Source organism: Dendrobates tinctorius, unplaced genomic scaffold, assembly GCF_039654945.1.
Source record: "Dendrobates tinctorius isolate UK_male_01 unplaced genomic scaffold, ASM3965494v1 ptg000241l, whole genome shotgun sequence".
NCBI lineage: Eukaryota > Metazoa > Chordata > Amphibia > Anura > Dendrobatidae > Dendrobates > Dendrobates tinctorius.
In genome coordinates, this window is record NW_027361908.1 from 27356605 (window position 1) to 27644962 (window position 288358).

The 288358-nt window shown below is 43.4% G+C and overlaps 2 protein-coding genes across 7 annotated transcripts; both read right to left on the reverse strand.

The window, feature by feature from the left end:
- Positions 1-12525: 12525 nt before the first annotated feature.
- Positions 12526-143033, reverse strand: KITLG (KIT ligand). 3 transcript variants are annotated; one of them, XM_073557008.1, is made up of 10 exons: positions 142822-143031; positions 75023-75124; positions 61178-61240; positions 44372-44533; positions 41346-41502; positions 41195-41260; positions 24918-25030; positions 21975-22048; positions 18747-18805; positions 12526-14482 (listed from the first exon to the last, which is right to left on the reverse strand). In XM_073557008.1, the coding sequence occupies exons 1-9, from the start codon at positions 142834-142836 to the stop codon at positions 18766-18768; spliced, it is 792 nt and encodes a 263-aa protein (XP_073413109.1). In that variant the 5' UTR covers positions 142837-143031; the 3' UTR covers positions 12526-14482; positions 18747-18765. The 3 variants fall into 3 exon arrangements, with proteins under 3 accessions (XP_073413109.1, XP_073413108.1, XP_073413110.1); XM_073557007.1 differs by lacking the exon at positions 12526-14482 and adding an exon at positions 15280-17861 and having other exon boundaries at positions 142822-143029; XM_073557009.1 differs by lacking the exons at positions 12526-14482; positions 61178-61240 and adding an exon at positions 15280-17861 and having other exon boundaries at positions 142822-143033.
- Positions 143034-188653: 45620 nt separating this feature from the next.
- On the reverse strand, positions 188654-193977 carry LOC141060681 (uncharacterized). Of its 4 annotated transcripts, none has more exons than XM_073557011.1 (3): positions 192692-192933; positions 190265-190396; positions 188654-189415 (listed from the first exon to the last, which is right to left on the reverse strand). In XM_073557011.1, the coding sequence occupies exons 1-3, from the start codon at positions 192825-192827 to the stop codon at positions 188820-188822; spliced, it is 864 nt and encodes a 287-aa protein (XP_073413112.1). In that variant the 5' UTR covers positions 192828-192933; the 3' UTR covers positions 188654-188819. The 4 variants fall into 4 exon arrangements, with proteins under 4 accessions (XP_073413112.1, XP_073413113.1, XP_073413114.1 ...); XM_073557013.1 differs by lacking the exon at positions 188654-189415 and adding an exon at positions 193385-193977 and having other exon boundaries at positions 189422-190396; positions 192692-192841; XM_073557012.1 differs by lacking the exon at positions 192692-192933 and having other exon boundaries at positions 190265-192474.
- Between the last annotated feature and the right edge of the window lie 94381 nt (positions 193978-288358).

Here is a 288358-nt window from a genome sequence, read left to right on the forward strand (position 1 = left end):
CTGGTAGATGATGACTGGGTAACAGGAAATTCTGACTGGATATAAGGCAGCCGACGCCCTTCTGAGTCGCTGCTGATTTCTCTGCTGGATTCTTGGAGACCAGTCTGATTCCTGCTTCCCAAAGATAAGTTTTTGCTCTGCTATTGAACTTATTAGTTTTGATTTGTTTACCTTGTTTTTTGGAGTTCTGCCATCCCCGGTCGGGGGTGTGCTGAGTTCCATTTTTGTCTCTGATCAGTTTGTCTCTTTGCTCTGTCTTCAGAATTTACCCGAGTGCTGATAGTCTTTTTGAAGTCCTAGCGACTTCAGGGCCTGTTTTTACTATCAGACGGTAGGGACATTTTTTAGTAGGGTTTTTTATGGATTGCAGACAGCAGCTTTTTTATCCTGTCCTTTTTAGTTAGCTTGGGCCCCATCGTTTGCTAAGCCTATCTTTCTATCTGTGTTAGTGTTTTCATCTTGCTTCACCATCATTATATGTTGGGGGCTGCCTATTGCTTTGGGGGTCTGCTCTGGGGCAGTTTAGATTTCCCCTTTCTTTCTTTAGGCCTATTATTTCTCCGGCTGTGATCGAGGGGTCTAGGGCATCGTAGGAACCCCCCACGGCTACTGTTAGTTGTTGTGGATAGGATCAGGGGTCTGCAATCCGATAGCTTCCAACCTCTCCGGTTTTCTGGACTTAGCTTGTATTTTTGTTTTTTCCTCCTTCGGTGACTCATTCATAAGAGGTACCCTTCCTCTCCCTGTACCTGTCTATTTAATAAAATGTTTTTTGCACATTTAAATAATCTTTTTGGAATTTTTGATTGTGGTTCTTTTTTGTGTATTACATATAATGATCTGCAGTTTTGTAATTAATCAAGTGAAGTTAAATTGCATATACTGTACATAACTTGAAAAAATAAACAGGTCGATCAAGTTTAAACTTTACCCACCAGTTATACAGTCATTATTTATAACCTAATATTTCATTTGTTGTGAGGAAAGTATCCAGCCCTTTTTTAAATGCTGTTATAATGTCTGCCATTTATAACTCTTGTGGTAGGGCATACCATAGTCTGACTGTTCTAACTGTAAAGAACCCGTTCCGATTTAGATGCTGGAATTGCCTTACTTCTTCACATAGTGAATGCCCCCTGGTCCTTTGTAAAGTCCTTGGAAGGAGTAAGGGTCCCATTACACTAAGCGACGCTCCAGCGATTCTGACAACGATACGACCTGGTAAGGATCGCTGGTGCGTCGCTACATGGTCTCTAGTAAGCTGTCAAACAGGCAGATCTACTCAGCGGCGCAGCAACGATTCGGCAATCAGTATAATGACCTCGGCAGTCGTTGGGACCTTGTCACACAGCAGCTATTCTGACGACTCACGCCTGCGTCCCTGAGTTCTGCGTCGCCAACGAGGTCGCTCATCGGTGTCAAACACAGCGATGCATGCTGGCCAGTGGGATGCCAACAATCAAAAAATGGCCTAGGACATTCGAGCACGATCAGTGATATCCAGCGGGGGGGGGGGCAGTCGCCGCTATGCGTCACACGTAGCGAGATCGCTGGTGAGGTCGCTGTTGCGTCACAAAATCTGTGACATTTCAGCGATCTCGCTAATGATCTCGTTATGTGAGACGGGCCCTTAAGTCATGTGCCAGTCCTTTGTATTGACCACACATGTATAACACATGTAAATGAGATCACCTTGGAGGTGTCATTTTTCTAAGATAAAAAGGTCCATCTTTTCTAATCTCTCATTATATGACAGGCCTTTCATCCCATATAATAATCTATTTGCCAACTTTAGAACTGACTCTAATTTCTGAATATCCGTTTTAACATGTAGAGCCCAAAACTGGATCCCATATTCTAGATGTGTCCTCACAAGTGATTTAGAGGAGTAATAATACATTTGAATGACTGGATTTTAGCTTTTTTTTCATACAACCTACAATCTTGTTTGCTTTAGCGGCTGTTGCCTGACACTGAGTACTGCTGCTTTCTTGTATTCAGTGAATTGGAGATAAACTGCAGTATTTTGCAGTGGAGACTAAACAATGTACCAAGTTGTGCTTTTTCCCCTTCATACAAAACTTATATCCATCCTCTGCTGGAGCAAATATCAGCTCATCTCATATCCTACAGGTCAATAAGTAAATTCTTGACAACTCCTTTAAGATAAGCCCACTGCCCAGTTTTGCAGACTGAGTATACATAGGCACATGCTACGTTTTTCTCTTTTTTTTATCCAACCTCTTTTCAATAGGAAACAGAGATATGTTACACTTTGCAGGTTTCTACATGTTTGAGGTGTTGGCTTGTAACAGCATGTAAATTCCCAATAGAAGAAGCTAGAGTAGGGTATTAAATGGTAGGGTATGTATGGTGTATTTTCTTACGGAGTGGGTGAGTAAAGGTTTCTAGTGTGATGTAGCCATATCTAGTGTGATGTAGAGATCTCTTGCTCATTTATATAATTTATCCATGGTTACGAAGTTTTGTTTCCTCATTCCGCCAGGTGTTCCATGCAGAAAATTTGTGGGATTTTATCTTTCAACACTATTATAGATGAGGAATCATTGATTCTCCATTAGAGTGGCATAATTAATGTAATATAGTAAATGAGTTGTCTTGTAAACTATCCGCAGTGGTGATATCATGACTTCAGGCCACATGATCACTGCAGCCAATCACTGGGTTTGGCAGCTCATGCTGTCTATATTGGTAGAGATGACGTGCTGCTCCGCAGGAGGCCAAGTACAACCCATAAATATTTTTTTAACCTAGCAGAAGCCGATAACTATGAAAAACATGAACTTGGAAAACCCTTTTCACACAGGGCCTTACCTACCTAGTAGCCAGTGGCATATTTTGAAGGCATGCGTTGGAGGTGTGCATCAGGCAGTCCTCCTGATGTACACCTCTGAGATGCATTCAATCACTGAAAATGGGGTGTGAATGTACTCTTCTGTATTATCTGGGTGACTACAATACTCCCATAACGTACCAAAACTGCTTTAAAAACTGCACCGATCCAGGATGTACAGTGGGGCAAAAAAGTATTTAGTCAGTCAGCAATAGTGCAAGTTCCACCACTTAAAAAGATGAGAGGCGTCTGTAATTTACATCATAGGTAGACCTCAACTATGGGAGACAAACTGAGAAAAAAAAATCCAGAAAATCACATTGTCTGTTTTTTTTTTTTCATTTTATTTGCATATTATGGTGGAAAATAAGTATTTGGTCAGAAACAAAATTTCATCTCAATACTTTGTGATATATCCTTTGTTGGCAATGACAGAGGTCAAACGTTTTCTGTAAGTCTTCACAAGGTTGCCACACACTGTTGTTGGTATGCTGGCCCATTCCTCCATGCAGATCTCCTCTAGAGCAGTGATATTTTTGGCTTTTTGCTTGGCAACACAGACTTTCAACTCCCTCCAAAGGTTTTCTATAGGGTTGAGATCTGGAGACTGGCTAGGCCACTCCAGGACCTTGAAATGCTTCTTACGAAGCCACTCCTTCGTTGCCCTGGTGGTGTGCTTTGGATCATTGTCATGTTGAAAGACCCAGCCACGTTTCATCTTCAATGCCCTTGCTGATAGAAGGAGGTTTGCACTCAAAATCTCACGATACATGGCCCCATTCATTCTTTCATGTACCCGGATTAGTCGTCCTGGCCCCTTTGCAGAGAAACAGCCCCAAAGCATGATGTTTCCACCACCATGCTTTACAGTAGGTATGGTGTTTGATGGATGCAACTCAGTATTCTTTTTCCTCCAAACACGACAAGTTGTGTTTCTACCAAACAGTTCCAGTTTGGTTTCATCAGACCATAGGACATTCTCCCAAAACTCCTCTGGATCATCCAAATGCTCTCTAGCAAACTTCAGACGGGCCCGGACATGTACAGGCTTAAGCAGTGGGACACGTCTGGCACTGCAGGATCTGAGTCCATGGTGGCGTAGTGTGTTACTTATGGTAGGCCTTGTTACATTGGTCCCAGCTCTCTGCAGTTCATTCACTAGGTCCCCCCGCGTGGTTCTGGGATTTTTGTTCACCGTTCTTGTGATCATTCTGACCCCACGGGGTGGGATTTTGCGTGGAGCACCAGATCGAGGGAGATTATCAGTGGTCTTGTATGTCTTCCATTTTCTAATTATTGCTCCCACAGTTGATTTCTTCACTCCAAGCTGGTTGGCTATTGCAGATTCAGTCTTCCCTGCCTGGTGCAGGGCTACAATTTTGTTTCTGGTGTCCTTTGACAGCTCTTTGGTCTTCACCATAGTGGAGTTTGGAGTCAGACTGTTTTAGGGTGTGCACAGGTGTCTTTTTATACTGATAACAAGTTTAAACAGGTGCCATTACTACAGGTAATGAGTGGAGGAAAGAGGAGACTCTTAAAGAAGAAGTTACAGGTCTGTGAGAGCCAGAAATCTTGATTGCTTGTTTCTGACCAAATACTTATTTTCCACCATAATATGCAAATAAAATGAAAAAAAAAACAGACAATGTGATTTTCTGGATTTTTTTTTTTCTCAGTTTGTCTCCCATAGTTGAGGTCTACCTATGATGTAAATTACAGACGCCTCTCATCTTTTTAAGTGGTGGAACTTGCACTATTGCTGACTGACTAAATACTTTTTTGCCCCACTGTAACTGACCATCATCAAAACTAAACTGATAGTTATTTAGAAAAGGCAAATGCTATCAGTTTTATCTGACAAAATTCAAACATTGTCTTTTTCCCTTCTGCCATTCTCTATGGTGTCTGCTTTTGAAGATGGATCTTTGGATCAACTAGGCCTCAAAGATCACTGTGCGTCATGTAGTCAGCTGGGCGACATGCATAGTTAACCAATCCTGGAGTGAAGACACCGGAGAGATTGGCAAAAAGGGAAAAGTTACAGGGCAGAGGACGGAATAGCAGGTCAATTTAGCTGGGAGGTGATAGTTTTTTATTTTTTAAACCATTTGCTTGGGCGTTTATGATTCTGAAAAATGCTAGCCGCCATTGTGCTGAAATTACATGGAGTTAATTGCAAAAAAAACATTTTTAACTCTTAATATGGATATGAGTAAAAACTTGAGAAGAGTGCAAATCCATTAAAAAAAATAAAAAATCGCTCATAACTAGTTTTAATATTAGCAACTAAACCCATTGGATTTAGTAATCAACCGGCTTGTTAAATTTATATGTATGGCATCCAGACTTTATGTAGCCTTAATGTCTTTCACCTTATATTTTGACCAAATGGTAGTTACCATCTTCAGAGATGGATATTTTCAGAAGATGTGCTAGTAAGAAAAATAAAACACTTTTGCAATTTACTGTGTATTAATATTTGCAGCTGTTCGCGAGATATTAACTATGCTTTTGTTTATAGCTCGTTTCTTTCTAGCTCGTAATCACTGCAATTAAACTGGCTAAGATTAGGATTTTACAGGTTCTCCAGTGATCCTAGCCAGCTTCAAAACAAACAATAAGTGCTACAGAAAAGAGCTGTTGTGGTAGTTCTCCGAGGAAAGAAGCTGTAAACAAAATAAGAGTGATAGTTTCTCAAAAAAAGGCTTAAAATTTGAACAAATAGTAAATTGCAAAAGTGTTCATTTTTACAAGCCCTATCTGACGATACCCAACTTTGAAGATGGAAATAATATATTAAGATGTGGTAACCCTGATCTTTCTATGTGCAAATGCCAGGTTTGTCTGACCTTCTTTCAAAAAGCTGCCTACATTTCTACTGTCTTGCATACATGGTTACTTTAATAATTACATTTGCATTCAAGGTATAATCATAAGGTTTATGACTTGTTTAAATTATTCTCTTAAAATGTGGTCACCTTTTGGATAATTTCAGTTACCAACTTTTGAATATGCAAATAAAGTCCGTGGAGCCTCATTTAAGAGTCTCAAACACGGGACTAGCCAGATCTTCCTCCAGGGAAGGACCCAGCCAAGGAGTGGCTCCTTTCGGGAAACCACCATTACCACCATATTAAGTGGCCCTTTATGTCAATATCCAGCTCTTTACGAGTTAACAGATATGACAAAGGAAATACCAAGGCCAGGTATCCATCCACAGACAGCTGTTTCGGGGTGTTGCCCCTCATCAGTGTGGAGTAAGATTCTGGCTAGGTGAGAGCAATGCCTAGTAGACCAACATCACGAAACAATCACTGACCTCAGGGAGACCAGTGATTTTACCACGGACTTTATTTGCATATTCGTATTTCCCAGGGAGCAATGCACCTAGGATTTCACTGAGCGCCTTTGCCGGCTGCCACAGTGTTTTCTTTGACTGGTCTCCCTGAGGTCAGTGATTGTTTCGTGATGTTGGCCTACTAGGCATTGCTCCCACCTAGCCAGAATCCTACTCCACACTGATGAGAGGCAACACCCCGAAACAGCTGTCTGTGGATGGCTACGTGGCCTTGGTATTTTCCTTGTCGTATGTGTAAACTCGTAAAGAGCTGGATATTGACTTAAAGGGTCACTTAATATGGTGGTAATGGTGGTTTCCGAAAGGAGCCACTCCTTGGCTGGGTCCTTCCCTGGAGGAAGATCTGTCTAGTCCCGTGTTTGAGACTCTTAAATGAGGCTCCACAGACTTTATTTGCATATTCGTATTTCCCAGGGAGCAATGCACCTAGGATTTCACTGTTTGAGCGCCTTTGCCAGCTGCCGCAGTGCTTTCTTTGACTGGTCTCCCTGAGGTCAGTGATTGTTTCGTGAAGTTACCAACTTTTGTCACAATTCCTAATTTTTGATTTCTTTTCAAACCAACATTTCAAATATCCAAATATCTATTATGCATATTACACAATTCGAGTATTTCAACCCAATGAAGATTGCTGTAACTCAGGAAATGCGTCTGGCATGTACTGGTCCCAGTGTAGTAGTCCCCAAGGTTTGGCTGATGCAAGCAGATACAGATGTAGGGAATCCTTTCTAACTTATCACATCTTTAGGACATTTTTTTCTCTCATTAGACTAAAGCTGCTCTTAAACTGAAAGACAAATGTCAACGAGAGTTCTTAAAAACTCTCATTTCACAATTATCTTCCAGTGTCAACAGACTGTTGATCACCCATTGAATGAGCGAAACACTCCTACTTTGGAAGAGCTATTGCATAGCCCAAAAGATCTTCACTCAGTGGTGCAGGATTCGCATTTCCGAGAACAATGACAGCCCATGTGCACAGAGTGATCTATAACAAATCACTTAGTGTGCATCGTTTACTTTGGTCTGCCTGTGTAAACAGGGTATTAAACAACAGCTCATTGGTAAAGTTGATCAATGGTCATACCAGGCTGCTAGTTGGTCTATGTAAACAGACCCTAAGACAAAAGATTTTTTGATTGTTAGACTATTTTTGTAAAAAAAATATTTCCATGCGTAGTGGTTCTGGCACCTGACATGCTAAACTGTGATCTAATTGTATTCCACAACTCTTCTCAATTCTATGGCTAACATTTGAAGTCGCGAGACTGTAGATCACAAGTTTCAGCAGTAGCTAAATGTGAGTAACTAAACAAAATCAAGTTTTTGTCTGCAAGGAAAAGGCCAAAGTGTAACTGTCTGATTTGCTGGGTCAGGAAAAGTTCAGGTCATGAACATTTTGTTTCAGGAAAAATCTGCCATGGCTTACTATTCCAATCTGCATTATGTCTCCTAGATCAAGTTAACTTTGAATAGGGTTTCACTGTAGACATAGCTGACATTGCTAAGATGTCTTACAGACATGGCCCATAAATAATGCAATTTAAACATGTGGAGCTTGAAACATGTTATATTATTCATGGAAACATAATTGGTAGCGTGGCTTTTTACACAAATTTCAATGTAATGGAGTTTGAAGTACTGCTCTCTAAAGAGATGTGCACAGTAGCAAGTAAGACCACAAGTTTTCATAGAATTCCTGAGAGCCAGGCTGTTTATTACATCCATACAGGAAGCAATAACTTTAATGGTCTAATGGTTTATTTAAAGGGGTTGGCCACTTCATGTATTAGCAAGAACCTCAATATTATGTCCACAACACATTTCTAAAGATAAAGTATAATCATAAATATATTACAGGTTCTTCTCTAGTAGGTTACTTCTTCCCAGACTGCACAGCTCTCTGGTACACAGAATGGAGAAACATAAATCCACTGTGGCTTACTGTTCTTATATGAGCTTGTTGGTGCAGCCTTCCTAACAGACTGTATGTTTCATCTGTTTAGAAAATGGCTGCTGGTGGAGGAGATTGGGACCACATCTTGGGAAAGCAGTTTTTCAATTGGAGATTGATGCACAGTAGTGATGAGTGAATGTACTCAGACAGCGTCTTATGCAAGCATGCTCGGGTGTTATCCGAACATTTGGGTGTGCTCATACAGTATATTATGTTCGAGTCCCCGCAGCTACATGATTTGTGGCTGTTAAGACAGCCTGAACACGTGGGTGGAGCACCCCGCGGGGCCTTAGGTTACTCTGTACCGGGCCGGTCAGGTTCTTTAAAAGGGATGTGTCATGGTGGCAGTGACCCAGTCCATGTCTCTGGGCGTCCAGTAAAGATGGAAGTTTATGTTAGGATGATGGATGATAATGAGGAAAGATGATGGGAAAATGGTAGGGAAAATGGAATTGTGGCGCCACCCGTAGTATTCGGCAAGGGTAGCCGACGCTGCAATGCAGATCCTCTGGGATGGTGCTAGGGCAGCAAAGATGGTTACGCTCTCCACGGACAGAGCTGTTTCCCAGGGCAGTTAGGATGTTATCAGTTCAGTCGGTGACTAAGATGGTGTGCGGAGTAGGGCAGGCAAGACGTAAATGACAGGAGGGACACAGATGTATGCAGTTTCAGAGTTTTTACTCACTGTCTTGTGCACACCGATGCCCACTTGGTGCCATGTTCTTCAGGTAAGGGGCCCAGCCAACTCCCAGGCAGATTGGGAAACACCTTTTCAGGACTCCCTTTTATGTTCACCTTTCTTCCGGCCATCTCACTGCACTGATTATCTCTAAACCTTCTTGGCGCCTTCGCAAACCAGTGTCCCTAAGCCAGCAGCCGCGGACCCTTGCCAAGCAACGTGTGTCAGGCCCCGGGATCCTCTATGGCTACCTTTTCAAGGATTAGTTGTAGATGTGGCTGAGGTACTTGAAGTCACCTCAGCCTCCAGCTTGCTAGCTGAGCCTTGTACTTCTCTACTAGTCTCAGGGGCCGGCTCCCCCACAGCTGCCTTTTCCCTCCAGTACTGGATATGGGCCCCACGGATGGCTTCCGCGCTTCCCGTGCCCCAAGGACCCCTTCTCTCTGTCTAGGAGCTTCCTTCAGATGTTCCTCACTCTTCTCGGACCCTCGATCTCCCTACGTCAGTCCTGCCTCTCCGCTGTTCCGCCACCGACTAACTGGATCTTTCCAGAACAATACTTCACCTCAGCCTTAACGCCTCCCATTAACTGTCACCTAACTGTCACTGATTGGATGTTCCTTCACACACCACCTCATAAGCTCCTCCCTTTCTACCTACCTTTCCCACTCACTTACCGACACCCTTTCCTGGCCAGCCTGGTGTGTGTTGGGTGCAAGTGTTAGGAGTCATGGGTGGTGTCTCCACCTTACCTGAAGGTGGGATTCCACACCTCTGGATGAGGTGCAGTACCTCTGTGGTGACTTGACCCTCGGGGGTGCCACATGGGAATTCCCTAACAAACATGCACTCCCCGCATGTGATGAGAGTAACAGTTGCAAATCACGCAGCCTCAGGGACTCGAACATAATATACAAGAAAGCCCAGATAAGACGTTATTTGAGCACGTATGCTCATCGCTAATGGACAGGTCTGGTCAAAAGCTTCACCAGCAGCCATTTTGTAAACATGTGAGTGGTGCAGTCTGTTAGGAAGACTGCACTAACAAGCTCGTATTGGAACAGTTAGCCACAGCAGATTTATACTTCAATATATATCATCATTATCATGTGCCAAATAATAATGTATTTAACACATTTGTAGAAAAAAATAAATTACATGTCCAAACCCTTTATTTCACTCAATATAATTGCGGCGCCCCTGAGGCTCAGTCGCCACAGAGGTACTGCACCTTCTCCTAAGGTGTAGTGCCCCACTAACTAGGTAAGTTGGGAACTCATTTCCACACTTCAACACCTGCACCCACACACAGGATAGTTCAGCAATGGACCAGATTGCGGCTCCATGCTTAGAGGGTAGCAGAGCACCTTTCGTGGGTCCTTGCTTCATAACACGAGATGTGCTGGGAGGTGGGTGGAGTTAGATATAAAAGAGTGGGAAAGTTTAGAATTACAGGTCAGTCTGGAGGACAGTCAGTCAGGAGAGTCTGAGGACGGATCCCTGGAGGAAGGGATGGAGGAAGGAGTGCTGCAGCTGCCTCAGTGACCTGAGCCAGCTGGCACGGGAAAGGAACAGAAGGAGAAAGACGTAGAACTGCAACCTAAGCTTCCATGAGAGAAGGAACAGCGTGGAATGAAGGAGTAGGAGAACAGAGAGGAGTTATGGGTTGGAAGAGGAACCCTGCCTATAGGTTCTCAGCGCAAGGCCGGGGCCCGGTCCCCGAGGTTGTATGGACACTTATGGTTCTGCAGCAGACACCGGTGGAGTAGTTGGCTGTAAATGCACTACTCCCATCTAAGACTTGGGACACAACAGCAACTGAATAGAGAGCCAGGACTCCGGAGAAGGGAGACCCCGAGAGAGGCTACAGCTGTCTGTCATACAAGTAGAGTTGTTAGGAACATCTGACAGGAGGAACTTCAGAGTACCACGGTACTGGAGCTCTTCACACTAAAAGGCGCAATAGAGGAGTCGTTCAGGAAAGGTACATGTTGGCGGAGTGTTGGAGAGGAGAAGCTTGACTTGCCCGGGAGGTTGATTGAGTCTCTGCCCCAGAGGAAACGGCATGGAAGCGGGCACCAGTGTGTACCACGAATTGTGAGTAAAGCTTTGGAACTACAAGCCCTGGTGTCTTCCATTCAATTGAGCGCCAACCCCGCCAGCACTGCTACATCTGGATACCAACATTCCTCACACAGCCTGCATCTATACACTGCCCTGGGGTTACAGCTTCACCTGTGGGGAGCTACACCATCTGTGCTGCAACACACCATCAGCCCCAGGGGATCTGCATGCAGCGTTGGCTTGGCATCTTGCTTGCCGAACACCACAGGTGGCGTCACGAACTATCACATAAACTATATCACAAACCACCATTGATTTGGGCGCCCAGGGCCACGGACCGGGTCACGGCTGCCGTGACACATCCCCCTGACACTGGCCCGGTACCAAGTACCCCACAGTCCTGGGACGGGGCGACCCATAATGAAAAATATACTCGTATTACAAACTCATTGTTCCACTGTAACAATGGGAAATTTCGCTTACTCTTAAGTTAGTAACCAATATTGTGATTGACACCTGCATATTTCTATGGTTTATCTCTCTGTATTTGTGCGTTTTCTGCACAGACTGAATTGGTGAATAGATATCTGGCACTCCATGAATGGACTAAAATCTTCAAATTTATTTCAAGAACATAATACACACAGGACAGCTCAGTCAGCAAAACCAAAGTGTTTCAACTAGTCTTACTCCGTCACCTCCTGGTTGAAAACATGTTGGTTTTGCTGACTGAGCTGTCCTGTCTACATTTTTGTTCTTGAAATGAATTTGAAGATTTTAGTCCACTCATGGAGTGCCGGATATCTCTTTACCATATGCCCGAGTACCTGTAGGAGGATTATACTGCAAGACTGGTGAGGTGGAATCCATGTTTCCTGCTTTTCAGGATTAACGTATGTGTTGAGAAAAGGGGTTGTTTCACAAGGCTCCATAATACAAACTACATATATTATAAATCTGACTAGACGAGACTGGTGTATTTACTTTGAAAAACGCATGTCAGCGTAGCTCCGTTGTGCAATCTGGTGACAGATGCGCTGTGGTTTTTTTGGGTACATTATGAGTTATTAGAGCAGTTTTATGGCAGTGCATAGAATTCTTTATTTATAACAATAAAGTATATGTATACAAAGCAATACCAAATTCAAACCAGTAAAAAATAAATCAGGACATACATAAATTTTTAAAAACAAATATATACATATTACATTATATAAAAGATTGACATTATTTTTTTCTTTTGGCTTGCAGTCAGAATATAGTTATCCAAACCATAATATCCAATGGTTCTACTGCTCAAACCTGCCCTGATGCTGTAAACATCCTCATTATCTCAAGTGCCACAAAAACATTCATTTATGTTACCACAAGTAATAATGGCAATGTTTTGGAGATATATATATATTTACCATCATACCACCAGTAAAAAGAAAAATGGCAACATTGTGATTATAGATGGGTCACCATGCAGCCAGTAGACAATTGGCAATGCTTTGGATCTGTTAGAATACATTGCATTTGCTTAGCACTTCCATAATAGAAACAACAAAATGTTACTAATATATATATATATATATATATATATATATATATATATATATATATATATATATATATATATATATATAAATATATAGTACATCAATGCTTTGTATTGTTTTTTTTCAAAATTATTTTACTAATTGTAGTAACTTTTTTTTTTAATTAAATTGAAAGCAACTTCAAAGTTCATAAACGGGTTTCTGAAATATTATTTTTGTAATGAATATTTTATATTGATAAAAGTTAAAGATGAAAGACTCACAAATAAAGACATTCCTAAAACCCTTTGATATTTAATTTAATATTATTCAAACTTTAAAAAAAAAGTATGCTGGTTTAGTGGTCTGTTTTAGTATGTTTTTTTTACTGTTGGACAAAAAAAAAAGTCTTACATTTTTTAAAAGCCATTCTTTTGGTATCCTTTTTGTGTAAACTCATACAAAAAAAAGTAATATGTAGGTCAAAGATGAGCTTTAAAAATAAAATAATGTAAAAAAAAGTCCTCTAATCTGTTCTAATTTGCTGGTTATGTTGACAAGAAGATAGGATAATTGAGATTTTAAATGTATATTTTTTTTAAATTCAGTGCTGTGCATTCAATGAAAATGGGGAAGAGTTGCAATAAAAAGTATTAGGCCGGGATCACACATGTGAGGAATACGGCCGAGTCTCGTCTGTTAATACCCGGTACTGCCGCTGGCACTCAGGAGCGGAGTGTGCGCCTCCATGTATTGCTATGCGGCTGCACGCTCCGATTCGAGTGCCGGCGGCAGTGCCGGGTATTAAGAAATGAGACTTGGCGGTATTCCTCGCATGTGTGATCCCAGCCTTAAAGAAATTGTGCAGGATCCCAAGAACATGGCTAATTTCCTTCAAAAAACAATATTGCACCTCCTTTTGGGTTGTAATTAGCGATAAAAATCGAATATCATATATAAGCTGGCCCTGGACACCAGTTGGTGCACGATATTTGGGAAAAAATGCAGAAATGTTCTAACTTTTATAGCTGCTTTAAGAAAGCTGGAGGCACGCGCACTTCGGGTATGTGCAGATATGTCAGTTGAATGCCTGCATAGCAGCTTTCCTGAGGCGGCTTTGCAATCATTCTTACGGTGACTCCTCCGGAAGAATGAGCATGTCACTTCTTTTATCTGCACCAGTGTTTGCAAACCCAGATGCAGTTAAAATAAGTGACAAAAGACTGTACATGTACACAGCACTTATTTTATTGGGCACTTTTCAAGTGGAGTCCAGGCAAAATCTGACTGAAAAAGACGTGTGCACATATACTCATGGTTTTTAAACTATTGACAATTAGATTGTGCTTTGTTATATTTTTTGGAGACGTAAAGGCTGGCACACCAAAGCACCTTATACTTTCCACCTTCCAGTGTATAGTAAAAAAAAAACATAGTAAATCTCATGTTTTCATCTATTTGAATAAAAGCAAGTCAAATGGGCACAAATGTAATCTTTTCTACTATAAATATTTGGGCCCCAAATCAACAGGCCGGTCTTTTGTGGAATGTGAAGCATCTGTTTTATTAAGAGGCACAAGCCTGTTAATGAATCATGCAATGCGCAAAGAGGCGTGTGTTAATCGCGTATGCTTTGCCATAAATCTTGCTCACTGAATTTGATGAGCGGAAGTCATCATGCCCTGACCCAGCTCTGATTTTGTCCCAACTTTGTCCGTGTTGAGTGAAAATGGCGTAAAAATGCCAAAAGTCACAAAATTCTTGCGCAGCCTTGCATTCTTCTCAAAATTTTTTACTCCAGAATTCTGCTATAAAAGTTTTGAATTAGGGTCTTAGTGTTTTTTGTAAATAAAAAATATGGACATTCCTGATTTATGATTTTAAGTAAAAGGTTTAAAAGAAACATTGATCTGAGAGATTATAATTGCATGATCCTCGGCAACTGTCTGAACATTTGTATATGTTAGTATTCAGAATCATTACACATTTCTTGCACAAATGCATCTTGCCTTCTTTGGTGCTGAAGTAACCACAAACTTAGTTTCTGTACCTGTACATTAAAAATGTAAAAAGACAAAAAATAATGTGAGCATAAAACATATTGTACAAGAAAAGGTCGATTTCAAATTGGGTCACATTTTAGTGCTTGTATTACAGCATAAATACTTGGACTCCTGGGACCAACACAGTCCAATGCACTCCTAGTGTAATTGGATTTTTGCTTAAAAGAACTGTAGGCAGTTTAGGTGTCGAAGGCATAATACCAATTCTAAAATGTGCACGTTATGGAAACATTTACTAAAACTGAAATTAATTTCTCCTTCAACACAGCAAAACATTATAGCATGGATTAAGGACTTTTTAGATCGAAACGCGTTGCTATGATTTTGCTTGTTTAATTCAAGTTTTGCGGCATTTTTGCGATAGATCACACATCCGGTCTACTTTTGCTAATAAAATTGGACTTTTAGAAAATATTCAAGATGCTAGACTTTGACTTTCCTCGCTAAATTTATAAATGCTTTTACTTATAACATCTTTTATGGTATTAGTCAAGACACTTTTCTTAACAGCAATCATTTACTAGTCTTATTTCTTATTGACACATGACACACCTAAATGCACCCGAATTCTGGCACAAATTGTATAAAAATATACCTCTTTGATGATTATTCCAGATTTATTATTTTTGTCACTTTCTGTGCCTTCCCCAACAAGGGGGTGATTTTCCAATAAGGGGTGTGGATTACTGTACAGGGCACGACCTTATATGCAACAGTTTGTGACCAAAAATGTGCCCGAATTTGGGTGAATTTTTTTTTTTACATAAAGATAGTCAACTATTAGTTGGAGTAAACACAGCTTTAACTAGAAAATCAGAATTTAAAATGCACCAAATGTAACAAATTTTTCACTAACAAACAGTATTGATAAATATGTTCCAATATGTGACAGATTTTTTTGCATGAATTTTAAAAACCACTAGTAAGTTGTCCCTTGTCTTCAGTAAGTAAAGCCTCCAGGTTCCATCATGTCTAATAACTTAGAGGCTGAACCAGTCAGTAAAATGAGAATCTAAAGGTATGATATAAAGAGAAAGTAAACTTTCTTCCAGATTTTATAGTTAGTAAGCACTTGAACTGTATGCAGATTCATGTGTGTCGAGAAGCGTGCAGCTCAGTAGACAGAAGCACGCAGCTCAGTAGACAGAAGCACGCAGCTCAGCAGACAGGAGCACGCAGCTCAGCAGACAGGAGCACGCAGCTCAGCAGACAGGAGCACGCAGCTCAGCAGACAGGAGCACACAGCTCAGCAGACAGGAGCACGCAGCTCAGTATACAGAAGTGTGCAGCTCAGCAGACAGGAGCACACAGTTCAGTGGAAAGGAGCACAGAGCTCCTGAGTACACATGTAGATTCAATAGAAAGTACAGACTACAGAGCCAATGCTTTCAACTGAATCGATACTTCAGTCTGTGTGCCTGGTAAGACAGGGGCCTGAGCACTTTTATCTGCTGAGCTACATACTTCTTACAGGTCTAGTGTGCAAATGGTGAAGGTCTTATAACCTGGAAACTGACCTACAGGCAACTCAAGAGTTTGCCAAGTATAAAAAAAATCATGAAGAAAGTTTAGTTATTCTTTAAAATGAATTTTTTTTCTCATTAGATCATACGAACCATATGTAATAACCCTAGCGTCATACACAAGCATCCAGAAAAGGCCCTATTTTGAGAAAAGCCCAGAAAAAAGGCTTGTCAACTGTTATATCTATATTAGAAACTTAACTAGGTTTCTTTCGTTTTGAAGTTTCTGCATAGCTAATCACTGTTAATATCCGGATAAAGACAACATGCAGGTAATATTTTTTTACCAAATGTTTCACTAAAAAAACCCAGCAAAGCTGCTTTTTTTTTAGGTGAAATTGTGCAAGAGTGACATTTGGAGTGAGCATGAATTGTTTTTTGTTTTTTTTTATACTACCAATAACTTTTTTATTACTACTACTGTAACTTCAGAGACCATCATCCACCTAGTGACCCATGTATATATTACCTATTATTCACCCGGTCGCAAGAAGATTTCATTTAATATGCTGCAGCGTATAGCTGGGAAATGTATTAAGAAAATTTTATATCGTATAACCTTGAGAAATGGCTGTACAATATAAAAATAAAGACAGAAATTCTTCTCTCCAAAGCACTTTGAGAATATTCTATTAATATCATATCTTGGAAATATGCAATAAAACAAGGAGATTAACAGAAAAAAAATAGATAATTGTTTCATGTCATGATTATTAGGCTCAAAGAAAAGTGAGCAAAATATTATAACAGATTCCAATGTAGCACTACAAGCAAATGTCACGACTGGCATATGTTCTCATATGAATTATTAATGTTATGACATCAGATGTGTAATAAAGTATTTAAGATCATAATTTCTACTATAGTAAATGGTTGCAATAAATAATTTAAATTGTATATAAATACAGACCACTTTGTTATGCCATTCAATGCATAACTGAATGTATTTTTTTTCTTTTTTACACCATCTCCAGCGCTTTTTTCCCGCGGTACTTTGCTGGAGAAACATTCTTTGTGGCACAAATACTGTCATCAACTGTTTGTATGACTGCAATCAGAGCTATGCCACAATGTCCCAGTGAAATGGATTTAAATAGATTATGTCCATTCATATTTGGTTACATTATTTAGAACTATTTTGTATTCTTAATTTATAGCTAAAAAGGACCGTTAAGCCAACAGAGTTACCAACTCAATGTAAGTGGTACATATTATAATACTTTATGTACAGAAATGCGTGTTGAATATAAAAAAATATATTTATTATGTGATCTTTAAAAAGTATATATGTAAATCCTGACTCTTGTGCTAGGACAACTCGGTCCTATATATAGATATGTTGTTGCAAATGTTTCTCCATGTTTCTTCATGTTGACAAGGTGTGACTGTATTCCAGGAGTCGGGATCGTAAGGAGTGTTACACATTTTCATAAAACTCATCTATTTCTGCTCCATCTCATCAATGGTATGGTAAAATCTCTCTAATAAAACAGACTAAATTATCCAGTAATTGTGAAATCTGTTTTTTTTTTTTTATCTTGGCAGGATAATGTCTCTACCATAGAATTGTTTCCTAAGCGATTAGTGTTTGGCATAGCTCTGTTTCTCCATATATCTTCTGTTAAAGGTTCTCCAGAAATGATAGCTATTGTCTTAAGCAGACAGACAGGGCTAGTGTGCATGGGAGACAATCCAGTGAGGCACAAACTCTTGCAAATGGTGTCAATTCAGGTGGCAATGATTCAGTTCATCTCAGAGGAGTCCGAAAAATAGTTTGTTGCATCAAAAGAACAGGAGTCTGTTTTTGACTGTTCCAGATTTAAAGCTAATAGAGCGTTGACACCTGTAGAAGAAATTGAGACAGAATATTCTCAAAATAGGTAATGTTTAGTATACATGTACATCCGATGATGCCACTGTTGTCCATAGGCTGTGTTGGAAAAAAAGCGAGTGGAGCTACTCTACCAAACAGTTCACACATTAGGCTTTAAACCCACTTTGGGAAAAAAAAATAAGAAAATCCCATTAAGACATCAGGGTTGTGGAGTGAGTAAGCCAAAGTTCTGACCCCTATTTGTTCAGACCTCGACTCCTTCATAAATGGTCAATAATTAGTTAAAATACATAATTATCTGGTATTATTTTATAACTATATTATTAATAACAGATATTGTATTTTTTACAGTTGGAGTCAAATTTTCTACTGACTCCATCTTCGCCCAAAACTAGCTCCAATTCCAACTCCACACCACTTCTGAACATATCCTAAGGTCACAAATCTGAGTGGCTGTTTTTCACTGGGCACAATATAAAACATGTATTAATGCAATTATTTTTGGAACTTTTTATTGTTTATTTTTATTTTTTTATTTTACTCATTTATATAGGGCCATTAATTCTGCAGCGCTTTACAGACATTATCGTCGCTGTCCCCGATGTGGCTTACAATCTAGAATCCCTATCAGTATGTCTTTGGAACATGGGAGGAAAGCGGAGAACCCAGAGGAAACTCATGCAAACACTAGAACATACAAACTCCTTATTGATGTCCTTGGTGGGATTTGAACCCAGAACCCCAGCGCTGCAAAGCTGCAGTGTAACCACTGAGTCACCCACCATTTGCAATATTTCAGAAGGTTTGCACAGAATTTGCTACAAGACTAACTCTGGTATTTGTACCAATACATAATAAAATGCATACTTGTAAAATGTCGGTGTAATTACTTACCAGATATTGCTGAAGATGTTTATATTACAGAGACTCCTCTTGCTGTCTGCTGAAGCATGCTAAAAAGAGATAGCAGAAAGCATATTACATATACTAATAATTCATCACATTATATACTATCTATTGCTTGACTATACCGCTGTACATTAGGAGAGAGCATATTCATTAATAAGTCACAAAAAAGGAAAAAATTCATTTTAGAGGACATTTTAGTCTGCAATAATGAGGGGCGCACCTATAATGAGGCAAGTTGAGCATGTTACCTCAGGCGGCAGGCAGCTGCTGTGCAGAGAGGGCGGCAACATCACTGCACTGCTCTCCTGTACTAGCTCCAGCCTGCAGTCAGCATAGTAGACTGTGTCACAGCTGTCAGACATTGGGGGGTGGGCTAAATGGAGGGGCAGAGCCAGAGCGGCAAAGAGTATGTAAAGTTTAAAACTGTTAGCTTCTTTTGTTCTCTTCCAATCAGCTTCCCTTCCTCAGTGCGATCAATTACAGTGGAGTGCCTCCTAGCCAGTGTATGGAAATGAAGAGTGATATACCCCCTACCTATGCCTATATTCCTTACCACCCCCTTGCTGATCTCTATTACTGTTAAGATCTCTCCCAGCCTCCCTGGAGTGCAGAGTGATGTCATCAGAGAGCAGGTGTCAGAGGAGTGTGAAAATCCCACCTCTGGGGACAGGTTATACAGTCTGTCAGGTAAAATGTTAATGAGAGTGATTATGTAGGTGTATGTGTGTGTGAAAGTGAGCAAGGGGAGTAATGTATAATGGAGACAAAATCCATGGGACACAGCTATGATGGGGATAACTCTCATGGGACACAGCTATGATGGGGTAACTCTCATGGGACACAGCTATGATGGGGGTAACTTTAATAGGACACAGCTATGATGTTGCTAACTCTCATTAGACACAGTTATAAGGACAGAGTAATGTCCCCATCATTGCTCTGCTCCTTCACAGCTTTACTTCATTCATCTGTCCCCATTGTAGCTCTTCTCCATTCATCTGTCCATATGGCAGGTCTTCTACATTACTCTGTCCCATCACAGCTCTGCTCCATTACTCTATCCCCATTGAAGCATTTCTCCATTCATTTCTCTCCATCACAACACTGCTTCATTACTGTCCCCATCACAGCTCTTCTCCATTATTCTGTCCCCATCATAGCTGTGTCCCATGAGAGTTACCCCCATCATAGCTGTGTCCCATGAGAGTTATCCCCATCATAGCTCTGACCAATGAGAGTTATTCCAATCATAGTTGTGCTCATGGATATTGTCTCCATTATACCTCCCCAGTTAATCGCTCACACGTTGCTCCCGAATGGTGGGTTGTCGGTGGCTCTCGTCTCCCTTCTCGCTCCCACATCCCTTACTTATCCCAATAGGAAGTCCCCTACTATAGCTCCGGACAGGCCCGTGTGCAGGACTTGTGCTTGGCTAAGCATTTTGGTAGAAGGAGGCGTTGTCTGTTGGCGAAGACGCACCATTTTACCACCTTAGTGGAGTGGCAGCTTGTTGATGCTCAGACTCCAGGTCATTGTATGTGGTGAGTGGACAATGCTGCATGGTGGACTTGTCTGATTAGTCAGTGCCAGGCAGCCGCCACATTGGAGCTGCCCAGATTTTTGTAGGCGTGTGCCAGAGATAATAGGTTGGCAATCAGTGCTGCCTCCTGTGCTAAAAGGATGCAGGACTGTGTCTGCCTATAGGGCCACCGCTCTGCCAGCCATCATTGTGTGTCTGTATGCTTGTGCCAGGCCTGCTATTGCCATTAATGATCCTTGTTCTGGATTCTTCTTTGTTGTTCTTGTATGTGCGTGTGATGGCGCTGACATCCTTGTGTTTGGACACTTTTTTTCTATTTATCTAAATTAAAATGTCCACTACTGTACTCAGTTTTACGGGATAGATATAAATCAGTATGAAACAGATTTATGTCTACCGATTTTAGGCAGAGAAGCTAGGTTAACTCCTGGCAATAATTCAACACATATGGAGCCAGATGAGTTTCTTTGATATTGTTTGTTGTTTACTTCCTTCAACATAGAGAGTGGGAAAATATCATGATCTTTCAGACACCTGTAGATATTCTACACAAGTCATTATAAGTTGACATGAGCAGATCCGCTTAATTTCTCAAATTCTGTCCGATTTTCCTGGAAAATTTTACTTGCAGCAAAGTTATTCTCTTTGAATTGAATGTCCCTTATTATCTTCTAGGGTCCCGCTAGACCATACAGCATAATAAATGCAAGTTGCAGAATCAAACAAAAATTTATACTTACCTCTCCGGCCCCTCTACTACTTACTGCCACCTGATGAGTCTCATAACTACCTATTTTTTACCCCGTCGTAAGCCGCATGTCGTGGCCTGCTCACTCTAGGCCTGGACATCCGGCCATGACAAGACTTTGGAGGTCACTGTGTGTTGCACGTTGTAACATCATGGATGTTCTTTGAGGTCTGGTTGTGGCCAGAAGTTCTGGCAGAGAGTGATGAGAAAAAGAAGAGCTTCTGCCTGGCATCCTCTTTACACTGTTGCAATTTAGTCCTGTTCAGTCTTGGCTAGGACTTCTGGCCATAATCAGGCCTCAGTGGTTACTGTGACGTCCGAATTCTGGTTTCAGCATGAAGATGCGGTTCGCTTCTTGCCATTTTTCTGAATTCGCACAAAGTGAGTTTGCAAAAACCCATATTTTCAGAAAAGCTGTTTTTTGTATATTTAAGAATTACATTTTACTTGAATAAATTCGCTCATTTATAATTATCAGCATGCAATGGGAGCAAATTGAAGGGAGACTGAATAATTTTGTGCCAATGACAGCTTCAAGCTCTACATAATATCTTCCCACTCTTATCACTTTTTATGTAAAAAAAAAAAAAAAGTATCTAACAGACACATTCTAAAAACCCATATATGCTTAACCAGGAAAAACTGGAATATTTCAAAAGCCGGGGTCACACTTGCGAGTGTTATGCGAGAAACTTGCGCATCAATACCCAGCACTGCCACTGGCACGCGGGACCGGAGTGTGCAGCTGCGTGTATTTCTATGCAGCCACAAACTCCGGTCCGAGTGCCGGCAGCAGTGCCGGGTATTGATGCGAGAGACTGGCGTGAGTTTCTCGCATCACACTCGCAAGTGTGTCCCCAGCCAAAGACAAAATAATGCATGAAGTAGTCAGCCTTTAAAATGAAGAAAGGAACAAACAACATACTTTTCATTAGCCTCTCTTTGATCAATGGAGGTTTCAGGGATTTCAGTTGCTGCATGACCTCTTCTGTGCTTTACCTTAATAATATAAAAGACATGCATTTATGGGATAAATAAAAGAAAAAAACACGGGGCGTCAATTTTAAAGCAAAAGCAGGAAAGCTTTAAAAACCTGGTAAAAATGTATAGGTGGTGCAATGAGATTTTACATTCTATGCTCCGTCGTTATTAAAGTGCAGCAGTAAGGCCAGGGTCACACTTGTGAGTGTGATGCGAGAAACTCACACGAGTCTCTCGCATCAATACCTGGCAATGCCATCGGCACTCGGGACTGGAGTGTGCGGCTACATGTATTTCTATGCAGCTGAACACTCCGGTCCGAGTGCCGCCGGCAGTGCCGGGTATTGATGTGAGACACCACGGCCTAAAATGGATCCTAGCTTAGGCGTGTCTCATTTATTTTTCTAAAGAGCAGTGTGAAGTTATGGTGGGATTTTGGTCTTTACCATGGCTGATGGCAGATGTTGGCGGAAAAAAAATAGCAAGTTGAATTTCTATTTTCTTTTCTTTGGCTGGAAAGTAAGTTACTGCCAGAAGTAACTGCCTACTGTACTCACTGAAATAAGTATACAATAGTGAGGGCATTGAGTGTGCTTGTTTTTATGGAGATTGATGAAAATAGCTCCCTTTTCAATGAGCTAACAGCTATATCAAAGCTGATGTGATGTGATTTTTTTGCCAACCGTGCTCTATCCCGACCGCTCTCTATCCTAACTCTCCCAAATGCATGAATGCTTCGCTCAGCCCAGTATTCATGTGTTCTCTATGGAGAGTGAGTGAGGAAGCTGCTGCCAGCCTCATCTTGTAGCACTTTATCTCCTGAAGAATAAAAGAATCGAACTGATCCTTAGCTCCCCTTAAAAAAATCTGTCTAGAGAGAGTCCCGCAAACTCATTAAGGTTATGTTCACACTTTGCGTTTGTAAGGGGAAACGACGAGATCGCGGGTTCCTGCGTTCTGGGTCCAGAATTAGAAAGGCTGCATCCTTGTTCCCGGGGGGAAGTTTTAGTGTGCTGGACCTTTCTCCTGACCGAGGGGGCGGGGGGATAAAAGGAGAAAGTGTGCGCAACAGAGGAGTTTAGTGCGAACAGAGGGCAGCGCACAGTCAGGTGAGCAGCGCGCTCCACTTCCCCTCCCCACACAGATCACTGGCGCCACCACAGGCCGCACTGACAGGGTCCCACTGATGTCTGCAAAGGGACCACTGCACTGAGGGAAGCCATGTATCCAGCAGCAGCCAGGCAGACGAGTGCTCTGTACTGGGAGCATCAGCATGTGCCACATAAGAGGGACCGCATATGGGACTGAAACTTGCGTCCTAGCGTTGCCAGCGAATATTTGCCCAGACACTTGAACCCTGACTTCACCAGTGTATATTTGCAGAGCCAAGTTGGGCTCGTACAAAACTGTGGCCTGTACCCTTTTCAGCCACTTTAGCATATGGACTAGGCTCAGCAGAAGGTACCAGAGACCGACCGCTGCCACCAGAAGACGGAGCATAGATGCCCACAGGACCTTCCTGGAAAAGACACCGCGACAGCCGTTGTCGGTGCTATTGAGTACCCAGCAGGAGTTACAGTTAAGCCCCCGTTACACACTGCGATATCGCTAGCAATATCGCTGTAAAGTCACCGATTTTGTGACGTTACAGCGATATTGCTAGCGATATCGCTGCATGTGATACTTACCTCCGACCGGCTCCCCCGCTGGTTATTGCTGATCGCGCGAGAAGCTCCTGGACCATTCCTCGTCGTCCACTTCCTGCGGCGCTTCCTGCTGTGACGACGAGCGACGCGTGGAGCCGGGCGGGAGGACGCAGGATCGCCGCGTCTGACAGGTAAGTAGCGATCCCAGTCCCCAGCGATGTCGCTGGAGAGATCTGCCTGTGTGGCAGCTCACTAGCGACCACCCAGCGATGCACCAGCGATTCTGACCGCGTCATATCGCTGGTTGGGATCGCTGGTGAGTCACTAGGTGTAATGGTACCCTTAGAGGAACTCCTGACACAAGTGCTTCAGAGGAACTGCCGTTATCTGAACCCTTGTTCTTCACCTCACAATATCCTTTGTCATTTATACTGTTTAATCTACTGTTTAACCCTTTACCTCGCTGTGTGGAGTATTCCCCTGTTATTAAACTTGTTAACTCTGTCTCCTGTCTGTCACTGCATCCCGCAACCTGCTCACACGTTTTTGCTGCGTTTTCTTCTGTAGTCAAAACCTGCTCTCTTGGCAATAGAAAAGCTGCTTACAAAAAGGAAGATTTGCTGTATCTTTTGCTGTGTTTTTCGAGTACACCTGTCTCTTGTGCATGCTCATACAGTTTAGTGCCTCTTGTTCCTGAGTTTTCTGCACCAAAAAAAAGCAGCAAAACCTGATAGCTGCGTATTATCACTTACTCATTGCTTTCTATGGGTGAAAAAATGCTGCTAAAATGCTGAAAGAAGTGACTTGCTGCAGTTTTAAAAAAATGCAGCAGTTTTCCAATTCAGTCAGGGAAAAAAAAAAAATTAAATCTCATAGTTTTTGTTGGTAATGTAAGACGCAGCTTTTAATTTGCATAAACTAGCCGCTAAAGAAAAAAAAAGCAAAAACGCAATGTGTGAACATAGCCTAAATAAGGATTATTTTCCGACTCCAACTTGTATGGGGGCCGTATGTGTATGGCCAGCCTCAGTCTGGATGACTGACAACTCAGTCGTGAATCGCAATTTACTACCTGGACTAAAGATTTTTTTTTTTTTCAAAATTTATTTTTAATTCAGAAAAAAAAAGCAAAACACACAACGTTCCCATTTTTTTGTGAAAGAGGCCTAACACAATTATAAATTTAATGAGAATGACCAACTTCCTACTAGAGGATATAGGCATTACATATTATAACTTACCTTCCAACATAAAACACCTAAGGCAAATCCAACAACTAGCGACGTCAGTGCTATTGATGCTATGCTCGGCCATTGCAATGGCAGTCTGCTGATTTCACTTGGCCCCGTGTACCCTGTAAGCAAACATAGCGATAAGTTTACCTATCCAATTAAAAGGCCTATTCAGAACAACATTATTTTTATTATAACAAAGATAAATGTATGAAGATGAAAAAAATAATTTAGAATTTAGAGAATTCAAGCTACCACCTTTAAGTACCGTAAATTAATGTAGAAGTAGGCCAAAACTTTAGGTTCTGTAAATATTTACTGTACAAAATATTATACTTGGCATTTGAATATTTTCATAAAGGGACATGATGTTTAGTTGTACTGGTAATCACATTGGCAGATAAAATATAGCAACCCAGACAATATACCTGGGCTCTCTTGTGGATTGAATCTTGGTTTTATCTAACAATATTAAATAATTGCATTGGAAATGCCATTTTATGTATCTTCCCCCTTATCCTCTCTCTCTGGTTATCAACTAGAACATGTTATAATAAAACATGAAAAATGGTAGAAATTTTAGAACTTGTGTAATTCAGCAATCTTCTTGTTTACTGAAGAAATAAACAGATTTCCAGACTTCTAATGCTGAAAATATTACAGAAAATAAACTCAGGCTTATGTTTTGAGTGGAAAAATCTCAATAAATAACACTGAGCTTACTTGGCCATCACTAAGAAAGGGTCTCCACTGTTGGTGAATATTAAAATATAACGTAATAAAAATGGTGACCATCCACTAGAAGGCACCCTACTGAACGAGAGGGCTACATCACTTAATGATGCATCTGTAGCACTTCAAAGTCCATTGGAGATTTTCTTAAAAGGGTGTGAAATTCCTCTTTGTAAATCAGTGTTTATAGGAACACTGCTAATATGTAATGCACTACTGCTTCATTCACAGAGGGACTTTGAGACCCCAATTCTCGGAATTACAAAGAGGTCCCAATATTTTTCCTCAAATGATCAACTATTTATTATTTATTCTAAGAGAACAACCTGTTTAACTCTTAAGCCTAGGTTTTACAACCCAACTTTTAACCAGAGGAGATCCACTGAAACTCTAGAGGACTTTCTGTAACATCTGTTGTTGATTCATGCCTCCTCTGTTTCCACTTTGGCCGCTGTGCATCAGCATACCTTTGTTGCTTGTGACCTGTGACAGTGCCAGCCCTGCTTTTTACTGGGAATTGTTGCTGCCTTATAAGGGAGCTAAGGGGTTAAATTTGATCTAGGTTTGGTACACTTCATCCTGACAGCCCCATGTGAGACAGTCAGCTATTTAAGCCCCTGAAGCTCTGTCTCCACTGCCAGTCAATAGCATTGCTGTCCTCTTGTATACTGATGTGCTCCTGTTTGTTGTTCTGATCTAGTTCTTTGACCTAGGATTGACTTTTGACTACCTGCTTGCTTTACGATTTTGTCCCTGACGCTTTGACGCTTCTTGCCTCTGGTGCGCTCTTATGGATGGCAGCCCTTCCATGGAAGCATTCCACAGTACCTCATTGTAAGACCAGATCCCTGTACAGAGGTTAAAGGGTGGTTAGGGTTCCTCTGGAATCTCCTAGTTGGAGTGGCTTGTCCCTAGTCTGCCCAAGGTAGCCTTTTTGAACCTGCGGCCTCTGAGAGTCATGATACTTGCCTTGACAGTGAAATAAAATATGTATACAAAAGTATAATATACCGTATATAATAAAAGACAAAATGTATTACAAAGGAATGATTATATAAAAATTTATTATAAAGGAATATTTCAGGACAATATCTTTTTCTCAGAATTAATCATGGATTCCAAATCACACACAAAACATCTAAATACCATGGCCATGCATGTAGATTGGCGAATATAGTTATTCATGGAGACTTTAAATAATTGTTAGGTTACAGATATTATAAGATTAAAGGTTCTCGGAAGGTAATTTAATAAAAGAACCCTCCCTAATCTGTCATGGTTTTAGCACGTTCATTATTTGCAAAATTTGATTCCTTCCATTAACACCTTTTATAAGATATACTGTAGTTTTTGTCTATACCTATTATCCGTTTTGGGGCAGCCAAGCGTCAGTGCTGAACATGTTTTAAAAGCAGGAGAAGAGATCATGATCGTATCTAATCACATCCTGAACTAATAAAGCATGACAAAGGGAAAGGCACAGATGTGTCAAATAAGATTTAGGAAAAGATGAACCTTTAATGGGGATATAAGATTTACACTGAAAAATATCACTTGTACTTTAACTTTATACAGATGTTCCCTAACAAAGCCGCTCATTTATAGCACCAGTGGAAGATAAATATGCATACATTTACAATACAGGCCCCCTAAGCTAGAAAAGTATGAAGGTCTCTTCTTACGTAACAACCTTTTTCTTAAGAATTGCATGCCCTTGACTGGAAATAGTAGGTTTTTTTACATGCACTTGTGTAGACAGTTGGAAACACTGGTATTCTATTCTAAGATGGTAGTGGACTTGGTTTCTTATAAATCCCAGTGCCCTTGGACTAAGTGACATGATTACATTTCTTATACTCGAAAAATTAAATGGTTACTGTCATTTTAAGAAACTTTGCATGAATCAACAGAATAAAAGAATATCAGAAACTTAATAAAATACATAGTATCAGGAAAATGTCTCCACTTTTGAACCCCTTCCCTTTCCCTCCACCTAAACTCCCTATCCACTTAAAAAAAAAAACAGGACAAATCCATCATAGTAAAAGCAAGACAGACTACCAAAAGAGTGAGGTATCAGGTTACACAGCAGTGGGGAGCAGAATGAGAAAACAAGCAGAGGCAAAAACTGACAGTCAGTGAGTGATTTAGTTTCTCCTAGAGCTGGATTGACAGCTACAGTATTTAGTACTCCTGTATCATGTTTAGAAGTAGCAGTAGAAACATACAAAGACATATCCTAAACAGTGAAAGGAGAGCATGGAACTCTGTTTCAGTGAACTGTGCATGGGTGACATACCTTTTCTCCCCCGACTATTCAAAGAGAACTGAAAGCTCAAAATAATGAGCTTTCAGAGGGGAAAACTGGTGAAAAATGCAGGATACAAGCCATAGAATGGTCAGAAATAGTGTAATTCCATATGCACACACACGATAGTTTATTCTGAAAAGTCACCTGCAAGAGGTAAAGAAGCACTCCCAACATTTTTTCAAAATACTGTCTAATTATCCATGTAATGTTGTGTAGGTGCATTAAAGGGGTTGAACAGCTTTAGGCTACAAGTCTGCAGTCATACCATGTGCATGCACTGCGTGCTGGGAGAATTTTCCAGTTCCGGTACCGTCATGTGACCGCAGATACACACGTGGTCAAAATTGTTGGTACCCTTCATTTAATGACAAAAAAAACCCCACAATGGTGACAGAAATAGCTTGAATCTGACAAAAGTAATAATAAATAAAAAAATCTATGAAAATGAAGAAATGAAAGTCAGACATTGCTTTTCAACCATGCTTCCACTCCTCAAGAGCAAACTGCTCCAGTTGTGTCATGTTTGAAAGTTGCCTTTTCCCTACAGCATGTTTCAGCTCTTTCCAAAGATGCTCAATAGGATTTAGGTCAGGGCTCATAGAAGGCCACTTCACAATAGTCCAATGCTTTCCTCTTAGCCATTCTTGGGTGTTTTAGCTGTTTGTTTTGGGTCATTATGCTGTTGCAAGACTCATGAACTGTGACTGAGACCAAGCTTTCTAACACTGGATATCACATTTCTCTCTAGAATCCCTTGATAGTCTTGAGATTTCATTGTATCCTGTACAGATTCTAGACACCCTGTGTCAGATGCAGCAAAGCAGCCCCAGAACATGACAAAGCCTCCTCTGTTTCACAGTAGGGACAGTGTTCTTTTCTTGATATGCTTCATTTTTCCATCTGTGAATATAGACCTGATGTGCCTTACCAAAAAGTTCAATTTTTGTCTCATCTGTCCATAGGACATTCTCCCAGAAGCTTTGTGGCTTGTCAACATGTAGTTTTTGCCAAATTCACTTCTGGTCTTTTTATGATTTTTTTTTTTCCAACAATGGTGTCCTCCTTGGTCATCTCCCATGAAGTCCACTTTGGCTCATACAACGACGGATGGTGCGATCTGACACTGATGTTCCTTGAGCTTGAAATTCACCTTTAATCTGTTTAGAAATTTTACTGGGCTCTTTTGTTACCATTCGTATTATCCGTCTCTTTGATTTCTCATCAATTTTCCTCAAGCGGCCACATGCAGGGAGGTTGTCTACAGTCCCATGGAGCTTAAATTTCTGAATAATATGTGCAACTGTAGTCACAGGAACATCAAGTTGCTTGGAGATGGTCTTATAACTCTTACCTTTAACATGTTTGTCTATAATTCTCTTTCTAATCTCCTGAGACAACTCTTTCCTTCACTTCCTCTGGTCCATGTTAGAGTGTGATACACACCATGTCACCAAACAGCACAGTGAGTATCTGTAGCCCTCTATACAGGCCCACTCACTGATTCCAAGATTGTAGACACCTGTGATGCTAAATGGTGGACACATCTTGATTTAACATGTCCATTTTGTCACATTTTCAGGAGTACCATCATTTCTGTCCTGGCCTATTTCATGAGTTTTATTTTTTTTTTTTAAATTCTGTGGAAGCATGGTTGAAAAGCAATGTCTGACTTTCATTTGTTCATTTTCATAGATTTTTGATTTATTATTACTTTTGTCAGATTCAAGTTATTTCTGTCACCATTATGGGTTTTTCTGTCATTAAATGAGGGGTACTAACAATTTTGACCACGTGTGTATGTGATTTGCAAACTTCTGTCCACATTCAGACTAGACTGCGTTGGCCTTGCTCAATACTCTAGCATTGAGCGAGGCTGCGCCCATCTAGTCGACACATGAACACATGTATGCAAGTCACATACCGTAATTGCAGTCATGCGTCATCCACCCCCGACACATCCTCACTGCAGGCAATGTGAGGATTCACAAGTCTGCAGTCACATAAAGTGACTGTAGACTTGTACCTTAATGCTGGACAACTCCTTTAAAATTTACTGAATGCCATCTTCCCCAGTTTCTATTGCTGTTCTGGGCCTCTTCTAGGTCACCTTTTTTGTTAGACCACACGAAGACCCTTATGTGGAGTGGTGCTACATTCTCAATGTAAGCATATGGTGACACAGAACAAGGTTCCATAAATTAACATTGAGAAAGCGATTTTTGGGTCCACACAAATGCCTGTGACATCCAGTGAATCATAATATAAGTCCCGTGACCTGGAATAGGATCACAGCAGCATTGTAAACCAGGGATGATGCACTTACACAGATAGTATTAGTAGGGAAAAAAAATAGTTGGGACAGCGTCTTTGACTAATAAAATGTAAACCACAACAGAACTGGTTGCATTACTTGGTTTTTGTATAGATACAAATTATGACCCTGACCACTGTATCACATAGCATGGCAATAGCATAGATTGTGCCACAGGGCATTATGAAAACCAGGACGCACAGGTCGGCCCTTTGTAAAACAGTCCCTTCCTGAACTGAAGATCAGAAATAAACTCTGACAAAGAAATAAATGTATTTATAGAGTAGGCATTCCACTATGTAGCAGCAGGAGCACCAGGTTCAAATGAAATACCAAACATAGCAGTAAAGTGGTAGCTGCACCATGACATTACGCTCCATCCTTGCCAAGCAGTATTCAGTGTAAATATTTTATAAATAGGATTAATAGATATAAAAGATTGCCAGAAGTATGATGTAAAGTAACAAAGGAACCTAGGGAAAAAATACAAAGTTGAAAGTATTTGAAGTACTGCAAATGTCTCTGTATTTAGAATGTGGAAGGCCAAGTGTATAGCACAGGAATATGCCACAATGTAAATATTTGGAAAAGGTTAATCTGATACAGAACACTGTATAACATTAGTACGTGTAATATAAATATCAATAAATTCAAGGGGGCCACAGACACATGGAAGCTTGTTTTGTCGTCCAGGTACTTTGTGAAAATTGTGTCACCGTGATTGAAAATTGTGGATATTTTCTGTCTAAGCTCCAGAGTACATTCACGTTTTTAAAAACCATATATGTTTTGGAATTACTGTAATATATTAATGTCGTACTCTATGTTTTGGAATTCCATTTACATCCACAACCTAACCTATATGTATTATCAGAATCATTTCTTTTTCAAAACAAAAGGAATCAAGAATAAAAGAGCTCAGTGTCAAGGCTGTGAACTCTGATATACTGAGTTTGCTAGCAGAACACCGACTGCTATTTACAGCACAATGTAGACTTGAATTGGCCATACACATTAGATGATTATCGACAGGACACTGCATCAGCCGATTGTTGGGCCGACAACCATCTTAGACGTCTTCAGCGCTCCATTGGCTAAGCGCTTCTGTGTTCTCTAAGAGAAAGCCACCGACAGACATCCCTGCCGGCAGCTTATCTCTGTGAGAAATCAGACATTTCCGACTGATATTTCTGTCAACGATAAGTTGGCCCGTGCTCCCATGCACATTAAAGCATGAGGTAAATGTGGTTGACATTAGTCTAATGGGGTCTTTAGGCATTACAAAACAACTGATGTACTGTACGGAATTTCGTTTTTATTCAATAGGATTTACACCAACTCATAACAAAGGAAATATTTTGATAACAAAATAAGAATTGTGTTGGTACTTGACTTGCATTATTCTTCAAAAGTATAGAAACAATGCTACCCAGCACACACGTTGTTAACTTAGGACTAGATTTTCTAACAGGCAATAGAATAAACAAAGGTATAATGCAATTGTTTGCCATGGAAAACTCCACTGATCTGATTTATACAGTCTAGACAGCAGGTTGTTAAAGGCATATTCTACAATTTGCTGATGATTGGACAATAACTTAACCATACCAGATGAAGCTATCCAACTCGATAAAATAATGAGCTGTCTGTTATAAAAAAAGTAAGGTTTTTTTTAGAAACAGCCGCCACTGTCCATGAGCTGTGCCTAATATCCCAGCATAACACAAATCCTTTGCATTCTACCTGAAAGTATTAGATAAAGTGCTTAGAAACCTCTAAGAATATTTTCAATCTAAATATGTGTGCACGGGGAAAAAAGCATTTCCATGTTTGGGAGTTACTATGTCTGGCGGGGATGGACATGCGGCGAGTCTTTCAAGACGCAGTCCAAAACACGTTCTAGGTTACAAGCACATTGGATGGGATTTATAGAAAAGCTCATGCCCATTGTGCTTCTCTTTGATGCTGCGTATACTCACCAGCATTGCGGGTTTATGAGACGCTAGTCTCTGCTGCGTAGTTTCCTTCATAGAGGCTCATTAGATCAGGTCAGTGTTGTCCAAAACGCTGCAATTCCTGATTGTGGCCAGGCAGCCTTAGGCCACATTCACATGATCAGTATTTGGTCAGTATTTTACCTCAGTATAGGTACTGTCACACTTAGCGATGCACCAGCGATCCCGACCAGCGATATGACGCGGTCAGGATCGCTGGTGCATCGCTAAGTGGTCGCTAGTGAGCTGCCACACAGGCAGATCTCACCAGCGACATCGCTGGGGACGGGGGTCACTACTTACCTGTCACACTAGGCGATCCTGCATCCTCCCACCCGGCTCCACGCTCGTCTCCACAGGAAGCGCCGCAGGAAGCTGACGACGAGGAATGGTCCAGGACGTTCTCGCGCGATCAGCGATAACCAGCGGGGGAGCCGGTCGGAGGTAAGTATCACACACAGCGATGTCGCTAGCAATATCGCTGCTACGTCACAAGTTATAGCGTTATCGCTTAGTGTGACAGGCCCTTACCTGTAAGCCAAAACCAGGAGTGGGTGATAAATACAGAAGTGGTGACGTGTTTCTATTATACGTTTTCTCTGCTTGTTCCACGCCTGGTTTTGGCTTACAAATACTGAGGTAAAATACTGACCAAATACTGAATGTTTGAACATGGCCTAAAATACAATATATTGCAAGGAATCTGTGATGTCCCAAAATGTTATTAACTTGCAGATATGGGGTTAATCTGCAGGTTCATAGTGTTTCAAAGCTGCCCAGCTGCTGCACTGAAAACCCAGCTCCTGGGAGGGAATGAACTTTATTCCTCCAGGATTCATCAGCTTTCAGTCATAGAGGCATGCCCGATGCAGCTTCGGTGGCTGTAACGGCGTCCCAGCACTGACTGATAGCCAGATCTGTACTGGTGCACTGCTGAGCTGGCTGTCAGTCCTGGGGCTTGTTTACAGATACTGCTCACTATGTACTGAGTGTCCGCGCCTCTATGACTGGAAGCTGGAGGGTGTAAAGTTCATTTTCTCCCAGTAGCCATGATTTTAGTGCAGCAGCCGCACAGCTTTGAAACACTATTAACACTGTATCTACAGGTTAGAAGTGTTTTGGGACAGGTTCCCTTTAAGTGCTTATTAAGAATGTTAAGTGCTCTATTAGTTTAGCCTCATTTATGAAGTAAAGAATATCCAGGCTGTGAAGGAGTTGTCACTTTGCAGCTGTCTTTGCAGTCCTTGTTAGATCTTTGATGCCTGGAGGTTCAGAACAAGGTCTAATGAATAGAGCTATATCAAACCCTCATTATGCTAATAATATATCAGAAATTAGCGCTGTACATTAAAACAGATATACAAGTGTTATATATCTACTAATGCTCATGCCAATGTCACACCTTAACTGTACTTAAAATATTTCTAGCTCACATTTTTCTTTGATTATTTCTTGAAAGTGATGAATTTATCAGACAAGATCATAAATGTGTCTGAAAGGCAAATTCATTCACCTTAAATAGCATACATGGTCTTTTGTGTGGACAATAGAAGATTATTTTCAGAAAATTGCCATCTCTAAAGCTGGGGTCACAGACCATATTTTCTCTAAAAGAAGAAAATCGATCACAGTTTGATCCGATGTTCCCAAATGAGGAGATGATGAAAACAAAAAATTCTCCATGTTCTACATTTTGTCAGTCCGTGAAAATCAGATTGCCTTCAGATGTCATCCAAGTGTGGCCTAATTTATTTTTAACAGGCTCATTGAGTTTCATGGCCAAGTGCGATCCAACTATTAGATGCAAATCGTGCATTTTGATATTTTTTCCTCGGACAGACTCGGTCTGAGAAACAAAAAAAAAAAAAAAAAATCGAACATGTGGATGACCCCATAGGATAACATAGGCCTGAGATATTAGATGCAGCATGAAGCAGAGCAGAGATAAAAAAGCTGACCACACCCACACCACAGCTGAAGCCCCTACATCAGGCTCTGTATCTACATTGTCTATTCGTAGTGAGTTGCTTATCAGAGGGGGATGGAGTCAGACTAGCAAGCATGAGCTGTAGTCCAGACAATGATAATCACCAGGTGATAAAACTTTTATTGTAAGTAAACAGCACACAGACCGATAAGTGACACATCATTGAAATCTGAGCTTTAACCCCTATCTCATGCTGTCCTCAGATTACATAGCAAAAATCAGCTGACAGCTTCTCTTTAATAAAGATTTCATTAAGTGTGAATTGGAGTGTGCCAGGGTACACTACTCAGCCCCTTCTTCTTGGTAAGTTGACCTATACAGCTAAGGCTAGTTTCACACTAGCTTTTTGAGGCCCAGCGCATGCTCGCCAGGAAGCTCCGCCCCCTGCTGCGCCTCCTCCGGTCATCTCCGCCTATGGGCGCATGACGCTGCATGCGACCTGTGTACCCCATCTTTAGCATTGGGTACGCAGGCCATGCCCAGGTATGCTTTTGCCGGCGCATGCGTCCTTTTGACGATGCGCCGACCTGCTCAAAACGTATCGTGCTCCAAACGACCTCTCCAAACGACCTGCGCCAGCAAAAGCATACCTGCGCACGGCCTGCATACCCAATAATAATAATAATAATAATCTTTATTTATATAGCGCCAACATATTCCGCAGCGCTTTACAGTTGAACAGTTTCAAACACAACAGTCATAAGTAACAACTTTAACAATACAATAATTAAAGCGAAATAAGACGACCCTGCTCGTGGGAGCTTACAATCTACAATGAGGTGGGGGAGATACAAAGCACAGGTTTGTATTTACAATGATGTATTTACAATGATGGTCCAGTCATCTTCAGGGGGTGGGGGTTAGATGGAGATAGTGAATGGGCTGCACACACACAAACATAACATGACTTTGATTACTGATTGTGATAGGCCTCTCTGAACAAATGTGTTTTGAGCGAGCGCCTAAAACTATGCAAATTGTGGATGGTCCTAATATCTTGGGGTAGAGCATTCCAGAGAATTGGCGCAGCACGGGAGAAGTCTTGGAGTCGGGAGTGGGAGGTACAGATTAGGGCAGAGGTTAGTCGAAAGTCATTTGCAGAGCGCTGCGGTCGGTTAGGCCGATAGACAGAAAAGAGGGAGGAGATGTAAAGGGGTGCCGCCCAATACCCAATGCTAAAGATAGGGTACGCAGGTCGCATGCACCACCATTGGTTTGCTCTGTACTAACGAGCTAGGACAATACATTTATATCTTTGAGATTTGTAACATTTTTTTCATTTATTTAGTTTTCTAAAGATAATAACACAAAAAAAAAAAAAAAAAAAAGAAAAACATCAAAAATACACAAAACATAAAAGCTTGATTTCACCAGTAGGTGTCTTAGGAGATATTCCCTTTAAAGGAAACAATAACAATTGTCACAGCTGTGCTAGAGATTTAGTTTGGCAAAGGACCTATAAGAAGCGGTCATTTTTTTTTTGCATTGCATGCCTCTGGAATGAATAGCTTCATAGATATTGTACAACAGACAATACAGTGTAACGTCTACAATATCCCTCCTGGTTATATTGCATCGGGGAATTTACCTTTTAAAATAATACAATGCTAACAGTTATAAAAATGCCAATAAACATTTCCAGAATTTCTTAAGATTTTGATCTTAGTAAACAAAGGACAGCACTAAAACAGTAAAGATTTAGTTAATATATGTCTGCCGAAGTCATTGTGACTGGCATCCAATGCTAACAATATTATCAACCAATCAGGGGCGGACAAAGACTGTAGTGGGCCCCTGTGCAAGAAATTTTTCGGGGTCCCCCCTTCCCTTCATAGGTCAACAAAGTTATTTGTTATTTGTTGTTATCTAATATTGAGGCTATGCAGGGCTGGATATAATATCTGTAGGGTGCTGCTGGGCTGTATTTATTATTTGCCAATCTCTGAGACAACTTTTTGTATCCTTCCCCTGAAAAGCTATGTTGAATAATCTTTGTTTTCAGATCATTTGAGAGTTGTTTTGAGGAGCCCATGATGCCACTCTTCATAGGAGAATCAAATAGGAGAACTACTTGCAAGTGGCCACCTTAAACACCTTTTCTCGTGATTTGATACACCTGGCTATGAAGTTCAAAGCTCAATGAGGTTACAAAGCCAATTTAGTTCTTCAGGAAGTCAGTAAAAAGTAGTTAGGAGTGTTCAAATCAAGAACATGATAAGGGTGCCCATACTTTTGCACCGGTCAAATTTTGTTTAAATGCAGATTGCACATTTTCAGTTAGTACAATAAACCTCATTTGAATCCAGAAATATAACTGAGTCCATCAGTTATTAGATATATGAAACTGAAATAGCTGTTGCAAAAACCAAAATTGTTATAAAGAAAAAAGGTTAACATTAATAGGGGTGCCCAAACTTTAACATATGACTGTATATACAGCCCAGCACAGACTCCAGGTAATATATACAGCCCAGCATAGCCTCCAGGTAAAATATACAGCCCAGCACAGCCTCCAGTTAATATATACAGCCCAGCACAGCCTCCAGTTAATATATACAGCCCAGCACAGTCTTCAGGTAATATATACAGCCCACCACAGCCTCCAAGTGATATATACAGCCCAACATAGCCTCCACTCCAGGTAATATATACAGTCCAGCATAGCTTTAAGGTAATAGATACAGTCCAGCATAGCCTTCAGGTATTATATACAGCCCAAACAGCCTCCAGGTAATATATACAGCCCAGCATAGCCTATAAATAACATATATAGCCCAAGACAGCCTACAGGTAATATATATAGGCACCCCCATTTCCCTTTGTTTCATAATGCTCTCCCCCATATGCAGTCTACTTTTGGCATAGTGCTTCCCCAGTTTATGCTGCTTCTCCCCATGTGCCCCCCCCAGTTTATGCTGCTTCTCCCCCTATGTGGGCCGCCCAATTCATGCTTCTCCCCCCATGAGCCGCCCCATTCATGAGCAGCCAAGCATCTCCCCCAGGGGCCGCCATTCATGAGCAGCCATGCTTCTCCCCAGAGGGCCCCCCATTCATGAGCAGCCAGGGCCCCCCCATTCATGAGCAGCCAGGTCATGCTTCAAGTTCTCCCCAGGCCAGGGGCCCCCACATTCATGAGCAGCCAAGCCATGCTTCTCTCCAGGCCAGGGGCCCCCCATTCATGAGTAGCCAGGCCATGCTTTCCTTCTCCCCAGGCCAGGGGCTCCCTATTCATGAGCAGCCAGGCAATGCTTCAGTTCTCCCCCAGAACGGATCCCCAAAAAATCATGCCTGCCATGCTTCATTTCTCCCCCTGGAGCCCCCCAAAATCTTGCCTGCCTCGGTCCCAGTCCCTCAGTCCTGCTCAGCTCTGGTACTCTTACCTGGAGCAGGCAGGGCAGGCCAGACCAAGAGGATCCATCCACTGTCCGCACATTCCTGAGCTGCAGCATTTAGTTATGGGGCACGGCACACAGTGACTTCACAGACACACACTGACGCTGAGGCTGCAGCCACCATCCGGCCGGCACCAAACGCACAGTGAGTGACAATCAGTCTGTCTCCTCCTCTCCTCCCCCACAGTGGCAGCGCAGCACAGCACTGATGCTAATCTCACCTCAGGGCTGGCTCCTCTGCACCAGCGCTCGCACTCTCAGGACCCGCTCCCACCACCTCCCGCAGCACTGCTCTCCTCCTTGCACCTCGGCCCTGCGGCGCTCCACATGGTAAATTTGAATAGGTAAATAATTAGCCATACATCCCAACTTTTGAAGGGAAAGAGGGACAAAGGCTGCAGTGCGCGTAGCCGCAAATTTTAGGCCACACCCCTGACCACACCCATTTCATGACTAGTAACACCCATGTCCACGCCCAACCACACCCATTTAGCACTGCTGATCACACTGACTGGTACTGGGGGCATAGTGGCTGGCATTATGGGCACAGTGGCTGGTACTGTGGGCACACTGACTGGTACTAAGGAACAGAAAGAAAACCGAGAGAGAGAAAAAAGAAAATAGAAAAAAAGAAAGAGAGAGTGAGAGAGAGAATAAAGAGGGGAAATAAAGATCAGAGAAAGAGAGAAAGAAAGAAAGAAAGAACACAGAGAAAGAAAGCAGGGACAGAAAAAAAAGAACAGAGAGAAAGAAAGAGGGGAAAGAAAAAAGAACAGAGAAAAAAAAACAGAGAAAGAGGGGAAAGAACAGAAAGAGAAAAAAAGGGGAAAGAAAGAACAGAGAAATAAAGAGGGGAAAGAAAAATAGAATGAACAGAGAGAGAAAGAAAGAATAGAGAGAGAGAAAGAAAGAGGGGAAAGAAAGAACAGAGAGAAAGAGGGGAAAGAAAAAAGAACAGAGGGAGAGCAAAAGAAAGAGGGGAAAGAAAGAATAGAGAGAGAGAAAGAAAGAGAAAACTGAAAGAAAGAACAGAGAGAAAGAAAGATGGGAAAGAAAGAACAGAGAGAGAGAGAGAAATAACAGAGAGAGAGAGAGAGAACAGAGAAAGAAAGAGGAAAGAAAGAGAAAGAAAGAGAAAGAAAGAAAGAAAGAAAGAAAGAGAGGGGAAAGAACAGAGAGAGAGAAAGAAAAAGAGAGGGAAAGACAGAACAGAGACTGAAAAAGAAACAGAGAGAAAGAAAGCACAGAGAAAGAAAGAAACAGAGAGAGAGAAAGAAAGAAAGAAAGATTCTATAAAGTTACTATAGCAGCCCGGCTCCCATAGTAATGCCCACCTGAGCCTCCCGATGCAGGACATATCATGATCCGCACACATGGCCGGCATCCCTGATTCCAAGGCGATCCTCCTGAAGCATTCCTGGTTCTGTCACAATCGCCTCATGAAATTACCTAATTTCCGGTCAGCTTCCAGCACATCACTTCCGGTGGAACGTCACATGCGAGTTTTAAAGTGCTCCTCGGGGCTCCGCCGTGTACTCCTGTGTCGGTGGGAAAAGCCCACTTTGTATGCCTCGTACACACTTGGCTCCGCTCCGTACATCCAGTGCACATATGGCTCCACTTCGCATACACACGGCTCTGCATACCCCATGCACAGGCGGCTCCGCTCTGTACACCAAGTACACACACGACTCCGCTCCGTACTACTCGTACACACGTGGCTCCGATCCGTACACCTCGTACACACACGGCTCTGCTCCATACACCTCGTACACACACAGCTCTGCTACATCCACACTGTAAAACCTCCTGACCCCACACAGAAACTTTACCTCATCCAGCAGCATGACAACCAGCGTAGCAGAGTCCTGCAGCAGAGTGCAGACAGACACGGAGCCCGAGGCCCCTGATCATGTGACCCCTGACTCCTCCCCTCTCACAGGTCCTGTGCGCACAAAACACATAGCCCAGCCACATAGACACGGAGGCACCTGATCATGTGACCCCTGACTCCTCCCCTCTCACAGGTCCTGTGTGCACAAAACATACTGCCCAGCCACACGCTTGGGAGCCATGAATTAGCCGTGCGGTGCTGGAGGGGCCCCCTCTCCCACGGGGCCCCCGTTCAAGGTAGGTCCGCCCCTGCAACCAATGTAAGAGGTTCCTGGTAGAATAAAACATACCAGAACCTAACACACCAACACAGGTTAGATAAATGATAAGAGAGGAGCTATGCTCCACTAGGTCACTATGGTTGGACAAAATGTATTTCTGGTAATAAACATTTTTTTATAACGTATTATGAATCAAAAGTTTTTTTCGATACATAATTATGGGAACACATTTTCCCTGATCTATAGCTTGGCAACAGCTCAGACTTGCTTTACAGGAGTCAATTGGACATAGATGACTTATTTAAAAATGACCGACTGACCTCTATGGGGGAGAGCTATGGCTTGGTCTGCGACAGATGTAGAGGTAAGCCATGTCCTCCACTGTGTTGGTTACCGCCAGCTTTATAATAAAAGGTGTGGCAAGTTTGTCATAATAATAAAGGATTAGTGATGAGTGAGTATACTCGCTGCTCGGGTTTCCACGAGCATGCTTGGGTGGCCTCCGAGTATTTTGGCGTGCTCGGAGATTTAGTTTCTGTCAATGCAGCTGCATGATTTGTGGCTACTGGACAAGCTGAATACATGTGAGGAATGCCTGTTTGTTAGGGAATCTCCACATGTATTCAGCTTGTCTACAAGTCACAAATCATGCAGCTGAGGCGACGAAAACTAAATCTCCAAGCACGCCAAAATACTCGGAGGACACCCGAGCAAGCTCGGAAAAACCCGAGCAATGAGTATAATCGCTCATCACTATTAAGAATCAAAAAGTTCTAACAGAGAGTATTAGCCCAGCATCAATAGTTCAGTAATCATTTGTATTTGTTAAGCATAATGAAGTATGAGAAAAGCAGTTAAGACAGTGAAAAACACTATTGTGTCTTAGGGGTACTTCACATACAGCGAGATCGCTAGTGAGATCGCTGATGCGTCACCGATTTTGTGACGCACCAGCGATCTCGCCAGCAATCTCGCTGTGTGTGGCCCACCGGGTATCGCTGGAATGTTCTGGGCCATTTTTTGATCATTGGTCTCCCGCTGGCCAGCACGCATCGCTGTGTGTGGCAGTGGGAGACCAATGATCAGTGAGCTCACAGCGATGTAAGCAGAAGCTGGTATCCAAGGTAAACAGTGGGTAACTAAGCACCGCACACGCTTAGTTACCCGCTGTTTACCATGGATACCAGCTCCCAGCGCGAGCACGCTGGTATCCAGGGTACACAGTGGGTAACTAAGCCACATGCTTGCTTAGTTTCCCGCTATTTACCTTGGATACCAGCGTCCTCGCTGGTCCTGATTGCTGGTGAGTCTGCCTGTTTGAGAGCTCACTAGCGATCATGTAGCGACGCACCAGCGATACTGACCAGGTCGTATCGTTGTCGGGATCGCTGGTGCGTCGTTTAGTGTAACGGGACCCTTAGACATGACATACTTAAGGTACTCACCAATTCTAGAGTTATTTCGTAAATGGCTTGATGCATATTGTGTGTTTCCATTCGTAACAAAAGTCCCTTTAAAAACAGAAAACAGCATGTATCAGCCTTTGAGTGAATGCAAGCTGTGGAGCACCTAACGCCTTATAGAAGAAATCCTCACCGATCTCGGGATCAGTTGTTGGGGTCTCACATGTAGTGTTATAATTTGTATTGTTTATGTCTTTGAAAACATCAAATGTCCTGGTCACAGAGGTAAAAAAGTCTCTGGGTTCAATTTCCCCTTCTGAAACATTTTCTAAATAGTACTCTGCAAACTCCTATAAAAAGAAAAAGAAATACATTAACATTTGCCTTCACATTAAGAGAATATACATAAAGTAATCGGCTAAACTTAGGGTTTTGTAAAAGGGACTATGAAATAAGGAAATTTCCTACTTGATTAAATTAGCATTTTATATCAAACACACACACATATATATATATATATATATATATATATATATACACACACTGTATATAAACCCCATTTAATATGGTTTTTAATTTTACCTAATCACTATATTAGACAAATTAAATAAATAAAATCTTCTGAATTTTACACTGTAAACCTAATATTAGACAAATGCTTCTGTTCTGTATAGATGGCTTTTCAGCTGTTTCATTATCGCCATAGACAGTATTATAATAGCAGATAATGGAATATATTTCTATATAAACAAGGCCAGTCTCTTTCTGCTATGTCCATATGAAAAAAAAAAAAAAAAGATATCAGGAGTCTAATACTGGGCCTAGCGGCAAGTGAAAATGGCATGTTTTTTTGGCGAAATAGTGATATGAAAAGAGAATACATTATAAAAAAAACCTGCAAAAAATACATTTAGCATAACAATTTAAATTTCACAATAGGTCATTTTTTGTGACACATCAAGGTTTTCTAATCCTATATGAAGATTTTTTCAGCTCCGGTAGAGTTTTCACCATATTTAAATACAATATTCACAGAATACGTATGAAGTCACAATAGGCTGTGTTTTTGCTACTGGGCTAAGTTCTTTCACCTATCTGCACACACATGGAAGAATGTGCTGCTTATTCCAGTAATTATGTCTTGGCCTGCAGCTACATTCTCTACTCTGTGGGGGGCCCTTTAGCTTCTTTCATATTTTCAAAGGACGCCTATTACTGCAGTGTTTTAGATTAATTTCTGGTAAATTAATGTTAAACTTGTCCTTACTGTCTCCACTTGACTTGAAGGCACAAAGGAAATGCAGCAATGCACCATGTTACCCATTGTTCATGGCAGGAAGAAGAATTATATTAATATCCTTTATTCTTAAAAATTAAAGTACGTCGCTTACATGGAATAGTGCCATACCTGAATAAGTGACAAAAAGATACCTAACAGGTTTCAAGTGGTTCCCATACAAGACATCACTTTAATATGACTTTGTCAGTAGTAGGGTGTTACTCACAACAAAATTGCTATATAGACATCTATGAACTAAGGTCAACTTAAAGGGAATCTGTCACCCCATTTTTGGCCTATAAGCTGTGTCCACCACCATCAGGGGCGTATCTACAGCATTCTGTAATGCTGTAGATAAGACCCAGATGTAACCTGAAAGAGAAGAAAAATAAGTTATATTATACTCACCCTGGCGTCTGGTCCGGTCCGATGGGTGTCATGGTCCCGTCCGGCACCTCCCATCTTCTAGAGATGACGTCCTCCTTCTTTCTTCTGCCACGGCTCCTGCGCAGGCGTACTTTCTCTGCCCTGTTGAGGGCAGAGTAAAGTACTGCAGTGTGCAGGCGCCGGACCTCTCTGACCTCTCCCGACACCTGTGCACTGCAGTACTTTACTCTGCCCTCCACAGGGCAGAGAAAGTACACCTGTGCCGATGCCATGGCAGAAGTAAGAAGGAGGATGTCATCTCTGGAAGATAGGCGCAGTACCGGACCGCAGCACCCGCCCCCGCCCCCCGGGGAGTATAATCTTACTTGTTTTTCTTCTCTTTCAGGTTACATCGGGGGGGGGGGGGGGGGGGGCTTATCTACAGCATCACAGAATGCTATAGATAAGCCCTTGATGGCAGTGGCCCCAGCTTATAGCGGAAAGTGGAGTGACAGATTCCCTTTACGCAAAGGCCACATAAGTATTACCCATTCCCAATCATTGGCAAGTGTGAAATATACCACCGATCAACCAACAAATGAGGAAATGACACAATTACCTACTGATTGGATTACTTAGGACAGCCCCAAAATCATTGATTTTTGGAAGCACATCTGCCTCTGACAATATGCAAACAATGTGGGATGCGGAAAAATCATATGGCGTCCATACTATTTGCCTTGGCCCATGCAAGTGCTTATAATGACAAGTTATATCATCAAAGAGCCCTCACTATGGCCATGAAGCAGTAAATGAGACAACAAACAATGATACTGGTTCTACTTTGTGCCACATTTTTAATAGAAAGCAATTATAATATTACATATAAATACACAGAGAAAATACAACACCAAACAGAAAAGAGTCAAGACTCATTGAACTGACTACTAGTCTACTATATACTAATTGGCCCAATAAAGCAAATAATCTACTGCTGGGTACAATACTATTAATACTAAAATAAATGGTAGCAGTTATTTTAAATTCTGAACGTATTAATTAAAGAAGCACTCCTATCAAAATGTTGTCCTCCTAATATATTGCAGTCATCATATTATATAGCACTGTGTACTTACAATTGCTCTTTTTTGCCTTTCTTCCCACTTAATTGTTCTCTTTTTCATTAGGTCTATTACGCGACGTGATTTAAAATGGACTAGCTGAATCCTTCTAAGCTCTATGTAGAAACAGGAGGTTAATTTTCTCTGCATGAGTCATGAGTCACTGCAAAAGTCCCTGGCAGGGGAAGAGGAAACAGCTGAGTCAGGAGATGAAGAGGGCGATGACTAATGCAAAGACAAGAGATCTCCTGTTTCTACAGAGCAGAGAAAAGAGAAGAATTAACTGGATAGAAAGGCAAAATGAGCAATTGTAAGTACACAGTGCTATATAATATGATGATTGCAATATATTAAGAGGATAAAAACTTTGATGGGAGGAGGGCTTCTTTAAGAAGCAAACATTAACCAATGCTGACATGCACATTTTTAGGAAACATGAACTAAAAGAATTACCTTTTGCTCTTTGAGATTGACACAGTTCCTGATTTCTCGAAAAATTAGGGACAGGTCTTCTAAGATTTTATAATTTTGTGATGTATTAGAGAATTTGTTTACAAGCTTTTCAAGGCGCCATGACAATTCAAACACCATCACGTATAACCAGCAGTGCTTGGCCTGCAAGACAAAGGATGGAAATAAATACTTATGAACAAAGACAGAAGAAAGAATATGCAGTGTGCTTGTAAATCTAGCTCTTCTGATGTAAAATGTCCGAAAAACACTGAGCACCAAGCAATCATTTTAATAACAAAATGATGCAAGACTGTCATTATGTCTGAAAAGCAAAATTACATTTCAGCTCAATTACCATCTGGTCCGGCTTTATCCACTGCAGATGTTCATTGTTTCTACTGCAACATCATTTTGTCCAGAATATAGATATTTATGTGTTACTTAAAATGCGCAGCACAATTGTATAAGTTAAAGTAACTTTTCATGTAGGGAAAAATATTCTAGAAATGCCAAATAATTAGAAATCAATATCCATTACCCATCCTTGTATTTAAGAACAGCAGGAATGAATGCTCTATACAATGTATTATGTGCACGTTAAATCTGCTCTCATAATAAAAAATAGTTAAAATTGCAAAGTGCTTGTAAAACCAAGATCTCTTTGATCTCAGGAACACAGGGATTTTTTTTTGTAATTTTTTATAGCGCTAGGCTACTTGCTACTGCAGCAGTTTATCAGCAGTAGTTGGTTTCCAAGTAAACGAGTGCAGCGCTTACAAGCTGTGTCCAATAGAGCCTATAATTGCTATTCTAAAGCTTCAATATAACTGCACTCCTAAAATGCTGCAAAAGCAAAGCTTTCTCTGCTTGTAGAATTGGAGAGCTCACAGTCTGAGCTAGCGGTGCTATCAAGACCGCTGACCTAAATCGTCAATCAAGCAGGTTTGTTTATATGTTCTCTCCGTGGTACTCCGGTTTATTCCCACACTCCAAAGACATACTGATAGGGAATTTAGATTGTGAGTCCCAATGTGGATAGTGATGATGGTGTCTGTAAAGCGCTGCAGAATATGATGGCGCTATAAAAACAAGCAATAAACAGTTTGATGATGGCAAAATCCCTTTAAAAAGGTAGAGCTACTGAATCATAAAATTTCTCTTGGCATCAATACAGTTTTAACACTATGGGGTAAATTCATCATTCAATCATTTATGGCAGAAAACTGTTGTCAAAGCTTTGAAAAGTCACAAAATGTTGGCACAGTGGGGAGTTGCCCAAAAATACTGTGACTGGGTAGAAGCCAGGATGTGGTCACCCCTGCCCATCAAATTAATCAAGTATGCTGGCTTTTTGCAGGCCAGAAATGCTGCTACATTCATGGACTTTGGTATCATCTGTGGAGTGGTGCAAGGTTGCAAACCACTAACAGAGGTGGCAAATTCATTAAGTGGCGCCTCTTAATAATTTTGGCGCCTTCTACACTAGCAAAACTGCTGCCCCTATACTTTATAGTTTGTTCGTCTTAATTTGTTAACAAAAATCGCCACAATTCATGAAAGCATTGCTAACATGAAAGCATGCCATATTAAGGACATGGGATCTACGAGGTAAAGAGTATACTGAGTTGACAAACAGAGACTAAAAATTCTCCCCTTTAAAGGGTCTATGTTGACTTTTAGGATTGCTACTTCTAATAGGAGACATTAGAGTCCCTGTCCTCTCCCTTTCTTTAGAGGCTATTTGCACTCTAAGTATATATATACAGCTCTAGAAAAAATTAAGAGACCACCACATCAAATCCCTGTCATGGGCAGCCCATTCTCCAGACCTGAACCCCATTGAAAACCTCTGGAATGTAATCAAGAGGATGATGGATAGTCACAAGCCATCAAACAAAGAACTGCTTACATTTTTGCACCTGAAGCAGTGTGAAAGACTGGTGGCAAGCCTGCCAAGACGCATGACAGTTGTGATTAAAAATCATGGTTATTCCACAAAATATTGACTTCAGAACTCTTCCTGAGTTAAAACATTAGTATTATTGTTTCTAAATGATTCTGAACTTGTTTTCTTAGCATTATTTGAGGTCTGAAAGAACTGTTTTCTTTAATTTTGAACATTTCTCCTTTTCAGAAAAAAAATACAAAATTTATTGCTTGGAAATTCAGAGACAAGTTGTCAGAAGTTTGTAGACTAAAAGAACAATTTACATTTTACTCAAAAATATACCTATAAAGAGAAATATCAGACAAACTGAACATTTGAAAGTGCTCTCTTTATTTTTGACAGAGCTGTATGTATATACACCACTTAGTCAAATTTCAGGAGAGAACCCTCACTAAAACTAACAACTAAACAAGTAATGTTAGGTCAAGGCTCAAATTTAACCCTGACATACCTGCCTATCTGAATCCATTAATGCCTTGATTGTCATTGGTTGACAGTTATGCTTAACAAAGAATAGTGTTTTGTGTGCTTGAGCATGCCTGTATTGCTTGTAAATCCCTGGAGCTGTGACCACTGACATGGCATGTAGGCTTTAAAATGTTGCAATTGCTGCACTAATTCCTCCGTCGTCATAAAATACTGGCAATAGTTTAGTCACAGAACAGAGTTAGGTGGATTCAAAATTGTTGAATTTGGATAAGGGTTTACCCAAACATTTCTGGATTAAGATTCTACAAAGGATCTCTCAGGTGAAGGTTGAGGACACCTCAGCTAGCAAATTAAGGAAACTTTTGGCAGGATGTTTATTTAAAAGGTGCCTGTCAGTCGTTCATGCTGCCTAAACCACAGGCAGCGTTAATTTGAGCCTGGCTGCACGATTGTGGCCAGCCATAGTTTTGCTCTGAAAGGCACCAGAGTTTAACAGAAAATATTGTTTAAAGATGCAGCTGGGGACGATAGGCAAATACATGACTAATCTGGCATGTCCCCAACCAGCTTCTTCCTGCACTGCTCTAACTGACTTAAGGGCAGCACGGTGGCTCAGTGATTAGCACTGGAGCCTTGCAGTTTGTATGTTCTCCCCATGTTTGCATGGGTTCCTACAGGTACTCCATTTTCTTCCTACACTCCAAAGACATACTGATAGGGAATTTAGATTGTGAACTCCATTGGGGACAGTGATAATGTCTGCATAATTAACTGACTGAGAGAGACCTGGAGTGGTGGGGGAAGAAACCCGACATTGACTGCATATGAGTAATCTCATCACTGGCCATGGTACCTAGCCAGATCTCCATGCTATGTGTCTTCTGAAACACCATAGCGTTTCAGAGAAATGCATATCTGGCTGTATTTCTGCAGCCAGGCTCTGATTCATGCTGCCCGTAGTTTAGGCAGCATGAATCAGATGACAGGTTCTCTTTAAAGTTACAGAACAGCTCGGACTGTATTTATAGCATTTAATTCACAGTAATTAAAGGCTAACAAGATCTAAAAGCTGTAGGGTCACATATAATAATGGATGATACTTCTGTAGTGGCACGCCTACTCTGCACATGTGGTTGAATACTTTGGAAGACATAGTGGTCAGGAATTCAGTAAAAATCTTGGTAACGTGTGTGGGAATTTCCCAACCTCTCCAACCTTTCCCAAAGCAGATATAACTAGAAAACAATTAATAGAATTGTTACCAAAAGAATTCAACTTCATAGTTTAGATTCGCTTTTTTTTTCTCCTCACATTAATGTTTATTTAGTACTTATTCCATTGTCTATGAAAATAGTTAATATTAGAGCAGACTCTTGGAATACAAAAGCCTTTTAAAAATAAATATAAAATGCTAGAATTCAGTAAATAAGCCAGATCATAGTTTAGGCAATTATACAAAACAGGCATCATTATCCAATTATATAATAATAAACAAAGTTTTTCGACTCGCCCACCACCAAAACAACAAAAACTTAAATAGTAACTGTACATGGTGGATAATTTAAACTAGCTGTACAGATAAGGCCTGTTTCACACTTCAGTTGTTTGACATCAGTCAAAATCCGCCGTTTTGCAAAAAAAATGGATCCGACGTTTTGCAAAAAAAAACGGATCCACCATTTTTTTTGGGCGGATCCATTTTTTTTCCCCATTTACTTGCATCAGCGGCAGATTTTGACGGATAGTCATCCGTTGGATCTGTTTTTTTTGACGGATCAGCCAAAATTTTGTCGTCCGCTGACTTCAGTGGACGGACAATGAAACGTTTTTTTTCTGCGCTAAAATAGCAGACAGCAACGGATCCGCCGCTATCCGCCATTCGTTAGAACGGTTGCCTATGGGCGGCGGATCCGTTGCCAACCGTTTTTTGACGGAATCCGGCAACGGATCCGCTTTTTGACACTGAGCATGCACGGAAGAATTTCCTTGCCAGAAATTTAACCCCAAATTCCGCTCTGGCGGCAGAAAATTCTCTCTCTCTCTCTCCCCTTTTTCCCAGACTCATTTTCCTTTAAATTTCAGTCACTCACTACTAAAGCGGATCCGTCAAAAAATGTATCAGTTAGCATCGGCTTGTGCCACAACGGAAACGGATCCGCTTTTTCACAACCTGGCGGATTTTTAATGACGTCAAATGACTGAAATGTGAAACAGGCCTTAGCCTTGGATAAACTAATGAAGAAAGGGAATTACAGAATTATACAGTCTGAAAGGGAAGTTAAACAAAAGTTAGAGCGCCAAATGTTTTCTACCAGTGCAATTACCTGACCATGTAGAAGGATAAAATTCACTTGGATCATACTCTAAACCACCCCCCAAACTTTTTGAAAACTGTCAGATGAACAATATTTCGGCTGGTAGCTATCTCATCTGGCTGTCCTATACACTGGAAAGCTCGCTCTGCTGAGCACTCTTTTGTTCTTTATGAAAGAGCCACTGCAAGTCATCTCTGGCGGTGGCTTATGTCTTACAGAACAAAAGGACCAGCAGTTTAATATTGGACATGCTGGCTCTTCATCTCTCCTGACATCTACCAAATGATGGGAAAACATCAGGGGACCCCATAAATATTAGACTGTAAGCCAAACCGACTGGCCTTCCTTAGTCTATTGTGTATAGGGGCCCTAACGATCACAAAAATAAACTCACATATGTATTAATCTAACGTCCTTTGTTACAGACTTAAGAATTCTATCACCAGGAAAAAATACATGGAAGTCGATTAAAATACTATTTAAAATAATAGAAATAAGTGCAATAATGCTACAACAAGTGATTACTGCATGACTTCAGTACTTTTACCTATGAAAAAATTCCAACCTATGGTGTAGAATCTGTCTACAGCACACAAAAAGGGCCCCTATAAGAATATATTGGAATTTCAAGAAGTGCAGGTCAAAAGGGAATAGGAAGGTTTTGGGATTCCATTTTAATTGGCCTATTAAAAAAGTCGATCAACCAGTATTTCAAGCTAAGAGTATTAAAAGATTATTAAGGTTTGCACAAAAAAAACATGTCCTCTTTAAGACACAGCTTTCAGTGCTACCAGAATAATTAATATGTAGTTAAAATAGAAATCTAGAATTCATTGATATATAAATGTGGCTGTAATGGTAGGGATCTACCATGAAAAATACACACAAACATTTATCCAAAGATTTAAAAAAAAAAAAATAAGGGTTGATTAGAGGAAAAATCTAATCTAAATCTTGACATACGAGGTAACCTTTTAATGAGGTTGCTTAAGATGAAGGTTTAACATTGTGCAAGAATCCCCAATACTGTATAATAACTTTATAATTGCTTTGTTAAAAAATATATAAAATAAAACAAAATGGTTTTTTGATTGCTGCTTCATCTTTCCATTTCAGTGTGTACAGTGCTATATCTTGTTCCATTTATGAAAAGAGGTCAAGGCACAGTACAATAAATGTGTTGACAAGCTCCGCTATAAAAAGGAAATTTATAGACAATAAGTCAAGAGCGGACATACCGCATGTGCAGCCTGTGCGGCTGCAGCGGGGCCTAGAGGTGGAGGGAGGCCTCTGCAGGGTGGCTAATGAGGGCAATCTGGCCTGTTCATCCGGCTCCGAGGCTCCGGGGGGCTCCTGGCCAGATTGCCCTCATGTGCGGCGGGCAGGGAGTGATTCCTACAGCTCCGCTGCCTACAAGAGAAAATAGCAGCGGTGCGGAGCTGCAGGGATCCGTCCTGCTTCCTGCCTGCGCTTCCTCTCACACAGACAGAAGCGCTGCTGGATGACGTAATCATTCAGCGGCCGGCTGTGCCAGAGAGAGGAAGCTGTCAGCGACGGTGATGCTCCAGCTGCGGGACGGGAGAACGTGCGGAGAGGTAAGAGGTGCTATGTGTTTGTTTTGTTGAATGTATGTATGTATGTTGTGTGTGTGTGTGTATAGAGATGAGTGGTGGTGTGTGTGTGCGTGCATGCGTAGCGCTGTGGGGGGATATGCAGAGAGGTGAATAGTGCTGTGTGAGTCTGTGTAAGTGGAGGAGAAGGCAATGATGGGGTAATGGGGAGAAGGCAATGATGGGATGATGGAGAAGGCAATGATGGGGATGGTGGCGGATTACGAAATGATGAAAGTGGTGGAATGGGCAAGGATGGGGATGTGGGGTCTAGGAAATGATGGACTTTGAGGAATGGGCAATGATGGGGTGGGGGAGAAGGCAATGATGGATGTGGGGGAGAAGACAATGATGTGAGTGGTGGGGAAGAAGGCAATGATGGAGGTGGTGGAAAGGACAATGATGGGAGCGATGGAGAGGGCAATGATGGGGTGGTAGAGGAGAAAGCAATGATGGAGGTAGTGGAAAGAGCAATGATGGGGTGGTGGGGGAGAATGCAATGATGGTGGTGGTGGAAAGGAAAATGATGGGATGGTGGGGGAGAATGCAATGATGATGGTGGTGGAGAGGACAATCATGGTGGTGGTGGAATGAGCAATGATGGGGTGGGGGAGAGGACAATAATGGGATGCGAGGGGAGGAGGACAATGAGAGGTGTGGGAGATTAGGATGGGAGGAAAGGGGACTTATTATGGACTTAGGAACAGGGGGAGGTGGAAGACATTATTATTGCTTATTATGTCTAACACAGTCCCTTAGTATATAGTGTACTCACTAATTCAGTATAACACCATCCTTAGTTACATTGTTTCCTCTTTTATTATGTATAACACCATCCTTTATTACATATCATCCTCTCTAGTTATATATGGTACCATCCCTTATTATATAGCTTCCTCTGCTGTTATGTACAGTGCTGTCTTTTACGTAGTGTATTCTTGTTAATTTTGTTATTCACAGCGCCTTCTTTTATTACATAGTCCCCTCTATTTTTAGATATAAAATGACTGCTGATGGAGGAGCCAGTGACTAGACAACCAATCCATCAGCTCCTCCATTAGAAAACAAGCTTTTCCATGCTCCATCAGCCATCATTGCATTATACAGCTAACAAGACAGAATGGTATTTAATAAAAAACAAGGCTCTATATAATCCAATATGTAAGGGACAGTACTGTACATAACAAGAAAGGGCACTGTATAATAAGGGACGGCAGTATACATAATAAAGGAGACTACAGACTATGCAATATATATATACATGTATGTAATAAGAAGGAAAATAAAAATCTGACAACCCCTTTAAGTAGTTGTCACCCAGTAATTGATACCTCCAGAAAGATGGAGTTAAAAACTTTATGACAACCTCTATAATAACTCGGTGATGGGTAGATTTGTTTCATTGAATACCAAATTTACCGTCACTAAAGATACTGATGAAAAAACAATGCTTTTTACATATATGGCAGTGATAATTTATAGGTTTTACTGGATTTTGTTTCCACTGTGCTATTATAAAACCACATTCCTATGAAAGTAACATAACATGGTTGATAATAACAACAGGTCAAATGGTTCACAGGAGCTATTGAGGTATTAAGTAGAAAAGCGTGACTATCTGACTAGAGACAGACGTTGCCAGAATCCCACATGGGGTACTTCACAGGAAATAGCAAGAATTAAGAGCAAAAGTCACATCATCAGTGTGGGGTGCTTAGCTTGCTTTTGTCTAAAACACTTAAGCAACACTTTAGTCATTTTTTTAATTCATTTATGACACATCCCTGCACATGGACAATATGATGGAGGTGCTTTAAAGCATGCAATTAGCAAAACACTGAAACAAGGTGCCTAATAAATAGCACTTGCATGGCCAGTTTCATAGAGAAAATGTAGAATATGTATATAACTGAAGCTAGAAGAAACTTTTAATTCTGAGTTCATGACCACTGCATAGCCATTAAAATGACCTTGTATATATACTGTATGTATAAAAAAAAAGACCCATTCAGACAGAAAGTACATTTCAACATACAAGAAGTCAGTTGCATTGACCTATTGACCTTGTGTGCAGATAAGGATGCTACAATCCAGCATAAAAGACTGACATCATTTAATGCCAGTCATGGCCAAATAACCCATACATAAGAGGTGGAGAAGTCACATCTCTCGATCTTTCTCCCTTCTCTCTGAGATAATAAATAAGGGCCAGACACAGAAAAAAGGGGACCCTATGCAATGACAGTATATGGTCTGTTTGAAGTCGGATAATGCATCTGACTGAAGATAGTGTCTGCTTTGGAGGTTGAAATGAGATATATATATATATATATATATATATATATATATACATACACACACACACGCATGTACATACAGTTGTGGCCAAAAGTATTGACACCCCTGCAATTCTGTCAGATAATACTCAGTTTCTTCCTGAAAATGATTGCAAACACAAATTCTTTGTTATTATTATCTTCATTTAATTTGTCTTAAATGAAAAAACACAAAAAGAATTGTCCTAAAGCCAAATTGGATATAATTCCACACCAAACATAAAAAAGAGGGTGGACAAAAGTTTTGGCACTGTTCGAAAAATCATGTGATGCTTCTCTAATTTGTGTAATTAACAGCACCTGTAACTTACCTGTGGCACCTAACAGGTGTTGGCAGTAACCAAATCACACTTACAGCCAGTTGACATGGATTAAAGTTGACTCAACCTCTGTCCTGTGTCCTTGTGTGTACCACATTGAGCATGGAGAAAAGAAAGAAGACCAAAGATCTGTCTGAGGACTTGAGAAACCAAATTGTGAGGAAGCATGAGCAATCTCAAGGCTACAAGTCCATCTCCAAAGACCTGAATGTTCCTGTGTCTACCGTGAGCAGTGTCATCAAGAAGTTTAAAGCCCATGGCACTGTGGCTAACCTCCCTAGATGTGAACGGAAAAGAAAAATTGACAAGAGATTTCAATGCAAGATTGTGCGGATGTTGGATAAAGAACCTTGACTAACATCCAAACAAGTTCAAGCTGCCCTGCAGTCCGAGGGTACAACAGTGTCAACCCGTACTATCCGACGGCGTCTGAATGAAAAGGGACTGTATGGTAGGAGACCCAAGAAGACCCCACTTCTTACCCCGAGACATAAAAAAGCCAGGCTGGAGTTTGCCAAAACTTACCTGAAAAAGCCTAAAACGTTTTGGAAGAATGTTTTCTGGTCAGATGAGACAAAAGTAGAGCTTTTTGGGCAAAGGCATCAATATAGAGTATACAGGAGAAAAAAAGAGGCATTCAAAGAAAAGAACACAGTCCCTACAGTCAAACATGGCGGAGGTTTCCTGATGTTTTGGGGTTGCTTTGCTGCCTCTGGCACTGGACTGCTTGACCGTGTGCATGGCATTATGAAGTCAGAAGACTACCAACAAATTTTGCAGCATAATGTAGGGCCCAGTGTGAGAAAGCTGGGTCTCCCTCAGAGGTCATGGGTCTTCCAGCAGGACAATGACCCAAAACACACTTCAAAAAGCACTAGAAAATGGTTTGAGAGAAAGCACTGGAGACTTCTAAGGTGGCCAGCAATGAGTCCAGACCTGAATCCCATAGAACACCTGTGGAGAGATCTAAAAATGGCAGTTTGGAGAAGGCACCCTTCAAATATCAGGGACCTGGAGCAGTTTGCCAAAGAAGAATGGTCTAAAATTCCAGCAGAGCATTGTAAGAAACTCATTGATGGTTACTGGAAGCAGTTGGTTGCAGTTATTTTGGCTAAAGGTTGTGCAACCAAGTATTAGGCTGAGGGTGCCAATACTTTTGTCTGGTCATTTTTGGAGTTTTGTGTGAAATGATCAATGTTTTGCTTTTTGCTTCATTCTCTTTTGTGTTTTTTCATTTAAGACAAATTAAATGAAGATAATAATACCAAAGAATTTGTTTTTGTAATCATTTTCAGGAAGAAACTGAGTATTATCTGACAGAATTGCAGGGGTGTCAATACTTTTGGCCACAACTGTATGTGACGCCCCTGAGGGTTCAGTCGCCACAGAGGTACTACACCTCCTCCTGAGGTGTGGTGCCCCACCATTCAGGTAAGGTGGAGACACCAGACCACACTCCTCACAACATAGTAACAGACCAACACCTGCATCCCACACAACATAGTAGTGTAGCAAAGCACCTTTGGTGGCTCCCTGCTTGGAACACGAAGAGTGCTGGGAGGTGGGTGGAGCTTAGTCTGCACCAAAAGATTGGGAAGAGTTTAGGATTTAGTCAGTCAGTCTGATGGGGTGAGAAGGAGAGAGAAGATCCCCGGAGAGGGATGGACGAGGGAAGTGCTGCAGCGGACCTCAGTGACCTGAGTCTGCTGGCACAGGAAAGAGACATTGATGGAAAGCCTGACTCTTCATAAGAAAGATAGATTTGAACGGACCGTAAGGAGAAAAGGAGGACTGAGGATTAGGGTTAGAGCAGAACCCTTCCCAAGTTCACAGCACAAGGCCGGGGTCCAGTCCCCGATGTTGTATGGATACTAATGGTCCTGTGACAGACACCAGAGGAATAGAAGTTGTCACCACTTTATTCCCACACAAGACCTAGGGGCACAACAGCAACGAGAGTGAGCAGGGACTTGGCAAGGAGTCCCCGAAGCAGGCTACAGCTGTCTGCCGTACAAGTAGAGTTCATAGGAACATCTGACAGGATGAACTCCAGTGTAACTCAGTACAGAGAGTACTTCACTAATGACGCAAAAGGGAGACGTTCAGAAAAGGCACATATGTTGGCGGAGTGTTGGAACGGAGTACTTCATCTTGCCTGGAAGTTGACTGAGCTCCTGACCCGGAAGTCACGGCACGGACGCGGGCACCTGTATGCTCAACAGACTGTGAGTAAAGCTTTGGAACTACATGCCCTGGTGTCCTCCGCTTATTCCTGCGCCAACACCCTCAGCACTGCTACATCTCTGTGCCTGACACTGACACCATCTACGTCTCTCCCCTAACTCTTCACCTACACTGCCCTGGGACTACTGCCCTACCTGTGGAGGGCCACAACATCATTGCTGCACTACACCATCTGTCCCAGAGGATCTGTCTGCAGCATCAGCTTAACACCTTTCTTGCCGAACACCACAGGTGGCGTCACGAATCATTCAATGAACATTTCTGCTATTTACAATGGGTGCCCAGGGCCACGGACCGGGTCATAGCTGCCGTGACAACAACCCCACTCGTGGAGATCCGCGGGCCCGGTACAAAGTACCCCGCCGCCCTGGGCATGAGGGCGACCCACATACACACGCAGTCGCATGTAAAAGCTTGGGCACCCATGGTCAAAATTACTATGATTGTGAACAGAAGATGAAATTGATCTCTAAAGGGTTATGGTTTGTTCAGAATCATCATTAGGAAAGGCCAGGTGATGCAAATTTCCCAGCTTTATAAAGCTATCTTGTGTTAAAAAACAGCAGCTATGGTTCATCTAAGGGCCCCGTCACACATAGCGATGCACCAGCGATCCCGACAACGATATGACCTTGTCAGGATTGCTGGTGTGTCACTACATGATCGCTGGAGAGCTGCCAAACAGGCAGATCTCAGCAGCGATCAGGACAGCGACAACGCGGGGAACAAGCGCGCACATCGCTTAGTTACCCGCTGTGTATGTTATATACCAGCGTGCTGGTGCAGGGAGCTGGTAACCAAGGTAAACAGCGAGTTTCTAAGCGTTTACATTGGAAACCAGCGTCCAGCTCGCTGATTGCTGGTCTCCCGCCTGCCACACGCAGTGATGAGTGCTGGCCAGCTGGAGACCAACGATCAAAAAAAGGTCCAGGGCATTCGAGCACGATCAGTGATACCCGGCGGGGGGCCGGTTGCTGATACATGTCACACACAGCAATATCGCTGGTGAGATCGCGGTTGCGTCACAAAACTTGTGACTCAGCAGCGATCTCGCTAATGATCTCGCTGTGTGTGACAGGGGCTTAAGATGCTGCCTAGCACTCTAAAAATGAAAATGGTGGAGGCCCACAAAGCAGGAGAAGGCTATAAGCAGATAGCAAAGCGGTTTCAAGTTGTCCTTCCTTAATTACAGTGGAGGTCAAAATAAGGTCTGGAAGACTAAGTACAATTTCAGTGAATGTTGCTCATTTCATTGCTTGAAAGGCAAATCAGAACCCAGGCTTTACTGCAAAAGACCTTCATGGAAGAGTCATCAGAAGAAAACCTCTCCTGCATCCTCACCATAATAATCATCGTCAGAAGTTTGCAAAAGAGCATCTAAGCAAGCCTAGTGTATTTTGTTAACAAGTCCTGTGGACCGATGACGTTAAAATAAAACTCTTTGGCCACAATGATCAAAAGTATGTGTGGAGAAAAAAGGGTACAGAACTTCAGAAAAAGAACATCTCACCAACCATTAAGCATGGGGGTTGATCAATCATGTTTTGGGGTTGGGTTGCAGCCTGTGGCATGGGGAATATTTCATGCGTAGAAGGAAGAATGGATTCAATGAAATTTCAACAAATTCTTGATGCAAAAATAATACCATCTGTAAAAAAGCTGAAGTTGAAAAGAGGATGGCTTCTACAAATAATAAAACTAAACTCACATCAAAATCCACAATAGACTACCTCAAAAGGAGCAAGCTGAAGGTTTTACATTATCTCTCACAGTCCACTGATCTGAACATCACTGAAAACCCAGAAATTCCGCAGAACTGGAAGGATTTTCCCAGGAAGAATGGAAAGAATTGAAAGACTAAAAAAAAAAGCGTTTACAAGCTATAATACTATTTTTGTGCCTACAATACAAAAGAATGTCATCTTTAACCCCTTAATGACCGCTGATACACATTTCAACGTCCACAGATAAGGGTACTTATTCATCAGTGCCGTTAAAAGAAATAATGGTATAGCGCCCCCCAGCATTGGAAAATCTCTGGGTCTTGGCTACCGGGGGTAGCAGAGACCCTGGAGAACATGATCAGGGCCAGTTTTTATGGTCCCATCACAGTGAATAAAGTCGATCACAAAAAAAGACTGATTTTTAATTCTTTTCTCTCTTCTCTGATATGATCTAGGACAGGGTTCCCCAACTCCAGTCCTCAAGGCCCACCAACAGATCATGTTTTCAGGACTTCCTTAGTATTGCTCAGGTGATAATTGCTTCACCTGTGCAATACAAAGGAAACCCTGAAAACATAATCTGTTGGTGGGCCTTGAGGACTGGAGTTATAGAACCCTGATCTAGGATATCAGAGGAGAGAGAAATTGGGTCCCCTGGCCCCCCCCGTACTTCTTCCAACCTTGGGGCCTCCTGCTCTGTCCCCTAGCCCTCCACATCATCTTCCTAGAAGAAAATGGTGGGCGCATGCTCAGTGCACCTGCCGAGATCTACTTGCTGGTACCCGGCATCAATAGGAGATTTTTCCTATTGTTTAATTTTGATAGCTGTGATAGACCCTTTCACAGTGCTCAAAATAAAAAAATAGTAAACCAAAACCCCCTTTGTCACCCCCTTAGCTAGATAAAAAATAATAAATGTTAAATTTTTTTCCATTCTTTGCAGTTAAGGTTGGGGATAAGGTTGAGGTTGGGGTTAGAACTGGGGTTAAGGTTGTGTTAGGGTTGGAGTAATGTTAGGGTTGGGGCTAGGGCTGTGGTTAGAGTTATGTTAAGGTTGTGGTTAGGGTTGTACTGGGAGTTAGGGTTGGGGTAATGTTATCAAATTATGTGACGTACCTGTGGGTTCAAAATACTCACTATACCACTGGATAAAATCATTGAGGGGTGTGGTTTAAAAAAGGGGGTCACTTGTGGGGGGTTTCCACTGTTTAGGCACATCAGGTGGTCTTCAAACGTGGCATGGTGTCCACCGTCGATTCCAGCCAATTTTGCATTCAAAAAGTAAAAAGGTGCTCCCTCCCTTCTGAGCACTGCCATGTGCCAAACAGTGGATTTCTCCCACATATGGGGTATCGGTGTACTCAGGAGAAATTGCACAACAAATTTTGGGGTCCATTTTTTCCTGTTACCCTTGTAAAATTAAAAAAAATTGGGTCTAAATTAAGTTTTTCGTGAAAAAAGTTAAGTTATTTTTTCCTTCCACATTGCCTTAGTTCTCGTGAAGCACCTGAAGGGTTAATAAACTTCCTGAATGTGGTTTTGAAAACATTGAGGGGAGTAGTTTTTAGAATGGTGTCACTTTTGAATACTATGTGTCATATTTGCCCCTCAAAGTCACTTCAAATGTGATGTGGTCCCTAAGAATGGTTTTGTAAATTTTGTTGGAAAAATGAGAAATCGCTGGTCAACCTTTAACCCTTATAACATCCTAATAAAAGAAATATATATACTTCCAAAATTGTGCTGATGTAAAGTAGACATGTGGGAAATGTTATTTGTTAACTATTTTGTGTGACATAACTCTTTGATTTAACCTATAAGTTTGAAAATTGCAAAATTTTAAAAAATGTTGCCAAATTTCCATTTTTTCATAAGTAAACGCAAGTCAAATCAAAGAAATTTTACCACTAACATGAAGTTCAATATGTCACGGAAAACAATCTCAGAATCAGTGGGATCCATTGAAGCCTTTCACAGCTGTAACCTCATAAATTGACAGTGGTCAGAAATGTAAAAAATTGGCTTGGTCATTAAAGGGAATCTGTCACCTGGTTTTGGCGGGCTATTTAAATGAGGTCTGTCCGGTCCGATGGGCGGTGTTTCGGATATTTGCCGCCTCCCCATCCTTGGCTACCGTCCGCAGTTTTTTCACGAATAGGAGTAGGTGTCCGCCATCTTTCGCGCGTGCGCTAAGCATTCTTGGCTAGCGCTAGTGCAGTATGCTTTGCCCAACTGTGGGCAAAGCTGAAAAGCCTTACTGCACATGCGCCAGTTAACTAGGCCCCGGAAAACAGCAAAATACTTCCGGGGCTTAGTTAACCGGGGCATGCGCAGTAAGGCTTTTCGGCTTTGCCCGCAGGTGGGCAAAGCATACTGCGCGTATGCGAGCCAAGAATGCTTAGCGCACGCGCGAAAGATTGCGGACATCTACTCCTATTCATGAAAAAACTGGACGGAGGCCAAGGATGGGGAGGCGGCAAAGATCCAAAACACCGCCCATCGGACCGGACAGACCTCATTTAAATAGCCTGTCAAAACCAGGTGACAGATTCCCTTTAAAGTCAAAATCGGCTCGGTCACTAAGGGATTAACTTTAGGCCTTTTAGAGATCGTTTCATCTTCAACTTGCTTAACTGTTCACAATAACAGTAATTTTGACCAAGGGTGCCCAAGCTATATGTATATATTTGTATATACATATACACATGTATACATACATACATACACAGCACTTTAGCAAAAATACCAAAGTACAAGTAAGGCTACTAGTTTTTGACACTTTCGTGACTGCATGGACAGAACCTTTGATGATGTTATCTGGTGTATTCACATTCCACAGTTTTGCTAACTTATGACCTCTTGTTCCTTTTCCAACACATTTGTTCTTAGCAATTCTTTGCCAAGCAGGTTACGGGAGCTAAATACATGTTAATGCATACTCCCTTGTTGGTGTCATCCATACTCTTCATGCTTGCTGATCTCAATAGGTAGCAAAGCTACAGATCACATATAGTAATGACTGATGTTAAAATACAACCAAGACTAGGTTGAAATTTCAAGTTTTTTTTTTTACAAGAGATTCAAATAACTGGACACATAAATGTAGTGGTCCAGTCAATGATGTTGCATTTTGTGCTAGCTTGTTGCCAGATATTGTTGAAAGTGGAAATCTTACTAATATATGTTTCTAAAACTTAACTGTACAAAGCAAACTTGATCTCAATGAAGTTTAATTAGAGTAAAAACTAGAATTTCTGGGTATTGATGCGAGAGACTCGTGCGAGTTTCTCGCAGCACACACGGTAGTGTGATCCCGGCCTAATCAAGATGTTCTCCTATTTACAAGGCCTTAAAGATAAAAATGATTAAAAAAAAAAAAGTTTATATTGACTTGTACCAGTTATTACTGAAAATACTGAGTCGATAACTGGCAGTATACGGACTTGCTGAGATGGTCGGTTTGTAACAAGCAGCGATGGCATAATTAATTGATATTTTCAACCAATGCAATCACAACATCTAAGCATCCCAAGTTGAAGACATGTATGTGAATTACATTTGCCAGCTATTAGAATCGTATCCATTAGAGGGAACTTATATAAATTAAATCAGCACATGGTCTGATCATACCACAGCTCCTGGGCAGGAGAGGAAGCAAAAGAGTATACAGAAAGGACAATCCCTGTCAATTAAAACATATTTAGGCTAACAAATGGTGGTTCTTATTCAGGAACCCTTATTTCTATACTGGCCAGAGTGAAGAGCTGCTCAGAAAGGGTAAAAGGGTGCTCCATTAATAAATATACCCTACTTGTACCTAAATAAGCTGACCAATCACATTTTTCACACTGCTCAGCATTTACAACACAGATATTCTTACCAGGTGATCCTTTGCTGGGACACGTCTCAGCTGCATCTTGTAATCGCTAGGGAGATTTCCAACCTTAAAATGAAAAATAGAAAAAGTGAGGAGCATTTGATACATTCTGCCATCTCAATAGTTTGACATTGCTGCATCAATTGTTATATATCCACAATTCTTTTTAGATGCTGCCAATAAGTATTTGATATAAGATATATTTTCTATAATGTCGTGAATAAAACGGCTAAACATTAGCCAGTACACAGTTTCACTGCAACACATTCTGCTAGTCCTTTGTTGTCTCAAAAATAATATAGATAACTGTTAATTAAGGCAAGTTGCATCATAAAAGTGCCAAGCTGGCTGTCAGTCAGTGTCGGTGCACAGTCACAGCCACTGATCACTATGTATTGAGCGGTGACTGAATTTGCGCTGGCCACGCCCCTCCGACTAAAAGCCAGAGATTGCCGGGAGGAATAAAGTTAATTTCCTCCCGGCAGTGGAGCTCTCAGTGCTTCAGAACACTAGTGACCTGAAGATTAACCCCATATCTGCAGGTTAATAGCATTTTTTTACATGACAGGTTCCCTGTAGCATATTAAGGCTCATTTGCTGATACAGATGTTTAGGATACTTTTACACATGCAGTTTTAATCTACTTATATTAGTATTCCTATTTCATACATTTATGGTATTTCTACAGGATATTCTAAAATTGTATTACAGTAGAATAATGACAAGAACTTGCATGCTACTTTCAGTGGAGAAGTAGTCAGAATTCCGATATAAATGGATGAGAGCCACCACCTTTCCTCTGACATCGAAGTGTGTGGCCCTGTTCTTAGTAAATGCCAGTCCAATCGGTGGGACCAACACACTCTATACACTTATGGCACATCCTAAGAATATGCCATAAATATAGAAGATGGAAAAACCCACTCAAATAAGCATGAAAATCCTGGTTGTTATGTTTTTGTCATCTACTTTTGGTTCTAAAACTGTTCACAAGACCCTGTCTATTTTAACAGTTTTTGTTCCGCATTTGTCATCTGTATTGCCTCTGTGCTGGATTTAGGTTTTAATTTCTGTTTTGAAAAACTGAAGGCGGTGCATGGTCTGAGCCTTCATTTACATATTCACTATAAAAAATGAATTTTTCAATGTTAACGCAGATTAAATCAAAGTACTTTAATCTGATTTTAGGGGTTATTTTAAATTAAAGGTGGGAATTAGCAGTGTTGTACATGTAGCTAAGGATAGCTGTCAGTCATTACATGTCTGACACTGTTAACACTCCATTTCGTTTAAATTAAGCTCTGGAGGCAGATTCTCAGGGAGAAATGTGTCTGGCCGATAGATTTTAACAACTCATTTACATATTAAGAAAAACGTGCATTTCTCTTTTATATGACATTTGATGGCAAACTTCAAGATATTCAGCTTCCTATGACCTACGTGCCCGTATAGATGGCTTTGAATGGTTGAGCCTACAGACAGATTCTCTTTCTGGGTGCCATTACTTATGCATCTGAGTGAATTATTGCTAATTGCAGGGCTGCAGCTGTACTTACAAGTGTGGAATTTAATTGTAATTTGCATATTGCACAATCCACTAATTTGCAACTGTGTAATACCACTTGAACATTACTGATTAATTTAAAGGGGTTGTCTGGTCCAAATCCATAAGTCTGCCGTCACTCTCTGTGACGGCAGACTTATGAATCCCCCCATCATGTGGGGATTAGTGGCTTTCTGAGCTAGGACTGGAGGGCATGTGTGAGTGACTGCAGACTTATTGATTTGGACCTTTAAGGCTAAGTGCACACGTTGCAGAAATTTTCTGCTCAAAAACCTGAATCCCTTCCCAGAAACCGCACCTATTTTTCCGTTTTTTGCGCGGTTTTGATGCGTTTTTGATGCGTTTTTTTTCCGCAGCGGTTTAAAACCGCATGGAAGAGGCCTAAAACGGGGAAAATCCGCAAAATTAATGAGCATGCTGCGTTTTTTACCGCGATGCGGTTTTTTCGCGGTAAAAAACACATCAATGTGCACAAAAAGTGCAAAATGCATAGAAATAACTGTGCAGCTTATTTTTAGCGGTTTTATAGCGAAAACCGCAGTAAAAACCGCTAAAAAAACGCTGTGTGTGAACACAGCCTAAATATTTTATTGTTAAATATCATTAGCTGAAGTGATTACCACTATATGACAAGAAATAATTGGACTACAAAGAAATCAGTCACACAATTAGCTTTCCTGGTTTTCTACCAAAAAACATATGCACAAATGGTAGGTATATTGCCTTTCTGGACAACCCCATCACATACAGATCAACCACCTGCATATTGCAGAGCCCTTTGCAAATGGAAATATTTTGAGCATGTAGAACAGAATTAGCCCTAAAGTAAAAAACAGACAGGTCAAACTACAGGGGTTAAGTGATTCATATCAGATTTCATTTTTAAGACAGTTGAATTGTAGGCTGAACAAAAGCATGGAAGCGCTGACTGCAGAGAAGCATGGCCATAATGTATTACCACTAATGTAAGTCAATCACCTGATGATATATAGTGTTACAGTTTACCAAGCTGGACTGTTGTTATAAGAATTCACATAACTATTTTCAGAATGTGCTAACAAGCATGCTAACGTTGAGGACATTGTAGCCATATAAAATTGCACTTTTAAGGAGGATTTTTCACCAGTTTGAGCATGTTAAGTTGTGCCACATCATGGAAATGTGATTGCAAAGCATACTGTAAGTAAAAAAAAAAACATAGTTTTTATTTTTTAATTTCTCCCTCTATGTTGAGGAGATATTAGCTTGTAAAGTTTAGGTTACAATTCATGCAATTTCATAGTTTAATCGGCTGTTACCATAGATTAGTCTCTGGGGGCATGTACTTCTTCCCCTGCATGGAGTAGACCAATCATAAGTAGGCAGCAAAATATAAGGGAAAAAAAGAACATGATGTCACAACACCCTAGAACAGGCAGAGCTATGTGTTGTGAGTTCATTTTTCCCTTCACCGTTGAGGTCTGATGAACTCCCTCCTCTGGTGAAGGAAGGTAGTGAGGCTGATTACCAAACACCTGGGCAGCTAGATGATGACTGGGTGGCTGGAATTGAGGACTGGATATAAGGCAGCCGACGCCTTTCTGCCTTGCTGTTGATCCTGCTGGATTCTTGGAGACCAGTCTGATTCCTGCGTCTCAAAGCTAAGTTTTTCTGCTCTGCTTTGTACACTTAAGTTTTGTTTTTGTTTTGCCTTGTTTTTTGGGAGTTCTGCCATCCCCGGCCGGGGGTGAGCTGAATTCCATTTTTGTCTCTGATCTGTTGATCTTTTTGCTCTGTCTTCAGAATATACCCGAGTGCTGATATAGTCTTTTGAAGCCTAGCGACTTCAGGGCCTGTTTTTCCTATCAGTCGGTTGGCACATTTTGGATAGGGTTTTTGCAGATGGCAGACAGCAGCTTTCCTATCCTGTCCTATTTAGTTAGCTTGGGCCCCATCATTTGCTCAACCTATCTTTCTATCTGTGTTAGTGTTTTCATCTTGCTTCACCGTCATTATATGTTGGGGGCTGCCCTATTGCTTTGGGGTCTGCTCTGGGGCAGTTTAGTTTTTCCCCTTTCTGTCTTTAGGCTATGTAGTTCTCCGGCTGTGATCGAGGGGTCTAGGGCACCGTAAGAACCCCCCACGGCTACTGCTAGTTGTTATGGATAGGTTCAGGGGTCTGCAATCCGATAGCTGGTATTTTGTTTTTTCCTCCTTCGGTGACTCATCATAACAGCTATGTGTGATTACAAAGTGCTAGGAGTAGAGCAGAGATGTCTGTGATTACATATACCTTTCAGCTTACATATCAGGGCAGCCAGTGTGTTGGGAGAGGTAGTAGAAGAAAGCTTTATCTCATTACAAACATGCCTGATGCTGCTAGTTTTCACAGTGCTGTTAGCTGTGACGTATCACTCTCCCCACACTGCCTGCTGTGAGATGAAGCTGAAGAAGTGTTACTAATTACTCACCTCTGCTCTTCTCCTGGCACTTTATAATCATGCACAGCTCTGCAGTGAGAGCAGAACTATCATCAAATCTCACACAGAAGAAAGTCTGTTCTAAGCTGTTGTGGGGGCGTTTTCCCCTATATTTTGCTGACTGCTTATGACTGGTTAAGCTCATATCTCCGCAATGGAGAGAATAAATGAAAAAAATTAAAATAATCTAGTTCTGGAGCCATCATACCATAATGTGTCCAGTTTAACATATTCAAACTGGTGAAATGTCCTCTTTAAGGAACCACACTACATGCAGGTTTAAGGTGCATTGTACTAGATGGTTTGACGACAAAAAAATCATTAAAAAATACCAGCTTTTAAAAGGAAAAGAAAAAAAATTATACGAACATTTTCCTGACAATATAAAATTTTTAGGATATTGTTTTTAAATGCGTTTTAGTGTGTGGTTTTGTTTTTTTTTTCAACATTATGAATGCATTTTTATCAGTGTAAAAATTATGAGAACTGTAAATAAAAAAAAATTAAAGATTTCTCCTAATTACATTTAAAAGAAGGTCTATGGGGGAGGTGATTTAGAAAAAGAAAGTAACTATCTCTGGCAAAAAAAAAAAGAAGCCAAAAGCCAACATGTTTTAAAAAAGTCAATGCCAGGAAAACTAAAGAAAATGGTGCCGCAGTTGTCTAAAATAAAAGCAGTGTCTGAATGCACCGCAATGGCAAGATGGGTTTTGGAACCACTCCTTGTCTTACATTACTTGTGAAAGAGTACTTTACACTACAATGTAGCCGGTTAACACTTATTCTGGGTACAATATCTGCCTGCGTCAAAAGACTCTGGTGCTGCCTGCCCAGGATGAGCTTGTGGCGAGTTCTTCACGCTGCATATTTTTGCAGTGTTATAAGCGCAGTGTTTCACAATTCCAGCAAAATTTATGGGATTTATAGAAATCTCCTGCCCACAGCACTACTTTTTTTTTTTTAACTCCGCTTAAACTGATCTGTGTTGTGCTTAAAATCTGTAATATGTCAATTTCTCTCGCAGACACGCTAAGTTTTATGCGCTGATTTTTCCAATACACTCGAATTAGATACGGAAAATCCGCAGATAAAAAAACAAACGCGCGTTTTTATTGTGTGCGAAAACAACAAAAACGCTTATAATCAGCACATGACTATACCAATAAAGCTTATTCAAAGCCAAATATCAGGAAGTATCAAAAACAAAGCAGCTTTGTTTAAAACAAGAAATACGAAAAAGAAACAAACTGCAATAGAAAATCATGTAAAAAAACACACTCAAAAAATCTTTTTTGCAGAAAACCTTCAACATCAAGAACTCCAACACCCATTGTGGGAAATGAGCCTAAAGAAATTGATAGCCTTTATTTTAAGGTGACGAAACAATCACTGACCTCAGGGAGACCAGTCAAAGAAAACACTGCGGCAGCCGGCAAAGGCGCTCAATCAGTGAATTCCTAGGTGCATTGCTCCCTGGGAAATAGGAATATGCAAATAAAGTCCGTGAAGCCTCATTTAAGAGTCTCAAACACGGGACTAGCCAGATCTTCCTCCAGGGAAGGACCCAGCCAAGGAGTGGCTCCTTTCTTAAACCACCATTACCACCATATTAAGTGGCCCTTTAAGTCAATATCCAGCTCTTAACGAGTTTACAGATATGACAAGGGAAATACCAAGGCCAGGTATCCATCCACAGACAGCTGTTTCGGGGTGTTGCCCCTCATCAGTGTGGAGTAGGATTCTGGCTAGGTGGGAGCAATGCCTAGTAGACCAACATCACGAAACAATTACTGACCTCAGGGAGACCAGTCAAAAAGCTGGATATTGACTTAAAGGGCCACTTAATATGGTGGTAATGGTGGTTTCCGAAAGGAGCCACTCCTTGGCTGGGTCCTTCCCTGGAGGAAGATCTGGCTAGTCCCGTGTTTGAGATTCTTAAATGAGGCTTCACGGGCTTTTGATTTTAAAGGTGTCACGTTTGGAGCAGATCTTAAGGCCGGAGTCACACTACTGTATAATACCGCCGAGAGCTATGTGACAAAACATAGCATAGCCCTCGGCCCAGTGTTACTCTATGGAGCAGCTCACATTTGCGATTATTTTCTCATGCCAAATCGGCATACAAGAACAATTGGAGCATGCTGCGATTGACACCAAGACTCGATCGAGTCTTGGCTCACTCACACCCATATAAGTCTATTGGTACGAGTGACACAACACACAGCACTTGGATATCACCCGAGAGCGGTGCGATATACGCCAACGCCAGCAGTGGAGGGGATGGAGAGATTAATTTCTCCGCCTCCTCCACAGCTGTGATTCGATTCTCTCTGTGCAAGAGGCTCCGAGCACAGTAGCATAACACTGGGCTCACGCTCGCAACAGAGCAAGAGCCTAGGGTAATTAGCATTTCGCATCAAATGCTCTCGCATCAGATGCCATATACTAGTGTGACTCCAGCCTAAGAGAATTCTCACCATAGTAGTGACAGGGTTTTTGTTTAACAAGGTTTTAACAATGCACACAAAACATTAAATGACCACCAAATTGCAACATAGAAGGTAAACGTCAGTCACTTCATAGCCTGTGTAGACAGGCGGACAGCACTTCCAAAGCACAGAGAATAAGTGATTATACACATGGATACAAAAAAATTTTTCATGTGCCAAGGTTTTTTCAATGGATTTAAGGTATTCTGTGGGTGCAGAATTTAAACATCCCATTACATTTGCCAAATTAGTTCTAGAGGAGAGAAGAGAGAGAGAAAAGAGTGAGAGAAGAAAGAGAAAAGAGGGAGAGAAGAAAGAGAAAAGAGAGAGAGGAAGAAAGACGAGAGACAGAGAAGAGAAAAGAGAACAAAAGAGGGAGAGAAAAGGCAGAAAAGAGGGGAGAGAAGAGAAAGAGAAAAGAGAGGAGAGAGACTAAGAAAGAGTAGAGGGAGAAGAGAGACATTAAAAGAGGGAGAGAAAAGGGAGAGAAGAGGGAGAGAGCAGAAAGAGAAAAGAGAGGAGAGAGACTAAGAAAGAGGAGAGGGAGAAGAGAGACATTAAAAGAGGGAGAGAGATGAAGAGGAGAGACAAAAGAGAAAAAAGAGGGAGAGAAAAGGGAGAGAAGAGAAGAGAGACAATGAAAGAGAGTGAAAAAAAGAGGGAGAGAAGAGGGAGAGAGGAGAAAGAGATGAGAGACAAAGAAAGAGGAGAGAGAGAAGAGAGAAGAAAGAAAAAAGAGGGAGAGAAGAGGGAGAGGAGAGAAGAGAGAGAAAAAAGGGAGAGGAGAGAAGAGAGAGAGATTGGACTCAGACTAATCTTATTTAATGAATCAGTGCAGATTTGTGTATTTCTTCTAAGCTGTTTTTGGCATGAGAAAAAAAATCACCACATGCTGCGATTTCACTCAGAAATGTGACGGGTGTAACAAAAAAAATTGGATGTGATACAGACCATCAGTATGCAATCCAATTTTTTACAGATACATTGCAATTCTATAACATAGTAAACTGTAAACGATTAATAACTGCTGAGCGAAAAAGCGGATTGTGTACAGATGACAAGTGAGGAAAAAAATCGTACCACTTTCCTGTATGAGAACGGGACAGCAGAATTTTGATATGCTACCATGAGCGTACCCTTACAGACTGCGTTTTAGAGACAAACCTGGATGACTGTATTGATAAGATTTTATAATGGATTAAAATAAAAAAAAAACTGTTTGGTTAAGTGCTTAACGTCAGCCCAGTTTGAGCAACGGTTATTTAACACAGTCCATTCATGACAGTTAGAGAAGGAAGCCAAATTTCAGGATTAAGGCTTTGGCTCCACTACCATCATTAGGAGTTTGTGTTTGCTATGCCACTTTTTTTAAGAAGCTGGCAAACCTTTCGAAATGAGGCAAACAAACCTTGCAAACGATATTTATTCAACAAACAAGGCAAATGATTTTCATGCCCAGGTAACTTTTAGTAGCTATGTTTTAAAACCGGTCTTATGCAATCTTCACAGTTCTACTGTCACCGGCACAGAGTGGAGGTAGCCTCTTAGAAGCCTAAGTAAATATTTTTCAGAAAGTCACACATCAATTACTAGAAATAAGTGTCATGTTTTGTAACTTTATGTTCACCTTATCATTGCTTCCTGGTAGTTTAGAGGCTGAAATATTGCGCAATCAAAAAACAGGCCACATCCCAGTACTCCTTAATTAAAACTCTTTCCAAAAAAATCAAACGGCATTCATTTCTAGAATGGTTATATGACCATGAAGTTTCCTCTGCCTGAGAATCGCTTAGCCATCCGATTACAATTCCAAAGTCTTTGTTTTCTTGATAAACCCTTATGGGGTACTAGAGGTCATGAGTATAAGAATGAGGAAAATCTGGCATGAAAGTATATACTACTTTACTACTACTGCGTCTGCAGGTGATTAAAGGGGATCTGTAATCATAATAGGCTGCATCTTACATCAACAGGTCCACACTTCTAGTATACAGAAGAGCATGCACACAAAAAAAAAGTGGGTCATTTAGCTACTTAAAGTATTGAAAGGATGCATGACCATAACAGCTAATTTTCCCTACATCCATCTTCTTTTGACAAATAAAAACCCTCCCTACATATAAAATAAAAATGTACTCATGACCAATGGTTGGTCAGAAATGAAAAAAAGAAACACTGTATAAGCAATCTTGGATTTTTCTTTCATCCGATGATGCAGCCAGTGCTAATAAATCGTGATGAGCGAACGTGCTGGGATAAGGTGTTATCGGAGCATCCTCGGGTGCCAACAGAGTGACTTCGGTGTGCTCAAGTAATATGCTCTTGTCCCCGCGGCTGCTTGACTTGGTTCGATAGCCGCAACACATGCAGGATATCCCTGTTTGTTAGGCAATCCCTGCATGTGTTGTGGCTATCGAACAGCTGCGAGACATGCAGCCGCAGGGACTCGAACATATTATTCAAGCACACCGAAGTCACTCGGTCTGCACCCGTGCATGATCGGATATCGCCTTATCCGAGCACGTTTGATCATCACTACTAATACACATACAAAGATATCCAATGCAGCCAACTAATGTTTTGAATGATAATGAACGATCACAGGCATTGTTTGAAGAGACCGATCGGTCATTTCACCGATGCAACTAAGAATTGTCTAAGGTGTAATGAAGGCCATAACAGAAAGTACATATATGTATACTTTTACATATGCATTGACAGTATGCTAGAATTTTAGAGGGCTCCAAACATTGGTTATTAGCCTCAGGCTTTAAAAAAAAAAAATACAGTCCCTGCTGTTCACACATCTGTTCCACTACATGGCGATACAACCATGAAGAGATGTCACACTGTAATTCCCATATCTTTTTAAAGGAAAAGAAAGCACCTAACAACTGCTAGAAGCATTCAGGCCAATGTCATAAGTATCTACATATCAGAGGAACCAGTCGTTTCGATCTGCTAAATTTGTACACAATCTTTTTGATCTTTGGTTACTGATCTGACAACCGCTATGATTAGAAATACCTGTCATGAGGCCCATGATAAAGGGGAGCGTTGTCCATCTACAGTGTGGTGGTAAGGATTAATGTAAACCAAGGCACTATTTATATAGTATGTATGTGCATAAAGGATACATGACATTAAAATGGTGCAAAATTAGTCATACAAATGTAGCAACACCAACTGACTGCAACAACTGTCGGCCATCCTTGCTAAACTAATGTTCTAAAGCAAATACTCAGGCGGACGTGTGCCCAATCCATTTTTTATTGGACATAGATCAATTTTAACAATAGAAAGAAACATGATTTACGACCTGACAAATTGCACGCACACTATGGAGTCTCAGATTATACATAAAAGAAAACCAATGACTTTGCCAAAGGTCCAGGTTACAAAGAAAATCTGAGCCAACACTGCACATGAACGCTCGTAAAAATACCCAGTACCAATAAGCAGGACCACGCAACAATAAAATGGAGCAAAACGTAAAACGGCAACACCTGCATTGAAGGAAATCAGGAGTGATGTTTGATCCACACATCTGTTTTTAGCACACAAAAAAGTGAGAAAAAATTGTATTGTAACAATTTTGTTCCAGTCAAGATAAGTGCAAACAGCCATAAAATGAGTCAAGGATAGTTTAGTTCATAAATTTCCCTTTAAGGATTATATATAGAGTGCAACAATATCAAATTACATCAAGTACAAACACATGGAAATTATTCTTGGTAAATCCAAAGATATGGAAAAATGTGCTGCCAAGTTATCCATTTTAATCAAACAATATGAAAACAAGCCAGAAAATTAAACAAAAGCTGCTACTGGCATACAGTAATTGCCTACATGTCATCCGTCATAATTATATATCACACATTTTCTAGAAAAGAGAGTGTACATATTATTTCTGTTAAAACCAGAAAACACTCTTTTTTTTTTTTTCTTCTCAATGCACTATTTTTATTTTTTTCCACTGTAAAGTACACTTTGGTCATAAATTGAGGCTCTCAAAACAAATACAAAGAAAAATTACCATTCAAAACGCTCCTATTGAGAGGTCAGAATCTTAGTTAACCCCATTACGACCTTAGATGTATAGGTACATCCAAGGTCGTCTCCATGCAGCGGCATTTAACGGCATCTGATCAGCTAACATGCGTCTCTACTGGCCATATTGACAGAACCCCCCCCTCGCAAAAACACAAAATTACAGGGTTGTGAAGGGGTTAATCCATTCAGGCACCAGCAAAGCAGTTTAATGAAAGCTGATTACAAAACTGATTTTTAAACTCAAATATATGCATGTAAGGAAAAGAAAACAAAAAAAAAAAACCAAAGTCTATATACATATAATGTTAAAATGTACATATGTAAAAATTGTCCTTACAAAATGAATAACCCTTTTAACCCCTTCACAACCCCAAGCCTGTTTTCAGCTTCCTGACCAGGCAAAATTTTGCAATTCTGACCATTGTCATTTTATGAGGAAATAACTCTGGAACGCCTCAACGCATCCCACTGATTCTGAGACGGTTTTTTCGTGACATATTGCACTTCATAATAGTGGTAAAATTTGTTTGCTATAACTTGCATTTAATTGCGAAAAGAAATTTGGCAAAAATGTAGAAAATTTTGAAATTTTCAAACTTTTAATTTTTATGCCCTTAAACCAGAGATTTATGTTGCAAAAATAGGTAATAAATAATTAACATTTCCTACATGTCTAGTTTACATAAGCACAATTTTTTAAACATTTTTTTGTTACAAAGTTATAAGGGTTAAAAGTTGACCAGCGATTTCTCATTTTTCCAACACAATTTACAAAACCATTTTGTTCTTTAGGGACCACCTCACATTTGGAGTGACTTAGAGGGCCTATATGACAGAACATACCCCAAAGTGACACCATTCAATATTCAATAAGTTTACTAACCCTTCAGATGCTTCACAGGAATTAACAGAATGTGGAACACAAGTTAGTTATATTATGCACTGCGCATGATCTAACTTAACTTGTTAGCGCTGGTGACACGGACGTCGGGATGACAACATCGGGTCACCATGGCAAGGATTACCCCCCCCCCCCGCAATTACCTGCCTTCTACATGGTGCGATCTATATCAATTGCAGCATTTAGCGGGTTAAAACTGCAGAACAAATGTCCAGACTATTAATTGTGCACATTGGTGCCAGGATCTGTTCTGTCAGATTTTTGATTTTTCTTACTCATAAATACTGCTAAATTCTGCTGGTATCTCTATTGTAAGAATATATACAGTACAGAAACATGACAAATCCCATTATAAATCAATAACATTTTAGAACTAAAACCAGGAAGGTCACTTGACAAAAAACTAATTTGTTTTTGCTTCTTTAATCAAACAATTTAAGAAACTCAAGTGCTGTTCTAAGCACATGGGTGACAGTTGATGGATTGAGCAGAAAATATGGTATTTTAAAGAGCCAGACAGCATTTAAGCAATGGTAGTAGAAATGCACATACTTGATGTGTGGTGTATGAAGAATACACTAACAAATTATCAGTTAACAAAAATATATTTTAAAGGGAATCTGTCACCTGTTTTGGCCTCTACAAGATGCGGCCGCTGCCTTTCAGGGCTTATCTACAGCATTCTATAATGCTGTAGATAAGCCCCCAGTCTGACCTGAAAGATAAGAAAAATAACTTTTATTATACTCACCCGGGGGGGCGGTCCGGTCTGATGGGTGTCGCAGGTCCGGGTCCCGCGCCTCTAATCTTCTTGCGATGCTGCCCTCCTGCTTGCTTAATTGCTCCCCAGCATTGCACTCCTGCGCAGGCATACTTCTCTGCCCTGTTGAGGGCAGAGCAAATTCCTGCAGTGCGCAGGTGCTGGACCTCTCTCACCTTTTCCAGCACCTGCGCACTACAGTACTTTGCTCTGCCCTCAACAGGGCAGACAAATACGCCTGCACAGGAGTGCGATGCCAGGGACCATGAAGCAAGCAGGAGGGCACATCACAAGAATATGGGAGGCACCAGACCCGGACCTGAGACACCCATCGGACCGGACCGCCCCCCAGGTGACTATAACAAAAGTTATTTTTCTTATCTTGCAGGTCGGATTGGGGGCTTATCTACAGCATTACAGAATGCTGCAGATAAGCCCTGAAAGGCAGTGGCCGTATCTTATATCGGCCAAAACAGCTGACAGGTTCCCTTTAAAACCAGTGATACACACAATAGGCACTTATTACACGCACACACGTAAGCATCGAGAACATGGTTTGGTCTTCAATTTAAGCAAGTTAGAATATTTTTATGCAATATTATAAATGTACTGCCCGTTTCGATCAACGTGACATGACATATTTGTATTCTTTTTGATGTTCTTGTTTATTCAAGTCAGTGTAGCCTGCCGCTACACTGAGGACAAAGCAGAAGGTCCTTTTATTTAACTTCTAAGATTCAATTCCTATGCATTTTACATTAATTAGAAATAGTGGTAATACTGGATTAAAGAAAAACAAAAGTAAAAGCTTGTGGTAAAGAAACTTTATAAAAGTGATAGTAATTCATGGTAGCTTGACAGTACTTTTAAAGTAGTAATGTGGGCCCCATTTTGTAATTTCATCAATAATAGCTGAAATGGACATCCTATATATACTGTTAGTGCTTATTCATATCAATCAAGACTCTGAGTCAGTGAGCCCTTTATGCTGTCTTGCATACAATGTATGTTAATTTGAGTATAAACAATCATTTAAGTTGGCCATAAATATTAGATGTCTGTCAGCAGAACAATTATTTGGCCAACAGCCATCTTGGTCGCATGTCCTATAAACAGGATTGCTCTTTTGGCTAAGCACCTCTGTGCTCCATATCAGAAAGTTGCCATCTAGCTCATCAGCTGGGGGCTTTTGTCCAGGAGAACAATGTGAGCGGCAATCCAAAATCAGACATCCTCGACTGACATCTCCATCATCTCTCCTAACAATAAGTTGGCCGGTGTCCTCATATACATTAGACTGTCGGACGAACTCATCAGTACCAGCCAACATTAATTTAATGTGCTCAGGGACCTTTATTTTTTTTTCACAGATGACCACTGCATTGTAGAAAAAGTAGTACAGACATGTTGTGTATACCAACCAATAAGATCAATAATTTCACTTTCTAACTCACAGTTAAAAATTTGGAATTGGATTGGTTGCAAATAGCCTACAGACATCCCTTTACTACTTGGCTTTATAAATGGTGCCCAGTAGGTCTTCTAAAGTGTTGTGGAAATCCAATGTCATACATTTTTAAGTGTTCTTATGGAATAATGAAATGTAAAAATATTTGCCTTACCAGTTTTTCAATGTCATGCACAGCATCAGTCAGAGGATTTGTGCACGGGCTTCCGAAGCATACAAAAAATAGTTGAAGATAAATACATGTGATAATCCAAGTCTGAAAAAAAAACAGATCATTGTGAGCCCACGGAATAACACAATAATATAATATATTACATTTTATTTCTATAGCGCCGACATATTCCGCAGCACTTTACATTTCAGAGGGAACTTGTATAGACAATAGACATTACAGCATAACAATAATCACATAGATTATAACAGATACCAAGAGAAATGAGGGCCCTGCTCGCAAGCTTACAGTCTATGAGGAAAAAAGGGAGACACGACAGGTGGGTGGTAACGGTTGCCCTGATTGTATGGACCAGCCATAATGTTAAGTGTGTAACGGTACAGAGGCAGAGGGCTAATGGACGCATAAAGCATGTGGGAACATGATATGTAACAATAAAGGTTATATATTTAAAAACTAAAAAAAAATACCCTACACAAAAGTGGTCTTCAACAAATATTCCAGTAATATTGTCAATAAATAAGTTGCTATCCAAATGTAGCATGAGTCTAAAGGCCCCGTCTCACTAAGCAATCTCGGTAGCGAGATCGCTGCTGAGTCACAACTTTTGTGACACAACAGCGATCTCACCAGCGAGATCGCTGTCTGTGACAGCGATCAGCGAGCGGCCCCCCTGCCGGTATCGCTGATCGCTGGAAGAAACCTCTGGACATTTCTTTGGCCGCTGGTCTCCCGCTGGCCAGCACGCATCGCTGCGTGTGACAGGCGGGAGACCAGCGATCAGGTGTAAAAAATAATTAAAAAAATAAAAAATATAGTTATTCTCACCTTCCGACGTCACGTTCAGCCATCCTGCCTCTCTCCACGCTCCGGTCCCAGTGATCCTTTGCACGAATGACCGCGAGACTTTGTTATCCCGCGAGACTGTGACATCTCGCGGTCATTCTCGCAAAGGATCACTGGGACCAGAGCGTGGAGAGAGGCAGGATGGCTGAATGCGACATCGGAAGGTGAGAATAACTATATTTTTTATTTTGATTCTATTTTTTACAGGATGGCCAGCGATGCCGGGTGCTCGGCATCGCTGTGCTGATCGCTGGTGAAGCTGTCTGTGTGACAGCTCACCAGCAATCACATAGCGATTTACCAGCGATCCTGACACCTTCATATCGGTGTCGGGATCGCTGGTAAGTCGCTTAGTGTGACGGGGCCTTTAGATGCAGGATGTTAGCAACTGAAAACTAATCTATTTTCTTACTTTCAGTCTAAAAACATTGACTTAGCTTCTGAAGTCTACAGTATTAGCTCTATCACTGCTTTATTTCCATTTTATACCACGTTCTCATTATAATAAGTGCATTTCTGTAATCACATGATATAGACATTCCTTAATTTAATACGTGACGACTATGAACAATTATGACATACAAAGCCATCCACAACCGGTCTCCTCCATACATCTGTGACCTCGTCTCCCGGTACTTACCTGCACGCAACCTCCGATCCTCACAAGATCTCCTTCTCTACTCCCCTCTTATCTCCTCTTCCCACAATCGCATACAAGATTTCTCTCGCGCATCACCCCTACTCTGGAACTCTCTACCACAACATATCAGACTCTCACCTACCATCGAAACCTTCAAAAAGAGCCTGAAGACCCACCTCTTCCGACAAGCCTATAACCTGCAGTAACCACCGATCGACCAAAACGCTGCACGACCAGCTCTACCCTCGCCTACTGTATTATCACCCATCCCTTGTAGATTGTGAGCCCTCGCGGGCAGGGTCCTCTCTCCTCCTGTACCAGTTATGACTTGTATTGTTTAAGATTATTGTACTTGTTTTTATTATGTATACCCCTCCTTACATGTAAAGCGCCATGGAATATATGGCGCTATAACAATAAATAATAATAATAATAATAATAAATATGCATCTATGAATACTTGAAATATAAAATTTATTTCAAAGACCTCCCCTGGATAACTGATCATTAATCCCAAACATAGCATCTACTCAATGGCCTTCAGCGAATGATTTGTGTTAATGCGCTTTTCTGGTTGAAACCACAAAATGATGTTTAATCCACAATTTTCTTGAATTAGCAAGATGAAAGACTGGTGAGTGTCTTATCTTTGGGAGGAATGTTTTACTAGGTATGAATGAATGTGGCTAGCAGCAGAATGAAGCTAGAAAGGCCTGGAGGAAATACTTTGTCTCTGGTTGGAACAGGGTATTCAGAAGTGTCTGTCCATCTGCTAACTTGCACAATACAGAAGTGACTGTTGTGGCCTGGCTAACAAAAGGAATGTATTTTTATTTCTGACAGGTTACTAATTACAGGTAGACTTCTTTTAGGCTATGTTCACACATTCAGTATTTGGTCAGTATTTTACATCAGTATTTGTAAGCCAAAACCAGGAGTGGGTGATAAACACAGAAGTGGTGAAGTGATTCTATTATACTTTTCCTCTGACTGTTCCACTCCTGGTTTTGGGTTACAGTTACTGAAGGAAAATACTGACCACATACTGAACGAGTGACCTTGGCCCTAATTCCTTTTAGAAAATTTATGACTTTAAAGTGCATATAAGATATACAAAATGGTTTGAGACACTGAGGCATTATTGGTTGCCAAAGGGAAATATTATCAAAAGTATTCTTGTTTCCTTCAAAAATCTGTAACAAAATCATAGCTGATTCTGTTCACAACTAGACTCAAGAGTGGACCCAGACAGAAGAGGGCCCTGCAGAAGAACAGTATATGGGTCACTTGCAGGCCCATAACTCAGCACAGTGCACAATTTCAGCATCCTTGGATGTGTAAGTGGGTCCCCTTACTTGTGCAGCCGTACAGGGGTCAAAAAAGTAGCACCAATGGTATGTCCACCCCAGATTATATTAATTTTTCTATATGGCAAAGTTCACAGAGGACAACCAGTATACATTCATAAAAGACCCGTATACAAATGAAAAGCATATTATTACATTATATTTACTTTTAGAGACAATCACCAATGATGTAAAGGTTCACACAAACCAGAAAAGTTGACTGTACATTAGAGATAGGTGGTCGATTCGCGAGACTTTAGTCCATCAGCCATGCCAGTAGTCCTTGACCGCTGGATTGGAGGCTGGCAAATCTCTTACCTTCCAGAATCCCCGGAACAGCTGGTTACTTACCAGGCTGCTGCAATGTCATCATTGTGGTGTTGGAGATCCTGGAAGGTATTGTGGTGGAGGTAGGATCCTATATTATATTATATATATATATATATATATATATATATTATATATATGCCACTAATTAAGAGATAATAGATGCAGATATTGCCGTACGGGTTATTTGAATCCAAGCCATCCCTCCATAGCAACACTGCGGATGACTGAATACAAACTGGAAATTATGTCATCAGAATAAGTCAGCCTCTGGCTCTGGACCTGTAACGTTTAGGTCATCATATTTCAGCAGAGAAATTATGTTTTTGACAGTTTTACAGATTCCCCTGTATGTCTCCTCATATAGATAGAGTATTTTAGTTTATTGGGTGTTGCAACATTTCACATGTTGTATTGTCATTGAATTTATATATCTCAGTAAGAAACAATACATTTCTGACTTAGGATACATGTATACTTTAGGTGACAGTTTTGTTATATACATTTGCACTTCATGGAATCCATACCAAGTTTTCCAAATGTGTGCATATAGGTTGCTTAGAATAAGTGCACATTTCCAAATTTCTCCCCAGACCATTATTGAACTTCAAGGTTAACTATATTAAGCACCATTCCAGCATTTTTTTTATTTTACCTCTTGAGTGGTGTCACTAATGCATGTTCCCTGCCCCAGTAAAATATTTACCAGCCAACATCTTTTTTTTTCTCGGCGCCGCTTTGGACGTCTTCTGCAGCTTGTAACCTGCTGAATCGATCCAGCTTTTGCTTGATCGGAGGCCACCGCTCAATGCAAGTCAATGAGAGTCAGACCAAGCCTCTCAGACTTATATTGAGAGACTCACAATAACAGTAGCTCCATCTTCCAGACAATCAGAAGTTGTGGTTTCAATATGGCGGATTGGGATCAGAGGAGTAGAAGATGGTGGCTTGCAAATATAATACTAAGAGCAGGAAACTTGGATTAATGATACAACTCCAGTGCTGAATTTAAAAAGAAATGCTGGCGTGGTCATTTAATTTATTTAAGATTTATGGTTGGGAAGATAGAAGTTTTTGAAATAGTTTATTGACTTTATTGACTATGACCTCAAAAATACATGGGCATTTTGAAGTATCTTGGACTGACAAGATAAATCGTACAAAAAAGAAGTAGAAAAATAAATATAGAAGGACAAAATAGACATAATTTCTTAAACAGATGCTTTCATTCTATTCAGTTTGAAGCAAAATTTTTGACACCCAAACAACTACTTCATAGGGGCTACAGTTAAAATCTACTCAGAGCAACATCAATAGTTTATATGTCCAGCTTATCTTCAGGCGGGTATTATCTGGCTACTGATACTGAATACACTCTTTGCACTGAGAGTCATCAGATATGTTGGTGATATGTACAGTAAAGGCCCCGTCACACTAAGCGAGATCGCTAGCGATATCGCTTAAGCATCACCGATTTTGTGACGCAGCAGCGATATTGCTAGCGATATCGCTATGTGTGATACTTACCTCCGACCGGCTCCCCGCTGGCTATCGCTGATCGTGCGAGATCGTCCAGGGCCGTTTCTCGTCGTCCACTTCCTGCTGGCACCAACGAGCGACGCGTGGACACGGGCGGGAGGACGACTTCATCGCCACGTCTGACAGGTAAGTAATGACCGCCGACCGCTGCTGCATCGCTGGTGAGATCTGCCTGTTTGGCAGCTCACTAGCGACCATTTAGCGATGCACCAGCGATCCTGACCGGGTCGTATCGTTGTCGGGATCGCTGGTGCATCGCTAAATGTGACGGTACCTTAAGTATAAAATATTAATATTTATACACATTTAACATAGGAGGGAAAGGACAAGTTGTGGACTCTGCCTTTTCTACTTTTCTCTTCTAAGTGGAACATAGAAAACTAGAATATTTAATTAATGAGCACAACCTCAAGCCATTTAGTGAAACCAGCAAATCTTGAACCAACTTGGATATTTGGCAGTGGAGTTTCCATGAACTGGATTAAAGTTTGTCAAATACTAGAATTTGATTGCCTTCTTAGACCATAAACCATCAGTGGACCACGGCTTTCAATGTCAATTTTATCAAGGACAATCTGTCCACAGTTTTTGTTGGAATATCTCACCATATTTTAACAGGCCTCACAATATCTAATCTAACAGGATTATTCTCAGATTATTTTGTTCTCCCCATCCACTTTTAAAAGGGATATTCCAAGATTAGAAAAAACATGGAGGTTTTATTTCAGAAGTAGCATCATAGGTTTTGTCTGGTACTGCAGCTCAGCTCCACTGAAGTAAAGGAAACTGAGTTCTTACATCTCTCACAACCTCTGTAGAAGCTTACACTTATTTTTGTCAAGAAACCAGCCATATTTTTGTAGCAATCCCTTTAAAACACCTTACAAGTGTATGCCTTATATAGACATTGCATTTCTCTGTATTACTTACAATGACAGTTTTGGGAGAGAGAGAGATGGACGGATGGATAGATAGATAGATAGATAGATAAAAGCTTGGATACATACACATAGCTGTCCTTCTTATTGAAATGTGCACACAGTAAATTCACCACTGAAGATAGCAAAACCATGAAGGAAAACAATGAGTAAATAAATGTGTAAAACAAACCAGAATCGGTGTTAAACTTTAGGTTCCTCAAAGCACCCACACCTCTTATTACTCTGATGACAGATTACAACCCCTTGGCATTCTGTAAGCCAGTTTCATCAGGTAGTTACCTGGAATAGCTTTCAGTTAGGGAAAATCTTGAAAATACCAGATGAGCCAGTCAAGCAGTTAGCCACATCAGCCCACAATAGTTAACAGTATTAGCATCCTAAGGGCTTTCATATTGTTTAGTGCACTAGTTATAGCACTATATATTGCTTGTGATTAGGCAGGGAAATGTGAAGGGGGTGCTGGAAAGCAGCAAGCCAAAGATGTGTGGCGTCCCTGGCACAGGGTACTGCACTTCATCCAGAGGTGTGGTACCCTGCTCTCAGGTAAGGAAGGGGCACTGCCAGGACTCACACACCAGCACCCAACACTAGTCCAGGGGGAGTTAAGTAGAGGGTGTGGGTGGAGAAAGTAGAGAAGGGGTGCAGCTTAAGGGAGTGACAGATGGTGGGAGGAGTTAGTGCTGAGGTAAAGAGATTATGCTGGAAGAAGTCAGCCAGGGAGTGGTGTTAGGACAGAAGTCAGTCAGGAGGGAGAGAGAAGGAGTCGCTTGTGAAGATTGAAGCTGAGTGCAGCTTGTCTCCAGACTAAAGAGAGTGAGAGAGACAGAGTGAACATAGAAAAGAAAGGAAGGAAAGCTCAAGGAGGAGAGGAAGAAGGGGTCTTAGGGGCATGGATAGTGAGCAATCCATCCATGGGGCCTGCAACCACCGGCATGGTCGGTGGAGGGACCAGGTCAAAGTTAGGGGACCGACTCCAAAACTAGTGGAGAAACTAAGGACTCAGCTAGGAAACCGGTGGTGGCAGTATCTGTAAGTGCTGCAGCCAATCCACACTCATTTGCTGAAAGGCAGATATATAAGATCCCGGGGCCTGACCAATGTCGCCTGACAAGATCCGACTCTGCTGGCTCGGAACTCTGTGTGTGAAGATGCAGGGCAGGAGAGGTGGTAGCCAGCATAGTGAGACAGCCAGGAAAGGAACATCAAAGGGAGCCCTGGCAACATACACCACAAGCTACTTGAGAGCTGTCTGGACCACAGGCCCGGAGGACACAGCACATGGCTGGAGACAGTAATCTGCAGATCTGTGAGTAAAGCGTTGAAAACTGCACCCAGCTATTTCCTCTGAATTATTCCTGCGTCACCTCGGCCTTGCACTACAGCCACCATTATCTTCAACACCATAAACTGCCCTGGGGCCCAGCTCTGCCTGTGGAGAGCTGAACCAATTCTGCTGCATCAACAACGGCCCCAGCGGACTGAATCTGCAGCATTGGCTAACACCTTATTGGCCAAATACCACAGGTGGCATCACAAACTATATACTATAAACTTTATCACTCTTTTATCCTCATTTTCATTGGATGCCCAGGGCCATGGACTGGGTCACTGCTGCCTTGACATATCTCTTGAAGTAGCAGAACTGGCCCGGTACTGAGTACCCTACGGCCCTGCTGGGTGATCCAGATGCTTTTGTGTGTTACATGCTGCAAGACAAGTTTTGATGGAAGAAGCGGTTATGGTGGTCTGAGCCGAATGTAATAGTAAAGGATAATTTAATGACTATGAATGATTATGATCAGTGAGAATGTCACTTGTGACTATCTTTACAGTTTACACACAGTTATGGTTGAAAGTGTTGCCACCGTGACGCTGTTCCAGAAAATTTTTGCAATTTCACATAATATTTATTTCCTTTATGTGTATTGGAGCAACAGAGGGAAATAAAGGCATGTTGGACATAATTTCATACAAAACCACAAAATGGGCTGGGCAAAATTGTTGGCACACTCAAATTAATATTTGGTGATACACTTTTTGGAATAAATCACTTCAATCAATCACGTCCTATAACTATCAATAAGCTTCTTACACCTCTCAACTGGAATTTCAGACAACTCTTCTTTTGCAAACTGCTCCAGGTCTCTCATATTCGATGGGTGCCTTCTCACAACAGCGATTTTAAGATTTCTCCACAGGTGTTCAATGGGATTTAGATCGGGACTCATTGATGGCTGCTTCAGAACTTTCTACTGCTTTGTTTCAATCCATTTCTATATGCTTCTTGAAGTATGTTTGGGGTTACTGTCCTGCTGGAAGACCCCTGACCTAGGATGCAAACCCAGCTTTCTGACACTAAGCACTACATTGCGAAACCAAATCCTTTGGTAATCTTCAGATTCAATTATGCTTGTTCACATTTCAAGGCACCCAGTGCCAGAAGCAGCAAAACAACCCCAAAACATCTTTGAATCTCCACCATAATTGACTGTAGGTACTGTGTTCTTTTCTTTGAAGCCTCAGTACATTTTCAGTAAACAGTAGAATAATGTGCTTTACTAAAAAGCTCTATATTGGTTTCTGTCCACAAGATGCTTTCCCAGAAGGATTTTGCGTTACATACATTTTGGCAAACTACAATCTAGCTTTTACATGCCTCTGTTTCAGCATTCCTCTTGGGTCTCCTGCCATAGCTTTTCATTTCCTTCAAACATCGACAGATAGTTCACTTTGATACTGATGTACCCTGAGCCTGCAGGACAGCTTGAATTTCTTTGAAACTTGATTGGGGCTGCTTATCCATCATCTGTACTATCCTGCGTTACAACCTTTCATCAATTTTTCTCTGCCATCCATGTCCTGATTGATTAGCTACAGGGCTATGGGTTGTAAACCTCTTGATTATATTGCCACCATGGACAGAGAAACAAAATTTTGTAGATGGACTTGTACTTAGTGTGGCACACACTGACACGATGCAAAGATTTAGTCAATTTCTCTCTTTTTATTTGGTTTTAGGTATGATTTTCATATTGCCTGCACCTGCTACTTGCCACAGGTGAGTTTGAACGAGCATCACATTCTTGAAACAAAGTAGTTTACCCACAATTCTGGAAAGGTGCCAACAATTTTGGCCTGCCCATTTTTGGGGTTGTGTGTGAAATAATGCTCAATTTGCTTTTTCTTTCTCCGTTTTATTTTTGAGTTTTTCCAATACACACAAAGGAAACAAATTTTTATAACAAAACATGTGTAATTGCAATAATTTTATAGGAGAAATACTTCATTTCCAGGAACAATTTGAAGGGTCTCACAGTCAGACATGACGTTTTATAATTTGCAGAGCACTGGTTTAGAACTGATATCAACATTATATGATCACTGTATGATGATAATATCAGTCCTAGAACAGTAGTTTTGATTAATGATCAGCGTGTTGGTATCAATGGTATCATTATTGTACAGTGGGTATGGAAAGTATTGAGATCCCTTTAAATTTTTCATTCTTTGTTTCATTGCCGCCATTTGGTAAATTCAAAAAAGTTCATTTTTTTTCTCATTAATGTACACTCTGTCTTGACTGAAAAAAAACAGAAATGTAGAAATTTTTGAAAATTTTATTAAAAAAGAAAAATTGAAATATCACATGGTCATAAGTATTCAGATACTTTGCTCAGACACTCATATTTAAGTCACATGCTGTCCATTTCCTTGTGATCCTCCTTTAGATGGTTCTACTCCTTCATTGGAGTCCATCTATATTTAATTAAACTGATAGGACTTGATTTGTAAAGGCACACACCTATCTATATAAGTCATCACAGCTCACAGTGCATGTCAGACCAAATGAGAATCATGAGGTCAAAGGAACTGTCCAAGGAGCTCAGAGACAGTTTTGTGGCAAGGCACAGATCTGGCCAAGGTTACAAAAGAATTTCTGCAGTACTCAAGGTTCCTAAGAACACAGTGGCCTCCATAATCCTTAAATGGAAGAAGTTTGGGGCCACCAGAAGTCTTCCTAGACCTGGCCGTCCAGCCTAACTGGACAATTGTGGGAGAAGAGCCTTGGTGAGAGAGGTAAAGAAAAACCCCAAGATCACTGTGGCTGAGCTCTACAGATGCAGTAGAGAGATGGGAGAAAGTTCCACAAAGTTAACTATCACTGCAGCAATCCACCAGTTGGGCCTTTACGGCAGAGTGGCCCGACGGAAGCCTCTCCTCAGTGCAAGACATATGAAAGCCCGCATAGAGTTTGCTAAAAAAAACACATGAAGGACTCCCAGACTATGAGAAATAAGATTCTTTGGTCTGATTAGATGAAGATAGAACTTTTTGTTATAATGTGATAATTCTAAGCGTTATGTGTGGAGGAAACCACGCACTGCTCATCACCTGCCCAATTCAATCCCAACAGTGAAAACATGGTGGTGGCAGCATCATGCTATGGGGGAGTATTTCAGCTGCAGGGACAGGATGACTGGTTGCAATTGAAGGAAACATAAATGAGTCCAAGTGCAGAGATAGCCTGGATGAAAACCTCTTCCAGAGTGCTCTGGACCTCAGATTTGGCAGAAGGTTCAGCTTCCAACACGACAATGAACCTAAGAACACAGCTAAAATAACAAAGGAGTGGCTTTAGAACAATTCTGTGACTATTCTTGACTGGCCCAGCCAGAGCCGTGACCTAAACCCAATTGAGTATCTCTGGAGAGACCTGAAAATGGCTGTCCACCAACGTTCACCATCCAACCTGACAGAACTGGAGAGGATCTGCAAGGAAGAATGGCAGAGGATCCCCAAATCCAGGTGTGAAAACTTGTTTTTCGTTTTTAGAAAATTTGCATAAATTTCTAAATTTCTGTTTTTTTTCTTTCAGTCAAGATGGGGTGGAAAGTGTAAAATGAACCTTTTTGAATTTACCAAATAGCTCTCAAATGATAGGTATGAAAATTAAACCCAAGCCTGGCTCTGCTTATAACAGGTATGCCTCACCAAGACTTAATTTCTTGAATCATCTGCCAACAGGTAATGCATGCAAACTTTAGGCGCATTGGGCAGGGGCAGTATTAGTACATAGTTCCGTGCTGATGCCTAATCCACTACTGTTCTAAGCCAGAATATGTCAAAAATTACTCAACTAGGTAAAGAGAAACAACAGACCAAAATTACTTTAAGATATGAAGATCAATCACTAAAATTTTGAAGTTATTCTCAATTGCAGTAATGAAAATCATTTACCATATATACTCATGCATAAGCCAAAATTTTCAGCACATTTTTGTGCTGAAAATGCCCCCTCGGCTTATACACGAGCCATTCAGCGGGGGAGGGGGAGCGGTGGCAGGGAAGTCATACTCACCCCTCCCATGCCTTGCTGAACGTCCCGTGCATCCTCCTTGTCCCAGAGCTAACAGCTTCTTCCTGCCTTCAGCGGTCACAGGGTACCGCTCATTAAGCTCATGAATATGGACGCCCATGGGCGTGGAAGCATATTCATGAGCGGTACCATGTGACCGCCGAAGGCAGGAAGAAACTGTCAGCGCTGGACAACGGAGGATTCAGGGACGTTCAGTGACGGCACAGCAGGGCGAGTATGAAGGAGGAGGATGGGGGCTGCGCAGAGGAAGACAGGAGCTGCACAGAGGAGGACAGGGGCTGCATAGAGGAGGTTGGGGGCTGCACAGAGGAGGTCGGGGGCTGCACAGAGGACAGGGGCTAAACAGAGGAGGACAGGGGCTGCACAAAATTAGGGACCTTCACTTATACTCAAGTATATATGGTAATATATACGTATGAAAAGATCAATTAAATGTGCAGTAGCAGCTGCAAACAATGAGTCATAAATCGCAAAAATCTAAAGTAAGGACAAAGATTGCAGTAAACTTACTTTAGTAGGGAAGTGCGGTGGCTGCAGGAACTTATCTAGCATGCAGCGGTTATCTGGCACGTTGAGTGATGGCTGGAATGGTGGCGTGGCACCAAGGGGGTGTCCCCCCTTGTTGGTGCGACGATGACTCCGATGCTGCTGGAAGGTGGAGTGGATAGGCAGTGGTGGCATACTCGGGTCTAGGGACGCCGCCGGATGGCATCGGGGGTGAGGGGGCGTGGTCAGGGTGACATCACCGCGACTAGGGAAAGGAGCGCAAGTGGGTCAAAATAGTGCCAACGTGTTTCCAAGGTACTTGGAGCTTCTTCGTCAGGGCTATCAGCCCCTGTTGCGCCCAACCCCTTATACAGCTTGACTCCCACCTCCCGCCACCTGACACCACCATAGAAAGTGCAATGTTAAAAAGTGAATAATAGAGGTGCCCCATACTGATATATTAATGTGAAAATATGCATAGTTAGGCTTAAAGCATGTGGGTAATCAGAATGGTAATAAGAAAGACCATAATCGTGGGAGAGGGGATGCATTAGTTAAAATTTAAATATTTTATTTAAGTGAATTAAAAATTATATAAGAGCAATTAAGAGTCAACCATGCAGCATGGTGTAGCTTACCAGAAATATAGAGGCATATACTGTATGAAAAATATGAGTAAAAACATAAACAAGAAGGTGAATACCGTATATACTCGCGTATAAGCCGAAATTTTCAGCCCATTTTTTTGGGCTGAAAGTCCCCCTCTCGGCTTATACAAAAGTCATATACCAGGGGGTCATCAGGGGTGTGGGGAGGGGGTGTCAGGTCATACTTACCCCCTCCTGGCGTGGTCTCTGCAGCCCCCCTGCTTCTCCCAGTCTCAGGCTCCTTCCTTCAGCAATCACATGGTACCACTCATTAAAGTCATGAATATGCGCATATTTATGACTTTAATGAGCGGTACCACGTGACTGCTGAAGGAAGGTGTCATGATCCAGTGTTGGATCTGGCGGTATTAAAAGCACAAAGTGAACTTTTTTTACTTTGGAAAGTTCCAAGGTGTCTTGACTGTCCCCGGTGGTGGTGAGTGGTATTGCACTTTAGGGTTTTTTGCACTTAATTATGGATCAGGTGTGACACCCTATAAAGGTGTGCTCAGGGGGTTCACTCACTGCCTGTGATATTGTGAGTTTGTGTTCACTCTGTTTTTGGAGAGCCTGGATGAAGAATGGAGCTGGTGAGGAGTCCTGCGCAGCTTAGCCAGGGGGGAAGAGTGTCAGCTATGGTGTCTGGACGAAGGGCTGGCATGGCGTGGTGGAGTCGCAGTGATGGTGTCAGCGGGAAGTGTCTGCATGGGCTGGTGGAGTGGCGACTATGGAGAGTGGCACTCACCATGTGGGACTTGGCCGCTGAGCTGGACTCAAGCATGCTCGACTTCGTGTCAGCAGCTGAACTCATCCTTGGGACTCTGGTTCTAAGCAGCTGCAACTGGTGTTGGACTCTGCTCCAAGGTTGCACTAAGGTGAAGGATCCTGTTATGGTGATGGATCCGGGTGGAGGAGAAGATGCACTCAGGTGGAGGGCTCTGTTGCTAGGAGCGCACGCAACAGAGCAAAGCTAAGTGGTGTTTCCCCTGTATTGTCTCTTTCCTCATGTGTGTTATTAGTGCAGTGGTGGGATTAGTCTCTGCACCGACCCATTCCCTAGTGAGGGTTTAGGGTCAGGGTGAGCAAGGGCGTTAAGGTACGCGTGCGGCGCCCGGTGCGAAACCGGCATAGGGAATGTTAGGAGTGCAGGGACACTGGCTCAGGGGAGCTCAGGAGGTCTCCAATTCCCTTTTCCCTATAGCAGGGACCACCATTGTTAATGTTTCCCAGGTCCCCCTTATTATTTAAATTCGCCATACTGGAGGCGGTGTTTCCAGATATTTTATGTATAACGTGTAATTCCCAAATTCGCCAGGTGGAGGCGGCGTATCCACCTGCACGCATTATTATTGAAATGCGCCCCACTGGAGGCGGTGTATCCAGGGTCACGTGTGTCACATCTGCGGAAACATCTGCGTCCTGACACACGTGATCATGACAGAAGGAGCCTGAGACCGGGAGAAGCGGGGGGGGGCTGCAGAGACCGTGCCAGGAGGGGGTAAGTATAAGCTATATTCACCTGTCCCGGGGTCCATCGCTGCGCACTGCTCTGCCCTCTCTGCATCCTCTGTTTGTGATATTAAGGTCAGAGGGCGCGGTGACGTAGTTAGTGTGCGCCGTGCCCTCTGCCTGCACATCACTGACAGGATGCGGAGGAGAGGACAGAGTGATGTGCAGTCATGGAGCGGGGATCGGTAAATATCACCAGGGTCCTGAGCCAGTGGTGACATCAGAACCTGTCACCGCCTGCTCAGGACACCAGCACCAGGCCCGCAGCGATGAGAGGTGAGCATGTCTTTTATTTTTATTTGCAGCAGCAGCAATATATGGGGGCATAATTATGGAGCAGCAATATATGGGGGCATAATCTATGGAGCGCCATATGGGGGCGTCATCTATGGAGCAGCAATATATGGGGGCGTAATCTATGGAGCAGCAATATATGGGGGAGTAATCTATGGAGCAGCAATATATGGGGGAGTAATCTATGGAGCAGCAATATATGGGGGTGTAATCTATGGAGCAGCAATATATGGGGGCGTAATCTATGGAGCCGCAATATATGGGGGCGTAATCTATGGAGCAGCAATATATGGGGGCGTAGTCTATGGAGCAGCAATATATGGGGGCGTAATATATGGAGCAGCAATATATGGGGGCGTAATCTATGGAGCACAATATGGGGGCGTCATCTATGGAGCAGCAATATATGGGGGCATAATCTATGGAGCAGCAATATATGGGGGCGTAATCTATGGAGCAGCAATATATGGGGGCGTAATCTATGGAGCAGCAATACATGGGGGCGTAATCTATGGAGCAGCAATATATGGGGGCGTAATCTATGGAGCAGCATATGGGGGCGTAATCTATGGAGCAGCATAAGGGGGCATAATCTATGTGGCAGCATATGGGGGCGTAATCTATGGGGCAGTATATGGGGCCGTAATCTATGGTGCAGCATATGAGGCCATAACCTTTGTGCAGCATTATATGGGGTGTATTTTGTATGGAGCATCTTATGGGGCCATCTTGGACTGTATGGAGCATTATATGGGGCTCCTGATTCAATATGGATATTCAAAAACATTTAACCTACTGATGTCTCAATTAATTTTACTTTTATTGGTATCTATTTTTATTTTTGAAATTTACCAGTAGCTGCTGCATTTTCCACTTTAGGTTTATACGCGAGTCAATAAGTTTTCCCAGTTTTTGTGGGAAATTTAGGGGGGTCGGCTTATACACGGGTCGGCTTATACATGGGTATATACGGTATTTGATATCATGAAATTTGCTCTCATGAGAATCACACCAGAACAGGAAAACAAAGAATTACCTCTGCTCAAGACAATAAGTTCATCAGTTACCAGACTCAAAAAATGCAAATTGGCAGCACCTGAAATAGCAGCCATAAAAAATGATGCAGAAATATCAAGGAGCAGATACATCTCAATATCAATTGTCCAAAGCAGACTTCAAGAATAAACCCTTTATGGTCAAATTGATGCAAAGAAGCCAGTACTAAAGACTGGAAACAATAATATACTTGTTTTGGAACACCAGGATTGGCACAGACTCATGATTTACCATTTTTGATCCAAAAGGTAGGTCTTTGACATACAGAAAGAGTGAGCGGGTGGGTTCTACATGTATAGTGCCCATCGATAGGCACTGAATGACAGGTGTAATGGTGCTTTGCTAGTGACACTGAGGTCTATTTATTATAAAATCAGGCACACTCGCCCAGCATAGCTACCACAGATTTCTGTAATGACATGCCATCTCATCTGGCTTGCACTTAGAATCATAGAATCATAGAATCATAGAATCGTAGAGTTGGAAGGGACCTCCTGGGCCATCTGGTCCAACCCCCTGCTCAAAGCAGGATTCGCTAAATCATCCCAGTTAGATGTCTGTCCAGCCTCTGTTTGAAGACTTCCATTGAAGGAGAACTCACCACTTCTCGTGGCAGCCTGTTCCACTCATTGATCACTCTAACTGTCAAAAAGTTTTTTCTAATATCTAATCTGTGTCTCCTCCCATTCAGCTTCATCCCATTGCTTCTAGTCTTTCCTTGTGCAAATGAGAATAAAGTTGATCCTTCTACAATGTGACAGCCCTTTAGATATTTGTAGACAGCTATTAAGTCTCCTCTCAGTCTTCTCTTTTGCAAACTAAACATTCCCAAATCCTGCAACCTTTCCTCATAAGACAGGGTTTGCAGACCGGTCACCATTCTGGTCGCTCTTTTCTGAACTTGCTCCAGTTTGTTGATGTCTTTTTTAAAATGTGGTGCCCAAAATTGGACACAATATTCCAGATGAGGTCTGACCAAAGAGGAGTAGAGGGAAATAATTACTTCACGTGATCTAGACTGTATGCTTCTGTTAATACATCCTAGAATTGCATTTGCCTTTTTTGCTGCTGCATCACACTGTTGACTCATATTCAGTCTGTGATCTATTAGTATACCCAAGTCTTTTTCACATGTGCTGTTACTTAGCCCTATTCCTCCCATTCTATATATTCTTTTTTCATTTTTATTGCCCAGATGTAGTACTTTGCATTTCTCCCTGTTAAAAACCATTCTGTTAGTTGCTGCCCACTTCTCCAGTTTATTTAAATCTTTTTGAATCCTCTCTCTCTCTTCTCTAGTATTAGCTATCCCTCTTAGCTTTGTGTCATCAGCAAATTTAATCAGTTTACCCTCAATTCCTTCATCTAAATCGTTGATAAAGATGTTGAACAATACAGGGCCCAGGACAGAGCCCTGTGGTACCCCACTTGAGACATTCTTCCAACTGGATGTGCAGCCATTTACGACCACTCTTTGGGTCCGATCACTAAGCCAGTTATGAATCCACCTAACAGTTGCCTTGTCCATTCCATACTTAGTCATTTTTTCAATAAGGATTGTATGAGAGACTTTGTCAAATGCTTTGCTGAAGTCAAGATATACTATATCTACAGCATTTCCTTGATCCACCCAATCAGTAATACCATCATAGAAGGAAATTAAATTAGTCTGACATGACTTATTAGTTACAAACCCATGCTGACTCTGTTTAATCACTTCATTCTTATCCAGGTATTGACATATATGTTGTTTAATAATTTGTTCAAAGATCTTTCCTGGTATAGAAGTCAGACTCACCGGCCTATAGTTGCCTGGGTCCACCTTCTTCCCCTTTTTGAAGATAGGAACAACATTTGCTCTTCTCCAGTCTTCTGGCACTTCTCCTGTTCTCCAAGAATTTTCAAAGATTATGGAGAGGGGTTCAAAAATTTCTTCTGCTATCTCCTTCAGTACTCTGGGGTGTAATTCATCTGGACCTGGAGACTTGAATACATTTAGGTTAGCTAAGTGTTTCCTCACTATCTTTCTGTTTATAGATATCCTGGATTCTTCTATTCCCTTAATAGGACAGTGAATAACAGTTGATGTTACATTTCCTTTCTGAGAGAAAACAGATGCAAAATAGGAATTTAAAAGTTCAGCCTTCTCAACATCCTGTCTTACCATTTCATCATTTTCATCCTGTAAAAATCCTATAGCATCTTTGACTTTTCTTTTACTTTTGACATATCCCCAAAATCCTTTATTATTGCTTTTGACATCTCTTGCAAGCCTCAATTCATTTTCAGCTTTAGATAATCTGATTTGTGCCTTGCAGGTTCTGCAGACAGCATTATATTCTTCTTTAGATATGCCTCCTTCTTTCCATTTTATAAACATTTTTTGCTTCCTTTTTAGCATGTGCTTAAGTTCTGTGTTCATCCATCCTGGTTTCCTTAAATGCTTCCTATTCTTCCCTCTTTTCGGAATTGTTAACAACTGTGCTTTGAGAATTTCATTTTTCAAGATTTCCCATCCTTCCTGGACATTTTTGTCTTTAAGGATATCCAGCCATTGGATCCCTCCAATTCTCTTTCTGAATCCCTTAAAATCTGCCTTTCTGAAATCTAACCTTGACGTCTGAGTCTTCACAGGTCTTCCGCCTCTAGTTATCCAAAATTCTAAAATAGCATGGTCGCTACCTCCTAGGGTCCCAGCCACTTTTACCTCCTCAACCATTTCCTCCCTGTTTATAAGGATTAGATCCAAGGTAGCAGTTCCCCTTGTTTTCTCCTTTACCTTTTGGAAGATAAAGTTGTCAGCAAGAGAGGATAAGAATTTCCTTGACCTGTTAGTTTTGCCTGAGAGAGATTCCCAACAAATGTCTGGATAGTTGAAATCTCCCATGACAACTATGTCATATTTTTTGGAGAACTTGGCCATTTGATGCATAAAGAGTTCATCCATATCTTCAGCTTGCACAGGCGGCCTGTAGTAAATGCCTACAATGGTGTCCTTTCCATTGTTCTGTCCTTGTATTCTTACCCAAACAGTTTCCACAGAACTCCCAGTCTCCGAAGCTTCAATCTCTGTGCAGATATACGCATTTCTAACATACAATGCGACACCCCCTCCTCGTTTATCAAGTCTGTTTCTTGCAAATAAGTTGTATCCTTCTAGTCTTGTATTCCAATCATGTGTATTGTCCCACCAAGTTTCAGTGATTCCAATGACATCATATTTCTTTTCCTGTGTTAGTAGTTCCAATTCTCCTTGTTTGTTGCCCATGCTGTGTGCATTAGTATAGAAACATTTTAGTTTGTGATTGGTTTCTCTTTCTCCAATATTTTTTTTAATTAGATTCTTTCGTCTTTGTTCTTCCTTTCCACTTCTAATAGCAGAGTTCTCAGTAGCATTTGTCAGGTGTATGGCTTTTTCTGGTCTTTTGCTTCCCTTCCCATGTTGTTCTAGTTTAAAGCTCTCCTTACAAGTGTAGCAAGGCGACTTCCAAATACCTGCTTTCCAGTCTTCGTAAGGTGCACCCCATCTCTAGCAAGTAGTCCATCGTATAAGTAGTTCACTCCGTGATCCAGAAATCCAAATCGTTGCTGACGGCACCATCGACGTAGCCAGTTGTTCACCTGCAGAATCTTATTCCACCTCCTTGTTCCATGGCCATCCACTGGGAGGATGGAAGAGAAGACCACCTGCGCTCCCAGTTCTTTCACTTTCTTGCCTAAGTCTTCAAAGTCTCTGCAGATGGTTTCCAGGTCGTTTTTGTTGCGGTGTCATTTGTCCCCACATGTAGTAGCAGGAATGGGTAGTCATCTGTAGGTCTGAAGAGTCCTGATATCCTGTCAGACACATCTTTAATTTTTGCACCTGGAAGACAGCACATTTCTCTTGAAGTTATATCCGGTCTGCAGATAGCGGCCTCTGTTCCTCTCAACAGGGAATCCCCCATGACCACCACTCTCCGTTTCTTCTTCACAACATTTTTCTTTCTCCATCCAGGAGGACTCTGAAGGCGTACAAGGTTGCTGTTTGTTGGCAAAGTCTTATCCTGATGTATTTCTTCATCGTTTTCCTGCGTGAGAGCCTGGTACTGGTTTCTGAGCAGTATGGGTGCTGACTGCCTCCTGATCCTCCTGCTTCTCTGGGTCACATGTCTCCATTCCTCTGTTTCTTCAGGTGCACTTCGAATTTCTTCTCTTTCTGTAACATGAAGAGATAATTCTGCTCTGTCCAAGAACTCTTCACCTTCCTTAATGATCTTCAATGTAGCTAACCTCTCTTCGAGATTTTGCAACTTTTCCTCCAACAGGGTCACAAGCTTGCATTTGTGGCATGTGAAGTTTGGCTTTTCCACTGGTAAATCTGTGAACATGTAGCAAGAAATGCAGCTCACCAAATGGCTCCTGGCCTCTTCCATCTTGAGATTTCTTAAAAAGATGAAAGATGAGCCAAAATTCGCGCGCCGACAGGCGCGCGGTTTCTCCGATTTCCTCTTTTCAGCTGCAACGGCCAAAACCCAGTGATCGTTGAGCTCGCGGAGACTCTTCACTTATCCCAGAAGGCACTGGGAATATGCAAATGATCTCCTCAAGACTCTTCCCCTGGTTTCTCCGATTTCCTCTTTTCAGCTGCAACGGCCAAAACCCAGTGATCGTTGAGCTCGCGGAGACTCTTCACTTATCCCAGAAGGCACTGGGAATATGCAAATGATCTCCTCAAGACTCTTCCCCTGGTTTCTCCGATTTCCTCTTTTCAGCTGCAACGGCCAAAACCCAGTGATCGTTGAGCTCGCGGAGACTCTTCACTTATCCCAGAAGGCACTGGGAATATGCAAATGATCTCCTCAAGACTCTTCCCCTGGTTTCTCCGATTTCCTCTTTTCAGCTGCAACGGCCAAAACCCAGTGATCGTTGAGCTCGCGGAGACTCTTCACTTATCCCAGAAGGCACTGGGAATATGCAAATGATCTCCTCAAGACTCTTCCCCTGGTTTCCACTTAGTGGAACTATCATTTGTGTTGCAATATGACAATGATCCAAAACGCACCTCCAGGCTTTGTAAACAAGGAAAGGGATGGACTGCTGCATAACAGGACATGGATACCATAATCACCCGACCTCAACCGCCATTGAGATGATTTAGGTTGCGTTGGATCACAAAGTGAAGACAAAGCAGCCAAAAGTGCTTAGGACCTCACTGTTGGAAAGTTCTTCCCGGTGAACACCTGGTGAAGCTGATTGAGAGAATGTCAAGGGGTGTAAGGCTGTCAGAATAAAAAAAGAAATACTTTAAGGAAAATAAGGTTTAACATAGATTTATTACACGCACACACACACACATATTATATATATATATATATATATATATCTATATATATATATATATATATATATATATATCTTGGGAATCTGTAAATCTAGTCCAAACAAGCTCAAGAAACAGATTGTGTTAATTACTATTTCATTATTTCAACCCTGGTGTAGTTTTCACAATGTAAAAAAAATATATGTCTAAAACCTTTCCAAAGCATACTACGTTATCACTGTGCTTTCTAAGGCAAATGCCATGCAAAATGTGGTTTGCATCTGAAGTATTATTTTAACACAGCCCACATATCTGGATCAGTTCAATGAAAACAACATGGATGGTTTGAGTATCAGTGCCATGTGATACCCAAGCCAACTGACAGCTGTTCGGCTTCCTTATTTACATACTAATAAAGGTTCTCTGGAAATGAGATGATTAACAAATAATGACAGTGAAAAACAAGTCCATGACATATCTTCTAATACTAAATATTCCCTTTGATTGTGTTTTTATATAATGAGTCCAAACAAAGGTTTTAATAGTTTATAACCCTGAAAAAGGCGCTCAAGTCATGACAAAGTTTTTGGAGTTTTCAATGAAATAGTTCTAATGTATCAGCAAACTTTCATTAATTAATTTGTGCCAGAATTGTGAAGTAAAACGCCTTAATAAGGAACAATGTTTTTGAGCAACTCAGAAGTTGTGCAAAAGCGTTGTGACTTTTGGGATTTTTTACATCAGTCTCAGCCTGTTATGCCAATGTGAACACAGCACTGACGGCGAAGAGAGCAACTTCATTCTCCCAATTAATAAAACATTACCCACTTTAGTGCGTAACTTACTCCAAAAATGTACTCCAGTTCAAGCACACCCATCAAAGTTTTTATTCTCTTAATATAAATTCCAGTCATCATATTATATGACAGTGTACTTACAATTGCTCATTTTGCTTTTCTACCCAGTTAATTCTTCTCTTTTCTCTGATCTATGTAAAAACAGAAGTCTATTTTCCCTGCAGAAATCACTGACCTCTAACTCCTGACCAGCTGCTCCATGCAAAATCTCACCTCGTGGGGTATCCTTGTTCATGAGGATTGTGAGAGATCAGCCTAAAACTACACGGGGGGGACTTGTTAATGATCTCAAAGGCAGCTGGGACCACAGTCACCAAGAAAACTATTGATAACACATTACGCCATAAAGGATTAAAATCCTGCAGTGCCCGCAAGGTCCCCCGCTCAAGAAGGCATATGTGCAGGCCCATCTGAAGTTTGCCAATGAACACCTGGATGATTGTGTGAGAGATTGGGAGAAGGTGCTGTGGTCAGATGAGACAAAAATTGAGCTCTTTGGCATTAACCCAACTCGCCGTTTTTGGAGGAAGAGAAATGCTGCCTATGACCCAAAGAACACCGTCCCTACTGTCAAGCATGGAGGTGGAAACATTATGTTTTGAGGGTGTTTCTCTGCTAAGGGCAGAGGACTTCTCCACCGCATCTATTGGATAATGGATGGAGTCATGCACAGTAAAATCCTGAGTCACAACGTCCTTCCCTCCACCAGGACATTAAAAATTGGTTGTGGCTGGGTCTTGCAGCAAGACAATGACCAAAAATATACAGCCAAGGCAACAAAAAGTGGCTCAAAAATAAGGACATTATGGTCATGGAGTGGCCTAGCCAGTCTCCAGACCTTAATCCCCTAGAAAACTTATGGAGGGAGTTGAAGCTCCGAGTTGCCAAGCGACAGCCTCAAAATCTTAATGATTTAGGGCCCCGTCACACATAGCGACGCACCAGCGATCCCGACAATGATATGACCTTGTCAGGATCGCTGGTGTGTCGCTACAAGATCGCTGGTGAGCTGCCAAACAGGCAGCTTCACCAGCGATCAGCACCAGCGACACGCGGGTAACAAGCGACGCACGTCGCTTAGTTACCCACTGTGTACCTTAGTTACCAGCGCGCTGGTGCAGGGAGCTGGTAACCAAGGTACACATCGGGTTTCTAAGCAGCGCGCGGCACTTAGAAACCCGATGTTTACCTTAGTTACCAGCTCCAGCTCGCTGATCGCTGGTCTCCCACCTGTCACACGCAGCGATGCGTGCTGGTCAGCGGGAGACCAGCGATCAAAAAAATGTCCTGGCCATTTCAGGACAATCAGCGATACCCGGCAGGGGGGCCGGTCGCTGGTAAGTGTCATACACAGTGATCTCGCTGGTGAAATCGCTGTTGCGTCACAAAACTTGTGACTCAGCAGCGATCTCGCTAGCGAAATCGCTGTGTGTGACGTGGGCTTTAGAGATGATCTGCAAAGAAGGGTGAACCAAAATTCCTCCTGACGTGAACAAACCTCATCATCAACTACAAAAAATGTCTGACTGCTGTGCTTGCCAATAAGGGTTTTACCATCATGTATTAAGTCTTGTTTGTCAGAAAGATCAAATAGTTATTTCCCACTGCAAAATGCAAATAAATTTATATAATTTGTACAATGTTTTTCTGGATTTTATTTTTGATTTTCTATCTCTCTATGTTAAATTTAACCTACCCTTAAAATTATAGACCGTTCATGTCTTTGTCAGTGGGTAAACTTACAAAATCAGCAAGGGATCAAATATTTATTTCCCCCACTGTACATAGAGCTTAGAAGAATTCAATATGCCAGTTTTTAATCACGTGAGGTCATAGACATAATGGAAAAGAGAAGAATTATCTGGGTAGAAAGGCAAAATGAGCAATTGCAAGTACACAGTGCTATATAATATAATTGCAATATATTAAAAGGATAAAACTTAAATGGGAGGAGTGCTTCTTTAACAGATGTGTCTAATTCATTAAGTGGCGTGTGCCTCTTAATGACTTGGGCCATCATACTCCAATGAACCTGTTCAAAAATGCTGGCAAGCACAATGACAGTCTTAATTGATCCTATTAGCATGTAAAAGTGTAAGAATACAACAACTACACATAGGATTTAATCAATGCATCCTGATATTTACTAATATTTACTAAAGATTTGATAAGTAATCAACTTCTACAGAATAGATGGCAGGCTAAATTTGTGATGTGACCTAGTTCTCTCTACAAATGTTATTATGAAAGACACTCTAAGGCCGGGGTCACACTTGCGTGTGTAATGCTAGAAGCTCGCATCAATACACTGCCGCCGGCACTCGGGACCGGAGTGTGCGGCTTCATAAAAATACATGCAGGCGCACACTCCGGTCCCGAGTGCTGGCGGCAGTGCCGGGTATTGATGTGAGAGACTTACACTCGCAAGTGTGACCCCAGCCTAAGAAGTGTTCCAAGATCATACTAACCCATACCTACAAAAATCACGTCTATCCATTATGGGAGCATTCTAGCAGATTTAATACAATGTCATACAGCAAATGATACTAAAATGCAACCTGATTCTAATTTACAAAATACAGAATCTAGTAGAAGTTATTACTGCATAAAACTACAATTTTTAAGTCTAAAGGTACTCTCACACTAAGCGATATCGCTAGCAATATCGCTATAACTTGTGACGATATAGCGATATTGCTAGCGATATCGCTGTGTGTGATTCTTACCTACGACCGGCTCCCCCGCTGGTTATTGCTGATCGCGCGAGAACGTCCAGGACTGTTTCTCGTCGTCAGCTTCCTGCGGCGCTTCCTGTGGAGACGAGCGTTGAGCCGGGCAGGAGGACGTCAGGATCGCCGCGTCTGACAGGTAAGTAGCGACCCCCGTCCCCAGCGATGACGCTGGTGAGATCTGCCTGTGTGGCAGCTCACTAGCGACCACTTAGCGATGTACCAGCGATCCTGACCGCGTCATATCGCTGGTCGGAATCGCTAGTACATCGCTAAGTGTGACAGTACCTTAATGTCAGAAACACAAGATGTGACATAATAGAGAACATAGTAGATAAGGTTGTGTTCACACATATCAGCTGTCATATGCCTTAGCTGGATTCAACAGATGGCAAAATATCTCACTTTTTGCACCAATAAGGCATCCATAGTTGTACAGGAAAACACTGCAAATGTTTTTTTTATCCCTCTCCAGGATCAATCCAGTGCAACAATGAATTTGATATCCGTTTTTCTCCAGAGATTCACTATCACATAAAATCCTAACTTGATTGCATTTACTTTCCTTTGTAGATACCTCCTTCTGCTCCAATTCAGTGTTTTTCCATTCAATGAAAAATGAATGGTACATATTTGCCAATCAGCAGTTGTTTAACCCCTTCATGCCATGCCCATTTTCCATTTTTTCATTTAAGTTTTTTCCTCCCCTTCTTCCAAGAGCCATCACTTTTTTTACTTTTCCATCACGGGACGAGTTGTACTTTTGAATGATAACATTGATTTTACCATATAGTGTAAATAGGGAAAAAAAAAATTCAAGTGAGGTGAAATTGCAAAAAATTGCAATTCCACAATAATTTTTTTTTTTTTAATGTACCATGTTCACATATGGTAAAAATGACCTGGTAATATAATTTCCCAGGTCAGTAGAAGTACAGTATGTAGATACCAAATATATATAGTTTATTTTTTATTTATGTAAGTGGTGAAAAAAATTCGGAAATTTATATGAAAAATTTTTATTATTATAGCCATTTTCCAAGTCCTGTAGAAAATTGGGATGGTCTATTTTTTGTGCCCTGAGTTGGTGTTTTTATTGACATAATTTTGGGGTAGATACTTTGTTTTGATTGCCTCTTATTGTGTTTTATTGCAGTGGTGCAGTGTCCAAAAAAACCCGTAATTCATTTTTTTTTTCAGATCATTTTCAGATCTGATTACTTTACTTTATAATTTGATACATCGAACATGTCTGAAAGCAGCAATACCAAATATGTGGGGTTTTTTGCTTTTTTTTAAATTGGGAAAAATGGGAATTTGAACTTTTGTAGATTTTTTAATATATTGCTTTCACTTTTTATTTTATTTAATAGTCCCCTTAGAAGACTTGAAGCTGCCATCATCCAATCGCCTGTGCTACACATAGCAGGGCTTCAGTGCTGCAATGTATAGCAGAAATCACAATCTCCTATTAACACCGGCCATGAGTCGTCTTTCACAAGAAATTTACAATAATAGGCATGTGGGTGTTCTGCAAACCCTTGGCTGTCATCACAACCCAGCGATCACGTGACATGGGCGACGATGAGTGGGACTTAGGACAGCGTGACTTAATTGGTTAACAGCTGTGAGTGGAGCTCCGATCCACTGGAGGCTGTTAAAGGTGCATGACAGCTGATTAAATCAGGGAAAGATGCAGGCTTAGTGCCAGAGCCCGCATGAAAGTCAGGTACACGATATATGACGTAATACACGTCATATGTCGTGAAGGGGTTAATAGACAGTTTAGACAGGCAGGCCACATTTAATATGCGCACAGAATAATCAGCAATAGATTGCTATAAGAGAATAATCTTCCAATGTTCTCGGCAGTATGTTTACTATTTAAGCAGGATGACCCACTGCCAAGATCAATGATCTTTTTAAGCCATCCAAAAGATTATTTCACTCAATGAAGGTGCGTTTAGCATGGAGGACACAAGCTTTATGTAGGAGATGGAACAAGGGAGCAGGATAGCCAAAGAACTAGGATTTTTAATAAAAAATTATACTCATTGGGTTTTTTTGAACACCATATATTATGGATTTTTCATAGTTATGTTGCTGGTAATTATTACTGTCATCACATGAGCAAATTCTGAAGAATCATTCACCATACTGAGGAGCCATCTCCTGAATAGTCGAGTTAATTTGTAATTATTGAATTGAATATTGAATGCCTGCCTAGAGCTTTTCCTTGGAATATTACAGCAGAAACTAATGAACTCCATGTGCTAGCCACATAATTTACTTTAACATACCATTGGGTCTTATTGTATTAAACTCATCCCTGGCTAATCAGGATATCTGCAGACAAGCATTTGAGACTAAGCTCCAAGGAATGCTTATTACACCCAAGCCTTCAGTCAAGAAGTATATCTTAGGCCAGTTTCACACGTCCTGATATTTCCGGTACCAGAAAAAAACGATACCGGAGATATCCGTGTCCGTGTGTCAATTTGTCACATTCGTGTGGCATCCGTGTGCTATCTGTGTGTCCGTGTGTACCATCCGTGTGTGATCCGTGTGTGATCCGTGTGCTGTCCGTGTATTGAAACAATTTGTTTCAATGTTAACCCTATGACTTTTAAAACGCACACGGATGACACACGGACGCCATCTGTGTGCGGTGCATGTTTACAAGGACCCATTGACTTGTATGGGTCCGTGTGATCCGTGCTGTCGCTCAAAAACGGACATGTCATCATGTGTTGCACATGTGAAAACACGCTGACATGTACATAGACCTATTCATTTGAATGAGTCTACGTGTGTCAATATCTCCGGTACGTGAGAAAACTGTCATCACAAATACCGGAGACATTGACATGTGAAACCGGCCTTAATACATATGAAGCTACGCTTTTTATATTGCAGATTGATGCACCAATAAACTAAGTTAAGGTACTTCCGTTTTTTTTTACATTAGTTTTTATTGCATTTTTTTAATGCTGCAGTCTTTCCCTTTTTGATATGTTGCGTTTTAAAATTAAGCTGTATGTTTTACATACTTCCTGTATAGTTTCTACATCTAATGCACTTCTATGGGGAAAAAGGACATAAAAACTAGTAGGAAGCTGTATTTTTGCACAGCAAAAATATGCAACATCAAAAGCTTATCGTGAATAAATTAACCTAGTCGTCAAAATTTTTAATGTCAAAAAACCCTTAAACCCCTTTTATGACCTATGGCGCTGAGCCCGCAGTTTTCAGGCACATGACAGCTGATCTGTTAAGCTGTGTGCCTCTTACAGCCACAGGTATAATTGCGATCCACCCGCAGCTGTTAACATGTTAAGTGCCGCTGTCAATCTCTGACTGCAGCATTTAACATGCCTGTGCTGGAAGTGCATCACTAGCTCCACCCATCGATACAACTGTCACATGATCGCCGGGTTTGGATGAGTGGGCATGACAACCAGGAGTCTGAAGGAGAACATTATGGTTGTTATTGAAGATCTTCAATGAGCACTGCCCAGTGACCGGCGTTCATAGATCACAGATCAGCATTTCAGAACAAGCAATTGGAAGATTGCAGCTACAAGCCTCCTAAAGAGACTATTAAAGCAAATAAAAAGTAAAATAAAAAAAAACTTTTAAAAATATTTTAAAAAATTAAAGTTAAAATCACCCCCCCTTTTTGCCCCATTCAAAAAAATAAAAAAACAAAAAATACACATATTTGGTATCACCGTGTTCAGAAATGCCTGATCTATCAAAAGAAAAAGAATTAGTAAAAATGACATATGGTATAATGAAAAAAAAAAAAAAGGCAGAATTACATTTTTTTGGTTGCTGCAACATTGCAATAAAATGTAATAACAGGCGATCAAAACATTGTATCTACCCTCAAATGGTATCAATAAAAACATCAGCTTGGCACGTTGAATATGAATTAACCAAGCCCCAGAACCCAAAAAATGGAGAGAGTATGGGTCTCTAAAAATGGCGTTATTTTTAATTTTGTTGACAAATATTTGGAATTTTTTTCACTATGTAAATAAAAAAGAACCTAGACATGTTTGGTATCTGTGAACTTGCAATAACCTGGAGAATCAGAATGGCAGGTCAGTTTTAACATTTAGTGAACATGGTTAAAAAAAAAAAAAAACAGTTGTGGAATTGCACTTTTTTTTACAATTTCACGGCACTTGGATTTTTTTTCCCTGTTTTCCAGTACACTATATTGTAAAAGCAATTATATCATTCAACGTACAAATCGTTCCACAAAAAACAAGCCTTCACAGGGCGATATTGACAGAAAAAAAAGTTATGGCTTTAGGATGAAAAATAGCTAAAAATGAAAAAGCAAAAAACGAAAAATCCCAAGGTTGTAAAGGGGTTAATTAAGAATGTGCTATTCTGAAATTGAGCCAGGCTTGGATTGGCCCATCAAGGGACTGGGGAATCTCTCATTGGGCCCCTTGGTATAACGGTAGGGATAGTGGTCTCAGAACCTGACCCGGAGCAGAGGGGTCCTGCCGGTGTCAGCACTATTTTCAGCTGGATGTGTGTACTTGGATGCACATGCAGTTGAAAAGTAATGTGGAACAGATGGACACTAGCCTATTTGGGGCCAGCAGATGGAAATGATGCTGCAGGGGGTGCAATGATATCATTGCACTGTGCCACCTGTGATGGGTGATGGAAAAGGAAGAAGTTCCTCATTGTGGGGACAGAAAAATTGTACATTACTACTGTATGGGTGCCTTTAGGTAGAGGGTATTACTCCTGTATTTGATAACTAATATGACATTTCTTCCAAGTGGGGGCATAAAGAGGAATATGACTATTGTATGAGTCCACAAATACATTAACACTGTATGTGGGTCCGAGAGGAGGACATCTCTACTGAAATATATTTTGAAGGAAACTGTAAATGTGGGGGATACAAAAGGGAAGTACTGTTACTGTGATGGACACCAGGGCGGTAATATGGCAATTTTCTTCTTGATCTGGAGATGTGTAGAAGTGGGGGGGGCGGGGTAGTATGGATGGTACTCTAGAAGTGATCAGCCATAGATGTCTGTGCTTTACATTCTGCAGAGGCAAGTCCTGGCTGGAAGAAGTTCTAGCAATCCGCACCAAATGAAGATAAGAAAAAATAATTACTTCAATTTGATATTTCACCGGTGAGTCACTAGTTTTACCAGTACGCTTACACTATATTCTATTACGGAGCTCCTGGGTATAACTGTCAATGGTGGTATTATTAGCGTTAGTGCTATGTTTTTTTTGAATGATCAGTACGGTGGTATTATTTGGCCACTATGTGGTGGCAAAATGTGGTTTTGTCATGGTTGGGATTTAATTATGCCTCGTGTATGACTTTATTGGTATATTGGTCTTGGTATAGTGGATAGTAACGTCATTGATAGAGAGAATAAGTTGACGTTTAAAGGGTTTAAATGTAATCCCTCCCGTCATTTAACATATTATACAGAAGAAGAAATGCACTTAAGGGGGGAGTTCTATAATGAAACAAGTTATCACTTTTCCACATGATAGGTGGGACCCGCAACGATCAGCAGAACAGGAAGCTTTAAGGCTAAGTGCACACGTACCGGAACTCTCGCGGAAATTACCGCGAGAATTCCGGAATTCCAGTCCGCGGGAAAATCGCATTTTAAATTCCCGCGATTTTCCCGCCGAAAAACTAGCATTTTGCAAGCGTATTTAGCTTGCAGAATGCTAGCGTTCTCCAAGCGATCTGTAGCATCGCTTGGAGAACTGATTGACAGGTTGTCACACTCGTCAAACATAGTGTTTGACGAGTGTGACCAACTTTTACTACTGAGGCCGCCTATGCAGCATCAGTAGTAAAAGATAAAATGCAAAAAAAAATAAAAAATGGTGTTATTCTTACCTTCCGACGTCCCGCGCATCCGTTCCCAGTAATCCTTTGCGAAAATGCCCGCGATGACGTCCGTTCTCGCGGGATCGCGATGTCTCGCGGTCATTTTCGCAAAGGATTACTGGGAACGGGAGCGTGAAGAGAAGCGGGAAGACTGCGCGGGACGTCGGAGGGTGAGAATAACAATATTTTTTATTTTTAAATTCTATTTTTTACAGGGATATGGTACCCAAAGCCCGGAGGACAGTCTCCTCTCCTCCGGACCGTGGGTACCATCCGCAAATGTTCTGATTACTTTCCGCATGGTGTGCACAGCCACATGCGGGAAGTAAGCGGAACAATGCATTCCTATGGGTGCGGGATCGCCGCGATTCCGCAAATTAATGAGCATGCTGCTGTTTTTACCGCGAAGCGATTCCGCCGCGGTAAAAACCGCAGCATTAGCACAGCATTGCGGAATCCCATAGGAATGCATGGGATGCTTATTTTTCGCATTTTCGCGGCAAAATCGCGCGATTAAAACCGCCGCGGAAACGCAAAAAAAACACCACGTGTGAACTCAGCCTTAATCCATATGAGAGAGGAGCAGCAGTGCGCATTTTTTGACCACCATTCATTCCATATGGGGCTGAATACTGCACTCTGCTTTTTCCACCAGCCCCAAAAGATTCACATTCGGGCACTGATCTGCCAGTCCAGTGAGAAACAAGGATAAAAGTGTCCTCTCTGGTATAAACTTTCTCTGATCTGCCAAATCTGTGTGGGTCCCAATGGTTGGACCCCCACTGTTTAATAAGATAATCACTTTTCCCATGGATAGAAAAAAAATTACATATTTTCACCAGAAAGCCCATTAAGTGCAAATCTTTGTGATTGCACATCCCAGTTATGGTGTGGGAATAGTATATTTGCAGAAGCCACCTGTATTTTACAGTAGACATTCTACTTTAACAGGGAAACACCTAACAGATATTTGTATATAGTTGCAGAGTGGGCCCCTAAAGTCAATACTATCTGTGGGCCTTAGGTACCCCCGTTTCACATTAAGTAGAACTATTGTCTCAAAACATATAAACCACATATTAGATTCTGAAAGGAACAAGTCAACTAAAGAGTCAATGTGCACTTCTTTGTCTTCCTGCCCTCACCTGCAATTCTCAGTTGCTGCTGGAGGTGCACATTCCACGTAATGAGTTTTCTTTGTTGTATGACAACACAGCTTTTCCCCCCTTTCTTTAAACTTTCATTGTTGTTATGTTACACATTTTATTAGATTTCTTACAGGTGCAACTTAAGAGACCGAACAATGCTTTAAGTGGAGGTACTTCAATCATCACACTTATTCCCAAGACAGCTAATGATGAAGAAAGATATGAGATTTGTTACATGAAATGAGCCAAGACAGAGCTGCCTATTTAATTGAAGTCAGCTGGAACAAGTCATTACCGCCATTAATGTCAAAGTTGCTCTAGTGGGTGTACATTTCCCAGTGTACTTATTAAGGTTACCACAAACCTATGGTTATTTCCAATTTCTAAGGTTAATTCCTCGGGGAGGCTTAGCACTCAATTTACTACAATAAAAAATTCTTCAATTGCATTCACAGATTTTGCTTCTCTTTTGTGGTGTGCATTAAGCTCATATAAAGTAGAAGGCCGTCTTCTTACTAATTGTGGCAGACCTAAACCTCCCATCAAATAGGACAAGGACGCCAAGGTCAAAAAGTTGTTTTATGGTGCCACTACAACCCACCATCATAAAGCAAGGAGATAAGCGCTTACATGTTTGTCTTACTTCATTTAGATTGGGTTTAACTGTTTAAATGTTTGATTTAAAGCACAGATGGCACAAGCATTAAACTAAATGCCTTTAAAAAAAAGTGTTAACCTTTTATTTTCACTTTTAATCATTCTACCTAATTTATAGTTTTATTTAACCAGTTCAAGGCCCGGCCATTTACTTCTTTTCCTGACCATGCACATTTTTCGTCCATGCGATTTAAAAAGACTAACAGTTTTTTCTCGCTCGAAAGTTATATTCAACTAATTTTTACATCGTAGAGACAAAATGATTTCAAATGTTTAATTTGTGTAAATTGCAAAAGTGCTTTGCTTTTAGAATTACAAAATTAGACAATAAGTAATAAATTAGCTATCAAGTTTCGGACAATCTCCTTAAAGAGGCTTCAAAAAGTATTCAGTCTACAACTATGAAAATACAAAAGTGATAGTTTGAAGCAAACCTTATAAAAAATGTGCGACGTACTTTGTTATTAATCCGAATATAAACACAAAATCTAAGAAAATTTGTCTTTCCGTCATACGGATACATTGGAAAAATTGCCTGATCTATACCTCTAATGCAAAGAACCAGCATGTGACAATGTAAAAGGCTCAGAATGCCAGATATAATCTATTGACTTTCATATTTTTAGTAAAAAAATATGCATAAAGTACTTGTTTTAATTTTAAAGCATAGTGTAATCAACCACACATTTATAAAAACTAAAAAGTATACCAAAAAGAGATAGAAGTTTTCAAACATATGTGCCAAACATAAAGTTAAAAAGCAATATGAACTTATATATTTTATAGTATATGTCATCACCATGTCAACAGCCATTCTGATGTAGAGTTCTACAATCGCAACACAGTGATAACAGTTTCACATATGCCCTTATTATGCATAATCCCCGATCCCCACAATTTTAAGCGTGCCCTGAAAACGCATTTATTCAGACTGGCCTATCGCCTCAACATATTAACCTAATCTATCCCTGTGTGGCACAGCCAAAAGTTTTACCATAACCAGGTTCCCCGCATCATGTTCCCATATGCTTTATGCATCCATTAGCCCTCTGTGTCTGTACTGATACACACTTAACATTATGGCTGGTCCATACAATCAGGGCAACTGTTACCACCCACCTTTCGTGTCTACCTCTTTCCTCATAGACTTTAAGCTTGCGAGCAGGGCCCTCATTCCTCTTGGTATTTGTTATGCTGTAATGTCTATTGTCTGTACAAATCCCCTCCGAAATGTAAAGTGGTGCGGAATATGTCGGCGCTATAGAAATAAAATCTATTATTATATTATAATCCCTTAGTGACAGCCAATTTTGTACTTAATGACCAAGACAATTTTTACCATTCTGACCAGTGTGACTTTATGAAGTTATAGCTCTGGAAAGCTTCAACATATCCCACTGATTCTGAGATTGTTTATTTTTTCTTGACATATTGTACTTCATGTTAGTTGTAGAATTTCTTCGATATGACTTGCATTGATTTATGAAAAAAATGGAAATTTGGCAAAAATGTTGACAATTTTGCAATTTTCAAACTTTTAATTTTTGTGCCCTTAAATCAGAGAGTGGTGTCACACAAAATAGTTAATATATAACATTTCCCACATGTCTTCTTTACATCAGCACAATTTTGTAAGCATTTTTTTTGGTTAAGACGTTATAAGGTTTAGAAGTTGACCAGTGATTTCTCATTTTTCCAGCAAAATTTACAAAACCATTTTTTTAGGAACCACCTCACATTTGAAGTGAGTTTGGAGGGTCAATATGACACAAAATACCCAAAATGACACCATTCTAAAAACTGTACCCCTCAAGGTGCTCAAAACCGCATTCAAAAGTTTATTAACCCTTTAGGTGCTTCACAGGAATTTTTGGAATGTGGAAAAAAATGAACATTTTACTTATTTCACAAAAAAAATGCTTTAGATCCAAACTTTTTTATTTTCACAAGGGTAACAAGAGAAAATAGACCACAAAATTTGTTGTGCAATTTCTCCTGAGTACATCGATACCCCGTATGTGGGGGAAAGCTACTGTTTGTGCACATGGCAGGGCTCAGAAGGGAGGGAGCACTGTTTGGGACTTTTTGAATCCAAAATTGGCTGGAATCAATGGCGAGCACCATGTAGCGTTTGGACACCACCTGTTATACATAAACAGTAGAAACCACCCAATTCTAACTCCAACCCTAACAAAGCCATACCCTTGATCCTAATTTAAACCCTAACCACCACCCTAACCCCAACACCCCAACTCAACCCTAACCCCAACACCACAACCGTAACTGATAAAGGGGGGTTTGATTTACTATCTTTTTATTTTGATCACTGTGATAGGGTCTATCACAGTGATCAAAATGAACCAATAGGAGAAATCTCTTATTGTTGCCATGTGCCGGCTGGCAGATCTCAGCGGACGCACTGATCATGCGCCCACCATTTTCTTCCAGGAAGAAGATGCTGAGAGCCGGGAGACAGAGCCGAAGGAACCAGGGGACACCGCAGGTACCAGGGGGGCTCAGGGGACCCCATTTCTCTCTCCTTTGATGTGTTAGATATCAGAGGAGAGAGAAATAAATAGAAAATCAGACTTTTTTTGCGGTCACAGTTATTCAGTGAATAACGGCGATCGCAACACTGGGGAAAAACTGACCCGAATCATGTTCTCCAGGGCCTCAGCTACCACTGGTAGCAGAGACCCCGGAGATTTTCCGATGCTGGGGCACTATGACCTTATTTCTCAGTGCCGTTAAAAAGCGGTGCTGAGGAATAAGTACCCTTAACTGCCGCCGTTAAAAGGTGTATCAGCGGTCGTTAAGGCGATAAAAGCAGATAGTCATGGTCGAAAGTGTTGGCACACTTGAAATTGTTCCAGAAAATAAAGTATTTCTTCCAGAGAATTATTGAAATTACACCTTTATGTTATACAAGTTTATTTCCTTTCTGTGTCCTGGAACAACACAGAAGTAACAGTAATAAAAGGGAAATTGGACATAATTTCACACAAACCCCCCCAAAATAGGATGAAAAAATTGTTGGCACCTTTCCAAAACAGTGGGTAAACATCCAAAATTGTTGAAGAATATTGCCAATCTCAAAGTTACAAGTTCATCTCCAGAGATCTTGATGCTTTGTCCACAGTGTGCAACATAATCAAGAAGTTTCTGACCCATGGCACTGTAACTAATCTCGCTGGACATGAATTCCAGAGAAATATTGAGGAAAGGCTGCAATGTTGGACTGTCCATATAGTGGATAAGCAGGCCCAATCAAGTTCCAAAGAAATTCAAGCTCACAGGAGACCCAGGAGGACCCCACTGCTGACACAGAGACCTAAAGCTAGACAGCAGTTTGCAAAAATTTACATAACACTAAATCCTTCTGGGAAAGCATCTGGTGGACAGATGAGTCCAATATAAAACTTTTTAGTAAAGCACATCTTTCTACTGTTTACTGAAAGCAGAATAAGGCCTACAAAGAAAAGAACACAGTACCTTCAGTCAAATATGGTGGAGGTTCAAAGATGTTTTGGGGCTGTCTTGCTATCACTGGCACTGGGTGCCTTGACTAGGGAGCATGAAATCTGAAGATTACCAAAGGATTTTGGGTCACAATGTAGTAGCTCAATGAGCTCAAACATACTTTAAGAACCAATCAACAAAGAATGGAAACAAAGCACTGGAGAGTTCTGAAGTGGCCAGCAATGGGTCTGGTTCTAAATCCCATTGAGCACCTGTAGAAAAATCTTAAAATTGCTGTTGGGAGAAGACACCCTTCAAATATGAGAAGCAGGGAGCAGTTTGCAAAAGAAGAGTGGTTAAAACTTCCAGTTAAGAGGTGTAAGAAGTTTGTTGATGTTTATACAAAGAAATTAGTAGCAGTTATTTTTTTCAAAAGGTGTGCAACCAAATAATAAGTTGGGCGTGCCAACAATTTTGTCCAGACCATTTTTGAGGTTTTGTGTGAAATGATGTCTCAGTTGCCTTTTTTTCTGTTTTTATTTATGTTGTTCCAATATGCACAAAGGAAATAAACACGTGTGTATAATAAAACAATTGTAATTGCAATCTTTTTCTGAAAGAAATACTTCTCTGGAACAATTTCAAGGGTGCCAAAACCTTTGGCCATGACTAAATCTACAAAAATATGGGTTCATAGCAGAAGTAGAAAAAAGAGACTGCCTTTTTTGTTCTGATTCATGCCACCACTTCATACGCATGCCTCAACAGAAGGATCTGGTCCCCATTTCAACCCATTCGTAAGGTAGAATGATGGGAAATACCCAAATAGGGTATATTTATTGAGACTAGATTGTGAGGGCCCTGCTTTGTATGCCCTTAAAAGGAATCTGTCATGTGAAAAAAAACATCATTCACCTGCAGATATGAGGTTAATCTGAAGTTTAATAGCGTTCTGAACATGCCTGATGAACACACTTAGAGCCGCACTGCCGGGAGGAAATTAACTTTATTCCTGCAGCAGTGCATGGATTTCAGTCACGGGGTGGCATCGGCATGTGTTCAGTCACTGCTCAGTGTAGAAGGCAGAAGCTGTAACCGCGTCCCCGACACTGACTGACAGTAGTTCAGCATTAGAGACAACTGTACGTCAGTGCAAGGGGTGTGTTTACGCCACCGTTCTCTATACACAGAGCAGTGACTGAACCCGTGCAGGTCCCAACTCCATGACTGAAAGTCAAACGATGCCAAGGGTGGGGGGGAGTTAATTTCCTCCCAGCAGCGGAGGTCTAAGTGCAGGCACCGCAAGGTGTCAGACCGATATTAACCTGCATATTAACTCCACATCTGGAAGTTAATAGCGTTTTTTTTTTTCCATGTGACACGTTCCCTTTAATTAGCCTGTTCAGGAATTCAGCAGCTTACTCTTTACATTTGCAGTGTCAGTTTTCTGTATACTGTATTTCCATAATGCTCTTGACACAGTTACAAGTATCCATAGGCGCTCAAGGCCTCAAGCAATTGTTTAAAAAAAAATGCCCTCTTTAAATGGCCCAGTAAATTTTCATCAAAGTTTCAGAAAAAGATAAACAGTATAATAAAATCTGAGAAACAGCCACATAATTTATAACTTAAGTTATAAGATATTATAATGGCAATGAATGGAGAATGGTAGCTATATCCTGCCCATGGTGACTAGATTTTCTCAAATTTGATTACCTAAGGTCAGATGCACATAGCCATTTATTCAGTCCGAGGGCGAACCGATAAAACATAGGCTTGCACTTGATTCAATGTTACGCTATGGTGCTGTGCACATGTTCGACTTTCGGATCGCGCTCGGATTTTCAGACTGGCAGAAGGGAGATCTTCTCCACATCCAAGAAAGTCATATCACACTTTGATCAAACTCTGATTAGCATAATCGGACCGATTTTCTTGAATGAGAGAAAATATGGTTGTGTGACCCGAGTCTTATCTTTATCTTTGTCTAGCCCTCTTTAAAGTTTAATATTACTTTCCAAGAATAGTTGGAATAAGTGCAAATTGATGATCATTCAGCAATAAATGAACAAATTACTACAATATGACAACACATAATTATGTCTCACTTTCAAATTAACATTTACACAGTAATATAACTGTGCTGTATTGAAGAACGCATTTGTGATATACAGTAATTTATTCAGTTCGCTTCGATTGCCAGTAAAAAGTAGAGTAATGGTGTCTGTCAAATTTGTCTCTATGGATTTCAGATGCTTCCTTTCCAGCTGCAAAGTAGAGAATGACTCGAGGGAAAAGCATTTGCTTTATACTAGCTGAAATGTGTGTGTGGGAGTGCGAGAAGTGCTGCTGCCAATTCATCTTTCAAAAGAATGCAATTGCTTACCCTTATACTTGGCAATGAAGTAAGAATTGATACGATCTTAACTTTCAGGTTGAGCACGGTAGAACATGCTTCCAAGCAGCATGCCGTGCATGGCAGTGAGAGCTCAGACAGTCAGTCATAAAACGGACTAAAACCGCTCTCTTAACAACTACTTCTACTACTTAAGGCGCCCATCTAAATTTGATTTTGGAGAGAACAACCAAAAATCTGATGCTTATAGAGGACTTATAGGGACTCTTCCTTGACTTCTCGATCGTGTGATGGTGGGATATGGTATGTGGGTATCATTTTTGCTTGTATTAATATTTTACTGATTTTCATGGTGTTCTCTTAGGCTGCATTCACACGTTGCGGTTTTTTCGCGGTGGCTTTTAACGCCCGATTTTGCTGCGAAAACGCAAAAAAAGGCATTTCATGCAATTCTATGGGATTCCGCAATGCTGTGCTAATGCTGCGGATTTTTCCACGGCGGAATCGCATCGTGGAAAAAAAACGCAGCATGCTCATTATTTTGTGGAATTGCGGCGATTCCGCCCACATAGGAATGCATTGTTCTGCTTACTTTCCGCATGTGGCTGTGCCCACCATGAGAAAAGTAAGCAGAACATTTGCGGATGCTACCCAGGGGGTGGAGGAGAGGAGACTGTCCTCCAGTTGTGGGTACCATATCCCTGTAAAAAATAGAATAAAAAAAAAAAAAAAAAAAAAAAATCGGGTTATATTCACCTTCCGGCGTCCCACGCAGCTTTACCGATGCTCCCGCCAACTCCCGTTCCCAGCAAGACCGCTACAGTATCGCGAGACCGCTACGTCATCTAAGGTCTTGCAAGGCATTACTGGGAGCGGGAGCATCGCGATGACAGAGAACGTTGTGTGGGACGTCGGAAGGTGAGAAAAACACGATTTTTTATTTTTTTAATTATTTTTAACAGTAGATCGTTTTACTACTGATGCTGCATAGGCAGCCTCAACAGTAAAAAGTTGGTCACACTAGTGAAATACTGTGTTTGATGAGTGTGACCAACCTGTCAATCAGTTATCCAAACGATGCTACAGATCGCTTGGAATACGCTAGCATTCTGCAAGCTAATTACGCTTGCAAATCGCTAGTTTTTCCGCGGGAAAATCGCAGGAATTTAAAATGAGGTTTTCCTGCGGAATGGAATTTTCACACTAGCGTTTATTTCCTGCAGCGCACGGCGCTGCTAAGCCCCGCCCCCTCCCGGCTCCCTGTCCGCCCCATCCGGTCATAGCCACCTACTAGCGCACATGGGTGCTTGCGATCTGCGCACCCTATCTTTAGCATAGGGTGCGCAGATCGTGCGCTGGCTGTGCGCTAGTAGGATTTTGCCGTGCGCTGCGTACTTTTGAAGGTGCGCCCGTGTGCGCCGAACGCAGCATATTGCATTTCAGCGTGCTCGGCGCACCTTCAAAAGTGCGCAGCACACGGCAAAATCCTGCTAGCGCACGGCCAGCGCACGATCTGCGCACCCTATGCTAAAGATAGGGTGCGCAGATCGCAAGCGCCCATGTGCGCTAGTAGGCGGCGATGACCGAATGGGGTGGGCAGGGAGCCTGCAGGGGGCAGGACTTAGCGGCGCCATGCGCTGCAGGAAATAAACGCTAGTGTGAAACTAGCCTAACTTCCGCGGGAGTTCTGCAATGTGTGCACATAGCCTTATAGGATGAGTTGTAAAGGTACTGTCACACTTAGCAATGCACCAGCGATCCCGACCAGCGATATGATGTGGTCAGGATCGCTGGTACATCGCTAAGTGGTCGCTAGTGAGCTGCCACACAGGCAGATCTCACTAGCGACATCGCTGGGGATGGGGGTCGCTACTTACCTGTCACACCAGGCGATCCTGCGTCCTCCCACCCGGCTCCACGCGTCGCTCGTCGTCACAGCCAGAAGCGCCGCAGGAAGCAGACGACGAGAAACGGTCCAGGATGTTCTCGCGCGATCAGCGATAACCAGCGGGGGAGCGGGTTGTAGGTAAGTATCAGACACAGCGATATCGCTAGCAATATCGCTATAACGTCACAAGTTATAGCGATATTGCTAGCGATATCTCTTAAGGGCATGTCACACTAAAAGATATCGCTAGCAATATCGCTATAACTTGTGACGGTATAGCGATATTGCTAGCGATATCGCTGTGTCTGATACTTACCTACGACCGGCTCCCCCGCTGGTTATCGCTGATCGCGCGAGAACGTCCAGGACTGTTTCTCGTCGTCAGCTTTCTGCGGCGCTTCCTGCTGTGACGACGAGTGATGCGTGGAGCAGGGCGGGAGGACGCAGGATCGCCTGGTGTGACAGGTAAGTAGCAACCCCCATCCCCAGCGATGTCGCTAGTGAGATCTGCCTATGTGGCAGCTCACTAGCGACCACTTAGCGATGTACCAGTGATCCTGACCGCGTCATATCGCTGGTCGGGATCGCTGGTACATCGCTAAGTGTGACAGTACCCTTAGTGTGACATGCCCTTTATTTGCTAATTTATGAATGGCTGTTGCTGCCATCTGATATCCGCTCCCACACTACTGTACTGTTATCTTTCCACAGGGTCAGTGAATAATGCTGTTTGCTAATAAGATAATGACATGTTGAACTAGCTTGTTGAAACAATGAACCCCTGCAAACCCCCCCCCCCCACCTGTGAATAAGGAAGGGGACTTTTAAAATATCAGCAGGGAGAGACAAGAAATCAGATCCTGTGTGGGACAATGATGTGAACACAGCACCTCAAGTATCTTCACTATTTTATCCTCTTTCTGCTTGGCGGTGGGACTCTCATATCCCAGGACTTTTATCCTGTTACTGAACTGCATTCGTGTTCTGGACTATCTTATCTTTTATGTGGTGGATTGTATATGGACCGTGGTATTTTTGCCTAAAATAGAGGTCTTGGGATTGTTCACTATTCCCTTGCTCTGTAGATTTTGTGATACAGGAGAATGACCCGTGACAGATCCATTGGTATTTCAGTGGATGCTAAACTTGTTTTCAAGTGAGATAAGCAACTGCAAGGGGAGGGTGGCAGTGCCTCTCTCATCTCTCTGTTGACAACACATGAACACTGAACAGCTTGCCTTAGCAAATCAAACTGGTATAATATACCAGCCAAACAAAAGTTTTAACTCTCCTTCAGTCAGACTATATACTGTATAGAAAATAGGAGAATGTTACATAGACCAATATGAAGCAAATCCACAGAATAGTGGCCGTCTACTTGGAGACATTAGTCTATTAGCAGACTTTAGAGCAACACCAATGGATCTCAATATTAACCCACAAGACAGTCCTACTGTTATCTTTAACTTAGTTGTGGGATAATTGTAAGTGTCAGTGTGTCCATGCATCCTTTTCTAGTGAAAACGAATTGTCATTCTATAATTGAGACTGTGCAGTCCTGACCAGTACTATGTAGATCTTAAGTTGGTCATACACATTAGATGGCTGTTGGCCAAACGATGGTTCAACTGATCATTTGGCTGGAAACTATTTCAGTCATCTCTGCTATATATGGGAACACTTTCTTTAGTTTTCCCTATGATATAGTCACCACCAGTAAAGTCTGCCAACTGCTTTTATTCAGGGAGAACAAGAGAATCAAATATGCCAGATCCGTAACCTCCCTGATAATCAATTGCTTTGGTATAGAGACACACTAGACAGTCGGACAAATCTGTTGATATCAACAGATTCAGCCGACGATAGTCTAAAGGGGGTTTTACACTAAGCGATATCGCTAGCAATATCGCTAAAACGTCACCGGTTTTGTGACGTTATAGCGATATTGCTAGCGATATCGCTATGTGTGATACTTACCAATGACCGGCTCCCCCGCTGTCCATCGCTGATCGCGCGAGAATGTCCGGCTCCATTTCTCGTCGGGCGCTTCCTGCTGAGACTTCCTGCTGTGACGTCCAGCGACGCGTGGAGGCGGGCGGGAGGACGCAGGATCGCTGTGTGTGAATGGTAAGTATCGTGCGCTGCGTCGCTGCTGCATCGCTGTGAGGTCTTTCTGTATGAAAGCTCACTAGCGATCATTTAGCGATGCACCAGCGATCCTGACCGGGTGGGATCGCTGGTCGGATCGCTGGTGCATCGCTAAATGTAAAAGGGCCTTAATAAGTATGGGGAGGAGGCAGGGGCTTCAGAGTCAGATTGGCATACCAAGAGTCCACCCATATGGCCTCAGTTACACATCAGTATTTGGTCTGTATTTTGCATGCCATCAATGTTTGTACACCAAAGCCATGAGTGGAACTTACAGGGAAAAACTAATTGGAAGACTGACTCCTTTTCTGTGTTTTGGAGACATATCTGGTTTTGGCACAGAAATACTGATCAAAAATACTGATGTGTGCATGAGGCCTAACAGTAACATTCGGGGCTTGCTGTTCAGTTACATGAAAAATTTACATTAGTCTAATTCGCAAATTGAACTATGCTTCTATGTAATAATAATCAGGTCAGTTTGAAAAATGAAGGATGACATGCTTCCATCACCTGTACGCAGTAGATCAAGTGTATTGTGAGAACTATTGCTCATATATAGTGGTGGCGGATCCAATTTTGCACTGGGCACCACTGCTGTATTCCCTTGTTCACTTGTAGGCCAGTCTGAGCCTGGAGAGGGGGGACTTAACTCTAAAGCCCCCGTTACACACTGCGATATCGCTAGCAATATCGCTGTAAAGTCACCGATTTTGTGACGTTACAGCAATATTGCTAGCGATATCGCTGCATGTGATACTTACCTCCGACCAGCTCCCCCGCTGGTTATCGCTGATCGCGCGAGAAGCTGCTGGACCATTTCTCGTCATCCACTTCCTGCTGGGCTTCCTGCTGTGACGACAAGCGACGCGTGGAGCCGGGCGGGAGGACGCAGGATCGCCGCGTCTGACAGGTAAGTAGCGATCCCCGTCCCCAGCGATGTCGCTGGTGAGATCTGCCTGAGTGGCAGCTCACTAGCGACCACCTAGCAATGCACCAGCGATCCTGACCGCGTCATATCGCTGGTCGGGATCGCTGGTGAGTCGCTAGGTGTAACGGTACCCTAATCCTCATGGCTAATATAGACACCATGGTCATGACAAAGTATTTTAATGCCCTAGGCAGATGAAGCCTCTACCCCCCTTCCCCGATTTCAAAGTAATGGCTCAGGGACTAAAGCCTCCGTTACACATAGCGATATCGCTAGCAATATCGCTGCAACGTCACTGGTTTTGTGACGTTATAGCGATATTGCTAGCGATATCGCTACATGTGATACTTACCTCCGACCGGCTGCCCCGCTGGTTATCGCGCGAGAACATCCTGGGCCGTTTCTCGTCGGGCGCTTCCTGCTGGGCTTCCTGTGGCGCCGACGAGCGACACGTGGATGTGACCAGGAGGACGTCAGGATCGCCGCGTCTGACAGGTAAGTAGCGACCCCCGACCCCAGTGATGTCGCTGGTGAGATCTGCCTGAGTGGCAGCTCACTAGCGACCACCTAGCAATGCACCAGCGATCCTGACCGCGTCATATCGCTGGTCGGGATCGCTGGTGAGTCGCTAGGTGTAACGGTACCCTAATCCTCATGGCTAATATAGACACCATGGTCATGACAAAGTATTTTAATGCCCTAGGCAGATGAAGCCTCTACCCCCCTTCCCCGATTTCAAAGTAATGGCTCAGGGACTAAAGCCCCCGTTACACATAGCGATATCGCTAGCAATATCGCTGCAACGTCACTGGTTTTGTGATGTTATAGCGATATTGCTAGCGATATCGCTACATGTGATACTTACCTCCGACCGGCTGCCCCACTGGTTTTCGCGCGAGAACATCCTGGGCCGTTTCTCGTCGGGCGCTTCCTGCTGGGCTTCCTGTGGCGCCGACGAGCGACACGTGGATGTGGCCAGGAGGACGTCAGGATCGCCGCGTCTGACAGGTAAGTAGCGACCCCTGCTATGTCGCTGGTGAGATCTGCCTGAGTGGCAGCACACTAGCGACCACTTAGCGATGCACCAGCGATCCATATCGTCGTTGGGATCGCTGGTGCATCGCTAAGTGTAGTGGTACCCTAAGGTAACAGGACCCCCCAATGCACCTTTTTCTCCTATATTGTGCAATGACTTTTTTTTGAAAAAGGCAACAATTCTAGTAGAAGTGGACATCAGAGTTTACTACCTAAAGGGGGTTTTACACATAGCGATATCGCTAGCAATATCGCTATAACGTCACCGATTTTGTGACGTTATAGCGATATCGCTATGTGTGATACCTCCGACCGGCTCCCCCACTGTCTGTCGCTGATCGCGCGAGATCGGCCGGCTCCATTTCCTGCTGGGCTTCCTGTGGCAACGACGAGCAATGTGTGGAGGCGAGCGGGAGGACCTCAGGATTGCCGCGTCTGAAAGGTAAGTATCTTCCTCTGTATCGCTGCTGCATCGCTGTGAGATCTGCCTGTGCGGCAACTCACTAACGATCATTTAGCGATGCACCAGCGATCCTGACCGGGTCGTATCGTGGTCTGGATCGCTGGTGCATCGCTAAATGTAAAAGGGCCTTAACCCATTGAAGAGGAACCCCCTTCCTCTCCGATGGGTTAGGCAGCAAACTCTGATGGCCACTTCTACTAGAATTGTTACTTTTTAAAAAAAAAAGTAATTACACAATAAATAGCGATATTCACCCCTGATGTCCTATATTTTAAATGTCAAAATGTCAAACCAAATTAAAGTTGTGGAAACTAATAAAGCGTAACTATAATCAGGGTGATTTGGCTTCAATTAAGATGTCCAGCATTTTTTAAAATATCCTAATGGAAAATAAACAAAAGGGATATGTCTGATGGTTTTTGCATCCATCATGCATCAAATACAGCTTGTATTCTGTACTCTTGTTCTGGTGACATATTCACATAGTGATGGTTGTTTTGTTGCTGTATTCATGTAGTGATGATGATTCTGGTGATATATTCATCACCAGAACCATCATAATTACATAAATATGAAGCCATAATCTTCATCAGTACATAATTAACGTACTAGAGCCATCAATAGTACATGAATATGGCACCAGAAACCTCATCAGTAAATAAATACATCACCAGAACCACAATCAGGACATGAATGTCACCAGAACCACCATCAGTACAATAATGTCACTAGAATCACTATCAGTAAAAGAATATGTCACTAGAACCACCATTAGTACATGAATGCATCACTAGATCCATCAGCACATGAATACATCAAGAATCCCACCATCAGTACTTGACTATATCACCAGAACCACTATCATTAAGTTAATACATCACCAGAACTTCCATCATTACACATATACATGACCAGAACCAAGAGTACTTGAATACAAGAACCAAGCTTAGTACAATGATCAACTGTAATATCAATCAACCCAATAAACAATTGTATCGCACAAACCTACAACCCCCAGTATGTCCTTAACAATGGTAAAGAGAAACTGGGAGTTGTTATTAACAGTCATCATCAGACTACGGGCCATATAGGAACCAAAGTGGTGATAAGAATTAGTCAGAATCACAAATAAACATTTACATAAATGTACTTTATTGATAACATATTTTCTGGAGTTGTCTCTTCTCCTTTCCATCTTGTCTAGATAACATGATTTTTCACATCCACAGCTGCTCTCTGCAGACCACCCTCTTCTCCCGTCTTTTTCAGCACATTCTGACACAGTGCCCTGAAAATTGACAATGTCATTAAAATGCCCTCTGCACAAAAAACCTTTTCATATTATAACCTAAATAAGCCTTCTATTGTATATGGCCTCCACACTTTCTACCATCATCAGCTATAGCCACCACACCATCCGCCCTTATGAACCGTGGCCTATACCATGGCTGTCCCATATGTAGTTTTCCATTACACTTTTTATATCATCACACTGTCTCCCCACCAGCCTAACAACACTCCAAACAGTAAAACAGTATATTATTCACCACAGCCCCCAGAATAATGACCTCCACATACAGTATGGTTACCACAGTGCCTCATAAACTTTGCTGACCCCATTCACAGAACCTAATTTCATGACCTAAATGCTCATCCCTCATTTCATGGCCCCTTACAAAGCCACTCATGTCATGCCCCCCTGCACTGTCTCTCATTGCATGTCCCCACTGCACAGCCCCTCATTTTGCTCCCCCATCTGCACAGCCCCTCTGTTTATTCCCCCATCAGCACAGCCCCTAATTTTATTCCCTCCATCTCCACAGCCCCTCCCATCATTTTATTCCACCATTAGCACAGAACCCCACCTCATTTTTTTCCCTAATTAGCAGTCAGTTTATTCTCCCATCAGCACAGCCCCTCAGTTTATTCCTTCCATCTGAAAAGCCCATCATTTCAATCCCCAATCAGCACAGCCTCTTGCTTCATTTTATTCCCCTTTATTCCCCTATCAACACAGCTCCTACTCATTTTATGCCCCTCTGCACAGTAATATAAGCATTAAAAAAAGAAAAAAAACAACTCAGCAGTGGACACTGGATGGTGTGATGACATTACGCCTCATGCTGCCCGACTTCCCCTGCGTGCGCCTTCTCCAACAAGGCGCTTGGCTTCTTGCTGGGGAGCCCGGTGCAGCAGGGGAGATGACAACAGCTCCTCTGCTCCTGTCCCAAGTGGCGCACACAGCAATTGTATTTGCATCTGACAGACATAAATACAATTGAGTGCCGATAGGGAGTGATGGCTGAGGCACAGAAGAGAGGGGTGAGCAGTGTCAGTGACTGACACTGCTGCTCTGTGTCCCCCCGCACCCTGGCCATCACTGTGCTGAATGTCTGCGGCTGCATGAAGATGGCAGGCAACCACGGACATACAGCAATTTTTCTTTCGAAGTGCGTCCCCCCTCGGGTAGGCAAGAGGTGGTGCCTTAGGCAGTTGCCAAACCCCTCGTTCTGGTGCTGATACACACCATAGCCAGAACAGGGGATGTATTAAGACTGTTATTTAAGAGGAAAAAAAGAGACTTTGCATTATCCCGTGTGTCCTTCTTTATTTCTATAGTACCGCACATTGCTTAGGATTCACAAAAAAAACATTGGGTCCGCCTAAAAGAGCACAGAAGAATGAAATTTAAAAGAAGGACCAAGAATAACTATACAGTCATATGTAAAAGTTTGGGCACCCCTATTAATGTTAACCTTTTTTCTTTATAACAATTTTGGTTTTTGCAACAGCTATTTCAGTTTCATATATCTAATAACTGATGGACTCAGTTATATTTCTGGATTCAAATGAGGTTTATTGTACTAACAGAAAATGTGCAATCTGCATTTAAACAAAATTTGACCAGTGCAAAAGTATGGGCACCCTTATCATTTTCTTGATTTGAACACTCCCAACTATTTTTTACTGACTTCCTGAAGCACTAAATTGGTTTTGTAACCTCATTGAGCTTTGAACTTCATAGCCAGGTGTATCAAATCATGAGAAAAGGTATTTAAGGTGGCCACTTGCAAGTAGTTCTCCTATTTGATTCTCCTATGAAGAGTGGCATCATGGGCTCCTCAAAACAACTCTCAAATGATCTGAAAACAAAGATTATTCAGCATAGCTTTTCAGGGGAAGGATACAAAAAGTTGTCTCAGAGATTTATCCTGTCAGTTTCCACTGTGAGGAACATAGTAAGGAAATGGAAGAACACAGGTACAGTTCTTGTTAAGCCCAGAAGTGGCAGGCCAAGAAAAATATCAGAAAGACAGAGAAGAAGAATGGTGAGAACAGTCAAGGACAATCCACAGACCACCTCCAAAGACCTGCAGCATCATCTTGCTGCAGATGGTGTCACTGTGCATCGGTCAACAATACAGCGATTGCATAACGCCTTTTTGTATGACCAAACAACTCAATCTTTGTTTCATCAGTCCACAGGACCTTCTTCTAAAATGTAACTGGCTTGTCCAAATGTGCTTTTGCATACCTCAGGCGACTCTGTTTGTGGCGTGCTTGCAGAAACGGCTTCTTTCTCATCACTCTCCCATACAGCTTCTCCTTGTGCAAAGTGCGCTGTATTGTTGACTGATGCACAGTGACACCATCTGCAGCAAGATGATGCTGCAGGTCTTTGGAGGTGGTCTGTGGATTGTCCTTGACTGTTCTCACCATTCTTCTTCTCTGCCTTTCTGATATTTTTCTTGGCCTGCCACTTCTGGGCTTAACAAGAACTGTACCTGTGTTCTTCCATTTCCTTACTATGTTCCTCACAGTGGAAACTGACAGGTTAAATCTCTGAGACAACTTTTTGTATCCTTCCCCTGAAAAGCTATGCTGTTTTCAGATCATTTGAGAGTTGTTTTGAGGAGCCCATGATGCCACTCTTCATAGGAGAATCAAATAGGAGAACTACTTGCAAGTGGCCACTTTAAATACCTTTTCTCATGATTTGATACACCTGGCTATGAAGTTCAAAGCACAATGAGGTTACAAAACCAATTTAGTGCTTCAGGAAGTCAGTAAAAAATAGTTGGGAGTGTTCAAATCAAGAAAATGATAAGTGTGCCCATACTTTTGCACTGGTCAAATTTTGTTTAAATGCAGATTGCACATTTTCTGTTAGTACAATACACCTCATTTGAATCCAGAAATATAACTAAGTCCATCAGTTATTAGATATATGAAACTGAAATAGCTGTTGCAAAAACCAAAATTGTTATAAAGAAAAAAGGTTAACATTAATAGGGGTGCCCAAACTTTTACATATGACTGTATTTGTCCAATCTATTCCTAATTCATTCATCTTTTTGTTGATTTTTATTTAGTAACAAAGGCTAGACCTATAGCACATATTGATATTAATAGAATATTATTAAATAACCATTATCATGCTTTCTATAGGGAATAAGAGCTTTTACCCACACAGCATTAACCAGATTATAAATACTCAATAAAGTACTTAATGCATTTTCCAATCCACTGGAAGCCTTGTCGAGGTTCTCTTTACCATAAATCTGTAAGCACAAGAGGAAGGTGATGGGAACAATGCATCCATCTTCCCATTAACTTTTAGGAAATTAATGGGAATGATACAGCTAGCAGTTTAAAGAAAACTACTGTCATGGATTGGTTATTTACATTTTTTTTGTTTGCTGCGTATTGTGCCAGTACTACTGTGTAAACAAAAAAACTTTCTTATCCAGATGGTGACAGCAAGAAAGATGACTAGTTAAAATATCAGGGATCTGTTTTATAATAAGGTGGACAAATTCTTTGAGAATAGAAAAGCAGGTCAATACACTATTATGTAATGGTAATGTGACCTATACTTCAAACATTAGTAGATCTCAACAACTGAATATGTAGAATGTGGGCTATACCTCCAAAATGGTTGTGTACACTGTATATAGGAGATAAATGTGGTGACCCTGAGGGTCCAGTCACTACAGAGGTGCTGCACCTCATCCAGAGGTGTGGTACCCCACTCTCAGGTAAAGAGGGGGCACTACCCATGACTCTTAACACTCGCACCCAACACAGACCATTTCAGTCTGGGCATCTGGGTGTACCCTTAGGGAGGATGGCCTTATCCCAGGCTGGCTAGGAAAGGGTGTTGGGAATGAGTGGAGAAGGTAGGAAAAAGGGAAGGAGCTTAAGGGAGTGACAGTTGGTGGGAGGAGATAGTGCTAAGGTAAGATGATTGTTTTGGAAAGAGTTAGTCAGTCAGAGGGGAATGAGAGAAGGAGTGAGGGCTGACAGAGCCTTAGGAGAGTTGAGGAGAACGTGAGGAGACAGAGGAGGAGTGCAGTAGGAAGAGCTGGAGAGAGAGTTGTAAGGGGAGCCTGAAAGAAGCTCCTGGGAGGACAGAAGGGGTCCTTGGGGCACGGGAAGTGCGGAGGCCACCCGTGGGGCCCGTATCCAGAAGTGGAGGGACCAGGTTGCAGTGGGGGAGCCGACCCCAAAGACTAGTGGAGGACTACAAGACTCAGCTAGCAAGCCGGAGGCTGGGGTAGCTGTATGTACCTCAGCCACAATCACATTCATTCGCCGAAAAGACAGCCATATAGGAGCAAGGGGACTCAGAGGACATCACCCGACAATGTCTGCAGCTGCTGGCTTGGGACACTGTTTGTGAAGGTGCTGGGCAGGAGGGCAGAAACCATCAGAGTGAGATGGCAAGGAGGGAAACACACAGAAAGGAGTCCTGGAAAGGTGTATCCCAATCTATCTGGCAATTTGCTGGACCCCTCACCTGGAGGACACGTCACTTAAGGCCCCGTTACACGCATCAATGTCCCAGCGATCCCACCAACGATCCGACGTGGATGGGATCACTGGGACATAGTTAGTTGATCGCTGGTGAGCTGTCACATAGACAGACCCACCAGCGATCAGGACCAGCGATCAAGCTGGTATTCAATGTAAACAGTGGGTATCTAAGAGCCGCGCGGCTCCTAGTTACCCACTGTTTACCTTGGAAACCAGCGTGAATGCTGGTTTCCAAGGTAAACAGCGGGTATCCAAGAGCCACGCGGCTCTTAGATACCCACTGTTTACCTTGGAAACCATCGTCCAGTGTCGCTGATCTCTTGCTGCCACACGCAGCGATGCATGCTGGCCAGCGGGAGACCAACGATCAAAAAATTGCCCAGGACGATTCTGCACGATCAGCAATACCCAGCAGGGGGGCTGGTTGCTGATACATGTCACACTCAGCGATATCGCTGGCGAGATCGCTGTGGCGTCACAAAATCAGCGATCTCGCTGCTGATATCGCTGTGTGTGACGGGGCCTTAAGCGGGCATCTGTGCACAAGTGAACTGTGAGGAAAGCATTGGGAACTGCACCCTGCTGTGTCATCTGAGTCATTCACATCTCACCTGTCCTGCACTGTACTCACCACAACAGCCACTATCATCACTTTTAACATCCTAACTGCCCTGGGACACAGCTTTACCCGTGGAGAGCTTAAACATCTTTGCTGCCCTGACACCATCCCAGAGGATCTGCATTGCAGCATTGGCTACCCTTGCAGAGTACCACGGGTTTCGTCACGAATATTTAATCTTTTATATCTCAAACTTTATTTTCCCCCTTTTTATACCCGTTTTTTTTTTTGTGGGATGCCCAGGGCCACGGACCTGATCACCACTGCTGTGACAAAAACCCCTGAAGAATTGACTTAGGGTACCGTTACACTTAGCAATGCACCAGCGATCCCGACAACGATATGGATCGCAGTTGCATCGCTAAGTGGTCGCTAGTGAGCTGCCACACAGGCAGATCTCACCAGCGACATAGCAGCGGTCGGGGGTCGCTACTTACCTGTCAGACGCGGCGATCCTGATGTCCTCCCGCCCGCGTCCACGCATCGCTCGTTGGCGCCACAGGAAGCCCAGCAGGAAGCGCCTGAAGAGAAATGGTCCAGGACGTTCTCGCGCGACCAGCGATGAGCAGCGGGGGAGCGGGTCGGAGGTAAGTATCAGACATAGCGATATCGCTAGCAATATCGCTGCTACGTCACAAAATCGGTGACGTTACAGCGATATTGCTAGCGATATCGCTATGTGTAATGGGGGCTTTAGGCCCGGACTAAGTCCCCCGCCTTAGTGGGCGTTTCATAAACAATGTCAACTTTATGGTGGTGAAAGTACCCATGCACTATAAATCGCTGCAGGCTGAACTCAATGCTTGTTCATTCAATAGCTATTCCATCTAATTTCTCCATACATACTGTACGCTCAGGTAGGCCCTGTATGCATGTGTTTTCAAGAAGGGTGCATTTACACCACCTGACCATGGCCATTAAACGATAGCCAATAGGTGGTCATTTAAAGGGAATAGGTCAGTAGGATCAACCCTCCTAAGCCATTAATATGAGCATGTAGGTCATAGAAAGCTGAATAAAATGATATTAAGAGATCTGATGTCTTATTCCAGTGAAATCCACATTTTTCTTAAATTTTAACAGCTCATTTCCATATTATGAGACAGACATAGATCTCCCTGAGAACCTGTCTCAGGAGGTTATTTTAAATGAAAGAGGGCATTACCGGTGTGAGACATGTAACGACTGATTGTCTGCTCTCCTGACACTGGTAATTCCCCCTTACATTTAAAATAAGCTCAGGAGGTAGACTCTTGGGAGAGATCCATGAGTAACCCATAGATTTTAACCTCTTACTGCAATTGGATGGGATAGTACGTCCAATGGCAGTACCCCCCCCCGTAGATGTGGGCTCCGGCTGTGAGCCCGCATCAAAGCAGGAACATGTCAGCTGTTTTGAACAGCTGACATGTGCCCACAATAGGTGCGGGTGGAATCGCTATCCACCTGCGCCTATTAACTAGGTAAATGCCGCTATCAAATTCTGACAGTGGCCTTTAACCCGCGCTTCTGGCCATCTTGCTGGAAATATGCGCACCACTGACCCCCGTCACGTGATTGGGGGTCATTGGTTCATCGGCATAACTACCAGAGGTCTCCTTGAGACCTCTATGGTTGTTGATGCCGGATTGCTATGAGCACCACCCTGTGGTCAGCGCTCATAGTAATGCAGTAATTTAGCTACAGAGAGGCGATCTCAGCATCGTCTCTACAGTATGTAGCAGATCCGATCAAGTTGTGGCAATTTCTAACCTTCCATGGAGGCTATTGAAGCATGCCAAAAGTTAAAGAAAAATAGTTTAAAAAAAAAAAAAAAAAATAAAAGCTTAAATCACCCCCCTTCTCCCCATTCAAAATAAAACAATTTAAAAAAAAAAATCAAACATTCAAATATTTTGCATGGCCGCGTTCAGAATCGCCCGATCTATCAATTAAAAAAAAAAGGATTAAACTGATCGCTAAACGGTGTAGCGAGAAAAAATCGAAACGCCAGAATTACGATACTTTTTTTGGTCACCACAACATTGTATTAAAATGCAATAACGGGCTACCAAAAGAACGTATCTGCACAAAAGTGGTATCATTAAAAATGTCAGCTCGGCGCGCAAAAAATAAGCCCTCACCCATTCTGAAAATCATGAAAAATGGAGCTGCTACGGGTCTCGGAAAATTGCGCAATTTTTTGTTCTTTTTTAAAAAACTTCTGAATTTTTTTCACCACTTAGATAAAAAAGATCCTAGACATGTTTGGTGTCTATGAGCTCGTAATGACCTGGAGAATCATAATGGCAGGTCAGTTTTAGCATTTAGTGAACCTAAATAAAAAAGCCAAGCAAAAAAAAACAGTGTGGGATTGCATTTTTTTTGCAATTTCACTGTACTTGGAATTTTTTTCCCCGTTTTCGAGTACACGACATGCTAAAACCAATGATGTTGTTCAAAAGTACAACTTGTCCCGCAAAAAAATAGGCCCTCACATGGCCATATTGACAGAAAAATAAAAAAGTTATAGCTCTGGAAAGAAGGGGAGCGAAAAACGAAAACGCAAAACCGAAAAGAGCTCCGGTCATGAAAGGGTTAAAAAAAATCTAATTTACATATTAATAAAAATGTGGATTTCTCTGGAGTAAGAAAATGGATCACAGAAATCAAGATGGCTTAGGAGAGTTGAGCCTACTGACAGATTCCCTTTAATAGCGTGATTAGACAGGCCGACAACACTTCCATGCATAAACTATCATTGTTCTTCGCAGCACACATCCTGTTTACAATGCACTGACCAGAATGAGGATTTTTTTTAACCATGTTTAATAATTTCATCTGATGAATGATCATTTTCCTCATTCATGAGATAATTGCCAGACTGTTTAAATGTCACGATTATCGAGAAACAACAGAAAGTAAAGATCCAGAAGGTTGGATAAAATTTTTCACCCAAAGTGCTACATCTTTACTTTCTGTGAATTTACACAGCCATTGACTAGCATTCGCAATACATTGGGTTACATACAGTGGAGAAAGTATTCAGACCCCTTTAAATTTTTTACTCTTTGTTTCATTGAAGCCATTTGGTAAATTCAAAAAAGGTCATTTTTTTCTCATTAATGTACACTCTGCACCCCATCTTGACTGAAAAAAACAGAAATGTAAAAATGTATGCAAATTAAAAAAAAGAGAAACTGAAATATCACATAGTCGTAATTATTCAGACCCTTTGCTCAGACACTCATATTTAAGTCACATGCTGTCAATTTCCTTGTGATCCTCCTTGAGATGTTTCTACTCCTTCATTGAAGAGCAGCTTTGTTTAATTAACCCCTTAATGTCCATTAACGGGCATAGCCCGTCATGGCAGGATGTCAGTTCCCGCATCATGACGCGCTATATGCCCATCATGCCTTTGAACTACCACTGCGTGTAAACACGCAGTGGTAGTTCAGTGCCGACAGCTGTCATAGACAGCTGACAGGCATGGCAAGGGGTGCAGGGACCCTTGCAGTCGGTCCCCGCACCCAGAACCGATCACAGCATGACCGCACAGAACATGCTGAAATTTCAGCATCTCCTGCCCGGTAAGTGCAGGAGCTCAGCCTTGCAGGTGGCTGAGCTTCCTGCACTTACAACCAGGAGTGGGCGTCCGTGCCGCTCCTGGCTGTTAACCCCCTGATTGCTGCGATCAAGCGTGATTGCAGCTTTCAGGGGGAGACAGAGGGTTGGGGGCTCCCTCTGCCTCAGATCGGCATCCCGCAATATAATTGCAGGGCCCGATCTCGGCCATGAAGACCCAGGTTTGTCATGACAACCCCCGGGTCATCCAGCTACGAAAAGCCTCTGAGACCATGCTCACAGCATGGTGTCAGAAGCTTTCTCCATAGGCATAATGCATTGCAATGCTGAAGCATTGCAATGTATTATACCTGCAATCAAACTGTAAAAAGTGAAAGTCCATAAAAGGACAAGGTAAAAAGACATTTAAAAAATAAAAAAAAAAATGATAAAAATAAAAAAATCCCCTAAAAAAATACACATTTTTATGTAAAAAATAAAATGAACAAAAAAATACACGTTTGGTATCGCTACGTCCGTAAAAGTGTCACCCTAGTTAACCCCTTCAGTTAACACCATAAAAAAACCACAAAAAAGTAGCAAATTATACTTTTCCTAGCAGTATCATCATACCGCTTGGAAAAAGTGTAATAAAACGCGATAAAAAAAAGAATGGTAATAAATATAGTCTCACTCAATGTGCCATCTTCTCCTGCAAAAAACAAGCTGCCATACAGCTTATTCAGTGGAAAAATAAAAGTTACAGCTCTCAGAGTAAAGTGATGCAAAAATAATTATTTTTTTCTATCAAAGTTTTTATTGTGTAAAAACCCCAAAACATAAAAAAAGATATAAATGAGGTATCGCTGTAATCATAGTGACCCGAAGAATAAAACTGTTTTACCAATTTTACCACACGGGGAGCGGAGAATTAAAAAAAAAAACAAAACAAAAAACTTCCTGAATTGCTGGTTTTTGTTCATTCCGCCTCCACAAAAATTGGAATAGAAAGCGATCAAAAAATGTTATGTGCCTGAAAATGGTACCAGTAAAAACATCAGCTCATCCCGCAAAAAACAAGCCTACACATAACTCTGTCGGCCGAAATATGGAAAAATTATAGCTCTCAAAATACGGTCGGTGATACAAAAATTTCTTACAAAAAATTCTTCCAAAAAGTGTCTTTTAGTGTGTGACAAAAGCTAAGCATGAAAAAAAGGGTATAAATATGGTAACTCTGTAATCGCACCGACCCAAAGAATAAAGTCGCCTAATCAATAATACCGCACGAGGAACAGTGTAAAAAATAAAACCAAATTTTGTTGATAAAACCTGTGGATTTGTTCATTCTGCCTCTCAAAGATCGCAGTAAGGCGATCACAGTGGTTTCCCCCACATATGGGGTATCAGCGTACTCAGGACAAATTGCACAACAACTTTTAGGGTCTAATTTCTCCTGTTACCCTTGTGAACATAAAAATTTGGGGGCAAAAAGATCACTTTTCTGGAAAAAAAATATGATTTTTTAGTTTTCACAGCTCTACGTTATAAACTTCTGTGAAGCACTTGAGGGTTCAAAGTGTTCACCACACATCTAGATAAGCTCCTTGGGGGGTCTAGTTCCCAAAATGGGGTCACTTGTGGGGGGTTTCTACTGTTTAGGCACATCATGGGCTCCGCAAATGCAACATGACACCCGCAGACCGTTCCATCAAAGTCTGCATTCCAAAATGGCGCTCCTTCCCTTCCAAGCTCTGCCATGCGCCAAACAGTGATTCCACCCCACATATGGGGTATCAGCGTACTCAGAACAAATTGGACAACAACTGCTGGGGTCCTATTTCTCCTGTTACCCTTGTGAAAATAACATTTTGGGGGCAAAAAAATCATTTTTGTGGAAAAAAAATGTTTTTTTTTTATTTTCAGGGCTCTACGTTACCAACTTCTGTGAAGTACTTGGGGGGGTTGAAAGTACTCACCACACATCTAGATAAGCTCCTTGGGGGGTCTAGCTTCCAAAATGTGGTCACTTGTGGGGGGTTTCCACTGTTTAGGCACATCAGGGGCTCTGCAAACGCAACATGGCACCCAATCTCAATTTCAGCCAATTTTGCATTGAAAAAGTCAAATGGCGCTCCCTCCCTTCCGAGCTCTGCCATGCACCCACATAGTGGTTTACCCCCACATATGGAGTATCAGCATACTCAGGACAAATTGCACAATAGCTTTTGGGGTCCTGTTACCCTTGGGAAAATAAAAATTGGGGATGAAAAGCTCATTTTTGTGGAAAAAATATGATTTTTTAATTTTACAGCTCTATGTTAAGCTTCTGTGAAGCCCTTGGGGATTCAAAGCTCTCACCACACATTTAGATAAGTTCCTTGGGGGACTACTTTCCAAAATGGGGTCACTAGTGGGGGGTTTCCACTGTTTAGGTACATCAAGGGCTCTCCAAACGCGACATGGCGTCCGCTCTCGATTCCAGCCAATTTGACATTCAAAATCTTAAATGATGCTCCTTCCCTTCTGAGCACTGCCATGCACCTTAAGATTGGTCTTCCTCCACACATGGGGTATCGATGTACTCAGGAGAAATTGCACAACAAATATTGTGCCTGAAGAAAAATTTTCCTTCCACATTGCTTCAATTCTTGCAAAGTACCTAAAGGGTTAATAAACTTCTTGAATGTGGTTTTGAACACCTTGATGGGTGCAGTTTTTAGAAAGGTGTCACTTTTGGGTATTTTCTGTTATATTGACACTCAAACTCACTTCAAATGTGAGGCGGTCCTTAAAAAAAAATAGTTTTGTAAATTTTGTTGGAAAAATGAGAAATTTGCTGGTCAACTTTTAACCCTTATAACTTCCTAACAAAAAAATGATGTTTCCAAAATTGATGTAAAGCTGACATGTGGGAAATGTTATTTATTAACTATTTTATTGTTCTGTCGTGCCTCTCGTCACACGCTCTACCCTATGCTCTGTTGTGCCTCCTGGCACACATTCTGCTTAGCCTTGCACTCTGGCGTCCTTCTCTGAGCACGCTCTGTCTAACTCTGTACTCAGGCATGCTTCTTTGCACATGCCCTGCTTTGCTCGCTCCTGGGCGTGCTTGTCTGTGCACGCCATTTGTGCCCTCGTGTATCCACCTTGCACTATCCTGTATCTAGCGCACTCCCGTATACACACCTTGTATTGTCCTGTACTCTCCGTGCTTCCATACACTCGCCCTGTACCGTCCTGTACCCTGCGTGTCCCTGTGTCCATACTTTGCACATTCCCTGTTGCTACACACTCCCACTCGTGTCTCCTGTGAGCTGGCCACCTGGTGCCAGCAGTCGTGGTACCTTACCCCCTTGGGCTTTCCCCTGACACTCCCTGTATAGGGGGTGGTCCTCACTAGGTCAGCTTGCCCTGGGAGGGTTGGGGCCACGACCCAGAGGGTCCAGTTCAGGAGTCATCACAGGTACAAAAAATAAAAGTTTGGAAACTGCAAAATTTACAAAATGTTCTCCATATTTCCATTTTTTTTCACAAATAAAAGCGAGTCATATTGAAGAAATTTTGCCACTAACATGAAGTACAATATGTCACAAAAAACAATCTCAGAATCAGTGGGATCCATTGAAGTGTTCCAGAGTTATAACCACATAAAGTGACAGTGGTCTGATTTCAAAATTAAGGCCTGGTCATTAACCTACAAAGTGACTTGGTCCTTAAGGAGTTAAGCTGATAGGACTTGATTTGTAAATGCACACACCTGTCTACATAAGACCTCACAGCTCATAGTGCATGTCAGACCAAATGAGAATCAAGAGGTCAAAGGAACTGGCCAAGGAGCTCAGAGACAGTTTTGTGGCAATGCATAGATCTGGCCAAGGTTACAAAAGAATTTCTGCAGTTCTCAAGGTTCCTAAGAGCACAGTGGCCTCTATAATCCTTAAATGGATGAAGTTTGAGACCATCAGAAGTCTTTCTAGACCTGGTCGTCCGGGCAAACTGAGCTGTAGTAGGAGAACTACCTTGGTGAGAGAGGTAAAGAAGAACCCAAAGATCACTGTGGCTGAGCTCCACAGATGCAGTAGGGAGATGGGAGAAAGTTCCACAGTCAACTATCACGGCAGCAATCCACCAGTTGGGCCTTTATGGCAGAGTGGTCTGAAGGAAGCCTCTCCTCAGTGCCAGACATATGAAAGCCCGCATAGAGTTTGCTATAAAAAACACATGAAGGACTCCCAGACTATGAGAAATAAGATTCTCTAGTCTGATGAGATGAAGATAAAACTTTTTGGTGATAATTCTAAGCGGTATGTGTGGAGAAAACCAGGCACTGCTCATCACCTGCAATCCCAAAAGTGAAACATGGTGGTGGCAGCATCATGTTATGGGGGTGTTTTTCAGCTGCAGGGACAGGACGACTGGTTGCAATTGAGGGAAACATGAATGCAGCCAAGTACAGAGATATCCTGGATGAAAACCTCTTCCAGAGTGCTATGGAGCTCAGACTTGGCCAAAGGTTCACCTTTCAACAAGACAATGACCCTAGGCACACAGCTAAAATAACAAAGGAGTGGCTTCAGAACAACTCTGTAACCATTCTTGACTGGCCCAGCCAGAGCCCTGACCTAAACCCAATTGAGTATCTCTGGAGAGACCTGAAAATGGCTGACACTCGCTTGGCAACGGGATTAAAGCACACATGACCGGTTTCCTCACACAGTCTATCCAGTTTATTCAGACATCATAAACCGCACCATAGGCCATGTTACACATCACAAACCTCACATAGTCAATAGCACTTCATAATGTACGGCTTTACCTCGCAGTCACTAAACACGCCGGACTTCTCACTCCGTCCGTTACCGTTGGTGACTGCACACCGAGCAGTTCCTTACATATATCAATGGAACATAATAAACACAAACAGTCTGCTCCAATGGTGGATACTTCTCTGCTGTTATTATACCCTGCTTTTTGGAGCTACCTTCCTGGAGCTCCTGCTCCACATGCTGACTCCTGTCAGTCATCTCTCTTGGGGAAGCTGTCTTACTGGGATCACCGTCCTTGTGACCAGGGCACTCCTGACGGTCCAGACCCCCAGAAGGACGGCTGCTTCCCCAACACAGTGTTGTCACAGACTCTGCACATACGGCCTCTCCATGTACTCTTCAGGAAGTCCACTCCTAGGACCTTCCAACAAACAGGCCTGTCCTGTCTTGCAGGACCTTAGAACACAGACCATGTGATCCAAACCCTGGTCACATTATGTAGCTTTTACCACTCCCATAGGTGTGTGTGGTTAGTCAGTCGAGCCCAGCTCTCTGACTAATTATGTAAGCCCCCCTTATAAACTACACAAACAATTGTAGAACTACAAGTCTCAGAACAATGTTTCGGGCTTACAGCGCAGAGGACCTCCTCTGTGACACATACTGGGCATTTACAATAATGCGAGTCACTGTCTCACCATCACAGTTACGCCTCCATGCTTATCCTGAGGAGCACATACAGCGTTCCCTAGCTGTAAGAGGGGTCACTGCCTCACACCACCAACATTCACCATCCAACCTGACGGAACTGGAAAGGATCTGCATGGAAGAATGACAGAGGATCCCCAAATCCAGGTGTGAAAAGTTGTTGCATCATTCCCAAGAAGATTCATGACTGTACTAGCTCAAAAGGGTGCTTCTACTCAATACCGAGCAAAAGGTCTGAATACTTATGACCATCTGAGATTTCAGTTTCTTTTTTTAATTTGCAAAAATTTCTACATTTCTGTATTTTTTTTTCAGTCAGTCAAGATGGGTTGCAGAGTGTACATTAATGAGAAAAAAAATGAACATTTTTGAATTTACCAAATGGCTGCAAGGAAACAAAGAGTGAAAAATTTAAAGGGGTCTGAATACTTTCCGTACCCACTGTATAACCGGACACAGCCTTCATCACAGTAAGCACATGTCCAGTAATTATCTGTCAGATGGATCCAGAAGCAATCTGTAGACAAAAATGTTGTGCATACAACTTTTGTCCATCTAAAAAACAAACGGACTTTAACTGAATCCTTTTTTTGTTTTTTTAACATTGAAGTCTATGGAAAACAGATCAGTTAGATATCAGTTTTTCTTTAATTTGAACAGCTGACATGTGCCCGGAACAGCTACATTTTGAATCGCGATCCACCTGCGGTAATTAGCTCGTCAAAAGCTGCTGTCAATCTCTGACAGCAGCATTTAACATGCGCTTTCGGCAATCGATATCCGACCATCGGTGACACCCATCGACCTTATCGCAGGTCATCTATGGGTTGGCATGACAACCATAGGTCTCCTGGAGACCTCTATGGTTGTCCCTGCCGGCTTGCTGTGAGCGCTGCCTGGTGGTCGGCGCTCATAGCAAGTAAGTAATTCTGCTACACGCAGGAGATCTGATCATTGCCTGTATGTAGCAGAGCCGATAATATTATGGCAGCTTCTAGTCTCCCATGGAGACTATTGAAGCATGCCAAAAGTAAAAAAAAAAAAAAAAAAAAAAAAATTGTAAAAATACTAAAAAAATAAAAGTTTAAATCACCCCCCTTTCAACCAATTCAAAATATAACAATTAAAAAATCAAACATACACATATTTGGTATCACCTCGTTCAGAATCGCCCGACCAATAAAAAAAAGATTAACCTGATCGCTAAATGGTGAAGTGAGAAAAAAAGTCAAAACGCCAGAATTCTTTTAGTCACTGCAACATCGCATTACAATGCAATAACAGGCAATCAAAAGATTGTATCTACACCAAAATGGTATCATTAAAAACGTCAGCTCGGCACACTAAAAATAAGGCCTCACCCAACACGAGATCACTAAAAATGGAGACGCTATGGGCTAATGTTTAAATTAATACTTTTATATGGCCCCCGAACGCTTTTATAAAATTCCAAATGTCCCTTGGCAGAAAAAAAGTTCCCCACCTCTGCTGTAAGGGCAGGAAGTATATGTCTGAAAAAGATTTAGTGGCCAGTGTGAAAACTGCAATTGCTAATTTAGTTTTTTAATAAAAAGTGATATGAAGATAAAAATAATTGCAAACATTTCTTTATAAATACGTGCAACACAAAAATCTGATTGACACAATAGGTCATTTGCTAATTATAGGTCTCCTGTAATGTGCACAGTGGCCTTAAGGTAACCAATGCTTCAAGGCATCACATCTACAATAGGGTTAAGCAAATCATCAAAAATGGTCTTCTCAATTGATTCTCCAAAAGGATAATTATTCTGTCTCGCTACAATTATTTCTACAATCTGTAACAACCAGGGGTTCTGCTAGATATCAGTATTAAAAATGGTGCATGGAAGATGGAGTGACGAGAGGTCCAGTTACAGAATTTGCTTCTGCTGCCGCTCCTGGTATTTTGTTGACAGGCTGCAGTGGTGATGTCACAACTACGGCTCACTTGACCACTGCAGCCAATTACTGGGCTCTACAGATGTCAATGACTTGAGTGTCTAAACACAGTTATTGACTAGAAAGGTCACCGGAGACGTAGCTGTGACATCACCACTGACACAGAGGACAGTCTAAAAAAATTGGGAGCAATAATCAAGAGACGACGCTTGGACGTAAGTGGAAGAGTATTATTTTTGATATGAGCATGCAGATTGGCATTCAAGAATTCTAATTAAAAACCCTTTAAGATGTGTACACATTTACTTTCAATCTAATTGTGAGCATATACAACTAGAAAGTCACAGTCCGACAAAATGTCTTTAGCCATTGAAAGCCTAAAGCCCCCGTTACACACTGCGATATCGCTAGCAATATCGCTGTAAAGTCACCGATTTTGTGACGTTGCAGCGATATTGCTAGCGATATCGCTGGATGTGATACTTACCTCCGACCCGCTCCCCCGCTGGTTATCGCTGATCGCGCGAGAAGCTCCTGGATCATTTCTCGTCGGTCACTTCCTGCGGTGCTTCCTGATGTGACGGCGAGCGACGCGTGGAGCCGGGCGGGAGGATGCAGGATCGCCACGTCTGACAGGTAAGTAGCGATCCCCGTCCCCAGCGATGTCGCTGGTGAGATCTGCCTGTGTGGCAGCTCACTAGCCACCACCTAGCGATGCACCAGCGATCCTGACCGCGTCATATTGCTGGTCGGGATCGCTGGTGCATCGCTAGGTGTAACGGTACCCTAAGTCTTTGCATGAAAATGTGTGAGCATTGTTATCCCAATTTGAGAATTTCTTGCGAAATTTGCTACAATTATTCAATATACTTCTGAATACCTCTCCCGTGACTTCCCAGAAGTAGCCCATGGAAAACTATGCCTTTTCCCTTGAATTGATGAATTCATTGGGTTCTTTCATTGTGTTTGTGTTAGCTTAGAAAGCGTCAGGCGAGGATATCTGATACCTGTTGGTTGGGTTAAGCAGCATTAATACATCTTCTCATCATGTCCCTCGAACAATGCCGTTTGAACAATAAATGTGGGTTAAAGGATTTATATTCACAAGTTTTACGTTTCACCCTAACGATCTACATTTTTTCCTTGTATGCAAACTATTATATAAAAAAAAAAAAAATAGATAAAAGTTTGAAGGCCCTTAGGGATCATAATCTCGCTTACGAGAAAATAATAGATTTGGATTACAGCAGCAGAGAGACTAGATCTAGGGTGGGAGTCGGGCAGGTTTGACAACCCAGGTTAAGAGGTCAATTGACCCGTGAAAATCAGGTTTTATAGTAATCTTTTTTCAATGGAGACCTGGAAACACTAAAAATCCTACCTTCAGTAAAGATTAGTCCTTGCCACACTAAGCATTTACAATTATCTTATACTTAGACATGATAAGCATCTTATGCAAATGAGTAAGGAGTTGAAAAGTATTAATTCCAGACAGACATGTATCAGCACAATAGAAGAAACCCTGGGGCAACTTTAACGGGCGGCAAATAAAAGGCTCGAGTACCATTTATTTATAATGATTACTCTTGAACAATTACGCCTAAACATATATAAAACAAAATAAGAAAGATAAATAGCAAACTAAAAGAAAACCAATAGATTCTATGTTTGTTGTACATATTTCTGTTTAGATCATTGCTAAGTGGTTCTTCATTTCCAAAACATAGAAAGTTTTGGAAATAGCAGGATGCCAAGTGAGAGCCTCACCCTTCACTAGTCCTAGTGGCACGCACACAATGAAGAACACTTAAGCTTGGCCAATAACACAGCATGTTGTAAAAAGCTCCTCAGTGCAGATCCCAATTTTTTCTGTCTACCCAGATTTTGAAAACATAAAGCAGTTTAGCCAGGCATGTCGCATGGTAATATATGGCATAATTGCTCACAGATGCACATGGGTGGCTGCAAAATAGCAAAATGCATAAAGAGAAAAAGGGGTGAGCATAATTACTCAATTATCTATTTAGATCTTATCATATGGGAAAAGCTCTTTGGGAGATTGCACTGAGGCACCAGAGGCTCTTCTGCCATGTACTGACACCATGTGTGGAGTAATGTCTGCCACATTATCACATTCCAGCTCAGCAGGAGGCATTTTACGGAGTTCTCCTGGACTGCACTTTATGAGACCAGTATGACCTCTTCTTCTTGTGAATACCTGCTCCTGGTTAAGAAATTTCCTATAGATACAGCACTCTCTATTGTTCGACAGGACAGTGGAGGTCTATGCTCTTCATAGATGACTTTCAGCAGTCTACTGGGAATAGAACCTTAATGGCATAAGGAAAACCAAACCATAAAGCAATGGCCATTAAAAATGCAAATCTCCCTCATACATGTCCTCCAGTCAATGATATTTCTGCAAATTCTAAAGATCTTAATAATAAAAGTAGATATCAAGTACATCCATATCACTGGATGCTGAAAGGTGAGGCTCTCAGACCACAATCGTAGACTTCTTAAGAAAATTTAGGTCTCTGGGTTGCAGGTACTGACTGGTACTGAAATTCAGCCCTGGCATTTGAAATCACACAGGCCCATGCTGTCACTGTCCCCAAGCACCAGATGGGATATATTACTAATATTACCCCAGATGGAAGAAAGCAAGATTTACTACAAGATCAATATTTCTATATCCTTGGCCTGCTGGGGTAAGTGACGGAGTCAGCAACTTTGTGTTTCGTCACAACTCTTAACAGTATGAGTGTCTTGAGAACACTGATTCTGTTAACAAAGTAGCAGGCAAGGTGGCCCATGACCAGACAGGCCATTCTGGCATTTGCCAGAATTGCCAGATGGCCAGTCCAGCCCTGCTGGGTGGCAACACAAGCTTAAGGATATTGCATGGTATAATAGACAACATGCTTGGACATCGTATGCAAGGTACCTGTGGTAAAGGATGACAGTGAGACTAAGCATTTTACATTCCAAGTGTACGGTGAAGAACATATCTATGCATAGCTAAGGTCACATGGGTAAGTCTAAGCTGGATGGTTGCAAGAAAATAAAAGCCATGCTAATTGAAAAACTACTTGCTACTGTGGGGGAGATGGAGTATGAAAATATTATCTCTATTAGTAAATCTGACAATTGGGCACAACCTAGGCAACGTCAAGTTGACTACGGGAGACATTTTTATTGAACAGAGACAGTTTATAAGTTCTTTACTGAGTAAGAACAAGTTGACTTAGCCACGAGGCAACTGGTATTTTGCCATTGCTGATGCTGTTGCAATCTATGCAAAGCAGTACCACTGGGCCAAATATGGGATGGGCCTGTTTATTGAACACATCTATCCAAAGCAGTACAAGTGGGCCAAATATTGGAAGGGCCTGTTTAATGACATCTATCCAAAACAGTACAAATGGGCCAAATATGGGATGGGCCTGTTTAATGACATCTATCCTAAGCAGTACAAGATGGACCAACTATGGGATGGGTCTGTTGAACACATTTATCCAAAGCAGTACAAATGGACCAACTATGGGATGGGCCTGTTTATTGGAACATATTTATCCAAAGCAGTGCAAGATGGACCAACTATGGGATGTGCCTGTTTAATGAACACATCTATGCAAAGCAGTACAAGATGGACCAACTATGGGATGGGCCTGTTTATTGAACACATCCTAGAAGCTAATTAGTTCAGACAATAGGAGTAGGAGGTTATTTGTTTTTTATGAAATAAAGTTCCAATGAGACTTATTTTCCTGTTAATACCACACCCAAGTACTTTGCGCAGTATGTTCCCTTCCGTGACAAGAGTCTGAGCACCTCTAATGCCAGAACAGTCATCAGGAAATGTTACATAAGTTGCTTCTCATACACAAGACAGATCCACAAGTGACATATTCTATGGGACCGACTTCAGAACAGCGGGGCATACATTAACATAAGCTTAGATGATATACCAGTCTATAGAAAATAGGTCCTTGCTTAGGCTTAGCTCATCCACCAGTCTAGGACTAGTAGTTCCTCACATAGGCTTCCTGTACCAGCTGCAGGCTAGCTTCTTACTTGAGATTAGTTGAGACACCACTCTGGGAGAGTAGTTCATAACATAAGCGTTGCCGACACAATGGCGTGCAGTATTAGTTTACAGAAAGCTGATACATGCTAGGACTAGTAGCGTCTTACACAGGCTTAGCTGTTTCACCACTCTAGGACTATTCCTTGGTTACATAACCTAGCAATCAGAAGAATGGTTTAGTATTAGGCCTTCCTTGCATATCCTTAGCTGATAGACCATTCTAGGGCTACTAGTTAGTTACATAGTGTGGTGTATCAGCTCAGTCTATGACTAATACTTCCTATCTGTTCTACTAGGAAGATTTAGCAATGGCAATCATCCAGGGTATTGCAATAATCTCTACAAGGACATGAAAAAGGACCTATGACTTTGCTAACTGATAACTTCTATGGGCTCAACCAAAGGTGTTTAACTCATTGCGCTCACAAGGTCACCCACCAGATGTGGGACAGAAGATATTTTTTGGTCATTATAGACCGGAGGTAAGTTGTACCTCTCACTTCTGCACATTCCTACTTTGATGCTAACCCTGGCAAAGTTTCATATGTAAATGCAACCTTTAATCCTCTCCTACTTCAAAGTCATTCTGCTCTCATGCTTGTTCAAGTATTATAAAATCATGTAACTCATTACTAGTAGGCTCTATAAATCCAGGGTGGATTCAATAGTCTTGGATTTGGAACCTGTAGAATCCAGATATGATTGTTGAGCAGGAAATCTTATCAGCCAGGAAATGTGAATGGTGTTCATGCACTCTGTAGACCTGAGGACGGGCATTTCGCTGTTTATTTAGTAGAATACCTGCAGAGTAGACGCTTTTTCAGGGATGGCCTTGCTGATAGTTTTATTCAGAGCACTGTGCACACACAGACATCAAACTGGGCTGTCAGTCTGCTATTGACAGATATTCCATAAATCAATGCCAGCCCTGCACACCATGCAAGGGGAAGCGGAGCCCCTGCCTGTAGAGGCGCTGTCGGACGCAATGCCATCCTGACTGGCATTGTATACGGCTGAAGTTTCATATCAGGAGCTTTAATACAGCAAGAACATAGAATAAACATAAGCAATGCTTTATTACTGCATTTACAGAACTACAATTTGTTTGCTGTTACACTAGGATAATAATAAAAAAGAAAAGACTGGGTGAAGAATGCTTTATTACTGCATTTACAGAACTACAATTTGTTTGCTGTTACACTAGGATAATAATAAAAAAGAAAATACTGGGTGAAGAATGCTGCAGTCAAAGGTTTATAGCCACTTTAGACCAAATAAAGACCCATTATAGCACATAATGCAGAATACAATGTATCATTACTAGCAGTAAAGTTTGTCAGTGGCGACAATTAGTATTCTGCTGCCCATGAACGCCCACGAGTATGGGTAAAGATTGCAATACAGTCATATCTTCAGTATACTCATAAACTGCAACTCAGAAACACCCGGAAAGTTCTAATTTATTGACCTCTGGGTGTAAAATCTCACAATCTCAACATTCCTGAAAGCTTCTAACATAGTAATGAAAAAATCCATACAGAGATACAAGGCAAATGTAAAATTGCCAACACCTTCAGCCAAATCAATGCAGAAGTAACAGTGCAGAAGGTCAGGTCACACCACAGATCGCTACTTTACTTCAAGGGTCTATCACCCTGCAAGGAAAAAGATAGATTTCCTCCTGGTACATTGGTGCATGCAATGAGGGCTGCAGATACCCACTGACGTCGGGCAGCATGGTGGCCCAGTGGCTAGCACGGTTGTCCTGGGGTCCTGGGTTCAAATCATACCAAGGACCCCAGCTTTAAGAAGTTTGTATGTTCTGCATGCGTTTTCCTCCCACACTCCAAAGACACTGATAGGGCAGCTAGATTATGAGCCCCAATGGGGACAGCAATGATGTCTGTAACGTGCTGTGGAATTAATAATAATAAAGCATATAATAAATTGGTGGGCCATTTATATTTGCAGATTATATATCACTATGCTAAAAAAAGCGCAGCTTTGCCGCTATTATCAAAAACAATGTGGCTTTACCCACGGCTGCAATGTGGGAAGGCATCCAAGTGAACCCTAAGGAGCAAGAGTTTTCTGTAGGATGGAAGCCAGATAAATCTGAAAATAGCAACAAGACAGTCCTTCCATAGAAAAAGGAACAAATCTCCTGAGTCTTATTTCCATGCTGAGAAGTCCAGAGCACCAGTGCAATGGCTGGACAGCGGCCACCTAGCTCCAGGTGTCCCACTGCTCCTTGTATGGAGGCTCTGCTGCTTGCACTGCTGTCCTGACATGCAGGCAAGAAAAGCCTTTTAACCCCTGACAGAGAAGCTGCAGAAACACATCGTGCACCAGGCTTAAGTGTCTGTTCACATGTGTCCCGGCCAGCTGCGGCAGCACATCGGGATAGCTCTGCTATATGTCAGCTTGGAGCTACTTACTTTTGTCTTCTTCATAAGGAAAGGATGGCGCTCTCCAGTGCAGGTAGCTTGTAGAATCTCCGTTCAGCTGTTGTGGAGCCCCAGCATATTTCAGCTAATCCGTGCATTGGCTTTCCCTGGACAGTAGTGATGATAAGCACTGAATCACTTCGCAGTAATCCTCTCTCATAGTCACTTTGTGGGATTGTGCACTCTGATCCCAATCACTAGTTATATAGCAGCCGTCCCCCTCCTGCTCATCGCTATGCCGGCCACGCCTGCCTCTGCTTGCTGCCTGCGCTGCTGCTGCTGCTGCTGCTGCCTCTGCTGGGGCTTGTTAACACACTGCGATCCCAGGCAGAGAGATAACTAATCTGTGCATGGAGGCATACAAGTGCAGCAGGGAATCCCTACTGATCTGCAGGCAAAGAGCACCTAGTAGGTGGATTAGACATTACATTGTATTACCAGCTGCATTTTTATAGTACATTCCAATTCTTCTCAATCACTATGGTTCATTGTCAAGTGGAAAAACAGATCAGTTAAAGGGAATCTGTCACCTCATTTTTCCGATATGAGATGTGGCCGTCGCCATCAGGGGCTTATCTACAACATTCTGTAATGCTGTAGATAAGCCCCCCCCCCGATGTAACCTGAAAGATCAGAAAAACGAGTTATACTATACTCACCGATGGGCTGTCCGATGCGGTCCGGGTCCGATGGGTGTCGCGGTCCGGGTCCGGCGCCTCCTCTCTTCTAGCGATGACCTCCTTGCTTCATGCCGCGCTCCTGCGCAGGTGTACTGATCTGCCCTGCTGAGCGCAGACCAGAGTACTGCAGTGCGCAGGCGCCAGACTTCTGTGATCTTTCCTGGCACCTGCGCTCTGCAGTACTCTGGTCTGCGCTCAACAGGGCAGATCAGTACACCTGGGCAGGAGCACAGCATGAAGCAAGGAGGAGGACATCATCGCTAGAAGAGAGGAGACGCCGGACCCGGACCGCGACACCCAACAGACCCGGACCGCACCGGACCATCCAACGGTGAATATAATATAACTCGTTTTACTTATCTTTCAGGTTACATTGGGGGGCTTATCTACAGCATTACAGAATGCTGTAGATAAGCCCCTGATGGCGGTGGTCGCATCTCATAGGGCAAAAATGAGGTGACAGATTCCCTTTAAAAGATTATCTGCAACTTTTTTATTTTCACAATGGGTCCATAGGTAGTTGACCACCAACCTGAATGTGGTGTCCAGTGCGAATTTCTTCCAGCACAGAGCAGTCGCAGACCACTCCTGCCGACTTTGGTTGACATCATGTTGACAGACAAGCAGCTTCTTTTCTGCTCTGCTCTTTTGATGGTCACAACTGCTGGCGTCATACCGATTGACAGCTATCTCCTCACTGACTGAGGGAAGTCGGCTGTCAAGCAATATGATGTCGGCAGTCACTCCATGTAGGCAGGGCAGCCTGGAAGAAAAGTTGCTCTGCTGATGCACTCTGAACCGGCGTCAGGTACAGCAGGCAGGTAGTTAGCAAATGATAATGTGTGCAAAAAACTGTAAAGAAAATGTGTGCAAAAACTGTAAAGCGCTGCGGAATATGTTAGCGCAATCTAAAAATAAAGATTATTATTATTATATTATTAAATACCTGGCTGTTAGTTTTTAGGCACACAATAGAAAAAAAAAAGGATAAACCCTTTAAGCTGGCGTCACACACAACATATAAAAAAATCGGTCCGTTTTACACGGCCGAGAATCGCAGAAATTTTCCCTGAACAGTGATCCGTATGTCATCCATGTGCAATGCAAGGATGTGATTTTCTCGCATCGAAGCATCCGTGTGACATCCGTATAGCGAGATTTTCTCACCGGCTTGCAAAATGGACATATAATGGATCCATGGCCTCAAATATTTGTGAAAACGTATATATAGTTTATATACATATATGTCAGTGAGACACACATATACTTTATATATATATGTGTCTTTATATTTCATACAGAGATAGATAGCAGAATAGCCGATAATTCAATTGTCGGCTTCTGTAAAATCATTGCAGAACCCAACAGGATATGAGACATGGTTTACATACAGTAAACCATTGCATATCCATAAGATTTATATATGTCCCTCACTATTAATGTGATTAGTGTGTGTGTAAATTTTGGAGCTGTAGGTGTTAAATTAAAGAATTAATTCACAGAAAAAAATGACATGGGCTCCCGCACAATTTTCTCCACCAGATAGGGAAAGCCAGTGACTGAGGGCTAGATAGAGACCATGGTTATTGCCCCCCCCCCCCCCCCCGACTAAAAACATCTGCCCTCAGCCACCCCAGAAAAGGCGCAGGCAGCTTTTCACTCATTACACAGTGGTTTACAGCCGGGGAGGTAGCATTAGAACCGCTCCCTGTTGTAAACTGTTTAACCCCTTGAGATGGATTGTAGCATGGCATATGACTATGAGGCGGATAGGTATGGGATATTGTTGCTTTTTTATTTTTGATTTTTTACAGGAGAACAAGGGATTTGATTGGATTGGGAGTTTAATAAAGATGGCAAAAATGTGTATTTAATTATTTCACTAAAAGTCTTTATTCTTAATGTGTGTGTTTTTTTTTAACCCTTACATACTATTGGATTAATAATGAATAGGTGTCTTATTGACACCTCTCCATTATTAACCAGGCTTAATGTCACCTTACAATAGTAAGGTGACATTAACCCCTTATTACCCCATATGCCACCCGCTACAGGGTAATGGTAAGAGAGATGCAATCTTACACATGCGCCTTTTCTGGGGTGGCTGGGGGCAGATGTTTTTAGCCAGGGGGGGGCAAAAACCATGGTCCCTCTCTAGGCTATTAATATCTTCTCTCAGTCACTGGCTTTTCCTCTCTGGCGGAGAAAATTGCGTGGGAGCCCACGCCAGTTTTTTCCGTGAAGTAATTCTTTAATTTTACACCCACAGCTCCAAAATTTTACACACACACACTAAGGGTACCGTTACACCTAGCGATGCACCAGCGATCCCGACTAGCGATATGACGCAGTCAGGATCGCTGGTGCATCGCTAGGTGGTCGCTAGTGAGCTGCCACTCAGGCAGATCTCACCAGCGACATCGCTGGGGACGGGGATCGCTATTTACCTGTTAGACGTGGCGATCCTGTGTCCTCCCGCCCGGCTCCATGCGTCGCTCGTCGTCACAGCAGGAAGCGCCGCAGGAAGTGACCGACGAGGAATGGTCCAGCAGCTTCTCGCGCGATCAGCGATAAACAGCGGGGGAGCCGGTCGGAGGTAAGTATCACATGCAACAATATCGCTAGCAATATCACTGCAACATCACAAAATCGGTGACTTTACAGCGATATTGCTAGCGATATCGCAGTGTGTAACGGGGGCTTAATAACATTAGTGAAAGACATATATAAATCTAACAGATATGCAATGGTTTACTGTATGTCTCATATCCTGTCGGGTTCTGTAATGATTTTACAGAAGCCGACAATTGAATTATCAACTGGTATCTATATCTCTATGAAATATGAAGATATATATATATATATATATATATATATATATGTGTCAATGACATTTATGTATATACAGTATATATATATATATTCTCTCTATTCTATTTTAACCTGTCAGTGTGATTTTACAGTATAGCACACTGAATTGCCAGCTTTTGTAAAGGACACCGGTGCATATTTCTTGCAAGTCACATACATGGTCCTTGTGTAATCCCTTTTTTTGCCACACCCATAGACTTGCATTGGCGAGTCTTGGCCGTAACACGGTGAAAATCGCAGCATGCTGTGATTTCTCTAGCTCGTATAACAGGAGCAAGAAAAAAATGGATGATGGGAGCTGCCCCATAGATTAACATTGGTCCGAGTGCTATGCGATTTTTTTTTATTGCCTAGCACTTGTCCGTATTCTACAATAATGTGACTCCCATATACACTTCATGGAAAAAATCTCTTACTCAATTGAATACAGCTAAAATTAAGATACAATCACTTAATAGCATTGTAAGGCTGGAGCAAAGAGATGTATGTAAAATAGGACAGTATTGAGAAAGTCGCACAAGAAACTAAATATGAGAAGAAAAAAACGACCAAAAATCTCACTAGAGAATGTAATAATACAAAATATAATTTATTGGACAATCAATAATACCAGAATGTGTGAAAAACAGTAACAAGGAAAATCCAAGTCTAATTGTACATGCAGAAAAACACCAAAAGACACACACACATAGCGGAAGGGGGAAGGGAGGAATGTTAGGCACATATAATGCCTAACAGCAAAGATAAATATAATTACACTTGCTCATAGCAGAATTGCATATCCCCAAATAAGCCTCATAAAGTCCACATCACCAGACATGTGTCCATGATAGGTGACAAAACATAATAGAATTGTAGAATGTTAAAGTCATACCTGATAGGGATAGGAGGCAAACCGCCGTGGTGTGTGTCCCCCGCGACGCGCGTTTCGGCGTGAAATGCCTTTCTCAAGGGGTGGTGGGAAAGGGGAAGTGAAGGGATTTAAAAGCGCCAAGTCCACCAATCACAGGCAAGTATGACGGTCATGTGACTCAATTGACCAATCAAAGATCGCGTAGTAACGTCTATGTGGATAAGAATCCCGGTTACCATGGAAATGAAAGTGTGTGTCCCAATGTATCCACGTCATAGCCAGGCCGCCTCTAATGACGCATGCGACACCATAGCAACCGCAAACGCCAGGCGGCGTCGGCGTCAGCTGACCGGCAACGTCACAGGAGGTGTGACCATCACCACATCAACAAGAGACGCCGAGAGACGCCGGGCGCCACGGAAGCACAGGGCGCATGCGTACCTGCGGTCTGTATGAGATGGCATAATAGTTGATGATAGCTGAAGACGGGGTAATCATTGTTAATATTAAATGCTAAATACATTAACTTTTAGATGTATATATGTAAATACCACCTAGTTCGTATGATAAAGATGGTAATACATAATCAAAGATGTTGGCAATGAAACATGCAAGATAAAAAAACATAAATGCAGCACTCACAATAAGATACTCATGGTACTGTTCAAGATTTCAATAAATTGAGATGGGATAGACACAATTATGACTAAAAATGCATAGATACACAAAGAAGTGAATAGATGGATAGTATCAAATGATAATCTAATGTATACACAGTATATTGAGGGATACTTATAGAAAGAAATAAAATTATTCCCATAATAAGTGTCATTATTTACCACCATGAACATAATAATCATAATACCACATACATGGAGTTCCCATATGTCAGAATATTACAATGTGCACACAAATGTATTAAATATCACTTGCATGAGATATCTCATAGAATAATGCAATACAAAAGAAAAAAAGAAAAAGAAAAAATGAGACACACAACATAACAAAGATCTTGATATCACATGGCGTATACAAGTCCACGGGTGCGTACTTTTAACTGACGAGTCGTCATACCTATATAGATTAAATTGCATGGGCACAAAGCGAAATAAATCACATAACGTGAAGTACAGGAGATATGTCCCCTGATGTTGTATGTCCTAGTGCCGCTAGAATTAAAAAAGGAATCAGTACGTTCAATGTTTGGACAGGCGACACACCGACCACAAGGAAAACAACCACGCCTAGGACCACCACTACCAAAAATGTTGGGCTTCGGTTCACCATGATAGTGACTATGTACTAGATAATCTCTGAGGTTTTTTGACCTCCTAATAGTTATACTAGGTACCTCAGGGAGAATTTGCTTCAAAACTGAATCGGTTTGGAGGATAGGCCAGGCCTTCTGAATACAATGTCTCATTCGTGCAAATTGAGAATGGTAACTAGTGATGAATCTAATTTTCTGAGGTGATCTTGGTATTTTTTGGCTATACAATAAAGAATGTCTTGTGGAATATTTTGCTCTATTATAAGCACGCTTAATGGATCGTCTGCTGTAACCTCTCTCACGAAATTGAGTTGAGAGATCTAGGGCCTGTTTTTCAAAATCATAATCATCAGAACAGATTCTGCGTAGACGCAAAAACTGTCCAATGGGAATGGAATTGATAAGTGACCTTGGATGTGCAGAAGACGCATGAAGTAACATGTTAGTTGATGTTTGTTTCCTAAAGATGGTAGTCTGAAGGACATCATCAGAATTGCGCCATACAGTAACATCCAAGAAGTCAATTCTGTCAATATGTACTTGATAAGTAACATGGATGTTGCGATCATTAGAATTGATGCCATCCATGAATTCACTAAGCTGTAAAGAGTTTCCCTGCCAGATTAGGAAAATGTCGTCAATGTACCGCACCCAAAAGGGGATGCGGTCCATTGACGACCCCCAATCAGACAGGGGGAGGTCCCTCTCCCACAGCCCCAGGAACAGGTTGGCATATGATGGGGCAAAAGATGCACCCATGGCTGTACCCTGGAGCTGTAGGTAGAAGGACCCCTTAAAAATAAAAAAATTATGTGTGAGTGAAAATTCTAGGAGTTCCAGAATTAGGTCGATGATCCCCACAGGTAAATTGGACATGTTCAAAAAATATTTGGTAGCCACCAAACCGTCTGTATGCCTGATATTGGTGTAAAGTGATTCAACATCACCCGTTACAAGCATAGTATCTCCTCCAATATGGAGACCATCAATCCTTTTCAGAAACTCGCCAGTGTCAAGAAGAAAAGAAGGAAGACTCTCCACAATCGGCTGTAATTTGGAATCGATCCAACAATTGACTTTCTCTAAATAATTGCCTGAACCCGAGATGATAGGGCACCCCGGAGGAGACTCCACACTCTTATGCACCTTAGGTAAAAGGTACAGTGTTGAGATAGTTGGTTCCTGCACCTGTAGTGCTGAAGCCAGCTCTTTAGTGATAGTACCAGTTTGTACCGCTCTATTCAAAATCTGTAGTAACTGTGCCACAAATGAGGACAAGGGATTGAAGGTAAGGCGTCTGTAACAGATTTTATTGCCTAGTTGTCTGAAAGCCTCTTTTTCATACAGAGACTTGGGCCAAATTACAATATTCCCGCCCTTATCGGCTGGCTTCAACACTACATCAGGAAGAGCCTTCAAGAAATCTAACCTCTCTCGTTCCTGGGGACTTAGATTATCTATACCAATGCCTCTAGGAATCTTCATAAAGTCATTGGTAACCATCTGTACAAAGAGATCAATCTGTGCACAGGTGGAAAGGGGAGGAAATTTTTTGGATTTAACTCTTATTGATGATGGAATCTTACCTCCCTCACCCAGTTCATGTTCGGTGGATAGTTCTTCTAATTCCTGCAAGGCTATTTGTTCCTCCTCTGCGGGGAATAAAATTTGTAAGTCAGGATTAAAGAAATGTCTTTTGAATACTAGGGATCTTGCAAAGAGGTGTAAATCCTTAATAGCCGTGAATGTGTTGAAGTTGGATTTAGGAGAAAAAGAAAGTCCCCTACTTAATAACGATAAATCAGTATTGGATAGAACATGGGTACTTAGATTAATTACCTTGTTATTATTCTTTGGCTGTTTCCATTCAGGGGATGCAAATTGCATCCGCTTATATGGATGGAATCCTGTATCTCTCAGTCTCTTTGGTCTCGGTCCAGACCGTGTGGTTATGGAGGAAGCAGACCACTCAGATACATCACTCATGGCAGAGAGCGAACTCTCAGAAGAGGCACCCGTCAATCGAGAAATTTGAAGATTAGATTTCCTCCAGTGATAAATGTTTTTAGTTACAAAGTCCTTAGTGTCTCTTTGTAATTTAGAAGCCTGTTTATCATGTATTTTTTGGACACAAGTGTCCAATTTTTTGTCAATCCTAGATTCATAGCCAGAGACTTTATCAGCTGGACATTTGATTTTAAAATTACGTTCAGCCTCATCTAATGACTTATCGAGACTCAAGATCAGCTTAGAATTATGATCCACCAGTAATTTCATAAAAACGGAGGAGCATGAATTACATGCTTCCTCCCATCGAGAAATAAATTCAATGTCTTCAATGGGAAAAGTGGGAATGACCCGCACTCTCAAACCCCTAGGGATCAATTTGCACGAAATGTATTTTTCAAGAAAGGCCTGGTTCCACCACAACCTGGTTCTCTTGATAAGCAATCTTTCAATATCAAGGGCCTGATCCTCAATGCTCTGGTCCACTGCTGGCTGTGGATCTGCCCCACTGGTTCCAAACACCTGGTCAATTTGGCCGAGCCAAGTTTTATCCTTAGCTCGGAAGTCCATGTCACAGAAGAAAAGACCTGTGCAAAACACAGAAATTAAATACCATATACACTTCATGGAAAAAATCTCTTACTCAATTGAATACAGCTAAAATTAAGATACAATCACTTAATAGCATTGTAAGGCTGGAGCAAAGAGATGTATGTAAAATAGGACAGTATTGAGAAAGTCGCACAAGAAACTAAATATGAGAAGAAAAAAACGACCAAAAATCTCACTAGAGAATGTAATAATACAAAATATAATTTATTGGACAATCAATAATACCAGAATGTGTGAAAAACAGTAACAAGGAAAATCCAAGTCTAATTGTACATGCAGAAAAACACCAAAAGACACACACACATAGCGGAAGGGGGAAGGGAGGAATGTAAGGCACATACAGTCATATGTAAAAGTTTGGGCACCCCTATTAATAACCTTTTTTCTTTATAACAATTTTGGTTTTTGCAACAGCTATTTCAGTTTCATATATCTAATAACTGATGGACTCAGTTATATTTCTGGATTCAAATGAGGTTTATTGTACTAACAGAAAATGTGCAATCTGAATTTAAACAAAATTTGACCGGTGCAAAAGTATCGGCACCCTTATCATTTTCTTGATTTGAACACTCCTAACTACTTTTTACTGACTTCCTGAAGCACTAAATTGGTTTTGTAACCTCATTGAGCTTTGAACTTCATAGCCAGGTATATCAAATCATGAGAAAAGGTATTTAAAGTGGCCACTTGCAAGTAGTTCTCCTATTTGATTCTCCTATAAAGAGTGGCATCATGGGCTCCTCAAATCAACTCTCAAATGATCTGAAAACAAAGATTATTCAACATAGCTTTTCAGGGGAAGGATACAAAAAGTTGTCTCAGAGATTTAACCTGTCAGTTTCCACTGTGAGGAACATAGTTAGGAAATGGAAGAACACAGGTACAGTTCTTGTTAAGCCCAGAAGTGGCAGGCCAAGAAAAATATCACAAAGGCAGAGAAGAAGAATGGTGAGAACAGTCAAGGACAATCCACAGACCAACTCCAAAGACCTGCAGCATCATCTTGCTGCAGATGGTGTCACTGTGCATCGGTCAACAATACAGCGCATGCATAATGCCTTTTTGTATGACCAAACAACTCAATCTTTGTTTCATCAGTCCACAGGACCTTCTTCCAAAATGTAACTGGCTTGTCCAAATGTGCTTTTGCATACCTCAGGCGACTCTGTTTGTGGCGTGCTTGCAGAAACGGCTTCTTTCGCATCACTCTCCCATACAGCTTCTCCTTGTGCAAAGTGCGCTGTATTGTTGACCGATGCACAGTGACACCATCTGCAGCAAGATGATGCTGCAGGTCTTTGGAGGTGGTCTGTGGATTGTCCTTGACTGTTCTCACCATTCTTCTTCTCTGCCTTTCTGATAATTTTCTTGGCCTGCCACTTCTGGGCTTAACAAGAACTGTACCTGTGTTCTTCCATTTCTTACTATGATCCTCACAGTGGAAACTGACAGGTTAAATCTCTGAGACAACTTTTTGTATCCTTCCCCTGAAAAGCTATGTTGAATAATCTTTGTTTTCAGATCATTTGAGAGTTGTTTTGAGGAGCCCATGATGCCACTCTTCATAGGAGAATCTAATAGGAGAACTACTTGCAAGTGGCCACTTTAAATACCTTTTCTCATGATTTGATACACCTAGCTATGAAGTTCAAGGCTTAATGAGGATACAAAACCAATTTAGTGCTTCAGGAAGTCAGTAAAAAGTATTTAGGAGTGTTCAAATCAAGAAAATGATAAGGGTGCCCATACTTTTGCACCGGTCAAATTTTGTTTAAATGCAGATTGCACATTTTCTGTTAGTACAATAAACCTCATTTGAATCCAGAAATATAACTGAGTCCATCAGTTATTAGATATATGAAACTGAAATAGCTGTTGCAAAAACCAAAATTGTTATAAAGAAAAAAGGTTAACATTAATAGGGGTGCCCAAACTTTTACATATGACTGTATAATGCCTAACAGCAAAGGCTTCTAAATTACAAAGAGACACTAAGGACTTTGTAACTAAAAACATTTATCACTGGAGGAAATCTAATCTTCAAATTTCTCGATTGACGGGTGCCTCTTCTGAGAGTTCGCTCTCTGCCATGAGTGATGTATCTGAGTGGTCTGCTTCCTCCATAACCACATGGTCTGGACCGAGACCAAAGAGACTGAGAGATACAGGATTCCATCCATATAAGCGGATGCAATTTGCATCCCCTGAACGGAAAGCGCTAAAGAATAATAACAAGGTAATTAATCTAAGTACCCATGTTCTATCCAATACTGATTTATCGTTATTAAGTAGGGGACTTTCTTTTTCTCCTAAATCCAACTTCAACACATTCACGGCTATTAAGGATTTACACCTCTTTGCAAGATCCCTAGTATTCAAAAGACATTTCTTTAATCCTGACTTACAAATTTTATTCCCCGCAGAGGAGGAACAAATAGCCTTGCAGGAATAAGAAGAACTATCCACCGATTATGAACTGGGTGAGGGAGGTAAGATTCCATCATCAATAAGAGTTAAATCCAAAAAATTTCCTCCCCTTTCCACCTGTGCACAGATTGATCTCTTTGTACAGGTGGTTACCAATGACTTTATGAAAATTCCTAGAGGCATTGGTATAGATAATCTAAGTCCCCAGGAACGAGAGAGGTTAGATTTCTTGAAGGCTCTTCCTGATGTAATGTTGAAGCCAGCCGATAAGGGCGGGAATATTGTAATTTGGCCCAAGTCTCTGTATGAAAAAGAGGCTTTCAGACAACTAGGCAATAAAATCTGTTACAGACGCCTTACCTTCAATCCCTTGTCCTCATTTGTGGCACAGTTACTACAGATTTTGAATAGAGTGGTACAAACTGGTACTATCACTAAAGAGCTGGCTTCGGCACTACAGGTGCAGGAACCAACTATCTCAACACTGTACCTTTTACCTAAGGTGCATAAGAGTGTGGAGTCTCCTCCGGGGTGCCCTATCATCTCGGGTTCAGGCAATTATTTAGAGAAAGTCAATTGTTGGATCGATTCCAAATTACAGCCGATTGTGGAGAGTCTTCCTTCTTTTCTTCTTGACACTGGCGAGTTTCTGAAAAGGATTGATGGTCTCCATATTGGAGGAGATACTATGCTTGTAACGGGTGATGTTGAATCACTTTACACCAATATCAGGCATACAGACGGTTTGGTGGCTACCAAATATTTTTTGAACATGTCCAATTTACCTGTGGGGATCATCGACCTAATTCTGGAACTCCTAGAATTTTCACTCACACATAATTTTTTTATTTTTAAGGGGTCCTTCTACCTACAGCTCCAGGGTACAGCCATGGGTGCATCTTTTGCCCCATCATATGCCAACCTGTTCCTGGGGCTGTGGGAGAGGGACCTCCCCCTGTCTGATTGGGGGTCGTCAATGGACCGCATCCCCTTTTGGGTGCGGTACATTGACGACATTTTCCTAATCTGGCAGGGAAACTCTTTACAGCTTAGTGAATTCATGGATGGCATCAATTCTAATGATCGCAACATCCATGTTACTTATCAAGTACATATTGACAGAATTGACTTCTTGGATGTTACTGTATGGCGCAATTCTGATGATGTCCTTCAGACTACCATCTTTAGGAAACAAACATCAACTAACATGTTACTTCATGCGTCTTCTGCACATCCAAGGTCACTTATCAATTCCATTCCCATTGGACAGTTTTTGCGTCTACGCAGAATCTGTTCTGATGATTATGATTTTGAAAAACAGGCCCTAGATCTCTCAACTCAATTTCGTGAGAGAGGTTACAGCAGACGATCCATTAAGCGTGCTTATAATAGAGCAAAATATTCCACAAGACATTCTTTATTGTATAGCCAAAAAATACCAAGATCACCTCAGAAAATTAGATTCATCACTAGTTACCATTCTCAATTTGCACGAATGAGACATTGTATTCAGAAGGCCTGGCCTATCCTCCAAACCGATTCGGTTTTGAAGCAAATTCTCCCTGAGGTACCTAGTATAACTATTAGGAGGTCAAAAAACCTCAGAGATTATCTAGTACATAGTCACTATCATGGTGAACCGAAGCCCAACATTTTTGGTAGTGGTGGTCCTAGGCGTGGTTGTTTTCCTTGTGGTCGGTGTGTCGCCTGTCCAAACATTGAACGTACTGATTCCTTTTTTAATTCTAGCGGCACTAGGACATACAACATCAGGGGACATATCTCCTGTACTTCACGTTATGTGATTTATTTCGCTTTGTGCCCATGCAATTTAATCTATATAGGTATGACGACTCGTCAGTTAAAAGTACGCACCCTTGAACATATTTTGGGCATCCAGGCGGCAGCCGACCATGATGATCCAACCACGCTTAGGACACTTCCCCGTCATTTTAAATTATATCATGGATGTGATGGCTCTTTACTCAAGATTAGAGGTATTGATATCATTGAGTCAAATATCCGTGGGGGAAAAATTAGCCAAAAATTATCTCAATCCGAGACAAGATGGATCTGGGCATTAGATACTGTTCACCCTAAGGGCCTAAATGAATCAAACAGCTTTGTTCCATTTTTATAACATCTTGACTGGCTCTCACATGTATAGTCTCTTGTTATATTGCAGTTATGTGGTGTTTTTATTTCTTACGTTTACATTTTAACTTTTTATTATTCAGCTCTGCTCACCATCTGCAATTCACGAGGCATGAATCATCGGTGGACTTGTATACGCCATGTGATATCAAGATCTTTGTTATGTTGTGTGTCTCATTTTTTCTTTTTCTTTTTTTCTTTTGTATTGCATTATTCTCTGAGATATCTCATGCAAGTGATATTTAATACATTTGTGTGCACATTGTAATATTCTGACATATGGGAACTCCATGTATGTGGTATTATGATTATTATGTTCATGGTGGTAAATAATGACACTTATTATGGGAATAATTTTATTTCTTTCTATAAGTATCCCTCAATATACTGTGTATACATTAGATTATCATTTGATACTATCCATCTATTCACTTCTTTGTGTATCTATGCATTTTTAGTCATAATTGTGTCTATCCCATCTCAATTTATTGAAATCTTGAACAGTACCATGAGTATCTTATTGCGAGTGCTGCAATTATGTTTTTTTATCTTGCATGTTTCATTGCCAACATCTTTGATTATGTATTACCATCTTTATCATACGAACTAGGTGGAATTTACATATATACATCTAAAAGTTAATGTATTTAGCATTTAATATTAACAATGATTACCCCGTCTTCAGCTATCATCAACTATTATGCCATCTCATACAGACCGCCGGTACGCATGCGCCCTGTGCTTCCGTGGCGCCCGGCGTCTCTCGGCGTCTCTTGTTGATCTGGTGATTGTCACACCTCCTGTGACGTTGCCGGTCAGCTGACGCCGATGCCGCCTGGCGTTTGCGGTTGCTATGGTGTCGCATGCGTCATTAGAGGCGGCCTGGCTATGACGTGGATACATTGGGACACACACTTTCATTTCCATGGTAACCGGGATTCTTATCCACATAGACGTTACTACGCGGTCTTTAATTGGTCAATTGAGTCACATGACCGTCATACTTGCCTGTGATTGGTGGACTTGGCGTTTTTAAATCCCTTCACTTCCCCTTTCCCACCACCCCTTGAGAAAGGCATTTCACGCCGAAACGCGCGTCGGGGGGGCACACACCACGGCGGTTTGCCTCCTACCCCTATCAGGTATGACTTTAACATTCTACAATTCTATTATGTTTTGTCACCTATCATGGACACATGTCTGGTGATGTGGACTTTATGAGGCTTATTTGGGGATATGCAATTCTGCTATGAGCAAGTGTAATTATATTTATCTTTGCTGTTAGGCATTATATGTGCCTTACATTCCTCCCTTCCCCCTTCCGCTATGTGTGTGTCTTTTGGTGTTTTTCTGCATGTACAATTAGACTTGGATTTTCCTTGTTACTGTTTTTCACACATTCTGGTATTATTGATTGTCCAATAAATTATATTTTGTATTATTACATTCTCTAGTGAGATTTTTGGTCGTTTTTTTCTTCTCATATTTAATAATGTGACTCCGACCTTTGAAGGAACCTGTCATGTGAAAAAATGCTGGCCTTTCTGAACCTGCCCTTTGCCTACTTTGTCTACTGAGTGAGGAGCAGGAACTTCCTGTTCCTTCTTGGGGCTGTTAACCCCACCTACCAGGCTAACCCTTTCACGCCAGAGCATGTTTTTACCTTCATGACTGGGCCAATTTTTTTCAATTTTGACCAGTGTCAATTTATGAGGTCATAACTCTGGAACGCTTCAATGGATTCAGGTGATTCTCAGACTGTTTGCTTGTGTGACATATTGTACTTTATGATAGTGGTAAAATTTCTTTGATATGACTTGCATTTATTTGATTAAAAAAAGGGAATTTGGCGAAAATGTTGAAAATTTCACAATTTTCAAACTTTTAATTTTTATGCCCTTAAATCAGAGAGTCATATCGCATAAAATAGTTAATAAATAACATTTCACATATGTCTACTTTACATCAGCACGGTTTTTGAAGCAATTATTTTTTTGTTAGGAAGTTATAAGGGTTAAAATTTGACCAGCAATTTCTCATTTTTCCAACCAAATTTACAAAACCATTTTTTTTAGGGACCACCTCACATTTGAAATGAGTTTGGGTCAACATGATTGAAAATACCCAAAAGTGACACCATTCTAAAAACTGCACCCTTCAAGGAGCTCAAAACCACATTCAAAAAGTTAATTAACCCTTTACGTGCTTCACAGGATCTGCTTTCACAAACATTTTATTTAGAACCAATTTTTTTTTCACAAGTGTAAAAAGAGAAATTGAATGACAATTTTTTTGTGCAATTTCTCCTGAATACAACGATAACCCATATGTGGGGGTACACCACTGATTGGGTGCACAGCAGAGCTCAGAAGGGGAGGCACGCCGTTTAACTTTTTCAATGCAGAATTGGCTGGAATTGAGATTGGACGCCATGTCGCGTTTGGAGAGCCCCTGATGTGCCTAAACAGTGGAAACCTCCCACAAGTGACACCATTTTGGAAACTAGACCACTCAAGGAACTTATCTAGATGTGTGGTGAGCACTTTAATCCCATAAGTGTTTTACAGAAGTTTATAACGTAGAGCCGTGAAAATAAAAAAAATCATATTTTTTCCACAAAAGTGATCTTTTCACCCCAAAATTCTTATTTTCCCAAGGGTAACAGGAGAAATGAGACCATCAGAGTTGTTGTGCAATTTGTCCTGAATACGCCGATACGCCATGCGTGGGGGTAAACCACTGTTTGGGCACACAGCAGAGCTTGGAAGGGAAGGAGTGCCATTTGACTTTTGCAATGCAGAATTGGCTGGAATTGAGATCCGATGCCATGTCGCGTTTGGAGAACTCCTGATGTGCCTGAACAGTGGAAACCCCCCCACAAGTGATGCCATTTTGGAAACTAGACCACCCAAGGAATTTATCTAGATGTGTGGTGAGCACTTTGAACCCCAAAGTGTTTCCCTAAAGTTTATAATGTAGAGCCATGAAAATAAAAAATCATTTTTTTTTCCATAAAAATGTTTTAGCCCCCAATTTTTTACTTTCACAAAGATAACAGGAGAAATTGGACCCCAAATTTTTTTGTCCAATTTGTCCTGAGTACGCTGGTATCCCATATGTGGGAGAAAACTACTGTTTGGGCACATGGGGGGGGCTTGGAAGGGAAGTAGTTACATTTTGGAATGCAGACTTTGATCGAATGGTCTACGGGCGTCATGTTGCGTTTCAGAGCCCCTGATATGCCTAAACAGTAGAAACCTCCAACATGTGACCCCATTATGGAAACTAGACCACCCAGGGAACTTATCTAGGTGTGAGGTGAGCACTTTGAACCCCCAAGTAGCATAGTTAGTAAGGCCGAAAAAAGACATTAGTCCATCCAGTTCAGCCTATAATATTCTGCCAGAATAAATCCCCAGATCTATGTCCTTCTAAAGAACCTAACAATAATTGTAAGATGCAATATTGTTACGCTCCTGGAAGACATCCAGGCCTCTCTTGAACCCTTCGACTGAGGAATTCCAGATTCTCACTGCCCTGACAGTAAAGAATCCTCTTCTGTGTTGGTGGAAAAACCTTTTCTCCTCCAGACGCAGAGAATGCCCCCTTGTGACCGTCACCTTCCTTGGTATAAACAGATCCTCGGAGAGATATTTATATTGTCCCCTTATATACTTATACATGGTTATTAGATCGCCCTTCAGTCATCTTTTTTCTAGACTAAATAATCCTAATTTTGCTAATCTCTCTGGGTATTGTAGTTCCCCCATCCCCTTTATTAATTTTGTTGCCCTCCTTTGTACCTGCTCTAGTTCCATTATATCCTTCCTGTTTCACTAAAGTTTATAATGTAGAGCCATGAAAATAAAAAATCATTTTTTTCCACAAAAATGATCTTTTAGCCCCCAATTTTTTATTTTCACAAGGGTAACAGGAGAAATTTGCCTCCAAAAGTTGTTGTCCAATTTGTCCTGAGTACGCTGGTACCCCATGTGTTGGAGAAAACTACTGTTTGGGCACATGGTGTGGCTCGAAAGGGAAGTCGTGACGTTTTGGAATGTAGACTTTGATGGAATGGTCTGCGGGCATCAAGTTGCATTTGCCGAGCCCCCAATGTGCCTAAATAGTGGAAACCCCCAATTCTAATTCCAACCCTATCCCCAACACACCCCTATCCCTAATCCCAACCATAACCCTAACCACAACCCTAACCCCAACACACCCCTAACCTTATCCCAACCCTAACCCTAGCCCCAACTCTAACTCTAATTTTAGCCTCAATCCTAACCCGAGCTTTAGCCCCAACCCTAACCCTACCTTTAGCCACAAACTTTAACCCTAACTTTATCCTAACACTTGCCCTAACTTTAGCCTAACCCTAACTTTAGCCTAACCCTAACCCTAGCTTTAGCCTAACCCTAATTTTAGCCTAACAGAAACACTAACCCGAACAGTAACCTTAACCCTAACAGTAACCCTAACCCTAATAGTAACCCTAATTTTAGCCTAACAGTAACCCTAACTTTAGCCTAACAGTATCCTTAACCCTAACGGTAACCCTAAACCCTGACAGTAACCCTAACTATAGTACTAACCCTAACGGGCCTGTCACACTAAGTGATATCGCTAGCAATATCGCTATAACGTCACTGGTTTTTGTGACGTTATAGCGATATTGCTAGCGATATCGCTATGTTTGATACTTACCTCCAACCGCTTCCCCGCTGGTTATCGCTGATCGCGCGAGAACATCCTGGACTGTTTCTCGTCATCAGCTTCCTGCTGGGCTTCCTGCTGTGACGACGAGCGACGTGTGGATGCGGGTGGGAGGTCGTCAGGATCGCCTCGTCTGACAGGTAAGTAGCGACCCCTGACCCCTGCGATGTCGCTGGTGAGATCTGCCTGTGTGGCAGCTCACTAGCGACCACTTAGCCTTGTACCAGCGATCCTGACCACGTCATATCGTTGGTCGGGATCGCTGGTACATCGCTAAGTGTGACAGTACCTTAACAGTAACTTTAACTACAGCACTAACCCTAACACTAACAATAACCCTAACTATAGCACTAACCCTAACCCTAACTATAGCACTAACCCTAACCCTAACAGTAACCCTAACTCTAACAGTAACCCTAACTATAGCACTAACCCTAACCATAGCAATAACCCTAACCTGCTGTATCTGTTTTTTTTACTCTACGACAAGATCGCTGACTGGCACAGCTGTTGCCAGCAGCACTTGTCACACTGTTTCACCTCTAGTTTCTCACTGACAGGAGATCAGAGGAGAAACAGCATTACTATGAGGAAGATTGCTGGGAAAGTTCATTGTTACAACAAACTTTCTCTCATTGGCTGGTGTGATGCTGACGTCAATCAGGACCTGAACCAATCAGGTCTCGATGAGGTCAGGGGTCACAGGAAGCATTGTGAGCCAGGATCCCCTCGTTATAAGGTATGTGGGGGTCACGATTAGCACAAAACCCCCGACCGTAGACAAACGTTGGCGCTGTACAAAGCCCTGCAAGCGCCGTTGGTGGTCGGGAAGGAGTTAACTCCTGCTATCCCTAACTCTAGTATGCAGAAACAGCAATGATGGCATTAATAACACATTAATACAGTAATAGACATTATACATTGCAAACACAGCACATACATTACATTAATACAGTGAAGTGCACGGGTCCAGCTACATAGGAGAAAGGGGGGTTCTCCACCACCTCCTTACACCCCTCCATCCGAAAACACGGTCGTTCTTGACTGTAAGGCCCTAAGTAAAACACAGTTCTTAAAACTTTCAGTCCATAGAACACAAGTCTTTCGCAACGGGTGGGCCCCACTCAGGCCTGATAGTTTCCCCCTCACTCCTTTCAGCGGGCCATGGGCCTCTAAACATTGATGGGCTGCATTTTAACAGGGGGCCAGTCCAAGGGTAAAATGGGGCACAGTTCAGGGACACACAGTTCAGTTCTGTAGCAGCCGCACCCAAAGTCCACCATAGTTAACCCCTGTGGGGTTTTGGTCCCGTGATCCAGCAAGGGGAGCACCAACAGGTGCAAACAAACTGAGAGGAGGGGAAACAACTAAACATGGCCCTAATCTTGTGGCCATGTCAGACACCACAGTCCTTCGCTACTGCAACAGGGCTCCTTGCCCCCTTCAGGAACGCAGAACAGTTCCCGGCATTTTTTTTTCACTGGTGCAACCGGCACTAACACAATTTAAAGGGGCCCCTTAAGTCCACGCATGGCCGCTGATTTGTGTAAGGGTCGCATACAGGCCCTGGACTACTATATAGGTGTGGGACGAGGACCCACTGGAAGAGGAGTCCCCACTGTTCCTTCAGCTCCGCACCACCTCCAGTGGTGGTCCCACAGCCCCTGGAGCTTCCGGCTTTGCTGACACATTGGTGTCCGCCTTGCTGCTCTGAGGCGCCGCTCTCTCCGGTACATCCTCAGTAACTGCAGCTGCTTCAACCAGCCATTCCACACACTGAGCTACATGTGCCTCCGAATCAGAGGCCATTCTTATGGTGACTGCATAGGGTTCTTGGGGCCATGTTCCTTAACAAATGCAATTCGGTCCCAAATCTGCAAAGGACTGCTGAAAGTAAGGGACCCGGCATTCACATAGGTTTTCATAACAGTCTCCAGCTCCCATATTAAATTGTGTGTCATCCATCAACAAGTAGTCTATCTTTGCTGGGTTCCATCCGTTCATGGGCCGGGTCACTTCCTGTGGCTTCACACGTTTCTCCTAGTTCGGCTGTGGCGGCGGGAGCTCTGTATTCGTCTGCACCCATTTCGGGCGGGCATCTATCACAACGGGGTGCGTCTCTCTCTCCTCTGGCTCCAAATTTCCTGCATGATGCCCACAAAAGGTGGCACCCTCTCCAGTTTTTGCGCCAATGGCCACCATCTGCTCGAAAGCGCTCAGCGCCATCTTGCAATCACTGTCGGCCGCTATCTCCACTTCTTTTACGGCGGACAACAAATCACAAATATCAAATTCAAAATCACTGTCAGCTGCCATCTCCATTTCTCCTACGGTGGGCAGAAAGTCACAATCCTCAGGTTCAAAGTCACTGTCAGCCGCCATCTCTATTTATTCTTCGGCAGTCAACATTCCACACATCTTATACATCCTGTCCATCAGTCCCACGATTGCAAGGCTGCTAAGATTCATACTGCTGACAAAGCCAAGTGTAACAAGGTGGCCCGGGGTGGTAGTCTTTGTGTGGCTATATATGGGGGTGCAGGCTCTATGGGGGATACATATGAGGGTGCAGGCTCTATGGGGGTACATATGGGGTGCAGACTGTGTGTGGGTACATATTGGGCTGCAGGCTGTTTGCAGGGGTGCATTTTATATGGAGGTACACATGGTCGGTGCAGGCTCTATGGGAGGTACATATGGGGGTGCAGACTTGTAACAAGGTGGCTCAGGGTGGTAGTCCCAGCCGAGTCAACTAAGCCACAGTCAGTATACACCTGGTACCTTGTACAGAAATAAGCAGGACAAACACATCCCAGACACAACTGCAGTTCAACAAGGAGAACAATTTTAATAACAGAGATGAATAAATTACAAACACTGGCTTCCTGCTCTCTCCCTAGTTTCGTCCACGGCCGTACCCACAACAGCCACAGTGGCCAAAAGAGGCGGCAGTCCCCACGCCGGAATTTGAACCCTTGAAGTTCCTTTGGCAGGGCCCTTACATAATCCTGGGGCCCGTTTTACTGTACTTAGCCCGAGGCAGCAAATTCTATTCCCTTCCTGGGGTCTGGCAATGCCTGTGTTGCTGTCCTTAAATCCAGGGTACTCCGCCACCTTCTTACATACTGTGTTGGGATATAAGTAGAGGGGAAGGCTGCATGTGGGAGTACCTGTTAGGTGTCAGGTTTCTGCGTCTGCTCTGCAGGAGTCCAGAGCCGCACATTCTGTGGTCTCCTGCTGTCTTTCTACTGCAGAGGATATTACTTTGCAGCAGACTGCTCCAGAGACTAAGCCCCTCTGTGCTCCTACTGGGCATGCTCACGAGACGATCTCCCATTGGAGATCGGGAGTCATGTGTCCAGGTCCTGTTCCAGATCTTATTGGTCCATCTCGGAGATCTGGAAGGTCCCGCACGGCTATAAAAAGTGCACATGGCCGTTCTGCCATGCGCTAGTATAGACTATACTTGCTATGTGTGAATGGTGATGGATGTATGATTCTGGTGACTGACTCATTTGAAACCCCTTCCCTCTGATATTATGCATGGTGATAGGGTATTAGTTTAGCAGTCAGTGCCAGTCAGTGGCAAGCCTTAAGCCACTGTGCACACCGCACCGCTACGCTAGCGTCCGACATCGCGCTTGCTCTCTGGCTTTGTCGCCAAGCGGCAGTGTCTTACGTCGCGCTGCAGTTGCAGCCCTTCTTGGTGTTCACAGCCTCGACGCCGCACACATGGTAGGTCTAGAGGGATGCAACTCCTCTGTCTTGGGTCCTGCTCTTGTGACCAGATACCGTGTGTGCATTTACCTGAAGACTGTGTCACTAACAGGCTCAGCGTTTTGTGTGCATTTACCTGAAGCCTGTGTCACTAACAGGTTCAGTGTTTTGTATGTTTTTGCTGCAGCACCTCTGTGTGTGAACAGAGCCCGCTCTGCACACTCCGGGTGAAGTTGAACCCGTGTGCATCATACTGCCATATTGCTCCGCTGTCATCACTCAGAAGCGGTTGTTTCACCTACTGCACAGTGGACCCCGAGCGGCGAACGCACTTTATTATTTATTTTTATTTAGTGCGTTCCGCCGTTCCTAACATTATACTAGCGCCAGGGTCTGGCTAGTGATGGCAGAACAGCAGCAACTGTTACAGTGTATTCGGCAGCTTGAGGGCCGGTTGGCCACTCTTGAGAGGGCTCTCAGCTGCACAATCCACCGAAGCTGCTGTAAAGGCAATCACAGACGCAGTTTCCCGTATGTCCACCTCCTCCCCCGCGCCGACAGTTACCCGCCTCCCATTGCCCGATAAATTTTCTGGCGATGGCGCCTCCTGTAGGGGTTTCATCAGCCAGTGCTCCATTCAGCTGGAGTTACTGGCTGCGCGATTCCCTACATAATGGGCCAAGGTGGAGTTTATTGTATCCCTACTGTTGAGCAAGGCATTGAAGTGGGCTACGCCACTGTGGGAGCAGGGTGACCCAGAGGTTCGGACTGCCGCTCAGTTTTTAACAGCTATTACGCAGGTCTTCCTCGGTCCACGGGTCACGTACGACACCTCTCAACAGCTTCTTGCTTTGACCCAGGGTTCTCTCTAGGTTAGTCAGTATGCCGTCCGTTTTCGGACACTGGCATCCGAGTTGGAGTGGTCTGATAAAGCCCTCATCCCTGTGTTTTGGAGAGGTTTGACGGAGCATGTTAAAGATGCTCTCTCCACTAGAGAGGTTCCTGCCAGTTTGGAAGAGCTGATTGACATCTCCACCCGCATTGACCTCCATTTTTCGGAGCGCGGTATGGAGTGTACTCAATCCAAACGGAAGGTTACTCCGGCTCCCAATTTTTTTGAGCCTCTGGAACTACCCGAGCCAGAGGTTCCACCCCCAGAGCCCATGGAGGTGTCTTGCACCGTTCTCCAGGCGTGTCCGGCAATAGACTCCAGTTGCGGTCATATTTGTCAACATGCGGTGTCTCAGAACAACAGTGCCCCGCAATGGCCAAATTCTGTACCACCGGGTAAGACCTTTGTTCCTCCCCACCTTCAGCCGAAGGTTCTTGCCTGGGCATACACGTCCAGGAGGGGTGGTCACTGTGGCTGCATGCAGACCAGAAAACTCCCCGCAGGGTCTTACTGGTGGCCGCACAGGGCTCGGGACATTAAAAAATATATTCAGGCATGTGCCTCGTGTGCTCGGGTAAGCTTCCCTAAACAGAGAGTGGAGACGTCCACCGACACACCGCGGCGTCCCACTTCAACTTATGCTCCGGGCGGTTTTTCCACTCCCGTGGTCTCCCACGTGTCCCTTCTTAAACCAGGCAATCTTGCCACCTCTGATACCTTCCACGTGTCTGCTGAAGTGGTGGTTGGCGGGGTAACTGAGGGTATTCCAGTGCTTGTGGACAGTAGAGCAGGTGTCAATCTGGTGGATGTTCACTTTGTCCAGACCCATGGCCTGAGGTGTAGGACTCTAGCAAAATCCCTAAGTGTCCAGGCCATTGACTCTGTCCCACTTAGCCAGAGGAGGTTGAACCAAGTCGTGGTTGATATACATCTGCGTATAGGGACTCATCATGAAAAGTCCCTGTCGTGCTAAGTCTTGGGGGGAATGCCATCACCCATCATTTTAGGCCTTCAATGGTTGAAAAGACTCAACCCGGTCATAGATTGGCGGTCTAGGGAAGTAGTCAGCTGGGATCAGTCATGTGAGGGCTGCTGCCAGAGGGCTACTGTCTCTGCCGCCTTTCTACAATCGTCCCCTTCTTCTCCAGTGGGGGCAGCAGAGGTGCTGCCAGGGAGTAGGGGCAAGTCTCAACCCTCACCACAAGCTATCTCTGAGTGTCAGAGTGCTCTTTGAAGGAGGGGTCAGAGGAGGGTGGTGGTTCCTTCTGAGCATTGTGGGGTGTGAGTGTGATGACACAGGGGGACGCCTCTGTTGTCAGTTCTGTAAAGAGTTCACCATTTTGTAGCAAACGTGTGCATGGCATTACACATTCAGGTCCGGACCTGTGTGTGAATGAGTACGTATGGGTGTCCATCAAGAACATCCGGTGGAAGTGTACTGCTGGGGCATGGAGTTCTCGGGTGATTGGGCCATATCGGGTGTCTGCCATTCTCAGCCCAGGAACTTACCAGCTGGAGTTACCCCCAGTAATGCCCGTACACAATACATTCCCCAGTTTGGTTATCTGGAGATTTGTGGTGTCTCCGGAGCATACGTTGTCACTTCCATCAGTCCGTGTTTGCCATAAATGAACTCTGGTGGATCGAGGCGTACTCACCGTAGGTTGCTTTCAGATGAGGTCTAGTGTTGAGGGTCCAGAAGCCCCTCATTGAGGGAGGGGTACTGTCACAATCCATTTTTGGATCTGTGGCAGATCTGGATTCTCACATATAAACTTTTTTCCTTTCAGGCCATTGGGGGTTAATGTCTGTTTCCCCCCGGTGGCAGCTGGTGTAATTACATTGCTGCTGAGTTTGCTGATGCAGATAGTGACCACTCCCACCATCCTTTAAAAAGTCACCTGATGCATCAGCTGACAATCTGTGTTAGAGCTGTTTATGGTGTATCTGGTGTCGTGATCCAGCTGTGTGGTGCTTTACAGCAGAAAGCTAAATGTTGTATTTTTGTTACCCTATTCCTTTTGCTGTCTGTCTATCCTTACTTCGTGCTGTCTTAGTGCAGCAGTGGGACCAGTGTCCTCACTTGCCAATTCCCTACTTAAGGATAGGTGCAGGACAAGCGAGGGCTTAGGTATCCTGCTCGGAGACCGGTTGAAAGAACCTGTATAGGGACATTAGAAAGATCAGAGCAGTTCCTCAGGTGAGTGCAGGAGGTGTCCATTTTCCCTGTTCCCTACCGGCAGGGCCCACCATTGTTAAAGTTTCCTTGGTGTCCCTTGATATGCTTTTTATTTTGCTGTTTGGTGACCGACCAATCGTTGGGTCGTGTTGCACTGGTCAGTCACTCCGTGACACCCACTTACCACCGCTACAGGGCAAGTGGGAAGAGCGAGGCTAAGTGCCAGAATTGGCACATCATAGAGATGTGCCTTTTCTAGGGTGGCTGAGAGCTGATATTTTTAGCCTGGGGGCAGTATCCATGGCCCCTTCCTTGGTTATTAATATCAGCCCGCAGCTGTCAGCATAGCCTTTGCTGGTTACTAATTATAGGGGTACCCGACATCATTTTTTTTAGGGTCCCCCATTTTAATAGCCAGTAAAGGCTAATTATACAGCTGTGAGCTGATATTAATAGCCTGGGAAGCTCCATGGGTATTATCCCCTTTCCAGGCTATAGACATCGGGCCCTAGCCGTCGGCTTTCCCTCTGCTAATTATGAAAATTACGCCGGAGCCCACAACATTTTTTTCAGAAAAATAATCTTTTAATTAAATACATGTACAGTAATTTGCACACACACTGTACTAATTGTATTTGCCACTGCCATCTATATATCTACCTATTCTATTTGTATTTACTGTGTGTAATCCATCTCTTCTATCCTGTCGGCTCCTGCTTTGATTTCAAACTACCGCAGCTGCTGAATTACCGGCTTTTCTTCTATCTATTTATGTAATACATATATATATATATATATATATATATATACAGTGGGGCAAAAAAGTATTTAGTCAGTCAGCAATAGTGCAAGTTCCACCACTTAAAAAGATGAGAGGCGTCTGTAATTTACATCATAGGTAGACCTCAACTATGGGAGACAAACTGAGAAAAAATTTGATTTGCATATTATGGTGGAAAATAAGTATTTGGTCAGAAACAAGCAATCAAGATTTCTGGCTCTCACAGACCTGTAACTTCTTCTTTAAGAGTCTCCTCTTTCCTCCACTCATTACCTGTAGTAATGGCACCTGTTTAAACTTGTTATCAGTATAAAAAGACACCTGTGCACACCCTCAAACAGTCTGACTCCAAACTCCACTATGGTGAAGACCAAAGAGCTGTCAAAGGACACCAGAAACAAAATTGTAGCCCTGCACCAGGCTGGGAAGACTGAATCTGCAATAGCCAACCAGCTTGGAGTGAAGAAATCAACTGTGGGAGCAATAATTAGAAAATGGAAGACATACAAGACCACTGATAATCTCCCTCGATCTGGTGCTCCACGCAAAATCCCACCCCGTGGGGTCAGAATGATCACAAGAACGGTGAGCAAAAATCCCAGAACCACGCGGGGGGACCTAGTGAATGAACTGCAGAGAGCTGGGACCAATGTAACAAGGCCTACCATAAGTAACACACTACGCCACCATGGACTCAGATCCTGCAGTGCCAGACGTGTCCCACTGCTTAAGCCTGTACATGTCCGGGCCCGTCTGTAGTTTGCTAGAGAGCATTTGGATGATCCAGAGGAGTTTTGGGAGAATGTCCTATGGTCTGATGAAACCAAACTGGAACTGTTTGGTAGAAACACAACTTGTCGTGTTTGGAGGAAAAAGAATACTGAGTTGCATCCATCAAACATCATACCTACTGTAAAGCATGGTGGTGGAAACATCATGCTTTGGGGCTGTTTCTCTGCAAAGGGGCCAGGACGACTGATCCGGGTACATGAAAGAATGAATGGGGCCATGTATCGTGAGATTTTGAGTGCAAACCTCCTTCCATCAGCAAGGGCATTGATGATGAAACGTGGCTGGGTCTTTCAACATGACAATGATCCAAAGCACACCGCCAGGGCAACGAAGGAGTGGCTTCGTAAGAAGCATTTCAAGGTCCTGGAGTGGCCTAGCCAGTCTCCAGATCTCAACCCTATAGAAAACCTTTGGAGGGAGTTGAAAGTCCGTGTTGCCAAGCGAAAAGCCAAAAACATCACTGCTCTAGAGGAGATCTGCATGGAGGAATGGGCCAACATACCAACAACAGTGTGTGGCATCCTTGTGAAGACTTACAGAAAACGTTTGACCTCTGTCATTGCCAACAAAGGATATATCACAAAGTATTGAGATTAAATTTTGTTTCTGACCAAATACTTATTTTCCACCATAATATGCAAATAAAATGAAAAAAAAAAACAGACAATGTGATTTTCTGGATTTTTTTTTCTCAGTTTGTCCCCCATAGTTGAGGTCTACCTATGATGTAAATTACAGACGCCTCTCATCTTTTTAAGTGGTGGAACTTGCACTGTTGCTGACTGACTAAATACTTTTTTGCCCCACTGTATATGTGTGTGTGTGTGTCACTGACATCTATCTATCTATCTATCTATCTATCTATCTATCTATCTATCTATCTATCTATCTATCTATCTATCTCTATAATATAACCGGCTAAGCATCACTCTGTCCGAAGCCTTTATAGACTGTGCAAGCGCGTCGTGCCTGCGCAGTCTGGCTCCAGACAGAATGAGGCAGTGCAGTGAGGAGTGTGTATGGCGTTGGAGATGGCGGTATGTCCGGCGCCATTTTACATACTTACCTGACCAGGAAGAGCGTTGCCGCGGCGATTCTTTTCGGCCGGAGACCGGGGCAAGAGTGCGGCCGGAATCGCGCATGCGTATAGCGCGATCCAGCGCCATTTTACTGAACACACATTTGCAGTGTGTCTTCAGCAATATGGCACCAGACAGCGCTATGGGCATGCGCGTACTCCGGCGCCAGACTCCTCCCCCGGCGCCTCCAGCAGAACGTGACAGGCAGCGCTGGAGCACAGGGAAGAAGGGTGAGTATTTTTGTTTTTTTTGTATGTGTGTAGTTTAATAGGGGTGAGGGGGACCATACATATCAGGATAAGGGGAGTGAGGGGACTGGTGAGAGGACCATGCATACCAGGATAGGGGGGTGAGAGGACCATGAATACCAGGATTGGGGGGTGAGGGGGCCGTGCATACCAGGATGGGGGGAGGAGGGGACTATGCATACCACAAAAGGGGTGAGGGGACCATGCATACCACGAAAAGGGGGGTGAGGGTACCATGTACACCAGGATTGGGGGGCGAGGGGACCATGCAAACCAGGAATAGAGGGCGAGAGGACCATGCATACCAGGAAAGGGGGGTGAGAGGACCATGCATACCAGGATAGGGGAGTGAGAGGACCATGCATACCACGAAAGGGGGTGAGGGGACCATGCATATTAGGATTGGGGGGTGAGGGGACCATGCATACCAGGATTGAGGGGTGAGAGGACCATTCATATGAGAATTGGGGGTGAGGGGGCCATGCATACCAGGATAGGGGGGGATGAGGGGACCATGCATACCAGGATGAGGAATAGGGTGCCATGCTTACCAGGATTGGGGGGTGAGGGTACCATGCATACCAGGATAGGGATGAGGGGTGCCATGCACACCAGGATAGGAGGGGGCAGCTCATACCAGGATTGGAGACCATATACCAATAAAAATGCCCGCAACCCAGGCGTAGAACAAGTTCATAGCTAGTATATATATATATATATATATATGTATTCTATGTGTATATACCTATTCTATTTTTTCTATTCTAACCTGTCACGCTGTGATTTCACTGAACGCAGCACTTGAATTACTGGCTTTTATTCTATCTTTTACTGAATGTTACTGACTTTTTTCCGATTTTAAGAAAAATACTCATGTTACCGATCTTTGTTCAAACATATTCGCTCATTTCTATCTATGAATCCAGCAAAAGAAAAAAAGATCCACACAGAAAAAGCACCCCATTTTTTTTACTTTTGCAAGCATGAATAGCCGGTGATAATGTCACGCACAGTGTAGGAAAGGCTAAGTCCAACCCAAATGAATAAGGGAAAGGAAGCCCAATACTAGGGACAGTGAGAATGGAGACCCCTAGGCAGATCTAATGTTACCCTGTCTTCCCTAAGCGTAACTGTATAGGCTCCAAACCTATTGCCGAGCAGAATACCTAAACCCTGCCTGACCCTGGCTATAAGCCCTGCATAGGGAAGGACAAGATAAGCACTAGTCAATCCCCACTACCACTAAAGACAGATGGGATGCAAAAACAAGGGGAACACTTAGCTTGAGTAGACTCAGAGAGAAACACAGGCGTCCTTCAAACACCAAAGAGGAAGACAGCTGACTGCTTTAGCTTCAAGGCTCAACAGTGAAAAGGAAATGGAAGTAGAAATATCACCAACAACTCCCAGCAGCAAGCTGGGATATATAAACACCCCGATCTAGGTGTGTCAACTAGAGCTGGGAGAAGTATGCCACTGGGCCCTAGAGTCAGAATGACCAGGAATAATCTGCAAAGGAAACTGCTGAGACCTTCTGCAGTCAAATTCAATATGACGGTGTGCAGCCTCTAACACACTTTTGACAAGTAATATAACTTAAAGAACACAAAAGTTTATGGATGACATTCAAATTCAATCCAGAAAAATGTTTCAATGCTTTTTTCAGATTTAGAGATCACAGAAATGTTCACTGACCACATAATGCTGTATTGCTGAGAAATGTAACCCTACAAAATTTTTAAAAGCTTTTTTCAGTTTCAGAGATCATAGAAATATTCACAGACCACGTAACATTATATGGCTGAGAAATGGAAACCTATAAAATTTTTAAAAGCTTTTCCTCAGTTTTTGAGATCACAGAAATGTTCACATACTACTTAATACTGTATGACTAAGAAATGGAAGAGTGCAACATTTTTAAAAGCATCTTTTCAGTTTTAGAGATACCAATAATGAACCCCACACTACATAACAGTGTATGACTTTGAAATGTAGCCCAGGAAAAAGTGAGTTTTATAACACAACAAAAGGACCTCAAAGCACATAATACTTGATGGATCAAAATATATTCAACTATTCAGCCCCACAAAAAAGCTGCAGCAATATATTTGCCAAGCAAATGCACATACAGGATTCTGTCCCTCACCCTGCTCCTATGACTCACTCTCCCTTCCGAGGCTAAATGCAGATTGTATGTGATACAAGCAGCAAAGCATGTTATTGGACCTTATAAGGGCTGTTAGTATGATGGCTAAGCTTTAGCACCAGTATCAAGTCTACAAACCTCTGATTAGTTATATTGTGCACACAGGCCTACACAAGCACTCTCTCCCTCCTTTATGAAGTGTCACATCTATTCTATGCAATGGCATCATTGGGCTGAGCCAGGCGGCACCTGTCCTTTTATAATTTGTGATGATATCAGACGGTCAGACGGCGTTATATTGACTCATAGACAATCCCCGCATGCTTATTGGCTGCATAACAGACGTCAAAGATTTGGGGCGGGGATTCAAGTTTAGACTTGAGCAATGCCACTGCTCAAGCACATCCAAGCACTGTGATACTCGAATGATAACCGAGTATCACCAAACATGTTTGCTCATCCCTAATATGGATGTAAAATATTGACCAAACACTGACTGTCTAATCGTGGTCTAAGTTTGGTCCTAGTTGCAGATCAGACTCAGCCATTCAAGTCTATGGGGATGTCACATGGATGCAGATAGGATGCTTCCATTTGCTTCCAATTTGCATCACAGATTTGTTGCTTAGTGCTAAATTTGAGCAAACACATGTGATATTCAAAACGTTTTTTTATTGGCTAGGAAGCATGAAGATCTCTACACATACCAAAGCAATTGGGATACAACTAGGTTGACATCTCAGAAAAATATCACTTCGTTGCTCTCGGATTGTTCACTCACACAGATATTTGAATATATATAAGAGGCATCGTGATTACTCGCTAATCCTGCCCCCTGCACAGTAGCTCCGCCCCCCACCACATTACCACACATAATCCCGCCCCCCACCACATTACCACACACAATCCTGCCCCCACCACATTACCACACACAATCCCGCCCCCCCACCACATTACCACACACAATCCTGCACCCCCACCACATTACCAAACGCAATCCGGCCCCCCCACCACATTATCCGGCCCCCTCACCACATTACCACACACAATCCAGCTCCCCCACCACATTATCCGGCCCCCCACCACATAACCACACACAATTCCGCCCCCCACCACATCAACACACACAATCCCGCCTCCCCACCACATTACCACACACAATCCCGCCCCCACCACATTACCGCGCACAATCCTGCCCCCCACCACATCACCACACATAATCCCGCCCCCCCACCACATCACCACACATAATTCCGACCCCCCACCACATTAACACACATAATCCCGCCCCCATCACATTACTGCTCATAATCCCACCCCCCACCACACATAATCCCGACCCCCCACCACATTAACACACATAATCCCACCCCCCACCACATTACCGCTCATAATCCTGCCCCCAAAACATTACCGCACATAATCCCACCACACATAATCCCGACCCCCCACCACATTAACACACATAATCCCACCGCCCCACCACATTACCGCTCATAATCCCGCCCCCCCAACACATTACCGCACATAATCCCGCCCCCCACCACATTACTGCTCATAATCCCGCCCCCCACCACATTGCCGCACATAATCCCACCCCCCACCACATTACCGCACATAATCCCGCCCCCCACCACATTACCGCACATAATCCTGCCGCCCCACCACATTAACTCACATAATCCCGCCCCCCACCACATTACTGCACATAATCCCACCCCCAACACATTACCGCTCATAATCCTGCCCCCACCACATTACCACACACAATCCCGCCCCCCCACCACATTACTGCACATAATCCTGCCCCCTCCACATTACTGTACATAATCCAGCCCCCTCACCACATTAACACACAATCCCGCCTCCCCACATTACCGCACATAATCCTGCCCCCACCACATCACCGAGCATAATCCCGCCCCCTCACCACATTACCGCACATAATCCCGCCCCACCACATTTCCACACATAATCCCGCCTCCCATCACATTACCACACATAATCCTGCCCGCACCACATTACCACACATAATCCCACCCATTTAATTTAATTTACCACCTGTGTATGCGCTATTGAATGTTGTCATTATTTACTTTAGTTTAATCACCAGCAGCGTTAATTAGATAGCAATGAGCATGCCAAGCGTTTGCTGGCTGGAAACAGCTAGTGTAAGGCTTATGCTTTAAAGACTCATCACAGCTCAGATTATGCAGTGTAAAAAAGCATAGAGGACATGAGATTTCTATAAATCCCATCCATTTTACTGGAACTGTAAGACACTGTCTTTTTGACACAGCGAAAATTCAAAGTGTCAAAAACTCACCAAAAACTCATCATGGGTAAACAGTATAAAAGGTTTTTCCATTACTATTATACAGTATTATTGACCTATCCTTATGATAGGTTCTCATTATCATATCAACGGGGATTCAACAAATGGTTCCCACACCGATCAGCTGTTATCAAATCTGGCAGTGACAGGATGCACATAGTGAACGGAGTTGAACACCACCGCACCTTAAGGTCCGGTTACATTTAGCGATGCACCAGCGATCCCAACAACAATACGACCCAGTCAGGATCGCTGGTGCATCGCTAAATGGTCACTAGTGAGCTGCCAAACAGGCAGATCTCACCAGCGATGCAGCAGTGGTCGGCGTTCGTTACTTACCTGACAGATGGCAGCTCTGCTGACGACTTCCTCCCACGTCCATGGAGTCGCTCGTCGGCGCCAGCAGGAAGCCGACGACAAGAAATGGACCAGGACAATCTCGCGCGATCAGCGATAATCAGCGGGGAGCCGGTCGGAGGTAAGTGTCACATGTAGCGAGATCGCTAGCGATATCGCTGCTGTGTCACAAAATCGGTGTCGCTTTAGTGATATGGCTAGCGATCTCACTATGTGTGAAGGGGCCTTTAGGCTATGTTCACGTGTCCAGTAATCATTAGATATAATGGATCCAGCAGCAATCCATTAAAAAAAGTTGTGTACATAACATTTTTTTTTAGCTGGACAAAAAAGTTATCAACTGGATCTGTATTTTTAACATTGAAGTCTATGGAAAACGGATCCATTAAATAGCCATCAGTTTTGTTCCACTTGAAACTGATCCAGTAAGCAAAACACGGATCAGTTTCAAAATGTAAGATGCCTATTTAGCAGATCAATTTTCCATAGACTTCAATGTTAAAAAAACGGATCCAGTTGAAATCAGTTGTTTTTTTTAGCTGGACAAAAAAGTGATATCTGCACCACTTTTTGTTAATGGATTGCTACATCCATTCTAGCTGATGGTTACTGGACAGGTGCACATAGCCTTACACTGTTTAATGGCTGCTCCCAGGTACAACAGATCAGTTGCTATTACATATTGGGAGTGGTCGCTGCTGGAGCTGGTAACCGCTGATCTGATCTTGATGATCTATCCTAGGGTGTTGAGCCCCCACTGATCTGATATTGATGACCCTGTCCTCAGATCATGCTATCAATATAATGATTGTGTAAAAAAACCCTTTAAGCTTACATTACTACTAAGTGTAAAGGGCATGTCACACTAAGAGATATCGCTAGCAATATCGCTATAACTAGTGACGTTATAGCGATATTGCTAGCGATATCGCTGTGTGTGATACTTACCTACGACCCGCTCCCCCGCTGGTTATCGCTGATCGCGCGAGAACGTTCAGGACTGTTTCTCGTCGTCAGCTTCCTGCGGCGCTTCCTGCTGTGACGACGAGCGACAAGCGTGGAGCCGGACGGGAGGACGCATGATCGCCTGGTGTGACAGGTAAGTAGCGATCCCCGTCCCCAGCGATGTCGCTGGTGAGATCAGCCTGTGTGGCAGCTCACTAGCGACCACTTAGCGATGCACCAGCGATCCTGACCGCGTCATATCGCTGGTCGGGATCGCTGGTACATCGCTAAGTGTGACAGTACCTTAATAAAAGATGGAAAATTGAATGAAATATAATATTACCGTACTACCACTGATGCTTTATGAGAATGATGAAACATAAACAAAGTTATTCATTCAGCTTTATGAGAATGATAATAAAGAAAGTTATTCATTCATGAATTTATTGCTGATCACGCGTGGGAAGGTGAAGTTTACTAGACTCATGAATGATAAATCTGCCTAGTTACAATATCTGTCTTAGGAGATAGTCAGTGGGTAACATGGATTCTTTTACTAATGGGAGTCCTAATAACCTTCCTCTGACACTCAGTTTTAAAAGCAACACAAATAACTTAAAAGAATATATACTTAGGGTACCGTTACACCTAGCGATGCACCAGCGATCCCGACCAGTGATATGACGCGGTCAGGATCGCTGGTACATCGCTAGGTGGTCGCTAGTGAGCTGCCACACAGGCAGATCTCACCAGCGACATAGCGGTGGTCGGGGATCGCTACTTACCTGTCAGACGAGGCAATCCTGACGTCCTCCCACCCGGCTCCACGCATCGCTCGTCGGCGCCACAGGAAGCCCAGCAGAAAGTAGCCGACGAGGAATGGTCCAGGATCTTCTCGCGCGATCAGCGATAACCAGCGGGGGAGCCGGTCGGAGGTAAGTATCACATGCAGCGATATCTCTAGCAATATCGCTGCAACGTCACAAAATCAGTGACTTTACAGCGATATTGCTAGCGATATCGCAGTGTGTAACAGGGGCTTTAGAAAATAACTAAGATGTGAATAGCTGGCCACAGACTTTTTCCAGCACAGAGCACTGGTAAGTTGATCTTATTGTTGTGGTTATTAAATATTTGCTTGATCTTCAGTTTAAGGTGCACAAATCTCTCCTGGAAAGTGTTCAATCTCATTAGTCAATGTTTTCATTCAGTGACAGTAAGCAGAGGAAGGTCTACATTAGCATTTTTGCACTGCACCTGGTGGAGTTATGTGTGCCTTTGATCGTCTCTGCAGTGGGCATCCCTAATAAACAACACTGCAGACAGGCTAGAGACCTGGCTTCTGGAACACTCTTAATTTTTTTAGCTAAAAGCAAATGTTTAGGTGGAGGGTGTGAACACTTCTGCTCATCGAGGGGACTGATCTCTGGAGAGGGAGAATAATAAGCCACATGCTTAGTGAGGTATTGATAGCTATCATTAAGATGTGAGAAACTTTCTTAAGGACTGTTGTTGCCAGCTGGAGCTGGAGACATGTGCTATGGTCATGGTATGGAGCATGGAGTGTGACTACAGACTATACTGGCCGGAGATACAAAAGCTGTGAGCCAGCTAAAATTTGAGAGACAGTAGGTATCGCCTGGTACAGGGCAGTGGAACTATTGGCCCCAGGATGGGATCTGTTGTACTGGAGACATTGCGTTGTGACTATCTACCCAGAATTGCTGTAAGATCATGAATTTAAGGAATAAAAAATAGTTGTATTGTTATCGTTACTAGGTGATTGGGTGATGCAACACCCAACCTTAAATATCTACATAAGAGAATGTTTTCCTCTACAACCCCTATTCCAAAAAACTAAAGGAAACGAGAATGCATTGACTTGGAAATCTCTTATAGCCATATTTTATTCACAAAAGAATATAAAACACATCACAAGTTGAAAGTTAGACTTTTTTGCATTTCATATGAAAAATACTCATTTAAAAATTAATGGCAGCAACACATTTCAAAAGAGTTCATATCGAGTGGTGTCTACCATAGTGTAGCGACCCCTCTTCTTTTTACAACAGTTTGTAAACATCTCTGATGTGAGGAGAGAGACCAATTGCTGGAGTTTTGAAAGAGAAATATTGTCAGATTCTGATGTCAGATTCTACTTGACAACCCTGGGTCTTCTTAGCCGAATTTTTCATTTTAAAAATCTCCAAGTGTTTTCTTTTGTCTGGATGGAGCATATGTTTTTCTAAAACCTCTTTATAATGCTCAACATTGATAATGAATTTAAACATGGGCACTAATGAAATCTCATACTACCAGAGATGAAGACTTTTGAGCTCTGTGCTGATAACAAGCTGGATGGTCCTTCTCCTTTTGAGACAGCAGGACATGACACCCGTGGTTTGCGTAAAGAATTTCAAGTATTGATCAATCTGACCACAGAACAATTTTCCATTTTCCATATTTTCCATATAACCCACAGTTATATACCTGGTTTTGAATACCTTTTTACCTTTGAAATACCCTGTATTTAACCTTTTTTTTAAACATAGTTCGCCGCAGAAAGAAATGACAGACAACCATTGTGAAACGATAATTTAACTTTTATTTAAAATTTTTTTTTTTTTGTAAAATGTTTTTAAAGTGCAAAAAACTTTTTTAATAAAGGTTTTAAACCCAATGGGCATTTTTATTAAAAAACACACATTACAAATCTGTGTAGTGTGGGGTGGAAATACTGCTGGAGGGGCTGCGGGACACTTCGACACTGGGTGTGTGGAGAGAGGACTGGGATCGTGGTGGGGAAGGAACAGTTAGAGGTGAAGGTGTGGTAAAAACTACAGAATGGGTGGACATGTTGGAGGCAGAAAAGGTGGTGGGCGGTGGAGTGGAGGGTTGGGCAGGGACTGTAGGAGCAGATGATGTTGATGGAAAGTTGTATGGGGAAGGAGTTTGGTACGGGGAAGGAGTTTGGTACGGGGAAGGAGTTTGGTACGGGGCAGGTTGCTGGAAGTGGGGAGATGTCTGGTACTGGGGAGGTTGCTGGTACTGGTGAGGTTGCTGGTATGTAATAGGAGGGGGAGGATGGAAAGTGGCTGGAGGGGGTGCAGATGTAATAGGAGGGGGAGGATGGAAAGTGGCTGGAGGGGGTGCAGATGTAATAGGAGGGGGAGGATGGAAAGTGGCTGGAGGGGGTGCAGGTGGAGGAACTACAGTGGTGGGAGGTGGAGGTTGGGAGGTAACCTGCTGTAGAGCACCGTGGCACGAATGCATTACATGCATCTGCTGGGTAGGAGATAGTGTTGCCATGCGCTCCACAACAGACCTGAAAAAGGTGTGGTTTGGCGAAGATCTTGCTTCTGAATGCATGGTTTGCAGAAGTGTCTTCACCTCCAGAATGCTGGAGTTGATCTGCTGAAAGCCTGCGGAGATTTGCTCTGACAAGACTTTTAGACAGTTCTGGAAAGATGCATTCAGATGCAAGAACTCTTGCGCATAACTCTTTTCCTGACCCCTCTGCCGCTGTCGCCCAGTACCCGCAGGTGTACTAGAGGTGGCAGGGGCAGAAGGGTGGGGTAAAGGGAAAGCGATCTCCTCACCAGCAGCTTCATGTAATGTAGGCGGCCACGATGCTCCTGTGCTGGTGGATGGGACAGATGGGTCGAATGTGTGGGAAGGCTGGGAAGGTGCAGATGTACCGGGGCGGTCGAAGTGTCCCTCGGTGCCGGTCTCCTCAGGGATCGCCTCAGAAGGGTCCAATCGTGCAGGCTCCCGAGTGCTGCTCACCGTGCTGTGGAATAAAGAGAAAAAAAAACAATTAAAATACTGACATGGTATGGTCCTGGCTGAAAAAAAAAAGTTACATCTAACATTTTTTTTCACATGTGGTGTGTAATATTTACCTTCTAGTGACCATTGTTTCCCGGAGGAACGACAGGGCTTGTGCGTACTTGTACTTGCTCCTGCGTCCTCCAGATCCACTCGGGGCCCGCATCTCTTTATTGAACTCCTTCTTGAAACGATCCCTCACAGACCGCCACCGATTCACAATTCTGTTCCCTGAAACGAGAAAGGAGTGGTTAGTATACAACATCAGTGTTTCACAAACTCCAGTCCTCATGGTCCCCAGGGGTCATGTTTTCAGGATTTCCATAGTAAATAGAAATCCTGAACACATGATCCGTGGGGACCACGAGGACTGGAGTTCGGGAAACACTGGTTTACATCAAGCAACCGGTACTGTATATACTTACGCTCTTTAATCTGGGCCCGAACATCGAGGTCCTCCCAGCGGCCCACAAGGAGCGAGCAGATTTCCTCCCAGAGTCGTCGGGTAACGATAAGGTCAGCGTGGCGGCGGTCAGCCATATTCCAGAGCGGCTCCCTTTCTCTGACGAGATCGATGAGGTGGTCCACATCGAGTCCTCCATCCTCACCGTCAGAGTCGGGAGCACGCTGTGAAGGCTGTTAAAGAAAAAGACAAAAATAACATAATTAGCCTCCACAAAAGAAATGAAATAAAAAGTGCAAAAAAACAAAGCAAAAATATTTATACTTACACGCTGGTGACCGCCGCGTTGCTGTCGCCGACGACCCTGGGAGGCACTGCGAGGACCTCTTGGCCGAGCACCAGATTGGGAAGACTAGAGAAGAAAACAAAAAATGTTATGTCTTTGGATGTAGGCATTTGTTTGCTGTGTGTGGTCTGCAGAACATTGTTTTCTATGTGTTGTGTGTAGTGTGATGTTGTGTTTCTGCGTTTGATGCAAAAAACTTACCAATTGTGAGCCCACTCCAGGTGTCTGTCCACCCCTTCCTTCTTCTTCTGGGAGCTCCTCTTCATCTTGTGATTCCTGTTTTGAAATAAAAGGCAATGAATAGACATATATTACAGAGATGATGGATTTTGGAAATAAAAACTTACCGTCAAACGCTGACGATGCGAGGGAGGGCTCCCAGAAGAAGATGTGCTGTCCTGTTGATGGCCAGACTCCATGGCTGTGGGTATTGCTGCTGCTGTTGCTGCTGCCAGTGATGCCATTTCTGCTGCTGCTGCTGCTGCATCTCTTGGGCGGCTGTTGAATAAAGAGAAACAAAGGGCCAATGAATATCTTGATATTCCATGGCCCTAGTTTGGAGGAATGGGGGATTTGATAATTACCGTCTCTCATCTGCTGCGGGACTCCCCTCCTCAGCATGTTCCATTTGCTGCTCCATTTGGGGTGGTGGTGGTGCTGATGGTGCTGCAGTGGTCTCCTGCCTTCTCCTGCTGCGCTTGGTTGCTTTCTTGGGTGGCATGTTGGGTGTGGCTGTGGGTCCCACTGTCTTGCTTTTATATATGTCTTGTGGGCAGAGCTACTGAGCATGCTCAGACCAAAAAAACCGGATCCGGCCACCGGATCCGGCTTTCGCCGGATCAGGCGCATTGCGGCGCTCATAGGCTTTCATTGTGTGAAAAAGCCGGACGCGCCGGATCCGGCGGGTCCGGCTTTTTCGCCGGAGACAAAAAACGTTACAGTAGCCGTTTTTTCCAGACGCCGGATCGCGACACATCGCCGGATCCGGCGAAAACCGGATGAAACGCATGGCCATCCGGCGTGATCCGGCGCAAATGCAAGTCAATGGGGGGGAAACCGGATCCGGCATTGCATTTCGCCGGATACGGTTTCTGTCAAAAGCGCCGGATCACGCCTGACGGCGAAAACCTGATGTGTGAAAGAGGCCTTACCTGTGGCACCTAACAGGTGTTGGCAATAACTAAATCACACTTGCAGCCAGTTGACATGGATTAAAGTTGACTCAACCTCTGTCCTGTGTCCTTGTGTGTACCACATTGAGCATGGAGAAAAGAAAGACCAAAGAACTGTCTGAGGACTTGAGTAACCAAATTGTGAGGAAGCATGAGCAATCTCAAGGCTACAAGTCCATCTCCAAAGACCAGAATGTTCCTGTGTCTACCATGCGCAGTGTCATCAAGAAGTTTAAAGCCCATGGCACTGTGGCTAACCTCCCTAGATGTGGATGGAAAATAAAAATTGACAAGAGATTTCAACGCAAGATTGTGCGGATGTTGGATAAAGAACCTCGACTAACATCCAAACAAGTTCAAGCTGCCCTGCAGTCCGAGGGTACAACAGTGTCAACCCGTACTATCCGTCGGCGTCTGAATGAAAAGGGACTGTATGGTAGGAGACCCAGGAAGACCCCACTTCTTACCCCGAGACATAAAAAACCCAGGCTGGAGTTTGCCAAAACTTACCTGAAAAAGCCTAAAATGTTTTGGAAGAATGTTCTCTGGTCAGATGAGACAAAAGTAGAGCTTTTTGGGCAAAGGCATCAACATAGAGTTTACAGGAGAAAAAAAGAGGCATTCAAAGAAAAGAACACGGTCCCTACAGTCAAACATGGCAGAGGTTCCCTGATGTTTTGGGGTTGCTTTGCTGCCTCTGGCACTTGACTGCTTGACTGTGTGCATGGCATTATGAAGTCTGAAGACTACCAACAAATTTTGCAGTATAATGTAGGGCCCAGTGTGAGAAAGCTGGGTCTCCCTCAGAGGTCATGGGTCTTCCAGCAGGACAATGACCCAAAACACACTTCAAAAAGCACTAGAAAATGGTTTGAGAGAAAGCACTGGGGACTTCTAAGGTGGCCAGCAATGAGTCCAGACCTGAATCCCATAGAACACCTGTGGAGAGATCTAAAAATGGCAGTTTGGAGAAGGCACCCTTCAAATATCAGGGACCTGAAGCAGTTTGCCAAAGAAGAATGGTCTAAAATTCCAGCAGAGCATTGTAAGAAATTAATTGATGGTTACCGGAAGCGGTTGGTCGCAGTTATTTTGGCTAAAGGTTGTGCAACCAAGTATTGGGCTGAGGGTGCCAATACTTTTGTCTGGCCCATTTTTGGAGTTTTGTGTGAAATGATCAATGTTTTGCTTTTTGCTTCATTCTCTTTTGTGTTTTTTCATTTAAGACAAATTAAATGAAGATAATAATACCAAAGAATTTGTGTTTGCAATCATTTTCAGGAAGAAACTGAGTATTATCTGACAGAATTGCAGGGGTGTCAATACTTTTGGCCACAACTGTATATATATATTCTGAGACCAGTGAGTAAAATGTTGTCACACTGGAAATACATGGAGAAGCAGTGATCTTTTATATGTTCGCATGTTACAAAGCCTTTCGAGCCAGCGTCCTTCATCCAGAAGTGAGGAAAAGCAGAGTGGACCTCCTGAAACACGGGGTGGTAATGTAAGAGGTATTACAGCACAGAAGACCCCGTTGCACTGGTGGAAGCACCGGGATATGATACCCCGTCTATAGGAGTAAAGGACTGAATGGAAAACAACTACCAGAAGTTAAAGAGGAATACATTAAAAGACCTGGTGGAAACTCAAAGGTTAATCGTCAGCAACAAAACAAAAGCGGATTTGATAGCAGCCATAATGGAACACGACAGTACAGCTCCTCCCAATGTGAACGTGGAAGAGACTGAATTCCAGAGGGAGGTAAAGAGCAGACTGGCATTCTATGGTACAAACCCTGCAGTAGAAATTGTACGAGAGGTGATGGCTGATGTGCGTACTGATCTAAAGGAAAAGATGGCAGAGCGGACCAGGATAGAGCTAGCCAAGATGGAGATGGCAGAGCGGACCAAAATTGACCTAGCCAAGATAGAGCTAGCCAAGATGGAGATGGCAGAGCGGAGAGAGGAGAGTCAGCGAGCAGGGGGAGCTCTGGCCTCCGCTCAGGTACCGTCAGCAGTAAGCCACAAAAAATCCAGTATAATGCCTTCCGACAGTTGGGGGAGGCAGAGGAAGACATTGATGGCTTTCTGCAGGACTTTGAGCGGCAGTGTGCCCTTCATCAAGTAAAGCCGGAGGATTGGGTTCAGGTTCTGGTTCATGGACTATGAGCGGGTCAAAGAAGTGATCTTGGCCAGGAATGCGCTGACACCAGAGGCATACCGCCAAAAGTTCCGCGGACTTATAAAACAGGTAACAGATACCCACGCTGAATGGGCCTGTAAACTACAGCGGTCACTGCTACAGTGGGTACAAGGGAGCCAAGCAACCACTAAGGAGGACGTCCTCCAGCTTTTCTTGTTCGAGCAATTTTTTACTGGACTAAACTCCGAGACACAAGAATGGCTTTGGGACAGACGGCCAATGACTCTTGAGGAGGCCGCTCGTCTAGCCGATGAACATCATGATGCCAGGAGGTCTCAGTTGTCAGGATCAAAGACTGTCACTAGGGGCCCTCCCATGGGTCTGGAGGCCCCTAAACCACAGAAGATCGTCGGGGGGCCAGCTAAAACCCTGGCCTACCAGAGTCCCCCTGGGGCGCGATGCTACACCTGCCATCAGCTGGGGCACCTGCAAAGACAATGTCCCAACCGGACTCAGCGTACCCAGTGGCCAAAGGTGGGAACGGCTACCGTCAACCGGGCCGCTGTACACTACTACCAAGGCGAAGCTGACCCGGCATTGGTGGCTAGGACTAATCCGGGGATGCAAGAGATGGAGGAAGAGCTGCATGAAGTAGACCCCGTGCAGGCAGCCCAGGCAGATAATCGACAACAGCATCAACAGGTGGTGTGGGTTAATGGGAAACGTATGCAGGGACTAAGAGATTCCAGAGCAACTTTGACCCTTGTGAAGCCTCATCTTGTCCGGGACCAAGAGAAGATGGACCAGTCAGTGGCCATCCGTGTAGCCAGGGGAGCAATACATCGACTGCCCACTGCCAGGATTCACCTGAACTGGGGAGTCGGGGATGGCCTTGTTGAGGTCGGCGTGATGGAGGATTTGCTTGTGGACGTCTTGCTGGGAAATGACTTGGGGCCCATGTTGTCTGCATTCTTGGTCACCCCTCTGGCTGAGACCTATCCTGTGACCACCCGGAGACAAACACGAGCTGTGGAGGCAGAATCACACTGAGAGGAGGCCCAGGTAAGACACCCCAGTGCTACACATATTCCCATAGACAGACGCATTTCTTGGGCCATCCCAGCTGAGTTTAAAAGGGAGGTACTTGAGGATCCCTCATTACAGGGGTATCATGGGAAGGCACAGGAGGGGAGAGGAGTACTGTAAGGGGAACAGTTTGTATGGCATCAGGGACTCCTCTACCGGGTTACAGAGCAGCGCCACACAGGGACGAGCCCCACTATAAAACGACAGCTGGTAGTGCCCAAGAAGTATAGGCAGGAGCTACTGCGAATCTCTCATGACATACCCTTGGCCGGGCACCTCGGCGTCAGTCGCACCAGGCATCGTCTGACACAAAACTTCTTTTCGCCGGGGGTAACCTATGATGTTCGTCAGTACTGCCAGACCTGTGACAGTTACCAGCGCATTGGCAAGAGGGGAAATCGCTGCAAGGCCAATTTACACCCCCTCCCCATTGTGGAGGAGCCATTTAGCTGAGTAGTGGTCGATCTGATAGGGCCGTTAGCCAAACCCAGTCCATCAGGGAAAAAGTATATATTGACGGTGGTAGATTATGCCACATGGTATCCAGAGGCGGTTGCATTACCTAACATACTGGCAGAGACGGTGGCGGCTGCCCTGCTCCAGGTTTTCTCATGGGTTGGATTTCCCCGGGAGGTTATCTCGGACCAGGTTACCCAGTTTACAGTAGAGGTGACCAACCAACTGTGGAAGCTGTGCGGCGTAAAGTCCATTAGAAGCGCCCCGTACCACCTGCAAACCAATTGGTTGTGTGAACGTTTTAACGGAACATTAAAACAACTCATTGGGACTTTTACCAGGGACTGGGAGAAATTCTTGACACACCTCCTGTTTGCCTATCGGGAGGTGCCCCAAAGAATCCACAGGGTTCTCCCCATTCAAACTGTTATATGGAAGGCGGGTAAGAGGACCCCTAGACTTAGTGCGAGAACACTGGGAAGGGGAGGGAACCATAGAAGGGATACCTATTTTCCCTATATGCTGGAATTCCGGGACCGCCTACAGGAGCTGACTCAGGCTGTACGTGGGAACATGCAGGCGGCCCAATGGCGCCAGCGCGTGTGGTACGATTGGAGGGCCAGAGAATGCACCTTTGAGATAGGACAGAAGGTCCTGGTGTTAGAACCAACTAGGCAGAACAAGTTCAAAGCTGCATGGCAGGGGCCCTACCAGGTAGTGGGGAAAATAGCCGACACCACCTACAATGTCGCCAATTGTGACGACCCCAGGGTTAACCGCGTGTTCCACGTGAATATGCTGAAGCCCTGCCGGGAGCGCCCTGAAGAGGTAGTGGTCATCTGTGCACCCGAAGCAGAGGATTTAGCAGGACTCCCCTTGCCTGATGTCTTAGGGGAGAGGACTCAGTCTAAAACATGGGACCAGGTACACTTGGGAGAAAACCTAGGGCCCCGGGAGAGACAGCAGGCGGAGGTGTTGTTGAAGCAGCAACAGAGGATGATTTCAGAGAGACCGGGGTACACCCGCCTGGCGCAACACAAGGTTGAGACTCAGGATCAGACCCCCCTGAGACAACCCCCCTTCCGCGACCCTGAGTCTGTACGAGAAGGGAAGCGACAAGAGATACAAGAGATGTTGCGTTTAGGGGTCATTAAAGAGTCAGATAGTCCCTGGGCATCCCCCATAGTGTTAGTACCCAAGAAGGATGGGAATACCCGATTTTGTGTAGACTATCACAAGCTAAATGAGAAAACGGTGACGGATGCGTATCCCATGCCGTGTGTGGATGAGTTGTTAGACCGGCTGGCGGGGGCAAAGTATTTGACCACCATCGATCTATGCAAAGGCTATTGGCAGATCCCCCTAAGTCCTGACGCTATTTCCAAGTCTGCATTTGTCCCCCCGTTCGGATTATTCCAGTTTCGAGTTATGCCATTCGGGATGAAGAATGCCCCTGTGACCTTCCAGAGGCTGGCTGACCGGCTTCTGGATGGTCTCCAGGACTATGCTTGTGCCTACCTGGATGACATCGCCATCTACAGCATGACAAGGGATGAGCATCTAAATCACCTAGAGACAGTATTGGACAGGATCCACAAGGCCAGAATCACCTTGAACCCCAGCAAGTGTCACGTGGGCAAAGCACAGGTTCAGTATTTAGGATATTGGGTAGGAAGTGGGAAACAGTGACCAGAACCAGTCAAGATTGAGGCCATAGCCAAATGGCCCACTCCAAGCACTAAAACCCAGATCATGGCGTTTCTAGGGACAGCAAGGTATTATAGGAAATTTGTCCCCAATTACAGCAGCATAGCCAAATCCCTCACTGATCTGACCCGTAAGAACCTCCCCCGCCAGGTAACCTGGATCCCCGAGTGTGAGGAAGCCTTCCGACAGCTAAAGGACGCCCTCACAAATACCCCGGTATTGGCCGCACCCGATCCAACTAAACGTTTCCTTGTTCACACAGACGCTACTATGTTTGGACTGGGGGAAGTGCTGAGCCAAGTCGGGCCGGACAGTCAAGACCACCCGGTAGCTTACCTGAGTCAGAAACTACCGCCCTGCGAAGTAAGCTATGCAGCCATCGAGAAGGAGCCTGGCAGTAGTATGGGCACTCAAGAAGTTACAACCATATTTGTATGGACTACAGTTTTCCCTAATGACTGACCATAATCCCCTAGTGTGGCTTAATCAGGTCTCTGGAGACAACGCCAGATTACAGCGGTGGAGTTTAGCCCTACAACCTCTAGACTTCACCATCCACTACAGACCCCGCAAACAAAATGGTAACGCCGATAGACTAAGTCGACAAACGGAACTTGTACCAACCCCATAGACTTCGGTCATCCCCAAGCCGATCTGTTAAGGATCAGACTGCGTATGCCGATTGCGTAGCTGAAAAGGGGGAGCCATGTTACAGAACCCCCCAGCACCCCGAATAGGAGATGCATGTATGATAGGTGCAATGTGAGATGCATACCCCTAATGCAGCAACCGACCAGCTGCGACCCCTGGGCAGAGGTAAATGAGATATCCCACTTCTGACCTCCCCCCACCTTTGTAAATCCCACGGTAAATGATCGGGGGTCACCGGCCACCTGCGGCTATTGACTGCAGAGACCTGTGTGTCGTAAGCAGTGCCATCCCGCCTCCCACCAATCCCGTAATAACAAAACACCGACAAGCATGGATGGGTTGAACAGGTCGGTCACAGTTTATTAATAAGCAGAGTGAGGCAAGTACAATTCGCAACAGACTCACAGCTGTAGGCCCGCGACCGCTGGGCACGTCGGCTGATGAGAGGTTACGAACCTTGCCCCCCTCTACACTACCGCTGTGACATAGTAACCAGATAACATGAATAATATATGTGCACAACCAATTATGTAAAAATATATATACATTTTTTTTTTTTTTTTTTTTTTTTTGAAATTAGAGATTTTAATACAAAACCACCGAATATCTTCTAAACTATAAGGGAGGGAGGGTGGGACAAAAGCTTCTAGGTATCAGCCGGGGAGGAAAGAGAGAGACCCCCACCCAGCATCTGAATTTAACCCCTGGGGGTATGGCCGGACGCCCCTTCCATTCACTTTCCATTGGTCCGTGGGGCGTCCTAGTCACCTGGGGAGGGGGATTGGTGTGAGAGGAGGAGGCACTGCACGGAGTTTACTTATCATCAAATCCATGGGGGCTCTACAGTCAGAGGCACCATCCTTATTCAGTACGGTGCCTGCCAGACTGCAGAGACCTGTGTGTCGTAAGCAGTGCCATCCCGCCTCCCACCAATCCCGTAATAACAAAACACCGACAAGCATGGATGGGTTGAACAGGTCGGTCACAGTTTATTAATAAGCAGAGTGAGGCAAGTACAATTCGCAACAGACTCACAGCTGTAGGCCCGCGACCGCTGGGCACGTCGGCTGATGAGAGGTTACGAACCTTGCCCCCCTCTACACTACCGCCACGGAGGATCATGTGTATGACCTACACAGGACTCCGACCCCCACACAACATCATTAAGGCCTGTTCAACCCCGTCCTGCAAGTTTAATAAGAACATATCTAGCCCGATATCTGTTAGATGAACGCCGTCCGGTCTCAGGAGGGGTGAGATGTTTTCTTCCAGATTGTGGTGGTGAACCACGATGCCGAAGTTCTCTTTGACAAACTTTGCCATTTTCGAGTTTATCTTTCTCCTTGACTTGTCAATGGCTTTAGGGTCTTTAGCTCCGTGCCAGACTGTTCGTGATATTATATCAGACCACACCACCACCATATCTGGTATAAGACAAACAGCCCGCTTTATGTCGGTTTTCATTGTCGTGAAGAGCTCCGCTCCTGTTGTCTTGCACAAATCATTTCCACCAGCATGTAACACCAATATCAGCGGCCCTTTAGCCGATTTAGAAATTTTAACCAACTCCGGGAAAATCTGCTCCCACTGGAGCCCTCGGATGCCTCTCCAGTTGACCTCTAGTTGTGGGAAGTAAAAATTCTTTCCACCGGGGCGTATCTCGGCTCTTTTGCATGCCCAATAAATAAAAGAATGTCCCAACACCCAAACAGCGGGCTTATAATCTCCTGTAAGAAACAAGATGTGTTATAGCAGGTCTGGTCTTATGTATCTTGCAAAGCATGCGGATTTCCAACGACCCAATCTCTGTACTTCAGCTTCAGCTGCACCGGCCCTAGCTGCTTCAGTGGCTGCTCCGATTCTAAAAGAATGTGTTCCGTATTCTTTGGGGTCTACACCGACAGCTTGTAGACATTTTTTAAAAATTGTGTGAAATTGATATTTAGTAAGTGGGGACCCGTCGGTGTGTGAGAGGAAAAAACGACTTTCGTGTCTTATAACCGCGTAGTGTCTTACTATTTTAACAGGGCATATGGGGCCTTCTAGAGCCTTGACCAGGACCCACGACCCTCTACCGGTGGGATCGCATTTGGATTTCCGCACTCTAATGCGCAGAGCGTCGCTGCATATTACGAGATCCTCATTAATTAACCCGCCTATTAGTGCTGTTTTAGAATGCGGCACCAGTTCACTAATCCGCAGCGCCCCGAAGAATGCGATTGCAAACGCTGTAGATATTAGGGCAGATTCGTATTGAGACTTGCACACCGTTTCAGATTTTGTTATAATATCGTGCAACAGACTTAAAGAAATGGGGCGACGACATTCCTGACTGGGTTGGAGCCTTCTCCAGCCTTTAACGGCTTGCTTTATGAAAAAATATTTAGTTACGTCGGCCCATCCCATTAGCTGAAAGAAAAAGGCTACTCCCGTTAAATTACGCTGCGCTAATGTACCCGACGCACCTCTACTCTTGAGCAGATTCAGGAGTTCTACCACCACGTCGCATCTCGCCCGAACACACGTATCAACTGGCCTCCCTTTTACTAGCGAGCACCACTCTTCCCATGCCTTACCATAGACCTGCCAGGTAGCCGGTGTCACTGAGGCTCGAATCAAGGGCATCAGTGATTGGCCACTGTGTCCCAGAGGGAGGGAGGACACAGTAGGCCCGTTGGTTCTGCGCTGGGAAGGAAGACTTTGAAGGCCTGCCAATCGGAAGACAACAGAGAGTTAACCATTTTATCATCCACAGTAGACGTCACTCTGGCTCGGCACCAGATGTTGTGTCTAAGGCATAATAGTGCAAGTCGGCGCAACAGCGCAAGAATCGGTGGTGATGAGGAAGACATACTGTTCAAGCATTTGGCGGTTCCCGGATTTTTGATTAGAAATCTGAGATTAACATTTTTTAGTTTATCACCCCATAGTTCGACAGATGTAACTATAGCAAATATCTCCCACAAGACGGGGTTGCGGCCCCAGTTGGCAGAGGTCCATATGTCCGGCCATCTGCTTTTGCACCATTGGTTGCAGTAGATTGCAACAAAACCATTTGTGAGATCTGCGCCCACCAGTAGACCTAGGGCGCTGTTTAGCCTTTCCTGAGACATGACACATGTATGGCCATTGTAGTTTTCCAAGAATGCATTCCACACGGACAAATCCGCTCTCATTGAGCGATTAATTCTGATTCGGTGGCCCGGCTGGGCGATGCCCTTTGTAGCTAATGATAACCTGCGTGAGAAAGCCCTGCCAACCGGCATTACCCGGCAAGCAAAGTTGAGTAAACCTAGTAAGGACTGCATCTGCTGGAGGGTGACTTTCTTTACAACGAGGAAACTTTTAACCATTTGGAGTGTTTTTTCTATTTTATCCGCTGGTAAACGAAAAATCATCTCGTTTGTGTCTATTTCAATACCTAGGAAAGGGAGAACATTACACGGACCGAGCGTTTTCTCCGGCGATAGTGGGACACCGAAAAGCCTAGAAATAAATTTAAACTTTTGAAGCAGAAAAGAACAGAGTTTCGATTCCTTGGGACCCACAAACAAAAAATCATCGAGGTAGTGGATTGTGGAATTGCTGCCTGTTTCGTGACGTATTACCCAGTCTAAGAAGGTGCTGAAAAGTTCGAAATAGTGACAGGAAATGGAGCAGCCCATGGGCAGGCACATGTCGAAATAAAAAAGCTGGTCCACCTTACAACCCAACAAATGAAAGCATTCAGGGTGCACGGGTAATAGACGGAAAGCTGACTCTATATCAGTCTTTGCCAACAGGGCACCGGGCCCCGCTGCTCGCACAAGCTCAATTGCTCTGTCGAACGACGCGTAAGTTACCGACGAGTCTTCGGGGGGAATTGCGTCGTTGACCGAATCGCCTTTAGGGTAAGATAGATGGTGAATGAGCCGATATTTACCGGGTTCTTTTTTGGGCACAATACCTAAGGGCGAAATCCTGAAATTTTTAAATGGTAATGATTGAAATGGGCCCGCCATCCTGCCGAGTTCGACCTCTTTCATGATTTTTTGTTGTAAGACCTCCGGGAACTCCCGAGCTGATTTTAGATTCTTAGCTGATGTTGGTGCTAGGTTAAATTTAAAGGGGATGAAAAAACCGGACCTAAAACCGTCAGATAATTGCTGAGCAGCTTCTTTATTGGGGTAAAGGCTTAGCCAGGGGCCCATGGCGGCTACGCTCACCGGGGTTTTGCCTCGTAGAATTTGCGTTTGCGAAGCGTGTACACCTTGATGCAGGGTGTCCGCCACCGCAGGTTGCGCAATGATGTCTATATCTGCATGCCGCCTGAAAGCGACAGTTTCCTTCATTGTATAACAAGCAGGCCCCTGGTCTCCGTATGACCACTGAGTTCTGGCCTGCGGCTGCTGACAAACTAGTGGCCGATGATGAAAAGGGGGGGTGTTTTTGTGTAAGCATTAATCGTAGCCAGACATCTGTGGCTTTTACTCCCCATCCTAGATCTGGTTGCAGGGCCAGCCGCCTGCGGAACTCCTCATCATAGCGCCTCCAAGCAACACCGCCATGAGACTTGTAGGAGTTATATATTAAATCCTGGTATATGAATAACTCAGAGCAACGTTCTGGGTGTTTTTGACCCATTATACATCCTAGGACTGCGAAGGCCTGCAGCCAGTTGTTCATGGTATGCGCTATTTTACCTCTATTTCTATCGTATGACCATTCGCCAGTCCTCCTTTCCTTATCTACTGACTGCTGGTCTGCTGATAACAGAGACCATATGTCAACGTAATCATTATTCCAAATTTTTTCCTTTGAATCTTGGTCTATGTGTGTACCTAGTGGACTAATTCCACAGAAAAAAGCATCTTTGTGTAAACTAGCTAATTGAGGTATATTCCTAGTAACGGTTTGACCTCCCGGCTGGTGTAAGTGGTCAACTAACGCCCTGATAGCAGATACCAGGCTGTTTTCCACAGCGTCATGTGTATTATTAGATACGTTGATTACGCCAAACTCACCGCTGTTCCTCGCTGATCGAGAGTCTCCAGGAGATGGAGGTACCCCGACTCCGGTGGTGGTGATGTCCTGCCCATGACTGGTGACCTTTGATGACTCTGCGCTCCCAAGACCCGTTGAATGTTGCTGGACTTCCATCTCAGAAACGGAACCTGAAATGGGTTGAAGTGATAGCTCCTCCCGGCTTGTGGGCAATGGTGGAGCATGTGGCAGCCGATGACTGCTGTCTGCCCGTGGTGGATACGATGGTGGAGCATGTGGCAGCCGATGACTGCTGTCTGCCCGTGGTGGATATGATGGTGGAGCATGTGGCAGCTGATGACTGCTGTCTGCCCGTGGTGGGTATGACGGTGGAGCATGTGGCAGCCGATGACTGCTGCCTGCCCGTGGTGGGTATGACGGTGGAGCATGAGGCAGCCGATGACTGCTGTCTGCCCGTGGTGGGTATGACGGTGGAGCATGTGGCAGCCGATGACTGCTGTCTGCCCGTGGTGGATATGACGGTGGAGCATGTGGCAGCCGATGACTGCTGTCTGCCCGTGGTGGATATGACGTTGGAGCATGTGGCAGCTGATGACTGCTGTCTGCCCGTGGTGGATATGATGGTGGAGCATGTGGCAGCCGATGACTGCTGTCTGCCCGTGGTGGATATGCTGTCGATGATAGCTGCGCACTGGTTCCGACCACGATCTGACCGGAGGTCCCAATTGGTGTTGAGGAGGCCCTCCGTCTGGCTGACTGGGATGGAGATCTCGTACGCCGTCTTCTGGATGCCCCCGACCGCCTGCTGCGACAACTCTCGGGTGCGTCGGACTGTTCAGAAGTAGAAGGTGACCGCCACCTGGATGACCGCGATCTGTGACGGCTTCTATTGGAGCTTCGCTTTTGACTGAAACGGGAACAGCGACAGACAGAGGGACAGCGAGAATGGTGATGGGAATCCCCAGAGGAGGGGGATAAAGACCTGCGGTGTATGGAATTTCGACTACCAAGGTTAGAGCTTATATGCTGACTTGGTGTTTGCCTAAGGGTAGTTTCTGGTACCAGTTGAAGAGGAATATTCAGAGGGCTCTGGGCGATTGCTGTCTGTGTGGCGTTTAGCAGGGAGGATGGCGTAATATCCGCCAATAATGTGGGGTGTGCAGAGTGGGATTGGCTCATTGATGGGGTCGGCGGTGTATAGTGTGTTGTGCTTGCTATACATGTTTCACCTTGTTGTTGGAGCAGAGCGCGCTGAACGGTCGGGTTGGTCCGGACAGTGCGCTCGGCCGCAGCATTGTTCCTTCTGCATCCCACGTCATCCCGCACTGGCGGCAGAGCTGCGCCCGCAGGGATGATGTCGCAGACCGGGTGTACCTGAGATGGCTGGCTATTGGAGTGGCTGCGCTGCCTCCTCTGTAGAGGCTGCTCTACAGGACTTGCCATTGCTGCAGACATAGAGGAAGTAGAGATGGGACGCTGCTTGGGTGGATCTAGGGGCCGGCTCCGATGCCTGTCCCTAAACAAAGGATTAGGGGTGGGACTGGAGATGGGCGGGCCTATGTGGTGACGCTGGGCTGAAGTGGGTGGAGCTACAGGCCGGCTATGACGCCCAGGTCCCAGCAAAAGTGAAGGTGTGGGTGTGTGAGTGGGAGGACGATTGTGGGAGGAAGTGGGCGTAACGCCGGGGGAAGAAGTGGGCGGAGCCACCGTCCGACTCACACCACTAGAAGAACACAGTAATGGCGTCCGGTTCTGCGGCCTACATGCGACGCCCCGGGCTGATACAAGTGGGGAAGAATCCTGTATCTGAGCAGCAGCCCGGGCGCGACGCCGAACAGCAGAAATCTCGCCCACATGCAGACGCTCTGGCTGGCGCTTAGTTCTGAATGAGCGTCTGCTGGAGCGCGGCCTCTGAGAGGAGGTGGTGGGAGCAGCGTGTGCCCGACTAACTGGAGATGGCAGGGGAGAGGACAGTATAAGAACTGGGCGGCAGGTGGACGGGCCAGGGGAGGACGGGACATGCAAGGATAGAGGGGAAGCGTTCGGAGGCAGAGCAGGCGTGGTGGGTAACTCAGGGGCGGCTTGTACAAAGGGCAGCGCCGGGGCCGGCAAAGGAGCTGGCCGCAGAGGACGGCGCATGTGAGACTACAAGGGAGGCATGCAGAGGCAGGGCAGAAGGAGTGGGAGACACAGGGGCTGCGTGTGCTGCAGGCATCACCGGAGCAGGGGGAGACAAAGGACCCTGTGGCCTTGGAGTGGATTGAGCCTCGGGGGATAAAGGAGAGGCCAGCGGCAAAAGAGGATTAAGAGAGGGCACAGGTGGGTGATAATCTAATTCAGATAAAAGGGCTAAAATACATGGATCACCCACCTGTGCTGCTCTCTGCCGCAGGGCCGCAATCACTGCCTCAGACATGGCTTCAGGGGTCCTCAGGAAAACAAAAACAAAAGCTTCTAGGTATCAGCCGGGGAGGAAAGAGAGAGACCCCCACCCAGCATCTGAATTTAACCCCTGGGGGTATGGCCGGACGCCCCTTCCATTCACTTTCCATTGGTCCGTGGGGCGTCCTAGTCACCTGGGGAGGGGGATTGGTGTGAGAGGAGGAGGCACTGCACGGAGTTTACTTATCATCAAATCCATGGGGGCTCTACAGTCAGAGGCACCATCCTTATTCAGTACGGTGCCTGCCAGTAATGTACGTCTGGCATCTTAATTGGAGCCTGTTATCTACTGGCCCAACACATATTGATTGTCCTCTGTATGTATTTATATTCTGAGACCGGTGAGTAAAATGTTGTTACACTGGAAATACGTGGAGAAGCAATGATCTTTTATATGTTCCCATGTTACAAAGCCTTTCGAGCCAGCGTCCTTCATCCAGAAGTGAGGAAAAGCAGAGTGGACCTCCTGAAACACGAGGTGGTAATGTAAGAGGTATTACAGCACAGAAGACCCCGTTACAATTGGTTTTAGCATCGGGGTCTATCTGAGGACGAGATGGGGTTGACCTGGGGGGTGTGGAGCTGTGAGAATTGGGTGGTAGTTGATGAGGAAGGGGTTACAGGGGAAGGGGAAACAAATTGAAGGATTGGATCATGGATGGAATCATGGGAATGGATAGACAAACTGGAAGGGACAGACAAAAGGGAAGGTAGTGACACATTTGACAACAGATACACATTGCTAGGTGAGGGTGGAGGTGGTGGGTCCAATTTTGTCAGGGTCTTTTGCCTCCGGGTCTTTGTCCTGGTGGTAATCTGTTTTTTGTCCTTTGTTTTCTTGGCCGAGTGGGAGTGGTGGCCTCTGTAGCTGTCTTCTGGCATGCTGCTGGACTGGACAGCGTGGTGGATGATGCTGGCTTCAGGGGTGCTAAACTTGGGAGCGTGGTGGATGCTGCTGGCTGCAGGGCTGCTGAACTTGGGAGCCTGGTAGATGCTGCTGGCTGCAGGGATGGTGAACTTGGGAGTGTGGTGGATGCTGCTGGCAGCAGGGATGGTGAACTTGGGAGCATGGTGGATCTCTGAACTGGAGGTGGTGGTGGCGGAGAATAGTTCGGGGCTGTGGGAGCTGTAAAGTATATGTTCGGCTGCTGGTAATATCCTCTGGCCTGTGGATTGTAGCTTTGGGACTGCTACTGCAATGCGTGGCTGTAAGCAGCCTGGCAGGCTTGCATGACATTGAGCTGGAATTGAGACATAAGGTTTTCCGACACTTCCCACTCTATTGCTGAAATAAAATGTTGCACCGATCTATCAAGGTCGGCTTCCAGGCGTTTGTTGACATCCTATATAAGTGTGTTCACATGGTTGAACCCAGGGGTGTGATTCAAATTTTTAACAACAGGTTCTGTGTTTATGTGTAAGAAAGCCACACCCATTTTAAGCCACACCCATTTTAAGCCTCACCCATTTACACACACCTTTTCCTCAAACATATACAAGTAGGGGCGCAGTCAAACAGTTGAAAAAAATAAATTGGAATGAAATCAGAACAGTTCAGATTCTGGCCAGCAGCTCTCCTGACCCGAGTGTGACAGCTGCATATATTTCTATGCAGCTGTCTCACTTGACTGACCAGCTGGCCAGGCTGTGCACTACATTCTGATATTAACAGTTACCATCAAACACCAGATCATTCATATAACCAGCAGCTTTTGTTCTGGCCAAAATAATTTTTAAGCTGATACCACAACACGGGAGACTCTTTCGGCCGGGCCCTACTCTACTCTAAACTATTAAAAATAAATATATATATTTATGTATTTTTCTTTAAGGGAATGAGTCACACACATTTACATTTTTTTTAAACAACCATTAATACCACATACAAGGGACAAATATCGTCACACCATGACCAGACCACATATTACCACCACATAGTCACCGAATAATACCACATACAAGGAACAAATACCGCCACACCATGGCCAGACCACATATTACCACCACATAGTCACAGAATAATACCACATACAAGGAGCAAATAATGCCGCACCATGGCCAGACCACATATTACCACCACATAGTCACCGAATAATACCACATACAAGGAACAAATACCACCACACCATGGCCAGACCACATATTACATAGGCACAAAACAATACCACATACAAGGAACAAATAACGCCACACCATGGGGAGACCACATGTTACTACCACATAGTGACTGAATAATACCACATACAAGGAACAAATAGCGCCACACCATGACCAGACCACATATTACCACCAGATAGTGACTGAATACTACAATACTGATCATTAATTAAAAACACAATCCTAAGTGCTATTGTATACAGAAACTCTGTATTTACTGTCAATGTACAAGTAACACACTGACTCACCAGTGACGTCTCTAGCTGAAGTCCTTCATCTTTGCTTTTCTTTCTCATCCAGCACAGACCGCCATCACTTCTTCCAGCCAGGACGCGTCTCTGCATGAAATAACACAGTTACCTAGAGCACGGCTTCCAGAGCACATTCCCCACTTTTTCCCTTCTACACTACACATCTGAATACAGACATGCACCCACCATTAATACATAATTGGTTATTATGCAACCCACCAGGCCACCATTCCAAATATAAATTATAATCCACCACTGTGCACCCACTAACTATAAATGCCACTTTCCCCATTTAATATATAAATTAGCACCTGTACTCTTTCCCCCAATTCATTACCAGGCACTTCAACCTCAACGCCCCCCACTATGTACTTCCTGCTCTAACCCTAACCTCAATTCATTATATTTACATGCCCCTCCCGCCTCAATTCATTGTCTTGTCTTTCTCTCCCACCCTCTATTCATTATCAACTGCTCTACCCCACATTCAATACATCACTTACTCCCCCACAATCAAAATTCTTTATTTGTTCTCCAGATAGGTCATTTGCGCTCCTCACTCCCCACCTTCAATTCATCATTTGTTCTCCTCACCCCTCATCTTGAATTAAATTGCTGTTCCCCGTCACTCATACTGAATTCATCATTTGCAGTCCCCCGTCCTCTCCCCCACATCATCATTTGCAGTCCCCCCACTTTAATTTGAAGTCCCCTTACGTCATCCGTTGCAGTCCCCTATCACCCCTCACTTCATCTGCTGTGCCCCTTCATCATTTGCAGCCCCCTATCCCCCTTCCGTTTCATCATGTGCAGTCCCCCTTACCCCCACTTCATCATGTGCAGCCCCACTCCCCCATCATCATGTGCAGTCACTCTTAAACCCACATCATGTGCAGTCCCCTTTACCCAATTCATGTGCAATCCCCCTTACCCCCTACTTTATCCTGTGCAGTCCCCGTTACCCCCACTTCATCCTGTGCAGTCCCCCTTAGCCCCCACTTCATCCTGTGCAGTCCCCCTTACCCCCCACTTCATCCTGTGCAGTCTCCCTTCATCATTTGCAATCTCCCTTACCCCATCATCAAGTGCAGCCACACTCCATCATGTACAGCCCCACTCCCCCTTCATCATGTGCAGCCCCACTCCATCATGTACAGTCCCACTCCCCCTTCATCATGTGCAGCCCCACTAACCCAACTCCATCATGTACAGCCCCACTCCTCCCACTGCATCATGTACAGCCCCACTCCATCAAGTACAGCCCTACTCCCCCCACTCTATCATGTACAGCCCCACTCCCCCTTCATCATGTGCAGCCCCACTCCCCCCACTCCATCATGTGCAGCCCCATTCACCCCCCCTCCATCATGTACAGCCCCATTCACCCCCTCCATCATGTGCAGCCATATTCAGCCCCCTCCATCATGTGCAGCCTCATTCACCCCCCTCCATCATATGCAGCTCCTTTCACCCACCTCCATCATGTACAGCCCCATTCACCCCCCTCCATCATGTACAGCCCCATTCACCCCCTCCATCATGTGCAGCCATATTCATTTAAAAAAAAAAAACAGTTTCCCCTACTTATCTCACAACCGCTCCCCAGCAGCTCCTCTCTGCAGCCAGCGTCCAGGTACATGTCGGCGTCTGCGCGATGACATCATCGCGCAGGCCCGACACCTGACCCGGAAGTAGAGGGAGTGGGTGTTAGGAACGGCGGAATGCACTAAATAAAAATAAATAATAAAGTTTGCTTGCCGCTCGGGGTCCACCGTGCAGTAGGTGTTACACCGCTGCTAGGTAATGACAGACGAGCAATATAGCGGTATAATGTTCACGGGTTCAACATCACCCGAAGTGCGCAAAGCAGGCTCTGTTCACACACAGAGGCGCCGCAACAAAAACATACAAAAACGCTGAGCTTATTAGAGTCACAGACCACAGGGAAATGCACACACGGTATCAGGTCACAGGAGCAGGACCCAAGGCAGAGGAGCTGCGTCCGTCTAGACCTACCGTGTGTGCGGCATCGCTACTGCGGGCGCCAAGGAGGACTGCAACTGCAGCGCGGCGTAAGTCACTGCCGCTAGTCGACAAAGCTAGGAAGCAGGCGCAATGTTGGACGCTAGAGAAGAGGTGTGGTGTGCACAGTGGCCTAAGGCTTGCCACTGACTGGCGCTGACTGCTGCACTAATTCCCTATCCACATGCGTAATATCAGAGGGAAGGGGTTTCAAATGAGTCAGTCACCAGAGTCATACATCCATCACCATTCATACATTTAGCTTGAAAAGTCTATACTAGCGCATGGCCGAGCAGGTCATGTGCACTTTATATAGCCGTGCGGGACCTTCCAGATCTTCGAGATGGACCAATGAGATCTGGAGCAGGACCTGGGTACATGACTCCCGATCTCCAATGGGAGATCGCCTCGTGAGCATGCCCAGTAGGAGCACAGAGGAACTTAGCCTCTGGAGCGGTCTGCTGCAAAGTAATCTCTGCAGTAGATAGACAGCAGGAGACCGCAGAATGTGAGGCTCTGTATTCCTGCAGAGCAGACGCAGAAAACAGGCACCTAACAGCGGGAGCTGTGCAGCTGTCAGCTGTGTGACGGCCGTGCACAGCTCCCTGCCCCATACACTGTGACGTGGGTGGCTGTATTTGCTGCCGGCTGGGTCACAGAAAAGAGGACAAGGCCGCACACAGTTCCGGATTGCAGCTGTGAATCTCCCCGGTTCGGGGAACCGGCTGCTTTTTTTTTAACAACCGGTTCCACCGAACCGGGGAGAACCGGCTGAGTCACACCCCTGGTTGAACCCACTCTTCTGTCTGTCACCAAGCACCTTATTCCCATCCTGGAAGACCGAGCTTAAGTGCATAAAGTTGGGCATGAGTGACCTCTCCTAGGCCCTCTGCCGCTGACGAGAAGACCCAACAAGAGCAGCGGCAGAAGGCTGAGAGAGGGGAAAACTTGATGGACTGGCGGCTGCCTGTTCCTCAGCCTGTGAGGCCTGACAGGTTGCTACATCGCTGGTGGATGATTGGGACTGCATCTGTTCGTTGTCTAGTCGATGATGAGCCGCATCAACAGAGGATGATCCAGGTTGTCTTGTGCGGCACTAGGTTTTGTGGTGAAAATAAAAGAAAAACATTAGTAAAAAAAAAGGTTAAATAATAGTAAGGGTATGTGAACATGTTGCGGATTTGCTGCGGATCCGCAGCAGATTTGCCGCGGCGGATCCGCTGCAGTTTGGCTAGTGATTTACAGTACAAAGTAATTCTATGGGGAAAAAAACACTGTGCACATGCTGCAGAAAAATCCGCGCGGAAATGCAACGGTTTATTTTCTGCAGCATGTCAATTCTTTGTGCGGATTCCGCAGCGTTTTTACACCCATTCCATTATAGGAGTCCGCAGGTGTAAAAACGCAGGCCAAATCCGCACAAAATTTGCAATAAATCCACAGGAAATCCTCAGGAAATTCGCATAAAATACACGCAGATTTTGACCTGTGGATTCTGCCAAAAGTTGCAAATACTGCATAGCAATCTGCAACGTGTGAACATACCCTAAGACACCACAAAAGATACTCACGTTCGCTGAGCAAGCACAGGCCTCAGAAAAGCAAGGTTATGGTGGTAATTGCATTTTCTTATTATCCTTTGAGCAGCACCACTGGTTCACCTGTCTCATGTTCTTGTTGAAGCGATCCTTCATCGAGTGCCAATGGACTCTTATTCTTTTCACTGTGAAGGGGTAAAAATGGAAAAAATTAATTGTAAAACAATGCATCTACATTTACAATTTCAATGGCGTGTCACACCACATTGCAATACTTACAAAAATAATTTCTGGTACGTGGCGTGGCACATTCCCAATCATGCAACAGTGATCTGGCCGCTTCTTCCTATAGTCGTCGAATCACAACAGTGTTGGAGTGCTGATGATCACGGGTGTCTGACAAAGGTACTCGCCCTTGCACAAGGTTAATGAGTTGATCATCGTCAATGTCCTGTTTGGCTTCTTCCCATTGTGGAACCTATAGATCCAATAAAACAAAACAATTTTAAGTAAAACTGAAAAAGAATCAATTACAACTCTGATGAAAAGAATACTTACACTCTGTCTTTCCTCCTGAGACACATGAGCCTGACGACGCTGGAAAGAATCATTTCCACTCGACTGCTCCTGCTCTTCATCAGTGGAAGGTACCTTCTTGTTTGTACCAAGGACTGTGACAAGAACAAGGGGGCATTCTCTTCGTTTCGAGGAAAGACAATTTCTGCACCAGCATAGAAGAGGGTTCTTCACGGTAAGAGCAGTGAGGCTCTGGAATTCTCTTCCTGAGGAAGTGATGATGGCCAACTCACTGAGTGAATTTAAGAAAGGAATGGATGCTTTTCTTGTGAGTAACTGTATAGAAGGTTACGAATAACATAATATTATAGGTAGATAGTTGACCCAGCTTAGGGGAAGGAATTTTTTTCTCTATGGAGAAAATTGGCTTCTACTCTGTGGGTTTTTTGCCTTCCCCAGGATCAACAATGCAGAACAGCTGCACTAAAAATAGGCTAAACTAGATGGACATGCCTTCAAAACTATGTTACCTGTAAAGAAATTACATGATTTAACACATGTGGAGTGTTGCAGTCACTACATACCAATCAGTATAGCAAATGTGATTACATAAACTTTGTCATATCCACCCTGGGAAGAAGTCAGTTCTTCACTTGAGGACATGATTGAAGAGCAGGCACCAGTCAAGTGAAACACTACAGAAAAAAAAGATAACAAAAATTAAACTTGTTAAGAGCCAAACACAATGTAGCAAAAAAAAAAAAATAGACACCAATAATTACATTACAGGCAATAGTCCAACAGCACAGCAATCAGCACAGGACAGGGACAGACAGCAGCACCAGGACAGACGGCAGCACCAGAAGAGACAGCAGCACCAGGACAGATGGCAGCACCAGGAGAGACAGTGGCATCAGGACAGATGGCAGCACCAGGACAGACGGCAGCACCAGGACAGATGGCAGCACCAGGACAGATAGCAGCATCAGGACAGATGGTAGCACCAGGACAGATGGCAGCACTGGGAGACAACGAGTCTAAAAGGAGCAGAAAAAAAATTAAGTGAGACAGACATTTTCAAAGCTTCTATACTTACATAGAAAGTGATGTCCTCACCAGGACGGCAGCACCAGGACACATGCCAGCACCAGGAGAGACAGTAGCCCCATGACTGATGCCAGCACCAGGAGGGACAGCAGCACCAGGAGAGATGCCTGCACCAGGAGAGACACCAGCACCAGAAGACAACCAGTCTAAAAGAAACAGAAAAAAATTAGTACAAAGTACAAACTACAGTGAGAGAGATAGACATTTTCAAAGGTTCTATACTTACATAGCCAGTGTTGTTGTCAGATCCAGAGTCTTGAAAGTAATGGCCTTGCAGTTTCCACACTTCCTTTTATATACAGCTTTGTTTTGGGGTGGATGAAATCATTTCCTGGACCTGCTTATTCTGAAGTACGCATGCCTATCGAACGCATGCGTACGCATGCCCTTGTGTATGCATGTGTTCCCATAGACAGTTATATGGTTTTTTTACATACTCAATCGCATGCGCATGGTTGCGCATATTTGGCGGATTTTTGATGCCACAAAAAATGCAGCATGTTGCGGCAGCTGTGCCCCACCGCACACCTCGAAATGACGCTTGCGTGAAAAAGCATGCGAACGCATGCAAATGCAGGTCCCTGCGTATACCATGTTAAAAATACACTACCATTCAAAAGTTTGGGGTCACCCAGACAATTTTGTGTTTCCATGAAAACTCATACTTTTATTAATCAAATGAGTTGCCAAATGAATTTAAAATCTAGTCCAGACATTGACAAGGTTCGAAAAAAAGATTTTTATTTGAATTAATAATTTTCTCCTTCAAACTTTGCTTTCGTCAAGCTGTTCCCACAACAGTTCAATGGAGTTGAGATCTGGTGACTGCACTGGCCACTCCATTACAGATAGAATACCAGCTGCCTGCTTCTACCCTAAATAGATCTTGCATAATTTGGAGGTGTGCTTTGGATCATTGTCCTGTTGTAGGATGTAATTTGCTCCAATCAAGCGCTGTCCACAGGGTATGGCATGGCATTGCAAAATGTAGTGATAGCCTTTCTTATTCAAAATCCCTTTTACCTTGTACAAATCTCCCACTTTACCAGCACCAAAGCAACCCCAGACCATCACATTACCTCCATTATGCTTTAAAGATGGTGTCAGGCACTCTTCCAGCATCTTTTCAGTTGTTCTGCGTCTCACAAATGTTCTGTGTGATCCAAACACCTCAAACTTGGATTCATCTGTCCATAACACTTTTTACCAATCTTCCTCTATTCAATGTCTGTGTTCTTTTGCCATTAATCTTAATTATTAATCTTTTCCTTTTATTAGCCAGTCTCAGATATGGCTTTTTCTTTTCCACTCTGCCCTGAAGGCCAGCATCCCACAGTCGCCTCTTCACTGTAGACTTTGACACTGGTGTTTTGCGTCTACTATTTAATCTAGCTGCCAGTTGAGGACCTGTGAGGCGGCAATTTCTCAAACTACAGACTCTAATGTTCTTGTCTTGTTGCTCAGTTGTGCAGCGGGGCCTCCCACTTCTCTTTCTACTCTGGTTAGAGCCTGTTTGTGCGCTCCTCTGAAGGGAGTAGTACACACCGTTGTAGTAAATCTTCAGTTTCTCAGAAATTTCTCGCATGGAACAGCCTTCATTACTAAGAACAAAAATAGACTGTCGAGTTTCACATGAAAGTTCTTTTTTTCTGGCCATTTTGAGAGTTTTATGGAACCAACAAATGTAATATACAAAAAAGTTTAATGTCTGCTCACCTCCTCCTGGAGTGCACGGATCCTGTTGTGCGGCAAGTTTTCAGAACTTAGAGAAAAAATAAGTCCAGCCCTGTAAGTCCATAAAATCCATTTTCTTTTATTCCATCACTTCCAATAGTATAAAAGCAATTACGTCATAGTCCAGAACATTAAACTCAAATGCGTTTCAATGCAAAACCGTGCATCTTAATCATTGACAAAGATCAAATGGCAGACTGAACATTTTAGACTAGTTCACAGTTCCATCCCACCCACCAGATCCAGCTACCTGATAGGGACAGCTGTGTAGAGAAATCTGATAGACGATTAACCTCTTACAGGCTGGGATCATATATGACATCATATAGGTTTTTTTTTATATTCATAATGATAAATCAGATCCTGTCTAATAATGATGCCATGCGGGACCCTGGTGTTTAACTGGTAAATCCACCATGTTTCCTGGCTTATCAGTTTTCTTTTAATATCATCACCTCTGGCTGGAATTTTAACCCTTTCTATACCTGACACCTCAAAGGCAGACACATCCCCTCCATGACTATTAATAAAATGTTTTGAAATTGCTGAACTTTTATTAATGATTTTGCTGGTGGCATCTGAGAGGTGACGTCTTATCCTGATTTTCAATGGTCCTCCTGTGCAGCCGACTTACTGGAGGTCACACACAGTGCAGCGCACAGTGTACACCACATTACTGGTGTTGCAGTTTATATATGAATTAATCATATACTCTTTTTTATTTGCACAAGAGGCAAAAGTTTTAGTATTTTCCATATACTTGCAACAGGTGCAGACACTGTGGCCGCATTTGTATGACCCTCTTTTACTGAGCCAATTGTCATTTTTATTATTATCGCTAAGATAGAGGCTGGGGGACAGAATATCTCCCAGAGTAGAGGATTTTTTGGCAATAAATTTCACAGGATTTGTTAGGATTTTCTCCAATTTTTTGTCCTGATATAATATAGGTAATCATTTTTTAATGATGTTAGTAATATTTTTGAAGTATGGGCAGTACATAGTTGTAAAAACCACTCCATCATTTTTATTACCTGTATAATTAGATCTATATTTCTGACATTTTTTTCTTTCTGCTTTCTTTTAGCATCTCTGCTCTGTCTTTGTTACTGATTATGTCCTCAGCCCTATCTAGCATCCACTTAGAGTAACCCCTTCCTGTCAGTCTGACACGTGTCTCAAATTTTACTTTTTCAAAAGTTTCATGTAAAGATGAATTCCCTTTGAACCTATGCAGCTCTCCAAGGGGGACGTTTTTAATGACATTCTTTTGGTGACAGGACTGTGCCAATAGAGTGGAGTTTGTGGCTGTACTTTTACGGTAGGGGGACACTATGATTTTATTTGCGGAATACACACTGAGCGTCACATCTAGAAAGTTAATAGAGCTGGTTCCAATTGAATGGGTAAATCTCAGATTCATTCCATTGTCATTACAATGTTGAATGAATTTTGACGTGGATTCCACCGTCCCGTCCCACACCAGGAGGATGTCATCCATATAACGACCCATCCACCTGATGTGAGCGGAAAGGGGATCCGCGCCAGAAAAAACAAAATCCTGCTCCCAGGCTGCCAAATATAAATTTGCAAGCGGCAGTGAGAACCCTAGACCCATCGGTGCTCCACGAACCTGCAAATAAAAAAATTTTTTGAATGAAAAATAATTGTACTTAAGTAGGAACTCTACCCCCATCACTATAAACGCTTGAATTGATTTTTTATAGTTACTAAATTTATTCAAGTGATTGGATAGAAAGACAGGTTGTGGAGCAGCAAAGGATACAGGGTGTTATGAGTGAGTCACCGTAGGAGGCAAAAGCAGAAATACAAGCTAAGTCCAGAAAACCAGAGAAGTTGGCAACTATCAGATTGCAGACCCCTGAACCTATCAACACAACTAGCAGTAGCCGTGGGGGGTTCCTACGAAGCCCTAGACCCCTCGATCACAGCCGGAGAATTACATAGGCCTAAAGAAAGAAAGGGGAAATCTAAACTGCCCCAGAGCAGACCCCAAAGCAATAGGCAGCCCCCAACATATAATGACGGTGAAGCAAGATGAAAATACTAACACAGACAGAAAGATAGACTGAGCAAAGACGGGGCCCGCAACTATCTAGATAGGAAAGGACAGGAAGGCTGCTGTCTGCAATATGCCAAAACCCTATCAAAGACATAAGCCAACAAGCTGATATGAAAAAGGCCCTGAAGCAGCTAGGCCTCAAAAACTAAATCAGCACTCAGGTATTTTCAGAAGACAGAGCTAAATGAATTCAGCACACCCCAGCAGGGAATGGCAGAAATCCAGAAAAACAAAGCAAAACAAAGTCAAAGCACAAAAGCAAAAGGCCGAGCAGCAACTTAGCTTTAGAGGAGCAGGAATTCAGACTGGTCTCCAAGGATCCCACAGAGAAATCACCCGCAGGGCAGAAGGGCGTCGGCAGCCTTATATCCAGTCCATAACTCCACTCAGCCAGTCATCATTATCAGCCTCAGGTGTTTGATAATCAGGCTCACTACCTTTCTTTACCAGAAGAGGGAGTTCCTCAGGCCTCAGTAATGAAGGGGAAAATGAACTCACAACAACAGGGCCTCAACATCACAAGCAATAAACATACAATTTTCAGACAATTTCAAACCATCAATCGATGAAATAAGATGTTTAGATTCTCTTATGTATCCTGGAATACGCTGAAGAGACTGTGTGAGCACCAACAGGTAATAATGAAGTTTCAGTTGCAGCATGCAAGGGTGAGTCGCTTTACAGAACAATAGCACCACTACCAATGAGTAAGCCTACATGTGGAGCGTGTGTTCTGTGTTGCACTGCTTTGCGTATGCTACGATGTTGGGCAGTGCTGATTACATCATCATCAGCGTTACTGTCCCACTTGTATGGCTCCTTGAAAAAAATGCTTCAGGAAATGATGGATGAGGTGTTGGCACAGGAGGATGAAGAGGAGGAAGAGGGAGCATTCACACCAATATAAGTCCAGTCGTTCACTAATGGTTAGGAGGGTGTGTTCCTGTACCAACAGCGGCCAGGTACACAAATGTACAGCCAGAGGACAGTTTTGAAGGATGATGAGGATGAGGAACAACCATGTTCACAGCAGGGTGGCACTCAAAGCAGCTCACAGGGATCACTGAGGCATGGACGTGTGAGATACAGAGGACACAAACGATACACCTCCCACTGAGAGCAGCTTGTCGTTGCTTCTGAGCAGCATTGTACACATGAGCGAATGCATGCTGCGATGGCAGTGCAAAGACTGCCGAGTTGCCTGGATTGTTTCAAATGCTGATTACTTGATAGCCACTCTGCTGGATCCCTGCTACGAGGACAACATGCGATCCTTACATCCGTTGTAATAACGTGCATTAGGAATATATGTCACCACGGAGCAGGCAGACCAACAATAAAAGGGGAGGTTTATTTACAGGGAGAATATGAACATATAATATAACAGAGAAAATGCTGTGAGTCCTAGGAACGCTCGTACATCCTTCACGGTTTTTGGGGTCGGCCACTCTTGCACGGCAGCGATCTCCTGCGAGGGTTTCACTCCCTCGGCAGAGACCACATGCCCCAGATAGTCAATTTGTGTGCGGAAGAGGTGGCATTTCTGGGGTTTCACCTTCAAACAAAATTTTTGTAGCCGACTCAGAACTTGCTCCAGTCTCCAGAGATGTTCTTCAACGGTGGGAGCAAAGATGATTATATCATCCAGGTAAATCAGGGTGGCTTCGAAGTTCAGTTCCCCCAGACACCGTTCCATGAGATGCTGAAATGTTCCCGGGGCGTTGGCCAGCCCAAAGGGCATGCGGTCGAACTCAAATAGTCCCATCGGGAGAATGAAGGCCGTCTTGGCTCGGTCTTGTTCAGACATGGGTACTTGCCAGCCAGGTCTAGTGTGGAAAAATATCGGGCCTTTCCCAGTGCTGACAGGGACTCCTCTATCTGTGGCAGTGGATATGAATCTCGCACTGTGCAAGCGTTGTGCCGGCAGTAATCCACACAGAAACGTAGAGTTACATCTTTTTTCCACACCAAGACGATGGGGGCAGCCCACGGGCTCTGGCTCTCACGGATTACTCCCTTCAGCATCTGTGACAGCATTCCCTTAACCTCCTGATACATTTGTGGGGGTATCTGGTGATATCTCTCCCGTATCGATGCCGCGTCCCCAGTGGGTATCTCATGGGTAATGGCCATCGTGCGTCCAAAATCATCATCATCCTTTGCGAACCTCCTGGTACTTCCCCAGCAAGGCCTCCACCTGGGGAATTTGGTGAGAGGGCATTTCTGAGAGTTCTGCCCGCATCTGCTCTAGTATCCAGCGGCCTTCTTGTAACACCCAGGGATCTGTGGCAACCTCCGCTTTCACCGTCACCAACCATGGGTCTTCCACTTTGGTGGTCAACTGCACTGTTTTGGAAGGCTCCAGCTCGTTTGGTATGCCTAGTATGTGGGCCAATTCTGCTCTGGCAGCCAGGGTCACATCAGTCTCCCTCAAGTTCACACAGTGCATGAGGATGGTGCTGTTTCGCACAGTGGCGAGGGTCCATGCGACTAGTACCCCTGAAGGCAATTGGTCAGCTGGGCTAGGCTCCACCTGCACCTCAGCTCCTTCTAGTGGGACTCCTGCTCACACTGACAGGAGAAGCACAGTCTGTCCAGGGGGTAGCACACGATTCACAGAAGCAGGGATGAAGACTTTGCCTAGTTCTTTTCCACCGCTGCAGATTTCCCGGACCCATGCTGCCCGGATCAGTTGTTGAAAGACCTTCTTCTGTGGTGTCTGATCACTCCCCTGTCGTAAGAATTGATCTGGAGTCTCGTTGAGTAGTAAGGTTCCGAGGTCATTAAGCACGTTCATGCCCAGGGTCACAGTATGGTCCCGAGCGGCTTCTCCATCTACCAGTACTACTCCTTTTCTTCCCACATCTTTTCCACAGACTTCTATGTTCAGCCACACCACCCCTGCAACTGGGATGGGTAGGTGAATGGCCGCCATAAGTCTAATGACTGGGTCCCACTCTGGTCGCAGCACCTCTGTGAAGTGTCTACGAAAAAATTTTTCGGGCATGGTTGTCACTTGTGACCCGGTATCTACCAGGCATCACACAGCTCTCCCGTTGATTTCGGCCCAGACCAAGGGGCACATGGAAACAAGGTTAGTGGGACTGTTTTCACTCCTCCTCTGTTCTTCTCGCTCCGGGGGTATCCCTCGTGCTTGGAGCCCCCTAGTTTAATGGAAGCCGCGGGGATGGTCAGCTCCGCTGGGGACACCACCTGGCAATATGACCGGGCACTCCACAAGTATAGCATGTGAGATGGCATCTTCTTGGGGTAGCTGTAGCTTCTCTTTGGGGAACAGCTCCTCTTCCCCGCATCCGTGATTTGGGCCCCTCTGCCTGGGCCCTCCTGGAAGTCACCATTTCCTCTCAGTACTGACTGATCTCCATCCTCACCGTCTTCCACCCATCGGGGACTTTGTCTTTAGTGCTAGCTGCCTCCCCGCTCCGCACCTTTCCCACCGAGCCTGTCACGTCCTGCTCTTCCTCACGCATGCGTGCCTCGCTACCTACTTCAGAAAAGGTTATGCCTGGCTTCACCCGCAGGCGCTCTCGCATAGCCTGCTTCACCATTCTGTCACGTAACCCTGTCACCATCTGGTCACTGAGCACCATGTCTACTGCCCCTACACCTACCACGTCCTTTCTTTTGATAGCAGTGTGAAGCTCTTGTAGGGCGTTCATAAACTGGGTCACGGTCTCCCCCTCTCTTTGCACCCAATGGAACAGTCGCATCCGTAATTCCCCTACTTCAGTGGGGTCCCCATGTGTCTCCTCTAAGATACGTAACACTTTCTGCAGAGTATTTCTTTCTAGGGGGGTCTATGCATGACAGAGTCCCGTGCTTCCCCCTCTAGGGCCATCAAGGCTATTTCTGCCTCTAGGGCTGGTGCCAATGGGTGCATCCGCAGTAACCCCTGAATTCTCTCTGTCCAGTTCCATAACATCACATTATTCCCCGTAAACCTTGTCAGGTTATTCAATATGGCCCCCAAGGAGATGCTAGTCTTGGGGCCTTCCCTGACTGCTTGGTCCGCTCTGTCCGTGTCTTTGTGTGACATCCTGCCGACTACGCCAAATGTAATAACGTGCAGGAGAAATATATGTCACCATGGAGCAGGCAGACCAACAGTAAAAGGGGAGGTTTATTTATAGGGACAATATCTGGTGAACATATAATATAACAGAGAAAATGCCATAACAGGTGATATCAGAGACTGAAGAAATAACAGAAGTGCAAAACAACAGAGAGTTATTCTCTTATGGGAATGAAATTTATCAGTTCCTGGAGATCTTGCTTGTAGAGATTACTCTTCTCCCACGTAGGCACCCAGGCACCAGGGGTGCTTGATGTCATCTGTCTCTGGGGTCCTAGGTATAGTCCAACTGGCATATGGGGGGTTAACGTGAGAGCTCAAGGGGTGTGCGGATGGCGGTGTCCCCTGTATGCAAGGTTCTTCCCTCTGCTGCGGCAGCGGCGTTCCCTCACCAGGGTCAGGGGCTCTGCCTGGGACAGTCTCCCTTGGCAGGTCAGTGTCACATTACAGTATGTTCCTCGGTCACAGGGAAGTGTCTCAGGATAAAGCAGGGTCTCACTGCAGGGGAGCGTCTTAAGGCGCGCAGTCTGTCGGTGTGACAAAGTCTCTAGCAGGAGGGAAGCGACCAGCCCTCCAGGCGGTGCAGTGACAGGCTTCTCGTACTCAGTGCTCACCACCTGTGTCTGCGGTCCCTCAGTGTTCAGTCGCTGCACCTGTCTCCTGTCCTCTCCTCTGTCAGCGTCCTCTCCGCCTGCTCCTGTCCCTGCGCTGCTCTGCTGAAAGCACGCCCAATTCTCCCCCTCTCCGTCCTGCCCTCTTCCTGTTCCTGGTGCTCGTGCAGTCCTCTAAAGCATCCCCCAGGGAACCTAATGCCCTGCTCGATGGTTCAGGGCACGGAGCTAGGAAGGCAACTCCCCCTCGGCTCCTTCGGTGCTTCACCCCCTTACACCGTCACTGGAACGTGATCGGAAAATGTGGGAATACAAGCACATGGTGGTAGATGCACTACTGATGGCATCTCCATCAGACAGCCAGGGCTCTGTGGAAGCACACAACAGAGGAAGAGGAGGAAGTTGCCAATGCAGCTGGGACACCAACATCACCTGGGAAGGGAGGGTTAGCATGGCCAAAATGTTGAAAATCTTCCTCAGCATACCACAAGATCCAGCACCACCATCTGATATGGTCTGGGTTAGCAAGAGGTATTGTTTCAACAACATGTTGGAAGAGTATGTGTCCACACTTCTCCACGTATTGCACAATAGCTCTGCCCCATTTAACTTCTGGTCTCCAAACTGGACTCATGGCCTGAGCTTGCCCTTTATGCCATAGAGGTACTGGTTTGCCCTGCGGCAAGTGTAATGTTGTAACATGTGTTTAGCATGGCAGAGAGCTTGATCACTGACAGGCATATCCACCTGTCTACAGCCAACATGGACAAACTCACAGGACTTGTCCCATACCTTTGACTGAAGTATACCAGCCACACCCAGCCATTGTTATACTCCACTGCACTTTGTTCATTCTGTCTGACATTTCCAATAATTGTGGGCCTACCCAATTAAAAAAAACAACAAGGCTGTTTTGCAAAGTACACCCACACAGGCTGTCTTCACACTACCCACAAAAAGGCTGTTTTGTAGAGTACACACACAGATGCTGTTTTGCAGAGTACACCCACTGAGCCTGTTTTGCAGAATACTCCCACCCAGACTGTTTTGCAGAGTACCACCAAAGAGCTTGGTTTCAGAGTACCCCCACACAAACGGGTGCAGAGTACTCCCACAGAGACGGATGCAGAGTACTCCCACAGAGAGGGGTGCAGGGTACCCCCAAAGAGGCTGTTTTGCAAAGTACACACATACAGGCTCTTTTGCAGAGTACACACACAGAACCTCACACTGTCCCTCACTTGATCTGTGTCCTTTCCATACAATAGTCAAAGCAGAATGGTGGTGACACCCATGATCCAGTGGTAATATAGGCCAATACACGTGTTACGCGGGCCAATCACGACCATGTCCATACTTAGCATGGTTGTGGTAGCTGCGGAAGTGCCCACAGCTAAAAAGCTTGTTGATTGACTGCGCTGCATCCTTTCACCAAGCTTTATAGAGCATCTGAACTCTGAACACTAAAAACAAATTCCTGACGTGTTTCCTCCTGTTAGGCCGGAGTCACACTAGCGAGAAAATCAGACGAGTGCAATGCGATAAAAAATCGCATTGCACTCGTCCCAATGTTATTCTATGGGTCAGCTCACAGTCTCCGATTTTTTCGCGGCCGTTTTTCTCGGGTGGAGAAAAACGCAGCATGCTGTGATTGTCACCGATTCTCGGCCGAGACTCGCCAATGCAAGTCTATGGGTGCGAGAAAAAATTGTAATACACATGGACTACAAGTGTGACTTGCGAGAAAATCGCACCCGGTGTTCTTTACCAAAACCCAGCAAATCATTTTGCAATACAGTAAAATCACACTGACAGGTTTAATAAAGAAACGAAATAATAGATATAGACACATAGAATATATATATATATATATATATATATATATATATATGCATGTCATTTAGACATACACATATATATATATTAATATTTCATACAGTTCTACATAGCAGAATAGCTGCTGAAACTTTTGCCGGCTTCTGTAAAATCATTCCAAAACCCGACATGATATGACACATGGTTTACATACAGTAAACCAATTTATTTCATGTTTTTTTTTATATGTCTTTCACTAGTAATTAGATGAGGGTTTGTGTGTAAAATTTGGGAGGTGTAGGTGTTAATTTAAGGGGTTAATTTGTTGTCAAAAATTGCTTGGGCTCTCTCGGTAATTTGTCAACCAGAGAGGTAAAGCAGGTGAGTGAGGGCACATTTTAATAGCCTTGAGAGGGACCATTGTTTTTGCCCCCCCTGGCTACAAAACTCTGCCCCCAGACATCCCAGATAGGGTGCATCTATAAGAAGTAAACTATTTAACCCCTTGTGACCTGAGGTGAACTGATGAGCATGGGAAAAAAGTCAGAAACTTTCCCACGCTAATTAGTTCATCTCCAGGCAGCCAATGAGGCTGCGCAGAGCTGAATTAATTCATTCTGTAGTAGTTTACAGTGGGGCTGGTCGCATTAGCACTGGTCCTCATTGTAAACGATTTAACCCCTTGTGAAGGATTACAGCGCGGGACATGATTGAACGGCGGAGAGGTAAGGATATTGTTGATTTTTTATGTTTTTTTTGCAGATCATGGTTTAATTTTGGAATAGCATAGTAATAAAAATTTGTCAAAAACTTGGTGTCTTTATTTAATTAAAAGACTTTTTAATTAATGTCTCTGTGTGGTTTTTTAACCCTTTCATAGTCTATGGTTAATAATAGATTGGTGTCTTATTGACACCTCTCCATTATTAATTGGCTTAATGTGACCTCACAATCGAATGGTGACATTAACCCTTTGCTATTAACCCATTCGCCACCACTACAGTGCAATGGGAATAGAGAGGATAAATGCCAGAAAAGGCACTTCTTATAGATGCACCTTTTCTGGGGTGTTTGGGGGCAGATTTTTGTCGCCAGGGGGGCCAAAAACAATGGTCATTCTCAAGGCTATTAAAATCTGCCCTCACTCACCTGCTTTACTTCTCTAGTTGACAAATTACCGTGGGAGTCCACGCAATTTTTGACAACGAATTAACCCCTTAAATTAACACCTACAACTCCCAAATTTTACCCACAAACCCTCGTCTAATTACTAGTGAAAGACATAAAAAAACATGAAATGAAATGGTATACTGTATGTAAACCATGTGTCATTTCATGTCGGGTTTTGGAATGATTTTACAAAAGCCGGCAAATGTTTCAGCGGCTATTCTGCTATGTTTATCTATATGAAATATTAATATATATGCGTGTCTCTATGACATGTGTATATATATATATATATATATATATATATGCATTCTATATGTCTATATCCTTTCATTTGTGTTTAAAAACCTGTCATTGGGCTCCATTATATGTCCATTTTGCAAGCCTGCAAGAAAATCTCGCCATACGGATGCCATATGGATGTCATACGGATGCTTACATGCGACAAAATCACATCATTGCCTTTAAATCGGATGACATACGGATGACTGTTCATGAAACATTTGTGCGATTTTGGTCAGTCAAAAACGTACCGATTTTTTTTGTCGTTGTGTGACTCAGGCCTTAATCTCAAGGTTCATCAGTGGACCGATGGGAATAAGAATATTTCTCACAAGAGGCCACAAAGATGCCGTGCGCACACAAGAGGCCACAAAGATGCCGTGCACATGAACGCTGGACATCATTATCTGATCATATTTCTTTATGATTTTTAGAAGATTGTTTGGATCGTTGTACTATTAATAGATTAATAAAAGCTAAATTTTAGGGGTCTATTTACTTTTCGATTTTCAATACCTTGAGGCCCTAAGGTCTGTTATGTTGGGGCTCCCATACTTTATACTGGACTCTACCGCTACTTCTATTATTTATGTTTCCTCCTTATTAGACCCTGATACTTTATGTTTTGATATTCCTCATTTTTATCCCCTTCACCTAGAAGCCTGTCTTCTCCTTCCTGACCAGGCCAATTTTTTCAATTCTAACCACTGTCATTTTTTGAGTTCATAACTCTGGAACGCTTCAATGGATTTCACTGATTCTGAGATTGTTTGTTTTTCCGTAATGTATTGTACTTTATGATAGTTGTAAAATTTCTTTGATATAACTTACGCTTATTTGTGAAAAAAATGAGAAATTTTAAGACAATTTTGCAATTTTCAAACTTTGAATTTTTATGCCATTAAATTAGTCGTGTCACACAAAATAGTTAATAAATAACATTTCCCACATGTTTGCTTAACATCAACACAATTTTTGAAACACACCATATACACTCGAGTATAAGCCGACCTGAGTATAAGCCAAGGCACCTAATTTTGCCACGAAAAACTGGGTAAGCTTATTGACTCGAGTATAAGCCGGGTATGCATTGTGCCCTCATCCCTGTCCTGGTATGCATGGCTCCCCCATCCCTGTCATTGTATGCATGGCTCCCTGTCCCTGTATGCATGGCTCCCCGGACCCTGTCATTGTATTCATGGCTCCCCGTTCCCTGTCGGTGTATGCATGGCTCCCTGGTCCCTGTTGTTGTATGCATGGCTCCCCGATCCGTCTCATTGTATGCATGTTTCATATTAAAAAAACAAACATCCTACTCACCTTCCCTGATGCATCTCATTCCGGCTCCAGCAGCTCTTCCTGCTGAGCAATCACGTGGCCACGCTCATTAAGGTAATGAATATGCATTCCACCCCTGTGGGAGTGGAGAAACGTGCACATTCATTAACTTAATGAGCGGTCCCATTGGATCACTCAGTACAGGAAGAGCTGCTGGTGCTGGAACCAATGAGATGCTGCGAGGGTGCCAGGACCGACAAGATGCTGTGAGGGTGTGCAGGAGAGTGAGTAGGATGTGTTCTGGAAGCTGGTGGCTGCGGGTGTCCCTGTGCGTGCTATAAGACAAATGAATATTCATTTCTCTTTAGCAGTTGGCACAGTGATACCCGCAGCCGCCGGCTCCTGCCTCTGTGACCCACTGCTCCTCTGCTCCCCCTCCCCCGCCAACCCTCTGAGACAATTGACTCATGTATAAGCCAAAGGGGGAGTTTTCAACACAAAAAATGTACTGGAAAACTCAGCTTATACACAAGTATATACGGTAATTTTATTTTTTATGTTAGGAAGTTATAACAGTTAAAAGTTGACCAATGATTTCTCATTTTTACAACATAGAATTTACAAAAAACTTTTTTTAGGAGCCACATCACATTTGAAGTGCCTTTGAAAGGCCTATATGACGGAAAATACCGAAAAGTGACACCATTTTAAAAACTGCATCCCTCAAGGTGCTCAAACTCAAATTCAAGAAGTAGAAAATGGACCATACAATTTGTTGTGCAATTTCTCCTGAATATGCTGATAACTTATATGTTGGGGAAAAAAAACTATTTGGGTGCACAGCAGGGCTTGGAAAGGAAGGAATGCTATTTGACTTTTTGAATGTAAAATTAGCTGGAATAATTAACGGATGCCATGTCGCATTTGGAGAGCCCCTGATGTGACTAAACATTGGAAACTTCCCACAAGTGACACTATTTTGAAAACTATACCCCCCAGCGAACTTATCCAGAAGTGTGGTGAGCACCTTAAACCCGTATATGCTTCAAAAGGTTTAGGTTTACAACATTGAGCTCTGAAAATAAAAAAAAATCACATTTTCCCTACAAAAAATGTATTTTAGCCCAAATTTTGCATTTTTACAGGAGTAACAGAAGAAAATGGACCCCAAAATTTGTTGTGCAATTTCTCCTGAGTACACCAATACCCCATATGTGGTCAAAAACTACTTTTGAGGCACAGTGCAAAGTTCAGAATTGAAGGAGCGCCATATTACAGTGCAGATTTTGCTGCACTGGTTTGAGGGTGCCCTGTCAATTTGGCAGAGCTCCTGAAGTTCCAGAACTGCAAAACCCCCCAAAAGTGACCCCATTTTACAAATTATACCTCTTAATGAATTCATCTATGGGTGCAGTGATCATATTGACACCACAGGTGTGAAACAGAATTTTATACCATTGAGCAGTGAAGAAAAATTAATTTACATTATACCACCAAGATTGTGTGTAAGCTCCAAATTTTACATTTTCATGCTTAAAAATGGGTAAAAATGGGTAAAAATCATATTGACACCACAGTTGTGAAACAGAATTTTATACCATTGAGCAGTGAAGAAAAATTAATTTACATTATACCACCAAGATTGTGTGTTAGCTCCAAATTTTACATTTTCATGCTTAAAAATTGGTAAAAATGGGTAAAAATCATATTGACACCACAGTTGTGAAACAGAATCTTATACCATTGAGCAGTGAAGAAAAATTAATTTACATTATACCACCAAGATTGTGTGTTAGCTCCAAATTTTACATTTTCATGCTTAAAAATGGGTAAAAATTGCATCAAGATTTGTCCCACAATTTCTGCTGAATGTAAAAATACCATATATGGCTGTACAGAACTGCTTAGCCACACGGCGAGACTCGTGAGGGACGGAGCGCCATTTGCCTCCCGGAGTGCAGATTTTCCAAGAATAGTTTGTGGAAAAAGCAGAATCCTGCCTCAATTGACCCCATTTTGGAAATTATAACCCTTTGGGAATTTATCTACAAATGTAATGACAATTTTGACTCCATGGGTGTTTTTCAGAAACAAGCAGTAGTGGATGTTGCTGACTGAAAATTGCAAACTGCCATTGTAGTGACCAGTGTGTTGAAGTGACCAGTAGTTACGAGTACGTTATGACCAGCTCATACTCCTGGAGACACGCACCCATAAATTAAGCGGGCTCTCATCACTACAGAAATGTCAAACATATGGACTCTAAATATGGTTTAGGCAAACTGGGGTTCAGAAGGGATGGGGCATTTGGATTTGGGAGTGCAGAATTTGCTGGAATTCTTTTGAGGGCAAGGAGCCATTTTGCTTTTTCAAAGCCTTTGTACTACCAGTGACAGAAGACCCGTATATTTCCGATGGTTGCAAATCAATGTGTGTAGTAGTAGGGGGTAAATACTTAGACATTACCTTGGCAGAAAGCAAACATTTCTGTACCTTTATCATTGCAAGAATCCTGGAGACTGAATACATAGAATTTTTTCAAGCACAAACTATATTTCTATATACATTGAGTTTTAAATATGCTTCTATTAGAGAGCCACATGACATGTACAAAAGTCTGAAGGGATATTACAGTATAAAGTGATCATCCTTATTCACATTTGCACATGGAACCACATGAAGCAATGGAATGAAACTGAAAGGGAGAAGATACAGATTAAATATTAGAAAAACTTTTTGAAGGCGAGAGTGATCAATGAGTGGATCATGCTGCCACAAGAAGTGGTGAGTTCTCCTGCAATGGAAGTCTTCAGAGGCTGAACTGACATCTATCTAAGATAATTTAATGAATCCTGGATTGAGCAGGGAGTTGGACACAATGACCCTTGATGTCCCTTCCAACTCTATCATTCTATGATTCTACGATTCTATGATCACTGGGCCAACAGGGCCCTTTTTGTGGAATAGCAATGTATGTGAATGTAACTGGATTCTACAACCAGGGTATTAGAAAATACTCCGGTGAGGACAGACATACAGTAATATGTTCTGATACAACATGTTCTTAATATAAAGCAGAAGAAAACTCTATTTAGAGCTGACATGATGATAACCACTGGCTACCAGTGACTACTTATTGGGGTTTGATTCACAGATGATATTTCCTAGGCATGCAATGAGAACAGCAAAGTTTATGACACAATTAAAGTGAATGTGGAAATGTTATCTATGGGTTGGGCTCTCAGGATTACTTCCTTTGTTTGGGCCAAGAGATATCACTTCAACACAATTTGTCACCCTTTATCAGTGGAAAATCTGTAATTTGCATCCTATTCAAGTGAGTTTCTCTTTATCCTCCCATCTATTTAACCAAAAGTAAAAACTGGTCCGAGATAAGAGAACAAGGAAAACATGTTTTACTTGATCCTTCCGATTCCCATTTTTGGTGGAAAACTGAATTCTCAGATGCTAGCAAGATGTTATCTTGTCCTACATTTTCTATATCCTACAACAAAATGTATTTAGTTTAAGAATTATGTAATATCTCAGAGGATATACCCTGAAAAGAGTTCAGAGTTTGTTGGATATCTTCCATTTGACATACTGGGTCTTCCAGTTTATATCATTGACTTCCTATTTTACTCAGTGAAATTTCAAGGATTAGGCTGTGTCATTTACTGCAAAATGGAAAGACTATGTGAAAAATAATAGCAGTGTGCTTAAAATAATTGAGAAAAAGCTAAATCCTCATAATAGGAGCACTGCACATTCAACTCCAAATAAAAACATGCACAAAATATAAATTTTTAATCTGACAATGAATAAAAAGGAATAATAAGCTGCTAAGAAAATAGCAGTTTCTGCATTTTCATTTACAAACTGAAATAATTGCAGCATACTTTAAACTGAAATTTGTTTACATACTTTTCTGGCTAAGGCCTCTTTCACACTTCAATTTTTTGCATCAGTTATAATCCGCCAAAAAGTCAGACAGGCGGATCCGTTGTCAACTGATGTGAACGGATGGCACAGGATCCGTTTTCAGACGGATCCTGAAAATGAAGAAATTTAAAGGAAGAGAGAGAGAGAGAGAGAGAGAGAGAGAGAGAATTTTTTTTTTTTTGTCCAGCACCCAGAAAGAATTTCGGGTTAAATGATTGTCTGGAGGATCCGCCAGAGAAGAAAACGTTACAAGCTCCGTTCTGAAATCTTTGAGGATGGTGACGGACAGCAACTTTTGGCGGATCCTCACAAAAAACGGATGCAACGGACAGAAATCCGTCACAATCCGCCATTAATGCAAGTCAATTGGAAAAAAACGGATCCTCAAAAAAAAATTGAGGATCCGTTTTTTTTCAAAACCTGGCAGATTGTGACTGATTGTAAAAAACGGAAGTGTGAAAGAGGCCTAAGCTTCACAAGAGTTCCAAGACAGCAGTGACAGGGGCTTCTGCCCCTGGTTGCCAAGATAACCAATCTGTACATTGCAATTACATCATGGGAGGCCGATGAGAGATGGTGCATATGAGTACAGATGCCATTTAAACATTTTTGTTAGTGATTGACAGACATTTAAATAGTTAAAGGGACAATACAAATATCTCTCCGAGGATCTGTTTATACCAAGGAAGGTGATGGTCACAAGGGGGCATACTCTGCATCTGGAGGAAAAAAGGTTTTTCCACCAACATAGAAGAGGATTCTTTACTGTTAGGGCAGTGACAATCTGGAATTCCCTGCCTGAGGAGGTGGTGATGGCGAACTCAGTCGAAGGGTTCAAGAGAGGCCTGGATGTCTTCATGGAGCGTAACAATATTGTATCTTACAGTTATTGCTAGGTTCTTTAGAAGGACGTAGATCTGGGGATTTATTCTGACAGAATTTTATAGGCTGAACTGGATGGACTATTGTCTTTTATCGGCCTTACTAACTATGTTACTATGTTACTATGTTACTAGTTGACACCATCAATCAGAGCTCAGGTCTGGGCACTTCTGTTAGACACAGGTGTCAGCAATAGTGATGAGCAAACATACTCGGTAACGCTCTGTTGGGTTTATTTCACCAGAAACCTGCGCAAAAATTCTCATTTAATTTGATCACTTATTGAACAGTGTGGTATCTCCGTAAGACACCTCATCTATCTGTGGGCAAGAAATTGTGGCAGGGAAGAAGAAAAAAAAACTGCTTCTGCTGCTAGCGATTTTGCCTGTACAACACACCAGTCACTGTGTGCAGTGCAAGGGGAGGCTATATTGTGGTGGATCAGCGGTGTTGGTTGTTAGGCTGCCTTCTAAGGCTTCCTGACATCTGCATTGCTGTTTACCCACTGCTCTGCAAACTGCTTTTTTAAAAGCAATCCCAATTTTTTTTTTGTCCTGCTGCGGTACTGAGCGTGCATTTTTTCACACCATACAGCGTCAGTGGGCCTCACACAATCCAAAAGTGTCCAGTGTCCACTAGTGTCTGCAGAAATTCAAAATCTCCCTTATCCTGTAGTCACTTTTTTCACACCTGTGCCATCGAGCCTGTGACATAGCGCTCTGATATTCAGTGGGCCTCACACAATCCAAAAGTGTCCAGTGTCCACTAGTGTCTGCAGAAATTCAAAATCTCCCTTATTCTGTAGTCACTTTTTTCACACCTGTGCCATCGAGCCTGTGACATAGCGCTCTGATATTCAGTGGGCCTCACACAATCCAAAAGTGTCCAGTGTCCACTAGTGTCTGCAGAAATTCAAAATCTCCCTTATCCTGTAGTCACTTTTTTCACACCTGTGCCATCGAGCCTGTGACATAGCGCTCTGATATTCAGTGGGCCTCACACAATCCAAAAGTGTCCAGTGTCCACTAGTGTCTGCAGAAATTCAAAATCTCCCTTATCCTGTAGTCACTTTTTTCACACCTGTGCCATCGAGCCTGTGACATAGCACTCTGATATTCAGTGGGCCTCACACAATCCAAAAGTGTCCAGTGTCCACTAGTGTCTGCAGAAATTCAAAATCTCCCTTATCCTGTAGTCACTTTTTTCACACCTGTGCCATCGAGCCTGTGACATAGCGCTCTGATATTCAGTGGGCCTCACACAATCCAAAAGTGTCCAGTGTCCACTAGTGTCTGCAGAAATTCAAAATCTCCCTTATCCTGTAGTCACTTTTTTCACACCTGTGCCATCGAGCCTGTGACATAGCGCTCTGATATTCAGTGGGCCTCACACAATCCAAAAGTGTCCAGTATCCACTAGTGTCTGCAGAAATTCAAAATCTCCCTTATCCTGTAGTCACTTTTTTCACACCTGTGCCATCGAGCCTGTGACATAGCGCTCTGATATTCAGTGGGCCTCACACAATCCAAAAGTGTCCAGTGTCCACTAGTGTGTGCAGAAATTCAAAATCTCCCTTATCCTGTAGTCACTTTTTTCACACCTGCGCCATCGAGCCTGTGACATAGCGCTCTAATATTCAGTGGGCCTCACACAATCCAAAAGTGTCCAGTGTCCACTAGTGTCTGCAGAAATTCAAAATCTCCCTTATCCTGTAGTCACTTTTTTCACACCTGTGCCATCGAGCCTGTGACATAGCGCTCTGATATTCAGTGGGCCTCACACAATCCAAAAGTGTCCAGTGTCCACTAGTGTCTGCAGAAATTCAAAATCTCCCTTATCCTGTAGTCACTTTTTTCACACCTGTGCCATCGAGCCTGTGACATAGCGCTCTGATATTCAGTGGGCCTCACACAATCCAAAAGTGTCCAGTGTCCACTAGTGTCTGCAGAAATTCAAAATCTCCCTTATCCTGTAGTCACTTTTTTCACACCTGTGCCATCGAGCCTGTGACATAGCGCTCTGATATTCAGTGGGCCTCACACAATCCAAAAGTGTCCAGTGTCCACTAGTGTGTGCAGAAATTCAAAATCTCCCTTATCCTGTAGTCACTTTTTTCACACCTGTGCCATCGAGCCTGTGACATAGCGCTTTGATATTCAGTGGGCCTCACACAATCCAAAAGTGTCCAGTGTCCACTAGTGTCTGCAGAAATTCAAAATCTCCCCTGTCCTATAGACACCTTTTACCTTGTTTTACATTACTATATAGTTTGTTGGATTTTGTTTACATTTCTACCAAAAATGAGGAAGGCTGGTGGAAAAGGCCGTGGAATTGGGCGGAGGTTGGGAGCTGGTAATGATGGTGTTGGTGGTGGATCTGATGGTAGTGGCAAAAGCAAAATAGGACCGAATGCAGGAGGTGTTGAGCCTGCGTCATCGTCTGGCTCCACAAGGCCTCGAAGGCTCAGTTTTCTAGGAGTTGGCAAACCGCTTTTAAAGCCAGAGCTTCAGGAAAAAGTTTTGTCTTACATTGCTGACTCAGCCTCCAGCTCTATCGCCTCCTCTTCTGAAGTTGTAAAAAATAAAAGCACTGAGTCGTCATTGGAGGCTCATGTTCATGAACCACACCTTTCCTTGTGTCCTTCACCCCAACCAAGATTGAAGGATGACGCAGGTCATACTACTGATTACTCCATGGAGCTGTTTTCACATACCATGCCTGGATTATCAAGTGAAATGGTGAATTACCCAGGCCAAGATGAATCTGACATGGAGTGCACTGATGCACAGCCGCTGATAGATGATTCTTCTGGTACATTCACTCAGAGCTAGTGTTGAGCATTCCAATACCGCAAGTATCGGGTATCGGCCGATACTTGCTGTATCGGAATTCCGATACCGACTTCCGATATTTTTTCAATATCGGAATTCGGCATCGGAATCGGAAGTTCAAAGTTGATTGACGGCCTGACGTCATCATGATGCGCGGTGTGTGCGCATCATGATGCGCCGTCATTTCGGGCCTTCCGGGGGTCTCTGCCGGCCTGCCGGGGGGCTGTGTGGACTGCCCGGGGTCGGTACCGGCCTGCCGGGGGGCTGTGCCGGCCTGCCGGTGGTCTGTGCACCCTGTGGGGGTCTGTACCGGCCTGCCGGGGGGCTGTGCCGGCCTGCCGGTGGTCTGTGCACCCTGTGGGGGTCTGTACCGGCCTGCCGGGGGGCTGTGCCGGCCTGCCGGTGGTCTGTGCACCCTGTGGGGGTCTGTACCGGCCTGCCGGGGGGCTGTGCCGGCCTGCCGGTGGTCTGTGCACCCTGTGGGGGTCTGTACCGGCCTGCCGGGGGGCTGTGCCGGCCTGCCGGGGGGCTGTGCTGATGTCCGGGGGTCTGTGCAAGCATCGTCCGATGGGACTACAAGTCCCATCTGGCGATGCCTGCTACCATGACAGTGATTGACACATTAGCCAATGATGGGACAGTAGTAGTCCCATCATCCGGCTAATGTGTTAAATGTTAAAAAAAAAAAAAAAAAATACTACATACATACTACATGCTACATACATACTACATATATACTACATGCATGCTACATACATACTACATGCTACATACATACTACATATATACTACATGCATGCTACATACATACTACATGCTACATACATACTACATATATACTACATGCATGCTACATACATACTACATGCTACATACATACTACATATATACTACATGCATGCTACATACATACTACATGCTACATACATACTACATATATACTACATACATACTACATACATGCTACATACATGCTACATACATACTGCATGCTACATACATACTACATACATACTACATACATACTACATACATACTACATGCATGCTACATACATACATACTACATGCATGCTACATACATACTACATGCATGCTACATGCATGCTACATACATACTACATGCTACATACATACCACATACATACTACATACATACTACATGCATGCTACATACATACTACATACGTACTACATGCATGCTACATACATACTACATGCATGCTACATACATACTACATTCATGCTACATGCATGCTACATACATACTACATGCATACCACATACATACTACATACATACTACATACATACTACATGCTACATACATACTACATATATACTACATGCATGCTACATACATACTACATGCTACATACATACCACATACATACTACATACATACTACATGCATGCTACATACATACTACATGTATACTACATGCATGCTACATACATACTACATATATACTACATGCATGCTACATACATACTGCATGCTACATACATACTACATACATACCACATACATACTACATACATACTACATACATACTACATATATACTACATGCATGCTACATACATACTGCATGCTACATGCATGCTACATACATACTACATGCTACATACATACCACATATAAACTACATACATACAATACATCCATACAATACATACATAGACATACAGTACATATAACATAGAGTAACATACTTACCAATACTTGTCACATTGTTCCCCGAAGCCATTGTCTTTTCCGGAATAAATATTAACATAACAAACCACAAAAATACTCACCCACGATCCGAAGCAGTCCACGAGTGTGTCCCACGACGATCTTGGGTAGAGAACTGCAGCATCAGATGATGCTGCCGTTCTCTACGGGCTGCAGGAATCCAATGACGGAAGGTAGGTATCCTTCCGCACTGTATTCCTCCGCCACTTAAAAAAAAAAAAAGTCCCTAGTCTCACTTTATGCCATTGCTGCGTGGGAATTTCCCACACAGCAATGGCATAAAGTGAGACTAGGGACTTTTTTTTTTTAAGTGGCGGAGGAATACAGTGCGGAAGGATACCTACCTTCCGTCATTGGATTCCTGCAGCCCGTAGAGAACGGCAGCAACAGCTGATGCTGCAGTTCTCTACCCAAGATCGTCGTGGGACACACTCGTGGACTGCTTCGGATCGTGGGTGAGTATTTTTGTGGTTTGTTATGTTAATATTTATTCCGGAAAAGACAATGGCTTCGGGGAACAATGTGACAAGTATTGGTAAGTATGTTACTCTATGTTATATGTACTGTATGTCTATGTATGTATTGTATGAATGTATTGTATGTATGTAGTATATATGTGGTATGTATGTAGCATGTAGTATGTATGTAGTATGCATGTAGCATGCAGTATGTATGTAGCATGCATGTAGTATATATGTAGTATGTATGTAGCATGTAGTATGTATGTAGCATGCATGTAGTATATATGTAGTATGTATGTAGCATGTAGTATGTATGTAGTATGTATGTAGTATGTATGTGGTATGTATGTAGCATGTAGTATGTATGTAGCATGCATGTAGTATGTATGTAGTATGTATGTAGTATGTATGTAGTATGTATGTAGTATGTATGTAGCATGCATGTAGCATGCATGTAGTATGTATGTAGTATGTATGTGGTATGTATGTAGCATGTAGTATGTATGTAGTATGTATGTAGCATGTATGTAGCATGCATGTAGCATGCATGTAGTATGTATGTAGTATGTATGTAGTATGTATGTAGTATGTATGTAGCATGCAGTATGTATGTAGCATGCATGTAGCATGCATGTAGTATGTATGTAGCATGTAGTATGTATGTAGCATGTAGTATGTATGTAGCATGTAGTATGTATGTAGCATGTATGTAGCATGCATGTAGCATGCATGTAGTATGTATGTAGTATGTATGTAGTATGTATGTAGCATGCATGTAGTATGTATGTAGTATGTATGTAGTATGTATGTGGTATGTATGTAGCATGTAGTATGTATGTAGTATGTATGTAGCATGTATGTAGCATGCATGTAGCATGCATGTAGCATGCATGTAGTATGTATGTAGTATGTATGTAGTATGTATGTAGCATGCAGTATGTATGTAGCATGCATGTAGCATGCATGTAGTATGTATGTAGCATGTAGTATGTATGTAGCATGTAGTATGTATGTAGCATGTAGTATGTATGTAGCATGTATGTAGCATGCATGTAGCATGCATGTAGTATGTATGTAGTATGTATGTAGTATGTATGTAGTATGTATGTAGCATGCATGTAGCATGCATGTAGTATGTATGTAGCATGTAGTATGTATGTAGCATGTAGTATGTATGTAGCATGTAGTATGTATGTAGCATGTAGTATGTATGTAGCATGCATGTAGTATGTATGTAGTATTTTTTTTTTTTTTTTTAACATTTAACACATTAGCCGGATGATGGGACTACTACTGTCCCATCATTGGCTAATGTGTCAATCACTGTCATGGTAGCAGGCATCGCCCGATGGGACTTGTAGTCCCATCGGACGATGCCTGCACAGACCCCCGAAGCCTGCACAGACCACCGGCAGGCCGGCACAGCCCCCCGGCAGGCCGGCACAGCCCCCCGGAGCCTGCACAGACCACCGGCAGGCCGGCACAGCCCCCCGGCAGGCCGGCACAGCCCACCGGAGCCTGCACAGACCACCGGCAGGCCGGCACAGCCCCCCGGCAGGCCGGCACAGACCACCGGAGCCTGCACAGACCCCCTGGCAGGCCGGCACAGCCCCCCGAAAGGCCCGTACAGACCCCAGAGAGGCTGTACAAGGCAAAAACAGGGTTTTTCTTATTCCGATACCGGAAGTCCCATAGACTTGAATGGGACTTCCGGTATCGGAATCGGCGATACCGATACTTTTTTTTAAAGATCGGCCGATCCATTCCGATCCGATACTTTGAAGTATCGGACGGTATCGCTCAACTCTACTCAGAGCACTACATTGTCCTCGCAGTGTACAGAGCCAGATTCTGACCCTGATGAGACTCAGGTGCCCCTTCCCGCACACTATGCCACCATACACGGTGACACAGAGGAAGGTGCACATGACATTGAAGAGGAGGTGATGGATGACCCAGTTGTTGACCCAGATTGGCATCCATTGGGGGAAGAAGGTGCTGCTTCCAATAGCTCAGATGAGAAGGAGCATCCACAGCAGACATCAACATCAAAACAGCTGTTTTCTGGCAGGCCCGGAGCACTCCAAAGACAGGTTCCAAAAATCAAAAGAGTTGCTGGACAGCTTGTCCAGACGGTCAAAAGATCACAGCGTGCTAGGCCGCAAAATGTCTGCCAAAGTAGGAAGAGTGCAGTGTGGCACTTTTTTGAACAAAATCCTCATGATCAGGCCAAGGTTATCTGTAAGAAGTGCGCAAAGACCTTTAGCCGAGGGAAAAATCTAAAAAATTTGAATACCAGTTGCATGCTTAGACATTTAACCAGCATGCACTTGCAAGCGTGGACACAACACCAAACCTCAAGTGCCACATGTGCAACTGATCACAAAGAAGGTAGTCAACAATGCTACATTGTTTCCCCCACTGTAAGCCCACCGGTTAGCACAGCAGCAAATGTTGAGGTGTCGTTGCAAGGCCACAGCAGTCAGGGAATCCCACTGTTATATCAACGAAATACTGAATCTAGGCCATCAGAAAGAACACCAACTCCATCACCATCATCAACCCTCTCTCAGTCCGCCCTGTCCACCACTACTTCCACCATATGCAGCTCTCAAGTCCAGCTCACCCTCCCAGACACTATGAGTAGGTCAAGAAAGGACTCAGTCTCTCATCCGCGTACACTGGGTTTGAACGCCCACATTGCCAAACTAATCTCGTTTGAGATGATGCCCTATCGGTTGGTGGAAAGCGCAGCTTTCCGCGAACTCATGGCCTATGCAGTACCACGCTATGACCTACCCAGTCGCCACTTCTTCTCTCGCAAAGCCATACCAGCCCTCCACCATCATGTAAAAGATCGCATTGTCCATGCACTCAAGCAGTCAGTGAGTGGAAAGGTGCACCTCACAACTGATGCATGGTCCAGTCGGCATGGCCAGGGCCGTTACGTGTCCATCACTGCGCACTGGGTTAATGTGGTGGATGCAGGGTCCACAGGGGACAGTGGTGGTGGGACAGTGCTGCCTAGCCCACGGTATAGGAAACAGTTGGCTGTAGGCGTTCGACCCTCCTCCTCCTCCTCCAGAAGAGAAAGCTCGTCCACAGAGCGCAGTCGTACGATCACTCCATCTGCAGCTGCCACTGTTGCACACGAGGTGTCCCCCTATCAAGCAGCTAGTGGAAAGCGTCAGCAGGCTGTGTTGCAGATGATGTGTTTGGGCGACAGACACACCGCCGAGGTGCTGGCCGAGTACTTGAAGCGACAAACTGAGTCATGGCTGGGCAGTGTACATCTTGAGGCAGGCAAGGTAGTTAGTGATAACGGCCGTAATTTTGTGGCAGCCATAGCCCTTTCAAAACTCAGCCACATACCTTGAACCTGGTGGTGCAGTGCTTCCTCAAAAATTATCCGGAGTTAACAGCCCTGCTCCAGAAGGTGCGAAGACTGTGCGCGCACATCCGCCGGTCGCCTGTACACTCCGTTCGTATGCAGAAGCTGCAGCGATTGCTCCACCTTCCCAACCACCGCCTCATTATCGACATTGCAACAAGGTGGAACTCCACCCTGCACATGGTGGAGTGGCTGTGCGAGCAGAGGCAGGCCATAATGCATTTGTGGAAGGATACACGGCCAGGCACTTTGAGAGCAGACATGGAGTTGACAGGTGTGCAGTGGTCGAAGCTGAAAGACCTCTGTAAAGTCCTTCAGTGTTTTGAGGAATGCACTCGGCTGGTAAGCGCAGACGACGCCATCCTAAGCATGAGCATCCCACTTATGCGTCTGCTCATGCAAACTTTGACGCACCTTAAGGAGCAGGCGTCTGCAGCCAGTGTTGATGAGAAGGAAGAGGAGGAGGGAATCCTTGATGACATTCAGCCATTGTCTGCTCAGGGACCTCTCCTGGACGAGGTGGAGGAAGAAGAGGAGGAGGAGGATGATGATGGGGATGATTACTTAGGGGAGGAGGATGCATCTCGTGGGGCAAGTGAAAATGTTGGCGTGGCAAGGTCTGGTACAGGGTTTGTGCGTGACTGGAGGGATGTGGATTTGCCAGAAAGTGCTCCTCCACCCAGCACTCGCAGTGCATCATTGACACCGGGAACATTGGCCCACATGTCAGATTATGCCTTGCAGATCCTAAAAAGGGACCCCCGCATTGCCAAAATGATGAACGATGACGACTACTGGTTGGCCAGCATCCTGGATCCACGCTATAAAGGCAAATTACAAAACATCATGCCACAGCAGAACCTTGACCTAATATTAGCTAATAAACAAGCAACTCTGGTAAATCGGTTGCTTGAGGCATTCCCAGCACACAGCAGCGGTGATGGTTCTCACAAGAGCCGTACGGGCCGGGGGCAGCTTGGCAGAGGTGTTCATGGTGCACACAGCAGAAGTGGCGTTGGAGACAGGGGTTTCATGACAATGTTGTGGACTGATTTTTCACGGACCGCTCACACAACTGGTAATACAGCATCGATGGAAAGTGACAGGAGACAGCAGTTGTCAACTATGGTTACAAACTACTTTTCCTCCCATATCGATGTTCTCCCACACAGGTCATTCCCCTTTGTCTATTGGGCCGCTAAACTGGACACCTGGCCTGAATTGGCACAATATGCCTTACAGGAGCTCGCTTGCCCAGCTGCAAGTGTGCTATCGGAAAGAGTCTTCAGTGCAGCTGGATCAATCCTGACAGAAAAAAGGACCCGTCTGTCAACCCAAAATGTGGATGATCTAACCTTCATTAAAATGAACCATGCATGGGTTTCCAAGGATTTTGTCCCACCTTCCCCTGATGACACATAGGGTGACAGAAAAATGGCTTGCTTTGGTCCACCTCTTCCTGGGACTTGACCTATTTCGCCTTTTGCATCAGCTGAATGTCCAATATCAACATATGCCACTTTCTAAAACTCCCTAACTGTGCTGCCTCCCCCCCATGGCCGGGGTCACCACCTAGCGCACGACACCGTGCGAGTGCTGTTGCCCTGGACAGGTGGGTAGGCCGACTCTTGGGCGCGGGCACTGGCACAGGGTCCCTCATAGTGCAATCAAGTGTCTCTGACGGTGGTGGTGCAAACCCGCCGTCAGACACACCGCCGTACTATGAGGGGCCCAGTGCCAGTACCGACGCCCACGAGTGGGCCCCCCTTGCTTGGGCAGGGCCCCAGCATTTGCAATCTTTACCTCTCCCTGCTCCTCCGCTGTGTAGTCTGGGCCGTCAAATCCATACTGTGCCTGACACCGTCTGAGCCTGCCTCCTGATGTATAGACATATATTTTGAATGTGTATGCTATCCATACATGTTATCCGGGGATACGGTACCCTTTCTCACCTTTGTGCAATCACGTGCAAGCCATACTGGGCCTAACACCGTCTGAGCCGCCTGCCTCCTGATGTATAGACATATATTTTGAATGTGTACGCTATCCATACATGTTATCCTGGGATACGGTACCCTTTCTCACCTTTGTGCAATCACGTGTAATCCATACTGGGCGTGAGAACGGCTGGCGAGCTGTTAAGCAAGCTACAGCACCTGTGGTTTGCACACGTAAGTTTTTCATTTTTTCAGGAATGACGGTTAGGCCTAATTCCGGAACTGCGGTTGACCTGCACTTACTGGGAAATCATCGTTCGCGGGTAATAATTGTAATCAGTGATCCCCATCACTAACGTTGTTCAGCGGGTTATGTGCACCTGTAAGCGACAAATGCTGGCCTTTTCAGTGTAGCGCACATGCAGCCACGGACATGTAAGGGCATGACACACCAGTTATTGGCCAATCTCATGTGCCAGAGCCTCACGTGTCCCTCTAGTAAGCCGGACTCGGACCACGGGGCATGACGGAGTCTCGTTCGTTAACGGAATTAAGCTTGCAATGTGTGCATCTGTTCTGTAGCTGGCATGGTTGAGGTTTCCCAGGTGGAGTCGAATTTAACCGTAGGCTCCACTCCTGGTGGTGCCCTTCTGGACATTCCTTTAAGGTTCAGCTTTGCAACCATACTGCCCACGTAAAACAAACACTTTGCCTTCATGAACGCTGTTTGGAGGGTCATGACTCGTGGGAATAACGCCGCCCAATCAGTTAACCTGCTAGAGAGATCCTTTGTTGCTCCCAAGCATAACATCACACTCTCTAGGAGGAAGGTAATGCCACTGTGGCGACCGTACTCCTGGGGGCAACACAAGTGCACTGATGCCCAGCCACTGCTCGATGAATCTGCTGGTACATTGACCCAGACCACTACATTCCCCTCGCATGCTACACGGCCTGAATCTGACCCTGATGAAACTCAGGTTACCCTTCCCATATACAGTTCCATCTTACACGGTGACAAAGAGGAAGCTGCAGATGAAAGTGCAGGTTCGGCCCACCCGCCATCAGACACACCACCGTACTATCAGGGGCCCTGTGCCAGTGCCGTCGCCAACGAGTGGGCCCCCCCTGCTTGCTCAGGATCACAGCACTTGCAAGGTTGAAATACTGTGCAGTGAGATGGAAGATGGGGACGACGAGGAGTCCAGACTAGTACAGGGATTCCCTAGCGAGGAGACTTATTTGATTGTTTTCAATGTTGGGACAGCAATTTTTGGGGAGCACTATACTCTGGAGAATGATAGATGGGGCCCACCATACACTGGAACATTCCAAAGGTGGACATCAGACACTGGAGCAGCATTTACAGGGCCCATTATACACTAGAGCATTAGAAATGGGGCCCATTATGTTTGGAGCATTATTTGGGCCCATAAGACAGTGGAGCTTCATCCATGGGGACCAACATATACTGTAGCATTATGTGGAGCTCATCATATACTGTTTCAAACATTATATGGGACCAATGATTCTGTATGGAGAAATAGATGGGCCTCGTCATGAGATGTAAAAAGTGAAGTATTTTTCATTGTACTATACCGCTATTTCTCTGCCGTATTGGAGCATGATGAGTTGTGGTATGTGTTAAAGGGGCGCTCTTTCGCCCAGGGCACATGAAAACCTGGAGCCAGCCCTACCCCCCCACAACTTTAGCCAAATAACCCCCATTTTTCAGTGCGTAACTTGTATTATGAAGTTAATTAAGGTTGACAAGCTTAAGTAAGAAGAATTGATGCTTTTGGCATTCAAATGGGCACTGTAGGTGTGTTTCCTGTCCTCCTCTCACTGCCGACTTTTATTCCCCATTGACTTACATTGGGTTTCATGTTTCGGGACGACCCCGACTTTTCCCTATAATCGGACAATCTTGCTCGACCCGACTTTTGGAAAAGTCAGGTTTCACGAAACGAAACTCGACCCTAAAAATCCAAAAGTCGCTGAACTCTAATTGACACCAGTTTGCTGAAAAAAAAATAGTTACCTACAGGCCAAATATTTTACACTGGGGTTTTCCAGCCAAACGGATCACATATCAGTGCGCTCCAAATTTTGCCATTTCAGGCCTCAATTTAAATTTTGTTGCAGGGTTTCAGGCAAGCTATTGACACCAGGGTGCTAATATGGCCAAATAATGTGAGACCATCCACCATCGTCAAAATCATCTCATGAATAGGATGGGTCCCTGACCTAACTGCCCAGTGTGAACACTTACCTATGGTTAATCTCTTGGTAAAGCCTACATTCTTGGGTTGGTCGAAACCTGATGTGATTAGATGTAATTAAAATCACTGCATGGTGAAGAGCAGAGTGCTCAGTCAGAAAGGTAGCATACAAATAACAGAACACTGACTTGCCCATCAAGAACTAGTCTGAACAGGTGCATACCAAAAATCAACTTATATCTCAAAATACAAATATGGTTGCGCTTAATTGTGTTAAAGCATGTCAATGTGAAATACATGAAGTGTGAATAGCAAAATGACTTTTGAAGTGTAGGAAAAATACACATGAGCCACTTAGCACAAAATTTGGCCAAATAATGTGAGCCCATCCACAATCGTCAAGGTAATCTCACGAATCGGAGGGTTCCCTGACCTAACTGCCCAGTGTAAACACTTACCTATTTAAATTTTGTTGCAATCTCTTAGGCAAGTTATTGACACCAGTTTGCTGAAAAATTTTTTTTACCTACAGGTGAGATATTTTACACTGGGGTTTGTTCGCCACATGGATCGCATATCAGAGCTCTCAAAATTTTGCCATTTCAGGCCTCAATTTAACATTTGTTGTAGTGTCTTAGACAAGTTATTGACACCACTATTTTGTGTTCTGCATTACATTATTTATGATATCCAACACTCCAAAAAAGCATTCAAATTTTTTACTGTGTTAAATTTCTCATCCTGTTTGGGTAAGAATACAAGGACAGAACAATGGAAAGGACACCATTGTAGGCTTTTACTACAGGCTGCCTGTGCAACCTGAAGATATGGATGAACTATTTATGCATCAAATGGCCAAGTTCTCCAAAAAATATGAATCAGTTGTCATGGGAGATTTCAACTATCCAGACATTTGTTGGGAATCTCTCTCAGGCAACGCTAACAGGTCAAGGAATTTCTTATCCTCTCTTGCTGACAACTTTATCTTCCAAAAGGTAGGGGAGAAAAAAAGGGGATCTGCTACCTTGGATCTAATCCTTATAAACAGGGAGGAAATGGTTGAGGAGGGAAAGGTAATGTCACACTTAGCGATGCACCAGCAATCCTGACAACGATATGGATCACTGGTGCATTGCTAAGTGGTTGCTAGTGAGCTGCCACACAGGCAGATCTGACCAGCGACATAGCAGCAGTCGGGGGTCGCTACATACCTGTCACACGAGGCGATCCTGACGTTCTCCCGCCCGCGTCCACGCGTCGCTTGTCGGCGCCACAGGAAGCTGACGACGAGAAACGGGCCAGGCCGTTCTCGCGCGATCAGCGATAACCAGCGGGGAAGCCGGTTGGAGGCAAGTATCACACATAGCTAGCGATATCGCTGCTGCGTCACAAAACCAGTGACATTATAGTGATATTGATAGCGATATCGCTTAGTGTGACGGGGCCTTTAAAGTGGCTGGGACCCTAGGAGGTAGCGACCATGCTATTTTAGAATTTTGGATAACTAGAGGAGGAAGACCTGTGAAGACTCAGAGGTCAAGATTAGATTTCAGAAAGGCAGATTTTAAGGGATTCAGAAAGAGAATTGGAGGGATCCAATGGCTGGATATCCTTAAAGACAAAAATGTCCAGGAAGGATGGGAAATCTTGAAAAATGAAATTCTGAAAGTACAATTGTGTTAATTCCGAAAAGAGGGAAGAATAGGAAGCATTTAAGGAAACCAGGATGGATGGACACAGAACTTAAGCACATGCTAAAAAGGAAGAAAGAAATGTTTATAAAATGGAAAGAGAGAGGCATATCTAAAGAAGAATATAATGCTGTCTGCAGAACCTGCAGGGCACAAATCAGATTATCTAAAGCAGACAATGAATTGAGGCTTGCAAGAGACGTCAAAAGCAATCATAAAGGTTTTTGGGGATATGTCAAAAGTAAAAGAAAAGTCAAAAATGCTATAGGATTTTTACAGGATGAAAATGATGAAATGGTAAGACAGGATGTTGAGAAGGCCGAACTTTTAAATTCCTATTTTGCATCTGTTTTTTCTCAGAAAGGAAATGTAACATCAACTATTCTTCACTGTGCTTTTAAGGGAATAGAAGAATACAGTATATATATAAACAGAAAGATAGTGACGAAACACTTAGCTAACCTAAATGAATTCAAGTCTCCAGGTCCAGATGAATTACACCCCAGAGTACTGAAGGAGATAGCAGAAATAATTTTTGAACCCCTCTCCATAATCTTTGAAAATTCTTGGAGAACAGGAGAAGTCCCAGAAGACTGGAGAAGAGCCAATGTTGCTCCTATCTTCCAAAAGGGGAAGAAGGTGGACCCAGGCAACTATAGGCCGGTGAGCCTGACTTCTATACCAGGAAAGATCTTTGAACAAATTATTAAACAACATGTATGTCAGTACCTGGATAAGAATGAAGTGATTAAACAGAGTCAGCATGGGTTTGTAACTAATGTCATGTCAGACTAACTTAATTCCCTTCTATGATGGAATCACTGATTGGGTGGATCAGGGAAATGCTGTAGATATAGTATATCTTGACTTCAGCAAAGCATTTGACAAAGTATCTCACACAATCCTTATTGAAAAAATGACTAGGTATGGAATGGACAAAGCAACTGTTAGGTGGATTCATAACTGACTTAGTGATCGGACCCAAAGAGTGGTCGTAAAAGGCTGCACATCCAGTTGGAAGAATGTCTCAAGTGGGGTACCACAGGGCTCTGTCCTGGGTCCTGTATTGCTCAACATCTTTATCAACGATTTAGATGAAGGAATTGAGGGTAAATTGATTAAATTTGCTGATGACACAAAGCTAGGAGGGATAGCTATTACTAGAGAAGAGAGAGAGAGGTTTCAAAAAGATATAAATAAACTGGAGCAGTGGGCAGCAACTAACAGAATGGTTTTTAACAGGGAAAAATGCAAAGTGCTACATATGGGCAATAAAAATGAAAACAGCATATACAGAATGGGAGGAATAGGGCTAAGCACCAGCACATGTGAAAAAGACTTGGGTATACTAATAGATCACAGACTGAATATGAGTCAACAGTGTGATGCAGCAGCAAAAAAGGCAAATGCAATTCTAGGATGTATTAACAGAAGCATACAGTCTAGATCAGGGTTCCCCAACTCCAGTCCTCAAGGCCTACTAACAGATCATGTTTTCAGGACTTCCTTTGTATTGCACAGGTGAAGCAATTATCACTTGAGCAATAGAAGGAAATCCTGAAAACATGATCTGTTGGTGGGCCTTGAGGACTGGAGTTGGGGAACCCTGGTCTAGATCACGTTAAGTCATTATTGCCCTCTACTCCTCTTTGGTCAGACCTCATCTGGAATACTGTGTCCAGTTTTGGGTGTCACATTTTAAGAAAGACATCAACAAACTGGAGCAAGTTCAGAAAAGAGCGACCAGAATGGTGACCGGTCTGCAAACCCTGTCTTATGAGGAAAGGTAGAAAGATTTGGGAATGTTTAGCTTGCAAAAGAGAAGACTGAGAGGAGACTTAATAGCTGTCTACAAATATCTCAAGGGCTGTCACATTGTAGAAGGATCATCTTTATTCTCATTTGCACAAGGAAAGACTAGAAGCAATGGGATGAAACTGAATGGGAGGAGACACAGATTAGATATTAGAAAAATATTTTTGACAGTTAGAGTGATCAATGAGTGGAACAGACTGCCACGAGAAGTGGTGAGTTCTCCTTCAATGGAAGTCTTCAAACAGAGGCTGGACAGACATCTGTCTGGGATGATTTAATGAACCTGCTTTGAGCAGAGGGTTGGACCAGATGGCCCAGGAGGTCCCTTCCAACTCTACGATTCTATGATTCTATGATCCATACCCTATTTCGTCTTCTGGGATACATTTAATTGTTATATAATCCTCAAAAAATCTCTTCACAAATCTATCAATATCATATTTGCCATCCATACAGTATTACATGTTCTTGGGTACATTTCCTTGGTACTTAACTCTCAAACAACTTGTTTAAAAATGTATTGGTATCATATTGCTCATCCATAGGGTATTAAATCTTCTTGGGTATATTTTGTTGCTATATAGTATAAGTTTAAAAAAACTTGTTCAAAACTTTATAAGTATTAAATTGCTCACCCATAGACTATTCTTTGGTCTGGAGTACATTTCCTTGGTATATAACCATCAAAAAATAATTATATTGCTCAGGCCAAGGAGGAAAAAATAAGTGGCACTCAGTAATGCAGTAAAACAATCCTTTCTTTATTCAATGCAAGTAGTAAATGGACGACAGGTGTTTCGCATTGATCAGACCCTTCAACGGGTCCAGGTATAGAAGGAAGTGGATAGGCGGTCCCTATTATAGAGACAATGCCTTCTCCACCACCTCTCTGCAACAACAATTAAAAGCAAATATTTTTAATTTAACCCCTTAGTGATTGAGCCAATTTGCAGCTTAAGGACCAGGCCAATTTTTACAATTCTAACTACTGTCACTTTATGAGGCTATAACTCTGGAATGCTTTAACGGGTTCCGCTGATTCTTGTTTTTTGCAACATATTTTGCTTTATGTTAGTGGTAAAATTTCTTCAATATAACTAGCGATTATTTATAAAAAAAAACGGAAATATAGCGAAAATTGTTAAAATTTTTCAATTTTCAAATTTTTTTGTTTTTATGCCCTTAAGGCCTCTTTCAGACATCCGGTGTCAGGTGTCCGGCGGCCTGCGGCGAATAGCCGGGCCGCCGGATCCGGCCTGCAGTGGTGACACCGGATGTACATGCGGCCCCTGATGCGGCTTGGAGGACATTTAAAGGAGCCGCAGCACCGGGGGTCGAGAGAGCCAGCCGGAGAGAGATCGGGAGGCGAGAGAGCAGCCAGAGAGACAGCGGGGGACGAGAGAGCAGCCAGAGACAGCGGGGGACGAGAGAGCAGCCAGAGAGACAGCGGGGGGACGAGAGAGCAGCCAGAGAGACAGCGGGGGACGAGAGAGCCAGCCAAAGAAAGGTATGGAGCGTATGGAGAGAGAGAGAGAGAGAGAGAGAGAGAGAAGGGGAGGGGGAGAGAGAGAGAGATGCGCGCCGGGCACTTGTGGGGTTAAAACTCATAGTGCCCGGGCATGCGCAGTTGAAAAAGCCGGTCCGGCGCTGCAAAAAAACGTTGCAGCCAACGTTTTTTGCAGACGCCGGATGGCGCATGTTTGCCGTATCCGGCAAAACCCGGAGGCGCCGCATGTCCATCCGGCATGATGCGGCGATCATTACATTCTATGTGAAAAAACCGGATCCAATTCCGGATCCGGTTTACACAAATTTCGCCGCATCATGCCGGATTTAAAAAAACGGATGTGTGAAAGTATCCTAAATCAGAGATAAATGTCACAAAAAATAATTAATAAATAACATTTCCCACATGTCTGCTTTACATCAGCACAATCTTGGAACCAAAATTTTTTTTGTTAGGAAGTTATAAGGGTTAAAAGTTGACCAGCGATTTCTCATTTTTACAACAAAATTTACAAAACCATTTTTTTAGGGACCACATCACATTTGAAGTCACTTTGAGAGGTCAATATGACAGAAAATACCCAAAAGTGACACCATTCTAAAAACTGCATCCCTCAAGGTGCTCAAAACCACATTCAAGAAGTTTATTAACCCTTTATGTGCTTCACAGGAACTGAAGCAATGTGGAAGGAAAAAATTAACATTCAACCTTTTTTTTTACAAACATTTTATTTGAGAACCAATCTTTTTTATTTTCACATGTGTAAAAAGAGAAAATTAACCACAAAATTTGTTGCGCAATTTCTCCTGAATACGCCGATCTCCCATATGTGGGGGTAAACCACTGTTTGGGCGCACGGCAGGGCTTGGAATGGAAGGAGCGCCGTTTGACTTTGTCAATGCAGAATTTGCTGGAATTGAGATCGGATGCCATGTTGCTTTTGGAGAGCCCCCCATGTGCATAAACAGTGGAAACCCCCACAAGTAACCCCATTTTGGAAACTAGACCCCTTAAGGGACTTATCTAGATGTGTGGTGAGCACTTTGAACCTCCAAGTGCTTCACAGAAGTTTATAAGGTAGAGCCGTGAAAATAAAAAATCAATTTTTTTTCCACAAAAATGATATTTTCGCCCCAAATTTTTATTTTTACAAGGGTAACAGGAGAAATTAGATCTCCAAAGTTGTTGTGCAATTTGTCCTGAGTATGCCCATACACCATATGTGGGGGTAAACCACTGTTTGGGCACGTGGCAGAGCTCAGAAGGGAAGGAGCGCCATTTTGTAATGCAGACTTTGATGGAACATGTTGCATTTGCAGAGCCCCTGATGTACCTAAACAGTAGAAACCCCACACAAGTGAACCCATTTTGGAAACTAGACCCCCCAAGGAGCTTATCTACTTGTGTGGTGAGCACTTTGAACCCCCAAGTGCTTCACAGAAGTTTATAAAGCAGAGCCATGAAAATAAAAAATCCTTTTTTTTTCTCAAAAATGATTTTTTAGCCCACTATTTTTTAATTTCACAATGGCAACAGGAGAAATTGGACCACAAAAGTTGTTGTGCAATTTGTCTTGAGTATGCTGATACCCTATATGTGGGAGCAACCACTGTTTGGGCACATGGGAGAGCTCGGAAGGGAAGGAGCTCCATTTTGGAATGCAGACTTTGATGGAATGTTCTTTGAGCGTAATGTTGCGTTTGCAGAGCCCCTGATGTGCCTAAACAGTAGAAACCCCCCACAAGTGAACCCATTTTGGAAACTAGACCCCCCAAGGAGCTTATCTACATGTGTGGTGAGCACTTTGAAACCCCAAGTGCTTCACAGAAGTTTATAACGCAGAGCCGTAAAAATAAAAAATAATTTTTTTCCACAAAAGTGATTTTTTGAGCAACCGTTTTTTTTATTTTCCCTAGGGTAACAGGAGAAATTAAATCCCAACCCTAACCCTAATCCTAACCCTAATTCCAACCCTAACCCTAATTCTAACCCTAACCTTAACCCTAATGGAAAAATGAAAATAAATATATGTTCTTTATTTCATTATATTTCCCTAACTAAGGGGGTGATAAGGGGGGGTATTTACTATTTTTTTTATTTTGATCACTGTCATAGGGTTTATCACAGTGACCAAAATGTACGTTGAATGAATGAATGAATGAAATCTGACAGCCGGCAGATTCGGCAGGTGCTCTGCGCATGCGTCCGCCATTTTCTTTCTGGGAGAAGAAGGCGACGCCCACCGAAGGATGCAGGAGGGCTGAGGACCAGTGGGAGGTACCGGGGGGATTGGGAATCCTTTTTCTCTCTCCTCTGATGTGTGATCACATCAGAGGAGAGAGAAAGTAAATGCAAAATCACAGCTTTTCTTTTTTGCACTATACACTTTTTCCACAGCACCTCTAATTAACAGCTCTGTGGTTTAAGTACCCTTAACTACCACTGTTAAAAGGCGCATCGGCGGTCATTAAGGGGTTAAAGCCAATAATCAAGAAAAAAAATTTCTTTACAAAAAAGGAAAAAAAATTTTCTTTTTTTTTCTTCATTACAAAAAGACTGAAATGTCGATGTTATCATTAAAGCCAAGTCGACCTTGTGCATTTGTGCGTATTATCCATCTGGCCTCACTACGTAAAAGTTGCTTTTTTAAATCACCACCTTGGTCTGGTAAAGACAGATATTGCTCATCCATAGGGAATTATATTTTATTGGGCACATTTTGTTGCTATATAAGCTTCAAAAAACTTGTTCAAAAATGTTTTGGTATTATATTGCTCATCCAAAGACTTTTACATATTTTTGGGTAGATTTCAATGGTATATAAGCCTCAAAAAACTTGTTCAAAAATTTATCGGCATTATATTGCTCATGCATAGACTATTCCATGGCCTGGAGTACATGTCGTTGGTACAGTACTGACAAAAAGTTTGGACACACCTTTTCATTCAAAGAGTTTTCTTTATTTTCATGACTATGAAAATTGTAGATTCACTCTGAAGGCATCAAAACTATGAATATGTGGAATTATATAATTAACAAAAAAGTGTGAAACAACTGAAAATATGTCTTATATTCTAGGTTCTTCAAAGTAGCCACCTTTTGCTCTTACACATAGCAAAGCTCGCAAAATCAACAGACAGCCCTGGCACACCAGCCTGACCAAAGAACTGAGGCGAGCTTCCAGGGCTGCTGAGCAGAGATGGAAAAGATCCCACTCCAATGAGGACTTCATTGCATTCAAACAGTCCCTCTCTACTTTCAAGGCCAAACTCACCACAGCTGAACAAACCTACTTCTCATCTCATATTCTCCCTGTCTTACTACCCTAAACAGTTAGTCAACACCTTCAATTCTCTCCTTCGTCCCCCAGCACCTCCTCCCTCTCCACTCATCTCAACTGAAGACTTTGCCTCATTTTTCAAGCAAAAGATTGATAACATCAGAGACAGTATTGGTCGACAACCTCCAGAGTCCTACCCCCTAACTGCCCAGCCCTCCTCCCCCAAACCAACTTCTCCACCATTACAGAAGATCGACTCTCCACTCCACTTTCAAGATCACATCTCATCACCTGTGCACTTGACCCGATCCCATCCCACTTCATCTCAAACCTCAGCACAGTCTTCATCCCAACCCTAACCCATATCTTCAACCTATCACTATCAACTGGTGTTTTTTCCCCTCAAGCTTTAAACATGCCTCAATCACACCTATCCTCAAAAAGCCCTCTCTTGACCAATCTTCTGTATCTAGCTATTGCCCTATATCACTTCTCCCCTATGCCTCAAAACTACTGGAACAACACGTACTGTACATCTTGGATTGTCCACCAACCTCTCCTCTTGCTCCCTCTTCGACCGCTTACAATCTGGCTTCCGGCCACACTACTCCACTGAAACTGCCCTAACTAAGGTCACCAATGACCTATTAACCACCTAGGCCAAGCGACACTACTCTGTCCTCCTCCTCCAGGACCTGTCCTCTGCTTTTGACACAGTAGACCATTCCCTATTACTACAGACTATCTCATCTCTTGGTATCACAAATTTGGCCCTATCTTGGATCGCATCATACCTAACAGACCGGACATTCAGCATCTCCCACTTACACACCACCTCCTCACCGCGCCCCCTATCTGTCAGAGTTCCGCAATGTTCAGTCCTAGGGCCCCTGCTCTTCTCCATTTACACCTTTGGCCTCAGACAGTTCATAGAATCTCACGGCTTTCAGTATCACTTCTATGCTGATGACACACAGGTCTACATCTCTGGACCAGATATCACGTCCCTACTAACCAGAATCCCTCAATGTCTGTCCACTATTTCATCCTTCTTCTCCGCTAGATTTCTAAAACTTAATATGAACAAAAAAGAATTCATCATCTTTCCCCCATCTCATGTGACCCCCCCAACGGACCTATCCATTAAGGTAAACGGCTGCCCACTCTCCCCAGCCCCATAAGCTCACTGCCTCAGGGTTATCCTTGACTCTGATCTCTCTTTCAAGCCACATATACAAGCTCTTTCCACTTCCTGCCGACTTCAACTCAAAAATGTTTCACGGCTCTGTACATTCCTCGACCAAGAATCTGCAAAAACCCTAGTCCATGATCTCCCACCTTGACTACTGCAACATCCTGCTCTGTGGCCTCCCCTCTAACACTGTCACACCCCTCCAATCGATTCTAAACACTGCTGTATGAATAATCAACCTGTCCCCAACGCTATTCCCTGGCCTCTTCCCTCTGCCAATCCTTGCACTGGCTCCCCAATACCCAAAGACTCCAGTTAAAAACTATCCATGACATACAAAGCCATCCACAACCTGTGTCCTCCGTACATCTGTGACCTCGTCTCCCGGTACTTACCTGCATGCAACCTCTGATCCTCACAAGATCTCCTTCTCTGCTCCCCTCTTATCTCCTCTTCCCACAGTCGCATGCAAGATTTCTCCCACGCATTCACCCTACTCTGGAACTCTCTACCATAGCATATCAGACTCTCGCCTACCATGGAAACCTTCAAAAAGAACCTGAAGACCTACCTCTTCCAACAAGCCTACAACCTGCAGTAACCACCGATCCACCAAACCGCTGCATGACCAGCTCTACCCTCACCTACTGTATCCTCACCCATCTCTTGTAGATTGTGAGCCCTCGCGGGCAGGGTCCTCTCCCCTCCTGTACCAGTCATATTGTTTAGGATTACTGTACTTGTATTTATTATGTATACCCCTCCTCACATGTAAAGCGCCATGGAATAAATGGCGTTATAATAATAATAAATAATAATAATATCGCCGCACCTAACTTATTTAACTATCCCTATTTGGCCCATGCAAAATTTTCTTCAAAATCATAGCATTTCATTACACCCTCCCTGCACTTATTAGCCCCCTATGTCTGCACTGCACACATACTGGCTGGCGACCAGTTCATGCAGCATTATGCGCATATCCTATTTAGTATATTATGGCTGTATTGTACAATATAAGCACATTTTAACATTTACCTGTCATGTCTCCCCTATTTCCTCATTGATTGTAAGATTGTGAGTAGGGCCCTCACTCCTTTTGATATCTGAGTTATGCTTGTTCTGTAATATCTTTACTGCCTGTACAAGTCTCCCTTAAAATTGTAAAGTGCTGCGGAATATGTTGACGCAATAACGATTAAAAAATATTATTATTAGTAATATTTATTTCTTGCTTCCTTCATAAATTAGATCAAATTTTTTTAATGAAAAACAATTGGTTTACTTAAATTATATATTTTTTAATTCCTTTTTACATTTTGCCTTTTATTCAAGTCAATATAAACGAAAGAATTATTCTTAACATTTTTTTTCCTGTAAAATGCAATTTCTCGTCATTTTGGAATGTTTTATTGTCACTCTTTAAAGTGGAATAAAAGTGAGACACCATTGTTCTCAGCAGTGATCTGGTTGTCAGATATGCTTTCCAACTGGTCTTCCCCATGCTGTTCTCCTTCCATTCTGCACATTTCCCATCCATTTGAACATTTTCATTGCCCCCTAGACCTCTTTGTAGGTTCTGCTGGAAAAAAACTTGGTTTTCCCATTGAATCCCATCATACTCATTACTCGAAACGAGCATTTGAGTTTTAGGCTGGGGTCACACTGGCGACCAAAATGGACGAGTGCAATGCGATAAAAAATCGCATTGCAATCGTCCCAATGTTAATCCATGGGGCAGCTCCCATCATTCAATTTGTTGTCGGTTCTTTTCCTCAGTCCGAGACAATCGCAGCATGCTGCGATTGTCACCAATTATCGGATCGGACTCGCCAATGCAAGTGTATGGGGCCGAGAAAAAATCAGATTACAAACGGACCACAAGTGTGACTTGCGAGAAAATCACACCCAGTGTCCTTTAACAAAAGCTGGCAATTCATTTTGCGATACAGTAAAATCACACCGACAGGTTTAATAAAGAAACGAAAGAATAGATATAAACACATAGAATACATATATATATATATATATATATACATACATATATACAGTATATATATATATATATATATATATATATATATACACATGTCATTGAGACACACAGCCAGGAGATGAACTAATGAGCGTGGGAAAGTTTATGCATTTTTTTCCATGCTCATTAGTTCACCTCAGGTCAGCCAGGAGACTACGCGCAGCCTCACTGACGTCACTCACTGACTGATCTGAGGTGAACTGATGATCGTGGGAAAAAATGCAGAAACTTTCCCATGCTCATTAGTTCATCTCCGGGCAGCCAGGGAGGCTGCACAGAGAGGAATAATTCATTCTGGCAGTGGTTTAGAGCGGGCTGGTCGCATTAGCACTGGTCCTATTCTAAACCACTTAACCCCTTCTGATGGATTGCAGTGGGGGACATGACAGAGCAGTGGAGAGGTAAGGATATGGTTGCTTTTTTGTTTTATTTTTGTTACAGGTCAATGGTTTATTTTTGGATTAGCAGGGTAATAAATCTTGTCAAAAACTTGGTGTCTTTATTTCATTAAAATAATTTTTAATTAATGTCTGTTTAACCATTTAGTAGTCTAGGGTTAATAATGGATCGGTGTCTTATTGACACCTCTCCATTATTAATCGGCTTAATGTCACCTTCCAATTGCAAGGTGACATTAAACCATTAATATTAACGCATTAGCCACCACTACAGGGCAATGGGAATAGAGAAGATAAGTGTCAGAAAAGGCGCATCTTATAGATGCACCTTTTCTGGGTGTCTGGGGGCAGATTTTTGTAGCCAGCGGGCCAAAAACAAGGGTCCCTCTCAAGGCTATTAAAATCTGCCCTCACTCACCTGCTTTCCCTCTAAGGTTGCGCTTTTACCGCAGGAGCCCATGCAATTTTTTTCAACGAATTAAGCCCTTTAGTTAATACCTACATGTCCCAAATTTTACACATGAGCCCTAATCTAATTATTAGTCAGGGACATATAAACAAATACATGAAATGAAATGGCTTACTGTATGTAAACCATTTGTCATTTCACGTCGAGTTTTGGAATGATTTAACAGAAGCCGGCAATTCAATTAGCGTCTATTCTGCTAAGTAGAACTCTATGAAATATAAATATATATGTGTGTCTCAATGACATATATATATATATGTATTCTATGTGTATATACCTATTCTTTCATTTGTGTTTTAACCTGTCATTGAGCTCCATTATATGTCCATTTTTCAAGCCGCCGACAAAATCTCGGCAGCCGGATGTCAGACAGATGTCAAACGGATGCTTAGATGCGAGAAAATCGCATCTCGCATGAAAATAGGATGACAGATGGGTTGTGGTCTGTCAAAATCAGACCGATTTTTTTGTCGTTATTTGTGACTCCAGCCTTAGGAATTGCTCGGTTCGAGCAATGAACACATGAGCATTTTAGTGGTCGCTCATCTCTAATGATATAATCTAATGTTATCAAAGCCTATGTAGTACCTGTGGGTTCAAAATGCCACTGGATAAAATCCTCAAAAGTTATAACATTTTCTTACAGCAGTTTTGAAGTATTTGAGGGGTGTGTTTTTTTAAAATGGTATCACTTTTGGGGACTTTCCAATATATAGACCCCATAAAGTCAATTTAATTAAGAATAGGTCCCTAAAGAAACAGGTTTTGTAAATTTATTGAAATAATTAGAAATTGCTGCTAAACTTTAAACATCCAAATAAGTAAAAGCAAAAGTGCATCTAAGTAATACAGAGTTTTTAGTAGTTTTTGATCAAAAACAGTATTACTGAAAACTCTGTATTATTTAGATGCACTTTTGCTTTTACTAATTTAGTTACAGCAGGGTTTTTTCTCATTTTGTCTTTTGTAGGTTTTATGTTTTTTGGCCAATGTCAACATGCATTTATGTGCTGCATGTGCATCAACTCAAACCAAGCTCAATTTTTGTGTTTAATTTTTTCTAACACTTTAAACATCCTAGCGAAAAAAAAATGATGCTTGAAAAATGATTTGCAGTAGACATTTCCCTTAGTTTGCATAATGAATATCTGTACATACTGAAAAAAAAAACCCTTTTGCAGGCAGGTACTGGCCATGGCACCTGCGCTGCAGCATAATTGCATGCTTAATGTCCCAGTAGTCACTGTTCTTCATCGTTCTTTAAAAAAAAAATCAATTTGAAATGGCGCCCGCCATGCCTGCGCAGTAGCAGCTATCAGTGTGTATAGAGATCTGACAACTGCTATTGCGCTGGCACAGGCAGCGCCATCTTGGAGGAGGAAATGTTTTTTTGTTCTCCAGCAAGATGGTGCTTCCGGCGCCTGCGCATTAACAGCTATCGGATCTCTATACACATCAATAGCTGCTACTGCGCAGGCGTGGCGGGCGCCATTTTCAAATTGACTTTTTTTTTTACTTGATCAATAACATGAAGAACAGTGATTACTAGGACATTAACCCCTTTCTGCCATATGACGTACTATCCTGTCCATGTGCCCTGGTACTTAATTCCCAAGGACGGGATAGTACCTCATAATAATAAATAATAATCTTTATATAGTGCTAACATATTCCGCAGCGCTTTACAGTTTTGCACACATTATCATCACTGTTCCCGATGGGGCTCACAATCTAAATTCCCTACCAGTATGTCTTTGGAAGGAAACCGGAGTACCCGAAGGAAACCCACGCAAACACGGGGAGAACATACAAACTCCTTGCAGATGTTGTCCTTGGTAGGATTTGATCCCAGTGCTGCAAGGCTGCAGTGCTATCCACTGAGCCACCATGCCGCCCGATCATCCTAGGTGTAGTTCCTTGACTGCTGAGAGCAGGCGCCGAGAAAGCCTGCTGCAGTGCCTGTGTCAGATCGCTGATCTGACACTTCACAGTGATGTCCCACACTGGGACAAAATAATAAAGTAAAAAAAAAAACAAATCTAAAAATAATTTTTAAAAAATTTCTAAATAAAAAAATATATAGTCCCTAAAAAATTATTTTTTTTGTAAATAAAAAAAGCAAAAAAATACACATATTTAGTATCGCCGCATCCATAGTGACCCGCCCTATAAAACTGTCCCACTAGTTAACCCCTTTAGTGAACCCCTTCTAAAAAAAAGCGAGGCAAAAAACAATGGTTTATCACCATTCCCGCTGAACAAAAAGTGCAATAATGGACGATCAAAAAGACGGATATGAATAAACATGGTACCACTGAAAATGTCATCCTGTCCCGCAAAAAACGAGCCACAACACAGCATCATCAGCGAAAAAATAAAAAAGTTTTAGCTCGCAGAATAAAGCGATGCAAGAATAATTGTTGTTTACATAAAATTGTTTTTATTGTATAAAAGTGACAAAACATAAAAAAATTATATAAATGAGGCATCGCTGTAATCGTACTGACCCGAGGAATAAAACCCCTTTATCAATTTTACCACACTTGGAACGGTGTAAACACCCCCCCAAAAGAAATTCATGAAATGCTGTTTTTTGTACAATCGGAATAAAAAGCGAAAAAAAGTCACGTGCACAAAGATGGTACCAATAAAAATGTCAACTTGTCCCGCAAGAAATAAGTCCTCACATGACTCTGTGGGTCAAAATATGGAAAAATTATAGCTCTCAAAATGTGGCGATGCAAAAACTATTTTTACAAGACAATGCGCCTTTTAGCGTATTGCAGCTGCCAAACATAAAAACCCATCATGAATAGTAAATCAAACCCTCCTTTATCACCCCCTTAGTTAGAGAAAAATAATCAAATAAAAAAAAAGTTTTTATTTCCATTTTCCCATTGGGGTTAGGGTTAGGGCTAGGGCTAGAGTTATTGCTAAGATTAGGGTTAGGATTGTGTTGGAGTTAGGGTTGGAGTTAGAATTGAGGGGTTTCCACTGTTTGGGCACATCAGGGGCTCTCCAAACGCAACATGGCGTCTGATATCAATTTCAGCCAATTCTGAAAAAGTCAAACGGTGCTTCTTCCCTTCCAAGCTCTGCCATGCACCCAAACAGTGGTTTACCCCCACGTATGTGGTATCAGCCTACACAGGACAAATAGCACAACTTTTGGGTCCAATTTCTCCTGTTACCCTTGGGAAAATAAAATATTAGGGGCAAAAATATCATTTTTGTGGAAAAAAATGTAATTATTTTTATTTTTATGGCTCTTCGCTATAAACTTCTCTGAAGCACTTGGGGGTTCAAAGTGCTCACCAAACATCTAGATAAGTTTCTTGTGGGGTCTAGTTTCCAAAATGCGGTCACTTGTGGGGGTTTTCCACAGTTTAGGCACATCAGGGGCTCTCTAAATGCGACATGACATCCACAGACCATTCCATCATAGTCTGCATTCCAAAATGTCACTACTTCCTTTCCGAGCCCCGACGTGTGCCCATACAGTAGTTTTCTCCTGTGAAGAGTTAAAACTAAAATCAGAGCTGAAGTTTCATTTCTCCATTTCTATGAAGGTTTCATTTCTCCATTTTTGTTGCTGTAAGATAATTTTTTGTAATTAGGATGAAACCAGACTGCTCCCATCAGGTGCAAGATAAGGGAACCGGGGGTGTAGAACTCTGAAGAATATGCCATTATATTACTTTTGGATTCGGACATATATGTAGTTTCCGGTTTTCTTGCAATATTATTAATTATATAATTAAGCAAAAGATTATAAAAGAAGTGACTAAAATAAACGGGACTAGTGATCTGTCTTGATCCTCCCGTACAGAGACCCCGTCTCCGTGTGGTCATTCCCAGTTGCTAGCAACACTCTGTGGATTAATTTGGAAATCACTGGATCAACCGTGAAGGGTTAATTTAGTCCTCCCTAAATAGCTCCCTCAACACTCCCACATATGGGGTATCAGCGTTCTCAGGACAAATTGTACAACAACGTTTGGGGTCCAATTTCTCCTGTTATGGTTATTAATGTGCAAACCACCCTTGGGGTAAAGGGGTTAAACAAGTGATTATGCTGCAGCACAGATGCCACAGCCAGCACCTGCCTGCAGAAGGTTTTTTTTTCTTTTCTTCAGTATGTGCAGGTATTCATTATGCAAACTAGGGGGCAGGTCAGTGAGGGATCAGTGACCTGTCAGCAGTCTACATTATGAATACCTAATCAGTGCAAAACATGAAGACCCACCCACAGGCCGCCCCAGAGAACGAGCAACTCATTAACTCAAAACTGAAAATACTGATTACACAACAACCACAAGACTGATTTCATCAACCATGGTATCATTTTAATCAGTATAACTGTGATGACACCAATGGTGTCACTGGTGCTGCCTAGAGGGTGCTATCAGGACCTGAGACTAAGCAGGGAGCACAGGACCTGGAACTAAGCTGTCATGTGACCAGGGGAGCGTAGTCACCGCGCGCGAGAACAGGGAAAGAAACTGAGCACGCAGAGTGCAAGGCACAGACAATAAATGTTGTCAAGGAAAGCCAAGGGTCAGAAGCCAGATGAGAGTCTGGTACCTAAGGATAAGACAAACAGTAAACGGAGACAAGTCAAGGGGTCAGATAACCAAGAGGGACAGGGCAGTACAAAGCAGGATGCAGAGGCAAGGTCAGGGGACAAACCGGGTCATACTCAGCAAAGTACAGAGGCACAACATTTACGGACGAGTAGTGTTGAGCATTCCGATACCGCAAGTATCGGGTATCGGCCGATACTTGCTGTATCGGAATTCCGATACCGACTTCCGATATTTTTTCAATATCGGAAGTCGGCATCGGTATCGGAAGTTCAAAGTTGATTGACAGCCGAAATGACGTCATCATGATGCGCGGTGTGTGCGCATCATGATGCGCCTTCATTTCGGGCCTTCCGGGGGTCTCTGCCGGCCTGCCGGGGGGCTGTGCCGGCCTGCCGGTGGTCTGTGCACCCTGTGGGGGTCTGTACCAGCCTGCCGGGGGGCTGTGCCGGCCTGCCGGGGGGCTGTGCTGATGTCCGGGGGTCTGTGCAAGCATCGTCCGATGGGACTACTAGTCCCATCGGGCGATGCCTGCTACCATGACAGTGATTGACACATTAGCCAATGATGGGACAGTAGTAGTCCCATCATCCGGCTAATGTGTTAAATGTTAAAAAAAAAAAATATATATATACTACATACATACTACATACATACTACATGCATGCTACATACATACTACATGCTACATACATACCACATATATACTACATGCATGCTACATACATACTACATGCTACATACATACTACATGCATGCTACATACATACTACATGCTACATGCATGCTACATACATACTACATGCTACATACATACTACATATATACTACATGCATGCTACATACATACTACATGCTACATACATACTACATATATACTACATGCATGCTACATACATACTACATGCTACATACATAACACATATATACTACATGCATGCTACATACATACTACATGCTACATACATACCACATATATACTACATACATACTACATGCATGCTACATGCTACATACATACCACATATATACTACATACATACTACATGCATGCTACATACATACTACATGCTACATACATACCACATATATACTACATACATACTACATGCATGCTACATACAATACATACATAGACATACAGTACATATAACATAGAGTAACATACTTACCAATACTTGTCACATTGTTCCCCGAAGCCATTGTCTTTTACGGAATAAATATTAACATAACAAACCACAAAAATACTCACCCATGATCCGAAGCAGTCCACGAGTGTGTCCCACGACGATCTTGGGTAGAGAACTGCAGCATCAGCTGATGCTGCCGTTCTCTACGGGCTGCAGGAATCCAATGACGGAAGGTAGGTATCCTTCCGCACTGTATTCCTCCGCCACTTAAAAAAAAAAGTCCCTAGTCTCACTTTATGCCATTGCTGCGTGGGAAATTCCCACACAGCAATGGCATAAAGTGAGACTAGGGACTTTTTTTTTTTTAAGTGGCGGAGGAATACAGTGCGGAAGGATACCTACCTTCCGTCATTGGATTCCTGCAGCCCGTAGAGAATGGCAGCATCAGCTGATGCTGCAGTTCTCTACCCAAGATTGTCGTGGGACACACTCGTGGACTGCTTCGGATCATGGGTGAGTATTTTTGTGGTTTGTTATGTTAATATTTATTCCGTAAAAGACAATGGCTTTGGGGAACAATGTGACAAGTATTGGTAAGTATGTTACTCTATGTTATATGTACTGTATGTCTATGTATGTATTGTATGAATGTATTGTATGTAGCATGCATGTAGTATGTATGTAGCATGCATGTAGTATGTATGTAGCATGCATGTAGTATGTATGTAGTATATATGTAGCATGTAGTATGTATGTAGCATGCATGTAGTATGTATGTAGTATGTATGTAGCATGTAGTATGTATGTAGCATGCATGTAGTATATATGTAGCATGCATGTAGTATGTATGTAGCATGCATGTAGTATGTATGTAGCATGCATGTAGTATGTATGTAGTATATATGTAGCATGTAGTATGTATGATAGCATGCATGTAGTATGTATGTAGTATGTATGTAGCATGTAGTATGTATGTAGCATGCATGTAGTATATATGTAGCATGCATGTAGTATATATGTAGCATGCATGTAGTATGTATGTAGCATGCATGTAGTATGTATGTAGCATGCATGTAGTATATATGTAGCATGTAGTATGTATGTAGCATGCATGTAGTATGTATGTAGTATGTATGTAGCATGTAGTATGTATGTAGCATGCATGTAGTATATATGTAGTATGTATGTAGCATGCATGTAGTATGTATGTAGCATGCATGTAGTATGTATGTAGCATGCATGTAGTATGTATGTAGCATGCATGTAGTATGTATGTAGCATGCATGTAGTATGTATGTAGCATGTATGTAGCATGCATGTAGCATGCATGTAGTATGTAGCATGTATGTAGTATGCATGTAGTATATATGTAGTATGTATGTTACATGTAGTATATATGTAGTATGCATGTTGCATGCATGTAGTATATATGTTGTATGTATGTTGCATGTAGTATATATGTAGTATGAATGTAGCATGTATGTAGTATGCATGTTGCATGTAGTATATATGTAGTATGCATGTTGTATGTATGTAGCATGTAGTATATATGTAGTATGTATGTAGTATGTATGTAGTATGTATATATGTAGTATGTATGTAGCATGTAATTTTTTTTTTTTTTTTACATTCAACACATTAGCCGGATGATGGGACTACTACTGTCCCATCATTGGCTAATGTGTCAATCACTGTCATGGTAGCAGGCATCGCCCGATGGGACTTGTAGTCCCATCGGACGATGCCTGCACAGACCCCCGAAGCCTGCACAGCCCCCCCCGGCAGGCCGGCACAGCCCCCCGGAGCCTGCACAGACCACCGGCAGGCCGGCACAGCCCCCCGGCAGGCCGGCACAGCCCCCCGGAGCCTGCACAGACCACCGGCAGGCCGGCACAGCCCCCCGGCAGGCTGGCACAGCCCACCGGAGCCTGCACAGACCCCCTGGCAGGCCGGCACAGCCCCCCGAAAGGCCCGTACAGACCCCAGAGAGGCTGTACAAGGCAAAAACAGGGTTTTTCTTATTCCGATACCGGAAGTCCCATAGACTTGAATGGGACTTCCGGTATCGGAATCGGCGATACCGATACTTTTTTTTAAGATCGGCCGATCCATTCCGATCCGATACTTTGAAGTATCGGACGGTATCGCTCAACTCTACGGACGAGTAAACCTGGGTCAGCAACCACAAACCGAGTATACGGTAGTATCTCTGACACCAAATCCAGGAACTGCCAACATTTAATAGCCATCCCAGAACCAAAGAGAGGTGAACTAAAATTAGCCCTGACCTTACCAGGATGGAGGTGGAACCAACCTGTCCTGAGTCATGACAACAACATTGCCGATCTGACACTGTCTGTCGGTTACGGTGTACAATCCTACTGACAGGTTCCGTTTAATTGCTTATTCACAATGAAAATGACTGTGTCATTACATTGTAAGAGCCTTAACTTTTTGATTTTTTCTCTTTAGAAATTTGTTTACGGGCTTGTTTTTTGTGTTACCTTTTTGGAATACATATGACTTTTTAATCACTTTTTTATTTTATTTTTTGGAGTCAAGATTAACAAAAAGGATAATTATGTCATAGTTGTTAATTTTTTTCCTGGCATTCACTGAGTAAGATGAAAATTTATAGTTTTATAATACAGGTTGTTATGATTGCTTTTTTTATTTTTTACAGATAAACCATTTTTTATTATTAAATCTGTGATTATATGATGATTACTACTGATGAGCGAATGTCCTCGGGTAAGGTGTTATCCGAGCATGATCGGGTGCTAACCGAGTGACTTCAGCATTCACGAAAAATATGTTTGAGTTCCCGAGCCTGCATGTCTCCTAGCTGTTTACGACAGCTGCAACACTTGCTGGGATTGCCGGTTTGTTAGGCAATCTCTGCATGTGTTGCGGCTGTCAAACAGCCAGGAGACATGCAGGCTCGGGGAACTCAAACATATTATTCGAGCATGCCGAAGTCACTCGGTTAGCACATGAGCAAGCTAACCTGGCTAGTCATTGCTTGCGGTGAGAAACATGTGATGGTGTCTCTGCGGCTTGTGTTTTGCATATATTTACATATTTCCCATAAGGGTGGGGGCATTGCCCTAGAATCACTGTGTTGAGAAACATGTGATGGTGTCTCCGCAGTGTTGGATGTTGATCTCCATGAGTTCATTCATCCTCATTTTTCACAGTCTTCTACTAGGCATTGCTCCTACTGGCCAGTTTCCTACTCCACACTGATGAGGTGCGGAGTTTCCTGAATACCTTGAGTGTTGTCTCTTGGCCGTCCGGCATCGCCACTTCGGTGGCTTAAGCCGGTCGCTGCTTTTGGGAGATAGCCAGGAGGTTTCGGGGAGGAGACCCTTGGAGTTGTGGACGATGGGAGTCCGACTTCAATTCTCTGGGACCGGTGATAGCCGGGTCAAAAATGGATTCAGGATCGACATCACTGAAGATAAGAAGTTGCATTCTTCCCTGGGATATTTGGTCAACATGGTGTTTTATGACATCCTGAAGATTCGGAAGTCCGATATAATATGCCTGCAGGAGTTTAGGAGAGAAGGCAGGTATGTACTGGTGCTATCTTCTATGGTGACTTGCCAGAATTTGTTTACTGCCCTGAAAAATGGAGTGGCAAATCCTTTGCTGGAAGGTCTTACCTTTACTGTGCTGTACTCTAAGGGAGATATCCCACTTGTAGTTTTCATGCACAACCCTTTTGTTTCCCTGGAGGACATTGCTTTATTTTTGAAAAGACATTGCATTTATGTTCAGTACTCCCACAGGGTCCTGAATGGAGAAGGGCTCTGGACTGGGAAGTACAAATTTTTTGTGAGATTTGGGATGGATCCCCAAGGCCCGGGAGGCATCCATTACCCCCCTCTTAATTTTTCAATTGGGAAAAATACTGGATTTTTGTTCTTTCCAGATGCCTCGATGTATTGCAGGAGGTGTAAAAATTTCGGGCATACCCAGGATAGTTGCAAGGAGATGCCAACTTGCAGGAATTGCAATGCTTCTGGCCATATGGCAAAAGACTGCACAAATCCTGTTATGTGTAATGCTTGTGGTGAGGAGGGCCATAAGTATCGGGACTGTAAGGCCAGGCTCAGTCCTAGGTCTTACACTGAGGTCACAGGTGGGGCAGCTGCACCCCCTGCTGCTGTTGTTGACATTCCACAGGTTTCAGACCCGGAGCTTATTGAGGAACCTGAAATCATGGATGCACATGAGGAGGCCCTGCCCCAAACGGAGTCTCCCAGCCCAGAGGTGGCAGTTTTGGATGCTACTGATGTTGAATGTGAGCTCCCTCTTCAGTCTGATGTCTGTGGGGAGGGGGAGTTGGAGAGCACTCTTGGCAATACCCCCAGTGTATCTTGGTTTGCTACTGAGGAGGAGTTGGCCAGTTGTGGAGATCAAGGTGACTTCACTCTTGCGAGGTCCTCTGAGGATGAGGAGCTTGGAAATTCCTGTAAGAAGCCCAGAACGGATTGGGCAGACCCCGGTGAAGTTGGTTTAAGTCCGGTGAGTGAACGTAGTTACCCTCAGAATGTCTTCTCTCCTGACACCAATGCTTTTTTAGGCATTCCCGCAGACGTAAACAGATTCAAGGAGTTGCAGTTCCAGATGGAAGACGAAAACGGCTGAAGAGGAAGTGGCGTGTTTGTCGTCATGTAAATAACAGTCATGTTATGGATCCCCAAGCTGGTTGGGGCATTGCGTCCCTGAATGTCAGGCAAATTAGATCCAAATTCAGGAGGGCAATCGTTCTAGATTATATTAAACAGATGAATGCTCACATCTTTTGTCTTCAGGAATGTGGGATTGTGGACGCTCCAAGCGATAAGGACTGGCCTTACGGACAGCATGTATGGTCTGGCTCATGTGTTAATAGGAATGATGGTGTAGGGATATTAATGGGTAACAGGGAGATTAGTTTAGATAGCTACACGGTGGTAGAGGTGGGTAGATGTATAATTGCACATGTTACCTATAGGGGGTGGCGGGCTAGAATTATTAATGTGTACTGTCCATCAGGACACGACAGGAAAAAGGAGCGTCTGGCTCTTTTGGAAAAATTAAGTTTGTTTCTTCCGGGCAAAATGCCTACAGTTTTAGTTGGAGACTTTAACTGCACCACAGAAGGGAATTGTGACATAACTGGTAAAAAGTTATCCAATCTTATTTCTGATTTTTCCCTTCTAGATGCTGCTGCTCTGAAATTTGACATCCCACCACCGCCAACATACCATGCTGATAGGGGTGGTATTGCATCCAGGATAGATAAAATGTTGTTTTCCAAAAATATGTTGTATATGAATTTTGAACAAAATGCTGTACCTTTTTCTGATCATGAGTGTTTGAGAGGTGTGTTTAGTGCGATTGATGACCGTGTGTATGGGGGTGGGGTTTGGAAGCTGAATGTAAGATTGTTAGAAGATGAGGATGTGATGAATGAATTAAAAATAAAGTATAAAGAGTGGAGAGTATGTAAGATCGATTTTGCGTGTGTACTGGAATGGTGGGAATGGGTTAAGGTGTGTTGCAAAAAATTCTTCAAAAAGTGGGGCAATAAAAAAGCTGCTATTTATCGGAGTAGATTTAATGATTTAAACAGGCGCTTAGACTGGTTAAGGAAGTGTGGAGAAAGTGGCATGGATGTGTCTGATCTGCTGGCTGAGACAAAGAGTGAATTAAAGAGTGTTATGGATGAAAAAGGGAAAGAAATCATCTATCGCACCAAAATAGAACATCTTGAGAAAGATGAAAAGTGCACGAGGTTCTTTTTTAAGAAAATGAATGGGAGGAAGGTTGATATGGATAAAATCCTGGATAGGAATGGTTTGTGTGTGTCAGGTGACAATGTGATAAAGGAGGTGAATAGGTTCTATAGCAAGTTATATGATAAAAAATGGATTGATTCTGGTCTTGTTTCAGAAGTGCTGAATGGGTTAGAGAACAAGTTGGATAGTGGAGAATGTGATATTTTGAATGAGGACGTAATTATGGAAGAAGTAGAAAATGTGATGAAGAGTGCTAAAAAGAATAAGACTCCAGGTAAAGACGGATTGCCGGTAGAATTCTATGTGAAGGCGTGGGATTTTCTAGGTTCTGATTTGACTGAGATATGTAAGTATATGTGGGAGAGTGGTAAGTTGTGCGAATCAATGAAAGAGGGGGTGGTTGTGCTTGTGCATAAGAAAGGTGAGAGAAAGTGTTTAGAGAATTGGAGACCTATAACCTTGCTGAACGCAGATTACAAAATCTATAGCAAATTGTTGGCGAATCATATGCGTGAGGTGATTGGTAGTGTTGTGGATGAGGATCAAGTGTGTGCTGTGCCTGGAAGAAGTATGAGTGATAACTTATTGTTATTAAGGGATTTGATTGGAGACTGAATGGGAAGGAAACGGAAGTGTATGGTTCTGTCAATTGATTTTGAGAAAGCGTTTAATAGGGTCTCGCATGTGTTTTTGTTTAAAGTTCTGGATAGAATGGGATTTCCTCAAAAATTTGTGAATGGGATAATGTCTTTGTATGATTGTGTGTCAAGTGAGTTTCTTGTTAATGGGTGGTTGAGTGAGAAAGTGAATATTAAGTCTGGTGTAAGGCAGGGGTGTCCCATGTCCCCTGTCTTGTTTGTATGTGTGATTGAACCTTTGTTGTGCATGGTGAGACGTGATAAAATGATGCGAGGTTTGTTGGTGCCTGGGAGTGGTGGGAAGCATGTGAAAGTTCTTAGATATATGGATGATGTTGTGGCTGTGAGTGAAAGTGTTGCGTCTATGAGTAGGGTTAAGTTGCTTCTGGAGTTTTTCTGTGGTGCATCTGGCTTTAGAGTGAATTGGAATAAATGTAGTTTTAAATGTTTTGGGGATGACAGGGTTAAAATGGAGGGGGTAAAGTGTGAGGAGGGTGCTATCAAAGTGCTGGGAGTATTATTTAATAAGGACTTGGAAGGTAAGGAGAGCTGGGAGGAGTGTGGTTTGCGCATAGAGCGTAAGTTAAATTTTTGACGACTGAGAGACTTGACCTTGAGTGGTAAGATTTTGGTCATAAAAGCGGTGATTCTTCCGATTTTGCTTTTTATTGCAACGGTTTTTCCACCATCATGTAGGAAAATAAAAAGAGTGGAAAAGTTAGTTTTTACTTTTTTCTGGAGCAGTAAAATAGAGAAACTTAAGAGAGAGAGTCTTTTCAAGGCATGTCACCATAGTGTCATGGCCTTTCCAAACATTGAGATTTTTCTGGGGCTTCAGTATATCAAAACTGTTGTTATTTTGCTGAATAAAGGAAATAAGGGAGCGTATATGGCAAGTTATTCTGCTGGTTGGATGTTATATGGCTTATGTTGGAGAAAGAGGTATGCTAGAGTGCCTGTTGCTTTCAAGTGTCCGGTCTGGTATGAGGTGATTGAGAAGTTTGTGAGGAAGCATGATTTGCTGAGTGTACCGATGAATGATTTTAGAATGGCTAAGAATGTGATGAAAATAATACGTAAGAATGATGTGGAATGTAATATTGTGGGGTTGAGAGGGAATGAAGTTTCGGTTGCATGGAAGAGTTTGGAAATGCACGGGATGTCTAATAGACAAAGGGATATTGTATGGATGTCCTTGCACAATATTTTGCCTGTGCGACAGGTTCAGAAGAGACGAGGTCTGACCAGAACTGATGTGTGCCCAAGGGAAGGATGTGGTGGATGTGAGACTGTGTGGCATACTATGTGGGACTGTGATTATGCGTGCAGTGTGTGGAAGTGTGTAGGTGGGTTGTGTAAGGAGTTAGCAGGTGTGAGTTTTATTGACTGGCGTGTTGCGATGTTTGGAATTGGTGCATGTGGTCGTGTGAAAAATAGAATCCTATGGTTAATTATGACTTGTGTGATGCAGAGTTTGTGGGATGTGAGGAATTTAGGAATTTTCAAAGAGAAGCATGTATCTGTGAATAAGTGTGTCGGGCTGATCCTTTCTAGATTATACTTGATTTATAAATTAGACAGCGAAGGCGGTGGTGGTTCTGATGCAGAGGGTGTCTGGAAATTTAAAAAATGGCAGCACCTGATCAAATATCAGTGAATTTTAGTGATGTTTATTGATGTTCAGGATGTCTTTTGTGTATACCCTTGGTTTGTTATACTAAAATAAATATGAACCATGATGATGAGAGTTGAAACAACGACGTTTAAGTTGATGAGCTTATGTTGAGTTGTTTATAACTGACCTGAATGGTTTTTAAAAAAAAAAAAAAAAAAGAAACAGCTGTCTGTGGATGGATACCATGTTTTGGCATAGGTGGTTTCCTTCATTGGAGACTGCCCTTCCCGTGGTTGTTCCCTCCCGGGGAAAGACCTGGCTAGTCATTGCTTGCGTTGAGAAACGTGATGGTGTCTCCGCGGCTTGTGTTTTGCATATATTTACATATTTCCCATAAGGGTGGGGGCATTGCCCTAGAATGACTGCGTTGAGAAACATGTGATGGTGTCTCCGCAGTGTTGGATGTTGATCTCCATGAGTTCATTCATCCTCATTTTTCACACTCCAGAGTGATTTCCGGCAGTAGCTGCTGACCGCAAAAGGCAGAGACATTACTTCAGATTTTCAGACAAAGCAGAACAGCCACTTGGGACACGTTCTCACTGCGCTGACAGGACAGCCACTGCGACAGATTCACACGATGCACACTGAACGGCTACTGGGACGAGTTCACACAGTGCACATTGGTCGGCTAATGGGACAGGTTTACATGGTGCAGACTGTGTGACCACAGGGATAGGTTCACAGTTCTGGCCTGGGTATTCAGCCCCCAGGGTAGCAGACAGGTACCCCCGATGCAGCCAAGGAGAACAGGCACTGCAGATTCAGTTTCATGACTCGAACACCGCTGAAGTGGTCACAGAATGCAAGGACTAACTATGGTGGACTAACAGGAACACAAGATTTGGGATATGGGATACTAACAGACTAGGGATGGGGGACCGGGCAACATACAGTTACAAACACACAAGCCGCTTAAAAAGAACTTTAGGGGTTGTTCAGGCACCTCCCAATAGGGGAGGGTGCCTTTATACAAGATCAAGATATCTCCCAGCTATTGGCAGGGAGACACCTTGCAGGTGAGCACATATTTAACTAAATGCCTTCCAGCAGTTGCTGGGAGCATTTACCATGTGAGTGTGCTGCCCTTGTGCTACAGTCTGCCTGTGTTAGGCTGGTTTCACACTAGCGTTTTATCGCACAGCGTATCGTGCGCTATCGGTTGCACGCGTAATGGTCCCCTATCTTTAACATGGCGGGTGCAGGGTTTAGCGCTTGCATTTGTTCATCAGCGTTTTCGTGCTCTGTGCATTTTCCAGGTGTGCGCCCAGACGAGCTAAATGCTACATGTTGCATTTTTTGTTCCGCCCAACCTCGTTAAAAAAACACATGCACACGTATGCGCACAGAATGAGCAAAAAAATAACATTACAGTCTATGGGGTCGCATGCGTGCGCATGGACGTGCGCACATCAGCGCTTTTTGCGCGCATGCGATTTTGGAGTAAACAATGTCTAGACACTTGTTTAAACTACCTCCTACACAAGCAACATTCTTTGGGAGGAGTGTAGATAAAAGAAGGTGTCTGCAGTGCCAGACCACTACTCTACAGACAGCCTGGAAGAGACAGCCTGCAAGACACAGCCTGCAATCTGCATCACCAAAAATGTGAGTATTCTTAAACCTAATGTTTGCCTCTCCTTTCAAATGTATTATGTACTAATGTTTTGTTTTTTTTAAATTGCAGCATGTCTTCTGGATCGGAATACTCTCCATCCCAGCAAGAACTTGCCCAAGCAGAGCGTGAGGTGAGTATCTTCCTGCCTTTGGGTAAGTATAGCTGCTGCCTCTACAAATGTGTAATAATTTTTGTTCTTTTTCAGACATCATCATTGGACCCGGCAAGTGGGGCCGAATAGCGGGAGCAGCCTAGCCAAGTCCCGGTGAGGAGACGGAATGTAAATATACAGTCTTTGAATGTCCCTTTTTTAAATTTAATTTTTCTCTTCCTTTTTTTCTGTCCTCTTTTTCATCTTCTATCTTGCTTCTTTTATTTCTATTTTTCTATCTTTTTCCTTCAAAATAATTTCCAAGGTTATAATTTTTTTTTACTAGGTTCCACAACGGGACGAAGACATCTATCTGGGCAACGAGCACCTGATCTGCCTGGTCCAGGAGCGTGTCCTGCTGTGGGACAGCCGTGACCAGCAGTACAAAGACACTGTGGTGACCCGGCAGCTCTGGAATGAGGTGGCCACAGCATTGATGGATGGCTGGGACAGCGCCTCTCCAAGTTCCAAAAAGGTGTTTAGTAAGTATTTCCACGCTCTATGATGCCGCATTGACTCTTGTTCCTTATGGCACTGTTGTGTTTCCTGCTAGATATATTCTAGCAGGAAACACAACAGCGTCATCAGGATCAACAGTGACTGCATTGTGTATTGTATTGCTGTATTGTTCCTGCTTTGACTCTTGTCCCTGATGGCACTGTTGTGTTTCCTGCTAGATATATTCTAGAAGGAAACACAACAGTGTCATCAGGATCAACAGTGACTGCATTGTGTATTGTATTGCTGTATTGTTCCTGCTTTGACTCTTGTTCCCAATGGCACTGTTGTGTTTCCTGCTAGATATATTCTAGCAGGATACACAACTGTGTCATCAGGGTCAACAGTGACTGCATTGTGTATTGTATTGCTGTATTGTTCCTGCGTTGACTCTTGTTCCTGATGACAGTGTTATGTTTCCTGCTAGATATATTCTAGCAGGAAACACAACAGTGTCATCAGGATCAACAATGACTGCATTGTCTTTTGAATTCTATTGTGATGCCGCATTGACTGTTTGCCATGTTCACTCAGGTGTGCGTGATGATACAGATGTTGCCATCAGTGCATTGTATAACGTTTTTTCTTTGTTTTTCCAACAGTGAACAAAGTCCGCACACATTGGCGCTCAATGAAGGACCGCTTCAACACTGATGTTCGTGCTGAGGGACAGGTTCGCAGTGGTTCTGCGTCAAGGACCAGAACAAAGTACCTCTATCATCGCGAGTTGGTGTTCCTAAGACCGGTCCTTGCCACCAGAGCGCAAGTATTTTTTATTTTTTTTTAATCTGTGCTTTTCCATTCCACAACTGATGCTTCTTGTAAATGCATGATAGTAATGTTTTTCTTTTCTTTCCACACCACCTGGAGCAGCACCCTGCAACCTGTCCCTGGAGCAGTCCTTCATCGGACGACCTTGGACCCGTCCCAACCATCCGACAGCCAGGAAGCAACTTGCAGGTGAGCAACACGGACAGCTGGTGACCAGGAAGCTGGTCAATCAGGTGTTCCCCTGTCCCAGGTCTCTGCCACTGGTTATGCGCGCACTTCCCGCCAGTGGCAGAGGGCCTCGGACAGGAATGCCATGCCCGAGTTCATGCACTTGAGCGAGGCCTTTCATGCCAGCCTCAAGTCGCTGTCAGACAGAGTGGAAAGCAGTTTTTCATTCATGGAACGCGGTTTTATCCACATGGAACACCGCTTCCACTCTGTCGACAGTCGCCTTGACCGGCTGGAGGCTGACCTCAACAGACCTCTACTCCTCTTTGGTCAGACCTCATCTGGAATATTGTGTCCAGTTTTGGGCACCACATTTTAAAAAAGACATCAACAAACTGGAGCAAGTTCAGAAAAGAGCGACCAGAATGGTGACCGGTCTGCAAACCCTGTCTTATGAGGAAAGGTTGCAGGATTTGGGAATGTTTAGTTTGCAAAAGAGAAGACTGAGAGGAGACTTAATTGCTGTCTACAAATATCTAAAGGGCTGTCACATTGTAGAAGGATCAACTTTATTCTCATTTGCACAAGGAAAGACTAGAAGCAATGGGATGAAACTGAATGGGAGGAGACACAGATTAGATATTAGAAAAAACTTTTTGACAGTTAGAGTGATCAATGAGTGGAACAGGCTGCCACGAGAAGTGGTGAGTTCTCCTTCAATGGAAGTCTTCAAACAGAGGCTGGACAGACATCTGACTGGGATGATTTAGCGAATCCTGCTTTGAGCAGGGGGTTGGACCAGATGGCCCAGGAGGTCCCTTCCAACTCTACGATTCTATGATTCTATGATTCTATGATTCTATGACCAGTGCACCATTTTTTCAGTAAAATTGAACGGGGCATGGCGGAACACCTTAGTCCTGAGCAACAGCTGAATGCAGCAGAATCGGTACGTGCAGCAGTCAGTGGTGTCATTTCCAACTGTGCCACCACTGACTCGCTACACCTCACTACCGACTTCTGCTGCATACCACTGCACGGCCACCTGCATTCCAAGCCTAGCCGGACACCACTACACCATACCAATGCCGAGTGCTGCTGGACACTCCAACCCCGCCACCACCATGGCAAGCGCTGCTCCTGTCTGGAGCACCACCACCGCCACCGGTCCACCATCTTGGAGCACCGCCACCAGAGAACCTGCTTGGACCACTGCCACCTCTTCTCCTGCTCGGAGCACCGCCACCACTTCTCCGTCTAGGAGCACCGCCACCATACAACATCATTCTAGAAGCACTGTCACCACTTCTCCGTCTAGGAGCACCGCCACCACTCCTCATCATTCTAGGAGCACCGCCACCACTCCTCATCATTGTAGGAGCACTGCCATCACTTCTCCTCCTTCTAGGAGCACCGCCACCACTCCTCATCATTCGAGGAGCACCGCCATGACTACTCATGATTCTAGGAGCACCGCCACCACTCCTCATCATTGTAGGAGCACTGCCACCACTTCTCCTCCTAGGAGCACCGCCATGACTTTGCCTCCTTCTAGGAGCACCGCCACGACTTCTCCTCCTTGTAGGAGCACCGCCAGGGCTTCTCCTCCTTCTAGGAGCACCGCCACGACTTCTCCTCCTTCTAGGAGCACCACCACCACTTCTCCTGATTCTAGGAGCACAGCCACCACTTCTCCTCCTTCTAGGAGCACTTCCACCACATCTACCCCTTCTAGGAGCACCAATATCACTTCTCCTCCTTCTAGGAGCACCGCCACCACTTCTCCTCCTTCTAGGAGCACCGCCACCACCAAGCATCAGAGGGTTGACACACATTCCCTCTTTTACCAATCAAGGCCATGGTCCACAGCTCAAGGCGGTCAAGCACTGTAAGGCGGTCACACAGTGGAAGTAGGTCCAGGCAGGAGATCCTGCACCCAAGAAGAAAAAAAAAGCAAAAGGCTTTGTATGTCCCTCCCCCTCTCCTCCTAATGTGTCTCACCCTGCCTCCAGTTCCATCCCTGATCTCCCTTCCCCCACTACTTTCATCGCCCCTTCACCTAGAACCCCTTCCTCAACTTCCAGCCATTCCTCATCTCTCCACACCCCCAAAGTAGCCCAGTCTTCCCCCAAATGTCGTTCACAATAATTTTTTTTTTTTGCTTAAAGGGAACCTGTCACCTCCCAGGCAGTTTTAAATAAAAGAGCCACCTTGTGCGGCACTAATGCTGCAATCTGTCAAGGTGGCTCTTTTACTTAGCGTCCCTTCCACCGCAGAAATAATTATTTTTTAAAATTGTTCATAAATACCTGAATTTTGTCAGGGGGGCAGGTCTTTCCCCCTCTGACAGACGCCTCGCATCCATCAGTCATTTCGTATTTGGCGCCGCCTCCTCACATTTTCTTTTGAAATGCTGACACCTGCGCTGTACTATAGTTTCGTGGGTATGTGCAGTTAGTGCTGCCCGATGTGCCAGTGCTCTCAGATCACATCCCGGCCTTCATATCGTGTGGCCAGAGATCCCGCCCCGCAATCGATTATGATCTATTCATACTGTGGAGCTGGGAAACTTGGGCATGAGAGCCGCAGATAACTACTGCACATGCCCGAGATTCCCAGCCCCGCCGTGTAATATTTATGTATATGGATTTTTAAAACACAAAAAAAAAATACATGGCATAAAAATAATTCTGCAGCCTTTTGTTTACTAAATGGCATAAAAATAATTCTGCAGCCTTTTGTTTACTACATGGCAGAACAATAATTCTGACAGCTTTGGAATAGTACATGTCACAACAAAGAAAATTAAGCAGGCATTGGTTTTTCAATATTACGTACCGTAATGTGACCAGGAGCCATTCCTCAGGAGGAATCGCATGACGGAGCTGTGTGTTCTGTCTCCGGATGGCTTCTTGGATATGACCAAGCAAATCCCTGAAGCTTTGTTGGGACATCCGGGTATAGTCATTAAATTTCTCCGGGTTTGCCTGGAACTCGCTGTAGAGGGTGTGGTATGCTCCACGGCTCTCCAGGAGTTCAAAAATGGGATGTATCCACAAACGCCGCCACTACCATCTTCGCTGTCTCTCTCTCTCCCTTTGTTGATGGCAAGCAACTGCATAAGCCTGAGCCATCCTGATGTCCAGATCCAAGTTGAAGTGAAAACTCTTCCAGCGCAGATCCATGTTTCACAAAGGCAAATGCAAGCAAATGTGAAGAATTCGGCTGTAAACAGGGTCTATATAAAGAGTTCCCATAACTAGAGTTGAGAGATACCGTCCGATACTTCAAAGTATCGGATCGGAATGGATCGGCCGATCTTAAAAAAAAGTATCTGTATCGCCGATTCCGATACCGGAAGTCCCATTCAAGTCTATGGGACTTCCGGTATCGGAATAAGAAAAACCCTGTTTTTGCCTTGTACAGCCTCTCTGGGGCTGTGCCGGCCTGCCAGGGGGTCTGTGCAGGCTCCGGTGGGCTGTGCCGGCCTGCCGGGGGGCTGTGCCGGCCTGCCGGTGGTCTGTGCAGGCTCCGGGGGGCTGTGCCGGCCTGCCGGGGGGCTGTGCCGGCCTGCCGGTGGTCTGTGCAGGCTCCGGGGGGCTGTGCCGGCCTGCCGGGGGGGGCTGTGCAGGCTTCGGGGGTCTGTGCAGGCATCGTCCGATGGGACTACAAGTCCCATCGGGCGATGCCTGCTACCATGACAGTGATTGACACATTAGCCAATGATGGGACAGTAGTAGTCCCATCATCCGGCTAATGTGTTGAATGTAAAAAAAAAAAAAAAAAAAAAAAAAAAAATTACATGCTACATACATACTACATATATACATACTACATACATACTACATACATACTACATATATGCTACATGCTACATACATACAACATGCATACTACATATATACTACATGCAACATGCATACTACATACATGCTACATTCATACTACATACTACATACATGCTACATTCATACTACATATATACTACATGCAACATACATACAACATATATACTACATGCATGCAACATGCATACTACATATATACTACATGTAACATACATACTACATATATACTACATGCATACTACATACATGCTACATACTACATGCATGCTACATGCATGCTACATGCATGCTACATACATACTACACACATACTACATGCATGCTACATACATACTACATACATACTACATGCTACATACATACTACATATATACTACATGCATGCTACATACATACTACATGAATAAAAAACAAATCTGAACTGAGAAAAGTAAGTTAATGTGTATGCACAATGTAAGTGCATATCAACACATGACCATTAACCAGAGAAAACAAAAAGCAAAAAACACAAATATCCTGAACTAAAAAGTAAAAAATGTATACTGCAAATAATGCATAAAGGTAATACTAATAAGGGTATTTAGTAAACATAATTTTGATCAAAATAATGTACAAGCCATCCCGCCACGTCACGGCAACCCTTGTGGGACAGTCCCTACTCTAGTATTTAAAACCTAAATACCCTTATTATTATTACCTTTATGCATTATTTGCAGTATACATTTTTTACTTTTTAGTTCAGGATATTTGTGTTTTTTGCTTTTTGTTTTCTCTGGTTAATGGTCATGTGTTAATATGCACTTACATTGTGCATACACATTAACTTACTTTTCTCAGTTCAGATTTGTTTTTTATTCATTTCATTGTGCATTCAGTGCATATATGGGTGTGACCGCCCTCTTTCTGAGCTGGGAAAGCCATCCAGTCTGGCCTAAGCTGTTACAAGTGGTTCAGCCGCTCGACCCTTATTCACATTCACGCCACTTGGCAAGTGAAAAGGTTTTAAATACTAGAGTAGGGACTGTCCCACAAGGGTTGCCGTGACGTGGCGGGATGGCTTGTTCATTATTTTGATCAAAATTATGTTTACTAAATACCCTTATTATTATTATTACCTTTATGCATTATTTGCAGTATATTTTTTACTTTTAGTTCAGGATATTTGTGTTTTTTGCTTTTTGTTTTCTCTGGTTAATGGTCATGTGTTAATATGCACTTACATTGTGCATACACATTAACTTACTTTTCTCAGTTCAGATTTGTTTTTTATTCATTTCATTGTGCATTCAGTGCATATATGGGTGTGACCGCCCTCTTTCTGAGCTGGGAAAGCCATCCAGTCTGGCCTAAGCTGTTACAAGTGGTTCAGCCGCTCGACCCTTATTCACATTCACGCCACTTGGCAAGTGAAAAGGTTTTAAATACTAGAGTAGGGACTGTCCCACAAGGGTTGCCGTGACGTGGCGGGATGGCTTGTACATTATTTTGATCAAAATTATGTTTACTAAATACCCTTATTATTATTACCTTTATGCATTATTTGCAGTATACATTTTTTACTTTTTAGTTCAGGATATTTGTGTTTTTTGCTTTTTGTTTATACACACTACATGCTACATACATACTACATACATACTACATGCATGCTACATACATACTACATGCTACATACATACTACATGCTACATACATACTACATGCATGCTACATACATACTACATGCATGCTACATACATACTACATACATACTACATACATACTACATACATACTACATGCATGCTACATGCATACTACATGCATACTACATGCATGCTACATACATACTACATGCATGCTACATACATACTACATACATACTACATGCATGCTACATACAATACATTCATACAATACATACATAGACATACAGTACATATAACATAGAGTAACATACTTACCAATACTTGTCACATTGTTCCCCGAAGCCATTGTCTTTTACGGAATAAATATTAACATAACAAACCACAAAAATACTCACCCATGATCCGAAGCAGTCCACGAGTGTGTCCCACGACGATCTTGGGTAGAGAACTGCAGCATCAGCTGATGCTGCCGTTCTCTACGGGCTGCAGGAATCCAATGACGGAAGGTAGGTATCCTTCCGCACTGTATTCCTCCACCACTTAAAAAAAAAAAAGTCCCTAGTCTCACTTTATGCCATTGCTGTGTGGGAATTTTTTGAATGCGTTTCATGTGCGCTCAAAACGCTGCGCAAAACTGCGCAAGTGTGAAACTATCCTTACATCCGACTTTTGCTGTGAATGGCATGGGCACAACTCTTGTTTAAATCTTGTGCCTGTGCCTTTTATTAGACATAACTTTACACTCGATTGTGGAAATCACCTGAAGTCTGCCCGTACAGTTATGTCCATTTGCGAGAAAGGGTTGAATACTCCTTTAGGAATGGATACACCACATTTAGTACCATTCAGCATGAGATTGTCTTAGCTAGTGGTAGATTAATACATATAGATGGCTCAGTGCTAGATTTAAAGATATCTTTTGCCACACTTTGCAATAGGATTTTGTACGTAGATATCTATTGTGCAGAAAGTTTAGATGAAACTTTATTACTATATATGTTAAGGGGGTTTTACACATAGAGATATCGCTAGCGATATCGCTATAACGTCACCGATTTTGTGACATTATAGCGATATCGCTATGTGTGATACTTACCTCCGACCGGCTCCCCGCTGCCCATCGCTGATCGTGTGAGAATGTCCGGCTCCATTTCTCGTCGTCAGCTTCCTGCTGGGGCTTCCTGCTGTGATGACAAGCGACGTGTGGAGTCGGGCGGGAGGACGCCAGGATCGCTGTGTGTGAAAGGTGAGTATCGTGCGCTGCGTCGCTGCTGCATGGCTGTGAGGTCTGTCTGTGTGACAGCTCACTAGCGATCATTTAGCGATGCACCAGCGATCCTGACCGGGTCGGATCGCTGGTGCATCGCTAAATGTAAAAGGGCCTTTAGACAACTTTCTAATTCTTGTTATTTTTCAACTTATCTACAACTTTCAAGATCTTTGCTGCTTGAAATGAAAAGACTTTTGTTTACATTCAGATACCAAGGACTTATAATCACCGATGAACACCTCGTTGCTAGACAAATTGCACTGAACAGTCTAACACCTGTGACAGTTTGGCAAGTTTTCAGTCTGAGATGTAAACAAGAAGGTTTCAGCAAACAAAGATGTTAAAAGTGATAGGTAACCGAAAATCCACATTGAATAGGAAGAACTAGACAATTTTCATGTTACTACATTTTGTCTTTTATACATGGAATTAATTAGTTCTTGTTTTGGCTAAATTTTGTAGGTTTGGATAAAACATGAGAACAGTTAGAGGGGAAACTAGTCATCCAGTCCCTTTCCTCTTGATTTGGAACAACCTTTATTTCCAGCTTTCAAACATATCTTGGAACCGAGAATGGAAAGGAAACTGTGTTTGTGAGTTTTACAATTCTAAAAAAAAATCCAGATGCCTTAGTCTTACAATAATAACTGACATGTGACATGTAGTGGTTACAGTGTCAAGTATAATCTATGCAACAGATTATGTACTTAAAGAAGCACTGCCATCAAAGTTTTTATCTTCCTAATACTGTATATTGCAATCATCATATTATATGTCGCTGTGTATTTACTATTGCTCATTTTACCTTTCTACCCAGTTAATTCTTCTCTTTTCTCTACTCTATGTAGAAATAGGAAGCCTCTTTTCCCTGCATGAGTCCTTTCACTCTTCCTCTGGTCCAGCTGCCCTCCACCCGCTCCCCTGCCAGGGACATTTGCAGTGACTCATGAATCATGCAAGGAAAATTGACCTCCTGTTTCTACATAGAACTTTGGAGGATTTAGATAGTCTGTTTTTAATAATGTGCTGTCATGGGCCTAATGGAAAAAAGAAGAATTAATTACATAACTAGAAGGGCAAAATGAGCAATTGTAGGTATACACTGCCATATAATATGATGACTGCAATATATTAAAGGAATAAAAACTTTGATGGGAGGAGGAGTGCTTCCTTAAAGAGAACCCGTCATCAAGATAGTATACACCAAAATAGGGGCATGTATGTAGAGGTGCTTTAATGCAATGCAAATCCTTCCCTTTCTCAAAGAAATCAGTTTTAAGGTACTGTCACACTAAGCGATATCGCTAGCAATATCGCTATAACTTGTGACGTTATAGCGATATTGCTAGCGATATCGCTGTGTGTGATACTTACCTACAACCCGCTCCCCCGCTGGTTATCGCTGATCGCGCGAAAACGTCCAGGACCGCTTCTCGTCGTCAGCTTCCTGCGGCGCTTCCTGTGGAGAGACGAGCGACAAGCGTGGAGCCGGGCGGGAGGACGCAGGATCGCCTAGTGTGACAGGTAAGTAGCGAGCCCCGTCCCCAGCGATGTCGCTGGTGAGATCTGCCTGTGTGGCAGCTCACTAGCGACCACTTAGCGATGTACCAGCGATCCTGACCGCGTCATATCGCTGGTCGGGATCGCTGGTACATCGCTAGGTGTGACAGTACCTTTACTCTTTTAGAGAAATCCACACTTGAAGTTGTATGCTAATGAATTGCAAGTACAGTGGGTGTGCGCGCTGAACTTACAGCTCTCCTGCCTCTATCCCTATTCTCCTGTCTCCTGCCTCCTAAAAACAGGTAACTCACGTTTCAGTGACCTCTCAGTCAGCGCCTGAAGGCAGGCAGCAAGCAGGCAAGAAAAAAGGAAAGAAGCATGAAAGCTGTAAGTGCAGTCCCCAAGCAATGCGCTTTAACTCATTAGCATACAACTTTAACTGTAGGTTTATCTAAAAGAGCAAAACTGATTTTTACAAGACAGGTAAAGCGGTAATCAGCATTAAAGCACTATTACATATATACGGCCAATTAATCAGTAAGCTTTGCATTCATTTATCATGACTACTCCTGGTGTTTGCCTCATCATTCTTGTCTCTCAGCTGGCTCTTCGTCTATTCAGTACACCTTCTCTGTGCTTATTAACTATACTCATTCACGTCCTGGTTCAGACCTGCAGGCTACTATTTGTTTGCTGTAAGCATAATGAAATCTTCTCTACTCTATTGGTTCTATTCACATTACAATCAAGTTTTACCTGTCCAACATTGCTGACATGCCGTTGCATTTGTTTGCTGTAAGTATAACAATTTTTTTTCCCTTGACTGTAGTCCATGTTGGGTTTTCCAAGTAACCTGGTAAACTCCTTTGGCATCATCATTCAAGACTTGGTTTATCTCACCATACATTTCTCTCGGCTAGTCATCTATTCCGTAAATCTCCTTCTTAGTTATCACCTACTTGCATTCATTCCCTGGCTCAGACCTGTACATATCTGTTTGCCCTAAGCATAGTGATCCGTTCTCTCTTATACTAGTGCTGTTCACACTATAGCACAGTGTCTAATCATCTCTGCAATCAAGCATTCTGTTGCCTGATCATCACTGCTGACATGCCGTTAACCAGTTATTTGCTGTAAGCATAACAAATTGTGCTGTATTTTACAACAATGCTGCAACAGTGTGTAATCTTTTGTTCAATCTCATGCTATATATATAAATATTTATATATATATGTATATATAAAGATGCAGAAAAATGTCTGCAAGAAAAATAGAATCCCATTTTAGCAGTGCATAAACCAGTCCCAGATAAAGTACACATAGTATGTATGATATAATGACACCAAATAACCACAGTTGATACCGTGCAGCTTTTATTTATTTGTGTCCACTTTGTGGACTTTCTCTAGGACTGGTTTATGCAATGCTGAAATGGAATTATGATTTTCTGTCAGACATCTGGCTATGCATTTATGTGAAAAAAATCCTAAAGAAATAAGGCTTTTATTTATAGTTAAAAACTAGAGATGAGTGACCCTGAACTGTAAAGTGTTTGGTGCCAAACTCCGAACATGGACTTCTCCAGAAAATCTGTTGTACTGTTTCAGGTTCGGATGTCTAATAAAGTCTTTTCAAAGACTGCAATGCAGCCTAACAGCAAGATTTTAGGCTGTGGGCGCTCCTATTCTGAGCCTGGTGCTCTATCACTATAACAGAGCCGAATGCCGTAGCAGACTGGTGTAGAGTGCCCTAATAGGATACTAATAGAGCCTGGTGCAACGTGGCCTATTACAGCCTGGTGCAGAGTACCCTAACAGAGCTTGGCATAGTATGCCCTTATACAGCCTGATACAGAGTACCTTAACAGAGCATTGTTCAGAAATGCGCTAACATAGTTGGTGCAGCATGCCCTAATACTGCCTAGTGCTGAGTACCCTAACAGAGCTTGATGCAGATTGCCATAATACAGCCTGGTGCAGAGTACCCTAGCAGACCGTGGGGCAGAGTACTAACAGAGCTTGGTGCAAAGTGCCCTAATACTGCCTGGTGCAGAGTACCCTAACAGAGCCTAATGCAGAGAAGTATTACACAGTCTGGTGCAGAGTACCCTAGCAGACCCTGGTGCAGAGTACTAACAGAGCTTGGGACAAAATACCCTAACAGAGCCTGGTGCAAAGTACCCTAATACAGCCTGATGAAGCATGCCCTTATACAGCCTCGTGCAGAGTACCCTTGCAGAGCCAGGGGCAGAGTACCCTAACAGAAGTTGGTGCAGAGTGCCCTAATAAACCCTAGAGCAGAGTACTATAACAGTGTCATAATCTGCTGGGTGCTTTCTCTCATCCCACAGCACTTTTTTTGGGTAGCAAAGAATGAGGAGAGTATCAAATGAGGACATCGACGTGGGTGTGGTGATGCTGGTGGTGGTGTAGCTTCTGCAGGGAGAGGACATGGTAAATCTGTGCCTGCTAGGTGCCCAACTCAAATTCCTTCCTCTGGTGCACGCAGATAAGACGTTCTGCATAATTTCTTAGGGCCGAGTACCGCTGGATGAATGGTGATGCCAGAACATATAGATGTGGTTGTAAATTTCATGGTTGAGAGTGCCTCGAGTTCCTTTGCATTGTCTTCCACCTGGTCCTCTGCTGAAAGCGCAGATTTGGCACTCGCAGCCCATGGGCATCTGTCTTCCACTTCATGCATTTGCAAATAAGCCAAGCAGGCTGAGCCCCAAGTCATGCAGCAGTCACTTCTGCTTTTTGATGACTCACCGTCACCAGTTTGAGTGCCCTGATGCGCAACCAGTTGTCCAGTTGGAGGATGAATATGTGGGAGGACTAATGCACACTGTCAGTTGACCAACGCAGCACATCTCTGATGATGATGAAACACAGTTGTTCCATTTAAATATTTTTATCTCTATATATTCTTATGTATATACATACAGCTCTGGCAAAAATTAAGAGACCACTTTCAAATGTTCAGTTTGTCTGATTTTTCTCTTTATAGGTATATTTTTGAGTAAAATGTAAATTGCTCTTTTAGTCTACAAACTTATGACAACATGTCTCCGAGTTTCCAAGCAATAAATTTTGTAGTTTTTTCTGGCAAAGAAAAATGGTCAATATAAAAACCCTAGTGCTTTCAGACCACAAATAATGCTAAGAAAACAAGTTCATAATCATTTAGAAACAACAGTACTAATGTTTTAACTCAGGAAGAGTTCAGAAATCAATATTTTGTGGAATAACCATGATTTTTTTATCAGCTTTCATGCGTCTTGGCATGCTTGCCACCAGTCTTTTGATATCAATAAATATATTTTTAGCCATGATGAATAAAAGCCTTATACTAAGCGGTACTTACAACAGATGAAAACGTTGCATATTTATGACAAGTGACGGTTTGTCTTTAAAAAGGCTATATCTTCAGATGAGGAAGGAGCTTTAGAAGTTACAGAACTCTTAATAACTGCACTGTGTGACATATAGGTAATTATTACAATATATAATAGAATTACGAGTCTTCTTATAGACTCTGCTGAGCTGCAATTTCATAATGACAACTTAAAATAATGTAACAATGATGCAGGTATTTAATCTTAGACAGAAGGCAGTATTCTCTGCTCAGAAGGTCTTACAAGTGGTTGAGCAGCTGTATGTTTTACGTCAGAAGTTACAAGCTACATAAAATAACATGTGTAACAATTCTTCCAGCACAGTGACAGGTTTTTATAATTCTAACAGCTAATAATTCATGAGTTTTTTTTCTTTAAAATTGTGTCTCATCATGATACATTTGAATTTATTGTATGACAGAGGAAATTAATCTTTGGCTACAAAGACCATTATTCATTAATACGTTTCCAAAACTGTTTTACTATTGGATGATTTTATACACTGTACTCAAATGATAACCATACCTATAAGTGACATATCCACTACTAAATTAGCTATTTTAATAATGTTGTTATAGAGATGTTATTGTAAGGTACAGTATGTTGTAACCGTAATTGGGACAGTCCTAACTCCAATATTAAAAACCTTACCGTTTGTCAGGTGACATACTGTACATATGTTAGGAACGGCAGAACGCACAAAATAAAAATATAAATAAAGTGCGTTCGCCGCTCGGAGTCCACCGTGCGGTAGATGGTATAACCGCTGCTAGCTGGTGGCAGAGCAATATGGCAGAGGTGCGCACGGGGTTAACCTTCACCCAGGGGCGCAGAGCAATCACTGTTTAGTCACAGAGATGCTACAGAACATACAGTGCTGAGCTGTTAGGGTCACAGGAACTCAGAGAAATAGCACTCACGGTAAATGGTCACAGTAGTAGCCCAAGATGGCGGCACTAAGTCCTTCTAGACCTACCGTGTGTGTCCGTATGTATAGCGTCGCAGCCGCGAATGCTCAAGAGGGCTGCTACTGCAGCGTGGTGTGAGTACTGCTGCTCAACGACATGCGTGTCATGCGTGACCCGCGGACTGAGGAAGACCTGCTTAATAGCTGTTAAAAACTGAGCAGCAGTCCGAACCTCTGGGTCACCACGCTCCCATAGTGGCGAAGCCCACTCCAACGCCTTGCCCGACAGAAGGGAGACAATAAACCCCACCTTGGCCTGCTCCGTAGGGAATTGCGCAGCCAGTAGCTCCAGCTGGATAGAGCACTGACTGATGAAACCCCTACAGGAGGCGCCATCGCCAGAAAATTTATCGGGCAACGGGAGGCGTGTATCTGTCGGCGCGTGGGAGGACGTGGACATACGCGTAATCGCGTCAGTGATTGCTTGTACAGCAGCTTTGGTGGATTGCGCAGCTGAGAGAGCCCTCTCAAGAGTAGCCAACCGGCCCTCAAGCTGCCGAATGCACTGCAAGAGTTGCTGCAGTTCTGCCAAACACTAGCCAGACCCTGGTGCTAGTATAATGTTAGGAACGGCGGAACGCACTAAATAAAAATATAAATAAAGTGCGTTCGCCGCTCGGGGTCCACCGTGCGGTAGATGGTATAACCGCTGCTAGGTGGTGGCAGAGCAATATGGCGGAGGTGCGCACGGGGTTAACCTTCACCCAGTTGCGCAGAGCAGTCACTGTTTAGTCACAGAGATGCCACAGAACATAAAGTGCTGAGCCTGTTAGGGTCACAGGAACTCAGAGAAATAACACTCACAGTAAATGGTCACAGGAGTAGCCCAAGATGGCGGCACTAAGTCCTTCTAGACCTACCGTGTGTGTCCGCATGTATAGCGTCGCAGCCACGAACGCTCAAGAGGGCTGCTACTGCAGTGCAGTGTGGGTACTGCTGCTCAACGACACCGCTATGGTGCAAGTGCAATGTCGGACGCTAGCAGCTGTGGCTATGGAGCAATAGCGCGCTGGTGCTGGTACTGGCAATAACTCAATCCCTCACACAAGCGTATTATCAAAGGGTAGGGGTTTCAAATGAGTCATTCACCAGATCATGCATCCATCCTCATTCACACAGCAGCAAGTATGACTATACTAGCACATGGCGGAACAGCCATGCTCGCCTTTTATAGCAGCCGGGACCTTCCGGGAGCTTCCAGACCTCCGAGATGGACCAATGAGATCTGGAGCGGGACCTGAGCACATGAATCCCGATCTCCAATGGGAGATCGTCTCATGAGCATGCTCAGAAGGCAGATGGAAGAACTTAGCCTCTGGAGAGATTTGCTGCAAGGCAATCTCCTCTGCAATCTCTTCTGCAGTAGATAAAGCGCAGGAGACTGCAGAATGTGAGGGTCTGGATTCCTGCATAGTAACCGCAGAAATCTGACTCCTAACAACATGTGAATAAGGACTGAGAAGGACTGGGCCCAGCTATTGGATACACAGCCATGGAAAACCACATCAATATAATACCCAGCTCAAAGGAAAGGCAGGTCACACCTTTATATGCACAAGATGCAAACAGACTGGAAAAAAAAACAAAGTTATGAACTGGCATATAAACTTTTGTACATACAGAAAAAAACAAAGACAGAAACATAATGATTAACCCCTTAACGTCCAATGACGGAAACAGTCCGTCATTGGACGTCTTCCCCTTTTTGATGTGGGCTCCGGCGGTGAAATGTCAGCTGTTTTAAACAGCTGACATGTGCCCGCAATAGATGAAGAAAATTCACCGCACACTCAATCCGTGAAGTGATGCCAGAAGAAATTTATTTATATTTCCAAGAAGAAAAGAGGACAGCACTCCTGGAGCTGATGGAAATAGTGTTAGATTTACTGGCACATGCTATACATGTCGGCCGGGGGAGTGATAACAGGAGAGAGAAAACAGCTGACAACGGCCGTTTCGCGCTACCACAGCGCTTCAACAGGACCTGTGCCCTGTAAATGCTGCTCCAGTGTCTGATGTCCACCTTTGGAATGCTCCAGTGTATGGTGGGCCCCATATATCATTCCCCAGAGTATAGTGCTCCCCAAAAATTGCTGTCCCAACATTGAAAACAATTAAATAAGTCTCCTCGCTATGGAAACCCTGTACTAGTCTGGACTCCTCATCATCCCCATCGTCCATCTCACTGCACTTGGCTGTTTAGGCAGAGGGCGTACAGATGTGATGTCATTGTGCTCTCTGATCAGACTATCACTGTCAGGAAACGCAGAAGACGTCATGGCGGTGGAGCAGGGAGAGGTAAGTATTTAAACTTTGCAAGTGCTGTGATCCTGAGCAAGCAGGGGGGCCCACTCGTTGGCGACGGCAGTGGCACAGGGTCCCTCTAATAGTACGGCGGTGTGTGGTGGTGTGTCTGACGACGGGTGGGGATGGGGGTGACACTTTTGCATATTCTGAGGGGCCCTGTGCCAGTGCTGTCGCCCATGAGTATGCCCCCCCCACCAGCTCAAGGAACCTACACTTTCATCTGCACCTTCCTCTTTGACACCGTGTAAGGTGGTATAGTATGCGGGAGGGGAACCTGAGTTTCCTCTGGGTCAGATTCTGGCTGTGTAGAGTGTGAGGGGAATGTAGTGGTCTGGTTCAATGTACCAGCAGAATGATTTAGCAGTGGCTGGGCATCAGTGCACTTGTGGCGTCTGAGTATGGTCGCCACAGTGGCATTACCTTCCTCCTAGGGAGTGTGATGTCATGATTGGGAGCAACGAAGGATCTCTCTAGCAGTTAAACCAACACACAACACATTTCCCACTCCAGGCCAGCAGGGAGATCTCTGAACCTGACTGCTGAGGAGCTGCTGTTTGTGGTCGGGAGGAGGTAAGTTAGGGCAGTCTGTGAAGGGAAGGGGAAGTGTGTGGACGTGAGAAGGGGAGCTGGAGGATGAGCAGAGTTAAGGCTCATGCCTAGCTGGAGCGCATGGTCCTGATTCCGGTCTCCGAGTTTGTAGGGACACTGGCGTTCCTGCAGCAGAAACCGGAGGAAGTAGCAGTTGTAAATGCTCTGTACCCAACTAAGGCTCGGAGGCCCCAGCAGCGACGTGTGGGAACCAGAAGGAAAAGGCTACGGCTGCCTGCCATACGAGAAAGTTCCAAAAGAGAGTCAACTGGGAGAACTTCATTGAACTCAGCACTGCGAGTACGTCAGATAAGCGCTAGAACGGAGGCCACACTACCTATCTGCAGAGAGAGAATTCCAACTTGGCTTCCAGGCTGACCAACTCCTCCATCTGTACTCTAGGTCCTGGACGGCACTTACCAAGTACAGGTAAAGGAACTGCACGACTGTGTCTGTCTTCTTTCTCCTGCGCCTGGCGCACAGCTCAGCTACATCCTGCACTGCACACCATCTCCCAACTCTTTCATCTGCCCTGCGACTACGGCCCTACCTGTGCAGGTCTTCTACATCTTAGCTGAACCACAACATCTGTCCCACAGAAGCGACACTGCAGCGCTGGTCAATCTAATCAGAAACCAGAGGTGGCGTCACGTATCATTCACCTATAAACGTAATTCACCCCTTTGCATGGACGCCCAGGGCTGCGGAACGGGTCACCAACACCGTGACACATCCCTGTGAGACACCGGTCCGGTACCGATTAACCCCACTGCCCTGGCTGGCCACCCACACTCCATGTCAGATTCATCTTGGACTGGGGAATTCACGATTTGACTTGATAACCCAGGCATGGTATGATAGAAAGAGCTACATGGACTAATGTGAAGTGTGGCCTGCTGCCTCATTCAGTTTGGGTGGGGGTGCAGGACACAAGGCAAGGGGTTCTTCCTGACCAGGAGGCAGCACTTGACCACTCAGTGCTTGCATTTTTTGAAACTTCAGAAGAGGCGGGCATACTTGATGGAGTCTGTTTCGGCAATGTAAGCCAAAACCAGTTCCTCATGCTCCACCTTTAAAAGCGGTTAACCTACTCCCAGAAAAGGTATCATTCCAGGCGTTCCGGAGCCAGACCATGACGCAGGCTCAACACCTGCCTTAGCTGCTATTGTGCTTTTGTCACTACCAACAGATGCACCACCACCATCATCACCAGCTGCCCCCCCCGCGCCCACGTCCGCGGCCTCTTCCACCAAACTTCAAAATTTTGCACAAAATAGACACAAAATAACATCAGATATATGGCACTGTATCAGAAATGTACAGCTCTATTCAGTCAAAGGATAATTGTCAATCTCCATATATATTCCATCAGTCACACAGAGACGCTCACAGGCTCAGTATGGATTAGACAAGAATATAAAAAGTAGACAAAGTGTACAGTATCATCAGATAGCAGGTACATATAGCATAGTTTAAACATTAACAATGTGCGTCTATATATCAGGAGTAGTGTTGAGCCACCATGCTAGTGTTTTGGTTCGTCACACAGGAGGCAAGTTCGTCGAATGTTCGTCGAACCCCATTGAAAACAATGGCAGGCAAACACAAACACATAGAAACAATTACAAAACACCTTAAAAGGTGTCCCAAAGCAGAGAAAATGCTCAGAAGACAAAAATTACATATGGAAAAGGGCAACTACATTTAGAAAAGAGGTGGAGGAGTAAAAGGAGGAGGTGGAGGAGACACAGATATAGGCTTGTCATTTCCTTATGAAGTCAAGAAAGGCTGGAATAAAATGTAAAATACCAACCAAAAAAAATAATTCTGAAATCGAACATGATCATATACCGTCGGACTTCCCACCAATAAATTATGCCAACTGGCGATCAGGCGGCGTTATTCCCACGAACCTCCAAACAGCGTCCATGAAGGCAAAGTGTTTGCTTTCCGGGGGCAGTATGATTGCAAAGCTGAACCTTAAAGGAATGTCCAAAAGGGCACCACCAGGAGTGGTGCCTGCGGCTTAATTGGACTCCACCCGGGAAACCACAACCATGCCACCTCAAGAAAAGATGCACATATTGAAAGCTTTGTCGATTGTGTCTGTGGTGTGGTATGTCCATTTGTAGTTGTGCTAGCAATTTGTCAGCTTTATTCCGTTAACGAACGAGACTCCGGCATGCCCCCGCGGTATGCGTCAAGCTTACTAGAGGGATACGCAAGGCTCTGGCACTATCATGGTCTATCATGGCGTTACATGTCCGGGGCTGCATGCGCGCTACACTGAAAGGACCAGCTTTTGTCGCTTACAGGTGCAGATAACCAGCAGATCACCGTTATTGATGGGGATCTGTGATTCCAATTATTCCCCGCGAACGATGACTTCCCAGTAAGTGCAGGTCAACCGCAATTCCTGAATTAGGCCTAACCGGCATTCCTGAAAAAATGCAAAAAATTACGTGTCCAAACCACAGTTGCTGTAGCTTACTTAACAGCTCGGCAGCCATTCTCAGGCCCAGTATGGATTCGACAAGATTCTAGAAAGTTGATAAAGGGTACAGTTTCACCGGGTAACACGTATATATGTAGCATAGTTTACACATTAAAAACCTATGTCTATATATCAGGAGGCAGGCTCAGACGGTCTCAGGCGCAGTATGGATTAGACGTGAGTGGACAAAGGTGAGAAAGGGTACCGTATCACTGGATAACAGGTATGTATAGCATAGTTTACACATTAAAAACGTAGGTCTATATAACAGGAGGCAGGCTCAGAGGGTCTCAGGCCGAGTATGGATTAGACGTGATTGGACAAAGGTGAGAAAGGGTACCGTATCACAGGATAATAGGTATGTATAGCATAGTTTACACATTAAAAACGTAGGTCTATATAACAGGAGGCAGGCTCACATGGTCTCAGGCCCAGTATGGATTAGACGTGATTGGACAAAGGTGAGAAAGGGTACCGTATCACTGGATAACAGGTATGTATAGCATAGTTTACACATTAAAAACCTATGTCTATATAACAGGAGGCAGGCTCAGATGCTCTCAGGCCCTGTATGGATTAGACATGATTGGACAAAGGTGAGAAAGGGTACCGTATCACACGATAACAGGTATGTATAGCATAGTTTACACATTAAAAAGTAGGTCTATATATCAGGAGGCAGGCTCAGATGGTCTCAGGCCCAGTATGGATTAGACGTGAGTGGACAAAGGTGAGAAAGGGTACCGTATCACTGGATAACATGTATGTATAGCATAGTTTACACATTAAAAACGTAGGTCTATATAACAGGAGGCAGGCTCACACGGTCTCAGGCCCAGTATGGATTAGACGTGATTGGACAAAGGTGAGAAAGGGTAACGTATCACCGGATTACAGGTATGTATAGCATAGTTTACACATTAAAAACCTATGTCTATAGATCAGGATGCAGGCTCAGACGGTCTCAGGCCCAGTATGGATTTGACCAGCTTGTACAAAGTTGAGAAAGGGTACATTATCACTGGATAGCAGGTATATATAGCATAGTTTAAATATTTAAAATCTCCATGTTCTCAGTATGGATTAGATAACAACCTAAAAAGTAGAAAAAAGGAAATGTATTTGAAGCGTACACCAGTATACACTTTTGGTGGTATTTTTAACCCCTTACCTACATTGGACGTAATATTCCGTCCATGAGACCCTGGACCAAATTCCCATGGACGGAATATTATGTCACAGCGATCAGCAGCGCCCACGTGGTGAGCGCCGCTGATCGCGGCCGGGTGTCAGCTGATTATCACAGCTGACACCTGGCACAATGTGTCAGGGGTGGTCACGGACCGCCCCCGACATGGTAACCCCTTGCACACCACGATCAAACACGATCGCGGTGTACCGGGGGTTAAAGGGAAGCATCGGCATGGAGGGGGCGCCCTCCGTGCTTCCCTGAGCCCCCCACAGCAGCGCAATGTGCAGCGCTGCTGCGGGGGTCTCTTTCCCTACAGGTCCCCGGATCCAAGATGGCGACGGGGACCTTCGGGGGCCTGTAGTGAGCTGACTTCCTCAGTGCCTGCAAAGCGCAGGCATGAGGAAGTCTGCTTCTATGCCTGTGACAGATTGCTGATCTGTCACAGTGATCTGTGATGTGACAGATCAGCGATCTGTCACAGGACAGTGATGTCCCCCCTGGAACAACCTAATAAAGTTAAAAAAAAGTGTAAAAATAATTTTAAAAAAATCGCTAAATAAATTAGAAAAAAAAAATTCCCAAATAAATTCATTTTTTGGAAATAAAAAAAACAATAAAAGTACACATATTTGGTATCGCTGCGTCTGTAACGACCTGCCATATAAAACCGTCCCATTAGTTAACCCCTTTAGCGAACCCCTTAAAAATTAAAAATAAAAAACGAAGCAAAAAATAATGATTTATTATCATACCGCCAAACAAAAAGTGCAATAACGCGCGATCAAAAAGACGCATATAAATATCCATGGAACCGCTGAAAATGTCAACATGTCCCGCAAAAAACGAGCCATGATACAGCATCATCAGCGAAAAAATAAAAAAGTTATAGCTCGCAGAATAAAGCGATGCAAAAATAATTATTTTTTATATAAAATAGTTTTCATTGCATAAAACCGCCAAAACATAAAGAAACGACATAAATGAGGTGTCGCTGTAACCATACCGACCCGAAGAATAAAACCGCTTTATCAATTTTACCGCACACGGAACGGTGTAAATGCACCCCCCAAAAGAAATTGATGAAACGCTGGTTTTTGTTCATTCTGCGTCCCAAACATCGGAATAAAAAGCGATCAAAAATTGTCACGTGCCCGAAAATGATACCAATAAAAACGTCAACTCGTCCCGCAAAAAATATGACCTCACATGACTCAGTGGGTCAAAATAAGTAAAAATTATAGCTCTCAATATGTGGTGATACAAAAACTATTTGTACAATAAAAAGTGTCTTTTAGCCTATGACAGCTGCCAAACATAAAAACCCGCTAAAAATAGTAAATCAAACCCCCCGTTATCACCCCCTTAGTTAGGGAAAAATAATAAAATTAAAAGAAAATATGTTTATTTCCATTTTCCCATTAGGGCTAGGGTTAGGGCTAGGGTTAGGGCTAGCATTAGGGCTGAGATTAGGGTTAGAGGTATGTTGGGGTTAGGGTTGGAGTTAGAATTGGGGGTTTCCACTGTTTGGGCACATCAGGTGCTCTCCAAATGCAACATGGCATCGTCTCTCAATTCCGGCCAATTCTGCGTTGAAAAAGTCAAATGGTGCTCCTTCCCTTCCAAGCTCTGCCATGCGCCCAAACAGTGTTTTACCCCCCCATATAGGGTATCAGCCTACTCAGGACAAATTGCAAAACAACTTTTGGGGTCCAATTTCTCCTGTTACCCTTAGGAAAAAAAATTGGGGGCAAAAATATCATTTTTGTGGAAAATAATGATTTTTTTATTTTCACGCCCGGGCGTTATAAACTTCTGTGCATCACTTGGGGGTTCAAAGTGCTCACCACACATCTAGATAAGTTCCGTGGGGGGTCTAGTTTCCAAAATGGGGTTACTTGTGGGGAGTTTCAATAGTTTAGGTACATCAGGGGCTCTCCAAACACACATGACACCCGCAGACCATTCCATCAAAGTCTGCATTCCAAAACGTCACTACTTCCCTTCCGAGCCCCGACGTGAGCCCATACAGTAGTTTTCTCCCACATATGAGGTATCAGCGTACTCAGGACAAATAGGACAACAACTTTTGGGGTCCAATTTCCCCTGGTACCCTTGGGAAAATAAAAAAATTGGGGACTAATTGATCATGTTTGTGGAAAAAATACGATTTTTTTATTTTCATGCCCGGGCATTATAGACTTCTGTGAAGCCCTTTGGGGTTCAAAGTGCTCTCCACACAACTAGATAAGTTCCTTAGGGGGTCTAGTTTCCAAAATGGGGTCACTTGTGGAGGGTTTCCACTGTTTTGGTACATCAGGGGCTTTCCAAACGCGACATGGTGTCCGATCTCAATTCCAGCCAAAAACGTCAAATGGCGCTGCTTCCCTTCCGAGCTCTGCCATGCGCCAAAATAGTGGTTTACCCCCTTGTGGGGTATCAGCGTACTCAGGACAAATTGCACAATAACTTTTAGGGTCCTGTTACCCTTGGAAAAATAAGAATTGAGGGTGAAAAGATCATTTTTGTGGAAAAAATATGAATTTTTTAATTGTACAGCTGTATGTTATAAACTTCTGTGAAGCCCTTGGGGGTTCAAAGTTCTCACCACACATCTAGATAAGTTCCTTGGGGGGGGTCTAGTTTCCAAAATGGTGTCATTTGTGGGGGGTTTCCACTGTTTTGGTACATCAGGGGTTTTCCAATTGCGACATGGTGTCCGATCTCAATTCCAGCCAAAAACGTCAAATGGCGCTGCTTCCCTTCCGAGCTCTGCCTTGCGCCCAAATAGTGGTTTACCCCCACATGTGGGATATCAGCATACTCAGGACAAATTGCACAATAAAGTCCTGTTACCCTTGGGAAAATAAAAATTGGGGGTGAAAAGATCATTTTTGTGGAAAAAATATGTTTTTTTAATTGTACCGCTGTACGTTATAAACTTCTGTGAAGCCCTTGTGGGTTCAAAGTTCTCATCACATATCTAGATAAGTTCCTTGGGGGGTCTAGTTTCCAAAATGGGGTCACTTGTGGGGGGTTTCCACTGTTTAGGTACATCAGGGGCTCTCCAAAAGTGACATGGCGTCCGATCTGAATTCCAGCCAATTTTGCATTGAAAAAGTCAAGCTCCTTCCCTTCTGAGCTCTGCCATGTGCCGAAACAGTGGTTCCGCCCCACATATCAGGTATCAGCGTTGTCATGGTCACGTGTGTCTGGACACAGCGACTACCGCAAGGCGAACCCATGTGACGCACGTGACCCTGGATACACCGCCTCCAGTGGGGCGAATTTAAATAATAAACATGTGCAGCTGGATACAAAGCCTCCAACTGGCGAATTTAGACATTACATGTATATACAAATCTGGAAACCCCGCCTCCAGTAAGGCAAATTTAAATAATAAAGGGGAACCTGGGTAACATTAACAATGGTGGGCCCTGCGATAGGGAATAGGGACGTGGAGACCTCCTGAGCTACCCTGAGCCAGTGTCCCTTCACTCCCAACGTTCCCTATGCCGGTTCTGCACTGGGCGTGCAACAGGAACCCAAAAACCCTAGCTCGCCCTGCACCTAAACCCTCACTAGGGAATTGGTCGGTTTGGAAACTAATCCCACCACTGCACTAAAACACACATGAGGAAAGATGACAAAACAGGGGTGACACCACTTAGCTTTGCTCTGTTGCTTACGCTCCTAGCAACAGAGCCCACTACCTGCATGCATCTTCTCCTCCACCCGGATCCACCACCATAACTGGATCCTTCACCATAGTGCAGCCTTGGAGCAGAGTCCACCACCAGTTGCAGCAGTCCAGTAACATAGTCCCAATGATAAGTTCAGCTTCTGCCCAAAAAGTCAAGCATGCCCGAGTCCAGCTCCCAGCACCAGGTCCAGCATGGTGAGTGCAACTCTTACCACCGTCGCCACTCCACCAAGCCATGCAAACACCTCCTGCCGACACCATAAACTGTGACTCCACCACGCCATGCCAGCCCTTCTTGCAGACCACCTAGCTGCCACTCGTCCCCTCTGTCTGGGCTGTGAAGGACTCATGTTAAGCTCCTTCCTCCCCCAGGCTTACTTGCCAAATGAACACACAATATCACCAACAGTGATTGAACCCACCTGGCTCCCTTTTATAGAGCCTAACACCTGATTTGTAATTGCGTGCACATTAACCCTAAAACTAAGGTGCGATACCACTCACCACCAACGGGCAACTTAGAATGAACAACACCACATGTAATAATTCTAATGGCCACCAGGGGCAATCAACCCACTTTGGCACCTAGCCAAAGGGAAAAAAGTTCACTTTGTCCATTTAAACTGTCAGATCCAGCCTGGATCATGACAAAGCGTACTCAGGACAAATAGCACAATAACTTTTGCAGTCCAATTTCTCCTGTTACCCTTGGTAAAATAAAAAAAATTGAACCTGAAGTATTTTTTTTGTAAAAAAAAGTTAAATGTTCATTTTTTTTAAATATTCAAAAAATTCCTGTGACGCACCTAAAGGGTTAATAAACTTCTTGAATGTGGTTTTGAGCACCTTAAGGGGTGCAGTTTTTAGAATGGTGTCATTTTTGCGTATTTTCTATCATATAGACCCCGCAAAGTGGCTTCAAATGTGATGTGGTCCGTAAAAATAAAATGGTGTTGCAAAAATGAGAAATCGCTGGTCAATTTTCAACCCTTATAACTTCCTAACAAAAAAAAAAAATTTGGTTCCAAAATTGTGCTGATGTAAAGTAAACATGTGGGAAATGTTACTTATCAAGTTTTTGTGTGCTGTATTTCTGTGATTTAAGGGCATAAAAATTCAAAGTTGGAAAATTGCGAAATTTAAAAAATTTTCGCCAAATTTCCATCTTTTTCACAAATAAATGCAAGTTATTTGAATGAAATTTTACCAGTAGCATGAAGTACAATATGTCACGAGAAAACAATGTCAGAATCTCTGTAAGACAGTCCAGACTCTCCGCAATAGGAAATGAGATGCATACAATTACTGACATAAATTCTAGTTATTGCAGAAATCTAGGAATTCCTATTCACGGGATAAACTTCCGTCACAATTCTCAGAGGTGATGCAGACCCTCAATAAATTAGTGTGTGGAGACAGTGAAAACCTTTCTTTGTGAAGAAAATGTTGCTGTATCGCCATTACTCATATCCATATAATTTTGATCACAGGGAGAGATGTAAACATGGTGCTCACTTGCCTATCATGCTCTGTCACGTAACTTTGGAGTGCAAAAGACAGAAGCCACAGGCCGTAGGTGATTCATTTGGATTGGCATGAGAGGGCACATTTAAAAATGTGCGCTGGAATGTCACACGTCTGTGGGTAGGAAAACTGTGAAAGCTGATGAGAAACCACCACTGCATCTCATTGTGAGTCGACGTCCATAAGAAATGGAAGCCATTGATCATCTGAAGCTAGATCCCGGCCAGCGGGACAGGGCATAGCTATGTCTTAACCATCATCTTCTATCAGTTCACCAAATTTGTAGTGGCAGTCCCAGTGAAGGATTTGACAGCCCAGACTACACAGTGGAGGAGCAGGGAGAAGTAAACATTGCAAATGCTGGGGCCCTGCCCAAGCAAGGGGGGCCCACTCGTAGGCGTCGGTACTGGCACTGGGCCCCTCATAGTACGGCGGTGTGTCTGGCGGCCGGTGCACCCCCACCGTCAGAGACACTTGATTGCACTATGAGGGACCCTGTGCCAGTTCTCGCGCACAAGAGTCGGCCCACCCACCTGTCCAGGGCAACGGCACTCGCACGGCTGCATGCGCTAGGTGGTGACCCTGGCCATGGGGGGAGGAGGCAGCCCAGTTAGGGAGGTTTACAAAATGGCATATGTTGACATTCACCTGCTGCTAAAGGCGAAATTGGTCAAGTCCCAGGAAGAGGCGAACCAAAGAAAGCCATTTTTCTGTCACCCTATGTGTCATCAGGGTAAGGTGTGACAAAATCCTTGGAAACCCATGCATGGTTCATTTTAATGAAGGTTAGCTCATCCACGTTTTGGGTCGAGGTCGACAGACGGGTCCTTTTTTCTGTCAGGATTGATCCAGCAGCACTGAAGACTCTTTCCGATAGCACACTTGCAGCTGGGCAAGCGAGCTCCTGTAAGGCATATTGTGCCAATTCAGGCCAGGTGTCCAGTTTAGCTGCCCAATAGTCAAATGGGAATGACCTGTGAGGGAGAACACCGATATGGGAGGAAAAGTAGTTTGTAACCATAGTTGACAAGTGCTGTCTCCTGTCACTTTCAATTGATGCAGTATTACCAGTCGTGTGAGTGGGACTTGAAAGATCAGTCCACAATATGGTCATGAAACCCCTGTCTCCAACGCCACTTCTGATGTGTGCACCACCAACACCTCTTCCAAGTTGCCCCCGGCCCCTACGGCTCGTGTGACAACCATCACCGCTGCTGTGTGCTGGGAATGCCTCAACCAACCGGTTTACCAGAGTTGCTTGTTTGTTAGCCAATATTAGGTCAAGGTTCTCCTGTGGCATGATGTTTTGTAATTTGCCTTTATAGCGTGGATCCAGGATGCTGGCCAACCAGTAGTCATCATCGTTCA

Coding starts and splice junctions, on each gene's coding strand:
- LOC141060681 (XM_073557012.1), bottom strand. CDS start 192,019: ATGAAGGAAACTGTCGCTTTCAGGCGGCATGCAGATATAGACATCATT.
- KITLG (XM_073557008.1), bottom strand. Junction 44,534..61,177: donor TCCCAGCAAAGGATCACCTG/GTAAGAATATCT, acceptor TTTGTCTTGCAG/GCCAAGCACTGCTGGTTATA. Junction 41,503..44,371: donor TCAATCTCAAAGAGCAAAAG/GTAATTCTTTTA, acceptor TTCTTTTTATAG/GAGTTTGCAGAGTACTATTT.